This window comes from Alligator mississippiensis, chromosome 2 (genome assembly GCF_030867095.1).
Source record: "Alligator mississippiensis isolate rAllMis1 chromosome 2, rAllMis1, whole genome shotgun sequence".
Classification (NCBI taxonomy): Eukaryota; Metazoa; Chordata; order Crocodylia; family Alligatoridae; genus Alligator; species Alligator mississippiensis.
Window position 1 is genome coordinate 256,859,024 of NC_081825.1, and position 244,699 is coordinate 257,103,722.

At 42.6% G+C, this 244,699-nt stretch overlaps 2 protein-coding genes across 6 annotated transcripts; one reads left to right on the forward strand and one right to left on the reverse strand.

Moving 5' to 3' along the window:
- Positions 1-14,347: 14,347 nt before the first annotated feature.
- Positions 14,348-17,719, forward strand: INSM2 (INSM transcriptional repressor 2). The gene has a single exon (XM_059721349.1). The coding sequence runs from the start codon at positions 14,348-14,350 to the stop codon at positions 15,794-15,796; it is 1,449 nt and encodes a 482-aa protein (XP_059577332.1). The 3' UTR covers positions 15,797-17,719.
- Positions 16,892-240,505, reverse strand: RALGAPA1 (Ral GTPase activating protein catalytic subunit alpha 1). 5 transcript variants are annotated; one of them, XM_019488742.2, is made up of 42 exons: positions 240,205-240,505; positions 220,750-220,860; positions 219,203-219,252; positions 218,186-218,243; positions 217,639-217,682; positions 216,392-216,569; positions 214,010-214,125; positions 213,454-213,592; positions 206,803-207,011; positions 204,812-205,051; positions 203,538-203,729; positions 199,681-199,806; positions 184,770-184,918; positions 182,278-182,407; positions 177,863-178,100; positions 174,701-174,862; positions 166,969-167,109; positions 153,684-155,234; positions 151,613-151,737; positions 148,892-149,108; positions 145,676-145,852; positions 134,636-134,788; positions 133,310-133,503; positions 133,100-133,198; positions 129,911-130,066; positions 128,490-128,618; positions 121,715-121,840; positions 118,288-118,346; positions 113,543-113,651; positions 92,404-92,514; positions 92,088-92,156; positions 89,842-89,973; positions 88,869-89,052; positions 83,657-84,521; positions 81,003-81,074; positions 78,915-79,038; positions 69,285-69,440; positions 57,939-58,097; positions 54,113-54,240; positions 28,009-28,133; positions 27,297-27,327; positions 18,125-18,213 (listed from the first exon to the last, which is right to left on the reverse strand). In XM_019488742.2, exons 1-41 carry the CDS (start codon positions 240,308-240,310, stop codon positions 27,320-27,322), a joined length of 7,617 nt encoding a protein of 2,538 aa, XP_019344287.1. In that variant the 5' UTR covers positions 240,311-240,505; the 3' UTR covers positions 18,125-18,213; positions 27,297-27,319. The 5 variants fall into 5 exon arrangements, with proteins under 5 accessions (XP_019344285.1, XP_019344290.1, XP_019344286.1 ...); XM_019488740.2 differs by lacking the exon at positions 27,297-27,327 and having other exon boundaries at positions 16,892-18,213; positions 240,205-240,504; XM_019488745.2 differs by lacking the exon at positions 27,297-27,327 and having other exon boundaries at positions 16,892-18,213; positions 155,067-155,234; positions 240,205-240,501.
- Between the last annotated feature and the right edge of the window lie 4,194 nt (positions 240,506-244,699).

The window sequence follows — 244,699 nt, forward strand, 5'->3', positions numbered from 1 at the left end:
TAATCATACATGCAACATTCATTAGATGTGCCACAGCAAGTGTTTTGATTACTTTAATGAAAGATCAGGTAAAGTGCATCAACTGAACAGATTGAAGAGACAGCATGCTTACAAATGTTTGATTATGTTGACTATCAACAGAAACAGTGCCAGTAATTTATAGCAAAACATATTTGTAGGGGGAGGAGTATGAAGCTGGTGAACTTGGTAGAGATAAGTGAAATTTGGGCCTTGCCTTCAAACACTTCAATTAATAGACAGTATAGCAACACTTCAATCAAATGTCAAAAAAGAGGCAAAACAGATGTATTTGGAGATGTTTGCATAGTATTTGCCAGTGATCACTTATGTTTTCAGCTCTATTGATTTGACTTCTTTTTTAACCTCTGTGTTTTACTTTGAAATGACCATATCGTTCTAGACAGATGGCATTTTTCAGAAAGGTGAGACCAGTACTTCCTTATTCAGTTTGAGAGAGAATGATTTCTGGTTTGGGCTGACATTCCCTTTTTGTTCACCTTGGAAATTGTGTGCGCCGGGTCAGACCCCGGGTTGCTTTCGTCGCTCTGCATGCGGGCTGTGGCTGGCAGCCTGGGCAGGCCGGGTCAGAGAGGGCGGGCGCCGAGCTAGAATTAGGCACAGACATGTAACGGTTGATTTTAAGATTGTTTACTTACACCGAGATGGTCGCGGTGCAGGCTGAGAACTTGCTTGAATTGCGGTTACAACAGAAAACACGAACACATGTGGAGGTTGCAAGGCTCCACGCAGACAGAACACGAACAATCACGTGGAGCTTGCTAGGCTCCACGCAGACAAACTCCGGATGTCCAGGACAAGCGCGCGTAAAACTCGTCGATACGTCTTATAGCAGGCTCCGTTCGAAGACGGGAAGAGGTGGGCGGTGGATCAGGCCGCCAAACTCCTCTGAGCGACACACAGGGTTTCTATTACCCTGCCGTGCACACCCAGAGTCCCCACGAGATGGATGCGGAGTCGTCTTTGGCTTGGGCGGAAACTGCTCAAGCCTCTTACACGGCTAGCAGGCCAATCGCTAGCCGCCACGTGTGAATAATTTAGCACTAGCCAATTGCGGGGCACGAATTTGCATACGATGAGCAGGAAATCTTTGCACCGTGCATTTCTGTGCTGCAAAGGAAATGCACCCTGCAAAGATCGCTGCAAAGTGGCGGGAACACTTCCCTGCGCGCGGGTTCTCTGCGCAGCAGAACTCCTCCGTGCAACGAAGCGGTAAACCCACGGGGATAATTCGAGTGCCGAAGCGCACACAAAAAAAACTCAGACCTTTGGGTCATGACAGAAATGTCTTAGCTCCCAGGTAGCTGCCCTAAGGAACTGCTCCTCTGAAATGTTGCCCAATTCCTATTTTAGGATTAGGCCTGAGATGACATGGGGGTGGGGGTAGGGGTAAAGATTTAACTTTGGACCTTTCTCAAATACTGTAGCATTTTCTTTGTTCAATAAATTAAAGTTCTAACTCCCCAGCTGGAACATCATCTGAGCATCTCTCCATAACCCTGGCTGCAGAAGCCCAGTATTTCCCATGCCATATGCCAAAAACAAAACTAAAATCATCATCCAGTGATGCAGCAGAAGAAATATGCAACCTTACCTGTTAGGGGAAGATGGGAATTTCTCAAGACTCACTCTCACTGGACCTCCAAGTCTCAGATTTTGGGAGAGATCCTCAGCAAGGACAAGTGCAAAGTCCTGCACTTAGGATGGAACAGTCCCATGCACTGGTACAGGCTGGGGACTGACTGGCTGGGCAGCAGCTCTGCAGAAAAGGACCTGGGGGTTACAGTGGACAATAAGCTAAATATGAGCCAGCAGTGTGCCCTTGTTGCCAAGAAGGCTAATGGTATACTGGGCTGCATTGGTAGGTGTGTTGCCAGTAGGTCAAAGGAAGTGATTGTTCCCTTCTTTTTAGCACTGGAGAGGCCACATCTGGAGTACTGTATTAAATTTGCCTCCCCCCCCTCCCCCCCCCCGGGGGGGGGAAAGGATGTGGACAAATTGGAGAGAGTCCAGTGGAGGACAACAAAAATGGTGAGGAGGCTGGGGCACATGACTTATGAGGAAAGACTGAGGGGACTGGGTTTATTAAGTCTAGAGAAGAGACGACTGAAAGGGGATTTAGTAGCAGCCTTCAACTACCTGGACTGGGTTCAAAAGAGGAGCGAGCTAGACTGTTCTCAGTGGTGGCAAATGACAAAACAAGGAGCAATGGTCTCAAGTTGGAGTAAGGGAAGTTTAGGTTAGATATTAGGAAGAATGTTCTTGCTAGGAGGGTAGTAAAACACAGGAACAGGTTACCCAGACAGGTGGTGGAAGTTCAATCCCTGGAGGTTTTCAAAACCTGGCTAAACAAAGCCTTGGCTGGAATGATCTAGTTGGGGATAGTCCTGTTCTGAGCAAGGGGTTGGACTAGACTTCCTGAGGTTTCTTCCACCCCTAATTTTCTATGTTCTATGATCTTTCTAATTCACTCTAAGTTATCCCATCCCATGGTCCTTCTATAATGTGTTTTGCAGTGAAATAAGTTGAATTGTCATTTGCTTCCTGAATGTAGGTGTTTCACTTCTGTTATTCTTGCAATCATCTGATCTTCTTGGCATGCTTTGTTTTCTTTTAATTTAGTTCTAATTATTTTATATACGCATGCTAATCTATACCCTGTTCTACTTTTCTCTTCTCCTTATGATCCTCCCTTTCCTTTCCACTTCCCCCGCCACTTCCCCTCTCTTCTGTATTCAGGTTTGTGTGTTTCTTCTGGTTACAGGCTCAGTGTTTCTGTCTGTTCTGTGGCAGCAAGAGGCTTGCTTGTTTGTGGATTATTCTGCTACGTGGGTGGGAATTCCCCTCACTGGGAAAGACAAAGTGATGTTCCCCCAGCAGGAGTTATGTATAGCTCAAGCAGTAGAAAGATCCGTGAGACTGATGAAATCTAGATAAGATGGGGACATGATGGTCAAGGGCATGGCAGAAATCATGGGAACAGCTCCTTTGCTGTCTGCTTCTCATCTGAAGTGGAAGACTTTTGCAGAGAAAATCAGCTCTTCTAAAATCCTGAGAGTTTCCACATTAACTTGCCATCATAGGGCACAGGAGCACAGAAGAGGCAATGGAGCCAGCTGATGGAAGCACAGGGCAGAAACTCCTCCCCAAAGCTGGCACTGGGATTCTTGGAGTCATGTGGAGACAGTCAGGCTATACTGGTCATCCTTACACAAAGAGCAAAGATGGACTATTTATTTCAGTTAGGCCAAACAGCAAAGAAAGAATAAGTATAAAGTCTCAGTGTCAGGAAGAGAGAAAGACCAAGGGAGCAGTAACCTTCTGTATACATGGAAGATGGACAATTAAATGTTTGTGAGGATCTGGGTCTTAGAAATGAGTCTTATACTTCCAATCCAAAAGAGGACTTCTACATATAACAGGGGGCTTAGACAGGATTGTTCTCCTTTGCCACAGAGGGCAGGGCACACAGCAGTCGGTTTTAAACTATGGCAAAGTAGATTTCAGTCAGACCACAGGAAAATATTTCCCAGCTGTAAGACCAGTAGGGTAGTGGAACAAGCTGGCAAGGGAAGCTGTGGAATCCTCTTTGTTAGAGGTAAGGAGAGGCTGGATTGACATCTGTTGGGAAGAGTGTAGGGATAGCAGATACGTTATCTATTCAGGGAGTGGACCAGATGACCCTAGAGATACCTTCCAATCCTACGATTTTGTGACCTAGTTGTATGACACAGTTTCTGGATTTTGTGTGGTGGTCCATACACCTAGTCATTATCACATCTAACTTTCAAGCATTTTAATCTTGTTCTGATACATTCCTTTAAGCATTTGATTCCTGAATCTAGGTGGTTCACTTGTATTGTTCTTGATGTCTTCTGTGGTCCATATGCCTTGTTCATATGCCGGTAGGACTAAATTCTCTGCTAGCCAGTCCCTGCTGTTCTTACATAGAAATTCCTGCAATACTTAAAGGACATATGAAATAATTCATCCATTTGAGTAAATAAACTGTTGCTATTCCTAACTTGTAGACACTCTGCTACCTAGTAGAGTCCACAACCCTAGGTTAGACATCATCAGGCTTCCTACATACACATGGGGAAAGTTACCAGTATTTGCCTAGGAACTGAATCTACAAAAGCCAACAAGTAAAATAGGGAGCTATTTAAGCTAGCTAGTAGGAAGCACTGGGTGTCTCTACATATGAATTTAAGTGCACTTAAATTTAATGTGCATTAAACTAATGCACATTAAGTGTTTTTTGGCAGGTGTCTACACATGCTGAGATTTGGGACTAACTTTATTCTCAAGTCACTCCAGTCCTGCCATGTGTCCCTGTGCCCAGTGGGGGGAGATTCAGCCTCTGAACACATGGCTGCCAGCACTTGGCAGCCATGCTGAAGGCAGAGCCAGCTGCCAGCACTTGGCAGCCATCTTGAAAGCACTCCCTTGGCACAGTGATCTCTGGGCTGATGCTTCCTGTGTCAGAGCAGTAGCATGGCAAAGACACAGGTAGCATGTGCTTGCATGTGCCTACTCTGCTCCTTTTGCAGCTGTGCTTCCCAGCCCTGGCTGCCCTGGCTCCTGGCTCTGGCACCCAGAGACAAAGTGATGACCCTGATATGGCACTCCTGCAGGGCCCTGCAGCCTCTCCCCTGTATCCAGATGTTGGCCCTGCAGAGGCAAGAGCCAGAAGCTTTTTGTTTGAGTTTGCAACATTGCAGAGATAAAATGCTCTGCACCAGGGGCTTTGCACTGCCTGACCTCAGATTGGAGGTTGACTGTGTGTGGGTGCCCAGGGACCATGGTAAACTGTCCATGCAGGGCTGTGCCCAGGTGGTCACTGGCTCAGCCAGGGTGCTGCTGGCAACCCTCCAAGGCCAGCATTGTAGGGATAGCCACTCGGGGGCCCAGGGAGCACTGGGCACAGCTGGAGGCCCTGTAGCAGCACCATGTGGTGCTCCGGCCCATCGTCCCCATCAAGCCCCAGCTTTGCCTGTGTGCCTACACCCATCCTGAGTGCCTGGGCCCTCAGGTGGACCTAGGATGCTCTTAGGGAATTGGTGAGGTTTTATTCACCAAGGTGCCCCCGGGGGTTACAAGAAATAATGGCCACAAGCTAGCAGAGAGCAGATTTAGACTAGACATTAGGAAGAACTTCTTCACAGTTCGAGTGGCCAAGGTCTGGAACGGGCTCCCAAGGGAGGTGGTGCTCTTCCCTACCCTGGGGGTCTTCAGGAGGAGGTTAGATAGGCATCTAGCTGGGGTCATCTAAACCCAGCACTCTTTCCTGCCTATGCAGGGGGTCGGACTTGATGATCTATTGAGGTCCCTTCCGAACCTAACATCTATGAATCTATGGGGCCGATGTCCAGAGGCACTTCATGTGGGGTGGGCGCTTGAATGCCCACATTTATGAGGCCATATCAGGTGAGATGCATGCATGAGGCCACTCCTGGTTGGTGTGGTAGAACCTCATGAAGGTTAAGGTCTTGTGGGCACAGTGGGTGGCTGTGACCATGTTCAACCATTGGTCCAGTCGTGCCCAAAAGATCATGCCCTTCATGTGAGAGCTGACCCGCATTTTGGCACCCTGGGAGACAGGTCACGCCCCTGATAGTGCCACCAGCAGGGGCAGCAATACTCACCTGCGGCCAAGGAGCATCTCTGGCTAGGGGACAAGACAGGCAGAGGCTGCCTGAATCCTATCTAGGGGGGCACACAGGGCATGGTGGGCTCCTGCAGACATCACTGGCTCCTTTAGGCTCCCTGTGCTGTGTGCCCCAAGGCACAAAATGGCTGGAGGCTTTTATAGCCTGCAGCTAGGGGTGCCAGAGAGCAGCCCAGCCCTAGAGGAGGAGAGGTGGCCAGTCAGGAGCCCTGGAGCTGGGCTCTGGCCAGCCCCCTAGTGACTGGGCAGACACAGCACTAAAAAAGTATCTGCATTAATGCACATTAATGCATCTACATGTGCATTAATGCACCTTGACTAATCTTGCCTAAATTTGCTTTATGCAGGTATCAAATGTAGGTGGGATTAGCCTAAATTCACCATTCTTAAAGTGCATTAAGGGTGTGCATGTGTAGACATTGCCCTTAATGCACCTTAAATTGGGCTAATCTGCTTTAAATGTGCATGTACAGATACGCCTGTTGAGGAGAGAAGCATGGCTTAAGTCCTTCTCTCCTTATCTCCAGGATTTAGGCTAGAGAGGGTGCATCTTCATGAAATGTTTACTGTGGAGCTGTCTCATCAGCTCCTCAGTAAAATCTCTGCAAGTAAAATATCTGCGTCTACAAGTCTCTGTTTAAATATAAGTACTATCCTGCTGCAGAATTTTTTTGTGCACAGCAATGCATGTGTAGACACTGACCCGGCTGGCTGGGACATGAGTGTTCCTCAGTATGGGGCCTGCTTGCCAGCTAGCACTGCACTGGAGCACCCTTGTGCCTCAGCCTCCACAGCCTCCACAGCACACTGAGCTGGGTCAGAGCAGCCCGGGACTTGCAGTCTGACCCCCCAGACTCCCTGCTCTGACCTGGCTCAACATGCTGCAGTCCCAGGTGCATGTTCAAATGTGGTGCCTGGGAGCAATAAACTCCAGCATGATATGCACCAGAGTCTATTGCTGAATATTAATAGCATGTGTAGATGTGCCCAGAGTGTTCTAGAGTAAGGTTCTCTAAATTCCTCCAGTTGAAGTTGTTCTGCTTTACTTGGGGTAAGTAAATATTCAACGGGTCAGAGAGAGTGGTGAAATGAGGAAATGTGACTCTATAGGCTTTTGGCTAGGGTATTCAGTTAGAAGCTCTGAGACAGGGGTTCCAATCTGTTCTCCAATTATTTCTTAAAATATGAAACCAAATTAATCATTGGAGCAAGGACTGGAATCCATCTATCTCCCCTCCATTAAGCTATGGAGTCAAAATACTTTCAACAGGAGGAGCTGAGAAGGCCCTGCTCCAAAATACCTTGTCATAAGAAGCTTACACCATTCATCTGTGGTAGATGTGGAATCTTCTCTCACATTCTGAATCTGGTCTTCACTCTTACCATTGACATTCTGGATAAAAGGATGGTAGTGGCATCATCTCCACCAGCACTTTGTGCAAGACAGGGTGTGTTCTGCATCTGAACCCTGCAAACACGTGAAGGGATGTCTAGTTTGAGATTGCCCAGAATAAGACTAAGGCATAAACTAGGCAACTTCTCAGCACTGTCAGAATGTGTGTGTTATTTTAGGTACTCTCTCTTAGGCTCAATGAATCTTCAATTATTTTCTGCACAGTGGCTCAGGTTCATGAGATGTGGAGAGTGGCTGCACCCAGAACAGTATATAGGCTGATAGTTAGGGTTTTCTCAAGGGAGTTGGGATCTGTGGATTTGAGTTTCCTTAGGCTGAGAAGGGCCTGGTCTCCATTTTTTTTTTTGGAAAGAGTTTTAGTTGCTAAGATGTTACCTAAAAAAGGGATAGTGGCACCACCACCCATCTCTGCCAGTATTTTAAGAGAAAGTGGTGGCTGCAACTATATTGTGTGAGAAGCCCATTTCTATCAATGAGTGTTAGATGTACTGTGAGACTCCCTAATGAATCAAGTCCCTCAGGAGACTTATGCCCGGGTTCTGAATTATTTGGGGGCTTTGTCAGGAGCCAGGTACTAAGCTGTTTTTTACTTTGAAGACTGGATGGTCTTCCAGGCATGCAGAGAACTTTAAAGTAAAGGAATTTTGGCATCTATGGAGTTTAGATGTTTCCAGAGTCAGGTGGTAGCTGAGCAGAGGGTTTTCAGGATAGCAGTTTTGGATTTAGGCAGCTAAATTCTTCCTAGATTCCACTTTAGGCATGTAAGTCCTTTATTGGATATCTCTGTTTGATCTGTAAAATGGAAGTTCATTTTCTACCCCTAATGATTTATCTTAACAACTGTGTGCCTTGTCTGTTTTGTATTTGGACTATGTGCTCCTCAGGGCAGGAACTGCCTCTTACTCTGTGCATATGTCTGCACCAAGTACAGGAAACACTTGCTATTCACGGGTTTGGCATTCATGGTTTCAAATATTCGCAAATGCCAAACCCGCATCTTAATACACTTACAGGAGTTCCTCGGGAGCTCCGCACTTGCTGCTGCCGGACTCCCGCACTTGCCACAGTCATGCCCCATCCCCACCCCCCACAGCCGCTGGGGACACTGTGTTCACGAATGCAGATGGCATTCATGAGCACAGTGCCTTATTTGTGGATTTTGCCATTTGTGGGGATCTCGAGAATGCGAATGGCGAGGGTCTCCTGTACAACTAGGCCCTGGTGTCAATGATGGCTTCTATGTGCTATATAATAGACACAATAATGATAATCTTTCTGTGAAAGACATTTGCTTATTTGGTGTATTGTGACATACTATGGTGTCCACAGAAATAAGACAGCTGAATATCTTATGTCAAAAATACGCCAAAGCGCTCTCTCCATGATTTTCTGGAATCAATAAACAACTTCATTATAAGCAAAACTGTAATTACAAATGGCTTCAAATTCTGCATTACCTGTTGTGATCCAGCCCAGGTCAGAAATAATATAACAAATGTCATGACAATCTAGTTTGAGCTGTTTGATGACCCACATGACTGTAGGAATATTGGTTCCCTACCTGGAGATGGAAGCTTATACCATAGTAATCATTAGCACTTGCAGCACCCTTGTTACCAGTTTCAGTCAAGGTGCCAAAGAATCAGTGACCATACAGAGTAACAGAACCTTTCGCCCCATCAGTTGCTCCCAGATTTGAGCTAAGGTTTGTCAGTTAGATGATGAGAAAAGGGCTGCACTGTCATTGCTCTTGCTGAACCTTCTTGGTGCGAGGTATCAGGCACTATTAATAGACATTAACTCCACTTCAGACAAAAATTGGAAAAAATTTGCAATGTTTAAAAGAAAAAACCTTATGTTCTCTAGTCTGTGCACTTTGAAGAAAGGGTTTCATACCAATTATTATGCTAGCATTTTGTGATTTGTACTAGAATTTGAACAATAAGAAAAATAAAGCAGTTATTACAATTCTTCCCTGAGATGAGATTACATACCCACCACAGTGATGTGAGGTGGTATACAGAACCCATTCTGAATCAACAATACTACAGAATTTCAGAGGACAAAGTAAGAATAAGCTTTCTATTTGAAGCCACAGGGGGAATTTTCAAGATGAAGAACTTTTACCCAAGTTGGCAGAAAGTGAAAAAAAAATCTGTAAATGTTTGGACAGCCACAGGTTGATGGGCATTAACACTGTGATGGCTTTGTAAAACAAGATCATACCAGGCAAAGTTATTCTTTAAAAATAAATGATCTATAGAGATGGGAAGCACAGTGAATACACATATTATATTGTGGGATAAATCTTGAAGCCCTTACTCAAGCAAATTCCCTGTCTCCCGGTTTTTAAAATGCAGTCTTTAAAAGCTCTTGTATAAGTTGCTATTATCATTTATGTCTGATGACACCATGATGTGCTAAATGCTTTCCAGACATTCAAGAGAGGATAGTCCCTGACCTGTGGACCTCCATAGTCACTAATTGAAAACATGGAAAGTTGTAGGAGTAGCAGTATAAAAAGGAATAACAGATGGAAAATAGAAACTGTTCATGAATCTCACATCAAACTGGGATGAAGTTGTCCCAGCCTGGGACAGTTCTATCTATTGTGAATAGATCCAGGTGCTAGATGCCACATACTTCTAAGACTTCCCCTGGTCACTGTCCCTAGCTTAGTCTCTCTCAAGCATGCTCTCAGAATCAGATCCCATGTCTGAACCACTTCTTGGGCAGTAGGGTGCTTCAGTCTAGCTGCCTTGATCCTAGAAATAATGCCACAACCTTTTTGCAAGCCCCTAGTTGCTTAGTTCCATTGTACTACTGCTGTCAGTCCCATTGGGTTATGTAAGGAGAGGGAATCTCTCATACTTTCATAGGAGAACACTTGGAGCTGGGTGCTCATTCCTTGAGTCCACCTGTGCATGGAAGCTGCAGTTTTTCAGTTCCATGCTTGCAAGACCACATGGTAACAAAGCAATAAATTCTGGTCTGGCAAAGGAATTTTGTAGACATATATTTAGACATTGTGAAATCATGATGGAGTTATAAATCCATGGAAAAAAACAACTGAATGCAGACAAGCCTGGTCTGATGTTACCAGACCCTTGGGAGCAATGGGTATGTTCTGAACCCTTGGCAATCCTTCCTGCCTCCTCAGCCTCTTACTTATAGCATTGGTTATACCCTTTAGAAAATGATTGGGTGGAGACATTGAAGCCATGCCAGCTACCTGATTAGAGCAGCAACTTTGAACCAATTCTCCTGGGTTTCAATTAAATTTAAATTTGACTGGTTTCTCTGTAAAAAGTTCAAAGAGTTTTTGTTCAAAGACAATGTCCTCTACTGGCAATGGCCTCTACAGCAAACCCATTATTCTAAGAAAGTATCATTCAGAACTGACAGGTCTCTCACACCAAACTACATATAGTTTATCAAGCAGGGGTCAAGCCTCTGCTAGAAAATGGATACTCTAGTCCAAAATGAAAGGTACAATAACAAATAGGATCCAAAAATCAAAATGAAATTCAGTAGTTTGAAATTGGTACATCCCCAAACTGTTACAAAAGCATCAAGGAAAATCCCACAAGGTTCTTCATTGGAATCAGTACTATCAAATATCTTGGTTAACTGGCTGGTTGTATTTTGTTGGGGGTTCAGAGCTATTTTGCTGATGATACAAAATTAGGAAGGAGGAAAATTAGGATGGTACAAAATGAAAGACAATAATATCAAACTCTAGAACAATTCAGAGAGCCTGGAAATCCAGCAGACCCCAATTTAAAAAGAGTCAGTATGAATAAATCCCAAGCAATTCACTTGTGGTTAAGGAGCTGGAATCATACAAAACAAAAATATAAAATGGAGGCCAGCTGCTAGGAATGAGGAATGTAGGAAGGGCCAGGGTAGGGAATAGCAATACTTACTGAGGTAGGCATAAGCATGAGACATGAGGCAGGCATAACATCCCAGGGCCCAGACATGAATTTCACTAGTGTATTGGCAGAATTGTTCCTTATAAACCCACTGAAAATGACAGTTGTAATAGGGCAGTTAGAAAGATTGTGCTGTTCAATTTTGGATCCTATAACATGAGCCACTCAAACTGAAGAAAGCCCATAAGCTGAAGGAAGGATTGAAACAGTGATGTAGTGTAGAGGGTTCTCTGAAGCAGCTGGGAGACCCTTTTGGTCACTAAGTTACAGGAAAGTTTGAGATATATTCCCTGGCTCTAGGGGAGTCATTCATTCTCTAAGGAGTGAAAAAAGTCACTCCTGACCTAGAGGTAGGGCTCATTGTAAACATCTTTGAGGAGTAAGTTTTGCCCTTAGAATGGATCACATAGCACCAAAGTGCTAATAATCTAATTCTAATTCTAATAATTTCACATAGGAAGGTAACTGCAGACTCCTTTAAAATGTTTCAACTTATAATGAAATACATAAGCTGAAAGACCTACACATCAGTAGCCCCAAAAGAGTTAATGTAGGGTCTAAGTACCTCCTTCCAGCTGACCAAGCTGCCAGTGAGAAGCAGGTGATATAAAAGATAGTAGCCCAGAAAGAATAGGGGCAGTAGGTGGAGAAGATGGGAGCTGTTCAGCAGAGACTGTGGAAGGAGCAATGTATGGAGAAGGATTGTTAAACCAGGATAGTAAAAGTCAGTCTAGGGAAGTGGTGAGGTCTAGGAAGGACTTATTCTTGTTCTTGGTGGTGTCCTGGGTGAGGATGAGTTTGGGTTCATTTATCCATTTCTGCCAAAGGGAAAGGGGCAGTGATGACCTTAGAGGCAGAGTGACTGAGGATTGGTGAGTTCTAGGCTGAGGACAGGTCCAGGTTTTGAACTTTGTTGGCCTAAAAGTGATGACCCTGCAAAGCTCTCAAATCCAGGATGCCAGAGATGACAACAGAGCCCTTTGCGACATCCTCCAATTCAAATACCACATGAGCATCTGAGTCTCTCTATTGATAGAATCAGCCCAGATTACAAAAATAGATTAATACACCTGCATAGCAACTGGTGTTAACTCCGTCTGTGCTTATTTATGAGACAGCTTTGTTTGTATAAACAAGTGAACACATTAGACTTCCCAGCCTTAACCTCTGTCGGTAGGTTGCATCCCAAGGGTACAAATGCTATTTTATGCCTGCTTACTATTTTAAATACATTAAAGTGAATGAATGATTACAGAGGCTCTCTTTGTAAGTAGAAGCTGAAGCGCTTGTGCATGTGTGCATGTGTGAGAGTGCATGTGTGTGTGTGTACACACACACACACACACACACACAGTTTGGAAGAAAAATGTGAAACAGAGACACTATATCAGAGGTGTATTCCATTAGCACTCTTGTATTGCATTTATTATTTATCACTAGGGTAAAAGGAAGCAATCCCAGCTAAGAAAAGAAATCTGAAGTATGTCTGCATGGAAGTGATAATTCCTGTTGAGCAATCAACCTATTTGTATTCCCAGAGTGCCTTTGCTCCCAATTAAGAAACTGCTTGGTAGTTTTTCCTACAAACAATTTTGGAGACCTGACCACTACCCTCACAGAAATTGCAACTTAAAACAACACTGCAGCAGTAGGACTGATAAACATTGGAGTGTTAGGGAAGGGAGAACTAATTTAACAGTAACAAAAATATTCATGGTACTATACATCTTTAAATTTATTAAAGAGCAATTGAGTTTAATTACATGAATGGGTGCAAAAATCGTCTATGTTTACATGAGGACTCAGACTTGATTCCCTGTCTCGTTCAGACACTTTATTCAAGGTTATAAGTTATTAGTCTAAATGCACACTTTAGACTGAGCCACTTCTCATGCTAAACAACTCTGTCTGGGCTGGAGCACATTCAGCAGGCGATTGTTGTATTTTACTCTCTTGGTTAATGTATCACTTCATGTTTTATTTAGATACATGCCTGAGCCTTCATTTTTGTCATGCTTTTTGTCAGTTGTTATCACAGAGGGTCACTAGAAAGTTGTGGGGGGGGAGGGGGAGGGAACATGCCGAGAGCTGTGGGATCCTCCTGGTGAACGCTCTAAATCAGCCAGGGCCAGTGCCCACTCACCCTGTGCCAGGTAAGCTGTGTGTTAAATGCTGCACATCACTGCATGCAGAGCTAGTTCACTAGACACGCATCACTGTGGATGCCTGTCCCTCTCTCTCTCAAATGATTTTATATTTAAATGAGTGATCAAGAAAGTGGAGAATGGAGCATCAGCTGTGGGCTGGGAGAATTACAACAATTGCCCAGAATGCAGCTCAGCAACTACACTTTGTATCTTGTGCTCTATCCCAACAGCTTTCTGAGGGAGAAAAAGATCAGTGACTTCCTAGATGGCTGGATCTGCTGTGTGCACAAACTGCTCACTGTGCACCTGACAGCCCTAACAAGGCCATGAATAAAGCGGGTGGGTAAGCTGCATGAGAATCAGTCCCATGAGGGGAAATGGAGTAACTCAAGGGAGCAAAGTTGTTTTTGGTTTTTCTGCCCCAGACCAGGCTGTCCATCCATAAGGCTGGGGCAGGCCTCTGGGGAAAGTGTATGCGCAGCTGTGTGGTGGCCTTGCTCTGGCCGGAGATGACGTCTGGGGGAGGACAGCCTGGCCTCCATCCTGCCTCCATGGAGGCGCCCCTGCCTTGGCTCCCCGCAACACTTCTCAGCCGCCGACCCCTGCCCGCAGTCCGGGTGTGCGCAGCACAGCGCCGCGCAGCCGGTGGCCGGCAGGGTAGCAGATGATGATCCTTAAATCTATTGAAGAGAAACTGGGTTTGATTACATGACTGGGTGCAAACATCGTCTCTCTGCATGAGGGGGTGTGTTAGTCTGGCGCTGTCCCCACGCTCCCCGTTGAAGTCCTCCGAGGCTCCGCTGCCCGCAGCCGCACGAGATTCGCCCCAGCAGGCGGCTTGGGAGCCGCTCGGGGCGGGGGCGCTGGCCGGGAGAGCCCGGCCCGGCCCCGGATGCGGGGCAGGGCTCCGGCCGCCGCCCGCGTGACGGGCCCAGGGGCTCAGCGCGGGGCAGACCCGCTGGGTGCCCCCCCCGCCCCAGCACCGCCGGGGCGCCCCCCGCTCCCCCCGCGGCGGCTCCAACTCCTCATTGGCCGAGGGGCAGTGACGCGGCGGCCGGGCCGGCGCTCGGCTATAAAGGCGGCGCGGGCGCGGGAGCTGCGGTCCTTGGCGCTGTCGGGGCGCGGCCGCGCGGGCGGGAAGATGCCGCGGGGCTTCCTTGTGAAGCGGAGCAGGCGGCTGGGAGGCTCCTACCGCGGGCGCCCCCCGGCCCGCGCCTTGCCGCTGCCCGCCGCCCCGGAGCTCCCCCCGCCGGCGGCGCCCAGCCCGCCCCCGGTCCCGGCCTCGGCCCTACCCCTGGCCCTGGCCGCGCCCGCGTCCCTGTCCGCGCCGCCCGCCGCCGCCCGCAGGCCGCCGCAGCAGCAGGAGGCGGCGGGCGCGGGGCCGGGGCCGGTGCCGGGGCAGCAGGGCCTAGCCGGCAGCGCGCCCGCCCCGCCCGAGGGCCCGGCGGGCTGGGGGGCGGGTGGCGCGGGGCCGCCTAAGCGCCTCTTCTTCGAGCGCTGCCTCAGCTCGCCAGCCTCGGCCGAGTCCTTCCCCGCCGCCGCCGCCGCCTTCCCGCCCGCCGAGCCGCCACTGCCGCCGCCGCCCCGCACGCCCCTGCCCGCGCCCGCCCCCGCGCCGCCCGCCGCGCTCTGCCCCGCGCTGCAGCGGCCGCCCCGCGCCAAGGCGCCCGCCAAGAAGCCGAAGGCGGCGGCGCGGAGGCTCAGCTTCGCCGACGAGGTGACCACGTCGCCCGTGCTGGGGCTGCGCATCAAGGAGGAAGCGGCGGGGGGGGCGGCGGCGGCGGCGGCGGGCGGCCGGGCCGGGCGGACGCCGTTGGGCGAGTTCATCTGCCAGCTGTGCAAGGAGCACTACGCCGACCCGCTGGCGCTGGCGCAGCACCGCTGCTCGCGCATCGTGCGCGTCGAGTACCGCTGCCCCGAGTGCCACAAGATCTTCAGCTGCCCCGCCAACCTCGCCTCGCACCGCCGCTGGCACAAGCCGCGCCCCGGCCCCGACGCCCGCAAGCCGCCGCCGCCCCCGCCGCCGCCGCCGCCGCCGGGCTCCGAGGGCAAGGAGAACAGCGGCCTGGCGCGCCCCGACGGCCCCGCGGCCGCTCAGCACCTCGGCGCCGCGGACAGCGCCTGCCGCCGCGACCCGCCCCTGCAGCCGCCGCCGGCTCCGCCGCCCGGCCCGTCCGCCGCCGTGTTCGCCTGCCCCTGCTGCCACAAGCGGTTCCGGCGCCAGGCTTACCTGCGCAAGCACCTGGGCACCCACGAGGCGGCGCGGCCCGGCCCGGCCGGCTACGGCCCCGGCCCCGGCCCCGGCGGCTTCCCGTGCCCGCTGTGCGGGGCGCCCTTCCCGTCGGCCGAGCTGCGCGACAAGCACGGGCTGTGGCACGCGGTGCGCGACGAGCTGCTGCTGCCGCCGCGGGGCCCGGCCGAGGGCCGCGCGGCCGAGGCGGCGGAGCAGCGCGGCTTCCCCTGCAAGCACTGCCCCGCCGCCTTCTTCAGCGCGCCGGGGCTGGCCCGCCACGTCAGCAAGTGCCACCCGCCCGACGGCCGCGCCGGGCCCGTGCTGCTGCTCCACGTGCCGCTGCGCCCGGGCTGCTGATGGGCGCGGGCTGCAGGGAAGCGAGACCGCAGGAGCCGGCGGGCCCCGCTGCTGCGTCTCGGCATTGAACGTGCGCGTCCCGCGCCCCGCAGCAGGTGACAGCCCCCCCCCCCCCCACCTCAGAGCCGGCTGCAGCTTCCCCGCCCGCTGCGCTAGACACGGCTTCTCCTGCTCGCGGTACAAAGAGCTGCGGCTTGACAGAGCTTTAGGATGCTGGGCTTGCTCGTGTCTCACATGGCAATAGCTATAAGTGAGGAAACTAATGGCCAGGGCAGTGGCCGTCCCTTAGCACAAGTGTGTTGGGCAGCCCAGCACCTCGTTAAACCCTAGCAGAGCAAGGTGGAGGCATTGGGCAGCTAGTACAAAGATGAGGCAGGAGCTGCAGGTCTCTTTGCTTTAGCCCTAGGCCCAGGAGAAGCCTAGCTATAAAGCAGCTGGAAGCTGCAGCCGGAGGAGTCCCATCCTCAGGCAAAACCCAGGCCCAAGTGAAAGGGATGGCTCCCCAGTGCCTTACCATGGAGCACCTCTGACGCGTGCTGTTATTCCAGTGTGTGCACCTTCACAGCCAGCTGTGGAGAAGCCAAAAGGGCTCCTAATCCAGTGTCCAAGGAAGGTTTATTAAAAGCCCACACCTGATGTTTAAGGCAAAACTCAATTCTTGAAAATAAGTTCTCCCATGGAGAAGCAAGAGCGCATTGCGCCCTCTCCTTGTCTTAACTCCCTTCCTACAGTCAAACACAAGGAAGGCAAGACAGGCTAGAACCAAATAAACAACCACGGTGGCATCAGGGAACATCTGCCGGGCAGGATGTTCTAGGGCTCTGCATTATCCCAATGGCTCTAAAAGTATGATGAGCCTACACGTTTTCAGTAAGGCTTTTATTAGAAGCCCTCCAAGGCTTGGGGTGAGAAGTAGAAGTGGTCGAATAACATACATCAACGTTAACTAAAGAATGAGAACTAAATGGCACCATCTGATCCGGAAACCTCCCAACTCCTCCACATCTAATAAAGATTATGGACCAAACTATTCTTTTACTCAATGGAATAAGTCAGAGCTTAATCTCTGAGGTGCAATGAATAATATACAGAAGGTGGTAAGAATAATTTTATTGTATTATTAAATAGCATGTCTTCTCTTTAACCATTACAAATCTGTGGATACTACATGAATGACAATACATAATTTATATTTCTATTGTTGCCCGTATGATATATTTACACATGCAGTTAGTACAGATGCCATGCTATGTTTTGTCATAGCAGAATATGCTCGACTTAAAATGTGAGCATTTCATCTTCTATAGGAAAATACCTCTTGGTGGGTGGAATGTGTGCACTAACCTGCGCTCACAAAGTCAGGATCATCAGCATTTCAGGTCGGACTCCTAGAGCGTGTTCCCTTTTCTTCCATAGTACACAGCATTGGAGCAATGAATTTACATTGGAAAAGTGCTTCTTTATGTAAGAATAATATACATCTAGATCCAGCAGCCTGATGATAAAAGGCTACATACTCAGAGCAAAAGAGCATTTACTACTGATACCACATTAGAAAAATATTTGGAAGCCAAGCATAATCAGAATTTCAGCACAGTGATTTTTCTTATTTCCGGTATACTTTATGGCATCACCTGCACAGTTATGAAATAATATATTGCATTGTGAAGGAAGAGTTGGTGCTGATAGCAAGTTATGTTTTGTTTGGACTCTGAAATGCTAAAAGACCATTTACTTTAAGTATTTCATTCTTATAACATAAATAAATCTGTACACATCGTGTGCATTAACATATGACCTTTGACGAGGACTTTACAAATGCATCTTCAATTTAAAATTGTACATTCATTTTCAAATTGTACATATTTATTTCTTTGTTACAGAGAAAATTGCGATGGGACACAATAAATATAGTGTATAAGACTGCAGTCTCCAGTTCCGTGTATGGCTTGAGGTTAACCACAGCATTAAAAGTGGCTACTTTAGATATCTTTTCATCCTGGAAGGTAAAAGGTGCAGAAAAGAAACTGCACTCAAAAAAAAATATGGCAGCCTGGAATTTGATAAAAAAAATAACGAAAGCTAAAATATTAAGATACAAATAAAATTCCAGTGTCACTGTCTAAAATAAATGTACAGGAAAGGGCTATGCTGGGGACAGGACATGCACATCAGGGACATTTTTCTTTAACTGATAGTTGTGGGTCAGCCTATGAGGAGCTGCTGCTAATTGTTTATTAGAAAGTTGCAGGTTCTAAACACTTAGGACTTGTTGGCTGAGCCAGAGGAGCGGCGTAGTTTCATGGACATTCGGCTCTTGCTAGTCCGAGGAGACATTGGAGAGGCTAAGTCGGTCCCGTCCACCTGAGCCGTTGCTGCTGCTGGAGTTTCGCCCAGCTGGGTCTCTGGGCAAGAGCCTGAAGGGGACAGCAAGAATCAAGCTTGTTAGTACAGCTGCCTTGCTCATAGCAAGGGAATCTATACACAGGGGAACAGATGGGAACTTTTGTGTTGCTACCAACCCACAGCATATGCCAGCCCGTTATTGACTGTGGGAGACTTTGTTACACATGGAGGCAGCAACAGATACAAATGCACCTTTAGAGGTGAAAACTAAAAACTTTCTAAACTACAAGCTTGTATAATACTATTCTATTAGCCATGAGGATGAATATACCTGAAGTTTCTGAGTGGGGATGGAGAGAGTTATTCAAACTATGACTAGAGTTCAGTCTGTGGTAAGAACATGGAGGGTTAACAGCATGGTGAGCATGCAGGGGGGTGGGATCTAGACGTGTAACTGAAAAGGTGGAGTGGGAAAGGGCAATGGAGGGCCCCCAGGGATAGCATCTAATACTTAGTCAAAGCTCCAGAAGGCAAATGCTTACAGGGCCCACAAGGCAGAAGCTTGAACAGATTACATTAATTAGACAAACTAGGTGTTTCATTTTCTTTGTAAAAGGAACAAGATGAATTTGAGGTTACAACATGCGATCCATTACATGAGCGTTCAAAGCTGCTCTGCAGCGGGTCCTGAGTTTGTGTCTTGGAACTCATTAGGAAAAACATACCAAATCCTTTCCCATAAAAAGAAGCCAAAGGAAAAGGAGCAAGTATAAAATCAAAATTATGTTCTAATTCTCTCTGTGCCCATTACTCTCCTTTGCATATTTACAGCAGATACACACAACTAGTTTGCTGTCACCTATTTTAATTACAGAGTTTGGTATATTGACCTTTACGGATCACTCCGGCCTATACAAATTATGGATGAAATCATGGCCCTACTGAAGTCAAAGGTAGCCCTTTCAATGACTTCAGTAGGGGCAGAATGTCACACTGTATTTCTTCCATACCATGCTAGCATAGGGTCTTCCCTAAAATAACGATACATCAAAACTTAAGCTACCAATCTTCAGCACAAATTTCATTCATGAAATAATTTCATTACATATTTAAAAGTCTCTGAATACCATTTACTTTGAAGGATCCCCTAAAAGGGTTAGTGAATCATGGATCATCAGAAGTTTAGCAGTGCATCTCACACGTACTATTACAGACCAAATGATTTAATTACTTAGACATTCTACATCTGTGGGCCAGCATCTGCCTACTCCAAAGACTGTACAATTCTTTCCCTCTTGTTTGAACTGAAGCAACCCACCTAAATGATAGGGGAGGATAAATACACTGTTACATGTTCCCCAGCAGGTGACAGTAATTTAGTTCACAAACTAGGTACCACATTGCCAAACAATCTGGGAAAGCATGATAATGCCTGACTCTCTGAGCCTTCCAGAAAGGCAAGTGGGAAACCATGCACCTTCTTCCTTTTCTGAAATTGTATCTTGTTCTAATTTTACAAGGAATAAAAGCATTTCAAATGGTGGAGGTTAGAGAATAGAAAATAATCATTGTTCTTTTGCACAGCATACCATTCACAGCTAGCGTGAAAGACCTTCCGTTTCAAGCCTTTACCCTTTACCTTGATGTGGCCAATGCTTTCTAGTGGAGGTTTTGGAAGGAGAAGAAATATCACAGCATTTCTTTCTTTGTTGAGAATGAAGTGATGAGGAAGGAGAAGTGGACAGAAGTGAGGAAGGGGGAAGAAAGATAAAAGATAACAGGTGTCAGATATGAGACACGAACGGCAAAGACTGAAGGGCATTAACAGGTGAGGTAGACCAGACAGAATTTAGAATTTCAATATGCAACTGCTGTTCATGCTACAGGTTAAGAGAGTGATGGGTTAGTATGTGTATGAAGCAACAACTCTGAAGTTATACTTACCAACTAAATGTTACAAGGAGAAAGGAAGAAAGAGAGAAAGAAAAAAGTTCTATAAAATAATCTAGATCCAGCAACCTTATTTAAAACCAATGTGATGTATCTCAACTGTTCTGTCTAAAGAGCTTTCATAAATTCTGTGAAAATAGTTAAACACACACACAAACACAAATCTAGAAGGAAAAACAGATGGAAATTTGATACTTGGCTTCTGCTCACCAGTTTGGTTTCATATTTTTAAAACACTGGAATTATTCCCAGCCTAAAGAAGGAATCATTGAAGAGATGTCATGGAAAAATATCCCAGCATAACATCTGAGCAGTATAGTGTTAAGTCAATGAGTAAATCAGACCTTCAGGTTTCACCCAAAATGTCAGAAAGAATTTAAATTCATACTCTTTCAAACAAGCAGCAATCATACTGGATAAAAAAGTACTTGAAAAATAGCTTAGTTTTTTTAAATTAATGTATAGCTCTTGTACACACATTTTGTATAAAATTACTCAAGATAGCCATCAGAAAATGTAAAGCTATCTATTATCTAAACTCTTAAGCACATGTATCAGACTGGCTTACTGAAGAACAGAAGTCATGCAGCGTGTATTCCACATCTGAACAGTTCAGACAAGAAGAGTGAAGAATAAATGGCACTTAAAAATATTTTAATCTGACAACAAAAAATGCATTGATTAATATTCTAAATCTCCTGGCAATGTATTCCATGCACCTTGTATGTATCAATTTGCAATTTTAGTTTCTGTTTCAGATTTTGTAAGTTTTCAGTGCAAGCATTACATCTTTATATTTCTATGCAATGAATGATATATTTATGATTACTCAAAAGTAAAGTTAAGATAAAAAGACTTATGAGACAGATTAATTCAAGTTAGAAAACCTCACTCATTATTAGGACCTCCCATCACATGACAGTGTTTTAGTAGCTTAAGTTTTGACAAACTTTAATTGTTTGGCATCCCAGGTGCATGCTGCAGTCTGATTTCCTTAATGTTTCAGCCAAAATAGTTCAGTCCTTGCTGACAAAGAGGATAAGGGAAAATTTTTTGTTCACGTTAAAAAATGTTGGTGAGTTTCACAGAACCTCTAGCATTCCCACACTTTGAAGGAGAGATCTGAAATTTGGCAGGGCAGTTGCCTATGTCTCATCCCTGTAAAAATCTGCCCATGTTGTAACTATTTGAAAAACTACCTTTATTCGCATCTGCTCAACAGAGGATGACTAGCTAGGTCAGGGCTGTCCAACATGAGTGGCCTGTGCAGGCACTTGCTGCATAGCTCTTGGGCCGCACTGTGCACTGTACGGGTAATCCTCTGCCATACCATATGGTAGGCATCCCCGACTACACTGTGCCAGTGCCCCTGCTTCTTACACACTGTACCACATTTTCCTCTGTTGCTGCAGTGTGTTGGTGGTCCCACTTCATGTTAGTCCCTGGGTCCTCTGTATGTGGACTTCCTCAACTGTGTTGCCCCACCTCTGCAGGGCAGAGAAAGGGGGAGGGAGAAACAGGCAGGGGAAGCTGGAAGAGGGAGAGGGAGCTCTGAAGACTGGCTGGTGCCAACTGGAGTGGTAGGGGAAGCAGCACCTGGACTGGGAGCCCTGGGCTGCAGCTTAACCCTTTGGTGGCTGCATGCAACCCATGACCTGTGCCAGTTCATGTGACCCTGCATGCGACCCTGAGCTAGGGAATTTAAAATCCCCAACAATTCTAGCAATACAAGGCATGCTCCAAACCAGGAACTGACTGGGACCATCCCTACAATTTCTGCTCAGAGCTGCTGTAGCAGGAGAGGCTTGTCCAGGGTTTGACCCTGGAACTGGCAATAGGGAGCCTTTCTCGCCTTTGCTCTCTAGACCCATTCAATCAGGAGGAAGATGCTTGTTCTGAATGCACAGGAGTCAATTGCCATACTAGAGTGGAGGGGTAGACTGAAACAAAGCAAGGCAAGGGAGAGGCACCTCTGACTGGAGGCTAATAATGTGGGGAGAGGTTAAAGGAGGAAGGGAATATAGTAAGTCAGTTAAAAAAGGAGAGGGCTACAGGGAATGGAGTCATATCTAATGACAAATCAGGTACAATTAGTTGGACAGAAACTAGGACTGATACCTGCTGGAGGGAGGTGGGGGCACATTGGATTAAGAACCCAGAGGAGGATATTAGAAATCAGGAGAAGGTGAGGAGGGAAGAGAAAGGAAACTAGGGAAAGGTGACAGATCAGACAAGATGTTAGGGGCCCTGGATTGGGAACTGACTGGGCAAAGAATGGAATGGAAAGCCCGAAGGAAAGGAGATTGGAACTAGGTAGACAAGGACTAGAAAAGCAAGAAAGAAGAGGCAGGCATGAGGAAGGTCATAGAGGTCAAGGTACTCGCCCAAAGTTAAACAGCAAGCCAACTGCAGAACAGAGACTAATTTTTCAATCCTATAAATAAGCTGCTAAATCTCATAGCCTCTTGTGCAAGTCAAACAAATAACAACCTATATGATCTGCTGTTCCCCTACATGTTGTTTGGGATACATATTTATTTCACCAGGAGGAGCGGGGTTTGCAATATTTGCACAAACAATGTTTTGAAAATAGAAGTACAGGACCAAAATGTGTCCTGCTTTTTTCACAGATGAAGTAAGCAGTTGTGAGATCCCTAGACTATCCTCATGACATTATACTGTGCCCAAAAGCACTATTTTAGAGGGGACCTTTGTTTATAGGAATTACTTTAACAATACAGTGCATGTCCTGGCACGGAGGGGAAAAAAGATACTAACAAGTTCAGCCTCACAAGGTCAATAAGGCCTTCGACATTTTTACCACTGACAAGAAACCCAAGCAGCTCTGCAACATAAACATGTCTTAAACCATGAACTGGCATTACAACTGTAGTGCTAGATGCATCTTTGTAATGTTACAAGAAGCACGTGTACAGTTGTTCAAGCTATTGTGGCATTACAAAGATAGTGAAAGTGCTACGAAATGTCACCTCTTTCAAAGATGAACTTGGGCTATGCTTGGTAGCTCCCCTCCCTTTGCTCCCCGTACAGGGTTTGAGCTGTTACCTGGTTTCACCAATCAGTTGATCAATGGTGGGCAGCTGGGAGCTCTGCCAGCTGGTCACTGACAGTCTTCCCCTTTCTCAGAAGGAAAGAGAACAGGCTTTCAGTGATCAAGCTCCCATGTGGGTAGAGGTACCCCAAGAGCAGCCTCCTATTGACCCCTAGCTGGAGCTTGCCTTTTAGGAAACATTCTAACTCTGCATCTGGGGGACTCAAATGCCTATACACCCCCATAGTATTGCATTTCTGTAGAGCTACAAAGGTGTCAGTGTGCAACCCCTGGGCTCCCACCCAAGTCATTGTAATGATGGCAGCCGGGCTCCCTGACTTCCCATCCCCAGCAACTTTGGCTTCTGGCCCTGTCTTGGTCCTAGGGGCAGGGTAGGATGGCACAGTGGTAAGTGGCCAGGCTGCCTATACTGCATGTGCAGCAGGAGGGTGTAGGGCTGTGTGCCTTGACTGCTCAGCTGCAGTGGACTGCCCATGCAATGTGCAGTGGGGTGGGGGTGTGTGGGGGTTGTGCCCATGAGTTGGAGGGAAGGGGCGGGGGAGCTGGGCTGTGTGCATGGTTACTGAGATTATTCAATATGGAGGCAGGATGGCCATTCTATTCTGTTCTGGGATCAAATGCAAGGAACAGTGATGATAAAAAGTCATTTTCACTCATCCACTTAATCTGTAAATTTAGCTCCTACAGAGTGAGAAAAGTGGGAGAAGGTGAAGTAGGTTAGATGAGAGAGATTATTTCAATTTTTAAATACCTGGGAAGTACTCAGGTACCATGATGGCACAGAAAATGAAGTCTCTAGATAGAACAGCAGCATCAACCACAGCTACAATCTAATCCAGGGATGCTCATAGGTATCAGGATGCCACTTATGGGCCTGGAAATTTGGTGGTATGGCAAGAGGTGGCAGTGTTATTTGCTGCAGCTCTCAGAGCCCTGCTGACCAGATCTGGAGCATGAAGCTACACCATCTAAACCCAGGGGTGGCCAAACTGTGGTGTGCATGCCAGAAGTGGCATGGCTAACCTCTGTGCACCGCACATGGCAGATCATGGAGAAGGTGTGGAGCATGGTGGCACATAGGACAGGGAGGAGAAGACAAAGCAGCAAATCGGGCATGGGAAGGGGATCAGAATGGTACTAAGGCAGGGCCTAGGGCTTAATTTGTGGCATGCCTGACAAAAAGGCTGCCCCCTGTTAATCTATCCTGTGGGATCAGAAATTTGTTGGTAGGAATTATTATTATTGCTGCTGTTGTCGCAATTAGCTAACTTCATCCTCTGAAATCAGGGATGTACAACTAGCGGCCTGTAAGGTGTCAGTGTGCAACCCCTGGGGTCCCACCCAACCCATTGCTATGATGGCAGCATCAATTATTGCTGCTGTCACCAAATCTCAACCCCTGGGGCCAAGTGACATTGCTCCATGGTCCAGTCCCAGCCTGTGGGGCTGGAGAAGTTGGGCACCACTGATCTAATCAACAGTAGCAGTGATTCTAATGAAGGTTAACAGTTCCCTTTAAAATTTTAATCTTAACTGGTCAGTATGCTGAAGCAGTTTTACCATTAAATGGAGCAGTATTCAACTTGTCTTTGATCTACCTGATCAACAGCATGATGGGTGCAACATATTTACAATAGCTGGTGATATTCTGTCATGGTTTTGCAGCTTCCATAATATTAAATGTTCTCATCCTAAAATGGTAAAGTGCATGTATCATCCCCTTATAAAGTGTAAATAACATCAGCAATTGTAATAGAGCTACTCTTTTGGAGATCATGATCATATTTGAAAAGAAACTTACCATAAAGGTTAAAAAAAGGGTAGGGAGAAGGGGGAGGAATGCCTAATAATGTAAACCTAAAAATATCTTGTAAAGTTTTCCAACTCCTTCCCCCTCTGGCTCCAAAAGGATAAACCGTTGAACCAGCATTTAAAAAAACAAATACTTTAATAAGTTCTTCATTAGAGTTGGTCAGAAATGTTTAGATGACACTTCCACTGGAAAATGCCCATTAATTGAACCTAACATGTTACAGTTGTAACATCTTGAGTGTGATGAACTACTGCTGAATCTAAGCGTGGATCCAGCAAAACTTATTTAGATTCCTGATGGATTCTGGAAGCTTTGAAGTCCCTTGCTCTGAAGTAGTCCACGTAACAGGTCTGTGTGACAGCTAGGAACCCAGAACTTGCAGGTCCTCCAGTTCTAGGAGAATCTACCTGGCAGGAACACAGGGTTTACAGACTTGTCAGTGGGACTGCCCCACAGCTGGTGACCCTGGCATTTCTGTAAATTCCAGACTAATTAGGACTGCCACAGCATTTAGGTTCCCTACTGTGTAGCTTGGCTTCAGAGCCTGGCTAGGATCTGTGACTCCCCAGCAGCAGATGGGACAAGCTGAGAACCAAAGACCCCATGGAGGTTCTCTGCTGTTTGTTGAAACTGGCATTTTTGTCACTAAGATTATGTTAACAGAAATATAAGAACTGCCATTCCAAAACAGAACATTGGTTTGCCTAACCCAGGGATGTCAAAGATACAGCCCAAGGGGCCAGGAACATGGGGCGGGGCAAATGGAGGCAGGGCTTGCCTTGAATTCCTAGGCATGGAGTCCTGTAGGGGATGGGTGTTGGCAGTAGGGAAAGGTGAGTCAGGGGTCAAGTGATGGCTGTTAGTCCCTGCCTCACCAACACTTGTTCCACCTAACCCAATATCCCATAACTCAGGGGTGCCAAACTTGTTTGGCTCCATGATTGGACCAGACCATGGGCTTTCCTGTGGACCAAGCCACCTTTGAACAACGGCAGCACTATTAATCTCTCCAGTTGCTAGAGCTGCTGTTTCAGTGTGGCTCGAGTGCTAACAGTGCTGCTGTTCACCCCCCTTTTATCCCTGCTGCCAAGTTTAGTCATTAGGGGTAACTGAAACCACTGATTTCAGTGGCACTAAGGGGAGAGGCGAGGGCAACTGCATTAAATTCTTGGGTTCTTGAGTCACAATGAAACTGCATTTCTGGCAGCTATGGAGATTAACACCATCACCCCAGGGACTCCAGCAGCCACAGTATAAACCCCACAAGCCAGACGATCTGTTTTTGTGGGCCATATCCAGTCTGCATGTTTGACACCCCTGTCATAACTGATTCTGGGAAAAGTGGCCTTGCTCACTAAAAATAATGATGCAAATTGTTGAATTCTATACATGTTAGTGGATGGATATATTTGAAAGAGAAATGGTAAAATTATTACAAAATGTATGGGATTATGCTACCTATAACAGCAAAAAAAAAAAAAAAAGTGGGCAACCATAACCATGTAGACTATCCACTGGATATCACAAGGACTGGTCTCCCCTGTAATTTTTAATGCTTTGTGTATAAACGTATTATTGATTTATAACCTCATATAGCTCAATATACTCTGGGAATTAAGCCCATGGGATGATTAAAAGATGTGTGAAAACATGGCCCTAACATAAAAAAATTCAGTGCTTTTTATTTCTCCCAATGTTAATTCTTCCTGTGGCTCCGATTTGGATCTTTTTAGAATATGTTTTAGAACTTTTTCTGTACATATCAATTTATCCAATCTAATCTGATCTAATTTCCAGTAACTGTTTTCAGACTTTAACTGATGTTCCTCTACTCTATATCTATGAATTACAACTTTTCATTCACAGCATTTTTATTTAATTTTAATGCAACATAAATTAAGGTTTAGCAATAAAAATGTAGTTGTTATGCATTCTTATCCTTCTTTCCTATATCATCATTGCAGAAGATCTACCAACATCAATGCAAGACATTACAGGGTACAAAACACACCACTGCCATCCAGTACTAATTATTCATGCTGAGAAACAAAAGGTCAACATAATAAAGTGTTACTTGTTCAACAGTTGTCTCTAGCATTAGTTACCTTAATCCCAGAACCAGTGTTAGTGTTTCATGCAGACCTGGGGTTAGTAAAAGACGACTTGAAGAAAATGTAGTGGTAATTTCTCAATCAGTGTGAAATTCTTTTTAGTGTGAACAAAGGCAACAAGGAAAGTTCACATACGACTTGGTTACAAGCTTAGTGCTCTAGTAAAAGTAACAAGAACAGAGGGGTTTTTTGGACACTTTGTCTTACCTTCAGATAAACAGAACTGATATTTAATGATCTAAAAAGAGGGGAAATAAAATAAATGAAATAATCATAAGGAGTTCAAGAAATTATCAGAACAGGACGGCCTTGAGTTTCATTTTCTCACCGATTAATATTTTTTAGTAACTGAAAATGCAGTAGCCTCTTATAAAACAGGTTTTTAACAACAGTTTATTAGATAAATACAGCCCTGAGAAAATTTTTTGAATATGTTTTCAATATTTTGAAAATATAAAAATTGATTGCAAAACTTGCTTAGCTTCTCAATTTGACTCTTTACATTACAGATTAGCACCCTAAACACCCTTGCAGAGAAACAATACTTAATGATCTATCAGCCTGCACTAGCACAGATGAAATGTTGCATGAGCCTAGAGTTTTATAGAGATTTTAATATTGAGATTGTGTTAAAATTTATGATAAAAATATAGGAACAGGTTTCTATACTAAAATGCTTTCCCAGATCATCTTTCAAGACACTAAAAATTGTGCCAGGCAATCAAATAAGAACTTAAAATCAATTCCCCAAGAGTTAAGTATTACACAGTTTGCTAAATATGTACATCTAATTCAGGTTGTACATGTTCAGATTAATGAACACAATCATGCATAACATTTGGAAGTATAGTCTTTATAAGTAAGGATACTGCATTTTAAGTGTTGCTCCGGAAAGACAGTTTTTAATTTAATTTCTTACCTGTGTCAGAGGGCAAATGGTGGTAAGGCGCTGGACAGAAAACCTGGGCAGCAAAATCCTCAAAAGTTGTAGGTTCAAGATGGTGCTGAATAATTGTTTGCAGATAACGTGCTCTCTCCTCATAACTGATTTACCCAAGAATTAAGGATCAACTTAAAGTTGGATCATGCACTCCCTACTTATTAGGGCTGAGTAATTCAGCCATATTATTGCCTTATATGTATTCATAATTTATGGGCACTGAAAAATAGCATTAAATATGAATTAAGTTATCCTTAACACTTTATATAACATTTCACATTGCTTCTACAAAATGAATAAAATTATTTTTCATTACTTAGAATTTTCAAAATACGGGCCTTGCTATGAACTAATTAGAGATAAATCTGAACTGCTTTGGAACAGAATCTGAAGCAAATCTCATGGTTCTGCCTACTTGTAATGATAACAGTTCAACAACTGGATGCAGCTAAGGCAAAATCTCTTTGGAGAAAGCTACATGCTGCTTGAGGTCAATATTACCTTTTTTCACTTACACTCCCCAACATCTGTAATCTCCAACTGAAGACAAAAATATTTTCTAAAGTACCAAACTAGCTTGAGTATAACTCTGTTTAAAATTAGGTTTGAATACACTTTCTACATTTAGGGAGATAATGTCAAAAATATTGATCATTAACAGCAAATTAGATTCTGTACCTTTTCAATAAAAAACTACTTCCATAAACCCTAAACGAATTGATGCAGTTAAGATAAACAGCTAAATTTCTGCATCAGAAAAATTACCTAGTCAATTATGCCATTAAAACAGGCAGCATATTTACAAAGAGTCTCCAAGACCCTTAAATACTAGCTAACAGAGTGTCGGCAGGGCATTGAAAATAAAATACTGTACTTCTTCCTTTTCACCACATTCTCCCTCTCTGATATTATTGACAAGAGACCAGTATCTTGAAGTGTTGTTGCTTTTGAAGAACCCTCTCCAGGCTTCTTGTTCCAGCAGGCCTGATTGTGCTGTTAGCACGGAGAGAGCGAGAAAAAGAGAGAATATTTCTGCTGTTCGTGAAAGCAACTATGGAAATGGCTGTCAAAATGTAGAGCAGCAGGCAGCAACATACAATTATCAAGAAAGACTACCATGCTGACTTTGTGTCGTACAGTTCCTGAACTGAGAAATCAGTTAACCTTTTCTCTTACAACTTTTAAAGTTGTTCAGCTGGACTCAGTAAGGTTGATTTAGGCAGGCTGTATTAAAATATCTTTTATAATCTAATAATTATATAATTAATAATAAAATAAAAAGAAAATTCTACTAGAGTTTACTCCTTTGAGAATGATAACATTTTCTGGCAAAATATTTTTATTTGCCCATTTAAAATAAGAAGGTTTATGTTATATGCAGAGAGTTAGTACGAAGGAAGTCCTGGGTTTCCAAAAGTGAATTTGCCATGAGGCTTTCAGAAACTTATTTCACCTTTTTTCTGCCTGCTTTTCCATCAGTAGAATGGGGATAACTTTTATCTTTGCATGTCATGTGAGTAATTAAAAATGTAAAGAAAAAAGTGCTATATAAGGGCTGAACATTAATAAATAAATGACCTTGCCATTTTTACTAATCATTAAAAATCAGCCCTGAGTTAGGACTGAAGACAATACATTTTAAGTACTTTTTTGGCTTTCAAGACTATAATTCAGCCATTAAAAGGAATACCTAGGACAACCCATGCCTATATTTATCAAATATGAATCAATTATAACAGATTTGTAATATATATGATTAAACTCCTTTAAACAAAACAAAAAAAAGCCAAAAAACTAAAACCATAGTAGACCATGTAGTTAATCTAAAATAATCATCAGGGAAATAGGCTCCATAGCATTCTTTGATTAGGCTACAGCTTGAGTTTATATAAATATTGAAATAACATTGAAAAAAAAATTATTTGAAATTCCTTCTGAATATTAAGATGGTTGAACCTTAGAAGAATCCTATCCTGAAAACACTACAATAGAAACATTAGGATAAGAGAATAGATAAAAAAAAATGTTTCATTGTAAAGGTTCTTAGGTTGGGGGACATGCACAGTATTGAGCCTTAACACAGGAGAGTAATATAGCACAGGTTTTAAGAGGCTATATATAAGCAGTAGAGGATGAAACCGATGGCTGAAGTCTAAATAATACTACATATCTCACAACTTGTTGAAAAGCACTTTTTTCATTGGGGGAGATTCACAGCTGCTGAATTTTCTGCAGTTAATAGAGTCCTTTGATTCACAGCAGTGCCCCTTCCACAAAAAATACTGGCCTTTGTGTATTACCAGAAACTAATTTTCTATTTGGCTGAAAAGGGAAAAATGGGGTTATTGCTTCTCCCTCCTACAGAGCTTTTCATTATGCCTGATGCACTCAACTTCTAAGCTCTTCTGAGAAAAAAAAATAACTGAAGAGGCAAGAGGTAGAAAAATGAGCTTGTTAGCACATTAGAAGTGAAGTATCTTGGTGGGTCCTAGAAATTCCCAGTGGTGTGTTAACTTATCACTCTATGCATGCTGGCACTGATAGTCTTTCAATTGATCACTCTCTTTTCGCACCAAAGGTGCTGCCAGGAAGCAAAGGCTGAAGGCCCACAGGAGAACAGGCTGCTATCAAAACAAGCTGTTTTTAAAAGTCTGCTTGAATGGGTAAAATGTTTCATGAAAAAGTAGGGTGGAGACACCTAGCTGCTTTTAAAATGCTCTACTTTCAGAGGTCTCTAAATGAAACCTTTTAGTTTATCTTACTACATCTAAAGATTACACACAAATAAGGCAGAAATGTAGGAGTTACTACTCTGAATGTAACCAGGACACTCCCAATCCCAAATCTGAGCACATAACTCCCAATCAAAGAAAAATAAAAAAGTCCTGATATGGCTGCTGATTAAGGACAGTACTAGTTCCATTGCACGTAGGGAGAGGATGGACTCACTAGAGTATTTGTTTTTTTTAAAAATCGTGGTTCAACAGTTTATTCCTTTTGCAGTTGGAGGGGGAAGGAGTTGGAAAACTTTACAAGATATTTTAGGTTTACATTATTAGGTAGTCCTTCCCCTTCCCCCCACCTTTCTTTTTTTTAACCTTTATGGTAAGTTTATTTTCAAATATGATCATGATTTCCAAGACAGTAGCTCTATATTACAATTGCTGATGTTACTTAGACTTTATAAGGGGAATATAAGCATAAACATAGATTTGATATTGCCAGCATACTACACGGTATGATGATTGTTCAATTTGTCTTAAAAGAGTAGGTTTCATAATTAGGAACAAAGGAGCTCAGAGCATGAGTTTTATGCAGCCTAACAGAATAGGAAGCATTTTAATATTATTTACTAATTCATAGTTTGAGGGCATTTTTATATTTAAATCTCCAAACAAGTAGATTTTCATGACTGACAATCTAATTCTAAACTGGGTATGGATGTGAATATCTGCAACAGCAACTGTAATGCTTAATTTCTACATTTCTCTTAATAGTCTACATATTATTTCTTAAAAAGGCTGCTCTCTAGAGAAGAGTTATTAGCACCTATAAATTGAGTGGCACATATAAATTCAATGGCTAATAATAGGGCAACTCAAGCAGTACTTTCACTGTGAGTAGATGTTACCACTGGTGTGAACAATTAAGAATAGAAAGGACAAACCAATAAAAGAAGATTCTGGAAAAAAAAGTGGCTAAGTTTACAAGCTGACAAATTAACATCTGAAAGAATGGGTAGCTGTGTTATTACTACCACTACCACTACTACTGCTGCTATGAAGAACATGCTAAATACAATGATAGAAAATGGATGAGCTTTAAAATAACTATATTCATCAATCAGTCTCTCAAGTTTGTCACCTGAATGCACATAGGACCTACAATCCAACAGTTGCAATATAGATTTTGCAGCAACTATTAAATCATATTTATTTCAGGAGAAGGTCATAATCTTCAAAAATATTATTAATACAAGATGGAAAACACTAACGATACTTTTATATATTTTAAATGCCCCTTGGACTTTAGTCACTACAATTAACATTTATTTAATGAAATAATTTATTTTGCATCTGTATTCATTATCTCCACATTACATGTATTTTGTTAATATACGTATGCAATTTTAGGACTATTGATTTGCACAGGGGAACTACCACTGAAGTCCTGGTTGCCACATTACCTACTCATACTTAATCTGTTTGAAAAGTAACCTCTCATGTTTCCTCCTAATTGCCCTCCATTCTCTCCCTTCTATCACTGCTGACAAGTCTATTATCTTCATCTTTAACTCGGACCTCTCTTTAGGCTCCCACCTCCAGCTTATGTCTACATTTTGCAGATTCTTTCTGCATAACATCCCTTTCCAATACATTTTCAAAATCAAGTTGTCTGAGATCTTATCTTCCCCCATCTCAGTTACTGCAACAGCCTTTTCTTTAGGCTTGGCAAATGCAGTTTTCTTCTCAGTTGTCTGCTCAGAATATTGCTGCACAGGTTATTTTCCTAGTCTGTTGCTTTGACCACATGACCCTTCTCTTTGCATCCCCCTTGCCATTCTCTACTTGTCTTCACTTTCAAGCATTTTATGGTCAGTCCCTGCCCTACCTATCACCCATCTGGTTATGGACATATGAATGAACAATTTACTGTTTGGTAAAAAGCAGCAGGTTTTTATTACAGGTCAACTCCTTTGCTACCCATGTGCATGCTCTTATTCCAAAGTAAGTGGAAGGTAAACTGCAGTAGCTTAGTTTTCAGCAAAACAGGGCTAAAGTGCAACACAACTTCCAGTTATCATGAGGTAAAATGTACAAACTGGCAATTACTGTAAAAGCAGGTGATGTATGGTAAAATCCAGTACCGTAGCAACAAAGTTTGGCACTCAGGGCAAAGCCCGAAGTGGCAGCCTGCTCTCGCTCTGCACAGATCCAGGGGGCACATGGCCCCCCCCATGCTTGCCAGGGAGTGCACGCAACGGTGGGAGCTGCTCTTCCCTTGTTTACATGCCGCCCCTCCCCAAATATGCTGCTCATGGCTCTGTCCCACGCCTCACTTGGGCTGGGCAGTGCCTGTTGGTGCCCCTTCACTTCAGTGCCCAGGGTGGTTTCCCTGCTTGCCCCCCGCTTGCTACAGCACTGGTAAAATCCCATCTCCATATACCCCACAATAAACACGGCAAGCATTTGCTCATACCCTCATTCCTTCAAAATGTCACCAGATCATGCATGACATTGCATGTTCTCAGCACCTCTTACCGTTTTTCCTTCCCTGTGCCGTAGCCAGCAGCAGCAGCAGCAACTCCCCTCACCTCTCCTCCCTGACCTACCAGCCCTGCCTGGCCCCCCACCTCCCATTGTACTTTTAAGGCAATGAGCTCTGAGCTCCTGGTTTCTAGATGTGCCCATGTGGCCTGAGGTGACATGTGGGAACACAGCGTAGCACTGGCCTGGTTTGGCTGCATGCTGGGGACTCAAGGTGAGGGAGGGAGTGCAGGGAGAAGTGGTGAACACAGCATCACATTAGCCTGACCAGGCACAGATAACTTGGAGCTCCAGGCCCCCTTCTCCCTGCACACCCTTCCCCACCCTGAGTTCCTGGCATGCAACAGGGCTGGGCAGGTGCCATGCTGCATTCTTGTGCGCCACCTCAGGCCACGTGGGTGCAGCTGGCGTGGCTCCTGCCTGACCCAGCTGCGTGCCAGGGACTCAGGGCAGGGGAGGGGGCACAGGAAGAAGGCAGAAAGAGAGGTTAGGTTTCCCTAACCTGGGGGGGGGGGAGGGGGGGGCAATTATTTGGGCCAGAGAGCCACTTAGGGAGTTTTGGCGAGTTGTTGGGGTGGGGTGGAGGGCTGACCGGGCTCGTGAAGGGTCACCAAAACTCCGTAAAGTGGCCCTCTGGTCCAAATAATTGCCCACCCCTGCTCTAGAGAGCCAAAGCTGGAGTCTCATCATACTTTTTATGTTGGAATAACAAAAATTGCCTATAACAGGAAATGCAGACCACAGCAAGGTATCCCTAGGACACTGACAAGCTGACCAGATTTGAGAAACCAACAGTAGAACTTTTCACATATCTTTCATAGCAAGTTCAGCAATATGAAAAAGGAGGACTGCATTTTCTTAAGATGCATACATGGAGAAAGAGATAATGGGTTTTCCTTGCTATTTTTTTCTAGCACTGAAATCAACTTGAGTTTAAAAAAAAAAAAGGCATTTGCAATAAAAGACTGCTTCCTAAAGTTTATTAAGTTGATTCACTAATAATGTGTTACATGGATTGGGAGTGCTAGAGTCTGCTGATTTTACTGTGGTTATAATTTAACCGAAACACATGTGCCATGAACATTTGGAAGACAGAGAAGTTTTTGCTGAAATTTGAGCTACTGAATAGAAGTACTTCTGCTTATGTGTATATGTCCATGCACATGTGTGTTTATTCAGACTTGCACACTTATAACATACTATCACAATCCTATATTTGTATGATACCTGGTCCTCTTTGATCACACTGCCTTAGAGGAAAGGAGGTCTTTTGATGACAGCCCTAGAATTATCCCTCTGAACAAGGGGTCATATAGGTTAAGTGTAAAGTGAGAGACATAAGCAAAAATAGCCCAAACTATTCCTACACTATGATGGGCTCTACATTAACTGTTACTACACAGGAAAGATCTGGGAGTCATTCTGGACAGTCTGCTAAAACATCAACTTAGAGCTCAGCACCCATCAAAAAGGTAAACAAAAGGTTAGGAATTAAGGAGGGAATTGTTAAGAAAACAGAAAGTACCATTATGCCCCTTTATAAATCTATGACACATCCACACCTTGCGCACTGTGCCCAGTTTTAGTCCCCACACCTCAAAAAAAGAACTAGAAAAGGTACAGAGAAGGGCAACAAGGATGATAGTTAGTGACACAGAGGGGCTTCTATATAAGGAGAGACTAAAGAGGCCTATTCAGTTTAGAAAAGAGATGCAGGGGGTAGGGGAGAGATGCTTGGGAGGTAAGGGTTTACAAAAAACTCTAAATGGGGAAGAGAAAGTGAACAGTGATATATTATTTCACCGTTTCACAATACAAGAACTAGAGTCATAAAATGAAACTAGTAGGTAGTAAGTTTAAAATGAACAGTACGTGTCTACATGTGCCTCAACAGCACTTTCTGGAAGTACTAAATGACAGTGTACTAATAGCTTGTACTGCGCTGTGCCAGTGGCATATGGTTATTTTTAGCTGCTAGATCACCGTCGCAACATGTGATAGCAAGGAAGCGAGTTACTACAGCGACATAGCTGTGGTGTCATGGTTTGTGCCTGCCGATGCTGCGTCGCTGTAGCGCATTGCTATGGCAACGGAGCATCTCACGTATTTGTATCCACAAAAGAAAGTTCTCTCTCATACACTGTGCATTTTAGCGTAGAACTTGCTGCCACAAGATATTGTGGAAGCTGACAGTTTAACCAGTTTCAAAAAGGGACTGGACAAATTCTTGCAAGAAAGGTGCATCAGTAGCTACTGAATATGGGAGTTAGAGGTACAGCCTTTGAATCAGAATTTCCTGGATCTTAAATGTTGGAGGTTCCAAGTAGGAGACAAACAGGTGAAAATTCGTGTACATACCCTATTCACTTTCCCTTTCAGAATCCATTCTCTGCCACTGTGTGATGCCAGATGCCGAGCAAGATGGACCTATGGTCTGACCCAGTAAATGGCAGTTCTTATGTTCTTATGACACACAAAAGGGCATGTCTAAAAAGCAAGATAAACCAAAAACATAGGTTAGGAATGAGTGTCAAGGAGCACAGATACAGTCCCATCTCTGGATGATGTATTAGCAAGAATCCTCCAGTAAAAATAAATAAAGGATTTGTTTTTGGAGGGTATAGCTTTAAATATGGTGAATACTGGAAATACGTCAGGGGTAGAGGACAAAGTATTATTCCAATGCTAATAAGAAAAGTGAAATCTTCAATGTGAAAACACCTGCTAGGAGGATGAATACACATTTAGATGCACCTATGTATAGCCGATCTCCTTATAAAAAAGGATATAACACTCAGGAGAGTAGTCATGTAAAATGGTACCTTGTCAGACAGAATACTCGTGCCTTTGAAGTCTTGGAGTCATATTTCTTTACTCCTCGAAAAACATTTATAGTATTGTCAGTTTATATAAATGTCATTAAACTACCTTCCAAAACTACTATATGACATCAGAAGCCAAAATTACCATCATCATGGTTTTATGCAGGATACTTTGAGGACAACAGTTTGTACTACCTGGTTCCTGGTATGGAAGGGGCTGCAAGAACTGCAGAGATAGTTTGCATACAGATGGAACAGAATGATTGGGCCTTGGAAAAGGAAGAAGTTGTGCCAACTTCTTGGGTGTAATTTCTCTTCGTAAATTGTTTTTGAGGTCAAGGAGATAAAGGATTATTCCAACAGAAATAGGATGAGAAGCTTTTGCACAAGAGTGGAGATTAGGACCAAGATACCAAGGATGTTGATGGAAAAAACATTGGCATAATTAAATTCGGCTCCTGAAGAACAGTTTTTCTGGGAACTGGGAAACCTAAAAATGAAGACTGGCCAGTGATTGTCAAACCAGCTGAAATCATACTGAGTCACTGTAATTTGTACTCTTTGTTGGCTCTTGGAATCAAAGATGAAGGGGTGGGTAGTGATTGATCCAGTGTTGGAAGCCCTACAACTAAACAGTCCTTTGTGTGTAGATGGGTGATCGGTATCAACCTGCCATACTGAGAAGGGTAGTTGAAGTTCTGTTCTATTTTGAAAAATGACTCTGTAGAAGTGGCATCATGGTGTTCTCTATTTATTGTTTCTCAATGATTGCTAGATCTTGTTTGCACAGTTTACAAATAGAGAGGTGTTTTCTCCAACTGCCACTTCAGCCAACTCAAGTCAACCTGGAGTCTGAAAGTCAAGCTGGGTTCTTTTCTGCTTCCTCATCATTACCAGCAATGAAAATTGTGTACAACAAATTCTTCCCTGTGCATCTTTTTTTAGGGGGGCTGCACAGATGTACTGTACAATAAATGCAGAATCTGTATCTGCAACAGAAGCTTATTAGACAACTCTGATGATACAGACAACAGAATTCAGTTCATTCTCTGTCTGCAATACTAACACAAGTAGAAAAAAATAGTAAAGTTAATTTTGTGACTAAATCAAAAAGATACACGAGGATCAATCTGTGAAGTAAGAACATACGCTGTACTTTCAAAAAGATACATTTTCAGAATAGAGCTGTACTTTCAAACAAGAAGTCTTGTTTGGTTTAACAATGCTGGACAATGAAGATCCACAAATTAACAACATTATAACTTTCTAGGGCTTTGCTTCTTACATATAAATGAACTGCACTTGCTGTAAGATACAATGATTTCTTTCCTTAACTCATTAAAAAAATGATCACAAAACTTAGGAGAATCAATTCTGTCATTGATGGTTAGTCTCTCCTAGCGATATCTTTTAACGATTTTAAGGTATGATATAAGGCAGACATTCCCAAACTTTTCCTTTTTGTGAACCCCCTTCCACATTTACCAGCTGCCTGCATACTCCTACCAGCATACAGTTTATATTTTAATCCCTTAAATGCCAGTTATTATTATTATATAGACAATTAAATCTGCCATTATACAACTTCTCCCTCATACTCTCCAGAGATGTCTCGTGTACCCCAGGGTTATGCATACCAGTTTGGGAACCCTTGTTATAGGAAATCCCTGCCCAAGAACCATTTTTATTTTAAAGCAAATTAGCTTTAATGTTTGTATACATTATATAAGCACCTGTATTCATAAATCCAATAATCCTCTGCCCTATTAAAACTCAAAATTTGTAGGTAAAACAGTATACACATAGTGTATAAAGCAAACGGACATTCAAACAGAATGTCCCGATTCAAAGAGATTACACTTAATGTCTATCTTTTACTAATTAAGGGTCTGATTCAGAAGGAGCTCTCTGAGGCAAGCTCTGGAAACTTAAGTATGTCTCTCTGTGAGGATATTAGTAAGTGAATATATATCTGACAGTTTACACACAGGTGTTTAAATCTTAACTCCAATGTTTCTGGATTTTTTTATACTATTTACTTTTTTAATCATAAAAATAATGTTACAGCTAATTATCGTCTTTGCTCAATTCTTTTTTCAGTTTCTTTCAGTTAGTTAAACAACACTGAGATTTATAAAAAAAATGTGCTACTTGGGAGTCTACCTGTTGTCTTTTAGCTGTAGAAGGCCTTGAGATTCCTATTAGAAAATCAACCTCATGGTGCAAATGACTGAAAATACTGGGGAAAATAAAGCCCCACAGGAAAGAAAGTTATACCCCGAGCCTTCTCTAGCTCCTTGATATTACTCCTTATCTGATTTACTGGCAAAGGATATACTGAAAGATATTTTGTCCATATAGGCATTAATTTTACACAGATTTATATAAATGGTTAATGGGGGAGTTTTTAAAGTAAGTTTTTTTTCACAATAGCTTAATTCTTGTCAGAAATTATAAATGAATTTCTCTCTCTTATAGAGTTCAGTACTGTTAAAATACTGAAAAACAATCCTGCTAGAAATACCATGGATATTTTACAGGTTGAAGGTAGTGTTTATTTTTTATGTCATTTCATCAGATTTTATACCTAACTAAATCCGTTAGCGGTTTACAATGTCTTCCATGAAGGAAAGATTGTGATTTGTCAGATGAGAAAAGCTGGGCTTCAATCCATCCCTATAACCATATTGCCAAGTCTATATTGTTTACATTGCGTCTCAATTAAGAGACAGGCAGGACACCTGGTACTTCTTTAGCTAAGTCCCACGGGCTGCCAGATGACTTAAAATCCTTAACAGGTGCTAAGGCAGTGTGAGCATAGCACCATTAATACAAGATGGAGTTGGATAAAATTTGGAATATGCTTACCCACTAACAACACTCAATTACTAAATGAAAAATGTAAGCAGTGTGTAGCGAGCTCCAACTCCTCTGCTTTAAAATTCACATAGACATCTTTTAAAGATGCATAGAATTATAAATTTAAGTCCACAAACTTCATCCTAAATCCTCAGTTTATCATTATAAGTAATTAAACTTAAAATGACAGACAACATCACTTTTAGGACAGTTGTAGAAAACATTCAAATAAGAATGTTTAATACACTGAATGACAGAAATTTAAACATGTTTTTTTAATTTCAAAGTTAAAAGAATGATTACTGAATCAGCAACATTGAAGCAATGTTTCCATTCTTTAAAAATCTCCAGTAATTTACTTAAGTTCATAGGCAAATGGAAACATTTCTGCAAATTTAACAATTCAGGTGCCCAATTCAGTTTTAAGTACATTTTAAAACAAACCTAAGTGAAAAACTAAGAAGTAAGAAACATATTTCTGTCCTAAAGAAATACGTTATAGCTGACTTCTCAATACAGAGATATTTTAGATCAGCTAAAATAAGTAAAGCAAGCAAACAGTATCAGTATTAAAGTTCGATACTGATGGACAACTTTCTAAACAGAAAAAATGAATATCAGAAATGTTACAGTGGGCAATTACTTAAAAGCTATCTGTATCTAAATGTGCAGTAATCAAATTAAGTTTCTATTTAATATTGTAATTGTTGAGAACACAAAATAGTGATTTTATTACCAGAGTGAGCAGTAACAAAGTACAGTAAACTGTCATTGAAGACAGTGTCATAGTATCTATGATAAGTGGTGTATTGGTTTAAACTAATGCACTAAATGCCTCTAGGGAATGACAGGCTTAGAGACTGGTTTTTAACATCAAAATCTATCCATTAATCTTGACTTAAATATAATCTACTCTGCAGTAAGAGGAAGAATGGCCATTCAATGAATTCTCTCTTTGAAATATAGCTGGGGAATATTTATGCAAGCATTTAAATAGAAATTCTCAATTTTACTATGATTATACAGTGTATTTCTGATTCCATAAACCCTGAATAGTTGAGGAATCCCACTGTACCATTAAAATAAACAACCCACACTGGTATGCTAGTCACTGGATCTCTAAATCAGAGAAATCAATATCTGAAGTATATAATGGACTACCAATTAAATTCATCACAGGAGAGGTTTAAGACTAATGTTAGTGTTTACAAACACTTCACAAGCCCATGTTCTAGTAACAGACTATAATGGTGAAAACAAAACTGAGATAGAGTTAGACAAAAATAATAGGTCTGGGGTTGAAGTCCTTCCTTGGACAAAATTCCTATTTTGATTTCAGTGGAATGTAAGGACTTCAAGATGGGAATAAATGAGACTATAACATCTTGTGTGTTAATTTCTCTGAACATTATTAAAATCAGCACCACAGAAACTACTCTTTGGAGCTTACATTGATGAATGTACATAGGCTGCCTTTGTGCGCTGTAGCAGAGTGTTTATCAGCTAAAGACTGTTTCTGCTGAATCAAACTTACTGCATAAGTGAAAAGACCTGCACCCACTACCATCCCCCCATAAAACGGTGCAGATTCAAAGGCAGAGGTGTGCTGCAGTCCCACTTCATGATTCCAGATATGGGGTGAGAATTTAATTTTCTCCAGCACTGTGTACTTTACCTGCTTAAGGTTAAATATTCAAACTTTACATTCTTGAAAGGAGCTCATGAGTTTTCCCCTTCTAAATTAAGTCTGTAAAGACTTTTGCTTGATGACAGTAGGACTGGATCACGACTTATTTAAAACGCCATTCTCTTTTTCATGGGCTACTTGGAAGCAAAACTGGCTATCCCATGATACTAGCATGAACACAGAATTCAAATGATTCTACTCCATCAGAAGCATACATTTATCTTTTCCATGTACTTCTTGTGTACATAAAGATTTTGTTAGTATATATATTCACAAACAGGAGAAAAGATATCGGGGGAAAAAAATCTATGAAGACACTGCTAAAAACTGTAAGACTACATAAAAATAGCTACAACTGAAATGCTGAGTAGAAAAAATATCACATGCATGGTTTCTAATTTAATACTAAATGGAATAAGTAAACTACTTTAGAGAAAATAATTGTCACTAACTCCAAATTATATATTGACTGTATCTTCCAATATACTTTTAATTCTTCCAGAAGAAAGAAAAAATGTTTTTGAAGAAAGTACTTTTGCTTACATACGCTTTTAAACTGCCAAGCTCATGTAAGGCATGTACCATTGCACCATTTCTTTTTGAGTTTTATTACTAAGGAAGAGAGGTCTTTGTGTTAAATATAAGGAAACAAATATTAATTCTCAGCTATTTTCCCCCCTCATTACTTTGAAAAGCAATTAGTAAAGCCACCCTTCAACCCTCCTCCCCATTGCTGTCAAGCTGTTGAGAGCAGTTTGCAACATTACAATGGTACTATTGTGAACACTGTCTGGGCTTCCTTCCCACAGAGAGTTAAATGGGCAGTTCCTGCTGCCCATGATTGGTGTCCAGTAAAACAATACTTAAGAGCCAGGCTTTATCAGTTCCACGCCAAAGAAGTGAAGCCAGGGAACCCAAGCCTTCATATCATGCTGAACCATATGCCAACCCTGCTGGCCCCAAAGATTTATCACTAAGAATCAGGATCCATCATGTCCCCTGTGAAATTTCACTTCACATACCTTCTGTGAAATTCATGGCTTTGCTGAAAATTGAACCTTTTTCACAATTGGCAAGGACAGATGGATGGTAACTGTGGCTTGGCAAGCAGAAATTAAAAGATTTTTAATAACCTACATTCTTATATGTTTGAGAGGAGAAGCATGCAGAAGGAAATGGATATATCTGTGACCCACAGCTTTATTCAAATGCAATTAAACAGCAATTAAACTACTTTCTAAAGTCTCTAAAAAGTATATTGGCTAATTTATCAGCAGGGCCAAATTAGAATTTATTGTTTCTTAAGTACCTCAATTTCATCTAATAATGACTTTTAAATATTTGTTTTATGTTGGGCGATTTTAGTTCCTACAATTTCTCAGATTTCTTGGAATATACACGACTTTTAGTCTCTGTTGGTGCATGACAATGTGACTAACTCTTTTGATTATCATACGTGCAAAGATGCAGAAGATTTGTTAATATTTCATTCAACTCCTTTGAAACCATTATTTTTCCTCATGCAAAATTACAGTCTGTCAATTCTGATTGTAACAAATGAAAAATTAAACAACAGTAGCACACAAATTAGCATATGCACACCCTTTGTGTACCCATTTAGGGTTTTTCCAGTATACTTTTACTTCAATCATATGCAAAGCCTTTCCTCTCTTACTCTTGCCCAGTGTTTGTGACCTGCAGAGGTTTAAAGAATAAAACAAAACAACCCCCTTGGTTTAATACCCTCATTTGCTTTGTTATAATATACAAATAAACCTTGAATGATTTTTTAAAATTCTGTTTTTTTCCTACTCTGTTCTTGATATTCCTGTTATGTCCAATCTTCCCAAATTTTGTTCAGGGACTTCTGGGAATTCAAAACCTTAAAGGGGTAAAAACACTATCAAAAGGCTTGTTACCCAAAATGTTTAATTAATTAATGAGGTTAAGTAAGTATTAACAAAAACTGACATTTCCTATTAGTGATAATGAGACCATACTCCATAAAACTGAATTAATCAATTTCACTCTTTATGTTAAGAAGAAAAACCCGTATTTGTTCTTAGCTCTGCAAATACAATTAAAAATACCATTTCATAATTAAAGACTGATTACTACACTAAGTTTGAGAGTGCTATCTATAATTTCAGACTTCAAAAAAGTCTAACAGCAAGATTAACAGCTTGGTTACAAATGTGACCTCCCCTAAAATGAATTTTATGCCCTCACTACTATAATGACACCAGTAGTTGTGTGCAGGTCCTGGATAGCAACTGAATTTAGAAACTACCTCACTGCTTTTCAGGAAACTGCACAGACACTCTTAAAACAAAGTCAGAATTCTCCAGGCACAAAACAGTAAATAAATTGAAATATTTTGGGGCTGTGTAGTTGAACACAAATATGGAAAGACTATTATACACAAATATTCAAGGAACTATATTACGTCTGAAATGTTCATTTTTCTATCTCAATCCATAAAATATTTAGATATAAACAATTTACAGTAGGTTTCCAGCAACTACATGAAAACATGCAAGTTCTCCATATTTTTCCTAAAAACAGAAATAACCAGTAGTGTCAGTAGACCACCTTGAGTGAGTTTTATAATACAGTTTATAAGTAGCAAATTATGTTAACAGAGCCAATCACTTTTACCTCATTTATGTTTTTTGCTCTTTCATTTCTTTCCAAAATGTCTCCTGTATTTGGATAGGAGAGCAGTGCTGATAGGAAAGCTGTGTTACTAATTTGAAAACCATTATTGACAACCTGTGTATTTGATGCTAAAACAGTTATATTAAACCAATGGTGGTCAAACTAATAAAAAGAAAAAAAAAGGAACTTGTGAAAAACCTCATAATTGGGGATAATTTCAGCAATTTACTGTGAAATGCTTTTTCTGAAGTAAAAAAAGGTATGAAAAAAGAAAAAGTGAAATATTTATTGGTCTTTATTCAAAAATACAGTACATACACAGTAGCTAGATATTCACTTCTCCAACTACAGCTCTTGCAGTTATCTGAAGTGTCTACATGACAAACACCAAGACAAGAATTTAAAAACCAATCAGATGTTGGTTCAATTGGTGGTCTCTAGTGGCTAAAATCAAAGGCATTTAAAGTGATGCTTTGGAATTATTCTTTGCAAAACAATCTTATTCTTTCAACAGGTAACTAATAAATGATGGCTGAGAACAAGCTTGCACTACCCCTAAGGTCCAATTGTTACTCAGAACACTGTCTACTCTTGCTCCCTAGTATTGCATTTTACCTCTAATTGCATGATCAAGCCAATAAATTGGACTCAAGGGACAAAAAACATTAGAAAAGTACCTACCCTGACAAAACTGGAGGTTGCAAGAAAATGCACTTCAAATACAAGTGAGACAAGACAAGACAAGCGAAGGAGAGGTATCAAAGCCTGAAAGACAGTCATCAATACTGACAGATTACTGTAATTCTGGCTGTCAGGATGATCGATTTAAGCAGCATATGCCAATCAATACTCTCCTCATTTACTGAACAACATTAGATATGTAGTTAGATAAGATGTCCTCGAGATAAGACTCAAACTACGTTTAACAAACATGAATAGCACAATTTATGCTTTGGAATCTTCGAAGTTTGTTTTCATTATTATTGGAATAAACCAGCTGACACAGCAATGCAATTATCTATAAAACTATATCAATAAAATTCTGCATTTTTTTGCATTCTCAGTCCTTAAAGGATTACTTTAATACCCTTAAGATGCTTTTCAAATGATCGAAATATCATATATAACGTCCTAAAATAAATTCTGGAAAGTAAGCATACATGATTTCTTATTAACTGAGTGTTTCTTTTTTTCATTTGCAAGAAATCTACAGTTGAATATTTGAGCTATCTTTGGTTTACAGAAGCCAAATTTCCCCTCATTCTTTCAGTATTTTTACACAATTCCCTTGTATAAAACAGTTGTGAAAATCTATTAAAAGTATATTAAATTAAACTAGCCAACTCATACAAAGAGGATATGAAATTTTATAAAACAATTTTAAATATAATCTGATCTGTTCTAATATTTAAGTAACATAATAAAAAAAAGAAAAAAGATAATGCCTTGAAACTGGCATTAGAATAAGTCTTAGAAATCTTCATTTTTCAGGGTAGGTAGTTTTACTTGTGGAATATAAACATTCTACTTTGATTATTATTATTTACAGAAGATGAAGAGAGTTTTCAGTATAAATTTACTTCTGAACTAATTACGAAATCCTACCATGCCAATACGATTAAACAGAAAGTGCTTAACTTTTGTGATTCTTGCTTAGCCTCAGAAAGATATTTCTTCCATGGCACTATGAAAGGCATTTCCAACACATTCTACCTCCTTTCTGAGCACTCAGTTGGTAGGGCAACTGTTGGGATCACAATGGATAATTCTATATATGCCTAATTATCAAGGGGGAAAAATATTCCTCTAGCATACCAGCTTCTGAAATTTCCACTTTCTAGTATTGATACAAACAAAAATATTCATGCTGAATACTAAAATTACTTTTGTTATCTACTCCTATTCTTCTGCGGTGGAGGCAGAAACAGGGTCAGACCTTTCACCCCCAACCATTCATGCTCTAAACTAGAGCTGCAATTTGAAAACCAAGGCCAAATCTTGAAAGCTCTTCCAAAATAATGTGGGAATCCTAGAGGTATGCCAGTTTGAACAAACAGGAACAGTAAAAATTAAGGGCAATAATATGAGGATGCAAATATCCTTATCCCCTGTTGGGGCCAGAATGAAACTGGTAGCCGACAGACTCTTCTGTTGGTACCTACTTTTGGGGGGAGGGGAAGCAGAGCTTTGTGTTTGTTCCTTATGCCAGAAGGGAGCACAAAACCCTTGGTCACATTTTCTCCTTCCAGCCATTTTTCTAGATCTTACTGCTTTATGAAAATCTGTCATTTTTGTATTTTGTTCTCAAAATACACATTTTAGGAGTGACAAGATTAAAAAAAATAGGGTTATAGGAACCAGAAAAAGATAAAGATAAACATCTCTAATTCCTTTAATTTACTAATAAGGAACATTAATCAACAGCTAAATAAGTTTATTTAGTAAATAAACTTCAGTTCACTATTCAAGCAACAATCTTAGGGTTATTTGTCAAATCTTCTGAACATTCACAAATCGAGACTGAAAACATAAACAGATCAAAACAGAATTACCTTATCTGAATGAAAAATACCTGTTCCCCTGAACATTAATAGTCAGAACCTCCTCATCTCATGGTAACAATAATATTGTGTTAATAGTATATCAAGAAATTATATATGTAATATAAAAGTAACATGGAATTCTAGGCATGGAATGGCTCTTAAAGAGCTACTTTCTAGCAAAGTCCTCTCCTGAGCAGCTCAGCATAATATATCTGAAATAAATCAAACAATCTCCTTCTGCAATGTAAATTTAGAAATGTGTTCAGTCTTGAAGTGAAACCTCAAAATATTATTTCACAAAGTAAGTGAAAAGCAAAAGAAAAATGTCTTGATATAGGGTAGGACAGTTTTTCCACTCCATTCCTTCATGAAGTGTTATGCAGACTAAATGTTTAGATATGTTTAAACTATCAGTGCTTCAAAAATATGTAAAGGCAGAAAGAAGGCATTATAAATGGAAAAACAAACAAAGAAAAATTGTTTTCCTATTTAAACTACCCCAATTTTATACAGGCAGGAATGAATTATACCATCTCTTTTTCACTTTCTTTTTAATTTTATGCAGCATCCGGATAGACATTATCCCACACCATAGAACTTCCACATATTTTTATTGATAATCATTCTCTCCTTTCAAAGGACTGTGAGAGCAGGATTACTGTACTTCAACACCAATACTGAAGTACTACCCATGTTAAATTGTTTTTAATTGTATCCATGTTATATGATGAAAGGCATATTTGTTCTTCAAAAATTCATTTTAAGTACTGCCTACAACTTGGGAACACATTTTATATTAACAGTTTTTCAAAGAATGTATTTTTCTTGAATTTAGTTCTGACAAATGTGTTTAGTATTTACTGTCAGTGAGGGAAAAGCCTCTTTATTTTAAGAGGATATTTGAGATATCTATTGGATAAATTATGTTCTATTTTTGCAACATAATTCATTAGTACTGCACTGCATTTTTGGTGGATGAGATTTATTTTATTATATTTGATGCAACACATTGGTTTACAACACTTTTGGGTTTCTAGACAAATACTTTTTATATTATTATTTACTAGAAGATTAATTAAGAAGTAAAATTATGATAAAGAAAAATAGCAATTTATGTTCCAGACATGTTAAAAAACTTCAAATATTTCAGATTTTAAAATATGTTGCTGGGGATCAAAATCTCTCTCAATTTTTTGTTTGTAAGGGCTGTAAATTTTATTAGAAAGTTTGTTTTGGCAAATCATACATAAAACATAAAATGCATTTTTGACCTGCAAATAGCTGAGACTTCAAAAACTTTGTATTCTGAAATGTAATAGTCATTCAGGAACAACTGGAATTTCTTTACAGGTAACACTTCTGATAAAAATGTCTGCTACCCTTATTTTCCTTCCTTCTATCACCAACTTTTAAAAACAATTATATGTAGTTTGGTCAAGAGAGGAATTTACTCTTTTTGAGGGCAAACATTATTCTTACTATAAATACTGTCATTCAGTTTACTTCTACTCTTTTGCCTTTGGTTAGAAAGCTTAAATACAGAGCCTAAGTTAAAAAAAATGTATTTTTCTTTCTGACATTTTATTTTTATGTATAATGAACTAAAGAATGTTCCAACTTTCTCTCTCTCATTTCTGCAAAATTAGATGATCAGTTCACTAAACTATAAGCCCAAAGATTTTAGACTTCTTGTTCTAATTCATAGGAACCATAGTGCTAAATGATATGGTGATAACATCTTGATTCCAATCTCCACCATCACTGCTGGCACTGGATGAGCTACACTAAGGTTGAGTCTCACGGTGTGAAAGAACCCTGTGTATTTTCAAGACATCCCATCAAGAACACGTAAGAGGAATGGGCAGATATTCCAGACTGACAGAGGTGGAGTACTGAGGGGAATGTGAACAGATTAGCTATGAGGGAAGGAAAATAGTCCTGCTGCCTTTACAGAAAGGCAGTGTAAATAGTCCTATGTATTGTTTTCCATTGTGCATGTATGTGCCTGTTTCTGGGAACAGCTACTAGAGGAGCCTGTGAAACACTGTTAGAACTCTGAAGTGCAGCAGTGCTCAGCCTTTCGGCCCCACAGGCCAGATGAGCGGTGCAGGGTGTGTCCGTTGGCCAGACAGTCCATGCGCTGGATTGTGGGCATGGCTCCACACTGAATTGAGTCCACTGCTCCAGCCCCACATATGATCCTGTCACATTAAATGATCCCTTCCAGTCCTACTTTTGTACGACTTCTATGATTTTATTTCCTACCCCTCCATTACCCATTTCCTCTTAATAATGTCCCAAAGTAAGGTCAAACCTGGAAGGAGAGAGTTCACTTTCTAGAAGGGCTTCACTTTGCATATAACTACAATGCGGACAGCTGTAGGTTTAGGTATAGGTATCATATAAGAGTGGGAAGGGTAGCTCACGAAGTTCGGGATGGTTGAAGGTAACCCTCAAAGTTGACCCTAACTATCCATGTAAATATACCGCTCTGTTTCTCCATCTATAAAAAAGGGAATACAAAAGTCACCTACGGGCTTAAGTTCATCTGACATGGAGTTCACAGATCACTCAGTTATTCTGTCATGCCTTGCCTCCTCATGAGCAAAGCTAATCTAAATTTTTATTGTCCCACCAAAGTTCCCAGTAAATCACTGCTGCCCCAATTAAACCTGCCATTTCCAGATACATACACACAAATAATTTCAGCTCCTGTTACTTTTATGTAGGGCCCCTCTTCTGCCGCAGTTGCTCCCTTACCAGACATGTAGCAGGCCCTTGTCTTACTCTCTCCTTTACTCCACACCTAGGCACTCTGCTCCTTGTTGCTTTTAACCCTCTGGTAAGTAAAGAGTCCAACATGCCTATACACGTGCAGGGAGGCTGCTCTGATGCGCTGTAACAGGGGTGGGCAAAATACAGCCCATGGGCTGAATCCAGCCTGCCAGGACATTCCATCTGACCTGCGGGGTCCCTAAAAAATTTAGAAAATATTTATCTGCTCCTGGCTGCCTGTCAAAGATGACAGGAGCCAGGGGCAGTAGGACCCAGGGAAAGCCTCAGCAGGATGCAGAAGGCCAATCCCGCCCCACCAACCAGCTGCTTCCCTGCCTTCCTGCCTCCACACTGCTCCAGCATCACGTGGCTCCCAGCTGCATTGCTGGACCAGGGAGAATGGGGCCATGCTGGTACCCCAGGTGTGTGGATGTGTGTTCGTAGGGTGAGTTCCATATGCACACCCCACCATACACATGCAGCCAGACCCCGCTTTGCATGGCCATGCATGCAGACCCTTACACCCATTCACACACCTCAGCCACGCCCCCCCCACACAGTCCCCCACAAACTCCATACCCACCCACACCCCACATATCCACACATACACCCACATGCTCCCTCCCTGACACCCACACTCCCATACCTATCCCCCCCACAGACACACCCACACCCTCCCCCACAACTGTCCCTAGAGAGGTGCAGGGCTTGGGGCAAATCAGCCTGTGCAGGGCCCCCTTAACACCGTGCAGGGCCCATGGGATCCCGGCAAAGGCAGGGCATGGGTTGGGGCAGCATTTCCCAATCTTTCCTGTCCCACGGCACACTTACATAGGTAAATGAATATCATGGCACACCGGACATGGGGGGAGGGGTGGCGGCCAGAATTTTCAGCCCAAAAACACTTAAAGAAATTCTCACCACGTGGGTCAGGGGGGCCAGAAAACCCTCAAACGCCACAGCCACCACCAAATGCCCAAAATAATTGCCTGTCCCTGTGTTATAATTACACCTCATCAGAGCAGACTCAGTTAATCAAGTCTGCTGGAGCATGGTAATTACCGTGCTCCGGCAGACTCCAGTGTCACATGTATCAGCATCCCCACACTAAAAAATGGCAGTGGGGGTGCTTTAACTAAAGCTTGTTCGACAACCTTTAGATAAAGCACCCCTGCCTCTATTTTTCAGTGCAGGGATGCTGACATACATGCCACTCTGGATGCTTCAATGAGAGTGGCTCTTGGAGCTGCTCTAATTATAGTGTCCCCCACCAAGAGCACATGTATAAACACCCCAACTGTTTTGTTCCTTTAAAAATGTACTAGCAATTTTTGGGCCACTTTCCCTCCTTTTTCACTTTTTCTCCACTACAGAAGCAGCAACATCTGCAGGGCTCTGTTCCTCTCTCACTGGCTCCATAGCTCAATTCATCAGGGGAAACAAATTTTTACTTAACACAGGTGAATAAGTTTATAAAGAGAGCCAACACAGCTCTCTACATTTACAGGAGATACAACTTTTCATCTTTAAACAAACTACTGGGTGGCACAGAGGTGGAAAGGGATCTTGGAGTCCTAGTGGACTCCAAGATGAACATGAGCCGGCAGTGTGACGAAGCCATCAGAAAAGCCAATGGCACTTTATTGTGCATCAGCAGATGCATGACGAATAGGTCCAAGGACGTGATACTTCCCCTATATAGGGCGCTGGTCAGACCGCAGTTGGAGTATTGCGTGCAATTCTGGGTGCCACACTTCAAGAAGGATGCGGATAACCTGGAGAGGGTACAGAGAAGGGCAACTTGTATGGTCAAGGGCCTGCAGACCAAGCCCTACGAGGAGAGACTAGAGAAACTGGACCTTTTCAGCCTCCGCAAGAGAAGGTTGAGAGGCGACCTTGTGGCTGCCTATAAGTTCATCACGGGGGCACAGAAGGGAATTGGTGAGTATTTATTCACTAAGGCGCCCACGGGGGTTACAAGAAACAATGGCCACAAGCTAGCAGAGAGCAGATTTAGATTGGACATTAGGAAGAACTTCTTCACATTTCGAGTGGCCAAGGTCTGGAACGGGCTCCAAGGGAGGTGGTGCTCTCCCCTACCCTGGGGGTCTTCAAGAGGAGGTTAGATGAGTATCTAGCTGGGGTCATCTAGACCCAGCACTCTTTCCTGCTTATGCAGGGGGTCGGACTCGATGATCTATTGAGGTCCCTTCTGACCCTAACATCTATGAATCTATGAATCTGCTGTAAGCAGCACCAAACACAACACACAGTCTAAGTACAGGCTGATAAGAATTCAGTCAGTAGCCACAGACAGAAACACACATGTAAGTGCTCCAAATTCCTCTCCAATTTGGAGGGAGAATGGAGAGCTGTGAGATGCCAGAAGACTGAGCAACTCCCTGTTTACCGGGGGCGGGCAATTATTTTGGGCAGAGGGCCTGCTTACTGAGTTTTGGCAAGCCATCAAGGGCCGCATAACAGGCAGCCCAGGGCAGATAAATATTAATTTTCTAAATTTTTTTAGGGGCCCTGCAGGCCAGATAGAATGGCCTGGCGGGCCGCATCCAGCCCCTGGGCCGCATTTTGCCCACTCCTGCTGTTTACCCATGCTTGAGCATGCAGATATAACTGAATCTTCTCCATAATGAAGTGCTTTGAAGAAATTGCTGTTTCATGCAGGGTCATTTATTGAGCTTCTCTGCCATTTTAGAGCACTTTATGTGGTGCCTTCAAGGTGTCTTTTGGCTTCTGAAGCATTTCAAAGGTGTCTGAAGTTCTTCAAATGTTACATCTGTCCAGTGTCATCAACTAGAAATTTAATCATTTAAAAATGGTGCCAAGTAATCTGACACCCAATATGCCTCCTAGGTGATGGCATAGGTTCCTATAATCAACAGTATTGCTACATAATAATATTGTACTGTTCTAATTATAAATTAACCTTTTCATCCCCTATGAAGAACATTAAAAAGTGCACTCTTATACTTGCGTTTGACCTATAATGGGCCCCCAACAATCTTGACTTTTTTTTTACTAGAAGTAAAATATGGTAAATCTAAGTAATACTGTCATAATATGGCGATTCTAAGTATTTAAAATGATAAGCATCAACATTTTAGTGACAACCACTGTATATAATAAAGGACACAGGGTAATTTGATTTAGGCAGGAAGCTACAGTGAGAAGCACAGTCTGTGACCACAACATAAGTTCCTGCAGGGTACAACTTTTAGGACTTGAATAATTTCTAAGCATGGAACTTCCAAGCTGGCAGGCTAAGTCTGTGGGATGTGTTATATGTGGAGTACTATTCACAAAAGCTGTAATATACTGCTATAAATAAAAATATTGGTATAAATTTGTTAGTTCAAGGGTAATTATTTTTTTTCAGTGGTACCCTCAGGATGATTCAGTATACTGCTCCAGTACGAGCTCTTTTTTGAAACCTAATTACTGTGGCACATTTGGAATTCCTTAGTCAGCCATTTTGAATAGGAGGAAGAAAGGTTACTCCTTTCCAAAAGTTAAATAATGATGCATTTTACACAAAAAGATTGCAGAAAAGCCATAAAACATGATCAACCTGATGTACCACCATGCATCTATAAACACATTTATCTTATCAGATGTAAGAATAAAAGCAAAACTACTCAAGTACTAAAAAAACAATTTGTGAAAAGACACCTTATTGACAGACACAAGGTAATAAATCTACACGAGATACAAAATAACCTACAGATTTAAGAAGTTCTTAATTTAACCTCTTTTGTTTATTTAAACTAAATTAACAACATAAATTTACCAGTTCAAAAACAAAAAAAGTCTAAGTTAATCTTAGGAAGGGGAGAGATACAGAAGAAAAAAAATAATCAAATAATTTACTACTGTATTTACTTGAATGCAGGGGAGATCTTTTTTCCTCATTCAACATCTTGGAAAAATAAGCATTATCATGGCTTTGAGTACACATATCTCAGATCTGAGTACACATGACCTGGGGCAGTTGGCGACACTATTTAGTTACTGCGCTATACAATAATAGGATGAATTTCTAGTTATTGATTGCTTGAGCCATGACCCAGGCTTGGGGCTGGAGCTGCTGGCATCACTGTTGCCTGGCCACAAGTGATAGGGGTCCGCATGATCCGGGGACAGCAGGGCAGACCCTACAATGAGAGGCTACGGGACCTGAACCTGTTCGGCCTTCACAAGAGAAAGCTGAGGGGGGACCTTGTGACCGTCTATAAACTCACTAGGGGGGACCAGACGGGTTTGGGGGAGACCTTGTTTCCCCTAGCGCCCCCCGGGATAACAAGGAATAACGGCCACAAGTTGTTGGAGAGTAGGTTTAGATTAGACATCCGTAAGAACTACTTCACAGTTAGGGCGGCTAGGATCTGGAACCAGCTTCCAACGGAAGTGGTGCTGGCTCCTACTCTGGAGGTCTTTAAGAAGCGGCTCGATGCCTACCTGGCTGGGGTCACTTGAGCCCAGTTTCCCTCCTGCCCAGGCAGGGGGTCGGACTTGAAGATCTACAAGGTCCCTTCCGACCCTACTTCTATGATTCTATAATAGTGGAGTGGGAGACAGGCAAGTACCAGGGGAGGAGAAGACATGCAGCAGGAGAGGCAGGGGACAGGGTGCTGTGCTACCCACCTCTCCCCAGCTTGCCTCCCCCGCCACATGATCCTCTACCACTGTAGCAGTGGAAAGGACAAATACAAAATGACTCTCCAATCATTAGATTCTGTACACGGAAAATTACAACCCATTCTGGCCTTGGGTAAAAACACTATGTAAGGCTATAAATGGATTTCAGTATGTACCTACATTGCAATTTTGGTTTTTTTTAACAGACTAAAAGCCTCATGCTTTTATTTTCACTACTTATTGTTTTGTTATTCTGTTTTCCTGCTTGTTCAGAAGTTTAGAGCAATATTAACTAACTTCCAAAGGGATAAAGTGATAATCTCTTGTTAAGAGTTCTTTACAGAGACATCCCCAGGTTACTCGGATGATAGCCCTGAGTCATCTGAAGCATGCATCTAATTAGCATTAAGCCAAAAAAGTAATTTTCTTTTTTTTTTGGAAATAAAATCCCTTTGGAGCTAAAAACAAAAGTATGGCATATTAACAGTGGACAAATATTTATGTGCACGAAAGGAAAGAGCTGCTAATTAAATTGTGAAACTGCTATTTTGGAAACAAGCTGTATATATAATAGAAATTGAAAAAAATGTTTAATAATAAGAAAAGGGTTGTTTCTAGTATTTGATTAAATCTGGTCTCTACTTATTAGCAAAAGTGGTCTTCTGGGTAAATTCTAAAACAATAACATTTCTAAAAATATTTTAAAATATATTAAAAGCTAAAATGATAGAAAAAATACCATGCCAATAAAAACAAAAACAGAATACTTTCAGCACTGTAAAGTCAATCTACTGAAGGAACTACCAGTAAAAAGGATACAAGTTTTGATATAATGGGATCAGCGATTTCAGTGCTCGGCTTGCATTTATAGCTGTTGCACGAACCATAATAGGAAGAATTTTTCCGTTCACAATAGCACCATCGAAAAGTGGACCAAAGAAGGGAACCTGAATCAGAAATTAAGAAATTCAACCCTAAGTCAAACCTTTTTTTATAACAATTAGCAATCAGCATTAACAATAGAGTGCTCAAATAGTTCATTTTTCTCCTTATCTCCAGTTAATCAGAACAGTTATTCAAGTATATTCTACGATGGACCTTTTCTCTTATGGAAACATAACAGCATGATAATCTTGGTAACAGATAAAAATGAGTGTGCACAAAAATTAAATATCCATTTGAAGACTGCATCTCATCAAGGCTTATTTTCATCATTTTCTGTCAGAAACCTAACGGTAATCATATATGTGACATTTATGAAGTTCAAAGGCTAAATGAGAACACTGTAGGTAAGAATATACTACAGAAAAATGATTAATCAGCTTAAAAACTGTCACAACTTTAGGTGCAGCATGCATATATATTATATGGGACCATCTATGGTAAATAGATACAAACCAGTCATGTAATCCTTACTTTACCCACATCTGGTTGTTTTCCTTGTCACTTACATCATATCTACAACTAGACCGTAAGCAATTTGTGGCAGAAGTCATGGGGTGAAATCTTGGCCCAGCTAAAGTTACTAGGATCTCTGCTGCTGACTCAAGTATGTATGGTATGGATAAACATATACCTGCAGTGGCTTCAAAAGGGGAGGAAGAGTTGCTGTTCAGGAGCAGCAGTTTCAGCTTACACTTTGAAGCTACTACTGTGTAGTTTGTCCATTTGTATATGTTTGTCTATACCTACAGTGCACTTTGGGAATTGAGTCCACAAAATATAAAATCAGTTGGAACACATACTACTTACACTTTAAACCAGCCCAAAATAGTAATTACAGGCAGGTGAGCCAGACCCAGTTTTTTCATGTTTCCCTTCACTTCAATGATAGAATTTCATTCAAAACCCATGGATGCCAAATCTTGCATATGCTGCATTGACAATCAAGTACCAGATGTATCTGCAAAGTCTGGCTTTGTGTGCATAATCTTACAAACCCAGTTGTGAAGCAGGGTGAGACCAGCAGAAAAATGTGGCTACTAATATAGCAAGGTCGAACTATTGTTGTAGGCATGGTTGTCCAGGAAATATACAGGAGGCAAGGTCTTTTTGGGGATCACTTATTGGACTAACTGTATACTAGGGAGATGTTAGGATGTTGGACTAGTTTTTGGGCATAAGGTGCCCTTCTACTGATACACATATTTTCCCAAAAAGTTAAGTGTATCTGGTTCCAATACATGGATTTTACAATTTTCACTGACCAATCATCATCCTGGTTTCCTTCAACACTTTAGAACTGGTGTCTGTGGATCACTGGTCATCTGCAATATACCTCCTAACGTTCCACGGGGCTCTAGCTCCTTACAAGATTCCAGGTCTCTCTCTTGTTTCTAGCTGCCAAATTTTCATTTAAAAAAGTAAAATAGCATTTTCAGATGTTAGACAGGTACCAAATACCTTCTTTTCCCATGTATGTGCATATAAACAGTTGATATAGTTACTCCCACAAGGATTATATACTAGCAAAGGTGTTCCCTAAGATCGTGAATATTAGAAGAGGATCCCACCAGACAATTGCTCTGCTAAGATGTGATCCTTTCCATGAAAGGAAGGTTTAAGAACCCCTGTTCCAGAACATTATTTTTACTGTGAATCATTTAGGGTAGTCTTAAGAATTTTTAAATTATCTCATTTGATTAAAGGTCAACCAATACAGCTACAACCTATACCCCCAGCTTGACTGAAGAATGCAATAAATTGACTTCTCAAAATGTATTGTTTAATTAAAGCATTGATACTGGTGATACTGTACTATTTGTGGCATTAGTGTAAATTATGGCACTGTATAGGTGTCAGTGCCATACCATATAGACTGATTCTCATTTTGTTCAAATCTTAATCCTAAGATTTATTTATAGTCAACAAAATGCAGTATTATAAAATTTAAACATTAATCTTCGTGGTACTGACATCATACTATGAACTATGCAATCCAGCCATATGCTACTTCCCCCACCAACACAGCAGCTTGAGCCACATAATCATTGGCTAATGAGCAGGGACAGTAGAAATAGTCAGAGAACAGCACAAAATTTATATCGAAAAATATTTGTGCACACCCAGACATTTATTTCACCCCATGAAGTACAGTCAAAAAGCCCAAGGCTGAATTGATTCAGTCTTCTCAGGTTAGTTTAAACTGCGTAGATTGAACCAATAAGTAAGTGAACAGACATTCACTTTTGATTCCAGGAAGGCAGACACATTCCTGCAGTGGCCCAGGCCAGAAGCTCAGGGGTGCGAGAGCCCACTTCCTGGCTCTGCTGGAGCAGACAGCTTGAATCTGGAGGGGATCTGGGACAGAAGTTGAATACACTTGTTTAACCTAAATCAGTTAAGTCTGATACTACATCCATCCAGGTTTGTTCTAAACTGGTTTTCAGCCATTTTGCAAGTGGTTTATGTGTACTGAACTTCTAGGGAAAGAAGTTACACATAAACCGGTTTAAGTGATCAGAAACTGGTTTAAACCTGTAACAGAACAGAAACTCATTTCACATAAAACAGTTTCAAAATGACTGAAACTGGTTTAAGATAAAGCTGGCTGAATGTAGTATCAGACTTAACTGATTTGGGTCAAACTAGTTTATGAAACTTCTGCCCCAGACCCCTTCCTTGTTCAAGTTAAATCACAGTCTGCCAGCATCCCAGCATGCTTTGCAGCCCTGGCGTGGGCTGTGCTGTCTGCTTCAGAGAGCAGGGCTGGCCCTGCCCCTCTGCTCCCTAGTAGAAGCAGTGAGGGCTGTCTGACAAGGGGGTGGGGAGGGCTAGCCCGGATAAGGAAGAGACTGCCCCACCTCCTCCCCTTGGCAAACCCCGCCTAGGGTCTGGGGCTTAAACACCCCTTCCCCTGCTCAAATTTACTGCTAGCTGTGACTGTGGACTACAAATCCCAGAGGCACCTGGAAGCAGGAAGAGGAAGTGATGAGGAATCCTGCAGAGTCCTGCTCTTGTGATTCTGGACTGCAAATCCCAAAGACCTCAGGGGCAGCAGGAAGAGGAAGCGAACAGACAACCCATGTTGGCTATATGCCAGACTAGCTTCTGGCCTGAGCTACTGCAAGCACATGGCTGCATTTCCTGAATTAAAGGTAAATGTCTGTTCACTTCTGTTTCAATTTAATTTCTGCATCTTAGACTAACCTGCAAAGACTGAATCAATTCAGCACTGGGCATTTTGACTGCCTGTACTTAGCCATGTTGTGTTACAGATTTGAAACAGTTTCCAATGTGTAATTATACCTGTTTATGAGTAATATCTTTCCTTAGCCATGAGGTCAATGTGCTTGAAGTTCCTGATGAACCAGGACCTAAATTCCTATGTAAGAATTACAGAAGGCAACGAAATAGCAGAAAGAGGGAGGAAAGAGTGGAGTTTTTAGGTCACTACACAAGATCTTTTGGTTTTGTTTCTGCAGTTTATGATCATAGCAGAATATCCTATTAGGATTAGAACACCGCAATTCAGTTTCTTATTTATATCCATACACCGTAACATTAAACTTCTGAGTTCTGCTTTATAGCCATTATAGCCTTATAGACATTACTATTCAAGGAGGATTACTTTGCTGGACTAATATGTTGAACCAGAAACAAAAATAATGTAGTTAATACTTGAAAGCATACAATAAAGCCTTACCTCAGGTTTTTTCATAATCTGGATACTGAACATATGGTTTTTCATTGGATAGATAACAATGAGAACATCACCAAATTCTGTAGGAATTATTCCTCTCCTGTAGTCTCGAGTATGCTCTGACCAGACAATGTGCACTTCATCATTTCCTAAATGTCTTAGCTGAAAAAAGAAGGGATTCAAACTGTTAAAAGTTAAATTCTTATAAGTCTTTCATCCAGGGGCAGATCTACAATTTTATGAAGGGGTGTGCAGGGCTGCACACCTGCTCCCAGCTTCTCCTACACCCCCAAGCAGGCAGACCATGTTGTAGGATCAGCAGTCGGGGCTTTTTTTGAAGTACCCAAATAAGTTAAAAATCCCATCCCCTGTCCCATCATCCCCCATTCTTGGCACCCCCACCCTCCCCCTGTCCTTAGCAGCATGTCCCCTTCCCTCCCACTTATCCCCTCTGCCACCTGCCACTGTCTTGGGCTGATGAGTGTTTGGAAGGTGTTTTAGAGCTGATCCTGACCTCTTCCAGCCACACATCAGGGAACAGCAGATGCAGCTGGGTGGGATCCTCCTTTCTGCTCCATCCTTGGGTGTACCCTGCTGTGACTGGCTGCAGTGACTCTAGAGCGGGGGTGGGTAAAATGCAGTCCGCAGACTGTATCCAGTCTGCCAACTGGTTGGATCCAGCCTATGGGTGGGCACCCCACAAGTGAATACATCTGTCCAGTGGTGGGCGATGGCTCTGACAGCCGTGTAGTGCTGGGTCGCCGGGGCTGCTTCTCGCATGTTGGGTGCCCTCTCCCTGGGCTGAGGCTGCCACTAGCATGGAAGCAGAAGCATGAACCCACCCGCAGCTTTAGCCCCACTACCCCACAGCCAGAGTCCACCTGCCCACAGCTTTAGTGTGCCCCGCCCCAAGCCCAGACAACTTCTGGGAGCTTCTGGGTTGGGGGTGCAAGGCATGCTACAGCAGCTGCAAGAGGGTTCAGGCTGGTCACAGCCTGCAGCTGTAGCATGCCCTGCCTCCTGACCTGGAAGCTGTTGGCCATGTTTGGGTAGATGTGGATGCAGCCAACAGCTGCTGGGTCTGGGGAAGGGAGGGCACGCCAAAGCTGCGGGTGGGGTCAGGCTTCTGAGCTGGGGAGGAGAGAGCAAGAGAGAGCGAGTGAGCGCCCTTGACAGGTCACCAAAACTCATTAAGGATGCCAGACACTGCCAACCCCTGCTCTAGATTTATCCCCTGGCAACCTGCCCAACCCACAACTCTCCCAATTCATTTCACAGTAGGAAGAGGTCTGGACCCACTGAAGCTGGGCTCAGAAGATAGCAGCAGACAGGTTCCCAGCCCATGTTTGTTCCCAAGCAGGCAGATAATACCCCAGGGACTGGACAGAGAGGAGGAATGCACCCACTGCTGCTGCTGTTGCCGTTTTGCCAGCTGGAGCAGGCAGAATGGCTTTGGAGCCTCCCTGCCTCAACAGATGACAGCAGCAGGGGCAGTAGTGAGCACCCAAGCAGCTGAGATTGGAGCAGAAAGGAGGGGGTGCAGAGAACAGGAGGATGGGGACGGGATTTTCACCTGATCTGAGGACTTAAAAAACCCCATCCCTGCTGTTGCTCATGATAGGGTCTGAAATGGGGTTGTCTATACCACTGTACTCCACTTAGATCTGCCCTTGCCTTCAGCTACTCAGGACGTGAACAGAAGTAACTTTTGAAATGTTTCCAAGTATAAAGGGTTTCCCAAAATAAAGGCTGCATGGTGTCAGTGGGGATGACCCACTGCTGGGCTATCCAGCTCTCAAGCCCCAACCCTCTAAACCTCTTCTCACCCTCTCCAGAGCAGAGGTAGAGAAGACTAGGGGCTGGAGAGCCTGGTCCCAGTGATGGCATGGATGCTGGGGTCTGGCAGGAGGAGTGGGAACAGTGGCAAGTACAGGGAGTACGCTTCAGCGCTACTGTTAAAGGACAGTGTACCTAACAAGATTTGTATTTGAGGACTTTGTTTCTCTTGCAGATAGGCTGCTTTCAATTAAAAGTATATTAAAGAAGAAAATGATCTGATTTTGCTCCAAAACAATGAATAAATGCTTTTTTTTTTTTCCCTTGAAAACTGACTGACCTTGAACATTAAGTGCACCAGCCAAAACCCTTGTTCCCTGACACACACAAATCAAACTTTAGGGTCTAAACAGGTTGTTACTGTGAAAATCAATGACCATACTTCTAACTGAAAAGAGGGATGTTCTTGTGGCTAATGCTAGACTGGGACTCAGAATAGCCAGTTTTATTACCTGGCTCTGACGGGCTTCCTGATAGATTTTGAGTAAACAGGGGTTGACAACCTATGGCCTGTGGGCTGGATCTGGCTGGAAGAGCCATTTGATCCAATCTGCAGATGTAGGGTACTGTCAGCATCCAGCAGCAAGGCACTTTGGCAGCAGTCATTTTCCCCACTGAGGAGAGAAGTACCAGTTGTAGGTGCTCTCCCAGGGCTGCTGCAGGAAAAAGTGGTCCTAGTACCTACTTGCCCACCTGCCTCTGACCTGAACTGGGTCACTGGCCTGCAGCCCAAAAAGGTTGTTGATTACTGCGACAGAAGTTTTACCTACTCTTCAGTAACTGAGGCCCTTGGCAATGTTCTGGCTATGGATTCCATTCTTGTTCTGTACATATCCCATGTTCACATGATTGGGATTCTTTGAAAAGCAGCATCTATTGGGGATGGGCTTTCCCTCCACTACCCAGTGCTCTTATCCTCATATCTGAGGGTATGATGTTTGCTTCAACCACCTCACAATTTCTTCACCAGTGTCTTAAACAAATGGGATTCTGAATTAATGGGAAAAGAGGGCAAGTAATTGAGACACATTGTCCATGAGATTCCAAGAAACAGTTATTTATTTCTTTTAGAGAAGGAAGAGTCTATTTTTGATGGCAGCTGCCTATTTGCCATGAGTTAGATGAGATGAGTTTTATAAAAATAAATGTTTCAGGGCTACTGTAGAAAACTGGATGCTTGTCCCTTAAGAACAGCGAATGGTAAACATACCAAGCAAGCTCCACGTTGTTTCCTTTGGTATCTTTGGTAAAGGGGCATTATCCCAACTTGCCAGAGAAATCACCTGAACCCCCAGTGAGCAAGGACAAATATAATCAGAGGAGATTATTTGTTAGTCAAATCATAATCATCCCCAACACAGTCAGAGACCCAGTTAACAACTCCAAGATTATATGAAATACTCCTTAAGTCTTTCAGCTAATACCACAGAATCTAGGAATGTCGGTATGGTTCTGCCCAAAAACCCAAAATGGATTAGTTCTGTCCATAAAAAGGAAGAAGCCTATTATGACATCCAAAATGTAGAACTGTAAGGAGCTTGGGTAGAATGACATTTAAAAGAAAATCTGAAGGTAAATTAACTGACTGATGTGAATCCTAGAAACAAGCTTAGGCAAAAACTTTAAGTGAGGCCTGATAGTGACTTTGTACTTGTGAAAGACTGTATGGTGAATTTACAACGAGGGTCTCAATCTCTCCTACTCTCCTTGCTGATGTGATTTGGCCAACCTAAAGGCTGTATTTCTTGACACGTGCTACAGAGAGCTGGTAGGCACAGACTGAAAGGGGGAGATCCATCAATCCTGTTAATACCAAGTTAAGGTCCCAGAAAGAAAGGGACCACCTGACCAGTGGGAATATACAGATGTATTCCTGTAGAAATTTAATCATTATGGAATGTCAGAGGACTATAAGATCAGTAGGATGATTAGCAGTGACAGCTGCCAGGTGCACCCTTATTGAAACGAGGGACATTCTTGACTGTTTCAGTGAAAACAAATAGTTCAAATTAACCATAGGTAAATCATAAATCATAGAGAAGTAAGGCTGGAAGAGATCAAGAGATCATTTAGTCCAACCAAGTATCGAATCTGCAACCTTGATGTTATTAGCACCACACTCTTACCAACTGAGCTAAACAGCAATGAACCTGGAGTGATCAATGATGCAATGAAATGACTGATACAGCTATGCATAATCATAGAAAGCTATACATAATCATAGAAAATTAGGGTTGGAAGGGATCTCAGGAGGTCTTCTATTCCAGCCCGTTGCTTAAAGCAGGATCATCCCGAACTATATCATCCCAACCAAGGTTGTCTACCAGGGTCTTAAAAATCTCTAAGGACAGAGATTCCACAACCTCTCTGGGTAACTTGTTCTAGTGCTTTATTACCCTCCCAGTGAGGAATTTTTTTCCTAACATCTAAATGAAACTTCCCTTATTGTAACTTGACACCAGTGCTCCTTGTTTTATCTGCCACCTCTGAGAACAATCTAGCTCCATCCTCTTTAAAACCACCCTTAGCTTCCTGGCAGATTGAAGAAGATCCTTCACGCTTGCTGATGTATAGCATTGCTATGATGGTGTTTGTGGATATTTGAATTGTTAAGTCCTGAATAATGGGATAGGGGCATTCTGTATGCTAAATGAATGGCTCTATATTCCAATATGTTTTAGAGCATTGTGTCTTGAGGACATCATTTTGCTTGGTTCTATAAGTGTTTACACCATGAAGTAGGAAACTCCATCCCCTTTTAATTCACTCAGGCGTTCTATCATTGGTTTTGAAATACTGACCTGCATTTGTTTGGGTTTACTGAGTAGCTCCCTTTGGTGCATTCACAAAAATGTCATCTGTGCTGCAGATAAGTGAGGCTTATGAAAGGTCACCTGGAAGCCTGAGATAGCATATCTGCTCACTGAAGCACGTGATGTATGGAATGGGCCCAGTACCTAGAGCTTCCTGAAAAGCTTCTTTGGATCTGGATAAGGCTTGTATAGCCCTTTACAGAAGTGTTTCTATTTTGCCTCTTTGGATTTTAATTTTCTTGGAGAAGAACTTTCAAATCGGTTCAGAAATAAAACCTTCTCCCAGACTCAAGAGATATCAGGAGTAATAACTGTAACTTTAACCCTGAATGAAGCAGACTTAAAGTTACAATGTTTTTAGTCCACCAACATTGCTATAGGATCTTACAGACCTAACAGCAACATTGTAACAGCTTCTACATTCCATACTGATAACATTTTTACCTCTGTCTATACCTTTAATCATGGATCAAGACTCCTGCTGTTCTAAGTGCCATACAAACACAGAACAAAAGGACTGTTTCTACCCCAGATGGCTTATACATTGAGACAAGAAGGACAGGCAGATGGGAAGTAAAAGGAAACAATAAGAATGAAAGGCAGGGCCATCAGCAAGCTAAGCATTGTTTTTTGTAGACATCACAGCAAGAGAGAGTTTCAAGAAGAATTGCAATGTTTACAAGAAACTCCTTCCAAGTGAGGGGAGAGCCTGAAAGGTGTTTGGAAATTTAAGAAATGGGTGCTGGCATCAGGTCAATGTGTGGTGAGAGCTGGCCCCTGGACAGTGAGTGCAAAAAGACAGGGCCTTGAAGGTGAAGAGGAGGTTGTGTTTGATGCAGTGAAGGAGGACAGGCTAGTGGAGGGATAAAGAGAGAGGTTGACATGGTCAGAGGAAGAGCTAGGGTGGGGATGTTTAGCAGCAGCGTTCTGTTTGGATATGACTGGGGTAAGATTGCACTTGTCAAGGCTAGAGAAAAGGATATTGCAGTACTGTAACTGAGACATGAAATACTGAGAGAAATTTTGGCTGTGTAAACAGATAGGAAAAACTATCTTAGAGATGTTATAAAGAAAATCTGCTAGACTTAGACACAGACTGGCTATGGGGACAGAGAAAAATCTGAATCAAAGATAACACCAAGATTATGGGCCTGGGTGACAGGTACAATGGGGGCACTGTCCACAATGATTAAGAAAGGAAGAAATGAGGAGGTGATTCAAAGCTGCTTCAGCCCCACTGCACTTAAGCTGACAGCTAGAATCCATGGAATGGCAGAAAGAAACACGCCAAATTTGTAGTTTGCTCTAAACTTCTATTCTATTTTTTTGAATAAATAAATGAAGTCCCTCAACAATGCGAAAAAACCTATCTGAGATTTCAATTTTTACTCAAAATACTTTAAAATATTCTTACTATACAGCCATCACCATGTGTCAGCTTTCCTAATACATTTATGTTAACTGAATACAAAAGAAATGTGAAATAAATATAACCAGGAGGGATGATCAAATCTAATTTTGATACATTAGTGTCATATGCTGTACATGTTACAATACCAGCCAGACTTAATACTAAGCTTCAGGCTATACTGAGATTTCCAAATGGCAGACTGTTCCAAGTGATACCAAGTATAATTGAAGTAATAAACGATAGTAAAAGCAAAGCACACTGTCAGGAAGAATTTAAGTATTTACTTTTTAAAATTAAATGAGTTAGGTTTGGAAAGGCAGGACAAGTGAAATAATGCAGGGCTCAATTTACAGAAAATTCCTTTTATTTATCTGTTGCATTAACCCTTGAACTCCTGCCAAAATTATCTGTAATTTCTAGTACTCACTTAGTACTAAAGAAGGGAGAGAAAAAGGCAACTGTATTTCCTTTTAAAACAAAAGCTGGTCTTTAAATTTAGTTTCATTTACTTAAATGAGAGTTCATTAGAGAAGATACAGCAAGAATGGCAGAAATATTTTGGGAAGTAGCTGCTTCATAGTTACATGAAGAGAATACTGTTATCTAAAATGCATTTAAAACATTTGGACAAACTTCATAAAATCCCAGTCTAACACAGACAGGATTGTTTTTAAACTCCCATAAATAATGGATATAATTAATTGGAATTTTATTTAAAAATATTGTACTAATGAACACGTTTTCTGGACTAATCCCTTTACCTATCCAGTAGGTATTCATATCAGAACAAAACAAAAACAATTAGCTAGGAATTATGGGGCTAATTATTTTGTGTGGCTTTGACAATGTCAAATTAAGCTTGAGTCATTTATACAATCACCAAAAGCTCAAGAAGGATTAATAGCCTAATAATTAAAAAATGACCACCTTTTATTTAACACAATATGTGTAATATAGTCATCTTAATTAAGACACTTTCAGTCCTCCCTCACCTTTTCTCAGCACTAATGTACCCAAAGCTAGACAGGAGGTAAGCTATAGGAGCGATTTTGCAATATCGCTCCCACTGTGAATTGAGATTTCATGATTCTATCTTAATTTTGACACTTTCTTTGTAGACTTGTGTAGGTATATTTTAAATAACAATTTCCATTTTAAAATATGCTTTCATTTTGAAAATCAAAATGGAATGGAAGGAGAGAGGCTTTAAAGCCTTTATTTACAATTCATTATTTAAGTATTTTTCTACTTTTCCCTGTTCGGATCTCCTAAAGGCTCCCTTCTCTTCTTTCAGAATTCATTTTATTTTCCTGGTTTATAATTGCTTTATTGTCCAGTGTTTCAAAGGCACTAAAGATAAAGTTTTATATACTAGTCAAAAAGACTGATAGAAAATAAGTTTTAAGATGGCCTGGCATGCAAAACACCAGAATCTTGATGCTGCACTGCCTTAAATGGCAGGAAGAAGTTTTGTTTTAATTTAATTTTATTTCCATTGATAAGATGACTCTATTATTCACCTATGGGCACATTTATAACTTAAAATCCAGTAACAATTCAGCCAACCAATACAAGTTAACAACTCCTTTTAGTAACAAAATAAAACAAGCAAGCAAAAACCAACCCCCACTTCAAAAAACCCCAGATCCAAAAACAAGTCCACGTCATGCAATGCATCCTTCAGAAACCCTTTTTCTAGAATCCCTGATAGGGTAGACTTTAAGATCTTCCTAAAGCCAGTACAGGCTAATCATCTATATTATAAATCCCTAAGCTTGACCTGCAGCAGCAGTGAAGCACAACTCAAAAGCTTTACTAAACTTCAGTCTGAGGTCAAGCTTGCCTCCTAGTCCTTACCACCTTTGCTTGGAATTCACATGGGTGATGCAGACTGCAAATACAGGAAGTCTTTCTCTATTTTACCTTTACACTCCTGAGCCCCACTTCCTGTCTGTTTTCTGTCATTAAACCCAAATACAGAACAAGAAAGTGATTCTTGGAAGGGTTCCACTCATGAAAAGAAAGGAAACATAATATGTGCAACTTTAGTGTGGGTTTCTAGCTAAGTTGTAGATGGGAAAGGACAGCTTATTTGGCTCAAAGTAGTTTATTTGCCATCACACCCACATCTGCACCCCACACTGTGCTGTGCCCACCTCCAATGTCGCTGGCCTGTTCTCCCCAACCCACCACAGACCCCCAAAGGATTATTGTCTGCCTACCTGTGAAACAAACAGTGTTACAGGCAGCTGACAGGATGCAGCAGCAGCACATGGCTGGGGGAAGGGGGCTATGGGGCTCCCATGGGCTACAAAGCCCTGAGAGAATGCTCTCTGCAGGGTGTTGTGTTCCCGCTCAGACACCAGGTGGCACTGTTCTACTTTATTTGTCCATCAATGTTTCCTTCTAGTTTCTTTCCTACAGCTGAGTGTCACTCAAGGTCAGGTTGCTTAAGGGTTTTGTTGTTCTTTTTTTTGTTTTAATGGACTGTTCATACTTTAGGGAAAGTTGGCAACTTTGGGAGCAGGGTAGGGGCTGCCTGCTTCTAAATTGAATAGGTAGGCCACAACCTACACAGCACTCTTGGCTTCATGGAATATTTGACAATTTTTTTACTGTGATCAAATAACAGATGATTAACTAACCAGCCGACTAGCTAACCATTTTTACTCAACTATAGGACAACCCCACCAATAATTAGATTTTATATAGGGAAAATGTATAAACTTGTTATAATTTTCCAGATATAGAATCCAAGTACTGGAGGGTTGTCTTGAATCCTGCTCCCCTACTGCTACAGCAGGGAAAGCAGGAGCTGAGGGGGAGGGGTCAAGTGGCTCTCTTGCCCTCTGCCCTGCCCATTTCTTCTTCCTGCAGCCTTCCTGCCTCCCCACTCCTAGCTCCCCCCAGCCTCTGTCCTCTTCCCCAACAACTCCCCCCAGGCTCTGCCTCTTCCACCATGCTCCCCAGTCTCTGTCTCTTCCCCTGACCTCCCCAGTCTCTATCCCTTCCCCTTTGCTCCCCCCAAGTCTGCCCTTCTCTCCTACCTCCCCAGTTTCTGCCTCTTCCTCTCCTCCCTTATTGTAAGATGCTGCTCAGGCTGCTCTGTTCCAGAGCATAGTGCATGGAAGTTGGCACTACTAAATGGCCAAGAAGGGGAAAGAATTTCCATGTATTCTATAGGACAGATCCCAGCCTAAGTCAGAGCTGAGCTGCACCTGATAGAAAGGGGAAGGGAAAGGGGTGGGTGTGGGGCAGAAGCTGCAGAGGAGAAGGTAGGGCACTGCTGTGGGTCTCACTCTGGCCTTGACCTGGGCTCAGGACCAGTCAGAGCTGCAGAAGCCACCTGCTCCTCCTCTCCCCTCCCCACTTCATATGTTCATGTAAGAGTAGGGTCTTTTTTCCCTATTCTAATTGGAGGGGAAAACCTCATCTTATATTCAAGTAAATATGGTAATTTGACCAGTCAAATGATCGGCTTCCAAATCCTATTCCTGATGCTCAGTTCAGTGCTCTATCCACCAGACAGTACAGATTCCCAAAGTAATCTGAATTGTTGGAGAAAGAGATTGTGGATGAAAGTAGAAAAAGATGAGTTTCAGGTGAAATGGAATTGTGAAAATGGTGGCCAGTTTGGATTTTTAAACAAACTAAATCACAGAACTGATTCAGCTGGAAGTAGAGACTGTGTGAAGGGTCAAGATTTTTGTTTTAAATACATGTCAACTTCAGCATTCACTGTCTGTTAAAACCTGAAGCATTTTTAAAGATTATTTAAACAATGAAACCAATTTTCATTGTGTTTTCTGTCCTCCCAACTACTTTCTAATCATCCTAATTTGAGCAGGTTATAAACAAATATTACTGTATACAAACGAGATGGTCTAGTGACAGGAATCATGCTAAGTTTTATTAGGCCTATGAAACCTGATTTCTCTAATAAAAGCCCAGCTAACCATTTAGATTGTGAATGTAGTGCTACTCTGTTTAAAAAGCATATAAAGATATTTTTGCTACTAAGATACTTCTATAACGCATGCAGCAACCTGAAATAAAGTACAGCATGAACTATCTACCTTGAGCATGGAGGAACATGTTTTACTAATGTTATAAAATAATGGTAAAATGCTACTGAGAAAAGAACTAAAAGTCAGTTTATAATAATAACCATGATAAAAAGATAAATATTTTCTTCAAGCTGAAAACAAAGAACAAAACAAAGACATGAATAATTGAAATTTGCCAGAGGCATGGCTATTTCTCTCTATACTAACTGTCGACTATCTAATTTAATTACAAGTATTAAACTCCATGCTGAGGTCAACCAGCCTCACTTCCTCCAATATTACACTTCAACCAGTGCTCATTAATGTGTCTACTGAATGGATTAGTACATCTGAAGATGTATGTGCAGAGGACGGGGGGACAGTCTAATGATAGCCAATTGTTCATTCCTAATAGGACACATGTTCGAGGCCTCAACTTATTATCACTAATGTGGAATTTATTAAATTCTAAAGAAAAAATACCAATACAGAAAGCCATTTTTTCCTTAACATGGGTCTAAGAGAACAGACTACTTCTGAACATTTGTGCCAGTTCCAAAGAAGTATAACTAAAAGCACTAAAAAGTTACTAGGTTCTTAACATTTTAACTTTCTTTTAAAATAAAATGTTTTAGGAATATGCCTAACTAATATTTCTTAAATGACTAAAAATATTAAACTTTGAAAAGGTAATGTAAGAGTGATGTTGTAGCCATGATGATCCAGAAATTATGTGAGAGGTGAGGATTTCTTAGGATGGTATCTTTTTTTGGACCAACTATGTAGTTGGGATAAAGTTAGACAAGGTTTCAAATGTAAGACATTTTTCCTCAGGTCATTCACAAACTACTCTGAGAAGTTAATAGCTCATGTCTAGAAGTCTCAAAGTACCAGAACACATTACTCATTCTGTGTGGAAATAAAAGATATATATCTGTTCTTGCCTTTTATTTTAATTCTTTTGTATCACCATTCCTGGGACATGAGCAACAATTAAATATACAAATATGATGTATATTTTCTGTGATAAAATAACTGGTTGGTAAAAAATAATTTGTTAATAAGGCAATTTGCTCACACTAGTCATCTTCAACAAGATGTCATCTGTTGGGAAGAATGAGCATTTTATGCTTTACAAAAAGGTAACAGTTTTTGTTTGTTTGTTTGTTTGTTTAGGAATTTCTGAAATATTCTGAGTTTGTTTTTTTACCTAAATGAAAAGGAGCTACTCAAGAACACTTACCTTTTTAGTTAGAGAGTCATCGGAATCAGAAGGCATTCTTGTTGACACATGGAACATCACTTCCACTGTAGAGGTAGCAAAATATGGAGTGGTCAACCCAGTACTTTTGTTTTTTTGCAGTCCTCCCATAAAACCACAATGGTTTGTGAGATCTACCTAAAAGCAAAACCCACACAACATTAAATATTAGGTAATAAACATATACTTTAAGAAAGCCTTTTAAAGCATTTTCAAATTAAGATACCACCACCCTTAATGCTGGGTATATCCACTGGTACGATCATGTTTATCTGAAAGATCTGAGGCTCCCTAATTAGAAAAAAACTTATTATTAAATAAACTAGCTGCAAAGCAGGTACACTTTCTATATTCAATGGTACAATAGGTTGTATGATGAGTTCCAGGGATCCTGGTTTTCTGTTTAAAAATCAGAAATTCTCTGATAAAAAAACCCCCAAATTGCATTCTTCTGCAATTAAAATGAAATGCCACTATATATGTAGGTATCAGTTGAACACAATGTTTCATTGAAATATTTACAATTTTAAAGCAATTTGGAAGCCTACCAGTGCCTCAATCATTATAATAAAATAAATTCTAAATACCTATAAATTTTGGTGTTTGATTTTGGGTTTTTTTATCATGGAAAAATCAGAGCTTCCCTTGCTTCCCAGGATGCAGGTCCAGCTGCAATTGCCCATCCTGCTGCTTTGTGGTGCCAAGCAGCCCAGATATGCTAGTGCCCTGCCCCTGCCCATGCTATTCTCCCTCACTCCTGACACACAGCCTCACGACCCTGCTGGTGCCACTCACTCCCAACTCACAGTCCCTCCTCCCCAGTCCTTCAGTGTGTGAGGAAGGGAGTGGATATATGGGGAAGGTGGAGGAGGCACAGGTGATGCAGCAGTGGGGATACATGTCCCCCAAGATTTCTGCAATTACAGTGGGGCACGGGGCTGCAGGTAGGCTGGACCAGTTCCACAGGAGCTGCCTCTGTGCTCATAGTGGGTGGGAACCAGTGCTGGAGGGAATGCTGCACTGCCATGGCAAGGCGCAACAGCAGCAGCTACAATAGCAGCAGCAGGGAGTTGTGCCCCCTGCGGCTGCTGGGAGGGCAGGAGGTGCCTCAGCTTGGCGGCCATGGTAGCGTGGTACTCCCTCCTGCACTGGGTCCCACATGCTGGACCGTGGAGGCAGTTCTGTCAGAGCTGGTCCAGCCTGGTTGCAGCCCCATGCCCTGCTGTGGGTGCAGAAATCTAGGGAGGCACAGGACTCCCCCACCCCCAGTCCATGCCCCCCCCAGCACATGGTCTGTGCCCCTCCCCACTGCATGGCCTGTGCTCCTTCCCCCCTCACCAGACTTACCTTCAGAGAGCTGGGGGAGCTCTTCTCCACCACTGCCTGGCTGCCACGTGCATGTATGTATACACGTGTGTGTGGCACCCCCTGCCTGATTGCTCCCCGCAGTCCCAAACAGCCCCTTGCAGGCTGGAGCTCTGCCAGCCTGCAAGGGGAAACCTGTGATTTCCCACATTTTTCTTCTTTAAAGGGGAAAATCCATTATTTTCTCCTTGAAAAGAGAAAATCCATATTTTTCTCCGTCAAAGGAGAAAACCCGTGTTTTTCTGAAGTGAATGGAAAATCCGTATCTTTGATGATGACTATAATGAAGACTGGTAGAGAGAGCAAGGTCCAGTGGGGAGGGGGAGACCCCAAGAATGAAAGTGGTGGTTTGTAAAATGATAAGCTACCAAATAACTTGAGAATGCTTTTGAATTTTAATGAATTATTTCACAGTACATTGACTCATAAAAGGTGCTGTGAAAAACCTTTGCACCAAAGTGGGCATATATTGGCTTGCCTTATTCCCTTCTATATACACTTTAAATATAGGGAATTTTTTTGGCCATAAAATATTGTTTTTTCACTGCATGAAAATAGAAAATTGTGAAATTTTAAACTGTAACTGAAAACTGGCCAAAATGATGGTAAGTCTTAAATCTATCTGATTGAAGCAGAAACAATTTTACATCAAAAGAAGTTTAAAAACCATGAATAAGGATAGACAGGTGTTCATTAGTGCTACTATAAAGTGTCTTTGCACTTTGTAGCACTTCAAAAAGGTGGAGCTATGGGAGTGTACAAGTGTTCAAAATCCCTGGCTGGAGAGCTACAATGTCACCTCAAAGGTGAGCTCTTTAGCCAGGGGGATGATAAGGTGCTGCTCCTTGAGTGTCCCTGACTCCCAGTGGAACCTGATCACTGGCAGCATGCCCTCTCCTAAACTGGGCAAGCTCTCAGTGATCAGCTATACAGCCTACATGGCCCATACATCTGGAGTTCAGCTGGCCGGTGGAGCTTCGAAGGCTGGGGCTGCCTCTGGTTTCTGCCATTCATCCACACAAGCTGCCTGGGCTTTGTCACCCAGACAGTTGTGTAGCCTGTGTGGCCAAGAGCTGACGTTCTGATGGCTGTGACAGCAGCAGGCACTGACTTTTGAAGAAGTGGTGGTAGCAGGATCCCAAGTAGGGCTCCTTTACAAGCTTGCTGCTAGGCAGGCTACTAGGGAACCAGCCACACACATTTTTTCTACCCTGCTTTGAAGGGGGGAAAAGGCAAACAGAACTGTGGGATGCTGGGGGTCCTACAAACCCCTGTAAATGCTATGCGTAGTGCTACATATATAGTACTATAAAATGTGGACCTATCAAGAAGCTCCTTTTTGAAAGACGTAACATTTTGTAGTGCTTTTGCCATATTTGTAGTACTACAAATAGCTAAGTGGCTGTTTGCTTGCTTTTTGTAGTGCTACCAAGGCATATTTAGTGCTAGAAATGTAACACCTGTCCATAGCTTAAGTCTAACACCTTATTTCAGTTTTGCAGCAATATTTTTATAACATTAAATCAAAAAGACTTGAACATATTTAATCTCATCCTGGTCATTAGTGTAATTGGCATTATACCAACAATAAATTCAGTTGCATGCCAAAGAAATAAAATACCTGATACGCTGTCAAAGAAAATAAATCCAGATTCACAAAGCATTTAATTTAGTTTTTTAATACTAACAGAAATAGCATGTTACAAAAAAAAATATAGCTTAATTTCTGAATTTTGAAAGAGCAGGAATGAAAACAGAGGGAGAAGGGGTGGAGACGGGGGAAGATTGGGGTCAGAGAGAGAGAGAGAGAGAGAGAGAGAGAGAGAGAGAGAGAGAGCGCAATATCTGTGTTTGTGATGGGATCAGCAGCAGTTTCCTTTCCTCCCTCTAGGTAACTGAAGCAATCATCATCAATACTTCTATACAAGCTCCTCTGTTCTTCTCAGAGTGAAAAAGATAGTATAGGCTCTCAAGAGTGACAAGAAGAATAGTTTGTGTGGCAACCCTTCTGCCAAATGTAATAATAGTACTTCCCACATTTTTGTGGGACAGGTCTGCGACTGAAATTTCCTTCCATTTGTGACAGTGGAAGTCAATCCTGGACAGCCAGAGAAGGAATGTGTTTAATTCAACAAAAATGTTTTTGACTATGGGAGAGTTTGTATAACAAAATTGTGTTTAAACAGTGATCTAACAGCAATCACGGTAATCAGACGGTAACTATATCATACTATTCACTTCTGAAAGGTAGGCACATGGGGATGAGCAGGCATGCGTGTTATGTTGTTCGGCAGTCCCTCACAGTCAAGGATGACAGTCTTTCACGATTGTTTTTCTTGGGTCCGAAGCTGGCTGACAAAGCCCATCTGGGATCAATACACTTTGCTGCAACTTGAGCACGTGTTTCCGTGTGGTGTAGGTGGCTCCTAATTCTTGATTCGATCCATGACATGCTGTTTCTGCCACCCTTACTTTTCCATCTCCTGTTGTCATCATAAGGTTTCAAAGTACTGAGATCCTTGCAACAGACTCTTTCTCCATTTGGGGTAGTCCTGGGCTATATTCTCCTACAAGTTGATGCCAATGTTGCATTTTTTCAAGTTGGCCTTGAGGACATCCTTTGAAGAGCTTCCTCTACCCTCCTGTTGAGCATATGCCTTGACTGAGCTGGGAGAATAAAACTTGCTTTAGGAGTCTTAGAGTTGGACATCTGGATGATGTGGCTGGCCCAGCAAACTTGATGTTAAATGATCATAACCTCAATGCTTGTGGTGGTTGCTTGAGAGAGGACACTTATGTTGGTGTGTCTATCTTCCCACTGGATTTGAAGACTCTTCCATGGGCAGAATTGATGCTACTTCTCCAACTACTTGAGGCGTCTCCTGTATGTTGTCCACATCTCACCTCTGTACAGTAAGGTGGGGATTATAATGGGATGATAAACCATATGCTTGGTTTTGAATCTGATGTCACAATCTTTGAACACCCATTTCCTCAGACATCCATCAAAGGCTGCACTTGCACATTTAAGGCAATATTGGATTTCTTCGTCAGTGTCAGCCTTTTGCAAGAGATGGCTTCCAAAGTATGGGAAATACTTGGCGTTCTCCAGTCTCACCAGGAATCTGAATTACTGGTCCTGGGCACTGCTTATTAAGAGCCTGTTGATGGGATCTTAGTCTTCTGAATGTTAAGCATCACTCCCATTTTCTTGTATGCCTCATAGAATCATATAAAATTAGGGTTGGAAGGGACCTCAGGAGGTCATCTAGTTCAACCCCCTGCTCAAAGCAGGACCTTCCCCAACTAGGTCATCCCAGCCAAGGCTTTGTCTATCTTGGTCTTAAAAACCTTTAAGGATGGAGACTCTGGGTAACCTGTTCCAGTATTTTACTATCCTCCTAGTGACAAAGTTATTCCTAATATCTAACCTAAACTTCCCTTGCTGCAACTTGAGACCATTGCTTCTTTTTCTCTTATCTATCACCACTAAGAACAGTCTAGCTCCATCCTCTTTGGAACCAACCTTCAGGTAGTTGAAGGCTGCTATTAAATCCCACCTCAGACTTCTCTTCTGTAGACTAAATAAATCCAGTTCCCTCAGCCTCTCCTCAGAAGTCACGTGCCCCAGCTCCCTAACCATTTTGGCTGCCCTCTGCTGCACTCCCTCCAATTTGTACATATCCTTTCTCTAGTGAGGGTCCCAAAACTGGACACAGTATTCCAGATATCATTTCACCAGTGCCAAATAGAGGGGAAGAATCACTTCCCTCAATCTGCTGGCAATACTCCTCCTAATGTAGCCTACTATGCCATTCACCTTCTCAACAAGCACACTGTTGTTGGCTTATAGTCAGCTTACTGTCCACTGTAACCCCCAGGTACTTTTCTGCCGAATAAAAGTTCTGCCTTGGTAAACAAGGTTTCCTTGGGTGAATTTGATATCTTTTATTAGACCAACCCAAATAGTTGGAGAATATTTATTAAGCAAGCTTTTAGGTTCAAAAACCCTTCGTAGGCTAAGGAAGCTTCAGCAGTTGGTGTGTGCTCTTCCTGGATGGAATGAAAAGCAAAGAAGCCAGGGGCTGGGCTGGGGAGTCAGCTGTCAGGCAGATTATAATGTATCAAAAATCCAATGTCTATGTTTAGTCCATGATCTCTAGTATCCAGGAAGTTGATGAAATGGAGCTCATAGGCTCGTCTCTGGGAAGTGTTGTGTAAGTTTCCCTTGAGGATCAGGACTGAGAGATTGGAGAGAGAGTGGCCCTCCTGTGAGAAATGTGCCTCCACCTGTAATTGGGTATTTCTGTCTTTGATGGATTTCCGGTGTGTGTTCATTCTGGTGCGCAGTTGTTGTTTGGTCTCTCCTACATATCTTCCATCAGGGCATTTGGTGCATTGGATGAGATATATTACAGTTCTGGAGGTGCAGCTGTAAGATCCTGGGATGCTGATGGCTCTGTTGTGGGGTGTAGTAATTGTGGGGGTGGTGGAGATGTGTTGGCAGGTTTTGTATTTCTTGTCATGGCACGGTCTGGATCCTTTTGGTGTGTTCTGGGCTTGAGAAAGTTTGCTTCTGGTGATGAGGTTGGCGAGGTTCGGTGCTTGTTTGAAGGCTAGGATGGGTGGCTCTGGGAAGATCTTTTTAAGAATAGGGTCTCTGTCTAGTATGGGTTGCAATTTTTTGAGGATTTTCCATACAGGTTCAAGGGAGGGGTGATATGTCATAACCAGCGGTGTGCGATTTGTGGGTGTTTTTCTTCTGTATTGCAGCAGTTCTTCACGTTGTATCCAGGTGGCTCTTTCAAACGTGCGATTTACCTCTCTGGAGAAGTGTCCTTGCTGGGTGAAAGCCTTTTTAAGATTGGTGAGGTGGCAATCCCGGGTGTTCTCTTCAGTACAAATGCGGTGGTATCTGAGGGCTTGGCTGTATATCATAGCTTTTTTGGTGTGTTTAGGGTGATTGCTGGTTCTGTGCAGATATGTATGTTGGTCTGTGGGTTTCTTGTATACTGTGGTCTGCTTTTTACCCTTCTGGATACTGATCATTGTGTCTAAAAAGGAGATGTTGGTGCTGGAGTATTCTAAAGAAAGTCGGATGGAGGGATGGTGACTGTTGAATTTCTGATGGAACTCAATCAGAGATTGCAGGTTCTCAGTCCAAATGATGAAGATGTCATCGATGTATCTTAAGTATAGCAAGGGTTTGATGAGGTGGCTCATAAAAAGGTTGGCATACTGTAGGGCCATTTTAGTGCCCATAGCTGTTCCCATCATCTAGAGGAAGTGTTGATTATTAAAAGTGAAATTGTTGTGTGTGAGGATGAAGTGTACAAGGTCAGTAATATCTTTGGGTCTGTATTCTGAGTTGTAATCTTGTTCCTGTAGATATGTAAGGCAGGCTTGGATGCCATCCTGGTGTGGGATGTTGGTATATAGGCTGGTAACGTCCGTGGTGGCTAGGAGTGTGTTGCTGGGAAGGTGGTCTATGTTTTTAAGTTTCTGTAGAAAGTCTGTAGTGTCTTGTACAAAACTTGCTCTGTGGGTGACAAGCGGTTTTAGGATTGATTCAATGAAACCTGATATTTCCTCAGTTAGGGTCCCATGGTTGGATATAATAGGTCTGCCAGGGTTCCCTTGTTTGTGGATTTTAGGGAGCATGTAAAAAATCCCTGGGTTAGGTAGCGGGGAGGATCAAGGTCTGTAGTTTTTCTTGTAGTCTTGATGGAAATGATTTGATGGTATTGTTGAGTTTTTTGGTGAAAAGGGGAGTAGGATCTTCTTGTAGTTCTTTGTAGTAGGTGGTGTCAGACAGCTGTCTGTTGGCTTCTTTTATGTAATCCTCACGGTTTAGGATGACTATGGCTCCTCCTTTATCTGCTGGTTTTACTACTATTTGGTGGTTGGATCTTAGAGATTCTATGGCCTTTTTCTCTGGTAGAGAGAGGTTGTTGTGGTGGCGTGTGTTGCTGATTATTTCATTGTTCATTCTTTCCCTGAAGCAGTCAATGTAGTGGTCAAGGTTAGGGTTTCGTCCACTGTGAGGTGTCCAATTTGATGTTTTTTTGGGCTTTTTGGCATTGATCCTTTCCTGAATGTTGTCAGAGGATGAGTTGTTGTTGGGAGTGGGTTTAGTTTGGTCGTGGAAATATTCTTTGAGGCGCAGGCGTCGGAAGAATTCTTCTAGTTCTCCACATTGAAGTATTTTGTTAGGGTATTTTTCTGGACAGAAATTTAGGCCTTTAGAAAGGACAGATTTTTCAGTTTTGGTAAGCATGTGTGTGGAGAGATTGATAATATTTGTGGGTTGGTTGCTGCTTTCAGTTTCAGCGAGTCTGAGATTGGAATGTTGTAAGGTGTTGGTGTTGTTCCTCTGATGGTTGTTTTGTGGCTGGGGAGCTTGTTCTTGGAATAATTTGTTCCATTTCTTCTTTTTATGTAAGTTTTTCCAGAACTTCCGGTTTTGCTTTCTCCAGTCACTTGGACGCCAGTTAGTGGAGCTTTCCAGCTGATAAAAAGTGCTGGATAACACAGCTTTTGCTGTATTGTTCCTGGTATGTTTTCTGCAGCTAGCAAGCAACGAAGATCATGTGAGTTGTACCTCTTGAGGCCCTAAACCCATGCTTAGATTCTGGGAGGAGCTCTTCAACAAGTGGAAAGAGACAGTTCAGGAAGGTTCTTGCAGTGATCTTTCCTGTAGTGGACAGCAAAACAATCCTTCTCTAAGTTCCACAGTTGGACTTCCCTCCTTTCTTGAAGACTGTCAGAATCATGGCATCCCTGAGGTCATTTTTGACTTGCTCATCATTCTAAATCCTTAAGATGAGGGCATGGAGCTGTGCTGTGAGCTTCTCCCGACTCTACTTGAAGATTTTGATGGGGCTTCCATCAGCTCCAGATGCCTTGTTGTTCTTCATCTGTTTGGTGGCTTTCCTCACCTTGTCAAGTGTTGGAAGGATTCCAAGATTGTTGCTGATGAGTGTTCTCAACTTCAGCTTGCAACATCAGAGACAGTCTTGATCAAGAAGGTCTTCAAAATTCACCTTCCAATGGGCACTGATGGTTCTTATTTCCTTGATCAGGTCTCCTCCATCCTTAGATTTCAAGGGGGTTGGGTCCCCGAGTGCTTGGATCATAGATGGCTTTGGTGGCACTGAAATAGTCACGCATATTGTGGATGTCAGCAAGATGGTGAATCTCCTTTGCCTTGTCTTTCCACCATCTGTTCTTCATATCAGAGGTCTTCCTTTGGACCTCTGCCTTGGCTTGTTGGAGATTCAGATTCAATTTCTTTTGCTTGGAGTTGATGTCATTCTGCCATGCACTAAAGGCCTTGTGTTTGCGGTCTATCTACTCTTGGATCTCCCAGCTATTCTCATCAAACCAGTCTTGATGTTTTCTAGTAAAGAATTAAAGTGTCTCTTCACAGGTGCTGATGATGGTAGACTTGAAGGCACCCCAAATGCTGCTGACATTCTCCCTTTACTGTTGATCAGAATTTGTCAGTTTTTTGTTGAGGTGCTGGTGGAAGAGGTCTTGCTTGATTGGGTTTTTGAGTCCTCTGACACCTGAGCAGGCAGGTATGCATCGTAAGCAGGAATAAAAGGGAAGAAAACAGCAGCTTTCCAAAACTTTTGGCTCTGAAATTTCAGCAACATGCAGAACTGCAACTGGAGTTAACACAATACAAGCCTACAGAGCAATACAGATGCAGCCTGGTTAGTGTATGAAAAGCTGGAGAAAGATGACTTTATTTCAAAGTAAAGAACTGCCTCTGCTTATGTAGAAGTTTCCATATGTAACCTATGCAAAGCAAGAAATGTTTTGTTGCATTAACAGCTAATCTACATAGTATCACTGAGAATTAAAACCAGAATTTCTTTTTGTATCTTCAAGGGTAGGGGTTGACAGTGTTTTGCACTGGGGCACTGCTTTAACATAGATTAGATCCAAGCACAGACTGCTTCCAGCCTAGCATGTTACCCCCTGCTTTTCCCTGATGTCTGGGCAAAGCTCCCACTGCTGAAACACTACAGAAGCCCTCCCACTCTTTGAGATGGATTTGGCTTGTGGGCTGGGTAATAGGTTGCCAACCCCTGCTCTAGAGTGTTTCAGTAGTTGTCAACTGTAATCAATAAACGAGAAGAAAGAGAAAAATAAGAGTCATATTTTCAGAATGGATTTGCGTGCATCTCTTTCATTAAACACTAAACTCAGAAAACATAAAATAAGCTTTAAAATGGATACCTCCCAACCAAGGCCTGCTACAAAATCTTCATAGGCTTGGCTCCCTCCAGTATTTGTGAGGATGGAGTGTTTATCTTCTTGGCCCTCAGCAACATAAAATACTGCAATCTTGTGAGTCTCTCTGCTGTAAAATGCAGGAGCAGAATTACATAACTGTCCATTTCAGAGTTTTAATATGGAATTAGAATAGGGAAGCAATGCATACAAACAATGGCTGGCATTTAGAATTTTAAAAAGCTAGTGAAAATACAGTACAATAAAAAACTCTCTTTCTGTTTTTTATCTTTCATGTCTCCTTGCTCTCATCCTTTACATTATTTTGCTCGTACATTCTGTTTTGCCATTCACCAACAGCAATTGCCACTTGTGAGATTAGCAGCAACAGATGGTACAATAGAGTAATCAAAAAATTAATGAAGAGGTTTTTAGTTGGGGACCCAAAAAAAGTAAAACTTATGATATGGATATTATTTTCATTACAAAGAGGTGCTTTAATTATTCTTTAATAGTTGTATGTGTAATACCTTGCAAGTGATCTAATAAAAGTGTCTCAAAAAGATTAATTTAATAACCACAAGTGATATGAGGGTTTTTTTTGTGCGTCTCTAGTTTAAAAACAGCTGGATAAAGAGCTGCACAACTGAAAAATGTTTCTAACAGTTGTTTCACTAATTTTACAAGCATCTGAAGAGCTGTAGATTTTAAGGACAACAGCCAAATGGTAGACTAGCTAGCTAATTATAAATTTTCTGCTTCATTTTTAATGGAATTAATTTTGTATTTATAAAACAACCCACCCTTCCAACAGAGAGAGAGAGCGCACACTAAAGTCTTACAGAACCTCTAAAACTTTCACTTATCCATTTCTGATGCTAGTCTGCTGATGGGAGTCAACAGAAAGGCTTTACAAAAAATGCCACATGATAAAAGATGGTATTTCTCTATGATGCCCACCTCTGAAAATCTACATTCTTGTACTTAAAAGCCCCTAGAGATTATACTTTTGTGTCAATTTTTAAAGAATTTGATAAAACAGACAAACTACCACCACTTGGTTTGGAAAAGTGGCTTGTAGTGAACACAAAGTGAAGGTGAGGGGCAGTACTACAGCAAGGCGGTGGGGAGCAGGGTGACCACCCTGGGTGCTGAAACAAAGGGGCACCAACAGGTACTGCCCAGCTGGGGTGGGGCATGGGACGGAGCCGCAAACTGCTTGTTTCGGGGGGAGGGAGCATGGGGATGGGGGAAGGGTGCTCCCGCCACTGCGTGCGCTCCCAGGCAAGAATAGGGGGAGTGGGGGGGCAGGGCGAGGGCATGTGCCCCCCAGATCCCTGAGCAGGGTGAGGGTGGGCTGCTGCTGTGGCCTTTGCCCCAGGCACTCAACTTCATTGCTATGGCACTGGCTAGGGTAGTGTCCGTTTCAAGCTGTTGGGACATTATTTTAGCTTTTCTTATGAGCCACAATTCCAATCACTTCCATACTTTGTAAAATATTGATGGTAATTCGCAGATATTAATTCCAAGCTATTGTCATTGAATTTTGAAATTTCTCTCTCTCATTATACGAGAGAGAAGAATTCTTGTTGTGCCTTATAGGAAAGCTTTTGGGTGTATCGGTACCTTCTTCAGGCTTCACAGTGAGGCCCAAGGGAGGGTACTGTGACATTCAAAAGCTTACCTATGTCTATACCAGCCATGCTGTTGCTCCAATATAATACCCGCAAGAATTCTTGCCTTTCACATACTGGACAGTCACGGCAACAACATCATCTTAACATTACCATCTCTTTTATTAGATATCTATGTACAGTAGATGCTTGCACAACGATTTTCATGGAACATACTAAAATAATATTAACAGATAAATTACTTGTTTGAAGATTTTAATTTTATTTCATGGTACTCTATTCAAATTTTCATTTCACCCTATACTTTGCAGGTACTGTTTTAAAAAAGTAGCATATATGATTTATTTATTGGGACACAAATTTGTTAAGTCTTCTATATAAACTAAAGCTATTTAAATAAAAACTCACTTTGAAAAATAAAATGACTGATTCAAATAAATTAGCTCTTTTAATGATTTACCATTGTCGTGAGTCCAAATTTCTAAGTTCTCGAAGTAACTTCTCATTTTTCTTCAAGAGATGAAAGCTTCTTCTAAACAAAATAATTTTTAGCATTTTCAGTGCACATTCAATGATGGATATAGGAGAGTACAAGAACACATTTTCAGTTCTATTCATGAAATTGCCCAGAATTGTTCTTGTTCAAAATTCTAATGAAACTTTTCAAATAAGAAAGACAAACAATTTCTATTCTAGGAAGTTTTGTGCACTCTTCTTAAAGCTCTGAGTATAATCCCTACTTCCTTTCACTTTCCACTTCTGTGAATTTAGTGTCTCCAGCTAGTCAGTATCCCTGCCTATGGAAGAATGGTGCCTATATAATCTGCTCCTTGGCAGACCAGGGAATAACTGTTTAGTGATACTGAATACTATCATAATCAACCATCCTTGAGAATGAGAACCCTGAAAACTGAACTCTGATTTCCTGAATTGCAGAGCAAAGCTAAGCATAGCCAACTGGCTACCCAGTCAGCTGAAATGCTTAAAAACAAGTACCCCTACCCCAAACCACACAGTTACGTTATAGCAAAATAACTGCCTGTATTCTTAAAATTCTACTTAAAATACTGCTGATAACATATGCTGAAACGAGGCCAAGAACTGCACCACTGGAAAAAAAGGCAGCTTTGGCAAACTGAAAGCCTGCTTAAGAATAAAAGAATAATTTAAAAGTAGGGCTAGAATGGACCAACCTCCTGCTCACAAAAGGATACTCCTCAATTAAATCATCACAGTCAAAAGTGTATGCAAACTGCTCTTAAAAATGTTCAAGGATGGAGATTCTATAACCTCCCTGGGTAGTCCATGTTTAAGCATACTCATCTTGAAGAAAGTTCTTCCTAAATGTCCAGCTTAAATTTCCCCTGCAGCAATTTGAGACCATTGCTCCTAGACTTGTCTCTGGCAGCCGCAGAAAATAGTTTATCTGCATTCTCACTAAAAGCATCATTCAGGTATCTGAAGACTGTTATCAAACCCTCCCTCACCCTCCTTCATCTTGTCTTCTCCAGACTATAACCCTAATTCTTTCAGCCTTTCCTAATACGTCACATTTCCCAGGCTTCTAGTTATTTCTGTTGCTCTCTGATGGGCTCTTTCTAGTTTGAAGTGTGGGGCCAAGGACTGGACACAGTACTCCAGATGAGGCCTCACCGGTGCTGAACAGAGTGGAAGGGTCACTCCACTTAATTTGCAGTGACACTTCATTTAATACAACCTAATATACAATTATTTTTTTTGCAACAAGAGCCCAGTGTCAGTCATATTCAGCCCAGGTCCTTGACTGCAGTCTTCAGCTTAGTTGATCATTCCTCAGTTTGTCTTTGTGCAAGCAACAGTTCTGTCCTAAGTATAGAACTTGGTACTTATCTTTGTTGATTTTCTTCATTCTGGACCATGTCTCTAGTCTATCAAGTTCATTCTAAATCTAAGCCTACCCTCATGTATATGCAATTTCACCCGACTTGGTCTTGTTCGCAAATTTGCTGAGTGTACCATCGTCCAAATCAATAATTAAGATATTAAACAATAGCCTACCTAGAAGAGGCCATTGGAGAGTCCTGCTCCATAACTCACCCTAACTGGACATCTAGTCATCATGACTAGCCATTGAATCTGATGATCCAATGAGATGTGTATCCGTTTTACACTACTTTCATCTAGCCTGTAATTCTTTACCTTACATATGAGAATGTCATGATAGACAATGTCAAAGGTTTTGCTAGAATCAAGACATATCATCATGTCTGTTTCTCTCCCTAATTCCATGGAGCTGGTCATAGAAAGGTATCTGCTTAATTAGGCACAACTTGCTTTTGATGAATCCTGCTTGTTCACAAACAAGAACAGTTATCATGCATTTGCTGCCAAAATCCTTGATGACAAGAAGTTTCATTCATATGACTGCATGTTACTTTACTCATCCAGACCTATTTTATTTCTTTCACAGTATGGCAATATCTTGATGTCTAATCCTTCTGATCAATTCCACATTTCATTCAATGGAGAGTGAAGATTTCAGAAAGACTCTAAAATTCTGGGATATGCATCTTGTATGCTTTTTAAAAAAAATGACACCACGACTACATAAAGGGACATCTCTTGCTCAAAAATGTCTTAACTCCTGTCATCTTAAACACCAACTAAAATGATCAGGATTGAAATAACTGAGGGGAAAAATCTCAGCTGGCTTGTATCTGTGCACTTCTCTGGAGAAGTACACTTGTATGCTCTTCCCCAGGCAGATCATGTACCAGTGCAACAGTGAATCTGATGTTATCCCAGAACTTGGCTCTGTCAATGACATACTGCCTCATTTTCCTGAGCTCCTTGCAGGAACAAGGCAGGAAGCAGAAGCGGCCATTTACCCACTTAAGGTTCTTTAAATCAAGCTGGGTGAGGGGAGCACGGTAGACAGTAAGGATAGTCTCCTCCCAACAAGCTTCCTGCACCAATCTCAAAATCTGGCCAAAGGCATTCTTGGCCTAAGGAGCTCTATTCCCTATGAAGCGATGAATACAATGACAACAAAGGAAGAATCACATAAAAGAACACTGCTGAGTAACAGTTAACTAACTGTAATTTGTATTGAAGAGCATACCCATTTTTTCTTACCTTTTATCCCAAGAATTCATACCCAGTATGCTGAGAAGTAATCTGCAATAGTAAAATGCTGACTGGGGCTTCTGGGGGGTTGGTTCATTCTGTTCCACAGCTTTCATATTTAAGTCATTAAAGTGTTTTTCAACAAATTCTCTCTCTTCTGTGTCTTGCTTAAGAATTGCATTGATTACATCATTTTCCTGTTTTTCTGAGATACAGATTGGTTGAGGAGCTGGTGTATTGAGTGAGACTCCTGTTCTCTGTAAGCATTCAGGACTAGTGATACCTAAATACTGCAAGAGCTCATCAAGAGCATCTTCCTCATCCCTAATTGTATCCCATGTTGGCACAGTTTCTCTAAATGTTCTTTTTGCATGGAGTGAAATTCCATCCCTTATAGCTACATCCTCTACGAACTCACTGAAAGATGGGGCATCATCTGGTTTCTCTTGCTCATATAAAGAAAGCGCAAAAGCAGTTTGTTGTGATGATCCACATAAAGATGATGGCCCATACAAAATTGCAGAATCCCATGAATATTTACCAGACAGATCACGCACTATAATTCTGACATTTGGATTAGCAGATACGAGTCCAGCAGATAATCCTCCCCCAGGCATATTCTCTTCAGCTTGGATTTGTATACAAGAGACTAAGGAAGTATTGTTTAGCACAAAGAACTGAAGGTTTGGGCTCTCAAAAAGTTCAGGAGAAAGTTCAGGACTCTCACTGTAAGGGTTATCATTGTTTTCGCAAACTTGACTAGTTAACATGGCAGGGCCTCCACTCATTGGATAGTGGCCTAAGTGGTTCACTAAATGAGTTACTACAGTACGAGCTGCAACGGAGATCAATCCTTGTTGCATATGGGTTTTCACTGCAAGAGAAAAGATGCTGGTGTTATAATTAAAGTTTGTGGAAGCGACATCGAGAGACTTTAGGTTTTATTAGTTGATTTTTGAGAATAAGAACTGAAGTTAAGGTGCACACATACAAAATACAGATTTGAAAGAACAATGGTCTTAAGAACGTAGAACAAAGTAAACTCATATTAAACAATTTAAAAAAGAAAACTATTCTAATAGTTTTAAAACTTATTTTTACTGTCATTTTTAAGATGGTATTTCTTAATCTACTGAAAATAGATCTGATATTGTTGATAAAGTGAGAGCTACTTTATTATTAAAAGTCAAACCTTTAAAACTACAATAGATTTTTATATTTTGATACAGCAGTACTTTGAGGGAGATGCCCCTGATTTAGTCCAAGACTCAAAACAGGATCATCCCTAGCCTTAGGCAATCCAAGACAAATGTTTATCTAACCTGTTCTTAAAACACTTCCAATAATGGAGATTCTACTTCTCTATATAATCTAATTCCAGTGTTTAATAACCCTCATAGTTAAAAAGTTCTTCCTAATATCTAGCCTAAATCTCCATTGCTTTCTGTTGTATCCTCAATAGACATTGAGAACAATTGAATGCTACCCTCTTCAAAATAATCCTTTCTGTACCCTTCTCTTCTTTAGAATAAATACTACCAGTTTTTTCCATTTTCACTCATATATCATGTTTTACAGACCTCTTATCATGTATGTTGCTTGTCTCTGTACTCTCTCCAATTTGTCCACAACTTTTTTTTTTTTTTTTTTAAGAATATGGGGCCCAAAAATGAATGTAGTACTTTATTCCCATGGCAATTAGGGCAGAAGAATCACTTCTTGTGACTCACATATAGCACTTGCGTTAATACATCTTGGTAGGCTATTACCTTTTCTTGCAATAATATTATACGAACTGTAAGAAATAATCTTGCAGTGACCAGTGAAAGTCCTGTCAGTAGGATTTTTAAGTCCTTTTTCCATCTTTACAATCAAAGCTATATATAAATTTTCCATTTCCACTGGAAGGATTGCCACTCTCCTGGTAAAACCATGAAAGTACAGACATTCCAGCTTTGTTGTCCTGGAGTGAAAATGATGATTCCAGAAGAAAAATAACCTGACTCCAACCAAATAGAAGTCACTCCTTGGAGAATTTCTTCTGGGAGAATCAATGTTTGTATACTTTCCTTTGTTTTAACTCCTTCCAGGAACCAGGAGTGGAGCTGTGGGGAAGAGCCCCCATGCCTTCCAGAGACCAGAGTCATCCTTGTCTGGAGAAGGTACAGGGAGCAGCTGCTCCAACTATTCCCATAAACTGGGAGGGGAGGGAAAGAGCATGCACCAGTTGCTCCCTATTGGCTCTTCACATGCCAGAGTCCCTAGGGTGAGAAGGAGGCTTTGCCTCATGGCTGAGTCTGCTTGGCTTCTGGGCACCAGGAGACAAACAGAGGTTGCGGCACAGAAAGCCTCCTGTCTGTTTCTTATTCTGGAGTACTCAGAGTTAGAAGTGGGCAGGTAGGCTTGCCCTGTTGCTCCAGTTTCCCTAGGAACAGAAGGACTGAAGCAGCCAACACTTTCTCCAGATCAGGATCACCCTGGTCTCAGGAAGGTTCAAGGAGCAGAAGAGAGGGGGCAGTTGCAGGCTGAATGCCTATACTACTTCCTCTTCTGGAATAGTTTCTAGCAGTGGAAATTTTTCACCACTGGAAATGAATGCTTGTACGCAGCCTAAGACTTTCTAATTCACTGGCCCCTCAAAACTATTACAGAGTTCTTTTGCAAGCTTTGCTAACTGGGGAGAAGCATCCCTTTGATTTTTTTTTGTTTATTTGTAGCTTTTACTTTCAGTTGTGTTTAAACATAATTCTACAATACCAACTTTCATTTCATATTAAATGTTTTTATTGTGAAACCTAACAATCTGATATATCATTTTACTATGCATACATAGAACGGAAAACAAGGACATAGCCTTAAATAAAAAAATCTATATATATTATGTCCCTTGAAACATGCAATACTTGCAAAGTGACTAGAGCAGAAGTGTGAGCATAATTCTTCCTTATGCCTGCTTCCTATAGAATGGAACAAGTCTTTATCCAGTCTCCTACTGAGATGCAGGCAACTGCCTCTGGGAAGATCCATTAATATTGATATGTACTAAAATCATGTAATGTAGCTCATGTAATGTTATTTAACTGTAGGAAGAATCATATCCCAAGACTCCTGATCACATCTGTCAAGGAGCAATCTGCCTTTCAATGTTGTATGTGTAACAATTGTTTATCCAAAACATGAGACTCATGAATGAACTTGCATCCTATGAAAAAGTTTGGCAGACTTCATCTTTCTTACTGTACACATTCCTCACTAATACACATCTCATTTCTCTACATGTTCCTCAATAATATGCTCTACCATCTCTACCCATTTTGCCAATGAGATGACATGAAGGTACCTTTATTCTGATAAGCTTTTTTTTAAATAAGGAAGGAGTGGTATATTGTAGAGACAATATGGTGACCTGGGTCTGGTTTTCCAGTAGTTTGAATAGTGTGCAGTTGCTCCATATACAACCAATCAACATGCGTCTCTGCTGCTAGTCTGTGCTAATTGGCCCTCAACTTGATCTAGCTCCTCATGGCCTCTAATACACTAATTTTGCTCCTATCACACTTCTAGTAATGCCAATGAGAGCAGATGATGTGAGATGGGTAAGCAGTGCTGTTTTTGTTCTTGCCTAGCAGCACAAGCTACAATTGCCAAGGCAGCAGCACTAGGGTGGCATTATAATCTATGCTGTACTTTGCCAATTAAATTTTGTAAGATAACCTACTTAGAATTACAAAGCCTTGAGATTTTAAGGTAGCTTCATATTTTTTCCTTTAACTCACCTAAGGAGATATAAGGAGCATATGAAATTACTTTTATTTAGAAATTTAACGAGGAATTATACAGAACCAATCATGTGTGGAAATGCAAAATGAAGATATCAATGCTAAGGCTTTGTGCAACTGACATTCATTTGAAAAAAAAAAATCTATTCAAGGTTGTCTTTTCACGTTGTCAGATTAAAAAAGCCACACAGCATTTGCTGCAAACCCATAATTACAGATTATTATAGCATACAAAAGATGCAAGGCATAAAAAGCTGCTGCAATTCACTACACTGTAATAGAACATGCAGTGGAAGTTAATTTTGGCAAATGCTTTAAATATTAGCTTTACATAATATGTATAGGTGAAACTGTAATTAGGACAGAATGAATCCTTCGAAACCTCTTTCATTCTGACCCTGCAGATGATTACTTTTTGCTAATAAGACCACAGCCATTTGACAAAAAGCCAACTACAGTACCTTGCTTCATTCTTCAGTAAATTTAATAATTACAGCTCCTCCTGCCAATAGGTCTCAAATCAGACTTGTTCAATCCAATACTGAGCTTATTAGGGGACAGCTCTATGTTTAGAATTCTTTGGCCAAAAAAGTACTTGAGGATGATGAAGCATGCCTTAGACAAGGGCACAATGATTAGTCATTTTCTCCACATAAAAAACAGCACGTAGTCAGTACAGACCACAAAATCACCTGCTGTTAGCACACAGCTGCTACAAAGAGGTTCTGCATTTATCTGGTACCTAATACCTTTAAGGAAGCCTAAATGGAACAACTTAATATGGAGGGAGAATAGCACTACACAGAGTTTCTGGTATCAATATTAAGCTCATCTTTTTCAATTTTCTTTCCATTTAAGCCATCTGATATTTGTTAGATAAATTTGATAAGAAAGATGTCATTACTTTAAATCTCAGTTTCTTCTATTTACTGTCATTATTTCAGAAGAAAATGTTCTTAATTCCTGACTCTGTAAAGGTCTGAAGTAGACTATATAAAATTGTTTCTTTTATGATGCAACTTTGTTTTACATTTTAAAAACCTATAGACACAAAACAAATCATGATAAATTTCATTCAGTTTTAACTAGAGAAAGCTTTCTAAAAAAAAAATTCTTAAGAAAAGGAACGAAAGTGTGAGAGAAGTAACCTTATGTAGTTAAAAAGAAAAAAGAATTACTCATGTTTGCATGTTCTCTGCCACATGGAAAAAGGAGGATCCATATAAAACAGATTTGTATGTTGTTGAGTATCTACATATTTCAATTAAACAAGTTGCAATTCCTCAAAATTATGCTATTTTATTCTATACTGATGAATGCTACCTATTTTCTAGAATCATATTGAACATAATTGAAAGTTCATGCTTTAGACAACCACTTCAGTACTGGACATCAAGAGACATTCTCTTTTAAACAGAACCTATGAAGGCAACCTGACATACCTTCTGTGACTGGCTGAAGTTTAGAAGACCGTTCTGAGTCTGGAGAATGTAGTGGTTCTGGTTCTTTCAGACTTTCTAAAGGCATAAAAGGATCATAATCCATAGATGCCAAATCAGAAAAACTTAGAGGAAAATACTTTGGGGTGCCAAAACATTGAGCTCCATAGACACATCCATGCAGAACCTAAGACAAAAACATGAATTCAAGATGAAAATATATAAAACACCCTCCTACCTAATAAATAAGATAATTTAGCTTTATTTGCATGTTGATTAACTTGTTACAAATATAAAACCTACCAACAAGCCATGAAACTCATTAAACATGGTATAGTTTTAGAAAATGTATATTCATGAAACTGAATTCCTGTAGGAAGGGAAAGTTACTAAAAACAGGAGCCTATATAGCCTATATAAATGGGAATGTGGTAAAAAATTAATATAGTTAAAATGTGGTTAAAAATTGATATAGTGTCTGTATTTCAAGGTTAAGCTGCTTAGGGCAAAATAAATGTATGCACTTAAGAGCACTAGGCATAAGTCAGCATTAAGCAAATTAAGAAAGCAATGTTAAGTTAAAACACTTACTCTATAAAGCCTACTTCTAGCCTGCATACACTGTTTTATACTTTTGGTCTTTATCAGTACTTTGGTGAGAAACAGACAACACAATGTTTTATTATTTTCACTATCTCCCAATTTCATAGCATTGACTTTCTTGCACATATTAATATTTTTAAAATAATTTCTTTAGTTTTGCCTCCTATTTACAGAGTGAATTGTTTCAAATACATTCAAAACTAAATAGTTCTAAGTAAAATGTACAAGAACTAATGCAGAAGCAGTCCAAATGATTGCCACAGAATTAGAATCAGATCAAGAGAAGGGTTCTGCCTTCACGTCCCCTAATTATCATTTTCAAGTATAAAAGTTGCCATTGGAACAAAAATGAAAAATATTAAAGGATAAGTACCTTGAATATACAATGCAGAACAGATTTTTCAGTCTTATCATTTTCATCTGTAGTGTGAACAGGTTGCAGTAAGGTCTTTAAAGGCAAGGCCATTATCCAGTCCAACAAACAGAGTAGTAAAGATACTACCAGCTGTAACAAACACATTTTTAGTTACAAATTACTTAAAACAGCAGCCGGCTACTTTGCATTTACTACTGTAGTTTGTTTTTCTGCTTTATTCTTATTTACCAATTTAATCTCAGTGGTATTCATCATTACTCTGTAATATCTGGATGAGATGGTAGGTTTATATAGCACAATACAATGATACTAGCCTGGGTCCCAGAAGGAGTATACCCATATCAGCGTGGCACTTTACTCTTGCTAAACAGACGTTGTATATTGCTGAGCTGATTTGGCTATATTGCTTAGATCTATGGCTGCCTCAGGTAATTTTATATCTAACACTGTCCTATTCACACACACCTTACATGTCCAAACTCCATGTTGTCTCAGCTTTCAGTGCTAAGGCCTCTGCTGCTGCTCCTCCTCACCCCTCCAATGGAAGGTGGGCGAGTAGATCTTATGCTTAAATGGATATATTTATATGATCTTGTAAAGTTAATTTGAAACAAATTATAAAAAATTGCAGCCAACACTGTATAAACAAGGCTTAGGGTCAATATAAAGAAAACAAAGGCTCATGCAAAATTGAACTATCTGAATTTCCTTTGCTACTTTATAAATGATATAAATTGTTTTTAATGTGCTAATATCACTATACAGCTATTGAAAAGATATCCATTGAAGCGGTATCGAAATGCCATTCTATATTGCAAACTATTCAGTCTATGAAAGATTTAGCTCCCTCTAGTGGCCACTTTCACAAAGACCATAGTACAACACAGAAAGTTTCACAAACACTGATACTATTAATGGAATAAAAACACTGTAACCACTTTAAACACTGATTACAAAACCCAAACCCATATTAAACATATTTATAATTTACATAACTGCAAGAAGTGGGCAGTCAGAAATAAAGAGTTCAGATAACCAGAAACAAGATTCTTTAAATCAATTAAAAATGCATCAGTCTTTAGCACAAAATGACGAGCCCCCCTGACTAAGGAGCTCCTTAAGCTAATTTTTTAAACATCTTATTACCAAACATATAACTGTAATATGAATTTCATGCAATACATACTAACATTGCTCCACAAAAGTACCATGCAAAAAATAGATTTCATTTCAGTAGTTTTATTTTGTCATCATCATAATCTTTTATATCCATATTTAGAGGAAACTATTTTAAATACATATTAGAACAGTATTTCTGTATCTAGAAAAGCAACTTTGTGACATCTGAATCGCATAAAATGGCAACAAAATGACCTGCAATAAGTTATGGAGGAATCTTCCACATGAGAACTATCTGCAAGTGGCAAGCTGGTGGAGGTGGTGCTCTGTTGTCTTCTGTGGCAGCTACTGACCGATATCCAGCATAAAGGAGGGAGGTAATACCTCATAGTACAAACTGAGATGCAGTGGAACAGAGCTCCTCTATGCCTGATTGTCTTTTAGGGTGCCTGTAGACATGCAGAGAGGCTGCTCCAATGTGCTGCAGTTACAGTGCGTCAGAGCAGACTCAATCATTTGATGAGCTTTAGTTCAAGTGCCCCCACTGCCATTTTGAAACACAGGGACACTGATACACACGATACAGAGGCTGCTGGAGATGTGCTAATCAGCACAATCCAGCAGACTCGAGACTGCTCTGACACGCTGTAATTACACGTGCCCCTGGAGCACATGTAAAAATGACCTTAAAGTCAAGTCAGTTGGACCTTATGCCAATGGAAGAAGTTAAGAGCAGCTCCTTGCTGCTCCACCTTCAATCAGGGCCAAAAGGCCAAGGGTAAGCCACCTGCAACAGGCTACTGTGAGTGAAGATGCTAATTTCAAAATGGATGCTGCTTCCAGTTATCCCCAATACAAATGAAGCCAAATTGTCCTCAGGGAGAATGGTAACTGACTATGCTGTCAGGAGGCAGGAAGGAGCACCATGACTGAAAGACGGAATAGCTAAAGGAAGCCTACTGCTCCATTTCTATTGAAAAAATGGCAGTAACTTTGAAAGGAAGGCAGTTCTTCATGGAAATTCTCTGTTTTAGGCAATGCACTGCAGTCTTGATTATACAACTATGACTTGACATCTCCATAACTAGTAACTCTGGCATATTAAAAGCATAATAAATTATTACCCTCTTGTCCTGTTCATAAGAAGAAGCTTCTGTCCCAGGCAGAAGGTGAGTAATAGTTGCTACCAGAATCTGTGGACAATAAACAATGATTTCCTTTATAATTACTATTTTAAAGTTATTTTTTAAAACTTAAAATATTTGAGTCAACAGGTAAATGTAATGTCTGGCAAAAACCTAACACACTGAAAACTATAAAACAAAAGTTCTCATAGAAGTAACTAATTTGCTACTTCAGATTTCAAATGTATGATTTCCTAAAGTCATCATTAAAATGCCAGAAAAGCTCAAATAGTTTTATTTTTTTTTAATTACTTACTTGAATAATTTTCAAAGGTAAATCAGCTTGGTATGCTTGAAGCCTGTGTACATAATGAATCAGCATGCTGAGCATATTGCAGGCAACGTGCGCTACTGTTTTATTTGGAAACTATGTAAAAGAGAAAGGAAGAAGCAGTAATTAGTTTATGACTGGCTGGATTTCAAAGTATGATATACCATATGTTGGACAAAAATACTCATTATTAGTTTTGCAGATGCAGCTCCTTAAAGGACTGTTTAGGTAACCTATGGAATTAATCTATTACTTTATAACTTAGTGATCTTTAATTTACTATGAATTACTTTCTAGTTAAAAACAAAATCACTCAGCTTCCTTGGAAAGGAAAAAATGGTTTGATTTAGTACAGGGGTGTTGGGGAGGGGAAAATCCCTCAACTTTACGCACAAATTGTGTAGTACTTCTCACAAAACCACAAGAAAGAATTTACATCACTATTATCAAGATTAACAGCTAACACAAAAGGCTTAGATAACTTCAGAGTTCCTAGTCAACAACAGAAGCACATGGCATGCGACAGCCAGAACCAGAGGGATTAATAATCAATAATATGTGCTTCTTGGAGGCATTTGGTATTTTGCCTAAATAGGTAATATTAGTTAACATAAGCTTGTAAGTTTGTAAACTGCAAATACAACTTGTCTGTCATAAGTTTAACCAAAATGATAAATGAACCGTTCATGGAACTGACTGGGCCCCATAGGCAAAGCTGTAGCTGTGAGATTAGCTGGCTTAACGGTTTTTTGCTCAGGGTTCAGCCTTAGCGATAAAAACTGGATCTAACTGCTAGGCACACCCAAACACATTCCAGGAAAGCATATCCCAAGAAAGCATATTCAATTGAAGCCTAAAAGGGGTTGGGATTTAGGCGGAGCGATGTCAATTTCAAACCTAAAGGTGCTGCATCATAATTTGCTTATTGGATAAACCTGAGTCTGGGTAGTAACCTTTTATGATAATTTTAACACCTTTCAATCCCATAGGGTAACAGCTATAGGGCAATATTGCGAGTGGCCCTGAGGCCAACAGATTAACATAAGACTAGGTATAAAAACACATACATCAGGTAACCAGCAGGAAGGAGGGAACAGAATGGTCATTTCTGTCCCACGCCTGGACCCCTGACTCCCGGTGTGAGTGAGGATTGGATCCTGAGCAAGGGACCTTCCCCAGGAATCCCTCTGACAGTGTTGATCATCAGGGATGCCTGCCTTCGCTGGAATCACTAGGCACGCACCTGGCATTGAGGGACTATCGATAAGTTGCCAACTCATGTCTGTCTATTCGTTGTTTTGAATAGCCCTCGCAGTGCCCAGTTGGCCTGCGACAGATTGATCTATCTATCTGTTATTATTATCTGTTGTTATTATTTACTATTAGCTCTTTTATACTGCCGTATCTGTTTATCGCATTTATCTTTCCATTAACTGTTGCGTGTGTGTAACCTATACTAAATTTGCCTTTATTCCGCTCCCAGCTTTGCCTCCTCGATCTGAAACTGAATCAAACAGCCCAGTTGGCCTGTGATAAAACTGATACACTCACAGTGCCCAGCTGGCCTGTGACAATGGCAGTAGCTGTGACTTTTAAGACACTCGGCCAGTATTGAGGGGGAAATGATAAATAAGCCAAATAATTGCCCGCCCTGCATTAAACACAGCAAGGTTTAAAATGGAATGCTGGGATAGTATAAGGGATGAAAAGAGAAGGGGAGAGGAGGAGAGGCAATTACTTATCAGTAACTAGAGTTTTTCAAAAACTACTGTCAAAGTAAACATTCTTGACTAGTTAGTATGTCTAATGCCCTTGGCTTTTGCCTGGAAACACTTTTTCAAAGGCAGGACCTGTAGAGTACACTGCAACCCCACCTTTCCTTGTGGTCCCTGGCTGAGGGAATAAAGTGTGGTGGTGCACATTCTTCTCTTTAGCTTCCTCTCAGTTGTGCTCTTAACTGTATCCAACTCCAAGAAGAGGAGAACAGGGCAGGATTCAAATGTGCATGTGGAAATGAATCTTGAAATACTCTTGTTACTGGTAAGAAACTTCCTTTCTTAAAGTATTTATCTACACACACATTCCTGACAAGTGGACAACTCCGAAGCAGTGCCCACACATACATGACTGTTGATCTTGAAGTCCCTTGTGCAAACAGTGACTGGAGAACTACCTTGCTAAATGCTAAAGTTCAAGAGGCTTCCATTATTGCATAATATTTGGCAAACATATGGACAGAGACTAAAGTCACTGCCTTACAGATATAATCTAGGAGACATCATAAAAGGAGACAGGGCTGAATGAACCTAAGTGGTGTTCTTAAAGCAGGGGCAAGATGCAGCCCACCAGGCCATTCTATCCAGCCCACAGGGCCCCTAAGAAATTTAGAAAATTAATATTTATCTGCCCCTAGCTGCCTGTCATGCAGCCCTCAATGGCTTGCCAAAACTCAGTAAGCAGCCCTCCACCCAAAATTGCCTGTCCCTGCCTTAAAGTTACTTTGTCTGGATATAAAGTAGCATAAGGGGAATTTGTCACTGGGGCTTAGAGTTCACTCACTTGTCTACCAAAGAGTCACCAGGAAAGCTGCTTTCATGGGCAAATGGACTAAGTCACATGAAGCTATGGGCTCAAACAGCCAACAAAAATTGTTTATGGGGTAGGTAAGACTTCCCCACTGATGCATCTTATCGGGACACCTTTGAGGTAGACTCCCTTCATGAAAATTAAGGAGGATTTCTGCAGGATGACTAACATTCCTAGGGAGCCTAATCAACACTTGAAGACTATCAAAAACCTGAGCTGCTGAAGATTCTATACAGACGGGAGTAGACTGAGACTTAGCTGAGTAGCTTCCACTCAAAGACCTTTGGGGCTTTAACAAATGAAAGAAGGGGACTCTGATGGACCTTGGAGAGGTCCGTCTCCACAGTAAAACATGGATAACACCTGTGAGCAGGGATTACAGATACACAAGATACATAGATAAAAAAGTGTCCTGTAGGTTAAGAGGTGTGAGCTAGTCCTCCTGCCAGAGTGATGGTATACTTGCGAAGGGCGCTATCATAAACTTGAGCTCATAAATGCACAGGTTTTGCTTTCTGAGGTCTAGGAACATAACACCCCTCTGTCCTTTGGAACCAGAAAACAGCTGCTGTAGAACCCTTTAGAAATAAACTCCTTCCTTTTGCTCTGGAGGACTCTCTACCAGTGGAGTCCCCCAAGGCTCAGTGCTCGGGCTGGTACTTTTTAATATCTTCATTAATGACCTGGATTCGGGCATCAGATGCGGACTGGCAAAGTTCGTGGATGATACTAAACTATGGGAGAAGGTGGTCATATGCTGGAGGACAGGCTGGGGATACAGGCTGACCTGGACATGCTTGCAAAGCGGGCAGACTTAAACCTGATGGCATCCAACATAGAGAAATGCAGGGTACTCTACCTTGGGAGAAAAAAACAGCATCATACATAGAGGCTTGATGGTGCTATGCTCACTAGCACCACAACTGAAAGGGACTTGGGGGTCTTGAGAACATGAGCCCCCAATGTGATACTGTGGCCGGCAGAGCAAACCAAACTCTGGTATGCATCCACTGATGCATCTTGAGCAAAAACAGGGATGTCATCCTCCTGCTTTACTCAGCCTTAGTGATGCTGCAGCTGGAGTACTGTGCCCAGTGTTGGGCCCCCACTTCAGGAGGGATGTGAATAAGCTTGAGAGAGTCCAGAGGAGAGCCACCTGTATAATCAAAGGCCAAGAGAGCAAGCCTTACGAGGAGAGGCTGAGGGACATGGAACTTCAGCCTGGTGAAGAGAAGGCTCAGGGGAGACTTGGTGGCTGCCTATAAGTATATAAGGGGGGTGGTGCATCAGGATCTGGGAGAACAGTTGTTCACCAGGGCTCCCCAAGGGATAACTAGGTCTAATGGCCACAAACTTTTAAAAGGCCGATTCAGACTTAATATAAGGAAAAACTTCTTTACAGTCCGAGTGTGCAAGGTCTGGAACAGACTCCCCCAGAGGTGGTGCAAGCACCTACACTGGACTCATTTAAGAGGCATTTGGATGTTTATCTTCCTGGGATCATCTGATCCCTGCAGACTTCCTGCTTCTGGCAAGGGGGCTAGCCTCGATCTCATGAGGTCCCTACCAGCCTCTAATGTCTATGAAATCTATGAAGGCAAAGGGGTGAACTAGATGCAATAGCTGTCAAGCTGAATAGAAATATTTCTGAAAAGGGAGAGGAGGCAACCACTAATTACACCTTTGGATCACACCATCAAATGTCCTGCTGCATGGCTCAGATCTCGTGGACATTAAGTCAAGACCTAGAAGACAGTTTAAATTTGTAAAGCCTGTAATGCTCTTTTATGGGCTCTGAAGGGCAAAAGGTGTCCTGATAGTAAAGACTGGAGCACTCTGCTGTGGTTGATAATACCCCAGGAATGGAGGGAATCTCTCTGCTTATACTTGGAATTCCCACGGCCAGAGGGAATACTGGGGTGAACCAACAAAGGCCACTGACTAGGAGCAACTAGACTTTTTGTTTAAGAGCTTATCTGTAAGCAGAGAGTGATTAGAGCTCAAGTGGGTGCTGGAAAATGAGCTTACTGACAAGGCCATCAGTGCCAGAAAGCCTGTATCAAAAGAGCCCATGACAGAGGCAGGGACAATGAAAAGGGTACTAGCTGAGGGTGCTAGTTCAGCGCAAGGGTTCAAGGTACACCCAGAGGCCTTGGCTCCAGGGAAGTTACAATGCTGGGGAGACATGCCCTTGGGCACAGAGATGTTGATGATGGTAGAGTAAAGGGGAGTGAAGGGGACTGGTACCTGCGCAGTATGCTGGGTCCAATATTCAGTGTTTGGACCTAGATCAATCAATCCTCATTTGCGGACAACCAGGGACGAGTAGAACATGGTAAGCTTCAATGAGATCCCAAGTGGGCCATAATGTGTCTTGGCTCTTGTACCATGGAAGCTAGGACCTCCTAAAGCTTGACCACCTGGGTAGGCTGGCAAGCTTCAGGGGCAGGCTGAAGTTCAATGGAACCATGAGTTGGCTGTGAAATGTCACATCTTCACTGGGGAAGTGAAAGCTGGAGCTGCTTGCTGGAAATCTACGTAAGGAAAAGGTCTTGAGCTGAACCTCAACCAAGCCAGGGTCAAGGATGACACCTGACACTACAGCAAAGTGCTGTCAGTGGCATCTTGGTAACCAGGGAAACCAGAAGAACCAGTGTCTGACAAAATCATAGATTTCCTGAAAAGGAAAAGTTTTAGCTGGTGTAGCAGGGCACTAAGATGTGCCTGCTCCTTTAAGGCTGAAGTAGCCTGGCCAAGGAGCTTTGCAGGCTAAACAGAGCTGCACAGCTGCAGGTTGCCTGGGCAACAGCCTAATGGGGTAATTGGGCAGCACCTGCAGGCATCAGACAATTGGAAGGAAGCAGGGTTTCGGGGCATATGCCCAGGGCTGGAGCTAACAGAATCACTCTTCCTCTGGCAACTGCCAGGGGAAGGAGCTCCTGCATGAGGGACTTACCCAAGACCTGGTGCTGCCTGCTTTACTACCCAAGTGCAGCAAGACTCCAGGAGCCTCCCAGGTACCTTGGCTAGGTGGGCATGTTGTCCTAAGGGTGGAAATTTGCCCCCTTAAAGGGGCAGAGCGCTGTTATCATTGCTAGTGTTTAAGTTACAGCCTAGGGGCTTATGCTTATGTTACTGTTTGCACCAGTGGCTTGTGGCGGCTGAGACTATATGTGAGGTGGAGGCCTCATTAGTGCTGAGAGGGGGTACACAATAGAGCAGAGAACACAGTGCCAGAGGGGCACAGCTACAGGGGTGCAGCTACAGGGGCACAGCAAGCCTGGCGCCAGAGAGGCGCACAGAGGTGAGGCACAGAGAGACAGGCGCCAGAGAAAGAAATTGCAGAGACAGGCGTCAGACAGCCTAGGGCCAGAGGGGCATGGAGATACAGGGGCCAGAGGGCACAGTGCCTGCGGACCACACAGAGGTGATATGAGTAGTATAACACCTGCGAGGCATGGGACACAGAAAAGGGGAGGTTGGAGCCATGTAGTTATGCCCTGGGCATTAGGGCATTGAAAAGGCAGCCTCTCACCTAGATATAACTTTTTCATTACTTCAAAAGCGTGGCAGGTGAGTCAGGTGGGCAGACTATCCTAGACAGGTGGGTGGGCCGACATTGAGATCTGCCCCAGAGCAGGCCCCCTTGTCACAACTAGGTTTCACTTTCCTTTTAGGCCTAGGATTTGAAGGATCAGTGGAGTCCCGCAGGGTTTGGTCCTTGGACCCGTGTTATTTAATATCTTTGTCAGCGATTTGGATGAGGGTGTGGAGAGCATCCTCTCCAAGTTCACAGATGATACTAAGTTATGGGGCAAAGTTAACACCGGAGGGCAGGGAGCAGATACAGGTTGACCTGGACAGGTTGGATCAATGGGCGGAACAAAATAGGATGCAATTCAACAAAGATAAATGTAAGGTTCTCCACCTAGAAAGGAGGAATCCCCAGCACACCTATAGGTTGGGGGATGACCTCCTCAGTAGCTCAGCGGCTGAGAAGGATCTTGGAGTCATAGTTGACTTCAAGACGAACATGAGCCAGCAGTGTAATGAGGCCATCAACAAGGCCAATCGCACCTTGTCGTGTATTAGCAGGTATGTGACCAACAGATCAAGGGAGGTGATGCTCCTCCTCTATGAGGCATTGGTCAGGCCACAGTTGGAGTACTGTGTCCAGTTTTGGGTGCCGCACTTCAAGAGGGACATGGAGAATCTGGAGAGGGTTCAGAGGAGGGCCACTCACATGATTAGTGGCCTCCATGAAAGACCCTACAAGGGGAGGTTGAGCGATCTGGATCTCTTCAGCCTTCACAAGAGATGTCTAAGGGGAGACCCTGTAGCTGTCTATAAGTTTATCAAGAGAGGACAACAAGGAATTGGAGCTGCGCTATTTACCAGAGCACCCCTGGGAGTAACTAGGAATAATGGGTGCAAACTAGTGGAGAGTAAATTTAGGTTAGATATAAGGAAGACATTTTTTACAGTAAGGGCAGCCAGAATCTGGAATGGGCTTCCAAGAGAGGTAGTACTATCACCTAACCTGGAGGTCTTCAAGAGGAGGCTTGACAGTCACCTGGCTGGGGTCATCTGCCCTCGGTCCTCTTTCCTGCCAGGGGCAGGGGGTCGGACACGATGATCTTTTGTGGTCCCTTCCGACTCAACAATCTATGAATCTAGATGGTGCACTTATCAGGAATGGGATGCCTTGTCCAGGCAAAACAGGCACTGCAAATATCCACTTGAGGCTGGCATTGCTCCATCAGAAGAGGGTAACCCCCAAAGTTGAGAGGGGGACATGACAGATCTGCATATGGTCCCAAACAAGAAAGGAAGAGGAAAAGGCAACAATAAAAAAAAAAAGAAAAAAAGAAGAAGGGGTAGGACAGCAAGGCTTGGCTCAAAGTCTATGAATTATACATAGTCCCTACAACATGTAAGGGAAAAGATAACAAAAAAAAAGCAGGTGTAACGAAAAAAAAAGTAATAAATAACTAAAGCTAAGTTGTCAAAGGAAAACTGCTGCAGTTGTGGCCCAGCTCCAGTGTGAGACGCATGGGTGTAAGCCCATCATGCCCCGTGAGCTTTTACCTCCAGCCGACCTTCTGGCAGGCCCCTGACCTGACCCTTAGTGCGAGCTGGGAGGTAACTGGGCCCGCGGTAGGAGGGTAGTAGGCAGTGGGAGCAGCTGAGTGGAGTTGAAGAGGGTCACACCCCACCATGGCTCCTACTTAGGCCAGCCCCCTATGGAGCCTCACAAACAGGCATGCTCTGGGCCAGGCGCATGAGTTAGTGTACTGAGTTCATGCAGGAGGGGTTATCAGTAGGCACTTTTACTTTTACATGCCCCCTGGAGGTGTCACATGGCACACCCCGTGCCTGTGGTGCTCCCAAAAAGCTGAAGCCCCTCATGCCGAAGGATAGTCATAAGGCACCAGATCTAAGGTGAAGGGGATGAGGGACCAACCCTCCCCGCCTCCAGGTAAGACCCAAGGACTCTCCTGGCCAATCAGAAGCCCAGAAGGCCAGGAGATACCATTGTAGACAACTACAAAAGGAGTACTTCCAAGGGAAAGGGGAGGGACTTCCAGTGGCAAAGGTCAGGGGGCGGGACTACTGGTCCCAGGATGGTGACCAGGGGGTGGGACACCTGTCAAGGGGCAGGGCTACCCTTGCAGCCCTCGACAGCTCACCCAAACCCATTGTGGCCCTCTAGCCAAAATAATTGCCTGTCCCTGACCTAAACCCATACTGAGATTCCAGGAGGAGCTCTCCAGCAAATGGAAGGAGATGGTTCAGGAGGGTTCTCGCAATGATCTTTCTTGTGACAGACAGCAGGGTGATCCCTCTGTTGTTTCCACAGTTGGACTTGTCTCCTTGAAGATTCTGACAACCATGGCGTCCCTGAGGTTATCTGGGATTTCCTCATCGTTCCAGATCCTTAAGATGAGGGCATGAAGATGTGATGTGAGCACCTCTCCTCCCTGTTTTAAGATTTCAGTGGGATTTTAAGATTTCCATCCACTCCAGATGCCTTGTTCTTTATCTGCTTGATGGCTTTCTTCACCTTGTCAAGGGTTGGAGGGATTCCAAGATCATCTCTGACTGGGTGTTGTGGGATGGAGTTGAGAACACTCATCAACAGCAGTGTCTCAGCTGAGAAGGTCTTAAAAATGTTCCTTCCAACATGCACTGATGGCTTCCCTTTCCTTGATCAGGTCTCCTCCATCCTTAGGTCTCAAGGGGGTTGGCCCCTGAGTGCTCAAACCATAGATGGCTTTGGTGGCACTGAAAAAGCCATGCGTATCATGGATGTCAGCCAGGTGTTGAATTTCCTTAGCCTTGTCTTCCCACCATTTGTTGTTCATATTGCGCATCTGCCTCTGCTTTGGCTTGCTGGATATTCAATTTTTTTTTGCTTGGAGTTGGTGTAATTTTGCCAAGCACAAAAGGCCTTGTGATTGTGATTGATCAACTCTTACATCTCCCGGTCACTCATAAAACCACTCTTGATGTTTCCTGGTAGAGATTCCAAGCATCTCTTCACAGGTGCTGATGACAGTGGCCTTGAGGGCAGCCCACATGCTGCTGACATTTTCCCATTGTTGTTGATTAGAATTCACCAGTTTTTCATTGAGGCACTGGTGGAAGAGGTCTCGCTTGCTTGGCTCCTTGAGTCTTTTAACATTGGCCTTCCATCAGCATTGCTTCTGCTGCAGTTTGGGAGCCAGTTTGAATATATCACTAACTCATCTGCTTGGTTACCAGTCCAGCAATCATCAGCTCCTAGCATAGCTCAGGTGATGCGGACATATTTGCAGTCCTAGGCAAAGATGATGACATAGTCCATTAGGTGCTAAAACTTCAAGTGTGGGTGTTGCCATGATGTCTTGTGCCTGTTTTTCTGGCGGAACAGGGTGTTGATGATGGCGAGTCCATATTCTGTATATTTGGTCAAGAGGGGGATGCCAGTGGAGTTGACCTTTCCTATTCCTTCCTTGCCGATCGTTCCACTGCAGAGGTTAGAGTTCCTTCCAACTCTGGCATTGAAATTACCAAGAAGAATAAGTCTGCCTTCCTCTGGAACATCAGAAAGGACTTGATCAAGGTTGGCACAGAATTCCTCCTTGGTTTCATCAGTGGCATCAAGAGTCAGGGCATATGCATTGATGACAGTGGCAAATTGACTCCCCACCAGTTTAAGATGGAGAGTTAATGAGGTACTCATTAATTCTGATAGGGACCTCACTGAGTTGGTTTTGGAGTTCATTTTTAATAGCAAAGCCAACTCCATGTAGTTGGCATTCTCTTTCCCGCTTACCCTTGCAGAAGAAGGTATAGCTGCCTCCATGTTCTTTGAGCTGCCCATCTCCTGCTTACCAGGTCTCACTCAGTGTAGCTACATTGATGTTGTGTTGTCTGAGATCTTGGGCCACAATTGCAGTGTGGTGCTCTGGGTGTTTGTTATTAGGGTTGTCTATGAGGGTTCTGATGTTCCAGGTCCTGAAAACAACGGTGCGTCTTCATTGATATTTTCGAAACAGTAAAGGTGACCCTACTGGATACAGTTATTCAGTCACAAAGAAATACAGGATACTGTATTAGACAGGCTATGTTTAGGGCACCTTTTTTAGTGTCCTCCCCCTGTGGGGTGGGCAGAACACATCCTGAAGAGGGGCTGCTCAGTCAGAGTTACGGCTGCTGAATCACACTCCTGTCTCATCCAAATGCTAGATGACCTTCTTGTAACTGCTGCCTTCATGCCAGTTCATGACTAGGAGCTTCCAGATCTCACAATCCTGCTCCCGTTGCCATTAGTTGGTTTCCAAAGAGTTTGAGAAATGTGCTGGCATGCAAGACGCCTGTACATGACTTCTTTTATTGTGGAGAAGCTGCTGCACATCAGCTTCCACACGGCTCTTGACACAAAGGGATGTTGATACAAGTGGCAAGGAGCTAACCTTTCCTGAAGGTCGTTCTACTATCTGCCAACTGTGGAAGTGCTGGGTAGCAATACAGCTGTGCCCCACAGCAGGTCACTAATAAACGGAGGCCAGGACACTAATAAAAGACTTCCCAGACATCTTTACAGTTAAACCTAGGAGGATCCACTTAAATGCTCACCATATTCGGGGGCCCGCATCCGGGACATTGCGGAGAGGATCCCAAAGCTCCTCCAACCCACAGACCACTATCCCATGCTCCTTATTCATGTGGGCACCAATGATACGGCTCAGAGGGCTCCCAGCCGGGTCATGAGGCACTACAGGGATTTGGGAGCAGGGCTAAAGGGTCTGGGGGCACAGGTGGTGTTAACGTCGATCCTCCCAGTCTCAGGCTATGGGCTGAGGAGGGAGAGGAGGATCCACATGGTCAACCAAAGACTGCAGTGCTGGTGTCATCGGGAAGGCTTTGGCTTTCATGACCACAGCCCGCTCTTTGGCGAGAGAGGCAACGAGCTGCTGGGAAGAGATGGCCTCCACCTCTCTCCCCTAGGGAGGAGGCTCTTCTCAGCCAGACTGGCTGACCTACTCCACCAGGCTTTAAACTAAGCCTGCTGGGGGACGGGAGGACTACCGCCACTGCTGGCCTGCTGAGCAATCCTTGCAAAGCCAGCGGGTCAAGGCACTTAAGGGAGCCCACTCCTGCCCCAGCCCTGGTAAAATCTGTGGGCAAGGAAGGAGCCCCCCAGGGGACACTTGCCTGCCTATACACAAATGCCAGGAGCTTGGGGAATAAGCAGGAGGAGCTCATCCTCCTGCTCAATGCAAATAATTATGATGTCATAGGGATAACGGAGACCTGGTGGGACTCCACCCATGACTGGACCACGAGTATAGATGGCTATACCCTGTACAGGAGAGATCATGTAGATAAAAGGGGCGGGGGTGTAGCTCTCTATGTTAAGGAAAGCTACATGTCCCTGCAAGCCGATATTGGCGACCAGGGTGGATGACTGGAGACCCTCTGGGTTAAAATCCGTGGGGAACACGGCACAGGGGACACAATGGTGGGAGTCTACTACAGACCTCCCACCCAAAGTCCTGAGCTTGACCAGGAGTTTGCCCACGAACTGGCTGAAGCAGCATGCTCCAGGACCATGGTTGTCATGGGTGACTTCAATTACCTGGACATCTCGTGGGAGGATCACTCAGTAAAATCTGAGCGGTCGCAAAGCTTCCTCTCGTGCGTGGATGACCTCTACCTGACTCAAGAAGTCTATGGGCCAATGAGAGGCAAAGCACTGCTTGACCTGGTACTGGCTACTGGGGATGACCTAGTCGGGGACCTAGTGATCGATGGGAAGCTGGGTGACACCGACCACGAACTGATCACCTTCACCATCCGCCGAAAAGCTGGCAAGTCAGTCAGCAACATGGAAGTCCTTGGCTTCAGGAAAGCCGACTTTGACAAGCTCAGGAGGCTTGTCAGTGACGCCCTAAGGGACCATGACCACAGGGAGAGGGGAGTTCAAGAAGAGTGGTTGCTCCTCAAGGGAGCGATCCTCAATGCACAAACTAAGTCTATTCCATCTTGGAGGAAAGGCAGCGAGAGGGCACAGCAGCCCCCCTGGCTCTCCAGGGACCTAACAGACCTCCTGAGGCTAAAAAGAAAGGCCTACAAAGGATGGAGGATGGGAGTCACCTCCAAGGAGGATTATTCTGCACTGGTCCGCTCCTGTAGGGAGCATACCAGGAAAGCCAAGGCTGCAACTGAACTCCAACTAGCTTTGAGCATCAAGGACAATAAAAAGTCCTTTTTCAGACATGTGGGGAGCCGGAGGAAAAGCAGGGGCAATGTTGGACCCCTGCTGAACCAGATGGGGCAACTGACAACTGACGCCCAGGAAAAAGCCAACCTATTAAATAGGTACTTTGCGTCAGTCTTTCATCAGTCCCATGGGACGCCCATGCCCACTACGGGACAGGGAAGTCCGGGTGAGGGTGATCCCCTGCCCTCCATTAATGCTGACTTCGTGAAGGAACATCTTGAGAAGCTGGATACCTTCAAGTCTGCCGGCCCTGACAATCTTCACCCCAGGGTACTCAAGGAGCTGGCGAGCATCATGGCCCAGCCTCTAGCACGGATCTTTGAAAACTCTTGGCGCTCTGGTGTAGTGCCCGAAGACTGGAAGGCGGCCAACGTGGTGCCTATCTTCAAGAAAGGAAGGAAAGTGGATCCGGCTAACTATAGGCCCATCAGCCTGACTTCTATCCCGGGGAAGATCTTAGAAGAGTTTATTAAAGAGGCCATCCTTAATGGACTGGCCGACGCCAACATCTTAAGGGATAGCCAGCACGGGTTTGTTGCGGGTAGGTCTTGCTTGACCAATCTCATTTCCTTCTACGACCAGGTGACCTATCACCTGGACAAGGGAGAAGAGATTGATGTCATATATCTTGACTTCAAAAAAGCCTTCGATCTGGTTTCCCATGATCACCTCTTGGAGAAACTGGCCAATTGTCGCCTTGGGTCCTCCATGATCCACTGGCTGGAAAATTGGCTCCGGGGTCGGACCCAGAGGGTAGTAATTGATGGAAGTCACTCATCATGGTGTCCTGTGACCAGTGGGGTCCCCCAAGGCTCTGTCCTTGGACCCATACTGTTCAACATCTTCATTAATGATGTGGACACTGGAGTCAGAAGTGGACTGGCCAAGTTCGCCGATGACACCAAACTTTGGGGCAAAGCATCCACACCAGAAGACAGGCGGGTGATCCAGGCTGACCTGGACAGGCTCAGCAAGTGGGCAGACGAGAATCTGATGGTGTTCAATGCCGATAAATACAAGGTTCTCCACCTTGGGAAGAAAAACCCGCAGCATCCTTATAGGCTCGGCAGTGCTAGGTTGGCTAGCACTATGGAAGAAAGAGACTTGGGGGTCATCATTGACCACAAGATGAACATGAGCCTGCAGTGCGATGCTGCGGCTAGTAAAGCGACCAAAACGCTGGCTTGCATCCATAGATGCTTCTCAAGCAAATCCCGGGACATCATTCTCCCCTTGTACTCGGCCTTGGTGAGGCCGCAGCTGGAGTACTGCGTCCAGTTCTGGGCTCCACAATTCAAAAAGGATGTGCAGAAACTTGAGAGAGTCCAGAGAAGAGCCACGCGCGTGATCAGAGGTCAGGGAAGCAGACCCTATGATGACAGGTTGAGAGCCCTGGGACTCTTCAGCCTGGAAAAGTGCAGGCTCAGGGGTGATCTGATAGCCACCTATAAGTTTAGCAGGGGTGACCACCAGTATCTGGGGGAACGTTTGTTCACCAGAGCGCCCCAAGGGACGACGACTAGGTCGAATGGTCATAAACTACTACAAGACCGTTTCAGGCTGGACATAAGGAAGAATTTCTTTACTGTCCGAGCCCCCAAGGTCTGGAACAGCCTGCCACCGGAGGTGGTTCAAGCGCCTACATTGAACACCTTCAAGAGCAAACAGGATGCTTATCTTGCTGGGATCCTATGACCCCAGCTGACTTCCTGCCCTTTGGGCAGGGGGCTGGACTAGATGATCTTCCAAGGTCCCTTCCAGCCCTAATGTCTATGAAATCTATGAAATACTGTTGAAGACTGGATGCCCAATACAGAAGAGGCTCTCCAGGATTCCTGACTGGTTGTGGGAGACTCTGAGAAAGGAAATATAAAGCATGCTGGAGATGGTGGGTGATTGAAGAATCCACCAGCAAGTGGGCTAGCCCCACTGTTTTAGTGCCTGGACTGGACAGAGGTGCATGGGGAGCCCCTGTGGCTGGAAGATCATAGCAGCTGCAGTCTCCCAGGTTTAGGGGTGCACATGCCCCCCCCCCACAGGGAACTTTAATCATCTGATGGGTTCTCAGCCCCAGGGGCCCCTGGCCACACATTTAATTAATGGCATAATAGGAAGCAGCTACCAACTTATTGCACACGTTTGGTGGAATAACTTTGTAGCTTTTATCATGCCATTAATTGATTAAACATGTGCCTGGGTGACCACTTGAGGCATGATTAACTGGCTAATCATACCTTAAGTTTAACGTGTAGATGGGGCCAGCTGTAACTATCAATTTAATCTTATTTCTTCATGTCCTAGGGAAGCGGGGACACCGGGAGACCCCCGTGGCGGCAAAGGGTCCCACTTACCTCCTGCAGGGCCGGAGGAGCCAAAAGGAGTCCACGCGCTGGCGCGGGCCATCAGCCAAGCATTTATCCGGCTGCGGCTGAGCGGCGGGGGCGGGGCACCCCGGCTGGGAGAGACAAAAGGCGGTCCCGCCAAGACAACTGGGCAGCTGAGAGGAGAAAGCTGGAGCGTGGAGCCCCAGCAGGTGGGGAAGCAGCCGCCACCCGCCGAGGGTGGGACGGAGGAGGAAACTGACAAGGACGGCTGCGAGCGGTGCAGCGGCGCAGCCGGGAGCAGCACGTGGAGGGGAAGAACCAGCTCCGTGAGGTGGGGCACAGCTGGTGGGGAAGCCGGCAGCGGAGCCGGTGGCAGGGCCGGCAGCAGTACCCAGGAAGGGGCTGGCTGGGCCCCGTACTGCGGAGCCGACGGTGAGGGTAACTGCGACGTCACCAGTAGGGGCAGTGAAGAGGCCAGCGGCACCCCGGAGAGGGAGGGGCCAAGTCGGCGGCTCTGCTGGAGGTACGCCCGGCCCGAGGACTGCTGTTGACGGCCAGACGTTTGAGGCAAGAGGGAGGCAAGGTGAGGACGGAGTAGAGGCCAGAATAGGAAGACCCTAAGGTGGCGAATGGCCAGGGTGTAGGGGAGGACAGAGCCCCGAGATTGCCCGCGGAGGAACACGTCAGCATCGAGAGATGCCCCAAGCGAAGACCCCCCACTGAAGATGTCATCAAAGTTGTGGCAGGCGAGTTTTGGGGTCCCCCTTGATACCAATCGGGGTAAACTTCGGGGCGCATCAGCAAAGCCCGGGTGGGCGAGATCTGGGGCCCAGGCGAAAGCGGTGCGTGATCTCCTGGTCGAGCGGCGGCGGGTACACTCCAATTTATCAAAATTGTGGAATAATTTAATCTTATTCATAGTAACATTTACTGTTTGTTTGCACATTTTAATACAGGAATTTATAACACCTGCATAGTAAGTAGAAATAAAGGAGGCCATAGGCGGTTACACTATATTTCTATTTATGTCAGTTTCACATTAGCAAATTTTGTGGATGCTCTTTTCTCTCCCATCTTGAGGACTGGTATAAAGTATCTATAAAAGTGTCATAATATGAAAGATTCATAAATGCATAGTTCTGTGTCATGGTCAAACCAATCACCTCTAGCTTGGTAAGTAACCAATACCTTAGCCCAGAATGGGTTATTTTTGTTATAAAAATTATAAATGGATACTAATTAATTCCTAGTCTAAGTTAACATTACCACTGCTGTGTATACACTATTGAACAGAAAGGGTAGATGCCAAAATGCACGATTGTAACTCAAGTATACTAGCATTTTTACAAATCCAGTCAGGTATCTCTGCCTAAATACATCCAGTAGGTTAGGTTCCCTCCACCCCAAAAAAAATAAATTGTGAAGATACTGCAGTCTGTCTTTATCTACATTTAAGTCAAGTTACATTGGAGTTATAGCCACAATGGTCCAATTAATATGCAAGCAGCAAGGTTTTTTGGTAATACAGGTCAGTCGCAACATACGCACATTTAACTTGTGTGAATTCAACTATACGCGGGGTGGGGGAGGGACTTGAGCTTGCACGCAGCACTGCCGCTTACCTGCAGGCCCGTTATGGTAATGACGGCCACTGCCTCCAAAACCTCCTGCTGTTGCCATGGAGCCATGCCCGGAGCTGTGTGGCTGGCCACCGGGCGGCAGCAGCAGTGTGGTGGGGGCCGGGTGGCACGCAGCCAACCCCACCAGCACCCCGTGCTGTGCCGCTGGCCGCACAGCTCTAAGCACGGCGCCGTGTGCAAACTCGAGCCCTGTCCCCCCTTCCACCCCGCGTATAGTCAACGATTTTTGCATTACGTGATTTTTGCTTTATGCGCTGACTTCAGCACCTAACCCCTGCATAAGATGCGACTGACCTGTATCTTTTATTGAACTAACTGTATACTTGGGAGAGGTTTTTTTTTTGCAGTTGCCCTTTACTTGATTTGAAGCTACTTCTAACAACTTCGTTGTTTCACAGGTTTATTGCCTTCTTCCCCTTCTCTGAATGATTGTTTAATTTACATACTGGAGTTAAAAAAAAAAAAGAAAGATATTGTTCTACTTGGCATTCAGCTAAGGCTGTATCTATTTTCCCAAACTTTTGCTGGGACATTTTGTGCCCCCAAATTTGTCTAACATCTCTCCTAGCTATACAGCTGGTCCAATAAGATATGAAACAAAACTTGTTTCTCTCATTTACCCATGTTAATAATCTCCGCATAAAGGATTCTTATCAGTCATCCTAACTCCACAATAACATCTTTTAATTTTACTTAAAAAAATATTTTTGTCTTGATTTGTGTGCATTTACGTTGTGTATATATAGAGGTGATTGCATAATAGCTCAAAATGAAGTCTTACTCTTTTATATTGCAAGGGAGTGTGGAGAGGTGGGGGGGATATGGGTAGGTATGGGGTTTGTGGGGGGCTGTAGATGTGTGTGGATATGTATATAGGGTTTGGGGGAGGGTATGGGGTACGTGTGAATGTGGGTGGGATTGAGAGATTTGTCAGGGGATGTGTTTGGGTGGGTATGGAGTTTGTGGAGGGCTGTGGGGTGTGTGGAGGGGAAGGCTGGCTAGGGGTGTATGTGGAGTGTGCGTTGGGGGGTATGAGTGTATGTGGGATGGGATGTGTGCATGTAGTAGTGAGCGGGGCTCCCCTCGGAGGCACGTGAGTGTGTGTGTGTGTGTGTGTGTGTGTGTGTGTGTGTGTGTGCGCGCGCGCACATGCATGTGGGGAGGGGTGGGGGGTTTGTGGCAGAATGTAGGGGAGGGTGTGGGTAGTGCAGTGTTTGTGGGCTGTATGGTTGTGTGTGGGGGTGTGGTTGTGGGGTTTGCAGGGGAGAGTTTGTGGGTATGGTGAAGTGTGCATGCGCCCCTTGAGGGAGACAAGCACCGGCAACAGCCAGGAGATGGAGCGCCTTGGGGTGCCTCCCTGTCATTTGCAGCCTGCCCCATGCCTGCTGCAGACTCATCCTAGCAAAAGCCAACTAGCTAGAACCCATGTGTACAGCCCCAACCCCAACCCACTCTGTGCCTGCTTTGCACTGCCCACCAGGGGTGTGTCCTGCTGCCCCCTGGGAATATAGTGGGGCTGGGTGGTTCCACAGCTGGGCTGCCTTCCTAGGCAGCCCAGGCAATGGCTCCTTCTGGCTGCTGCTGGCAGTGGCCCCAGCCCCGTGGTACTGGCAGGGACCCATGCGCACAACTGTAACCCAGCCTGCCCCGCCTCTGCTCCAGATTCACCTGGCTCAGGCTGAGCAGTAGCAGCAGTGGCAGCTGCCAGGCACAAACTCTTCCTTAGCATGGGGGAAAAGCAGACCTTCCCACTCGCCACTGCCAGGCCCTTCTTGCTGCAGCTTCCCAGAGCCCATACAAGGCTGCCCTGCATCTACTCTACACTGCCACTGCTGTCTGGCTGGGCAGACTGGAGGCAGCAGTGATGGTGGTGGAGATGCAGGGCAGCCTGGTGCGGGCTCCCAGTAGCTGCAGCAGGAAGGACCCGGAAACGTCAAGGGGGAAGGGCTGCTTTTCCCCTATGCTGAGGAACAGTTTCTGCCCAGCAGTCGCTTCTGTTGGGTGGGTGAGTCTGGAGCAGGTGCAAGGTGGACCGGGCCAGGCTGAGCACACGGGTCCCTGCTGGTATCATGGGGCTGGAGCTAGTGGTGGTGGCAGCCAGGAGCCACCGCCACTTGGGCTGCCTAGAAAGGGAATCCAGCCACAGAGCTACCCCAGGCCTGCTGTGTGTCCAGGGGGTGGTAGAACGCGCCATAGGTGGGCAGTGCCTGGGCCAGGTGGGACTGAGGGACCTGCCATGGGCCAGACAAAGCCCCTCCATGGGCTAGATCCCTAAAATTTAGGGCATCAAAAGGCACAATTGACATGACCTTCACAGCTCATTGGCTACAGGAAAAATGTCAGGAAAAACATAAGCCTCTCTACATTCCCATTCACTCTGACCAGCTGCCTGTAGATATGAGCAAATACTAAGTCTTGTCTCTGGTTCCGAAAAATGTCAGTTCGCTCATCTGATGAGCACTCCCTTCTAATCAGGGGGGTTCTTTCCAGAGGAGCCTGCATCCTCAACATTTTCCTCAGGTCCACTGAGCTTACGCTGGATCCCGACTCCCTTTCTGGGCCTCCTACCCGGCCCCTTTTCTGCTGCAAAGCCTTCCCTCTGTATCCTCCAACATTCTTGGTATGGGAGGGGTCAGGGCCCCAAGATTCCGGGATCAAAGGGGAATATGTCCCTGAGTTTGTCCAGGAGAGGAGCTTGTGGTTCCTGATCCAATCTACTCTTTGCCATTACACACAGCAGCCTGGTAGGTCCCAGTCCTGACATACTACCACTGGGTGGGAAAGATGGTGGGCCATGCTGCTGTCAACTTAGCTTTCTGAGCCTCCATCATAAACTGCACCTGGGTGATAGGATAAGGCCAGATATCCCCATGTATACAGGTCACATAGATGCATTCAGGAACTCAACATTGAGCAGAATCCACCAACTGTTTTAGCACAAAGGTTTGGGCTGAGCCTGACTCCATGAGACCCAAAACTTGGACATCTTCTATTTGTATGTTCTCCTGGGACTTCAGAGAACACAGAATGAACATAACTATAATCCACGAGAAGGCAATCTCTGCACCACTGCCCAGGCTCTCCACATGAAAAACAGACAGAGGGCTCCCCTGGCCTCTGATCTATTACTGCCTCCTGGTGGTGAACCTCTCCTACCTCTAGTTCCATGGCCCAAGCTTGCTGAGTTCACCCCTGCCATCTTGTGGAGCAAGGCTATGCTACAGGGCCAGGTGTCTGGTCTCCCTTCCAGGGCTAATGTACAATTCCTGCCTTTCCTCATTTGAGGCTTATAGTCTGGTGGGACTGCTCCTTTTGCCCAGCTACAGTATTCCACATTCCAGTTCAGCCTCTAAAAAATCCTTATCAAGGCATATTGCCTCTTTTAGGTCCATAATACAGTGTCTATAGACCTGTTCCTAGACCCCCACCAACAGGATTTGCCAAAATTGTTCTGATGTCACCAGTTCCACCATTATCTAAGCTGAGTTAGTCTCTGGTTTCAACCACTGGTTGTAAAAATCCACTGCCCACGGCGGAGAGTTGACATCAAATGGTTCTGCTTGGAATTGCTGCCTGTATGCCTCTGCTATGAGCTCCACCCAGTCCAAAATGGGCAACTTCAGGGTGTCATAGGTGTATGTGGCGTTGGCTCCCAGGCCCAGATAAGCAGCCTGAGCCTCCCTAGTTAGGTAGGGATCTAACTTAACAGCCCAGAGATCATGAGGCTAGTGATATGCCTTAGCCACCTGTTGAAATGTCTCTAGAAAAGCTTCAGGCTCAACATCTGGCCCCGTTTTTCTAAGCCTCCTCTCTGCAGCCGCTGGGGTCTGGGATACCTCAACCCACTTCAGGCTGGGTTTCACCTGCTCCAGCAGGAGCTGCATGAAGCGCTTCTGTTCACTTTGCATCCTTTGCTGGAACTGCTGTTATTGTTGTAAAGCCTGTTGCTGCATCTCCTCCATTTCAATACTGCCTTAGGGTTCACGCTGCTGGCTGAAAGCAACAGTGTCCACAGCCTCCCCCACATGTAGCAGGTTGCCGCCACAAGGTCCTTCAACCAAGCTTTGTCCCTCCTAGTATCTCCCAGCAAGCCTTAGTACTACAGTCTTTCACTTTTCTGGCCACTATTGCCTGGAGTGCCTCTCAGCCTGCCCCAGTTATATACCAGCAAACAAAGGAACCTTGTCATCTTGGCCCTTGAGATGGGTCTACTATGGCTTAACGCTTCCTTTCCTAGGGTTGTTGTATTTCTTCTAGCAGATATTCTCTGCCTCTGGTGCTTCTCCTTCACTCCCCTGCTAATTCTGCCTACTGGGACTTTTGTTTCCCAGTGAGCCACACCCTTCTTAACCTTCTACAGATGCAACCCTTTAGTTTCACTAGCTGCTTTCCCATAAGGGGACATACTACCCTGTTGCACAAATTCTCATTTACACTTGCCAAATTCAGATTTAAGGTGATTAACTAATTCAAGGGTGGCCAACCCATGGCACATGAGCCACAACTGGCATAGGCAGCCTATGTGTGTGACATGCAGCAGATTGGGGGCAGCACAACTGCAGTTAGGGCAGGAAGCAGACCAGCAGATCAGGCAGGGAGCAAAAAGCAGAAAAAACAGATAAGACAGGGAGCACAGAGCAGACCAGCAGATCGGGCAGGGGAAGGAGATTAGATTGGCATTTGGGGAGAGGGCAAGTCTATTTTGTGGCACACCTGCTAAAAAGACTGGCCCCCACTGAACTGGTTTATTTTTATATTAAACTGTAAAGGCTGTAGCATACTGAAACATATAATTTGTTTCGTACCTTTAAAGACGCACAAATCACATTCAGTGCTTCCTTGATCTGAGGATGATGCGATTCATGAACTAGCTCCTCACAGATCCAAATGCCAAGGCTGCAAAGAGCAACACATCTGCAAAACAAGGTCACAGAACAAGAAATTGAGATACGCCTCCATTTTCATCTGAGTTCAGAAATCCATAGCAAGGATCTACACGTTACTATACATGATTTGTAATTTCCGAACTGCTTTCTCAGATTGTTTGTAGCTTGTCTAGGACAAATTAAACAAAAACCTTATTTTATTGTGCTACATAATGATTAAAAAATTTACAAAGCTTAAAATGTATGTTACTACTACTTTAAGTGCTTGTCTGTATATATCTGCTGGTGGTGATGCTTAAGCAGTGACCTAAATTTATGGAAAGGAATGCTAGGAGTCAAACTAATTAATAACAAAAAAAATCCTACTGAAATAAATATCCAGACCTTGTACTTTTTCAGTGGAGTAATGCCATGCATATCTATAAATTGATCTCCAAATATGTCCTTTACATACTTCTACTATGGGTACACTTCTCAAAGTCAAAGACTGCCTGGTCACTGATGAGCTGGGACTCTCTCTCTACATTAACTAGTTAATAGTAAAGTCTAATAATCTAATAATGAAACAATTTTTCAGAGCTGAGAAGGGCTGATCTCTCATCCTTTTTGTGTTAAGTACAAATTAATTTTAGGAAGTACCCTAAGGATACAAGCAGTCCTAATATGTATATCAATATCAAAGGAGGTAACCATTATATCTGCATGATTCTATAGTGATAAAGTATCACAAAACAGGGCAGCTTTAACTCGGTTTCATTTATTCAAGTTACAGTGATTTAGCTAAGTTGTATTGCTACGGATCATGCCAATGTAAGCTGATGGGCACTTGTGAATGGCAGCTTGCTCTCTCCTTTTAAAGCCTTAAAAGGTACACTTATCCAGAGAAGCAGCACTCCAATCATACCCATGTATTAGGGCTGTGCAAGCTTTGGTAGCCAATTCAATTTAGAGGAGATTTGGCCTCATTTGGGGACTGAATTGCTGACTCTGAATCAAATTGGGAGACTAATTAAAAGCTCTGAATCGATTTGAAGCATCTGAATTGATTTTGGAAAGCTTTGGAAAACATTCAGCCGCTTTGGAGACTTGGCTATAGACTAAATAGGTAGCTAATACAGCTGCCTCCAGCTAGTAAGTCTGTTGGGGTTGGGGGAGGAGGGAGGGAAGGGGGCAAAATCAACTGCCCTGAGCTACAAATGCCGCCTCTCCCTACCTATATTACCTTGCTGCTCTGCACACATGAAACAAAAGAGGAGGCAAGTACTGTGGAATGGTGCCCCTGAAGGAACAGAAAGCTCAAAAGCCCTTCTAGGAATCATACACACTATCTGTCTCTCCTTCTGTGCTTTGCTCTCCTTATGGCCAGTGGGGACAGGGTGTGGTATTTAACCGGGAAATTTTTCTGTGTTTCTATCTTTCTTAGCTCAATTGAATACTGAGTGCACAACAGTGAGGTACAGAATAGGGGAAATTTTGACCTTGAGATCTGATTGCTCAGGTGACCTCATAGGGGCAGACTTGAGCATTGTGGTATGGTCAAGCAAGTGGATTTTGAATGTGGATATTTGGAAGGTTAGGGATAAAGAGCAGACATAATCAGTGCAGAAATACTCTTAAAAAAATGTATGGCCAGTCTTGAATTTTTTAATGACTAGTCTGTGGAAACAAGTTGAGGTTCTGAAGGTGGAAGGTAACTTGGAGGAAAGTGATCATAAAAATGTTAAACTTCATGATTCTAAAGAAAGGGATGAGTAAGGGGACAAAATAAGGATAATGGACTTTTTTTTTTTTAAGGACAAAAAAAAAGAAAAACAACTTAGACTTTAACAAACTTAGGAAATTGGTATGTAGGCTATCTTGGAAAGATACTTAAAAGAAAAAGATATTGAAAGGCACAATGGCAAGCTATTCTGGTAAGGAAAACAGTAAAAGATCAAAAAGGCTCCATCAAGAACTCTTGAATTACCTGAAAATGAAAAAGAAGAGTGGAAATGAGGGTTGAGCATAAAGGAACAGCACAAGCAGATAGAGATAACATCAGAAAAGCTAAGATGTAAAATGAGTAGAAAATGACCTGGGGCAAAAAGCAAGATGAAGAAGTTCTACAGTCTACATTAGAAGAGCAAAACAAGGAAACCAAGTACCTGGTTATACAGAGAAGACTGAAGCATTCAATGATGCTTTTGTTGCTTCTGTCTTCCAAAAGTGGTTTTGATCAATACTTACACAATCAATTCCAAAGAGATAAGGTCACAGTCCAGAATCAGTATAAAATATTTAGAAAGTTCAGCAGGGCCTGAAGGAAGTCACCCTATAGTACTAAAGGAACTACCTGAAGCAGTATCAAGAACACAAAAAGGACAAGAGGGGTCTTAGAAGACTAGAGAATGACAAATGCAGGAGCTATACTTAAAAAGCGGGGAAATGAGGATCTAGAAAATTATACACAAGTCAGCATAAGTTTGGTATTAAAAAGACTGAACAAGCAATTTATAAGAACCAAGCAGATAAAATGATACAAAGGAGGCAACATGGTAGTGGGTTTTTTTTGACAAGGTAATTGGCTTACTGGTTATGGGGAAAGCAGTAGATGTAATATGCCTTAACCTTTTTCTAGTGCATAGAAAGTTGTTAAAAAAAAGAAGCCAGTGATCAATAGTTTCCATGTCCATGAGGGTAGACAAGAATGTATCATCTTAATCTGTGGCAAAAAAATGTAGTTTAGACATTAGAAAAACCTTTCTAATCACTACTGTGATGAGCTACCTCAAGAGGATGTGGTATCTCCTGCATTAGAGGTTTAAGAGCAGGTTAGACAGATATCAGTCAGGGATAGTATAGGTATGCTTGGTTTTGCTTCAAGACCTTGGATTAGAGGAACTCTCAAGGTCTCTCTCTCAGCCCTATATTTACATGATTTTAATGGCAAAAGGGTTTTCAAATAGGTCTGTTTTTCATTGTCTAATGGATGCCCAGACAGCTAACCTTTTCTATCTGGCAGAGGAGGGGATTTTACTGGTTTCCTTGCTGGTAGTAAGAGCATCTTCCATTTGATGGCAACGATGATAAGACATCCATGCTGTCTGCTCTGGGTCCAGAGTATGGATTCCCTCTTTGAGCTATCAGTGCCTCACTGAGGAGACTACTTGGTTGGAGCACAAATTGAGAGATCATTGGTTTAAGAACCAAAACTTGCTTCATATAGGCTGGTGCCAACATGATCACCTTGGCCAAGTCCTGTCTGAATTTTTTTTTTATTGCTCCTGTGATTAGAGGGAAAACATGCATCAAACCCAGGGACCAGGGCCAGGAATACATCTGGGAGTTGTTGGCCTTGAGCTCCACTCTGGAGCCAAATTTACTATATTTTCTGTTGTTTGCTGCAAACAGGTATGTAGAGTAGTAATCCTAATTGGCCAGCTGAATCCTTTAATGACCATTTATGGCCACTCACAAGCTGTTTGATGAGGCAATCAACTAGAGAATCATATAGGCCTGGAACAGAGAACCACAAATTTTATCTCGTGATAGATATATATGCTCTATAAACAAAGCTTCTTGGCAGAAAACAGTGGTTCTCAGGGATCTCAAAATGATTATGTACAACAGGGATGTGAAACTCACCTGGAGTCCTGGGCCAGATCTGGAACATAGGGTTGCAGCCCAGGGCTGCGGCAATGGCCACTGAGGGCCAGGCTCAGTGAGGCCAAAGTGCACCAGATTCTGCCTGAGGCCATGCCCCACCCAACTTCTGGTGTCTGCCTAAAGAGATTATGGAATCTCCACTGGAGGTTTAAGAGCAGGTTAGACAAATATCCATCAGGGATATCCTGAAGAGAGGTACATACTATAGGTTTACCCTCTGAGACACAGCTGGCACTAGAAGGGATAATGACTACTAATAAGTTTGAACCTGGCACTTACCTAGAAACACAGAGGTCTCTAGATACCATACAAGTCCTTAATATTGATAGTGAGAACTTAATTACCTAAAGAAAATTTATCAACTAATTATCACTGAAGACACTGGTACCCTGAGTTTCAGTGCTGCCTGACCAATACTGTCAACAATGTGCTCTTCTCCCAAACAAAATAAGCATGTGCTATGCTCTGCCTTGAGAAACTTAATTAACACAAGGCAATTCTTAACCTCAAAAATTCTGTTCTGTTTAAACCGGCAGGAATTAACTAGGGAAAAACAGATTCCTAAACTAAAGGAATGAATAAAAAAGGGATATACTACATTAAATCTTATTACTTATCAGTAATATATTGACCTCTATCTGAAGCTATTTATAAACTGTTAAAAGTCCATGTAGAGAGCAAGTGCTCAGACAAAGGCAGAGTTTTGACTTGGAGCCATGGGAAGTAAGACTGAATTGAAAATGTTTGGGAGTTACACTGCCTCTTGTGACTTTAGCCAGAGGCATGAGGACATTAAGGTTGCAGGCATAATCCCCAAAGGATATTACAAAGCCAAAAAAATCCAAACAAAAGTAGCTTAATAGCCCATCTAGTGGTGGTGTGCATACACCCTAATCAACACACTGACATTCTCTTTGTATTACACATTATATTTCATCTATCTAAACATGTGGTAAGGTAAGAAACCATCTAGTAACATAAAACGTTTTCCTGGTTAAGGCTATTAAAGTATGACCTACCGTGCAGGACCAGATGGCTCTTCCCTGGCAGAACTTAATACAGTTTTGACTATGAGTTCCTAAAACAAAGATGAAAATGTTCAGTCAATTGCTAAAAACTCATTCACATGAAGCACTGGGAGACCAAGGCTTTTGTTGTATCGTACAATGACACATTCCCGTGTTGGGTCTCAAACCAATGACTCTAAGAATGTGTCTAACACAAAATTAAAAGAAGTCTTAAATTTTACATTATTTGCTCCCAGTACCATCTCTAATGTACTTGTTTTTCAAAATAAGGTGTGATCCTTAAGGAAAAAAGCCTATATCACAAAAACTTGAACAGAAACAGAACATAGGAGAAAACAACAAAGTAATAAGGAGCCAAGTAGTATTTAAATACAACACAAACTCCCTAAACCAGTGGTTCTCAACCTTTGGTACTTTATGTACCAGCTGCCAACTGATGCGGCAAAAGCGAAACCAGAAGTCCCACCATGGCACTTCTGGTTTTGCTGCCACGAGCCAAGTCCCACTTTTTCCTTGTGGACCACGGCCCGGGGCAAAGCAGCTTGCGCAGGGCCCCCTCCCTGTCCCCCCGCACAGTGATGCTGGGGAGTGAAAGCCCTGGCACACCCAACATGGTGGGAAGGGCGGTGGTTGGAACTTGTGGCCCGAACAGACAAAGATGCCTGCAACCCGCTGGGCTGGGCTGGGGCCGGGTCGGGCTGGGGGGGAAGGGGGGGCCAGCAGGCCAAACTCAAAACGCAGCACCCGCGTACCCCCTACCCATGTTTTGTGTACCCCCCAGAGGTATTCATACCTTGGGTTGAGAAACACTTCCCTAAACTTTCCCCCCACCAAAAAAAAAAAGTTACCTGTTGGAAACTGGGATATGTTTTAAATAATCAAGTGTGGGGAGAAGAGGGCCTGATCCTGTAGGAGCCAAGCTGCCTGGCCTGCTGGTTGACCGCATGGCCCCAAAGAGGGGCCAGGCAGTTTGACTCTAGCAGAATCAGGTCCTCAGTTGATGCAGCAGTTATCAATGGCTAAGCCGAATTGCTTCTTGAGCTGAGCTGGGGGGAAGGGGAGGAGAGGGGGAGTAGCTAGCAGCCAGTAGTACCTGATAAATCAGCTGACAGCCTGATCCTGAGGAAGCTGAACTGCCTGTCACTTCTAGTCTAGCCAGAGGGGCCCTCAGCTGATTTCATAGGTGCTGCTGCCTAGGATCACGCCCTTAGTTGGCAGGTGTTGGTAGCCACCCACTCAGCTCAGTTTCAATAGAGAAAAGAAGCCAGGTTGTTCAGCTCAGCCAAAAATGCCCACAGTGTTCTATAGCTAGGGGACTAACAGGGCAGACACAAGTTTCTTGGTCTAGTCCCCCACGTTGCAGCTGCCTGTGTTTTCCCTGAGAAAACGCTGTACTTACTGGTATTTTTAAGGAAAGATCTCTTTCTTCATTCCACCTTTCAAAAACAAGGAGTGTGTTTTATTTGGGGGCATGTGGTACTCAAAAAAAATAAAGTACATTTGTATGTAATATGTTATTCAGTAAAAGATGTTTCATGTTTTAGTAGCCTGTATAGAAAAAAAGTTATCAGACTGTTTATCAATAGCCTAACCTGTTTGACTAGCTATCAGCCAATTCCTGTGTTAAGAAGCTTTCTGCCCAGACAATAGCCAAATGCATTTCAAAAGGAAAATGCACAAAATGAATATTAGAGAGGACACCTAACTTTGTCAGACAAATGTCTATCTGGGGGATGAAATCATATGCAAGGACATGAATATTTCTATCTGCTCTGAACAGAATAGAGAGTGAAGATGAGGGAGATATGATAAGCAAAAGGTGTCCTTGGGGAAAGAAAAGATACTCAAGTCTAAAGGGAGGGAAGGACCCCATTCAAGGAAGCTGGTGAAACATTTGGAAACTACAATAGGAGTACTAGCTGCTGGAGCAGAGAGAATACCAAGACAACTGCTTCAGGTTAAAAGTAGCAGTGAAATATTCTGTTAAGAAGATAATAAGTGCTATAAAAAGGGTCAGACCAATGGTCCATCTAGGCCAGTAACCAGTCTTCAACAGTGGCAAAAGCAGATGCTAAAGGGAAAGCACTGAAACAGATAATCTAGAGTGATCTATCCCCTATTCATTACCCTCCCTGGAAGCTACTATTTTGGTTTAGAGATGCCAGAGGAAATGACTCCAGACATTTTGTTTTGGCTCTAAACCTAACCACTCTTTAGCTTATGTTTTTCTGTTTTATGTAATAAATCTGTTTTTCTCTTTGCAGTTTGTCTGCTGATGAGAGTGACTTTAGGATGGCTGGCAGCAACAGACATTCTGTTTTCATGGATACAGACATTTTATTTTGAAATCCCCAGGTATGCCAAAGAGTTCAAGGGGGCATCTGTCACTAAGTTATAAAGATCAGGGTGCTGGTCAGACAGATTTGCTAGGGGTGAGGAGTCCTCCCAGAAGCAAGATCTGGTCAAAACCCTGAGGCTATGCAGCAGGACAGTGGACAGAAGATCCAGGACTCTGGAGTCACCTCATGGTGAGACCTAATGATTGTTGCATGTACTCAGCATTTTTAGATCATCATACGTAGAGTACAATGCTATGTCCAATGAATACTTTGAACAAGGCTTTAAACCATCATGCTGTTCCTTCAAATTTACAATAGTCCACAAAAATCTTCAGAAGTGGCTTCACAGAAATTCTGTCTGTTGTGAGGGTGAAGTCCGCACCAATTTTATCTAAATCAAGTGCTAAAGTGTCCTTGGAGAGGAAATTCTTCATAAAGCTCATGTAAAAAGTCTTTGCACAATGAAGAACATGGAGGCTGGAGACAAAATTACCACTAGGAAGTGTGCAGTGTGGGATCCTACACTTGTAAGCATAGTAGCCAGGCTCCCAGCTTGAGCATGCTAAGCTTGCAGAGTGTCCAGCTTTGTTGCATGTTAGGGTCTCCCTGAATCTGTATTTTATGGCAATGAGATCACATATGGGTTTTCTGCAGTCGCTAAACACATGGGTGAATTTCATACCAAGTGAACTGCAAAAATAATAAGCAGTGCACCTAGAAGCTTTACTCCTAGTGCTTCTCTTTCATAACCGTTTAAACTTGTAGAGATTTTTCAAGTGATCGTGGTAACAATTTATATAAAATTGTGAAAATAATGCAGTTTTATTTATTTATTTTTTTAGAATATATGTAGTTATTTTGACGATTTTTTATTGATAAGCAGTAATTTCAAAGTAACTATCCTTCAGCTGTTCTAAGATTGACATATTTTATGAACTTTTAGGTCTTGTACTCTAGTAAGAAAAAAACTTAAAAAGAATTTTGGAATCTCTAAATACAAGTAAAAATTGTTGAAACACTGATACTAAAACAAGCAATTCATAGCTTCAACGTCACCTAAATAGTCTTAATATTCCCACCTTGACATCAGTGAATTGAGATACAGCAATATCAGGTGAGTTTGGATGTAGAGCTGGTAGTTCACGATATAAATTGGGAAAGCACACCAGAGATCCCAAAAGAACTTGTGCTTCCACTCTTGGTGCCTGAAGAAGGGGAAACAAAAATATCATCTTACTGCAATAACAAGGCTATCAATAATATAAATACATGAAATACTCAGCTATTTTGTATGCTGAACTTTTATTGAGTATATAGACAAAGGGATGTTCAAGCAGCTTGCACATCTCAGAAAAACACAGCAACTTAATTTATTTTATGAATGCTTAAATTAGTTGCTATACTGAAACAGATGACTGATAGCTCTATAGTATGTATTTGATCATCTTCCTGTAATATACCACAGAAATAAAAATATATAGTTTATGATATACAACACTTATACCTATTTTTCTCACACAAAGTATACATATTTTAAATTATAATAAGCATTTATTGTCAGATTTCCAGATGGAAATAGCACCTCTTGCATTCTAGCTAGTCAGAAATCAGTGAAAGATAAACACATTTCACTATCCAAATATAAATGGTAACAAAATGCTGAGCCCCCAGCCCCATTCTGGAACACATTGTATGACAGAGGCATGAAGGAACTAAATGTTTAACAAATTTTGAAAATGGAAGTGCTGTAAATATGAAAATTTAAACTGTGTAATTGAAATAAATTCAGTTTTAAAAACAGAATTATTAAACAATTTCTAGTAAAAGTAGTAATATTTCTACAAAAAGGTAACTGAACATGTTTTAGGTTACAGTCAAAGCTATAAGCAAGAGATTTCACTACTTTCAGTAATTGGTAGGGGTGCACTGATAAAGATTTTCTTGGCCAATACAGATGGCTGATTATTAACCAGCCATATCAGCTAACACAGATTCAATAACCAATATTTAGTAATAATGCAAGGCATTTTAAACTACTGACATAAATACATCTTTTTTTTTGTTTATTTTTCATTTATAGCACACATGCATGCGTGCACACACAGATGGATAGATTTTTTGCATTCTACAAACATTTTGTAGCAAAATAAAAACACATATTAACTTCAAAACTTTTACTTTTAAAGTAGTTTGCAGTATGAACTTTTGTGATGAAAAAGGGAAGCTCTCCCTTGTTAGCCCAGGAAGGGCAAGAGACCAACACCACTTAACTCCAGGTGCGGAATGGATGATGATGGAGAGGTGACTGGAGCCCCCGCTGAAATTTATATCTACCCCCATGATCTGGCATGAGCAGAAAAAAGGGAGAGCGGAGCTCCTGGGAGGCAAGAAGTAGAGCCCTGATAAGGAAAAACCCTGGGAGGCTCCAAATCTGGGGGAGAACACGGCTGTCTTCAAAACCTGGAGACCCAGAGGGGTCCCTAGTTAGCTGCTAACCTCAGTTGTGTATCGAAAGCTGCTGCAAGGTCGGGAGCACCAAAATGCCAAGAACACTGCGAGTGAGTCAGGCAGCCACAGGAGGCCGGGGACCCAGGCGTGGTAAAGCCCTAACTTTTTTTTTAAAGGGTTAATTGCTGTGTTACTTAGGAGTTTGTAATCTATAATGGGACATGGACTTAAAGATCCCAGCTCAGAAGGACTGCTTGAGAACTGATCGAGCTAGGAAAATGATGGGTATTTGCTTTCTTTTCATTGCTATCAATTGACTGTGGAGGGAGAGGTCTAACCCCCTATGCCTGAGTCATGGCCGGACTGACTCTAGAGGCCAGAATTAATTAATCAGTGTAAACCTAGAGTGGGGTAAGGACTTTATTGACTTTAGATAACACACAAGAGTTGATTCATTCCTCCCGAGAGGCAGGCCTGGGCACCGCAGAGTGTGCAAGTCTGGCCCCCGGTACTTATTAATGACCTGGCCTTAAGGGCCTTAAGGCCAATGTAAGACTAAGAGCAGCACAAGTGAGCCGGCTGGCTTCAGGGTCCATCTACACTAGTGATCCATCTATTCCCAACTGACTGATGTACGGACAGGGTAAAGGGGAGGTAGGAGCCCCAAGAAGAAAACCAACTGGAGGAATCCTAGAACAAATGCTCAGTGAACAGACCACTGCCCAACTGTAAGAATATTCAACATCAAGTCATGGCAGGCGAGAATCGGGAAACATTAGTTGAGTTCTTAGATCTGGGAAGCTCTGACCTTCCTGGCACAATCCTGCCAAACCTTGAGTTACTGAGGGCCTCGACCCTACCTAGCACTGCAATGCCAACTTTATACAGTTACATAATGATTAATTTGATAGCAAAGTCATTATAAAACTCAATATTCAATTTGTTTTACAAAAATCACCACAAAGTCAGAAAAAATGGCATAAGCAACTTTGGCTTCAAAATAAAACCATGAAAAATGCAGGTTAAGACGTAAAAATTAAAAACGAAAAATGTTGAGGTACAGTTTGTAGTAGTAGAAGGCATTGTAAAAATAATAACAACTTACTTACTTAAACTTTAGCATAGCAAGTGGGTGAGTGGAAGGTTTTTCTTGACAAAAAGCAACATTCTGCTTTTTTGCACATCAGTCTGCTCCTCTTCTCATCCACAACATGTGAAGTTGCACTGAACAGCTGTTCTCTCTCAACACTGCTACACGGTACAGAGAAACTTCTGTGCAGCTTCAGCAAAATGGGGTGGGGGGGGAGAACCTGCCTTTGTTGCTCTCCCAGTATTTCAGTTTTTCAGCACTTCTTGAAAACGTGCTCACTCAGATAGCTTTGTTTCTGAAGTGTTACACTGCTGTTTACCCCATTAGTTTCTACACCAGAGGTACTTTCCTCCAATTATGTCATCATACATTGAACACAAGGAGCTCAGTTTTGTAGTGTTGTCATCTGCTTCATTTGATTTCTTTGTGGTGAGTTCTGTCTGTTCTGTGTCATTCCTGCTGGCTTGCATTTTTTCCAGGTGTCACCAACATTTGTGTAGCTAGTAGCTTTTTCCTATTATCAGTAAAATACCTGTCCTTGCATCTTGGATCCAGAAGCACTGCAATGCTGTAGAGAGGTTCTGATTCAATTTCAGCAAAGGGCGCTTCTATGGCTTGTAGCAAAGTAACTTTCATAGTTTTAATTTCATGGTCTGAATCTGTAACTGCTCAAAAACCTTTGTAAAGCCACAATGGAAGGGATGACATGAGAAGCAGAGGCTGAGGATGAATTCAACTTATGTGTTAGTTCTTCAAATGGTGCTAGAACTATCACTACTTTTTCCATTAGCCCCCACTGATGTACAGCGAGAGTTGGAGGGATTTCGGAGTCAGCTGCATACGCTCCAAGTGCATGTTTCTGCTCCAAAAGGCTTTGCAGCACATAGTAAAAATGCTGTTCCACCTTGTCTGTATGTCCTGCTGTAACCTCCTGGAAGGCATTCCAAGCTCTGTCTGCACCCCTTGAAAACGAGAATAGGCCAACGGAGAATGTTTGAAGTACCCAACAATTTTTCATCTGATAGCCAGTATATGTCAGACACTGTGCTGTGAAAACCACTCCTTCATTCACAATGAGCTGGAGTGCATGTACTACACAAGGTAAACTTGGTAAACTGGAGTCTTGCATCACCTTTGCTATGTTTCTTGCATTATCCCTAATAATGACATGAACTTTTGTCTTCAGGATTTTCCACGCTGCCAACATCTTGTCAAATGCCACTGAAATAGTCTCAGCCGTATGGGAACTGCTGAACTCCTGGGCCTGCAGTACTTCCCTCTGTAAATTATAGTTCACGTCTATCCACTGTACAGTTAAACTCAGCATTAACATGGGTGATATATCAGAGCTCCAAATATCAGTTGTAACGCTAAATGCTGATATCTGAGTATCTTCAACCAACATCTACATGCATCTTAAAACAACATTGTACAGCTCTGGCAGCGCAATGCCAGCTATAAACCTTCTGCTGGGCAGTGCATAACGAGGCTCCAGGCATTCAATGGGGCAGCAGAATCTGGTATCTTCTACAATGGAAAAGGGCTGATCATCTAGTTATAAATTCCACTAAACAATTAATAATTTCTTTAGCCCTGGCATCTCTACTTCCAAATTTCTGTGAGTGTTTTAGAGCTTTATGTAATGATAGTTGGCTTAGCACACCTTTTTTCTGCCCTGCTTCTTTCTTCTCTGTAGTCATCTTTAGGAAATCATTGTATTCAGTAGCATGGTGCATCTTGAAGTGCTGTATTAAGTTTAATCGAGTCTGCTGGAGTGCGAATTGCCATGCTCCAGCAGACTCCAGTGCCTTTTCCAGTCCACTCCAGTGCCTCGTCCAGTCCAGTCCAGCAGACTCCAGTGCCTTGTCACATGCGTCAGCATCCCCGTGCTTAAAAATGGTGGTGGGGGGCGCTTGAACTAAAGCGCATCGAATGAACTTTAGTTCAAGCACCCACACCATAATTTCTAAGCATTAGGGTGCTGATACAGGAAACACAACGGCACTTTAATTAGAGCAGCTCCTGGAGCTGCTCTAATTAAAGCGTTGTTCCCCCCCTCTCCCCCACTCCCAGCTGGAGCACATGAAAGAGTGCCCTGTGCCATTTGCAGCCCCTGCCCTTCAGGCTCAGGCAGGGGTGGTGCTGGGGGAAAGGCCTATAGCCATCCCAAAATTCGCCTTAGCCCCCCTGAAACTGCCCCTCCCAGCACTGCTGCTATTCACCTGCCCCACCCCATGCAGGTGAGCCAGCAAATGCGTGGTGCTCCTGGCAGGGGCAGTGACAGTATCTTTCTGGTTGGGGGGGCTGGGCCAGGGCTGGGCTCGGAGCGGACGGGAGTAGGCTGGGCTAAGCTGCGCAGGGCAGGAGGGCAGACAGTGGTGGTGCTGGTGCTGGGAGAGTCCAGGGGAGAGGGCTAAGGCAACTTTTGGGGTGGCTATAGCCCCCCCCCCCCAGTTTGGCTGAGCCCAACACTGGCCCAGCTCCCCCACTTGGAAGTCTGGCACTGCCCCTGGGCTCAGGGCAGCTGCCCAAGCCTTAGGCTGCCCAGGGCTGGGTGGTCTTCGGGCACTTTAATTAGAGAGGCTCTCGGAGCTGCTCTATTTAAAGCACTGCCTCCCCCACTTCCAGAGAGTCCCTGCAAGAGGAAGGACCCTGCTGCACACGGTGTGGGGGAGCAGCTGTCCTGGCCCCTGGGATGCAGATCTCCAGGCACTGTGGGTTGAGTCATGCTGGGTCAGGCCAGGCAGCTCTGCCTTCCCATCCTCACCCCAGTCATGTTTGCTACATTTGGCACCTTTTACAGGGTGGGGTGGGGATGGGCAGGCAGAGCTGCCTGGCCTGACCCAGCATGACTCAACCCACTGTGCCTGGAGGTCTGCATCCCAGGGGCCAGGACAGCTGCTCCCCCACACCGTGTGCAGCAGGGTCCTTCCTCTGGCAGGGACTCTCTGGAAGTGGGGGAGGCAGTGCTTTAATTAAAGCAGCTCCGAGAGCCTCTCTAATTAAAGTGCCCGAAGACCACCCAGCCCTGGGCAGCCTTAGGCTCAGGCAGCTGTCCTGAGCCCAGGGGCAGTGCCAGACTTCCAAGTGGGGGAGCTGGGCCACTGTTGGGCTCAGCCAGGCTGGGGAGGTTGGGGGGGGGGGGGGGGGCTATAGCCACACCAAAATTTGCCTTAGCCCTCTCCCTTGGACCCTCCCAGTACCAGCACCACCTCTCTTTACAGTACCCGACCCAGCCTGCAGTCTGTGCTGCGCTGTGCCACCGTAGCAGCTGCTCTACTCCAGCTCAGCCTTCCCACTGATGAGGGGATGGGGATGGGAAAGAACCCAGGCATCCGGAAAACCCAGTCTTGTGGGTAAGAGGCAACCCAGATGGTTATACTTGATGGTCCAAGAGTCAGCATGAAGATGAAAACATCAGCTATCTTATAATATCTTCCATTTTTCACCCCATAATGGTTATTTCCTGAGACAATGTTTTTGTTAAGAACAGAAGTCTTAGGACCTGTAGTCTCCAACACACACCACTGATAGAGTTCTCTAAACTTTAACATTTTTCAAGAGAAAACAAACCTTGTTGGAGTTAAAATTAAATATTCTAAGGAGCAGAATACTTGACATAAGCTGCTGATTAGCACTGCTATATGAACAGATGTTCTGCTCAAAAGACTATTTAATTACCTTTAAAGAGCATTCTGTATAGTCACACTGTTATAATATTCAAAATATACTTCCTAAAATGGAGCATAATCACTAAATACGGAATGGCCGAAGTTTGACTTCCTAACAGTCCCAAAGCACACATTACAAAAAGTTAAACTGGCAGACAGAGAACAAGTAGAGGGGGGCTGGACCCAATGATCTTGTAAGGTCCCTTCCAGCCCCTAACAGCTATGAATCTATGAAAAACAGCCATACGAGTAACATACCAATAAAAAGGAATCCCTTTTTTCAAAAATATAGATTAGCTTTATAAAACTAAAAGCTTTGCTTACAGCTTTGAATATGAATGTAGTAAAGAATGACAAATTCCTTTATGTTTAGTGCCTCCCATTAAACCACTTTCATCATCGTTCCTGATATTTAGCATGCAAATATGGACACCACACACAAAAACAAATGTTTACATTCTTCCTATCGTGTTCTGTAGAGGATCTGTGTATCATTTTATCAAGCTGCTTTGCAATTTCAAAAATTACTAAGCACTACAGATAAAAATAATCCAACTGAAGAAAAATATTGTACAACACTGTTTCTATTAAAATTTCTCATAGTTCCATGCCATCAGAAATGACAGTGAACCGATGAACACTTACATTGAGAAGAGAAGAAGCTGCCACTCTACCAGCTGCTACAATGAAATCCATAATAAGCATGGTAGCACCAGGCAAACCAAGGGAAAAAAACTGAGGAGAACAGTGCTTGATGATTGTATTGACAATATCCTTGCAGGAAGAAAGGAGAAAAAACAGTCATCTATTAGGAGTTAAAAGTTTGATACAAAACTTCAATTTCTTTACAGGAGTTAAAAAAAAACAAAGTAACGGGACAAAACCCACCCCCTACATCTCCAAAGTTAATGATGTTGTTTTAAATTGCTCGCCCTTGGCAAACTCTAGCAAAACAAAAAGGCTAACTTTTAACATCCTGTTCCAAATGTTTCCATATCAATACTCTATATAAACTGTAAACTGAGGGAGCTTTACAGAACAACTCACCTTTGAATACATATCTTCCTACATCATACTGATCATACTGTATCTTAATACTCTATTAATACATAGCTTATGAAGGGTTAACTAATGATTTCAGAGTACAACAGATTGCTTTGTAACCATCTACTCAGCCAGTGGGTACCAACCTTTTTGGCAGGCATGACACAAATTAAGTTCTGTGTCCGCCCCAAGTGGCAGTCTGATTCTGATCTGCTGCTCTTCCTTCTGCGCCCTGCTATGATATTTCATCTTTGTCCTATTTGAGGCTATACTCATTGCTTCCTCCTCAATCCAGCAGGTGCCACACACAGAGGCTGCCAATGGCACCGGCTGGCCACCCTTGTACTACACTTTCTACCAATGTGTGAAATCCATCTGTAACAAGTACTATTGCCTATATTTTTACAGAAGAACAGCATCTTGGACAAACTTAATGTGCTGGGACCATCTACAGAATACAGTTGTAGAGGTGAATAATTAAATTCCCTGAGAAATCTGACAAATTCAAAAAATTAAATGAGCAATTATGACTAAACATATTTGTTATTTGTTTGCATCAAATAGAACACAAGAAGAAACATCTTTGCTTAAGACAATGTGAGGGACAATAATTTTATGGAAATTTATATATGAAGAATTATTTATTAATGCTTTCTTTTCACAGGATATCTTTTTCATCTTTCCTATCAATAAATCTTTTTATTGGACTGAAATTGTGTGTTATGAGATAGAGTTGTGGTCTACAAATTGGATGTGGAATTAAGAGCTGGGCAGGCCTAATCCCAACTCTGACAGAGGACTCCTACTACATCCCCAAGGTAAGTCACTATATCTTTCCATAAGGTTCTCAGTGTCTAAATTAGCAAAGTGAAACAGGACTAAAAGCTTGCTTCTTCCTTCTGTGCTTCACTTCAGTCTGCAAATGGATAATCTGTACAGATGAAAAAGAGGGCACATTTTCTGATCATTTCAGTTAAACTTCTTATTTATTGGAATTTCAGAAAAAAAATACCTAAAATTACCTGATCAACATGAAGAAGTCCACAATGCATTATATTGTAGAAATGAGTTAAAAAGTCCCGATTTGGAGAAACATCTTGTCTTCGCTTCATTGTCTTACAAATAAGTTTATAAGCATGTAGCTTGCCTTGTTTGTATTTATCAGTCAACATGGTTGCCTACAGTTTTAGAAAAATAATTATTAAACAAGAATTAGGGGTGCACTGACAAAGATTTTCTTGGCCGATACCGATGGCAGATTATTAACCAGCCATATAGGCAGATACCGATCTGATAGCTGATTTACAGGAATGCAGCTGGGCAGCTTGAAGAGCAGTGGCCAGCTGGTAAATCTGTGGGGGAGAAGGGGAGTGAGAAGGGAAGGGGCATGGTGGGGCAGTTCAAGGCCCCCCCCACAGTGAGAGAGGGAGTGGGGCAGGGGCTGGAACAGGACCAGATTTTGCCGTCAGGGCTGTGAATGCAATCCTGGGGCTGGGAGCAGGATGGAGCCACGGGTGATTCATCCAAGAGGCGTGAAGGAGTGGGGAGGGGGTGGTTCCCCGACACTATGCGCAACCCTGGAAGAGGTCTGGGGGCATGTGCCCACCCAGATTTGAGTGTTGGGCAGAGGCAAGCTGCCCACTGTGGGCTCAGGGCCAGGGTCTACACCAGCCTATTCCTGGCAGGGGGGCTGGACTCAGCTGTGCAAGGTGGGTGGCTATGGGGGCCTATGGGGAATTTTGGGGTGGCCATAGCCCCCCAAGCCCTCCCTAAACTCTCCCTTTGCTGCCTTTCCCTTGGGAGCCCTGCGCTAGCCACGCGTCTCCTGCCCCTCTCCTGAGGGAAAGGAAGAGCCGAGTGTCCTGAGCAGGGGCAGCACTAGGGGAGCTTGGGGGGCTATGGCCACCCAAAAATTCACCCATAGCGTCCCCTCTCAGCACTGTCACCCACTTCGCACAACTGAGCCCAGCCCCAGCCCAGCCTCCCAACCAGGAACAGTCTGGTGCAGCCCCTGGCCCCAAGCCCGCAGTAAGCAGCCCCACCTCCAGCCAGTGCACAAATCCAGGGAGACACACACCCCATGTGGATGCGTGCAGTGGCAGGGAGCTGCCCCACCTTCCCACACACCTGTGGCTCCATTCCACTCCTAGCCCTACGGTTGCATTCACTGACCTGGCTGAGCAGCACCTGCCCCAGCCACTGGCTGACTCCCGCCCTCACGGTAGGGACCTTGATTAACACCCCCCCTTTCCCTCTTCTATACCCCCTCCCATTCACAAGCTGGACGCTGCTCTCCATGCTGCCCAGCTGCATTCCTAGCTGTGTGCTTGCTGTGGCTGCGCACATGCACGTGGCATTTATCGGTGACATTTTTGGCTACACTGGCCAAAAAAAGCTAATGGTCAATAACATTAATTTTCTTTTTACTTCGTGCCAATATGGCACTGATACATCGGTGCACCTCTAACAAAAGGACACGCTAGGAAATCTGGCCATTGCACCAGATGACAAAGCCAACCTATTTAACAATTAGGCCCCAGGGGAGGCGCACCCAGGCCTAGGGTCAGTAAGGACCTAGTCAGGGAATTTTTGGAGGGACTGGACGCATTTAAATCAGCTAGTGCTGATGATCTCCATCCCAGAGTGCTGAGGAAATTAGCAGAGGTTATTGAGGGACCCCTGGCCTGGCTTTATGAGCACTCATGGTGCTCTGGCGTGGTGCCAGAGGACTGGAAAAGGGCCAATGTGGTTCCCATTTTCAAAAAAGGGAGGAAGGAGGACCAAGGAAACTATAGGCCAGTTAGTCTTACCTCGATCCTGGGTAAGCTTTTTGAGAGAATTATCCTGGCGCGTGTCCGCGAGGGGCCAGCAGGGAAGATTATGCTTAGGGGCAACCAACAAGGGTTCATTAGAGGCAGGTCCTGTCAGACCAACCTGGTGGCCTTCTATGACCAGGTCACAAAATCCTTAGATGCAGAGATAGCAGCAGACATAGTCTTTCTGGACTTTAGGAAGGCCTTCGACACTGTCTCTCACCCCATTCTCATTAAAAAACTAGGGGACTGTGGCGTTGACACCTACACAGTCAAATGGGTCACTAACTAGCTGGAGGGCCACACCCAGAGAGTGGTGGTGGACGGGTCATTTTCGACCTAGAGGGACGTGGGCAGTGGGGTTCCCCAGGGCTCGGTCCTTGGGCCTGCACTGTTCAACATCTTCATCAGCAACTTGGATTGGGGGTAAAAAGCACCCTGTTCAAATTCGCAGATGACACTAAGATGTGGGGGGAAGTGGGCACGCTAGAAGGGAGAAATTGGCTGTAATCGGACCTAGACAGGCTACAGGAGTGGGCGGATGAGAACAGGATGGGTTTCAACACTGACAAGTGCAGGGTACTGCAACTGGGGGGGAAGAACCAGCAGCATACCTACAGGCTGGGGAACTCCCTTCTCATCAGTGCAGAGGCAGAAAAGGATCTTGGAATCATTATTGATGCCAAAATGAACATGGGCCGACAGTGTGAGGACGCAGTCAGGAAGGCCAACCATACCTGGTCATGCATCCACAGATGCATCTCAAGCAGGTCCAAGGAGATGATCCTCCCCCTGACACTGGTCAGGCCGCAGTTGGAGTACTGCGTCCAGTCCTGGGCGCTGCACTTCAGGAGGGATGTGGACAACATGGAGAGGGTCCAGAGGAGGCTCACCTGCATGATCAGGGGGTAGCAGGCCAGGCCCTACATGGAGAGGCTAAGGGACCTGAACCTGCTCACCTTCTACAAGAAAAGGCTGAGGAGGGATCTAGTGGCTGTTTACAAACTAGTCAGGGCAACCAGCAGGCATTGGGAGAGTCCCTGTTCCCCCGAGCACTACCAGGAGTGACGAGAAATAATGGTCACAAGCTGGCAGAGGGTAGATTCAGGCTAGATATCAGGAGGCGCTACTTCACTGTCAGGGTGGCTAGGATCTGGAACCAACTTCCAAGTGAAGTGGTGCTGGCTCCTACCCTGGGGGTCTTTAAGAGGAGGCTAGATGAACACCTTGGCGGGGTCGTTTGACCCCAGTACTCTTTCCTGCCAAGGCAGGGGGTCGGACTTGATGATCTGCTCAGGTCCCTTCCAACCCTACCAACTATGAAACTGTGAAAAATGTATTAAGAACATTTACATTTGGTAACCACATGAACTTCTCCTTTACTGTTTTTGGATTTACCTTGAAAAGCCATGGAGTTAGAATTCTCAATGGTGGGATTAAAATTGGTGGAGATGGTGAAGTCAGATTATCGGTTGAAATACCAAGATTATCTCTTATCTGAAATTATTTAAAACAGAAATAAAGTGTGTAAGTGAAATTTACAAAAGATTTTGTTTTCATTCTGAACACACGCTCTGTCAAGCTGGATGGGAGGGAAGATTTTTATACCTTAGCCAGGTTCTGCCAGAGTTCACAGAGATAATCAAAAACTTGGGCATGAATCTCTGGGTCTGTAATGCTGTTGACATCTCCCAAAATTCCAAGCATTCGTCTCCACATTACAGTAGCAACATCTGCATGCCATCCTGTAAGCGTTCCGCCCGCCATCACACTGCAACATTCTGAAGGGAATTCACTAGTTTCTGTAATGGCAGAAAAACAAAGTAAGAACTACCTTCTATGATGAAAGAAGAGCTCTAATAGAATTTGCACATGTATACGTTTTCTTAAAACAAGCAAAAGTGAATAAGGCATTTAAACTAAGATATATTAATTTTGTTTACAAAGGTAGCTAATTTTATGGCATATTATATAAAAATCTTATCTGGTCATTACAAGCATTGGGTGTATTTACTTGGTAGATAGACTGGAGTGAAAGAAGCAAGTTGACTTAGATTTCCAAGTGTTCACCTCCCAAAATTGAGGCCAGATTTAAAAAAAAAAAAAAAAAAAAAAAAAAAAAAAAAAAAAAAAAGGAAAAAAGTCTCCATTCTAGAGCTTAATGATAACTCGGTCAGATGCTCTGTTCTTTTGAATATCTGCCTATATCTGGCATTAAACTGCTTGTATTTAGATTACATATTGAGAAACACAAGTCAAAATGTTCATATTTGTCTGGTTGTAGAAATAGAAAACGTCAGTAATTTACGTCTAAGGCCCATGAGATGGAATGTGGAAGAAGTAGGCAGCACTGTGCGTACAGATGATAGGATACTTTCTCTGTCTTCTGTATTTACAGCATGGTAGCAGAGGATATGCAATCAAAGCGGAAAGATGCATGGTATGTGGTATTTTATGTACAGCATCTTTATATTGCAAAGACAATGTTTATGAAAATGTAACTATGAATTTCTTCACTTTTAAATGTTTTATTAAAACAAATCACCCTCAGAATTAAATGTGTAACTAGCTAAATTGAGACTGTATAAAAAGGAGACAAATATTACAAAATGACAATATTGAAAAATGATGCTGCATTACTTATGTTTTAGTGATACTGCAGTTCTGAATTAGATTGCAATTGTGATTTTTAACATTAAAAGAACAATTAAAGGGATCCTTGATTGCTAATCCACTAAATCACTTGCAGTGGTATGCCAAAAACAGCATACCCTTCTAGATGGTACATTTGCAAAAGCAAATTGTTATGATTCCGCAAAGTTTTAAAATTTGTAGGTTATTGTAACAGCCTTAGACAAGACATTGAAAGGATATTATTATATTGCACTGGAAGGAAAGAAAGAACATTTTTAAATTTTCGGTTTCAGATACTGCCTAGGTCATCCGGCGTCTGTAAAACAGAGTGGTGGAGCTTTTCATCCAGCTGCAGATCCTTCTGTTCTATATGATCTGCATTCAGAGTGGCAGGAGAGGGTGTCTGTGATCGGGATCCAAGAGCAGACTGGATTGGAGAAGCGCTTTCAGAGCCTGTCAATGAAAATTTTAAAAGTTACAGTAAAAAGCCTTTTTTATTTTCCTGAAGTTTTGAAAAAATTTCTTAACACAAGATTAAAAGAAAACTGAGTTAATTTCATATAATATCTGGCCAAGAAAAAAGTGCAAGTAGATCTCCTTACCAACAGAGTTGTGGAAAAACATAACATCCTGTATAAAGACAGCCAAGGGATGAACAATTGCAACAGAATTACTTGGTCTCCACTACTTACAGGCCTAGGAATAGGAAGCAGATACCTATGAGGTATTATTATCATTCAACGTTGCCTCACAGGGGTCTGGCTGGAGATTAGGCCTGTGCCAAGTGGCAAGTATTCACTTAGAATTTGGAATCGGCCGATTCGGAGGACAGTGATTCGAATCGGAGATTTGAATCACTGTTCTGATTTGATTTGGCTGAATCAGATCCAAAAGATTTAGCTCTGCTTCAGAGATTCGGTCATAGACTAAACAGGCAGCTGACAGCTGCCTCCAGCTGGTAAGTCTTTTGGGGATGGGAGAGGGGGGAAGGAAGGTACGTGGAGAAGGGAGGGATTGAGGCTGGGGCTGAGACAAGCTGCCCAGTCAGGGCGGGGGGCATGTTATTTGTGGGGGAGGGGGGAGTGCAGGATGTGGGCACGGCAGCAAATCGGAGTGGGGGCTCTGCTCTGCTGCTGCTTGCCTCCTTCTGCCTGGAGCAAGCCCTGTTCTCAGTGCTGCCGCGTGCCCACATCCTGCACCCCTTCCCGCGCCGGCTGGCAAGTGGCAGCAGGGCAGAGTCTCCACTCCCAGCACTGACGTGGGCGCAGCAGTGCTGGGAGTGGGGGCTATACCCTGCTGCTGCTTGCCCCCTTCCTCCTGAAGCAAGCCATGCCTGCATCGCGCCCCTCTCCTGCCCCGACTGGGCCAGCAGCAGCAGGGCAGAGTCCCTGCTGCTGTGTCTGCATCAGCACTGGGAGCAGGGACTACGTGCTGCCGCCGCTTGCCAGCTGGCCCGGGGAGATGTGGAATGCAGGCACGGCAGAGCTGGGAGTGGGGGTTATGCCCTGCTGCTACTTACCCTCTTCTGCCTGGAGCGAGCTACACCTGCAACTCATCCCCCCACTCCACTGCATGGGCTGGGCAAGCAGCAGCAGGGCAGAGTCCCCGCTTCTGCTGTGCCCACATCAGCACTGGGAGCGGGGACTCTGTGCTGCCGCTACTTGCCAGCCAGCACAGAAGAGCACAGGGGGACAGGAGCAGCAGTGCTGGGAGTGGGAGCTATGCCCTGCTGTCACTTGCCCTCTTCTGCTTGAAGCAAGCTGTGCTCCCAGTCCACCACCCCTGCCATGGCTGGGCAAGCAGCAGCAGGACATAGCCCCTACTCCCAGTGCTGCTGTGCCCGCATTCCCTGCCTTCCTCCCCAAGTCCCGTGCATCCCACCCTGGCTGGCCAGCTTGTCCGAGCCCCAGCCCCAATCCCTCCCCACTCCCCCAACCCGAACCCCAACAGACTTACCAGCTGGAGGTAGCTGTGTCAGCTGCCTATTTAGTCTACGGCCGAATTTCAGAATTTTTTCCGAACCTATTTGGATGCTTCAAACAGATTCAGAGCTTTTAACTGGTCTCCCAATTCAATCTGGATTCAGATTTGGTCCCCAAATTGAGATGAATCTCCTCTGAATAGAATCAGCTACTGAAGCTTCACACAGCCCTACTGGAGACTCCAATAAGCGGCAGAGCTCAGGCAGGAAGGTTAAGGCAGCAGAGAACACAATCATTATCTGAACAGTAAGTGTGGTTAATAAGGAAGCTAGATTAAATTGCAAAGCTATAAAAACACAATCCCTTCTATCCTGTTTTAAGTGAAAAGCTTAACAGTCTTAAGTCTAGAGGTGCAAGCAATGTCTCTATGAAAGAGAGAAAGCAGCTGTATACAAAAGTGGACACCGAACAACAACCTGCATAGGAGCAGATAAATCATAAAGAAGTGACTTTTCTCTTTGCTGTACTGCCCTACAACACAAAACACTCTGGTTGGTAAAGGTAAAGAAATCATTGTTAGTGAGTGGATATTTTATTGCACCTCTTCTCAGACCTTCCAAAAACACCTGAGAAGCTGATAAGCTTCCATTCAAACTTAGGAAGCTAGTAAGTAAACTCTAGGACTTCTCCAAGGAACATCCACTCTTTCTATGTAAAGAAGTAGAAATGATTCATCTCTGGGAGAAGAGACAAAAGACATTACTGTAAATTTTAAGTACCATATTTAAAACATCTTTTTTAAAAAGAACCTGTTAATTTCTACCTTTTTCTTGTTCTTCAGCAGATAAAAATGGCTACTTAGAAGGGATGGAAAAGAAGGGTAGAATAATTGTGTAGAATTTAGTAAGCCATCAGCTTCTTTAGAGAAGAACTGAAAGAAACTCTATCATAGTTACTTCCATACCTTAAAGTACTACATATTTACTCTGTTCCAACATTAACACATTAGAGGCAGGTCCTGTCAGACCAACCTGGTGGCCTTCTATGACCAGGTGACAAAATCCCTGGATGCAGGTGTCGCGGTGGATATGGTCTTTCTGGACTTTAGGAAGGCCTTTGACATGGTCTCTCACCCCATTCTCATTAAAAAAACTAGGAGACTGTGGTGTTGATGCCTACAGAGTCAAATGGGTCACTAAGTGGCTGGAGGGTCGCACCCAGAGAGTGGTGGTGGACAGGTCTTATTCGACCTGGAGGGATGTAGGCAGTGATGTTCCCCAGGGCTCGGTCCTCGGGATTGCACTGTTCAACATCTTCATCAGTGACTTGGACAAAGGGGTAAAATGCAACATGTTCAAATTTGCAGATGACACTAAGATGTGGGAAGAAGGCACGCTAGAAGGAAGGAATAGATTGCAATCGGATCTGGACAGGCTACAGGTGTGGGCGGAAGAGAACAGGATGGGTTTCAACACTGACAAGTGCAGGGTACTGCACCCAGGGAGGAAGAACCAGCAGCAGACCAACATGCTGGGGAACTCCCTTATCGTCAGTGCAGAGGTAAAGAAGAATCTTGGAGTTATTATTGAGGCCAATATGAACATGGGCTGACAATGTGGGGATGTGGTCAAGAAGGCCAACCATACCTTGTCACGCATCCACAGATGCATCTCAAGCAGGTCCAAGGAGGTGATCCTCCCCCTCTATGCGACACTGGTCAGGCCGCAGCTGGAGTACTGAGTCCAGTTCTGAGCGCTGCACTTCAGGAGGGATGTGGACAGCATGGAGATGGTCCATAGGAAGGTCACCTGCATGATCAAGGGGCAGCAGGCCAGGCCCTACGAGGAGAGGCTAAGGGACCTGAACCTGTTCAGCCTCCACAAGAGAAGGCTGGGGGGGGAGGGGGGGGGAGGATCTACTGGCCATTTACAAACTAGTCAGGGGGGACCAGCAGGCATTGGGAGAGTCCCTGTTCCCCCAAGCACTACCAGGAGTGACTAGAAATAATGGTCACAAGCTGGCAGAGGATAGATTCAGGCTAGATATCAGGAGGCGCTACTTCACTGTCAGGGCAGCTAGGATCTGGAACCAACTTCCAAGCGAAGTGGTGCTGGCTCCTACCCTGGGGGTCTTTAAGAGGAGGCTGAATGAACACCTGGCCGGGGTCATTTGACCTCAGTACTCTTTCCTACCATGGCAGGGGGTCGGACTTGATAATCTGCTCAGGTCCCTGCCAACTATAAAACTATAAATAAAAACAAAAACAGGGGCTAATGACATTCCATTCATCCCCTGAAAAAAACCTAGTCATGCCAATATTCTGGTTTGAGCAACTAGACAGCAAAGACAAGAAAATAATGAAAATCACCCATCCTTGAAAAGTGGTACAACAAACAATCCAAGGAATGTGCTGCTGTAAATTTCTTAATGGGCAGCTCAGTTATCAGTTACAAGACTTACCAATAAGGGAACAACCAGAAGGAATAATCCAAAAGAATAATGGAAATGTCAACAGGTATTAAAAAAAAACAAGAGTAATTCAATTAAACCGTTTAAATTTACACACCGAAGAATGAAACAAAAGGTTTGTAAGCATGGAGGGATACTAAGTACAACCAGTCCTCAACTTACAATGTTTCAAGTTACAATGTTTCACACTTACAACATTTATAAATTGATGCCCTGTTTCAACTTGTTGACATCAGTTTCGACTTTACAACGCTTAATCCGATGTGATACCACGCCACCGAACAAGAGATTGACATATATCTTGATTTAAAAAAAACAAACCCTTCAGTTTGGTACCCCATGATCATGTCATAGAAAAACTGGCCAACTGCAGCCTCGGCTACATCACAGTCCACTGGCTGGGGAACTGGCTTTGAGGTCGGACCCAGAGAGTAGTAGTTGACGGAAGTCAATCATTGTGGTGCACCGTGACCAGTGGGGTCCCCCAAGGCTCCGTCCTTGGGCCTATACTCTTTAACATCTTCATTAAATGCGGACATTGGTATCAGAAGTGGACTGGCCAAGTTCACCGATGACACCAAACTTTGGGGTAAAGCATCCATACCTGAGGACAGGGTGGTGATCCAGGCCGACCTTGACAGGCTCAGAAAATGGGCGGACGATAACCTGATGGTGTTCAACACTGAAAAATGCAAGGTACTCCACCTTGGGAAGAAAAATCCGCAGCACGCTTAAAGGCTCGGCAGTGCTACGCTTGATAGCATCATGGCCAAAAGGGATTTGGGGGTAACAGATTCATAGATGTTAGGGTCGGAAGGGACCTCAATAGAACATCGAGTCCGACCCCCTGCATAGGCAGGAAAGAGTGCTGGGTCTAGATGACCCCAGCTAGATGGTTATCTAACCTCCTCTTGAAGACCCCCAGGGTAGGGGACAGCACCACCTCCCTTGGGAGCCCGTTCCAGACCTTGGCCACTCGAACTGTGAAGAAGTTCTTCCTAATGTCCAATCTAAATCTGCTCTCTGCTAGCTTGTGGCCATTATTTCTTGTAAGCCCCGGGGGCGCCTTGGTGAATAAATACTCACCAATTCCCTTCTGTGCCCCCATGATGAACTTATAGGCAGCCACAAGGTTGCCTCTCAACCTTCTCTTGCGGAGGCTGAAAAGGTCCAGTTTCTCTAGTCTCTCCTTGTAGGGCTTGGTCTGAAGGCCCTTAACCATATGAGTGGCCCTTCTCTGGACCCTTTCCAGGTTATCCACATCTCTCTTGAATTGCGGTGCCCAGAATTGCACGCAGTACTCCAACTGCGGTCTGACCAGCGACCGATAGAGGGGAAGTATCACCTCCTTGGACCTATTCGTCATGCATCTGCTGATGCACGATAAAGTGCCATTGGCTTTTCTGATGGCTTCGTCACACTGCCGACTCATGTTCATCTCAGAGTTCACTAGGACTCCAAGATCCCTTTCCACTTCCGTGCCACCCAGCAGGTCATTTCCTAGGCTGTAGGTGTGCTGGACATTTTTTCCTCCCTAGGTGCAGCACTTTGCATTTCTCCTTGTTGAACTGCATTCTGTTGTTTTCTGCCCACTTGTCCAACCTGTCCAGGTCTGCTTGCAGCTGTTCCCTGCCCTCTGGCATATCCACTTCTCCCCATAGCTTTGTGTCATCTGCAAACTTGGACAGAGTACACTTCACTCCCTCGTCCAAGTTGCTGATGAAGACACTAAAGAGTATCGGTCCAAGGACCGAGCCCTGCGGGACCCCACTGCCCACACCCTTCCAGGTCGAAGCCGACCCATCCACCACGACTCTCTGGGTGCGACCCTCCAGCCAATTCGCCACCCACCGGACTGTGCAGTCATCCACATCACAGCCTCTTAACTTGTTCACCAGTATGGGGGGGGATACCGTATCGAAGGCCTTCCTGAAGTTTAAGTATACGACATCCACCCCTCCTTCTGTGTCCAGGCATTTTGTAACCTGGTCATAAAAGAAGACTAGATTGGTCAGGCACGATCTGCCTGCCACGAACCCGTGCTGGTTTCCCCTCAGCATAATTTGTCCTGCTGGGCTCTTGCATACGTGAGCCTTGATAATTTTTTCAAAGACTTTGCCAAGGATGGAGGTGAGACTGACTGGCCTATAGTTGCCCAGGTCCTCCTTCCTCCCCTTCTTGAAAATGGGGACCACATTGGCCCTTTTCCAGTCCTCCGGGACTTGGCCTGCGCGCCACGAGCATTCAAATATTCCCGCCAGTGGCTCGCAATGATGTCGGCCAGTGCCTTCAGCACCCTCGGATGGAGCTCATCCGGGCCTGCCGACTTAAAGGCATCCAGTTCTTCCAAGTGATTCTGCACCATCTCAGGGTCTACGCATGGAAGTCTGGCGCCTTGCTGCTGCCTCTCTACAACCCCAGTGAGAGACTTGTCGCGCCCCTCGCTTAGGAACACTGAGGCAAAGAACTCATTGAGGAGTTCAGCCTTGTCCCCCCTGTCTGTCACCAATTGTTTCTGCCCATTTAGCAGGGGTCCTATTCCTCCCTGGGCCTTCCTTTTACTCCCTATATATCTAAAAAATAATTTCTTGTTGTCCTTTACTTGGGATGCCATCCTCAGCTCCATGGTAGCTTTGGCCCGTCTAACTGCCTCCCTACAAGCACAAGCAGAGGAGGTATATTCGTCTTTGGTGATCTCTCCCTGTTTCCACTTTTTATGTGCTCCCCTTTTGGCCCTTAGGCTGCCCTGGATTTCTGCGGTCAGCCAGGGAAGCCTCCTGGCCCATTTCCCTCTTTTACCCTGCATGGGGATCATCTCCCTTTGTGCCCGAAGGATCGTTTCCTTAAGGCACAGCCACCCTTCTTGGGCTCCCATCATTTCAAAACTCCTACTCTGCAGTGCGTCCTTGACTAATTGCGTGAGTTCACTTAAATCAGCTTTCCTAAAGTCTAGTACTTTCACCCTACTAGTTACCTTACCCACTCGACGTCTTATGGTGAATTCTATTATTAGGTGATCACTGTCCCCCAGATGGCTACCGATCTGTAGGTCCCCTACCATGTCATACCCCGTTGCCAATACCAGATCCAGTATGGCATTCCCCCTAGTGGGACCATGTACCTCCTGTGTCAGGTGGAGGTCTTGTACACAGGTTAGAAACCTGCGTGAGCGGTGGGACCTTGCCGTCTGTGTCTCCCAGCAGATGTCTGGGTAGTTTAGGTCCCCCATGACTACCGCCTCTTTAGCTTTTATGGTCTCTGTGAGCTGCCTCAGGAGCCCCCCATCTATTTCTTCCCCTTGATGTGGGGGTCTGTAGCAGACCCCTACCACCAAATCCCTTTCTCCTTGCCCCCATGTAGCCTAATCCACAATCCTTCTACTTCCTCATCCTTGGATTCCGTTTTGATGAGGGTTGACGTATATTGCTCATTGACATAGAGCGCAACCCTTCCCCCTTTTTTCCCCACCCTGTCCTTTCTGTACAATCTATAACCCTCAATATGTACCACCCAGTCATGATTGACCACAAGATGAATATGAGCCACCAAAGCAATGTTGTAGCTGGTAAAGTGAGCAAAACTCTGGCTTGCATCCATAGATGCTTCTCAAGCAAATCCCATGATGTCATCCTCCTGCTGTACTCGGCCTTGGTGAGGCTGTAGCTGGAGCACTGCATCCATTTCTGGGCTCCACAATTTAAAAAGGATGTGGAGAAGCTTGAGAGTCCAGAGGAGAGCCACGTGCATGATCAGAGGGCAGGAGAACAGGCCTTATGATGAGAGGCTGAGAGCTATGGGACTCTTCAGACTGGAAAAGCACAGGCTCAAGGGAGACCTGTTGGCTGCCTATAAGTATATAAGGGGTGTACATCAGGATCTCGGGGAAAGCCTGTTCACTAGAGCACCCCAAGGGATGACAAGGTCAAATGTTCACAAACTCCTCCAAGACTGTTTCAGGCTGGACATAAGAACTTCTTTACTGTCTGAGCCCCCAAGGCCTGGAACAGACTGCCACCAGAGGTGATGCAAGCACCTACTCAGGACTCCTTTAAGAGACATTTGGATGTTTATCTTGCTGGGATCTTTTGACCCTAGCTGATTTCCTGCCCCTGGGGCAGGGGGCTAGACTCAATGATCTTCTGAGATCCCTTCCAGCTCTAATGTCTATGAAATCTATGAAGTTTGCTGTGTCACCAACTCCCTGGAGAACATCTGTCCAAACTTCCTTGGACACTTTCTTTAAGAAAGTAGACAAAACTCAAGAAAAACCTGCAGCCAAGACTCCTGAGAAGACTCCAGTCAAGAACACTTCAAAAAGTCCAACCAAGAGCCCTTTAAAAAGTCCAGCAAAGTCACCTCAAAGAAGTCCTTCCAAATCATTATGATTGCTATTCACAATATAAATACATTAATGTAGCTATATTATTCATTTATAATTGATCAAGTACAAAATTCTGGGGTATTTTTGGTGAAAATAAGGTATCAGGCCTTGGGTTAGGAACCAGTCCCCATTTATAACATTGTTTCTCATGAGAAAATTGATTCCGAGTTGCAATGTTTTGACTGAAGACGTGGTTTTCAGGAACCAATTGTGTTGCAAGTCCGAGGACTGCCTGCACAAAGATGGCCTGGAAGGTAGCACCAAGCTTGTCTGAATGGAAAGGCACCTTCAGAAGGGGAGACAGACAGTTAGGGTATGTCACTTAATTTGCCAGAAGTAGAGATGCCTTCAACGTGTTAAAAAATGTAGAAGAGTTTTATTTATTATGGGGATTCTGCAGTATAGGATACAGATGTGCGCTCTCTCAGATGAAGTTAGCATGTGATTGATCTCAGAGTCAAGAAAGGCACAACAACACATAGGAAACAAGGAATACAGAACTGGCTGTGGAAGCCACAGATTCTGTCCCAATAAATCTGACAGATGCTCTCTCAAGAAGCTTCTTGGTGATGATTTTCTCTTATAAAAGGGAACCAACACACTTTTGATTAATGGCTTAGTTCAGGGGTTTCCAACTTCAATTGGTTCATAAACCACTTTCTTAAAAAATTGTTATGAAGTAGTGAAGTTATGAAGTAAATATAAAGCTCATGTACCACTAGTGGGGACCTCCTGGTCTAGTTTTCCAGAGCTTGATGTTTGCCATATGTCACAGCGGGGTCCTATAGGAGGGCCGTGATCTCCTTAAGGCCCCCTTTCTCCGTGCCAAGTCGGCCCAAGGGCACCCTCTAATTCTCGCCCGCCACATCTTTGATGTTCCAAAGTATGTTAGGGAGGCTGCCTTACGTCTCCTTGGACACGGTTACTTCTGGCTCCATGAACTCCCGGACTCTTCGTGGGTCCCGCTCTACAATGGGTGCTTCAAGGGCACCCTTATGGGCTATGCGTGGCTCCAACCACCCCTTATACCACGCCCCAAGCCTCGCAGTTGGAATGGACGTTGGTCTGTCAAATACACTCGCCCTCTCTGTACTGTTGCCCTCTCTCTAGGGCTTTCTCAGCACTGCTGCCCTCTCTTTGGGCCTTCTCTGTACTGCTGCCCTCTTCTCTAGGGCCTTCTCTATACTGCTGCCCCCTCCTGGGGCTCTCCGTGGCCACGCTGGGCCTTCTCAGTAATACCGCCCCTTCTCTGGGGCTCTCTGTGGCCCCACTGGGCCTTCTCAGGAATGCCGCCCGTCTCTCAGGCCTTCTTGGTAAAGCTGCCCTGCCTCTCGGGCCTACCGCACTGCTGCCCCCTTTCTCCGGGGCTCACTGCACTGCTGTCCCCTTCTCTGGGGTTCACCACAGTGCTACGGCCTTCCTCGCAGGGACCTTCCGCAGTGCTATGCCCTTCCTCAGGTGCTCGCCACACCCACACTGGGGCTTCTCAACCGCCCCTCTCTGGGGCTGGGGTCTATGCACCCTGTATGCCGCGCCCTTACTGGCGCTGGGGCCCCCATGCTGCTGTGGGTCCCCTATGAGGCCTCCTCCAACCCCTAATAGCCTCACCCAAACCACCGGTGTAATAAATAACAACAAAGCAAAACACAAGCCTCTTGGCTACAACTTAAACATAAGCTACCTGGCTATAACAACATTGCTCCCACGTCCCAGAGCTGCCATCCTTTACTTGGCTTGAGAAGTACCTGTGGTTCTTGCATCTTAGCTCCAGGAGCTCCTCTCTATCTGGCTGCTGGCAGGTAACTTCTCTGGCCTCAGCTCCTGGGCTTTATAAGAGCCAGGCTCTGCCTCCTCCAGTCAGCTGACCTCCTGGTTGCCCTGGGAACCCACAATTGGGCTCCTTATTCCCTGCTAGGGCTCTTTCCCTGGCAGTTTCCCCTCTCTAGGAGCAGGGCACCTCACTGCTCTGCGACACCATACAAAAAGAGAAGGGGGAAAAAAGAAATGCAACACCAAGACATGCAAGTGAAAACTCCATGTATGTAGCACAAAATTTAACATCTTGCATATCAAAAGCTTCCAGCTCCACCAGATACCACAGGGACAGAACTTAAGAGGTCTTAAAAGTACCCCAAGAAGTCTCTGTACACTCATTTTAAAGAGTACTGTGCATTACAGAACTTTAAGGAGATTCTTATGCTAAAAGAATAAATTATTTCTTACAAAGCTACATATCAGCAAGATCTAGCATATTACGTGGTCTCAGATTTCCACATTATTCTGCAAGTTTCCTCCCAAAGAAGACTGAAAATACACAAAGTTCTATGTTAGTATTTGATGGTTATGGTATGGAAGAGTAAATCAACAGAAAGTTTTCTATTTGAGTTATTTCACTCATTGGTTTTCTTAAATACTGGGCTTAGCAGGATACCTGAGATCTAAACATCACCCTATACAAATACAAATATATATATATATTAATTGTAAAAGTTGCAACCTATATTTTTCAGCCTGGGTAGGACAAGGTACAAAATTAAAAAAACAAATTCATTTTTACAACTACTTTACCAGTGATAGTTGCAGCTTCAGCAGACAATGGTTGCTGGTTAAGACTACTTGTTTCAGAATCTATGTGGAGTGTAGTTAAACTAGCCACTTCTTGTTCCTCAGCACTTTGCTGGTGTCCTGAAATTGCATCAATCTCAGTGGAAGCTGGTGTCCCAGCATCAGTACCAAAGCTGAAATCTACAGTGAGGAAAAAGCTATGTTAATTGACCCATTGTTGATAAAATACAATCTTAAAAAATATTCCTAATCAAGCATAAAAACTAAAGACATTTCCAAAAATTTCATATAAAGAAGCTCCATATGGACATCCCTTATGTTAACAATACACAGCTCCAGAAAATTATTCCAAAATATTAAAGTAGAAAACTATTTCCTATTCCAAATACTTCTCTATTTTCAGCCAAAAACTGAGTTATGTGAAACACTGCTACTGCTCAGTTGGCAAGGTTATAATTACATAAGAATGAAATAAAATTCATATAGATTCTTCCAAACAATGAAATGCCTAGAAGACAAATCTCTAAGTTATTCATTTAAAACGTTAATAGTAATTGAGAATATGACAGCAGGTTACAGTTTCCTGCAAACAGAAACGAAGCACTATTTTGTTTACTTGGTTTTAGATTTAGCATTTTTGACATCATGGCTGCTTACAGATATGGAAACCCCGCCTCAGTGCTTTAAGCTTGATGAGTCCTTGTGCCAAGCGCAGCACACACCCAGAAGAGACGTTGCGTTAGTTTGACCTGGCTCTCTCAACATCTGTACAGACTGTTTGCTTCAGCGGGGATTTTTGGTGCTTTTATCTAATAGGTGATTGAAACAGCTTTAAATAAAAGTGTCAAAAAGCCCCAGTGAAGCATGAAATCTATACAGATGCTGGGGAGTCAGGCTGAAATAATGGAATGTGTTTTCCAGGAAAGTGCAGGGGTTTGTTTTATTTTTTCCCCCCCACTTCCTCCAGCAGCCCATAATGCTAAAGATAAAATGCACGATCTAACAAGTTTAGATAACATAACTTTTAACTAACTTGTAAAAAGTGACTAATTTTTTTTTCCCATAGAGAAGCAAGAGTTTTTACTTCTCCTTTTGCAATTCTTCAGCCCCAGGCAGATGTTAATTTATACATACAACTGGAATCTAACACATTTTATCCAGTTCCCAAAAACTGTGTGCTTGGGAAGATGTACGTGGTGCAATGTTTGGTGTTTGGGATAAAAATCTTGTCAGACCCCAACCATGACTGCCTGTAATGGAGGGCTATACCACATAATTTTCCACTTGCTGGTGCACAAGGAGCTGATCAGCTCCATACATATTTAAAGAAATGCTCTGAAACATTAAATGTGGTTGAGTTACCATCTTATCATGCCATAAATTGGCCTAAGTTGTGACATGTTACAACCTAGTGTGGAATTACCATATTTACTTGAATATAAGATGACTCTGAATATAAGACAATGCCCCATAATTAGATTCCATATATGGAAAATGTATGAATTTGTTAATTTTTCAGGTATAGAATCTAATTACTGGAGGTTTGCCAAAAGGCTCATGATTTACCATATAGTTCTTTGGACCGGGCCCCATAAGAGTCAACAGCATTTCAAGTCATGGTGACCCCACGGCTCAGACTTGCTCAGTATTATGTGTATTCCGGATACCCCCTACAAAGGATCCATGTGCTAATTTGCCCCTCACTCACGACTGGGACTGGGAGTTCTTGCTGCAAGTCCTGGGATCCTCCAAAAATTATATGCAGATGAGGCACAGGGAAACTTGGTCTGGTTCCATCTCATGTAGGGTAGAGCCATACTAACATATTCAACAGGCTGAGAGAGGGGGTGACAGACAGATTCTGGGTAAACAGTTTGGGGCCCTGTTTTATGATGTTTACCAGACATTTAAGGCTGATGAAGGAACAAGGATCAATGGAAATGGGGAAGACAGGCATAACTTAGCTGTGGGAGCAAAGAGGAACTAAAAATGTATTCAGTGCAGTGGCTCACCATGACTTGGAAAAGAGTTGGTGCTGAGGGGAAATACCATGACTACTATGGTGGTTTTTCTACTGGCAGGGGAAAACCATTTTCTTGGCAGGGGGTAGTACCTTGACTGAGGTACGGCATAGTTAGTCTCCCACTTTCACTTCCAGTGGGAAGATCTTGGCTATACACTAACTTTATGGAAATAGGAGATTCCTCCCTAGCTTGCTCCTATGGCTATATGGCCTCTGGGCTTGGGCCTGAACATAAGATGCCTGCCAAAGTATTTGGAAGCATCTGAAGCCCCAGGCTGGGGTGGAGGATGCTTGCCAGTAGTACGGCTACATATGGCTCTTGAATGACTCATGGATTTGGAATTGGTTTGGCTGATTTGACTTGGCACACAAAATCTTTTTTTTTTTTTTTTAAAGGAAAAAAAAGTAGATTCCCATCAGTATATTTGCCCAATATGGGCCATGTGTTTTATAGTCATGCTCAGTGTTGGCTGCATTTAATCAACTTCATAGTTGGTTACCATTACTGAGCACATGCTGCTTTTAGCAGCAGTTTAGTGATACATCATGTATTTAAGGAGGTTTCCTTGAACGCGAATGAATGCAGGATGAGGAGCTTTTTTCCCCAGTGCTGTTAGAGTCTCGAAAATCATAATTTTTCACTGACAGCACAGCCTCTTTAGATCAGAAAGAATGGGAATAAACATGAATTAAAAGTATTCATTTTACACACGTGTGCGTGCGGTAATAAAATAGTTATGATGAAGCAGACTATTTTACCTTATCTGTATCGACAAAGCCAAAGACTATTATACATAAAAGATTTCACTCGCTCATTTTTAAAATGTTTCAAGCAACTTTAAAGAATTTGAAAGTAAATGCATGAATCTTTCAGTTAACATTTTGAGACTTAACAGGAAAGACATTCCTCAGGGCAAGGGCTGCATCTTTCTAAGTGTTTTTCCATTAAATACACTGCTCACTGGGGCCCCAAATCCTGCTTTGTGCTCCACTGAATTAAAAAGTCAGAAGACTACTGATAATTAGATTACATTTCTCAAGAACTATATAACTTCACTGATTAACTTATCAATGACATTAGCTGGATATTTATATAAAATCCTCTTCAGAAGCTTCTGAATATAACCTATTTTTCAAAAAGTAAAGTTAAAAAAAAAAATCTAAAAACATAGTTACTTTTGGAAAAATATACTTACTTTCAAATTTGCGGCCATCGTACTGGAAAGCGCTGAATGAGTCAGAATGGCTATCTGAACTGATAAGATCACTGCTTCCTGCACTAGCAGGAGATGTCCATTCAGAAGGAACACCTGGATCATCTATAGGACGCATTTGGTTTTGCTTGTTCAATATGTCAGGAAGATCTTTTGGAACTTCTAGGCTGCCAGGACTGCTACCTCTTCTTGTCACATTCTAGAAACCAGATTATTTTACATTCTGACAAGGTTTCATAACAGTTATTGCATATTTATAAATGCCAATATACAGGAAACAGATCACAAAGAACCAAATTTATAATGTTAGCAGATTAGGATCCATTTAAATTGTAAAGTTTTTGTTGTTTATAAAAAGCTATTTTTTTTTAATATTCAAATTACAATGTTTTGGCTAAGTTTCATCTCCTTATTTGAGCATATAATATGTTTTGAAAGACTGGGCCTGAAATATACAGACTGAAACATGCATTTCCTAAAATGAAAGACAGAAGGTTCAATTTCAAGATTTTCAGGTTCCCTCCAAAACATTAAACAAAATGACCTCAACTTCCAGCAGATATTGGTGGGAAAGGAAAATAAGTTTAAGAATAAGTCTAACAATTTTTAACCTGTAACTTTCAAACCTAAAAGAAACATCTCAGAATGGACTACCACAAGGTGTAATGAAACCTACAATCTTGCTTTCCTAACAAAAAAAATTAATAAAGTGGGTTTTTTTGCTGGTCTCTCTCAATTACTCTATTTACGCGTTACATTTATATCACAATTAATATGTTAATAATGGCATAATTAGGAAGGGTGCTTCATGTGCTCCTGATTTAAGGTGTCATAAAATGTGGAATGAGCCATAAAAATGTTCCACATATAATGTAGAATATTTTTATGGCTTGTCTGTATAGTGCCTTAAATTTAACGTATGGCTGGTGGCGGACAATCAGTTGATTGTTGGCCGGGCTGGAGGATAGATTGGGGGGGGGGGGGGAGGTGCAAGGAGCCGAATGGGGGCACTTTAAACCCTGTGCTGGGTAACAGAGGCTCTCAAGCTAGGGTGGGAGGGCAGGGAAGAGGCAGGCTTGCCCAGTGCAGGGAAGCAGATGTTCCCAGTGGAAGGGAACCTTTGGCTTCCCCTGCCATGGACTTTAAACTCCAAAATCGAGCAGCTCTGGCCAGCTGGGTCTAGGATTGCACCTGGGTCTGGAACCAGCCCCAGTGTGGGCACCTGATCCAATTGACAAACAGCTGATTGTGAGCCATCAGAAACTGTACCAGGATGGTTCCAGACCCTAGTGTGGTTCCCCCAGCTAAGCTGACAATGAACTGATTGTCAGGAACCCAGCTTTCAACTTGAGGGAGCAGCAGGAACCCAGGATTCCCCCTGCATTGGCAAGTGTGGCATGACTGGGATCTGATACCCGATTCCAAAACTGTATGTCCTGCCATGAACGTGCAACATGGCAGGAAACGCGACTATTGGGATTGCAGATCAGATCCCATTGTGTCTTTACACAAACATCTGTGAGCATCCGATATTGCTATTTACAAGCCAAGATTGTTTGGTTGAAGTTGCTGAACAGCTATATCTGACAAAGCTGTTTTCTGCAACAGCTTGCATTTTCTAGAAATTAATGCTAAGTGACTAACGACGATGGTAAAAGGATTTCTTTGTTTGTTTACATTGGATCCAATCTCATCTTTGTCCTTTTACTACTACTATTAGCTCTTAATTAGAGCTTTAAACTGGATCAGTTTCATGGGTAATTTGCACATATTGCTGGGCCAGCTGCGTTTGCAAAGTATATAATGTATCAATAATTAAATGGGAAAGACATGGGATGCGTTCAGAAAAGAGAAAAAGAACAAGCACTTCAGACACTTAATGCACATCTCTAGCCACCAATCATTAATCAAATTCAGCTGATAATGGGAAAGGGACCTCCTCTTCTACCTCTTATTGGCAAGAACTAAATTATTCTTTCCAAACTTTGCATGTGAACATTTTTTAAAATGACATTTGATGTGTCCAGCATTTTGGAAAATAATTTATTAACAGACAAAAAGTGAAAAACTTTGAAATAATAACTATAATCTGTTTTCTACCATTTCTTTGTTCAAAACAAAGGAATGTAATAAAACAGTAACTTTTCCTATCCCTATCACTGCCAGTTAACATGCATCTTTTCTGATCACCTGCCTGTTCTCATATGCTTCTACTGATAACCCAATTCAATTTTCTTTACTCAAGGCTGCTTTCATGGTTATGAATGAAATTGTTTCAAATAACATGACATTATTGAACAAATGTTACAAGAGAGATTGAAAAGGGCTGGGTCCACATGAGAAAGCTATTCAATAAAAATATCTTGACATACAGAAGAAGAGAAATGGAGGCCAAGTGCATGACAGTTTGAAGAGCAATATACAATACCATATTGTGCAGTAAATATACATACAAAGCTCTGATCCTACAAACAGTTACATACAGAAATTAATCCAAGTGAACATATTAAGACTTCATTTGCCAAAGTTACTGTTTGCAGTATCAGGGTCTTAATTAAAATGAAATATTTTAGCATATAAATCTACAGATTTATGATTTAATATGTGCTTGCCCATGATTCTTAATATCTAGAATAAAGTGTCTTCATACGCTGAAAAATAGTTTTACTTCTAAATTTGTGAAAGAAAGTTGCAAAATCTTACCAATGCACTACCACTGCGGAGTCTCTCAGCTATAAATTCATCCATAAGGTCAGGAACATTTGTATTGCTACTGCCAATATCGCTACCAACAGGGTGTGGCTTTTGACTCAAGTCGTCTCTATTAACTAAAAGCAAATGAATAACTATATATAGTAAAGGATACCCAACACCACATTAAAAACACACAACAACAAAATCAACTTAACGAGCTTCATTTAAAAAAAAAAAAATACTTGCAATACATGCATTTCCCACCTCTTAAATAGATTAATTTTAAGAATTAGTAAATCCTCCTTTTTACCTACTAAGCAGGTGTTAGTTAATTTCCAGAATAACCTTTAAATAGCAAGAAAGCTTACAGATGAGCATTACTTAAAGTTGTTAATGCTTGCTTTAAGGATATAGCATACATCCTTCTTCCACATTACAAAAAGAAAAAGCAAAATCCTAAGAATGTTTCTGTAGTTCCTACAGAAACACCTTTGCCACTGTATTCTTAATGAGGAACAAGATAGCTGAAAAAGGAACTAAAATACTGGATTCTAAAGTTGAAGTTAAAGATATAGTTCAATGTGGCCCTGTATAGTCAGTACACTCACAAATAAAATCTTGTGCAATAAAAAAATAGATGGTACAATATGGAATCAAAACTCAAAAAACTCTTTATATGGCCAGTGATTAATGAAATGCTCTTGTTTGTTTGTTTTCTGCAGTCTGTATGATCACATTATTTTTAATTATATTATCAATAACTGTAGGATTTTAGCCTGCAAGTTGCAAATTGTTCCAGCTCATACACTTCATAAGAATTATCCTTCAATATTATCTCTCAGTAGCTTAATATGTAACTAATTATACTAATAATATTTTATTAAATATAAACTTATTTTAAATAATAGTGATGTTTTGAAATAATTCCCATCTAAGAACTGCTAGAAAACCTATCTGAGTTTTATTTTAAAAAAATGGACAAATTTGTTAAAATGAACTCATAAGAAAATGTTCTCTTTTCTTTTTTGGGGGGATATATTATGGTACCATTGAATTACTGCTCAGAATGTTGGTGTGCTGTGTTTACAAAGACTGCCCTCAGGTGGCATTAACATCTCAATGCAGGATGCATTTTAGAACATTCTGTTAAACATGCTCGCATAACAAATGCAAGAAAGGCAAACCTACCTTACTGCTGAAAGTTAATGTATTGTTCATTTAGGGTTATTTAAGATGTGAATGAAAATGATGGATATTAGAGCAACAGCCTTTTTCTTTTTGATCAGTCCACAGAGATCCCATAATTAGCACAAGGAAAGCTATCATAGGATCTTTATGCACATTTAAGTTCCCAGGAAGAAAGAAAGCAATGAAAAATGTTGCCAAGAAGTAACTGTATCCACTTCAACAAATGCACATAGAAAGGCTCAAAGCACATTTTGAAAATGGTTCAAAGAAACAAAAAAAGACTAAATCCACTTTGGATTGTCACAATGAAACGTAATATGGACTTTCTGTTCCAATTTTTTTCTTCTTTTTACTTAGCATTAGTTATAAAATAACTGCTTAAAAGCCAAATAAAAAATTCCAACTCCCATTTGGAGTCTTTTTTGAGGAGGAGGAGGAAGAACACATACTAAATGAACCAACAATTAAATTAATTCAACCTAACTGGTTGATAGTCAAACTTTTGCCAAACTAAGTACTAGGACTTTCTATTCTACTGTAAAATATATATGCCAACCATTCAACAGGCTGAATTTCAAGACCCTTTAGGATGTTAAAATATGATCCCTTGGTAGGTCATTTGTTGTCTCTTCCTCTCCCCTGACTTGTTCTTCAGCAGCAAAGAGGTTCAACTCAATATCTTTAAAAGGAAAATTAGTAATTTAAAATGTATAAAAATAACTTATGCTGGGGGGGAAGATTCAGCTGGCTAAAGGCGCATGCACAACCAAACAGGGAAAGCAGTGATCATCCCAAAAGCCTTTTGATTGCTTATCAGAGCTTGCTTCAGTTGCATTAAGCCAAACTGGTGCTGCCTTTCTCCTTTTATGCTCTGCACACTGTTAGTGCTCACCTGCAGCTTTCCTTCCAAAATAGCCCATTACATGACTGTACAGATCCCTCAGTGGAGCCTCTGCTGGCATTCTGTTCTGCCTCTGTGGGGAAACATTTGCCTTCGGCTTCGAAAGAGCATGTACAACAGTTTTATAAACACCACCCAGGGATCCCTGCTGTTGTCCTGATTCCTGACCTGATGATCTAAGTGTACTACGGTTATGCATCTGATTAACTGAAATACCTTCTTTCTGCAATGTGGCTGTTTCAGCTTCTGTAGATTCCTTAATCTGTTTATTACTAACTGAAGCTGGATTGACTGCATCTAGAGGCCTGTATACTCCTGGTCTGACCAGCTCAGGGACTGCAGATGAGCTGCTGCTTGCACTTATACTGCTGTTGGCACTACTACTACTACTACTGAAGCCACTGAGTTTACGAAGTCTTGCCTTCCAGGGAGCCTCTTTGTTTTCCAGAGGATTATAAAACTGCACTGACTCAGTAGATGGTCTAAAAGTAACATGAACACTATTTCTTTTCTTAGTAGTTATTTTCATGATTTTGGCCCTGTGTGTTACTGTTTCCGATATACTCCTTTTAGTTGGTGAAAGTTTGCTCATGCCTGTAATGTGAGGGATTTCAGGGTTAACTGGTGCTTTCGGAAGAACTTTCTTTGCATGCATAACATGTGTGATGGCTATGTTTTCGTTAAACTGGGCACTTTTATCCTTTTCAGCTAATGCTATTTCCAAAGCTACATCAGGTTCAGTGGCTCTTTGCCTTTGTAGGTATCTCTTGCCGTCTTTGCTACTAGGACTACTTGTCCCATGCTCAAATAACATCTCATTTTGTTTATCAGCATTAAACTGTCTAGCTTTATTGATCACTTGACTTGTAAAACTGTCTACTTGAGTAGGTGCAATATTACTTATAAAGCCACTTTGGTTTTGTTCTAAGCTTAGCACCACATTATCAGCTCTTTCGGCAACATTGGAGCTAGTTGCAGATTTAACAGTCTGATCTCTATTTTCTAATCCATCCAGTGGTAATCTATCATTCCTATTTACAGTTGTATCGACTTCACGAGGAGAAGCCTCATATTTATCTATCTCAAGGTTATTGAAAAGTTCTTCTTTTTCCTTAAGATATTCTCTCAGAGAGGAAAGAAGATCATCTTCACCTTCAAGGTCAACACACTCGCTTTGTTCAAAAGCTGTACTTGCAAGATCTATTGGCCCTATTAAGTGACAGAGATGGTCATAAATACTATCCCCAACTTCCAGAGAAGACACTCTGCTATTTGTAACATGACTTTCAGTGGATCTATGTATTGAAGAGGTCTCAGTGGAACTCTGTAAGCTTGGAGCATGATGAGATGAACTGTCAATGACAGGAACTGCACCTTTGGCTCGTTCAACTGCAAATGGTTCCAGGATGTCAGACGTACTGCTACTTCGCGGCAATGGCTGTTCTTCATTCAATGTGCCAAAAACTTCACTTGGTGTGTCCTCACTCTGTGAAAAATGCCTGACTCGAGATGGACGCGGAAGAATTTGAGCATCATCAATGTCTGTAAGAAAAAAGTTATATATAACATCTTCCAAATTAAATATAGTTATATTTATTCATACCTAAATCCTAATTATATGCTTTAAAAATACAGAAAAATGCAGTGCGTTTTTTAAGTACAGCAAAAGATATTTTATCCAATGCTAAAATGTTAAACACACAATATCTAGTACAGAATGCGATATGAGTTAGACTATCAGAACACAGTTTTAAATGTTAACATGCATGGAAACAGACAGTGAGATCATGGAACATTTGGAAGTACAGTTAAAGCTAGGGCTGTGCCAATAAGTCAAACAATTTGACCAAAATTGTTTTAAAGACCATGTTTAAAAAAAGGAAAACAGTTGCTTATAGTACAAATTATCTGATCAGCACTCAGCAGTAGCCTCCATAGATTTTAAACTCTTGAGAAATATATAAAAAACAATAAGATAATTTAGCAGTTTTCTGGAAAACTACAATTGTGTATTTTTGTGTTTAACAGCTAATATGATTATCCATTAATTTATATACTTATATAAATAATAGCAATTCTATCAGATAATTTTGTGCATTATATACATAATGTATATTGGAAGAGTTAAATCATTAAAAAGATGACTGGGAGAAGTTTTGGTTTTTGGAAAATACATCAATAAGAATAAATTACCATTCTCTTTTTGCTAAAAAGGCTATTTGGTAGTATCAAAAATGTTAAGCTAACTTTAAAAGTTAACTTTGGGCAAGCTCAACAAATCTCAAGTTTTACCCAAGTAAAGTTACTAAGAGTTATGGAAGCAATGATCTTGAAATTAAAATTTTAATCCACAGAACTGCCAGTGTAAAACCAATTAAGTCAGAGAAACCATTTTGATAGGGGAAGAAGACGGAGCATTTTTCCTGCCTATTCAATTATTGGTTCTTAGCCCCTTTTCTGAGACTGCTAATATGAGTGTAAATTATTAACTGTAGCGAAGGCTGCTGCATTCACAATATGTATCACCTAGGAAAAGGTCAAAGATGCCATCACCTAATTTACCTAGTCTGGGTGTGACAAACTTATAGCCTGTTGGTTAGATATAACCAGCAGAACAGTTCCATCTGGCCCACTTGTAGTCTGGTGGGCTATTGGAATGTGGGGGGGGAGGGGGGGGCATAGCCTGCCACAGAATATGGGGTCCCTGTACCCCCATGGATATGACCATAGGTGATCCAGAATTTTAAACAGGGGAATGCAGAAGCAGTGCTTGGTGCTGTAGAGATGGCTGCTCTCTCCTGCTCCCAACCACTTTTCCCCTCCCACCACCAGGGTAGGCAGACCATGCAGCTGGGGACTTTTTTTTTTTTTTAAGTCCCCAGATCGGGTAAGAATTTTCTCCTTCCCCAATTCCAGCATCACTCCTTTCCTGTCCAGGCTCAGCAGCACCTCTTCCTCTCCCTGCCCTCTTCCCTCACCTTACCCTTTCTACTTACGGGCACCTACCCTGGAGATCTTCAAATGGAGACTGGACGCACACCTTGCTGAGGTTATTTGACCCCAGCAGTCTTTCCTGCCCAGAGCAGGCAGGCTGAACCCGATGATCTCGTGAGGTCCCTTCCAGCCCTAAATTTCTGTGAATCTTATCTGTGAAGCAGAGACCAGCCTGGTGCCACCACTGTCTCAGTTGCTCCTGCCCTGCTCTAGCAGGGGCTGAGAGGAGCAGCTGTACAAAAAGTTAGGCTTGGTTGGGGACAGTGACAGTGGTTGGTGAGTTCTCTGCCTCTGCCTGCTCCCCAGGCTAGTTGAGAAACACTCAAGGGGATCACGCAGAGAGGGGGAAATTTGTCTGTTGTTGCTGCTGTCCCTGCCTAAGCCCAGCTTCTCAGGCAGCCCAGCTTTAGTGGGGCAGGAGCAACTCGAACCCGCCCACCTCAGTGAGGAAGTGTGGTACACGGGGGGAAGGAGGAGGTGCTTCTCAGCATGGACAGGAAAGGAGGGGGTGCTGAGAAGGGGGAAATTCATACTTCCTTTAGAGACTTTAAAAAGTCCTCAGTTGGTGCTCCCATGGGATGGTCTGAAATGGAGATGCAACAGCACCACTTCACCCCCTCTGGATCCATCCTTGGCCACGGCCAGTGGCAGGCCCCTAGACCCATACCTCCTGTCTGAACTTGGACCCATGCCACCACCTGCCGGTAGACCCACACTGCTGCCCACCCCCAGACCTATGCCATGGCTCAGTCCCAGAGCCACCACGACTGCTGCTGGCCACACAGATCAGGCCTGGAAGTATCTCCCATGATCTAGATTCAACCTGGGGCCTAAAATGAGTTTAAAATGCCTTAGTCCAAAAAATTGAGAAATTAGAACTTCTTCCTTCAGAATCCCTAAAATGCTACAAAAAGCAATGTGTAACAATCAATTAAACAGTACCAAATTGGCAATATGGGATATAAAAATTGAAGTTATCAGTCAAGATTAGATGTTTGCTATAGACAGTCAAGCAGTTGTAGATATCAGAGAGATTCTCGGTAGCATTTTATGGGACTTGAATTTTTTTTTTTTTTTTTTTACAATAAAACTATCTGCCTCATTTTTAGTACCATCACATGCTTGGTAGGGATTGCTTTTTATTTCCCGATTTTTTAGAGTCAGAAACACTGTTAGAGAGATGAAAGGAATGCCATCAAGTTTAGCAGACCATAAAAACAAACCAACTGACTTACCTTAATTGATATTCCATCTAAAAACTCATACTCAGGACTGCAATGGTGATTTTATTTGCAACCAACTTATACTCCATACCAAAATGTAACAATAAAAGATATCTGATGTGTTAGATGATCTATTCAATGTTAAATGGAGGAAATATTAACATCTTAAAATGATTTTAAAATAATTTTAAAATGATGCGACTGAATAGTTATTACTGCCACAGTTATATTCCAGTATGATTTAGTTGCAACTGACCAGAAGGTACTTAACTGACCTCTGGTTTTAAACTGCTTACACTCTTCTGGGAAAAATGAGTCTTTTAGCTGAAATTTCTAAAGTTTTTTGGATGCAAGTGTTTTGGAAATACAATGTATTTCCACTTATCTATTTGCAGAAAATATTGTGGAGAAGAAGTGAAAAGAGTACAGAGTTACTTTCATACTTAATTTTTGTGTTTTTTGTGATAAAAATGTAAATGATCTTTTTTAACAACAAGTTTGCCCTGGTTTTAAATCTTGGGGCCTGATCAAGAAGTTATGGACAATAATCAATGGACATCTTTAAATATGATAGCAGACTCTGCATGGGTTTTTAATGATGGCATACAGAAGTCTATTTGCAAAGGGAGAATACTGGATTCTCCGTCTACCTCTGCCTACAAAATAAGCATGAGGTGCCAAAATGCGATGTCAAAATCCAGCAATTCTTCATAATCTGATCACCCATTAACTTTTTTTTGTAACCTAATTAGCAGCGCATTAGATAAAGAGATTGAAAATTAAATTATCGCTAAATATTTGAGTTAACAACTCAAGGAGATAAATGGAGAGCTTCTCAGTATTTTGAGTCATTATTTCAGATGTCAGGGGATCAGTTATGCTCTGTTCATCTTTTGAAAGTTTTTTTTGCAGACCTAAGAGTTTGAGACTCACAAATGAAAACAGATTCTGGGACACAAGATGTGTACTGGAAAAAAAATGTTAATTCACTGATCTGCAAATCCCAAATATATAAACCCTGGCAATGAGAGCCTTTGATGTATTACATGAACTTCAACTTATAAATAAAATATAAGTGGTGTGGATTTTTAGTACATGTTAAAATTAATTTACTGGATGGAGAATTCTAAATATATGTAAGCCTAAGGAGCTTAGCACATTGGAATAAACACAGCTGCATTTTCGTCTCTATCTGTTAAATGCTGATGATGTGCTAATCATATACATATATACACACACACTTTATATATATATATATATATATATATATATATATATATATATATATATATATATATATATATATACACACACACACACACACACACACACACACACACACACGTGAGAATGCAGACAGTAGCAAACAAATGTGTTCTGCCTGTGCCATCAATATTTTCCCCTTTTTTGGAAGAGAAAAAAATTAAGGAACTCAAAAATGGAAATGCATTAAGATGTCTTGTGTTACAGTTAAGAAATGTATTAATTTGTTCATAAGTGTAAAAGTTATATGTTCCTCAGCAACTGCAATTCATACATGCTGTACACTTGTGTTAATTCAGCCTGGCACACTATCTGTGAGTGTTTCTCATTATTAACTGTATTGCAGTAGTACCCTGAGGAGCTTGAATCAGATCTTTCTTTCACATATATGAAAACATGTCCTTAATCCTTAAGGACAGACAGGTTCCTAAGATTTTGGAAATACCAGTGTTGCAGGAGCATAAATATAATTAGGGAAGGGATGTGAAAAAGCTGAAATTGGCAGCCATTCCCCCTGCCTCCCCCATTCCCCTGCCATGACGTGTGCTCTCTCACACGACCTCCCCATCTTTATCTACTAGGAGACGGGAGAAATAGGCAACTTTTTAGCAGCTAGCGGCAGGCACGATGAACTGGCAGATAGCCAAGATTTGGATTCAAATTCAGAGATCAGCTCACAAGAGTAGGTGGGCAAGTAGAATACTGTCCATATAAATTCAAGGGAAAATTACAGAAGTCAACTAAGGTGGGTTTAGAAAATGGAAACTAGCAGATTTTTTTGGCTTTGAACCCTCAGTGCTCTTTTAAAAACAAATTACATTACTAATTATTCTGTAAGTTTCTACAGTTAAGGGCGTAAAGTATGTAAGAAACATCAGCAGAAGCAGGGCTGGCCACTGTGACATTATTAACTCTGATCTGACTGTTTTACTTCTCAGTCATAATATCGCTTCACCAGCATTTTAACTGGATTTGAAGAAAAATATGTAAATATACAATAGTAAACAGTCTAATATTGCTTTCTTCTTGTTTTTTTGCTTCCTTTGCCTTTTTCACTGTCAATGCTTTGAAGTTTCCCCACCCTTCCCTATTCACTAAACCAACTTTGTTCTACCTACAAACGCTTCCAAGCTGTTTTTCCCCTGTGCCTTACCATTTATATTTCCTTGTTCACCATTTTTTCCAAAGGTTCCTGAACCAGTTCTTTTAGTCTTCCTAACCTCTGACTGTTTAACAGGAATGAGTTTTGAAAGAAGACTACAGATATGATACCCAACAAAGTAAGCTGTACTTAATCATATTTCTAATGCAAGTCTCAGTTTGCAAATTCTCATATTTATGTTGCAAATCAAATTTGGACACCTTGTTGCTTTTCTGTTCATGGAAATAGAGCATAACATTGAAGATCCTAAAAATATGTAAAAATGACAGACTCATGCACAACAATTACAACCCTGGTAAAAATGCCCTGTATGTAGAACACATATAATAAGTCTAGATATATCTGTTTAGCTTCTTCCACAATTTTGTCAGCTGATTGACCTTCAGGCAGAAACATCATGCCTGCATCAAGAACGCATTTTTTCCCTTAACATACTGCACACTTTTCTCCTGAAAACTAGGATTTCTAGGCAAGAGCATAAAAACAAACCAGGGAAACTACTCTGCAGTTTATGTCCATATATGTTCTTATCCTATGATATGTGAAAGTTAACTTACAGCAGCTTACTCCTGAATGTTAACTTTATGTACTGTAAGGTCACACTTCCACATTTTAAGCATCATAATCTATTTCAAGATAATTATGGATGGATATATTATGTTACTTTTATATCAGTGGAAAGATCTCTTTAAAGCAGGGATGGGCAATTATTTGGACCAGAGTGCCACTTAGGTAGGGAGTTTTGATGAGATGATTCAGGCTGGGTCAGCACCCACCCCCTCCCCACATCCACCACACTGGGCCAACACCTTCCCTGCCCCTAACAGCTCACCAAAACTTCCAAAGTGGCTCTGCTGTGCGCTGGTCCAGGTGGCTGGGATGGAGCTGTGTACAGGTGGGGATCAGCATCCAGAAGTGGGACAGGTAGGCAGGGCAGAGGCTGAGATCACAGGGCAGTGACAGCACAGGACTAGGTTCTGGGGCATCACCACAATCTGCTCCCCATGTGCCACTGCAATGAGAGCAGTTCTGCTAGCAGGGGTGTGTGGAGAGCAGATCATGGAGCTGCCTGGGGTCCCAGCCCTGTGCTGCCACTGCCCAGCAATCCCAGGGTCTCCATGGAGACTGGCTAAGACACACACAGGCAGGACGCATGGCAATATGGACAGGGTGAGGCTGCAGACAGGCAGGCAGGTGGGGGTAAGCAGTGCCTGGAAGCAGGACAGGCGGGTGGGGCCAGGATCTTGGGGTGGTGACAGCATGGGGTCAGGGGTCTGGGACAGAGCTGCAATCTGCTCCCAAACACCCCTGCCTGTGGAACCAGCACACATCACAGGGATATGCAGGGAATGGATTGCAGCTCTTCCACAGGTCCTGGCCCCGTGTTGTCACTGCCCCAAGATCGCAGCCCCAGCCTTGGCTGTGCCCACCCGTCCGACTCCTGGATGTTTCTCCCCACCTGCAGGCTTGCCCATCCACCTGGCCTCATGCCCTGCCTGCATGGATCCCACAACCAGTGGTGGGTGTGGGGCAGATGGGCTGGGGTGCCCAGGCAGCAAGTGGCAGCCAGGAGTCTCTAGGGCTGCCACAAAATAGGAATGTAAATAATGTTTAAAAAAATATACCTTTAACCTCATTTAATTATACTGGTTAATGATTAACTGATAACACAGCAGCTCAGGCAGCTGCTGCTGGGGGCTGCTCTGGGCTCCCCGGGGCCCTTTGACTGCAGGGAGAGGGGGAGGAGGCAAGCCCAGCCAAATAACACAACCCATGTCCTGCCCTGGGAGGAAGGGAACACCTGTCAATGAGCAGCCAATTGCTTAATTGATGAGTCAATTTTCTCTTAGGCTATGGATACTAATCCCCCCTTCCCCCTCATTCCTCCCTCCCTCCCTGCTTTTTGATTCCTGATGAGGCACTGCACAGCTTCCCTTCCCCAGCTTCCCTGCCAGATTTCACCCTGTGCCATGTAAAGGATAACCAGTTATAATACTTATCAGCATAAGTATTATGCACTTATTAGTTAAATGTTTAATCGTTAATCACATCCTTACTGTGATGTGAAAGGTTAAAACCCGGGAAGCGAGTCTGGATGCCAGGCTGCCCCAGTTGTGCTATGCATCTGGGGGTGGTGGGACTGACTGCAAGTGCCATAGGCCAGGCTGCCCTGTGCACCTGGGCTGGGCAGGCCAAGGGACCTGCTGTAGACCAGACAAAATCCCTTGGCAGGATGGATTCAGCCTGTGGGGTATTTTGCCCATCCTTGCTGTAAATCAAGAGGCCCAATGCAGAAAAAAATATTTCAAAGTAATATTTCTAGGAAATCCAGTCTGTAATCCTAAGCACTAAAGGAATTCACTAGCTAATCAGCTTTGAAATTCATAACTCCTAAGACTATGTAGATACTAATCAACAGCCTTCACTCTCTGAAAGCAGCTAATAACTCCAGTTGGTAGTTTCACTGTGGGGAGTAGGACTCTGGGCTTTTTCTTTTTAAAATGCCTTCTCAAAAGCTGTGTATTCTGAACATGAAAACTGTTTTTGAAAAGCTGTAATTATTTGCTACAAGAAAGAACAAAGAAAAAGCCTTGCCCTCACCTTTAGTACTAAAGCATTAAACTACTGCAGTGTTCCTATTTAATTAAAAACAGGACCATTTGGGTTAATTCAGGACCATAATTATTTTTGTGGGGGAGAAGGATGCTTTAGAAAAACCACACCATCAGCTGCTTCAAGACAGAAAAGTGTTTTTGTTCCTCTGATTTTTAAGATGTCTAGATACTTTTAAGGTCCCATATATGGATGTCCTCTTGGAAAGTTCCTTGTAGCTTATTTGGCACTTCTGACAGTAAACTGATGTGGTCCCAAATGCATTTCCTTATGTAGTTGAATATTCAATCAAGGTTTCTACATTAAAAGATCAAGATGCATTATCAGTATAGGGCTACAAGGCCACTTAACAGATCACAGCTAAGGTGCTAATTCAACTTGACAACTCTATTTTACCCAAAGGTGTATTAAGAAACTATTTTTGGTTAAGCTAATTTTTTATTAAACAAATTTAGGAATAGACTGACGTTAGTAAATAACATTTAATCTGTTAAAAATAATAAATTCTGCACAAAAAACTGAATTCAATAATGTAAGTAAAAATGCATAAATACCAATGATAAAGCCACAGCTGAATTAAGAGGAACTCCAAGTCAGTCAGATGGGCACGCACATCTACTATCTTCATCCTACTGTTGCACCTTGAAAACCTCTATCCCCCACACCTGATCTATCTACCTTTTGTTCATTTTCACTACAGATCTCAAAACACTTACCAACTGAGGTAAATATTGCTAGCTTCTTTTTATGGATGGAGAGCTGAAGCACCAAGAATATACATAATTTGCCAGAGGTCATCCAGCAAACCAGTGGCAGAAATGGAACATAACTCTAGTCTTGTGGGATCCAGCAGAGTGTTTTATTAACAAGTTTATACCATCTCCCTAAAACATGGACAAGAGATCTACATCCCAACATTCTTTACCAATAGGTGGGTTTAAGTGGGTCATGCATCAAAAAAGGCGAAAACTAGTATTCAGTCCAACCTGTTTCTTATACTACTGTACCTGGAATGCTGACTAAACTAATTAGAAATACTAAAGAAAAAAAGGAGGCAAGCTGTTCAAAAAGGCTCATAAGAGCTTGTTAGGTAAGAGATAATAAAGATTCTGTTCTGCTAACAATGCAACAGACAAAGAAAAATACTTGTACAAATTAGCTTAAAAACATCCTAGAACTGGCTCTGGTCTATTTCAGAAGATAAAATAGGATTTTAGAAAAGGAATTTTACAAGCAAACTAAGATTTTTTCTCTCTCTTTTTTATGATTTAACTGAACTACGCATCTTAACTACCCATCCTACCAATCATCATCATGGACTCATTTGATTTTTACATTTTAGAGGGGAAAAAAAAAGGCTTCAGAAAGTACTCCTAATTCATATAGTTACTAGGATGGAACTGAATAAGACCATAAGCACACGAAAGGGATTAAAACTGGAATAAAAGGAATTGTTTTAGCATAATAAATTTAAGCATAATAAAGGAAAGAAAAAAGAGAATGGGATGAAATTAAGAATAGAGAAATTGTGGATTAGTGAGATATACTAGTCTGTGAAAGCCCCATTACCTAGCACCAGCTTAGACAAAATACTAAAATGCACAGGTAGAATCTCAGAGGTTTTCCTTTATGGCCTTTTTCTTCTCCACACTGCCATGGTTTTAACCTTGAGCTACTGAGCTGCAATTTGAGAATGCAGGTAATGCTTTGTTTTGGGTTTTTTCCTTCTTAAACTTTAATTCATTGTTCTGTAATTAGAAGTAAGGAGGAGAATGGCTGGTAAAACAGCTACTAATACACTCATCAATAACTCCAACAATAGTTTCATACACCTTTCATTATCACCAGCAGGTGATAAAAGATCAAAGATAAAGAATGAGGGAAAGTAGATTAGTTACAATTCTAATGAGAAACAGGTAGGGAGAGAGAATCAAATTATAACCTTTAGAGAAATTAACATGAGCCATGGCCCCATCTCTGGATAAATTGAACATCCAATCATGGTTCTTTTTTTCCAAAAACGTCGTAGTACCTTACTAAGTGATGTTTACACTGTAATCAGGAGAGGTAACAGTAAGCTCCCCTGCCCTAACTCATGGTGCTTCACCTAAAGTGCAATGAGTTAGGAACAGGGGCAGGCAATTATTTGTGGGCCACATAGGCAGTTCTAGGGAACTGTAGCAATCCACCCATTCCCCACTCCAGCTCAGACTGGGTAAACCCCAGCCTGCAGCATGCTCTCCCTCCCTCAAACCCCTCTTCCCTCCCTGCAGACAGCACCAGGGGCAAAGCTGGGCTGTATCAGCTCAGCCCTGATTGTGTGCAGGGACTGACAGAAGTTTGCTAAGATACTCCACTTTGGAGCACCTTCATCTGATCCCTCATTACATAAGGGTTAATTTGTCGCACAATTGGCCACTTTTAAAGCTCTCTGCAGCTGTGCACCTTTTGTCACGGGACAGCTGGAGAGCACTGTCAGAGGGATGATCTAATGACAAATGTCACTTCTGTCAGCGTTCCTTATCTGAGATAATTTAGGTACCCACAACAATGAAGCCTCAGCAGCATGGTTTCCAGCACAGCTGATATAAGGACATGGAGGATCTTAAATATGTACCTGGGTGGCTAACCCACTCTGATGCTTATGTTATTGCAGCTGCATTGCTATTAGCACCTGAGCTAGCTGTATTAATTCTCATACCTCAAGACTGTAGGGTAAACATATTCTGAATGATATATGATGCCAAACTGAGATGGATTAAGCATGGCAAAAGGTAATGATTCTGAATCAGGTCAGGCTTACTAGGAAGATATCCCAAGGTTCTCTTATCGAACAAGCTCAAAATCATAGTCTCAACATAATGATAACAATACTTTCATCACTGCTGACCGAAGGTGAAAACTTAGTAAGAATAAGAGATTGTGCTATAGATACTTTTAGAATAAGCCTTCAATTACATAATGAAGAAAGAGAGAGAACAGACACAGTATCATAAACTATAGTAAATGTGTGTTTTTGAGATGTCTTATCTCTTAAAAATGGACTCCGGGGCAGGACTCAGCTCCCAAACCACTTCCAGACTCAAGATGCCATAAGGGATGTTTAATAGTCAAAAGAGTGAGATGGATGGGGGGTAAGATTTGGCTAATATCTTCCATAAAAACAAACTGTCTACTGCCATCATTGTGATGATGTTATATCTCTACCCTATCCTGAAACCTTCAATAAGTATTCAGTTAGATAAGAAAGGGCTGCCTCCACATAACACCACTGGCATCTTCTCTATCCACAGAGGCAGTACAGATGATATGATCATGAACCTAAGCCATGTTGACTTAGATCAAAGTACAGTCTGGAATATGAGCAATACAATAAGCACCCCTTGGCATTTTCAAGTTTGGAAACTTTAACGAAGTCTAACTTCTAGTCATGCACTGGACCCAAATGTCATCCTCATTTTTAAATGCTACTGCAAGGGCTTAACTTTTTTTACTTTTTCATTCTTTAAAACATACTATAGAATATACTTCACCATACTTCATTTTTAAAAGGATATCTAATCACAAATTATTCCTCTATACAGTTGCCACAAGAATGCCCATACAAGGTCTGTGGACAATAAGTTAAAACACTGCTATACTGAAACATTCACTATGGCAAGTCAAACAGACCTTTTTCCCCATCCATATCAAATACAAATTTAGATTATTTTTATTTCCTGGCATTTGAATTTTATATTACAGCTACTTAATAAACTGAAAAAAATAAGCGTTCTGTCATTTACACACTGACAATAATTCAGATTGGCACAGCACTAACTTCTAACAGTTCCAGGATGGATTGCAAGTATAGCATGATATTTCATGCAACTCAAAATGCTCATTCTTTAATCTCTTCCCTTCTCCTCCCCCTCCCCCTGAATATTTTACTTTGAAGAATTTATTGATTTAGCAGAATTTGAAAGCAGAAGAATTAAAAAAGTGATAAAGGGGGTGCAGAAATTAGCAGAGGTGGCACTACCTGAAAGCTCATCAGAAAGGGGAGTGAGAACAATATCAGGCAAGAAGGGTTTGGAAGTATGGATCAGAACAGGAGCACTTTTAGCACTGCGTATATAGGCCGATGGCAGAGCACATTCACCAATGGATCGGCTTCTCATGGCTTTAAAAAAGGAAAAGAAAGAAGTGGGGAAGGAAAAAAGAAGAGTGACTATAATGAAAGGCTTGTGTCACAGAAAAAGCAGCAACAGAGAAAACAAAGATAAAAAGGAAGAAAATTTTAAAATTAAAACATTTCAGCACGGCAGATATTGGCAGAGCTGTAAGAAAGAAAAAAAATCAGTGGACACATAAAACATTTTGAGTTTTTAACTGTTTATGTAAAGCAGCAATATTATGACTGTTACAATGATTTTCCATCCAAAACTGAGAACTGAATTAAATAGCACTTTTTTCCGCTGCATCAGGGGTTGGAAAAAAAAATATCAACAGATTCAAACCTATCCCGAAAGCACTCAGAATTTGTGCAATTATAATCCAGAAAGCAATTTACACTTTATTTGCCCTTTCTAGAGTTGCCTGTCTTGTTAAACATGAGTCTCATGATTTTTATATAACCCAATAATCTTAAATTCAATTCAGGAATTTCCAAAACAAAACATTCTGAAAGACAACTGAATTTTTTGTCTACAGTAATTCATAGTACAAGGAATAGTTCCAAATAAAATTGAAGTTTGAGAAGCATTAAATTAACAACTGATTATTTGCAAAGAGAATTTGAATATAGTTCCTGAATATAGTTCCAGATTTTAATGAACAATTTCTTATCCTGATCTAGCATCCCAAAACTCACGTGAGCAGTCCCACTGATTTTATGCAAAAGCATATGGTTGTGGAACCAGGGTAGTATTTCCCATTTTTTCCTAGTAGTCTTAACTGACTCCTGGTATATAGCATGTTTATGCTCATTTTCTATGATATCAGCAAGAACAGATATTGCAACTCAATTCTGAGTATGATTAAAGCTCTTAAAAGATACAATTCACAGTTTTCAACTAGTTTCCTCTTTACATTTTAAATAGCAAGAAACTTAAGCAAATGACATAAAAACATTCACTGACATTTTCTTTTATGTGAATTTTGGTGCTTTAAAAAAAATAAAGATTATAGATATACTTAAAACCAGACTTTGTCTGATGTACACAATGTTTTGGAATATTATACTTAATAAAACTGAGTGCTCCTGATCTGCAAGGGAATCAGAAGTATGTGGACATGGTACAAGTGAAATTTGAGCACATCACACTTATAAACCCAAGTAAAAGGATGTTTCTAACACAGCAACATGCAGAAAAAATTGGTGATTTAATGTATGCAAACTAGAAAATACAGATGACAAGTATAGTGGCAGTCCTAAAACCACCTAGGAACTCTGAACTGAAACAGTTTTCTATTAAAAATTGGTTTCTCCCTCATAAACTAACTAGAAGTTGCTTTACTCTGAAGTTTACATGTAACTTCACATGCAAGACTCCAACTGCCTCTTATTTTTAAGATCTATAAGTCATAGTCTATTATTTAAGTATATGGCATGATTTTCACGCATCTTAAATCAAAGGAACTAGAGTATTAGATGTTTTTTCAAGCTAAAGAGAACATATCAAACTTCTTATATTAAACACCAGACCACATAAATTTTAAATGGTAATTTTATCCAAGAGATCTAACCCTCTTTGATCTGAAATAGCAACTCAGACCGTTGACTAATCTAGCCCATTTGCAATGAAGAGAATGGAAATTTAAAAGTAAATTTTCTAAGATAAAAATGCAAACCATTAGCATATGAGGAGCTGTGAACTGCATTAACTAGTGCAGCTTAACTTTTAATTTAAATAAGATGTGCTATATTCCCAACAGTAGTCAAGTAGAGGAGAGCCAGGATTTGAAGTCTGTAAATGAACAAACGTTGGGTGACAGGACTTTTAAAATAAATAGCACCAGACTATTATAACAGGTTACAAGTGGGCAGAGCCATGCTTAATATTTTTGAATATAGTAGGCAATTAAAAAAAAAGTCTAAATTTAGTCTCCTTCCATATATTTTTTTTAGAAGAGGGAGAGACAAAAAAGAGGATATGCAATGCTTTGTGTTTTTATTGTATGCTGACTTGCTAACTACCATAATTACTCACATCCCATACACACTTTTCACCCCCCAAAATTAGGCATCCAAAACTGGGTAGCATGAGCATTTATACCCATGCTCTAGGAGTGGGGTGTGTGGGGTGGGGCACAGGAGCACTTGAATTAGAGTGGCTCTGATGGGGGTGAGGTTGCTTTAACTAAAGCTCATCAAACAAACTTTATTTAAAGCGCCCCTGCTGCCACTTTTCAGCATGGGGATGCTGATACATGTGATGCTCGAGTCTGCTGGAGCGTGGTAATTACTGTAGCTCCAGCAGACTCAGTTAATCCAGTCTGCTCTGACACGCTGCAATTATAGTGCATCAGAGCAGCCTTGTTGCTTGTGTAAGCATGTCATGTTTTAAATGAGGAAGCTGATTTCTATATCAGGATGGAGGCATGAGGATGACTGAATGGCTGCCAGAGGCTGTGCTAGATTCCATGCTTCATAAAGGAAAGGTAGAGTCCACTCATCAGCCTCTCTTGCCCTCTGGCTGAAGCACCACAACTTCAAGTTTAACCCTGTCACAATCACTGCCCAATTAGATGATCAACCAAAAGCTGCTGTGATGATGCTGCAGCCAGAGGGTGTGAGGCTGATAAGTGGCCTCTGCCTTCCTACAGCATATAGTTGGGAATGTTTAGCAAAGGTGAGCCCAATATTCAGTCTGGGGAAGCCTGTACTGCAGTGGTTAGAATTCTGGGGGGGGAGGGGGGGGGGAAGAATCATTCTACTTTCCCAAAATAAAGTAATACCTTATTTGGGAGAGCGTGATATGCAAGTAAATGTGTTATTTGGAGCCAGATTCTTGTACAAGATTTTATTACTGAGTTGTCACAGTAGAGATGCAAACTCTAGAACTCTTGGTTCAGTACCAATAATACCTTTTATTAGACCAACTAGAAATCACACAACTATTATATCTTTTTAAAAGATTTTTTTGTGATTTCTTAGTTGGTCTAATAAAAAGTATTATCTCTGAACCAAGAGTTTTAGAGTTTTGCATTTCTTTTTGTCTCAGACCAACATGGCTACCAAATACATCCCTGATATCTCACATTATTCACTTTTGCTCCTCACTGATAACCAGATTACAGGATGGTAAATATCACATGTTATGATACTTCTCTAGTACCAAAATCTGCAGTTTAGGCTAGGAGTAGTCTTGTATCTGAATTCAGTATAGAAGATTTTTCAACCCACATGCATACAAAGTTTAGAGGCCCTTTTCCAAAAATACTTTACATAAGATCAGGCTTTAAAAATGTATATACTGCATATCAAAACCTGTTCTTGAGTCACATAAATATATACAAACTTGATGCACAACTAATGTGTGCTGGAATGAGGATGACACAAAAAACCCCAACCTGCTCAAATGTACACAGAACATATAGATAGAAAGGGAACCCCAGCTTTTTCTTACCATAATATAGTCGACATGCACTTCCCTCCTACTCAAACATAAGGAGTAAATTCCTCACAGTCAAAGGAAATGAACTGCATATTAAAAAGCATGCAACATCTAAGGACTGACTAAATTCCAGACTTAAATTCAGGCCTACTTACAGAAAAAAAAACCATTGAATTTAAGGGGAAGATCTGGCAACCAAATACTATGTAGGACAGATTTATTCTACACCTGGGTGCCAAATACTACCATTATCACAGTGTGTTATGTACATGTATTTAAAATAAATCAAACAAATACCTCTCTCAGTGCTTTGAGGTATTAACACACAGTCTTTTCATGATGATTACAGGGTTTAAAATAATGAGGCACGGGATTAAATATGGCAATAATCAGTGCCTGTCTTGGTTCTTTAGAAGAAAGGGAAAGGAAACCATGTTTTCTAATTAAATTAGCTGCTAAACCAAGGCATCACCAGCAAGAGGCTCTAAATTTAGCTTTGTATACTATGAATCAGTAACTTTCTGTATGCAAAACTGGATTAAGAAAGTTCAGTATCCTTCTCAATTTACTGCAGGTTAAGCAGTACAGTGTCAGACCAATAAATATTTAGATAGTTTGCTTGAAATATAGTTAATATAAGAACTAAAATTAAAAACTTATCTGATTATGCATTCAAGTAAATTTTAAGTATACATGATAACACTTGTAGTTAGAAGGATACTACTTTTTTGATACTATACTTCACAAGAAATACAGTACTCATTCATCACTTAAAATGTCTGCAACCAATATGCAGACAAGGTTCTTTGGGTGAATCTGATAGCTTTTATTAGACCAACTTAAATAAATGGAAAAAAAATTCTTAGCAAGCTTTCGGGTTTAAAAACCCTTTGGCAGGCTGAGGAAGCATCTGCAGTTGGTGTGTGCTCTTCCTGTACAGAATGAATAATATAGAAGCCAGGGGCTGGTATGCATGCAAGAAAGACAGTCAGTGAAGATGTAAATTGAGGAGTCAGTGGGTGAAAGACAGCATTAGGGGGAGAAGAGGGATGAATGTAGCAGGTAAATAGTGGAGAGGTACCTGTAGAGTCAGATGTTAGGCAGGATATAATGTGTTATAAATCCAATGTCTATATTTAGTCCATGATTTGTTGTATCCAGGAGGTTGATGAATTGAAGTTCACAGGCTCATTTGTGAAAAGTGTTTTGTAAATTCCCTTTGAGTATTAGAACAGAGAGATTGGAGAGAGAGTGGTTTTCTTGTGAGAAATGTCCCTCCACAGGTAACTGGGTATTCTTGTCTTTAATATATTTCCGGTGTGTGTTCATACTGGTGCACAGTTGTTGTTTGGTCTCTCTTACGTATTTTCCATCAGGGCATTTGGTGCGTTGGATGAGATATATTATATTTCTGGAGGTGCAGCTAACATCCAGGAACGCTGATGGTTCTGTTGTGGGGTGTAGTAATTGTGCAGGTGGTGGAGATGTGTTAGCAGGTTTTGCATTTCTTGTCCTGGCATGGTTTGGATCCATTCAGTGTGTTCTGGGCCGTAGGAAGCTTACTTCTGGTGATGAGGTTAGCGAGGTTCTTGTTTGAAGGCTAGGGTGGGTGGTTCTGGGAAGATCTCTTTAAGAACTGGGTCTGCTTCTAGTATGGATTGTAATTGTTTGAGGATTTTCTGTATGGGTTTGAGGGAGGGGTGATATGTCCTAACCAGCAGTGAGAGATTCATGGGGGGTTTTCTTTTGTACTGCAGCAATTCTTCACATGGTATCTCCAGGTGGCTCTTTCAAACATCTTCACTGACTGTCTTTCTTGCAGGCACACCAGCCTCTGGCTTCTTTACTATTCATTCCATCCGGGAAGAGTGCACGTAAACTGCAGATGCTTCCTCAGCCTGATGAAGGGTTTTTAAACCCAAAAGCTTGCTAAGAAAATTTTTTCCAACTATTTAAGTTGGTCTAATAAAAGATATCAGATTCACCCAAAGAACCTTGTCTGCCTATATCCTTAGGCCAACACAGGTACAACCTACACTCCCGCAACCAATATGGACAGTTATTTGTACTGGGCAAAAAGTGTTAGCCATTTGCAGCACACCTAGATCTCAAAAGATAAAGGCATCGCTTATGCCCTGCTAAGAATGCTGGCTTTTTTAGGCAGACTTGGATGATTTTCAGTTTTACTACTAATCCCATCTGTAAAAACTGACACCTAGCAGTTTCTCTGATAAGATCAGTTACTCAGTTTCATTTTGCAAACCACCTTGTACAGTAGGCATGTAGCCCTTAACCCCATAAGCCTCATGTGTGTGGAGATTTACTGAGAAAAACTTTCTTTAAAAAAATAAATAAATAAAAGGATATGGGAGACAGTTTTTGGTAACTAATTCATGCCTTTCTACCTTACTGTAATATTAGTGTTGGTATGATTGTGTACAGAAAATATATTTCCATGCAAGTATGAAAGGGGTCTTAGATATTAACTGCTTATGTTAATGCAGAAATAGATTATAAAGATATGATTGCTTTGAGGACAAAAGCAAAAGCAATATAAACTATAGTATGAGAAGCTTAAAGTTAGATTAATTTGATGCTGACTATGTAAAATGGATTGCTTGATCAGGATAAATGTCAGTGATTTAGGATCCAAACCATGCAAATATCTAACTTTTAAAAGGAAACTAACATACTAACATGAATCCATTAAAAACTTAGCCAAACTGCAGTAGCATCTGACAAAATATCTGAAATGCATACACTTTCAAGAAACCAAAACAGAAACTTTAATCTGGCATTGTGTTCTGAAAGTGCTGAAGATTTAACAGAAAACTGTTTTAAGAGCCATCATCAGCTAAATACAGATAAATTAATGTATAATTGAACCATGAAGACTACTTAATCAAATTAGAAGATGTCAGAGCTTGCTCTGCATAAACCACTGGAAGTGCAATTTTGTGTCTGAACACATGAGAAAGCCAGACATTTAAAGTTGTTCCTTTTAAATTCTGTGGGGCCCATGATTGTTGTCCTATATGCCTGAACTGCCCTGGTACAATGTGTCCCCAGTCCTGGTGGACGTCTACAGTTTTCTAGTAATATTGCAAAGTATTTTGAAGAGAAAAGAAAATCTTAAATAATTAAACCCTGTGACTTAAAAATATAAATTGGATCTAAAATTTTGGGGAAAGGGAAGAACAATTATAGACTCAGTTGCTGACCTGTATTCCCTGTATCATAAACTGTATCAGAATGTACCTGCTCTTAGGAAGCATTAGTAAAAAGACAGCACTTGCTGAATGAGATCACCTACCATTATGAAGATGTTGAAACAGCAATATAATTTTTTTTTAAAGATTTTATTTTTTTTAAATAAGAAATTTAAATCAATGTAATTTTCCTTCATGCAGTAGACAGCACAGATCATCTTTGGAGATGGCTTGGTATATAAGCATTTCATCCCCTTCACATTAGAGTTTCCTAAGCAGGTCATACAAATGCATATGAGTCTGAGTAATCCACCAGAAACACGGACCATCACTACTCATTTTTAAACAGGAAAAAATATCTGCAAGTAGTGAAGACAAGAAATTGATCTGTATAAATTTAGATCTGTACACATGTGTACATATCCATGGATCCTGGAGGTTTTAAGATATATCAAAGACAAAACATTTTCATAACTAGCTGATTCACATACTTTACACACTTTTCATTACAGTACAGTAGTTTGGAAATCCCTTGCATAATTAAAAAAAAAAAAAAAAAGGATGAAGACACCTTTGTTAGAGGGCTTTATATTAACTAACTACGCATAATGTTATTTAGCTAGAAAGCAAGAAAGGACTAAAACAATGTATGTTTAGATCTTTCTATAAATAAGGGTAATTTGTACCTAAACAATGGGACTTATTGCAAAGAAGCATCAACACACTGCTTAAAATTATCTGCACTTGCCAAAAATCTAAATTTAGAAACCAAATGCTTTTCACTTGCCCACAAAACGCTATAAAAGACAGTACAACATATTCAAATACACTACAAATGAATGCACATAGAAAGAAAAGCTCTCCAAGTAGATGCAAAAAAATGTTCAGTTATGAATATGTTTCCTCTCCCCTCTCAACACACCCCTCAGTTTTTACAGATACATACCAACTGTTTTTTGCCGTACTATGCTTCTTGCCTTTTCTGTTCCTGGAGATCCAGTAGTTGTAGCACTGCGCTGTCTCATTGGAGCCTGTCCAGGCTGATCACGGCTCCAGCCTCTAGAAAATGACTTATCAACAGATGATTTTTGGAACTCATGCCCAACTCCTGTAAAAATATAATTGTGAATTTATTCATTTAATCCTATGAGATGCTCATGTACTAGATATTTGAAGTGGTCACCTTTTCAAATATTTTCCACTCCATTGTCAATGTATCAGCCTTGCAATGTTAAGCATGTGACTATAGAAGTTGTATAGTATACTAGCATTTAAAAAACCCCATCAACATTGAACTCTTATCAACCAACATCAATTGAGGGACATCCATTTTGGTTCAAAGCCTCTAGTACTATTACTGTTGTAGTTCCTTTCTGACTTCTTCAGTTCATAGATTCAAGAGAAATAAGATTAGAGAGGATATATATAGATAAAATAGATACTGTAGATATCTATCCTTTTTTCCAAGAACATTTCCATTATTTTGCCACTAGACAAGACATATACAGCCAATTTATGAACCATGTGTTTTAATTAATTAGATGCTATGAAGATTTAGGAATCATAAGTGATAAAAATATCAAAACATTTTAACATAAGAAAAAAATAAAATGGCTTAATGGAAAATGCATTTGTAAGATCCATATGAAACTGATCACAATATGAAATATTATTTCAATGATCTTAAAGAGAGAGAGAAATTCTGAATGGAAGTTTTGCAAATGCTCCCCAAAAGTAATACTTATAGGATGCTGACTAAAGCAGGTGCTGGAACTATTTGAATAAACAACATGTACTTTAAGAAACAAGTAAGGAACACCAATAAAATATGTTTTAACAGAACACTGATCCACAGTGTAAGCAATATGTGCCTAATATGCCATCACTTGAATGCATTTTCTTGGTCTGAATTTTGTGTTTTGGTCTTCCATACATAAGGATGTTTGGGGTTGGGTTTTTTTAAATAAAATGTTCTCTTTTTCATGCTTCAGAATATGTGCTTAAGCAAGTATTATGTTAACTATACCCATTTTTATCTAAGCACAGACTTTCATTCACTGTTGACATGCAGGAATACATTTAAGACTGTTTTTCACTCTCTGATTAACAGGGACCTGGTTTCCATTTCCCTTTCCCATGGAAAAAACATGGCAAAAGGTAGATTTTCTTCTTTAAAGGAAAAAAAATGTGGGAAACTGTGGGTTTCCCTTTGCAGGCTGGCAGAGTTCCAGGCTGCAATGGGTTGCTTGGGGCTGGGGGAGTGGGATGCAGGGGGTAGGGGGCGCCACATGCACATGGCAGCCAGGCAGTGTAATGGAGAGCAGCTCCCTCCTGGTAAATCTATGGGGTGAGAAGGGGCATAGATAATGGCAAGGGTTCGGGGGCATAGGCAATGCATCAGGAGGGTGGGGCACTGGGCTGTACCCTGGCCAGACCATGCCCCCTGCCCACTCAGTTGCAGTGAGGGACACAACTCCCTGTCACTGCTGCACCTCACCTTGGTGGCCATGGCGGCATGGTACTCCTTCCCCCACTGGGTCCTGCCCACTGGGACACAGAGGCGGCACCAGCCCAAAGCTCAGAAATCTCAGGGGGTAGGTGCCTCCCCTTCATTGCCTGATGTGCCGCCTATGCCCACCCCCCTTCCCCCTCCGAGTGGGCACTGGGAGACAGAATCCTAGGAGCCTGTTGGCAGACGCTGGACACTTTCAGTTGAGTGTTTAGTTACAATTAGCCCCAAGCTGGGGCAGGTTTAGTTGCCTGAGCTGGCCTGAAGTTGAGGGACCGACCATGGGGAAGATTTTACTGGCTGTGAAAACTGGACCCATCTCGAGGCGGGCGGCGTGGATGAGGCAAGATCATCCAGGGGAAGACCTGCGGGGTACAGCATTTGCCCAGGCCATGGATGTGGTAAGGGTGGGGTAAAGGGGAGGTTGGAGCCCCATGAAGAAAGACCAGGGTCGAGACCCCTTCGGCTTAGGGCCACCTGCAGGGAACTGCCTCCCCAATAATGAACAAAGACGTGGTGGGAGAGTAGGAGCAGCACCCGAACCATCTAGGTGGCACCAGAGCCCAATCTCACCCTGACATCACTTGGGGGCAAGGCGCCTATCAAGAAGGGGCTGAAGCCCTACAACACCTACCAGTGACAGATTGGTATTGGCCGATATGCCTCCTTAAACATCAGCTATCGGTATCAGTCCTCAAAATCGGTATCAGTGAACCCCTACTATTCGATCAATCAATCAATTGATCTCTCTACAGTGGTGTTTCATTTTAATCATTGGAAAATGCATATGGGGGGGGGGAGTAGTCAGAGGATTTCGGAGAGTAGGATTTGTGTTTTTTAAACATCAGAGAATTTTGGGAGGTTTTTAAACAGAAGAAACCAGGATCCCTGCTGATTAATGGGGCCTGAGAAGACTGTAAAAGACAGACAAGGTAAGCTCTGGAGTAATTTTAATGGACAAGTTTAAGAAGATATGTTGCATTTCTCCCATCTACATGATATAGAACACCAATGAAAACAACATATTCCTTGCACCTCTGAAGGAGTCTAATTCTCAGAAGCAGAATTTGGAGGTGGAAAAAATGTGTTTAATACTAAAGGGAAACAGGAACATGCATCTCTACCCTCCCAAAGGGAAGCAAATATCAGAATACATAATTTCTCATTAATATCCAGAGTTTTTATAAACAAGCATCTTCCTCTTTCTTTTGAACAATCATATCAATCAGAATTGTAAGATAGCAAGCAGAGTAGGAAAAAAACATGATTTTTGAATGCTCATTACAGATTTCTATCTATAGTACCAACCTGTAATAAAGCTGTTCATCATCAGATCTCAAACCATTTTGCAAAAGTGATCAATATCATTATCCCAGTCTTAAGGATATGGAAATTGACACACAGAAGTGACTGGACAGAATCCACACTCATTAGGTCAATTGCTGCGCTAGGAAGGGAACACAGACTTCCCCAGTTTCAGTCCAGTGTTCCATCCGTAAGGCCATGTTGCCTCCTCAAATGTATACAGGACTGTGTGCTCATAATGTCCCACCTTCCCAGCTTGAATTAAAATCAGTCAAACAATAAGTTTTTTCTTACCTTTGCCTTTGTGCTTTTTCTGTTTCTGTTCACTTAATTTATCCAATGGTAAGTCACTGAGGTCCAGGCTATACAAGTTTCTAGCTAATACTTTAGTTAGTGTCTCCATAGTCAGTGACCACTCAGTGGCAAGCTCTTCCCAGTATGTCAGAGATGACATTACTGACAACAAGTCATCCCAAAGTTCTCGGGAGATGTACACATTTAGATTTGCTTTGATCCAGGCTACTATAAGCGTCTAAAAGAATAAATAATTAAAGTGATAATAGTTGGCTTCCCAACATAAGGCAAAAGAAAAGCATTCAAACATTATAGTTTTAAAGCAGAAATAACCTCTCTATTATCAGTCACAGGTATTTCTATGCAGTGCTAATAATGCCCCTCCTTGCAACAGTCATGCACAAATCTTACGTGGATTCTCATGTGATTAAGCATTTGTTTACAATGTTTTTATTCCCATTCATAGCTGTGCAGTATGTTAAATTATTTAGCTGTAGAAACAGACTGGTATGATTAATAAAAGGCAGGATATATTTGTACCTTACAGACTAACTGAAGTAGAGCTCTCGCTCTCTCTCCAGCTTTCATGGGTCAGAGCTCAATTCATCAGACAGCATCTGATGAAATAAGCTCTAGCCCAAAAAAGCTTGTGTTACATATCTACTTTAGTCAGTCTGCAATGTGCATACCTACCCTGCCTTCTACTTGATTTCAAACTAACATGGTTAACTACATCTATGATTCATAACAGACATTCATAACTTACATGTAATATTAAACAGGTTTATATGACCATTTTTAGTGTAGTTTGGACTTCCTTCATAGTTTATTTCTTCTCTTTTTAAAAGTAGTGAGATATTCCCCAAACTGCATGCACAGAGAAGACTTTGTAACAGCAATATGTGACACCAACTTTGAATGACTCTACTACTGGCTCTACTCCTTAGAACAGGGTTTGGGCAATGTTTTGCTGTCATGGGTCTTTGCTTCCAACTCAGCCCTTTGCTGTAGGCCTCAAATCTCCACTCCCCAAGAGCACCCAAGTTGTCTGCACTTATACTTGTTGCTGATCCCCAACCCCATGGGCAATGGAGAGGCACAAGTTCTGCAGCAAGGGTAGACACAGACATAACACAACAGCAGGGAGGGCTGCAGAGAAGGTTGCTGCAGAGCAGATGGGCAGCACAGTGCAGCTGTGTGCATCTGACCTCTGTGCTGTCCCATGCAGGACTGGACTCTTGTGGGCCATTTCTCGTCCATAAGCCATAGGGTGCTGACACCCGATTTAGAACCGTGAATTTTCTGCCCAGGTAGAAGCCTAATTTAGGAAGGATTAGCTTTTTCAAGCTGGAAACAGAGAGAACACTAAGGAAAAAGTTAGCTGCTCTGAAGCTCTGTGAGATGATCATGACCACAGGGAATGGAGAGGGCAAAAGAGAAAGTGGCAGAAGGAATTCTGTCTACCTGGAAATCCTAACAAAGCATTGCAGATGGATTGAGAGCTGACTAGTACAGGGTGAATTTTAGGACCTTTGCTTCCCCTCCCCCATAATCTGTCACTTGAATTTTTTAAAATAGCAATATCACTGTGGGTAAGAAATGTCTTTGCTAAGGCTTATTCTTTGCTTTCCTACCATGCTGTGCCCAAAGGAATTAAAACTGCAAGCAAAGAGTGCCTATAGCAATAAAACTCCAGAAAAGCATTCATATGCCATCTGGAGATAACAGGTGCCTGGAGGTCTGTGATGAGGCCTGAGATGGCTGGGCTGCAGAGTCAAACAACATGTGTCATACAAGGATACTAAGACAGAAGTGTGCCTTGAAGATCCAAAGCTAGACACACAGTACAAAGCTGCTTAGAAGCATTCAGGGTCCAACAACTGAGTCACTTGCAACAAAATGGTGATTGTACAAGGGAAGACTTGACCAGACCATACCAACTCTTTATTGAATTGTAACTCTGAGCTCCTAAATAATTTTAGCCTGTTGTCATACGCGAGTCTAGTCCATAAAACATACTTAAAATTAATCTGATATTGGCCTGATTTAAAGAACAGTATTAATACTCTGCTTTCCCACAAAAAAAAAAAAAAAAAAAAAAAAGACTAGTTTTCTCACAAGGAAAAGATATAAGCATCTAGCAACAGACATCTCTAACGGGTCAGCAAACTGACTTTCCTTGTAAAGAAAAATGATTGATCTCTCCTTTACTGTTTATAACCCACCATTTTCCAGAGTAAAATTAATAGTCTTCATTTGGAATCTTGGTACAATCTAGGCCATGTATGGCAGATTTAGTTGATAAATAATTCGCCAAAATGCCCACTGGTTGGCTAATCCTGCAAGATGGCAGCAGAAACCTTGCTCTGCTACAAGGGAAGGGTTCTATCACCACAGGGGAGCTTTAAGCATGGAGTTAAAACTCTGTAGTGTGCAAAAGTATGCTTAATTTACAGCAGGACTGGGTAGAGAGTACTTAAGTAATTTAAGAAGCTGCCAGACCAAATGCAGAGAGGTACTTGATTAACTGCTTGTGGCAGGACACTGAATTACAATTTAACTAGCCTTAATTAGATACTAACAGTGTCACACACTGAGGCTCAGTGTTCCAAGAGGAAGTAGCAGGAGTGCTTAATTAATTTTCATAAGAACGTATAGGGTTTGCCAATAATATTACACAATTTAAATTGCTGCCTGGGTTACCCACTGGTGTCTTGAAGCAGCCTGCATTGTACTCCATGTTCTAAACCAGAGGTTCCCAACCACTGGGAAGGGTTGGTTGCCAGGTTGTGATACGAGCCCCAAGCTCGGACCCCGTCTGTCCGCCTGGACGAGTGGCTTCCGCTGCCAGAAGTCGCATGTGGGGTTAAAGCAGGGAGATGGGGCAGCTCTGGGAGGGAGGCAGCTGGCTCTAAGCCCCGTCCTGCTCCCGTGCTGGTCCACAGTATAAAAAGGGTTGGGAACCTTTGCCTCCATCTTTTTGAGCAGGGACCAGGGCATCCCCCCACTGGGATCCCCAACAGACCCAGGGGAGGTGCTGCCAGGACCAGGGTCAGTGAGGACCTAGTTAGGGAACTTCTGGTGGGTCTAGATGTGTTCAAATCAGCAGGTTCTGATGATCTCCACCCCAGAGTGCCAAGGGAATTAGCAGAGGTCATTGCGGGATCCCTGACATGGCTTTACGAGCACTTGTGGTGCTCTGGCGAGGTGCCAGAGGACTGGAAAAGGGCCAATGCGGTTCCCATTTTCAAGAAAGGGAGGAAGGCGGACCCAGGAAACTACAGGCCCGTTAATCTTACCTTGGTTCTGGGGAAGCTCTTTAAAAAAATTATCCAGGAGCGCATCTGCAAGGGGCCAGCAGGGGAGATCATGCTTAGGGGCAACCAACATGGGTTAATTTGAGGCAGGTCCTGTCAGACCAATGGGGTGGCCTTCTGTGACTGGGTCACAAAATCCTTGGATGCAGGTGTCGCAGTGGATGTAGTCTTTCTAGACTTTAGGAAGGCCTTTGACACCGTCTCTCACCCCATTCTCATTAAGAAATTAGGCGACTGTGGCGTCGATGCTCACACGGTCAGATGGGTCGCAAATTGGCTGGAGGGCTGCACCCAGAGAGTGGTGGTGGACAGGTCTTTTTTGACCTGGAGGGATGTGGGCAGTGGGGTCCCCCAGGGCTTGGTCCTCGGGCCTGCACTGTTCAATATCTTCATCAGCGACTTGGACAAGGGGGTGAAAAGCACCTTGTTCAAATTCCTGGGTGACACTAAGATGTGGGGAAAAGTGGGCACGCTGGAGGAGAGGGACAGGCTGCAACTAGATCTAGACAGGTTACAGGGTTGTTTGACCCCAGCATTTTTTCCTGCCCAGGGCAGGGGGTCGGACTTGATGATCTGCTCAGGTCCCTTCCGACCCTACCTACTATGAAACCACTGTTCTGAACAATACAGAAAAGCTGCAGTGATATCTATTGCATGGAGTGAAGATGTAGGAGCAAATACAGAGTAAGCACAACTTCAGTGTCTAAAACGATCTCATCAGTGAAGTTATAAAAGGGCTAGAGAACAGGTATGTTTTAGCTAAATGAGAAGAGTAATTTAGCAAGCTAACTTATTCTTCAGGGCATAGCTACCAACAGTGTTAGCTAAGATCTCTTTCTGTTATACATATTTAACTCAAGTCTAAATGCAATAATAGCATATCCGAGTGACTGACAAAAATAGTTGTCAGCCTGCTACTACATAGAAATAGTCATATTAGATATTACATGTCCCTTAATCTGCAACATTCTCAATACTGTAATTTAGGTAATCAATTACTTCTCAAATCTGGTCTTGGATGGCAAATGGGTCAACTAGTTCTGTTATATCTAGTTTTTTTGATCTAGTTAAGTTCATATCAAATTTGTATTTAATTGCCTGGAAAAGAGGTCCTGCAAGTCTTCCTGCTAAAGTAGAATTCTTTCTTCCATAGTATTGCAGGAAAGTTGGGGGTGGTATTTTCAGCACAGATTCTGTGACCCGGAGCAGCACAAGCAGCATCTGTTCCCTGTAAAAAATATCAGAGTTATTTTTTGGTAAATATTTAAACTAGGTTCCTTATTATAGAAGACAGTTCACATTGTTTCTTTCTGGCAATACTTCTTTTTTTTTTTTTTTTTTTTTTTAACATCGAGGATAAGAGTCCAAAAAAGCTTTACATGTTGTATTTTAAGAAGTCTACTATTCTTGTCTCTCATTTTCTGAAGTCTGTTTCCTCTAGTTCCCTTTCAAGTGTGCTAAGCCTTATCACCTGCTCCTGAAGGCCTTTAATGTCAAAGTTTTACCATATTTACTCAAATCCAAAATGAGGTTATTCCCCCCCCCCCCCAATCACTGTGAGGAAAAAAAAATCATCTTAAGAGTGCCAGCCTGGAGCTGTGCTGCTGCTTGTCCCGGGCTAAGGTAGCTCATGAAGCATGAGATGATGGGGTGCATAGTGGGGGAACTGCAGAGAAGACTCACAGTACATAGCTGGGAGGAGCATTAGGGAGACAAAGGGAAGGGGAGGCAGGCAACAAGGGAGTAGGCACAGACATGGGGGGGGGGAAGGGGGATGAGGGGACAGGAGACAAATGACAGGCCATAACAGGATAGGCTGGGGGAGGGAGGAACGACACGACACAGTTAGAGGAGGTCAGCAGCAGGAATCTGGCGTCTAGCTCAGGGGTGGGCAAAATGCAGCCCAGGGGCCAGATGCCAGGCCATTCTATCTGGCCCATGGGGCCCCTAAAAATTTTACAAAATTAATATTTATCTGCCTCTAGCTGCCTATCATGTGGCCCTCGATGACTTGCCAAAACTCAGTAAGCGGTCCTCCACCCAAAATAATTGCCCGCCCCTGCTCTAGCTCCTGCTTTGGGGGATGAATTTAAGACAGCCACCCAATACGTAGATGCAATACATGGAAAAATCAGAACATATTTATAATTTTCCAAGCACAGAATCTAATTACTTGGTGGGGGGGGCTCTCTCTAATTCAGGTGGTCTTAGATTAAAGTAAATATGGTAATTAGATGAATATTTCTAACCTTTGCATGGACTACATTTTTGCACCAAAACAGTGTTTGGCATCATGATAATGAATAAATATGTTCTATCACCTTTAAAGAGTGGCTTATCTGTAGTCAGAGTTCAGTAGCACTAGCTGAGAATTTGTTTTAAAATGTTACACAGTGATGAAAACTTACAATTCATTATCAATAAATAATTGATTATCTATTGATAACTAACTGTATTGATAGATCTCTAATTTTACTCCCACATTTGCACTAGGAAGCTAAGACAACCACAGATTTCACTTGTGAAGTACTATTATTAGCTTTACTTACCAAGAACTCTGGAAACATTGGCAAGCAACCAAACACAACTCAAACAATTAAAGGAATTAGACATGTGAACATAGTTGCATATTCTGATTAATATCACTCCAGTCCCACCCAAATGGGGATACCAGAAAAGGATCTGTGCATTGTTCTCTCATCATAGCTGCTGCAGGCAAACAGTCTGGATGGCAGACACTTTTGGAAATTCCATTTATCAAATGCTAGAACAATTGGACAAGACCTGTTGGGGCACCAACAATGGAGCAGAAGAGAACTGAAAAAGTTCAAGCACCTCCTCCCCAAAAATAAGCTGCAGTGGGTCATAGGTAACAGCAAACCCCAAACACTCCTGGTGGAGGGGGAGGAGGGGGGAGAAATCATCATCATAAAACAGCAAGATTAGTAGTAGACTATGTATCCAAACCCAACTGTAACTCCTCCACAAGTGGTGAAGCTGGCTTCCCCAGCTATTGCAACTCAGCTCTTGTCCTCTGCCAGGAAGTACCAAGTCTAGCTGCTAGCAGATTTGAGGCCAGAGAATGGGATGTCAAAACATATGGTCTCTATCTTACCAAATGCAGATCAGATCAGAGAATGTCATGGTCTTCATAGAGAATCCATTTGGAGCCTCAAAGGCAACACACTGATAACATTTTTTATATCCCTACAGGTCTTGAGTGAGCAATCAGAGCAGGTGTCTGCCTTCAGTCATTTCAGTACCTCTGGAGGAAGATCCTAGCAGCTGCTTGTTTCTGCTTCTCAAATCTAACCAATACCTCTCCCAATAAATTTTCATACAGAGGGCTTCCCTGTTCCTTCCACTAGCGACTCATCTTCCAGCTAGGCTGCTAATGTCCATGGTCACTTGTCATAATAATTAGGCTTATCTGAATGGTCTTTCAGGGGGACTCCAAGAGCTCGTCACCTCCAACAATCACTCATAACGCTGACATGTTTGGAGAATTCCCACTAAAACTATTTTATTTTTAATAAGTCCATTTTTGGTTTGCTTATTAAATTTTTAAGATTAAAATATGAGGTTTTTACCAAGTTTTCTTGTCCATTGTTACTTGCACCACCATGTGACGGTAGATATTAAGAATGCGTTTACACATATCAGTGTGCTCATCCAGAAGATTTTTCATTTCATTTGCAGGTTCAAGAAAGAATATATTTGAAGAGTTGATTATAAAAACCTAAAAAAAGAAGAGAGAAATTAATTAGTTTAAAGCTAGCTAATGTTTTCAGCAATCTGGTCAGGAATTCTGAAAGAAAACAAGAAATTTAAATCTGCATAGAAACATTAACTTATCACACAGCCTTCTTTAAAGACGCATATGTACTAGTTTCTTCTCTCATATATTTCATAGACATTAGGGCTGGAAGGGACCTCGGAAGATCATCGAGTCCAGCCCCCTGCCCAAAGGACAGGAAGTCAGCTGGGGTCATAGGATCCCAGCAAGATAAGCATCCAGTTTGCTCTTGAAGGTGTTCAATGTAGGTGCTTGAACCACCTCCGGTGGCAGGCTGTTCCAGACCTTGGGGGCTCAGACAGTAAAGAAATTCTTCCTTATGTCCAGCCTGAAACAGTCTTGTAGTAGTTTATGACCATTCGACCTAGTCGTCATCCCTTGGGGCACTCTGGTGAACAAATGTTCCCCCAGATACTGGTGGTCACCCCTGATAAACTAATAGGTGGCCATCAGATCACCCCTGAGCCTGTGCTTTTCCAGGCTAAAGAGCCCCAGGGCTCTCAGCCTGTCGTTGTAGGGTCTGCTTCCCTGACCTCTGATCATGCGCGTGGCTCTTCTCTGGACTCTCTCATGCTTCTCCACATCCTTTTTGAACTGTGGAGCCCAAAACCGGACGCAGTACTCCAGCTGCGGCCTCACCAAGGCCGAGTACAAAGGGAGAATGACGTCCCGGGATTTGCTTGAGAAGCATCTATGGATGCAAGCCAGCGTTTTGGTCGCTTTACTAGCAGCAGCATCGCGCTGCAGGCTCACGTTCATCTTGTGGTCAATGATGACCCCCAAGTCTCTTTCTTGCATAGTGCTAGCCAACATAGCACTGCCGAGCCTATAAGGATGCTGCGGGTTTTTCTTCCCAAGGTGGAGAACCTTGCATTTATCGGCGTTGAACACCATCAGATTCTCGTCCGCCCACTTGCTGAGCCTGTCCAGGTCAGCCTGGATCACCCGCCTGTCTTCTGGTGTGGATGCTTTGCCCCAAAGTTTGGTGTCATTGGCGAACTTGGCCAGTCCGCTTCTGACTCCAGTGTCCACATCATTAATGAAGATGTTGAACAGTATGGGTCCAAGGACAGAGCCTTGGGGGACCCCACTGGTCACAGGACACCACGATGAGTGACTTCCATCAATTACTACCCTCTGGGTCCGACCCTGGAGCCAATTTTCCAGCCAGTGGATCGTGGAGGACCCAAGGCGACAATTGGCCAGTTTCTCCAAGAGGTGATCATGGGAAACCAGATCGAAGGCTTTTTTGAAGTCAAGATATATGACATCAATCTCTTCTCCCTTGTCCAGGTGATAGGTCACCTGGTCGTAGAAGGAAATGAGATTGGTCAAGCAAGACCTACCCGCAACAAACCCGTGCTGGCTATCCCTTAAGATGTTGGTGTCGGCCAGTCTATTAAGGATGGCCTCTTTAATAAACTTTTCTAAGATCTTCCCCGGGATAGAAGTCAGGCTAATGGGCCTATAGTTAGCCGGATCCACTTTCCTCCCTTTCTTGAAGATAGGCACCACACTGGCCTTCTTCCAGTCTTCGGGCGCTACACCAGAGTGCCAAGAGTTTTCAAAGATCCGTGCTAGAGGCTGGGCTATGATGCTCGCTAGCTCCTTGAGTACCCTGGGGTGAAGATTGTCAGGGCCGGCTGACTTGAAGGTATCCAGCTTCTCAAGATGTTCCTTCACGAAGTCAGCATCAATGGAGGGCAGGGGATCACCCTCACCCGGACTTCCCTGTCCCATAGCAGGCATGGGCATCCCATGGGACTGATGAAAGACCGACGCAAAGTACCTATTTAATAGGTTGGCTTTTTCCTGGGCGTCAGTTGTCAGTTGCCCCATCTGGTTCAGCAGGGGTCCAACGTTGCCCCTGCTTTTCCTCCGGCTCCCCACATGTCTGAAAAAGGACTTTTTATTGTCCTTGATGCTCAAAGCTAGTTGGAGTTCAGTTGCAGCCTTGGCTTTCCTGGTATGCTCCCTACAGGAGCGGACCAGTGCAGAATAATCCTCCTTGGAGGTGACTCCCATCCTCCATCCTTTGTACGCCTTTCTTTTTAGCCTCAGGAGGTCTGCTAGGTCCCTGGAGAGCCAGGGGGGCTGCTGTGCCCTCTTGCTGCCTTTCCTCCGAGATGGAATAGACTTAGTTTGTGCATTGAGGATCGCTCCCTTGAGGAGCAACCACTTTTCTTGAACTCCCCTCGCCCCGTGGTCATGGTCCCTTAGGGCGTCACTGACAAGCCTCCTAAGCTTGTCAAAGTCGGCTTTCCTGAAGTCAAGGACTTCCGTGTTGCTGACTGACTTGCCAGCTTTTCGGCGGATGGTGAAGGTGATCAGTTCGTGGTCGCTGTCACCCAGCTTCTCATCAATCACTAGGTCCCCGACTAGGTCATCCCCAGTAGCCAGTACCAGGTCGAGCAGTGCTTTGCCTCTCGTTGGCCCATAGACTTCTTGAGTCAGGTAGAGGTCATCCACACACGACAGGAAGCTTTGCGATCGCTCAGATTTTGCTGGGCGATCCTCCCACGAGATGTCCGGATAATTGAAGTCACCCATGACAACCATGGTCCTGGAGCATGCGGCCTCAGCCAGTTCGTGGGCAAACTCCTGGTCAAGCTCAGGACTTTGGGTGGGAGGTCTGTAGTAGACTCCCACCATTGTGTCCCCTGTGCTGTGTTCTCCACGGATTTTAACCCAGAGGGTCTCCAGCCGTCCACCCTGGTCGCCAATATCAGCTTGCAGGGACGTGTAGCTTTCCTTAACATAGAGAGCTACACCCCCACCCCTTTTCTCTACACGATCCCTCCTGTACTGTGTATAGCCATCTATACTCGTGGTACAGTCATGGGTGGAGTCCCACCAGGTCTCTGTTATCCCTATGACATCATAATTATTTGCATTGAGCAGGAGGATGAGTTCCTCCTGCTTATTCCCCAAGCTCCTGGCATTTGTGTACAGGCAAGCAAGTGCCCCCTGGGGGGCTCCTTTCTTGCCCACAGATTTTACCAGGGCTGGGGCAGGGGTGGGCTCCCTTAAGTGCCTTGACCTGCTGGCTTTGCAAGGATTGCTCAGCGGGCCAGCAGTGGCATTAGTCCCCCCGTCCCCCAGCAGGCATATTGATGGTGAATCGTCTCTCTTCAAACTGGAGGATGGGAGCACATCCATTGCACAAAACCACTCCTGTCTATTGTAAGGCTCCAACAGTTCAAGGGAGCCACACAGAACTGCTGTATTGTAACCACACAGTGTGCCTGAAAGTGATGGTAGCATTACTGTATTTTGGAGATAGGGGACATTTCCACAACTGGATGCCCTCACCACTTAGCATGGGACCTTGTGTTACTATCTCTATATTCCCATGGCTCTGTCCACACTGCCAGAACCATAATAAATATCAGTGAGCTACACATTTACTTTTAATTCTAAAGAAAATGGAAAATAAGTCTTGATTGGCCATTAAAAAAGGAATAAAACCCAAACAAAAAAACACACCAAGCTAAATACAAATTCCACAAATGAATAGCAATAGTGAAAATTTAGAAAGCAGAAGATAAGGAGATTGTAATCTTTAAGCACCGGATATACAACAATGCTCCACAATGAGCATTTCAATATCAATATTAACTTTGTTTGGTTCCAGGAGAGCCATGCTCCAGCTCAGTGCCAATTCTGATATATGATCCAATCTCTTGAGTAGTGACATGACTATGCTGTGAATTTGAACTGAATGACTGATAAAGTTCCAAATAGAAGACAGATATCAGGTTTATTTTTCTGTACAACATGAAAGAATATATACCTGGCCAACACAGCAAGTAGAATTTCTCAGTGCAGTTGGGAATATTTCTTTGATTTGTTGTGATTCACAATAAATAAATAAAAACAACAATCCACTAGCACATTTTGTGTATACACAGATGTCTGAGATTTTACTGTGCTGGAGGTATATTATATTTATATATTATTATAGAGAAGTTTCTTATTTGTACTAAAAGTTTCTCTAAGCTAAGTGTGTGTAAATAAGAACTTCAGCTGCTGCAGACCTGTTGGTGAAATTTGTTTATTCTCTACCTACCAAAGAATCAAGCACATCAACCAAACAGGCTACAAGAGAATCTCTCTTGGGAGACGGAACTTCCCTACAAGCAGCCAGTGTGCTTTGCTGCTTGCTTCTCTTTCTCACTCCCTCAAGGGGAGATGTAATGCGTCAGTCCCAGTCAAGCAGGAAACAGAACATGCCACCCTGAGTGCTTCAAGCTGGAAAAGCTCAGTGCTGAAGCAGTTAGGAGGCATGCTCTACTCCTGGTTTGTTTCCTGCCTGAATCACGCTGCAGCACTTGGGTGCTGGGAAGCATACAGGCATATTCCCTGCCCAGCCACATCTGGGCTGAAACACAGCACAGGGGAGAGGAAGGCTAGAGGACACTGTGCACAGCATAGACCCTGCCTCCACCTTCTCCAAACCTAAAGATTCCTGCCTACACTGACTTCTGGGCTGTATGCTCTAGGGACTCCTGGCAACCCAGCATCCTCACTGAAGGCACTTTGCTTGAACTTCTGTACAGGTCAGTTTTTCTCTTAGGAAAACAAACCTGGGAGAGTTGTCCTGGATAATGTGAATGTGTGTACACAGCCTTTGATTTGATTACAAATGTCACTTTCTTGATGTTTGTACTGGCTGTCCTGCCAAGATGTACAATGTCCAGAACTCATACCAAAAATGAAACTATTCCTATGCCACTCAGAGAAATTATTGGTGTACACCATCACATCAATTCTTAGTGATCCTGGTTGTTGGACTTTGCGGTTTAGGTATGAAATTATACCAGGATGATTCCAAGACTTGATTTTAAATTACTGCCTTCAAAAGAGATGAAAAAGGTTTGAATATACCTTCTTTATCCTGACAGAGAAATGAGATGCCTTTCCAATGCTGGGATGCATATAATGTTTGAAAGAATGGGGAGGTTTTTCTAAGACAAGAGAATGATCTAGCAACAAAATTTAATGCATTTCAGCAGCTTGAAATTCCTGAAACATACAGGACACAGCACTGATAACATCCACTTTTAGTGCCTTCAGAAGAAGACAGACAGCTGCTGCTGCTGCTCAGAAGCTGTAACTATTATGTCTGCCCAAGCTTGTAGCAATACAAGTGCAGCAAAATAGCTTTAACTTTGGATTAATCAGAGTTAAAGCTGGGATGATTTAGCTCACTTGTATCACTACTTGTACCTCATACCCATGTAGCAGTTCCAGGTAACACCTACTGTGCATAGGCAAGCAGCAGCTTCCCCCTCCACACTTTTGAAGCCATTTCAATGTACATTTGTCTAGGTCTGCATTTAGGCTAAAGTCAGAAGGCTACCACTGCAGCAGCACATGGAGAAAAAGAAAAGGAAATAGTGACTTTAGCAAGTCTCAAACAACAGGCTGTGCTACAAACTAGGGGTGTGCGAAGTGGGCTGTATTTGATTAGGATTCAGCTAGATTCAGGGGACAGTGATTTGATTCGCTGATTCGGATCACTGTCCCGATTTGATTTGGCCAAATCTGAATCTGAAGATTTGATTCTGATTCAGAGAATCAGTGATTCAGCCATAGACAGCTTTATATGTTTTTTTCTACATACCTCAAGGTACCAGGCGCAGCTTGTGAACGTTGAGATGGTGGGGCAGATGGAGTGTCCCACAGGAGTGCGGGGGATCCCACTGCGCGCTTGGTGGCAAACCTGGAAGTGAACTAAAAGTACTTCTGGTCCACTTCTGGGTCCACGTCAAGCACGCAGGGGACTCCCCCCCCCTCCCCCCCCCCCCGACCTCAGCTATCGGCCATGGGGGGGATCCTGGGTGCTCCTCCAGACCCACAAGGCACCAGTCGCCTAGCCGGGGGGGCAGGTCCCCTGTGCACTCTATTGCCGGGTCCACTGAGGATTGGAAATACTTCTGGTCCACTTCCAGGTTCACCACTGAGCGTGCAGGGGACTTCCCTGCGCTCCTGTGGGATGCTCCATCTGCCCCACCATCTCAGCATTCACGAGCTGCACCTAGTACCTTGAGGTACGTAGAAAAAACATATAAAGCTGTGTCTATGGCCGAATTGTCGAATCTCTCCAAATTGATTCAGAGGCTTCTGATTTAATTTGGAGAGATTAAAGGGTCTCCTGATTCGATTTGGAGATTCAGGTGCTGAATAGGGTCAAATCTCCTCCAAATCGAATCAGCAACTGAAGCTTCGCACAGCCCTACTACAAACTTATCTGTGTTAGTTTAAAATACCTGTCTCTGGATATGAGCAGTTTTTCTGTTTTTTTTTTCCAGTGCCTAAAATCATCAGCTAATTCAAAACATTTCAGGTGTCAATTTTAATATTTACAGTCCTTAGAAAAAAAAGGCAAAATGTAATATATTTTAAAATGAAACTTTTCATGAACTACCATAGTCCAAGACTTGGAATCAGAAAATACAGTTTGTAGGACTGATCCTTCTTGGCATGAGGATGGTATCTCAGCTCTGTCTCAGAAAAAATATAGGTGAAAGTCCTGACTCACATTGTTCATTTACCTCAATGGGAGTTCTCTTGTTGACTTCAATATACATTGAAGAAAGCTCTTTGGACAGGGATAAGAAGAAGAGTGTGGGCTCACAATACCATATTTACTCGAATGTAAGACAACCATGAATACAAGACTTCCCCCAGTAATTAGATTCTATGCATGGAAAATGTATAAATGTTGTAATTTGCCAGGTACTGAATCTCATTATTGGATGTTTGCCTTGAATTTGTCCCCCTCCCACTGCTACAACGGAAAATAAATCAGGGGTGTGTGTGTAGAGGGGACATGATCAGGTAACCTCCTTGCCTTCTGCTGCCCCTAACATCTTCTCCCTGCAGCCCCTTCCCTCCTCCTAAACATGTCTATAGAAATTTGCATATAGACAAATTATTATGGATACCCAATGACTTAGTTCACTCAAGGTTGACGCAATTTACCTTTTTTTTTAAGTTTTAGCATAGGTACTTCCATACATTAACAGCACTTTTGTATATACCTACATATAGTACACACTATCTTTTTTTTATTTTTTTAATTCGTATCCGAGGCCAATTTAGCAAAACTAATTCCAAATCCAAGAGTCCAGAACCATAAGTGGCCCTACTACTGCCAAACATCCTCCACCCACACGTGGGTCTTCAGATGTTTCCAAATCCTTTGGCAGGCATCCTACTTGCAGGCCCAAGCCCCGAGGCTTGGGGTTCAGATGCCATAAAGCCTTAGCCATAAAGCCCTCAAAGCAAGCGAGGAGACTCCTATTTCCATAAAGTGGGCTTAAAGCAGCTATACCTCAGTGGGTATTGAACCACGCCAAAAGAGCAGCTCTCCCGGGATGTGGTTCAGGAAAACTGCCTTCATGGACACAGATGCATGGTATTTTCCCTGCCAGGTTAAGAAGCCACAACGCTTGTCCTGAGCCTTCAAGAGGCTGTGCACAGTATTAGCCCAAAGCAAAAAGGCTCTTGATTTACCATATAGTTCACTGGACCAGGCGCCACCAGAGTCAACAGCATTTAAAGTAATGGTGACCCCACAGCTCAGTGCTGCTGCTCATTATGTATGTACACTCCAGACACCCCCCGCAAAGGATCCACATGCTAATTATTCCACCAGTCATGACTGGACCTGGGTTTTCTTGTCACAAGTCCTGGGATCCTCCAAAAATGTATACGCAGATGAGATGCAGGGCAACCTCATGGAAGATGGGTCACATTAATCATATGCAACAGGCAGAGACAGGGGGGTGAACAGGTTTAAGGCCCCATTAGGTGATGTTTGCCAGACATTTAAGGCTGGTGAACAGAAATCATTGGAAATGGGAAAGAAAGGTACAACTCAGCTCTGGGAGTAAAAACTAAGTGAAAATGCATTCACTATACTGGCTCATGATGACTTGAAAAAGAGTCAGCACTGAGGGGGACTAAGCACAATCGGCACTGCCATATACCTTATTCAGGTGGGCAGCGCAAGGCTATTCTTGTGGTAGGTTCCCCAAATTTGCCCAGTATATGCTATGTGTTTTACAGTCATGCTCAGTGTTGGCTGCATTTAAAATCAACTTCATAAGTGGTTGGTTACTGAGCACAGGCTGCTTTTGACAGCAGTTTAACAATAGATGACGTATTTAATGAGGTTTCTTTGTATTCGAATGCAAGACAATGAGCTATACCATATACAATATACAGTATATACAATATACTATACACCCAATACTATATTTGAGTAAGTATGGTAGGTAGACATGGAAGACTTCTTTTATTGTGGAGAGGCTGTTGCACACAGCTTCCACACAGCTCTTGACACAACGGAACCTTAATCCACTGGCAAGGAGACCAAATGGGGATCTCTTTCTGGCCTTCATCCACCTTCTCAGCCATTGAGATACTAACATTTTCTTTTGCCTACTCTGCTGTTGAGGACTTGTAGACCCACAGCTGTGGGCTAGGTTTATTATAGTGGCGACTTGTACTCACCATGTCACAGCACCCTCAAAGGATATATGTGGCTTTTCAAGAGGGAAACCACGGCTATCTGCTGTCCCCACCACATCCTGGTGGTGCTGCCACTGCTTGGTCTGTGACTTATCCATCACTCACCTCTGCTTATTTTGCATCTAACCCTCCCTGAAGGTCAATCCACTACCTACCACTTGTGGATGTGTTTGGTAACAGTACAACTCTTCCTCCCACGGTAGGTAGGAAAAGAATAGTGTAGAGGTTAAAGAAGCTGCTATTAGAATAAGAAGGTCTAGACTAAAGCTGTAAGACGAAGCTACGTTAATATGCTCAGCTAAGAGGAAGCTTAAAATGTTTTGCCTCTGGCAAGTTATAGCAAAACAGAAATTTGACTGCAGAGGGAACAGGACTGGGAGTCTGATTAGTGATTATATTATATATATATATATTTTTTTTTTTTTTGCCAAGGGAAAAAAATATTCCAGACAACAATGGCAGCCTTACCCACCTCTGGGAATTTGGACCCATGCGGTTTTATGAGTAGCCACAGTTCTCGGGATATAATAATGCTAACTCCCAGTAATCCTCTTTTTATTTCCAAATACACACTGAAAATAAGAGTCAATAAATTTAAAGACCGTACATTACCTTCATTGGTCAGGTGCCACTCTTGATTGATCCAGTTTGTCCTCTCACCCAGATCACTCCCATAAGCAGCACATATACTTTTGGATCTTAAAGCATGTCTAATCTTATCCATTTCTCCAGATAGTTTTTCAAAATTGTGGATGCTTGACCAATGTCTTGGATTAACCCAAGAGTAATGCCCATTATATCAAAGAAAGAACACATTTTTCACATTGAAACAATGGTACTTATTCTCTCAGGACTTATTCTACCAGATCCTTTAATGTCCTCCTAATAATGTTTTCATCCAATATACAATTTGTCTACCCAGTACATTTGTAAAACATAGTGGATGCTATGAAAGAGAACTCAATAGAGACATCACTTCAGACCCTGATAAAGGCCTCAACACTGGACCTCAGACCAGATGAAGGTTAGTTTAGATCAGGAGTGTCAAACTCACCTTGTGCCCCAGGCAGATCTGAACCACAGGGCTCACTGTGGGCTAGATCTAGCCTGGAGCACAAAAAAGTGGTGGCACTGGCAGCTCTGGTGTCAATCCAGAGCACATGGTAGCTGCAGAAGCAGCTCTGGCTCTGACTTGGGGCATATGGTGGGGGCTGAAGCCTTAAGATTGCAGCCAGAACTGCCACCACCATGTACCCCAGGTTGGAACCAGAGCTTCTACCACTACTGTCGCCACAGCAGCTCCAGCTCTGGCTCCTGCAGAGGCTGACAGCAAGGGAGATAAGGCTATAACACTGGAGACAGGAAGAGCAATCAGGGCTGGAGAGCAATCTGGGCTGTCAGTCCTTGCTTGCCCTCCTGCCACCGATCACCATGTCCACTGTTTGGTTGTACTCTATTTTTTTCCCAGAGAACAGGTATCCCTACTGAGCCTGTAGGCTTTAAAAAGGATCACAAGTCACCCTAGGATGAGTGCTTATAGCAGATGCTGCTGAAGGGCAATGCTCAAGGGTGCCCTTTCCCATTGTCTTTCCCCATGGTCAGAGATGCGGGAAAAGGGTGATTCAATCTAATGTTACCTTGTAAATAAGAGGATAATGAGTGGGCTTGGGGCAGTCACAGCCACCTTTTGAGAAGGTTGTACAGCTTTGGAGATAGTAAGAGGCTTTTTCTTTGCTAGTAACTGAAGCAGGCCAAGTAAGCATTGTCAGTGGATATTTAAGTCAGAGTCAAAGAAAATTATGGTTTGAAGGGACCTCAGGAGGTCATGTAGTCCAGCTCCCTGAAAGCAGAACTATCCCAACTATATTATCCAGTGCGTGGTGACCAGTGGGGTCCCTCAAGGCTGTCCTAGCGCCTATACTCTTTAACATCTTCATCAGTGATGTAGACATTGGTGTCAGGAGTGGGCTAGTCAAGTTCGGTAATGACACCAAACTCTGGGGTAAAGCATCCACACCTGAGGACAGGAGGGTGATCCAGGCAGATCTTGACAGGCTCATGAAATGGGCAGATGAGTACCTGATGGTGTTTAATACTGAAAAATGCAAGATTCTCCACCTTGGGAGGAAAAACCTGCAGCATGCTTATGGGCTCGGCAGTGCTACGCTGGTTAGCACTATAGATGAAAGGGACTTGGGGGTCATGATTGACCGCAAGATGAACATGAGCCTTCAATGTGATGCTGCTGCTAGTAAATCTTAGCTCTATCCTCCAGCCTATCTACTACTCCCTCCAGCTTGGTGTCATCCACAAACTTGCTGAGGGTGCCCCCATCCCATCTTCTAGACTGTTGATGAAGATATTGAACCAGATATTGTGCCCAATATTGAAGAGATTTACGCTTATGAGTTACGATCATGAAATCATGTATATAGTAGAGCTGCAAGGGACCTCAGGAGATTATCTAGTACAACTCCCTGCTCATGGTAGGATTATCTATGTACATGATCAATTGTGTAACTAAGAGTTCAATGGTGGGACTTCACCATACATTAAGCATACCTACAAGAATTTTTAGTTACTGGCAAGAAGAAAAAAAAATAAATTATTTTATTTTTTTTTTAATATAAAAATGAAAAAAAAATCCCCTACAATTAATCCTCGGAACTGTCCAAAATAATCAGCCTCTGTGCCAGCATCAGCAATAGAAAATATCAACTGCAGGAACAAGACTGTTAACTCTAGTTAACCTTTACTAGAACAAATTGACTTTTATTAGAAGATGTTTAGGATTGTAAATCCAAGAAAAAAGATGACAAAGCCGATAGGGAAATACAGAGCGCCCGGGCGAGGGACTAACAATAGAAGGATGGGGTTTTCTACTGCAAACCATAAAACAGATTCATAGATGTTAGGTTGGAAGGGACCTCAACAGATCATCAAGTCCGACCCCCTGCATAGGCAGGAAAGAGTGCTGGGTCTAGATGACCCCAGCTAGATGCTTATCTAACCTCCTCTTGAAGACCCCCAGGGTAGGGGAGAGCACCACCTCCTTTGGGAGCCCGTTCCAAACCTTGGCCACTCGAACTGTGAAGAAGTTCTTCCTAATGTCCAGTCTAAATCTGCTCTCTGCTAGCTTGTGGCCATTATTTCTTGTAACCCCTGGGGGCGCCTTGGTGAATAAAACCTCACCAATTCCCTTCTGTGCCCCTGTGATGAACTTATAGGCAGCCACAAGGTCGCCTCTCAACCTTCTCTTGCGGAGGCTGAAGAGGTCCAGGTGCCCCAGTCTCTCCCCATAGGGCTTGGCCTGCAAGCCCTTAACCATACGAGTGGCCCTTCTCCGGACCCTCTCCAGGTTATCTTCATCCCTCTTGAATTGCGGCGCCCAGAATTGCACACAGTACTCCAACTGCGGTCTGACCAGCGCCCAATAGAAGGGAAGTATCACCTCTTTGGATCTATTTGTCATGCATCTGCTGATGCATGATAAAGTGCCATTAGCTTTTCTGATGGCTTCGTCACACTGCCGACTCATGTTCATCTTGGAATCCACTAGGACTCCAAGATCCCTTTCCACTTCCGTGCCACCCAGCAGGTCATTCCCTAGGCTGTAGGTGTGCTGGACATTTTTCCTCCCTAGGTGCAGCACTTTGCATTTCTCCTTGTTGAACTGCATTCTGTTGTTTTCTGCCCACTTGTCCAACCTGTCCAGATCTGCTTGCAGCTGTTCCCTGCCCTCCGGCGTGTCCACTTCTCCCCACAGCTTTGTGTCATCTGCAAACTTGGACAGAGTACACTTTACTCCCTTGTCCAAGTCGCTGATGAAGACATTAAAGGGTATTGGTCCAAGGACCGAGCCCTGTGGGACCCCACTGCCCACACCCTTCCAGGTCAAGACCGACCCATCCACGACGACTCTCTGGGTGCGACCCTCTAGCCAATTCGCCACCCACCGGACTGTGTAGTCATCCAAGTCACAGCCTCTTAACTTGTTCACCAGTATGGGGGGGGATACCGTATCGAAGGCCTTCCTTAAGTCTACGTATACGACATCCACCCCTACTCCTGTGTCCAGGCGTTTCGTAACCTGGTCATAAAAAGAGACTAGATTAGTCAGGCATGATCTGCCTGCTATGAACCCATGCTGGTTTCCCCTCAGCATAATTTGTCCTACTGGGCTCTCGCAAATGTGAGCCTTGGTAATTTTTTCAAAGACTTTGCCAAGGATGGAGGTGAGACTGACTGGCCTATAGTTGCCCGGCTCCTCCTTCCTCCCCTTCTTGAAAATGGGGACCACATTGGCCCTTTTCCAGTCCTCCGGGACTTGACCCGTGCGCCACGAGCGTTCAAATACTCCTGCCAGTGGCTGTGCAATGATGTCGGCCACTGCCTTCAGTACCCTCGGATGGAGCTCATCCGGGCCTGCTGACTTAAAGGCATCCAGTTCTTCCAAGTGATTCTGCACCATCTCAGGGTCCACGCACGGTAGTCTGGCATCCTGCTGCTGCCTCTCTACAATCCCAGTGAGAGACTTGTCTTGCCCCTCTCTTAGGAACACTGAGCCAAAGAACTCGTTGAGGAGTTCAGCCTTGTCCCCCCTGTCCATCACCAATTGCTTCTGCCCATTTAGTAGGGGTCCTATTCCTCCCTGGGCCTTCCTTTTACTCCCTATATATCTAAAAAACAATTTCTTGTTATCCTTTACTTGGGATGCCATCCTCAGCTCCATGGTGGCTTTGGCCCATCTAACTGCCTCCCTACAAGCGCGAGCAGAGGAGGTATACTCCTCTCTGGTGATCTCTCCCTGTTTCCACTTTTTATGTACTCCCCTTTTGGCCCGTAGGCTGCCCTGGATTTCTCTGGTCAGCCAAGGAAGCCTCCTGGCCCCTCTCCCTCTTTTTCCTCGCATCGGGATCGTCTCGCTTTGTGCCCGAAGGATCATTTCCTTAAGGCACAGCCACCCTTCCTGGGCTCCCATCACTTCAAAACTCCTACTCTGCAGTGCGTCCTTGACTAATCCCCTGAGTTCATTGAAATCAGCTTTCCTGAAGTCTAGCACTTTCACCCTACTAGTTACCTTACCCACTCGACGTCTTATGAAGAATTCTATTATTAGGTGATCACTGTCTCCCAGATGGCCACCGATCTGTAGGTCCCCTACCATGTCATCCCCCATTGCCTATACCAGATCCAGTAAGGCATTCCCCCTAGTGGGACCGTGTACCTCCTGTGTCAGGTGGAGGTTCTGTACACAGGTTAGAAACCTGCGTGAACGGTGGGACTTCGCTGTCTGCGTCTCCCAGCAGATGTCTGGGTAGTTTAGGTCCCCCCATGACTACCGCCTCCTTAGCTTTTATGGTCTCCGAGAGCTGCCTCAGGAGCCCCGAATCTAGTTCTTCCCCTTGGTGTGGGGGTCTGTAGCAGACCCCTACCACCAAATCCCTTTCTCCTTGCCCCCCATGTAACCTAACCCACAATCATTCTACTTCCTCATCCTTCGATTCCGTCGAAGGAATAGTGTTATACAAGCTATTTCTTATTAAAAGTAGCCATCCAAAATCCTACAGTCCTTGTATTTCATAAAACACTGAAATTAAAATGTAAATAAAGTGTTAATAGCTATGATTAAAAATAAGGAAATATGCTCCTAAGTGTTTCTCTCTGACTCGGTATTATGCTACTGCATGTGCTTGGTCTAGAGCAGTGGTCACCAACCAGTCTATCTCGACTGACTGGTCCATTGTGGAATCTCTGACAGCCAATCTCAGTCCGTCAGAGGCTCCGTGGCAGGACGCACGCAGCTAGGCTGAGCCATGCCCCCTGCCGCCCGGGCCAGGCTGGGCGAGTGGGATCACAGCCTGGGCGGCTTGTCCGGGAGGCAGGGGGAAGGCGTGGTAGATTCTGGGGTGCCCTTTACTTATAAAAAGTGATCTTCACCATAAAAAGGTTGGAGACCACTGGTCTAGATATAAAGTTACTCTCCACATGTTACTAATCAAGTCTACAACCAATCTAGCATATCTACAATGTTATGGAAAATCTGGTGACTCATTCTGTAACATAATTCTGTTGCATTCCTTTAATACTTTTTTTTAAGCAATGTTAAAGAAAAAATGCTTTAAAATAAGAATATAAAATTATGAAATAAGTGCATTCCATACCTGCAATACTGACTGCATTCCCGCTCGTACACTTTGCTCTTCAATATCTACTTCGGATATATTTTGATAGCAGCCATTTCTTGTCCAACTTGAATTCTGGATGTGACTAGAATTTGTCGTTTTTTCCTGAAGCATAAAAAGTGTTTCTTAAACTCCCATAGAGAAACAAGTGCAAATAAAAATTACACAAGCTTTGTTTTTGGTAGGCTTTTTGTTTATTTTATTTTTTAAAGAAAGAACTGAAAATGACTACTGAAAGTGCAGGCTGGCTCAAATGTAAATATTTAAAGTATTTGGAGAAAAACTTTCCCTCAGTTTTTGTTCACTACTTTTCCTCATCTTCTTTTGGAACTGTTTTTCATATGGAGAATTTATAAATTCAGCAAGTCACCCCTTAAATTAATTTTTGAAAATATATATTTAAAATTTGTGAGAAACAAGAATTTTTGTGGGTAGTATCCTATATTGGACCAGCTGCATAGCTGGGATAGGCTTAGAGAGTTTTTGTAGGCAGTGCATTTTTCTTCAGGTCTGTAGAAAAAGCAGGCACTTCTAGGCCTAAAAAACAGTCTGCAGGGCTGTGAAATTAGAGAATACAATACTCCCAGGAATAGCTAACAGAGAAAAAAAAACTGAAGAAGACAAGATAGCTTGAACAGTAGAATGATCAATATGATTTGAAAGGAAAGAAGACTGTTAACGTCTGTACAGCAAACACTAAAGTTTAAAATTAACTTACATTGAAGACCATATGCTAAAAGCCACACCAGGTACCATATTAATATGCAACTAGTGCATATTTTAATCATTAAGGACCTACCTGATCCTGTTCTGACTAAAGTAAATAGGAGTTTTTGCCATTGGCTTAAGTGGTACAGGACTTGGCTTTGGAGCATCTACCCTTCAGCCTGTGTGCCTCACAATGCCTCCAAGATATGCAACAATATTTTTCCAATATAAATGCTACTATGCTTACATTTACACTGAATGGAATTAAAATAGAACAGATCAACTTCAACCATCTTTCAACAGTGTGGCTAGTTACTGGAAAAAACTTGTAATTTCTTCAAGTATTGCCCACAGGCACATTCCACTGTTAATGCATATATATCTCAGGCACTTATAACTCAGAATGTTCTAACCTTAGCACATGAACAGATCCAGGATTTTGGAAAGGGGAGGTGACTTGCACTGCAGGGGTGGTTGCACCCTGGGCTCCCCACCTCTCCCCATCACACCAGGCAGACTGCACCACTGGAGCAGCATTGAGGAACTTTAATTTTTAAAGTCCCTCAAACAGGTAAGAATCTTCCCTCCCTCCCTTGCTTAGTGGTACATTCTCTCCCTTCCTCCTTTGCCAACACTGCCAGCAGCAAGGTGGGATAGTGGAGCTCCAAAGCCATTCCTCCCTGCTCCAGCCAGACTGCATATGGAGCCAGGCTCACCTTCCCCTGCACCTGCTCTCTGGCTGTCAGGGAACACTCAGAGAACTGAGAAGGGAGAAGGGACATGCCTGATGTTACTGCTCTTACTGGCTAATCCCAGCTTTGCGTAGAGCCCAGCTGGAGTAGGCAGAAGTGCATCTGGAGGTTCTTGGCCTTTATCCTGTCTGTAACCCCAGAACAGTCGGAGACAATGGCAGTGATGGATGGGAAGTGCCACCTGGCAGGGAGGGTAAGAGGGCAGAGGGTGGAATTCTTACTTGCCTCTGGCACCTATAGGCATGGTTGCTCCAATGTGCTGTAATTACAGTGCATCAGAGCAGACTCAATTAATCAAATCTGCTGGAACATGGTAATTACTGTGCTCCAGCAGACTCCAGAATCACATGTATCAGTGTACTCACACTGAAAAATGGCAGCAGGGGCACTTTAACTAAAGTTCATTGAACAAGCTTTAGTTGAAGTGCCCCCACCACCATTTTTCAGCATGGGGATGCTGATACACGACGCTCCAGGTGCTTTTAATTAGAGTGGCACTGAGAGCCACTCTAATTAAAGCACCCCCCCTTCCCCCCGCCCCACTCCTGGAGCATGTGTATAAATGCCCAAAATGTTCCTGGCTGCTGCCCCTTCAGTGATGTTGCCTGAGAAGGGTGGGGATTGCATCCATGCCAGGCCACCTAATGCAGGACAGGAACTCACTGACTAAGACATCCCAGCCAAATATTTATCTAACCTGCTCTTGAAAATTTCCAGGTATGGAGATTCCACAGCTTGTCTTGGCAGTCTATTCCAATGCTTGACCAACCTCATAATGAGAAAGTTCCTCCTAATCTCTAAACTAAATTTCCTCTGCTGCAACTTGAGGTCATTGATTTTAGTCTAGTCTCCTGTGACCATAGAGAATAGTCTATTTCCATCCCCTCTATATCAATCTTCAAATACCTGAAGGGCAATAATTAAATCCCCACTCAGTCTGCTCTTCTCTAGATTAAATAACCCTAGTTCTTTCAGCCTTCCATTATAAGTCAGGCTTCCCAGGCATCTAATAAATTGTGTCACTCTCTGCTGGCCTCTTTCCAGTGTATCTACATCTTTCTTGAACCCTGGGGCCCAAAACTGGATACAGTACTCCAAGTGAGGCCTCACAAGTGCCAAACAGACTAAAAGAATCATTTCCCTTGATTCACAAGTGACACTCATGTTAAGACAACCCACTATACTGTTGGCTTTTTATGAAACAAGAGTACACTGTTGGCTCATACTTGGCTTGTCCTCATTGGCTGATAAGTTCTTGTCCTTGCTTGTGCTTTGCACAAAGGATATAAAAGTAGCATGCACTTCTACTTAATTCCTCTCAACTGCCTTTGACTTGAGACAGACTTCTGCTGTTTGCACTAGAATACAGCTCTGGCACTAAATGTATTGTTTTCTGTAAACTATTCTTTCTTGATTTTAGTTATTGTTTTGATCCAGTTTTTATAGTTCTCCCCATTCTGTTTTTCTTTATTCTTTTGGGAAAACAGTTTACATTTGGGTCTGTACCATCTGACTTAATACACGTTGAATGAGGCATCCTCATTCTGCCTCTCATATGACTAGGCAATGTACACTGTAGATGGCCACACCAACTGTCTTAAATGCCTGCTATGCCAATAGGCTCAGTCTCAGAACCTGGAGCATGACAAACAATGAGGGGTTTCATAAAGGTTGTGCAGGTACTGCTCACTATAAAGTCTACAAAGCATAAGTGACTGAGGTTCTGAACACCTTCAGTTAAAAAATGCATATAAACTCCCAGACTAGGGAATTTTCTTTTAGGAAGCTTGTTATGGGTGGATGAGTACAGTGTCAAATTCTGTCAGAATATATATGCACTGTCAAAACAAGTTCCACCATTCTAACCAGAGAGCTAGGGTTAGATTTTCAAAAGGTACAGGAGAAATTAAATGCCCAACTTCTGCTTGGGAGGGGGTGGAGAAATGCATGGAATCTGGGGGCTTAACCTGCATTTCTACTTGTGAAAACTCTCACACAAAGTTAAATATGAAATAAGAAAACTACAGAACAGCCCTGTTTTAAATTAGTTTTTGCCCCTAAAAATCAGTTATAAAACTAGCCCTTTTTGCCTACAATAATGCACAACCAACCTAAATGGGACAAAAATGTGAGGTGATGGCACGGACTGAAAGAAATAGCACCACAGCCACTATGATATTCTGTGGCTCTATTTAGTCACACTTGAGGATAAAAATTATAAAAAGGCATAAAAGTGTATCTCAATGATTCCTTTCATTGATTGTCCTTAATCTCTAGACAACCAGACTGCTAAATGAAGTGCCTGTTTTAAAAGGGGTTGGGAACTTTAAAAAAAAGTCTTTTAAACTTCAAAGTGTTTTTGGTTTTTTTTTTTACCTCCTCTCTCTCTCTTGCCGTCTCTACTGAATTATGCTCTGCAACATTTTCATCACAATCTATATTTGTAGACTGCATTATTTCTTCAGGTTCTTTCATAAATAAAGGTTTATCTTCCTGTTGTATCCACTCCTGGTATACTTTCACCACTTTCCTCATGGCAGCTGCTTCACAAATTGGCAACAAAAATGCCTAGTAGGAAAAAACCCAAACAAAAGCAAAAAAAAAATCACACAATTTTATTATTGGGAGACAAGTTAGAACCAAACTGCTCAATCCTCACTCTAATGCTAGTAGCAAACAATTACAGATCTATCTATTGCCATATTATATCAATATGCTACAAAAGACACATTTGAAGCATCTCAGAAAAGGCTAGCAGGGTGAGGATCTATAAAAAAAAAGCCTTATCACAAACCCTCATCAGAAGAAAGAAAAAGCTGAACAGGAGATTCTGCTGCATCCCATTCTCTGTGTGGAAATTGTAAGAGTAGTGGGTAATAGGGTTCTTAATCATCAGTTCAAATAATATAACAAATAACCATCTGTTCTACTGTCATTAAAATGAAATTCTAAGAGTTGCAGAACTGAAAGTAAAACCTTTTCTTCAGAATTACAGCCTTGAAAAAAAAAGTACATTCGGAAGTCAGCTTGCTGAAAGATACCATCCACTTCAGGAAGTAACACTACGTCACCACTGTGTTAATAAAGAACATGGACAAATGATCACTTGGAGTGGTTTCAAATTGCTGGGGGGAAGCTGTTGCCCGCTGCTACAGACCATGCAGCAACTATTACACTGTAACAATTCAGTATAGCACCAACCTGTAGCGATACAAATGTAGCAAAACCCCTGCAAAAATCACTCCAACTTTTAACCCTGATCATCCACAGTTAAAGGTTAACTTCACACATGCATATTGCTACAACAGACCAACGTATTCCGTCAAAATTACACTTAAAGTTAAATGTTCCTGGAATTATAACAAATCCAGGAAGCAGAAACAAAGATTTTTATATTCATTATTATAAAGTATTTTTTCCTTTTGAATTCATGAAGGCATGAAAGAGGTAAAAAGAGAGATGTCAAACTTTACTAATCTAAAGCAACAATTTTTCCACATTCCTAAATATAAATGCAATATAAATAGTGAAAAGGACAATAAAATATTTTGTTGCATTGAAAAGTGTGCTGCTCAGCACAGAATGAACTTAAAGCTGTAATGGGATTAGAGTTATACTTAAACAAAAACATGCACTGATGGGTTATTTACCTGTCGAAATATCTCAGTAAGAAAGTTAACATTATTTCTTTTAGAAGAAAAGACTTTACGGACTATTTCAATATCAGTTAGGTGTTCTTCATCCATACTGCAGAGGCTAGAGGAACTTGGCTCTCTTTCTGTCAGGGTGCTAGTATTAGAATGAGATTGTTCTGGTTCTGCATTTCTATCTTGTCTATCACTATTGTCATTTTTGCTGTCTTCCCTTGAAGCCATGCTAGCAGCTGCTCTCTGAAAGCAAAATGTAAAACAAAAAGTAAAATTAATTCCACCAATATAATAAGACAATTGTTAAAACACAGAATAAATTCCACAGACAACCTAAGAAATACAGCATGGCTACAACTGCAAGCTTACCATGCCATACTGCTCTTTGAACCACCATCCCAAACAGTGAAGCCTATCTGTACTACCTTATGAAGAAGGCTAAGTATCATACTAATTAGGAGTACTAATTAGTCTGCTGGTAGCACGTTGCCAACACAGCTACACGGCTTCTGCTTGAAAAGGTACGTATCCAAAGCTCTGTAGTGTATTTGAAGGTGCCTGTCATAATACATTTGTCATGTCATTATACCCATACTAGACATCAAAACTTCCCTTATCTAGTAATTCAAAGATCTGGCCTGTGGAACCCTATTATCCAGCTGTGGGTCTTGATATGAACCCTAGCACATGGCTCATTCCATGAGCTGCATCTGATGTGCAGGGCTAGTGCATGGGCCTGATTTGGCCTAAAGGACCAGCCCCATGCCATAAATTCAGCCCACAGGGCCTGATGAGTGTGACAACCTTGCAGTAACAAATACAGGAAAACTGTAACCATGAAACCCATTAAGGACTAGATTTCAGATTGAAAGGAAGTCAGGTTATTATCTAGTTAGAACAGACTTCTATTCAAATCTGTGGGTCCTTCAATTTGCTAATTTTTAATGCGACAGTTATTTATTGGAGTTTTCCGAGATATCACAAAAGACCTGATCTTGCACACTTTTGTGCACAGTCCCACTAAAATCAAATGGAAACTGAATTCCTGGACTGGGTACTAAATTAAATTAAGAGCATTACACTACACAAGTGAAACTTGTTACTGTAAGGCAGTGATTTCAGTATAACCAGATCCTTTGAAGGGTGATGTGAGGTTATGAGGACATAAGCAAAGTGTGAGGAGATAAGCAGGTAAGTACAGGCTCAGACTTGTCCCTGCCTTGCTGATCCCCCCCACCCCCACTTGGGTGCTTACACTATAATATGTAATTTTTTTTTGGCATTGGGTGCTGCTCAGTTCACAGCAGATATGGATAGGTGCCGAGTCCAAAAAGGCTGTGAACCACTACCGTAGGGTTATGAACAGGTGTTGTATCTATTCCAGAAGAAACAATTTTCTCCCAGGATAAAGTACGATTGGTTCAAATGTTCATGTCTGTTGTCCTGGGACAAACCCTAAAAAAGTTCATGGGATAAAGAGTGCTAAAACATTTTGTCCTGCAAAGTACATCTGAATAGTTGTCCTGGGACTAAATCATTGAATCAGTGGCAGAAAAGTGGCAGTGCATTCAGCCACTCATTAAACCCTGGCTGAAAAAGTGAAGTGTGCACATGCCAAATTTCAGGACGTTTTTCTTTCGGGACAAACACAGGTACAACTGGTCCTGGGAAAAATGTAATGTCAGCTCCTGGCCTAAACATTTTCTAGCAATTCACCAAAAATGTACTGTTCTAAGCAGTTTTTTTATTAATATAAATGGAAGTAACATTTTATGTTTTCACTCTGGTACAAAAACAAAACAATATTTAAATATTAAGCACACCCTTCGAAATTGGATTCAGGTCTGGAGACTCTCCTAAATCTCTCATCTTTTGTTAGTTAAAGTTATAAAAGGACCTTATGTTGGTTAAATATCTCAGCACTGAGATTTCAATAAATCAATCAGCCAACTTCAAAATGTATAAAAACACTTGAAATGTATGTTTAGTGATACCTGAATATTCTTTGGCACATTTTCACCTTCCACTCCAGGAATATGAGGTCCAGCATGAGGTTTTGGCTCAAGCCAGAAAGATACCAACCATCGAATGACAATAACACGAGCCTTAAGGAAAGGTTCTTTTGTGCAACATATTGCTTCATTGGTTTCAGCATCTTTCTTTATCATTATGTAGTGGGGCTTTGGTCTCATCTGTGGTATTTCTGTAAAGAAAATAAAGCATTAAAAATGAATCTAGGGAAGCCCTCTCCAATACCAGTTCACTTATACAGGTTTTAAGTTCTTGAAACTCCTATGAGTGCATAAATCAATTCTAAAATCTGCTGAGATGGACAGTGTCGATAACTGAGATAAGTCAGAACACATCTGAAAAAGCCTGCACCTTTCACAAGGTTAGACAGTGCATTAATAGTTCAGAAGGATGTAAACATTTTCTATGCGAGAAAGAAGCGACACATGCAACTTTATGCTCTAGGCTGCAGAGTAATAATTAACGAAGAAAGCTTAATTTATGAACTACATTTTTATTCAGATGAATCCCTAAGCTATTTTAAAAGTAAGGTACTATATATTTAGAAACTACATGGTCCATTATTGAAACATACCCACATGTGGAAAGAAATTTAGGAACTGTTTCCACAGCTACCAGCAAAACAACTGCACCATTCTACTTGTCACAATAAGGGGAATTTTAAATAGGCAGACTATAATTACCCAATTTGGAATCTGGCCCAAGTAATCAAGTCATCTTCATTAAATGGTGAGAAGAAATGGTCAATCTTCCATTTAAAAATGAAAAGTGTTTGTAATTACTCAAGTGGTCTGCTGAAGCAAACTTCATAAAATGAAGAAAGATCCCTATTTTGTAGTCACTGTCTTTACCAGAAGGTTGGAAGACCATACAGCAGCCCTGGTTGGCGGTAGCATTCAGAGATATGGGCAAGCAGGGCATGAACTTCAGGTGTCAATTTGGAGGGGGCGCAAGAAGGGAGGCTGCTACTACCGCCACCACCCAGGGCGCAAAGTTCCTTGTTACTCAATGTGTGTACAGATGGAACGTGTGAGCAGCTTGCATTTCATCTCCCCAACCACTTTACACCCTTAGAGGCTTTGTCCTAAGGCCATGTAGACCCTAGAAAGTTTTGTTGGGGACAGCAGCTGACTACTGCACTGCAGGGAGTGTGAACAGCCCTTGGCAGCTACACAATCCATAAGTGAAATATATTATGCAGTGGCACCCAGCACCACTTTCTGATGCAATGCATTATCAGATGTTGATGTTATAACAAAGGAATTCTGGCATCCAGTGCCAACGTTTTACAAGTCCATTTTGTCTACGTGATACATTTAGTTTGCACAGCTTAAAGTTTCATAATTCTTCATGCTTCTAGCCCCACCATCAATCTGGAACTAAAGAGGCTACGGGACTGCCTGAAAGACCCATGAACAGGTTGTACGTTTCTTCTATACTGCTGTAATTTAAATAGCAGGTTTTTGTGCAATGAAGATGCTTCAGAAATATCTGAGGGCAAACAATCAATGTTAGCAGAGTACACAGAAAGTCACAGGTGACTTCACAGCTGTTCACGGACCTGAACAGTCATTTCTGGGCTTCAGAAACTAGTTCTGAATCAGGATTGCACTGTGCTGAAGATCTGACGATCTGCACTGGCTACAAAACTTCTGAACATGGAAGGCCATGTTTCTGAAGTTGCATTCCAAACTTGCACTACTTCTTCAGTGCACAGGTACAAGAATAAAACCTATTCTCACTGCGAGAAAGCAGGTGGAGATCAGCATGGAAGGTTGTAATACCAGACACATTAATCGGTGGAAAGTCAGCCTGGGTCATTAATGTGTACAGAACCATTAACTACATTCTCCTACAGAGGGGTCATGACTTTAGATAAGTTGCAGGAAACAACAGAAAGCAATGGGCTTCCCAAACCAGGAGAAGAAAATAGAAAGAATGTATATTCCAAATTGTGCATTACGGAGAAGGGATACTTTTTCTCTAGTTATGCAGACGCTGAGATCACAGAGTAGCCAAGACATTAATGCTGGCTGATGAGGGAAAGTACATAACCTTTGTATATTCAGGAACACAAGCCTGTCCCAGAAGCTTCAAGAAGGGACAATCTACCCCATATATCACATTCCTATTGCCACAGTTGAAATGTCAATAACTTCTTTTGGGGACATAGGCATATACAGGCAATCTGGAAGAGCTGATGCTACACAGGTGTACAATGACTGTCAAATGTGCTTTTGGACATTAGAAAAGCTGCCAGGAATACCAAGCCAAACTTCCCCATTATTGTTGCTGACTGCTGTAAGCTGCCTACTATTCGCTAAGCAAAAGGGGCAGCCTTGTCTACAGGATGGTAGGTAGAGGTGGATAGATTGCTGAATTCAAACAGCTAGATAGATACAAGGGAATTATCTATAGCCCACTGTTCAGCTGAGTAAAGGCTTAAGAAAATATTGCAGTGATGTGTCCAGAAGTATGACCACACTTTTTTTTTTTAAAGGCAGTTTTGCCTTTTTAAAAGGCTGAGTGGGGTGGTCATTTAGTGCCTCCATTTTATTGGCTATGAGTTTTGAGCAGAGAAAGAAATTTAACAATTAAATAAAGATTTTATTTGTGTAATGAGCAAGATTCGTTCAGTGTTTTCATTCAGTGCAAACAAATCAAACATCATGCAAAAACATTTCAGCAGACCATATATGATAGTAAAACCCATTTAAGTGGCATTTAAATACTGAGAACAGTAAAACTTAGTAGTGCATGGCTTAAAGACTACTGTAGTAAACATGCAGTTCTCAGGGAGAGGACTCCAAGTTTGCCTACAGTTCTTGCAGTTCTATCTTGGAAGTATGGTTGAGAATGGTGGTACTGCCCTCCCTGGGTTGGACAGGGTGTTCAGTTCCTTGCAAATGGTATTTCCATAGGACGAAGTAGATGGGCCACGGGGCATGAGGTTCCACAACTTTTTGGAGGATGTCTGCTGCTTGAGGAGCTTCGTTATATTCTCATGCCTCTTCTTAAACACGCTCTCTTTTCAACACCCTGTCCTAAAGCACCTTTCTCTCTCTCCATCCTTTCAGCTGCATCAGTGTACCATAGCAGCTATATAAGAATCTCGTATGTTTGCTGATTTATGTCAGTCTTGATAAAGATGTCAATACCTCTCAAAGATGATCCAGCTGAGGACACTGATTTAAAGAGACAGAGAGGTTAGTAGATTTACAGTGCTACCACAAAGAAACAAAAGATGACCAAAAACTCTATGCAATTCTTCCTATAAAAGTTCTAAATGAGCAGATTAGAAAAAGTCACACTACTTTCTAGGTGCTGGAACTTAGTTGCAAAATATCATAAAACCAATTGGCACTTATACATGAGTTGATGCACTGTAATTACAGAACGTTGAAGCAGGCTTGATTAATTGAGTCTGCTGGAGCATGGTAATTATTGCACTCCAGACTCCAGTGTGTCATGTACCAGTGTCCCCATCCTTAAAAATGGCAGTAGGGGCATTTTAACTAAAGCTCCTCCCCCTCCCCCTAGACCACATGTATAAATGCCCAATGAGATGGGAAAGGAGTGGGAGTTGAGCGGCTGTTTCTGAGGGAGTGTGTTGGAACTGATCAACAGGCCCGAAAACAAATAAAACACATAAAGAACCATTTTGACAGTTGCTGTTTCAGCAGAGGGTTAGTGATGACGAGGATGGTACTGCAATGGAAACTGTTAAAAAGGTGTACAAATGTATCCTGCTGAAGGAAAGAAAGTAGCTTTACCTAGTATTCTCAAGGAATAAGATTAGATTTCCTGCTACAACAATTTCCAGACTGCCCCACAGGCATACAGAAAAGGACCTTTGTTGACCTGCACACAGATGGGCTTCACAAGGATTTACAAGCAAGCCATACGACCTAGCTGCTCCTGCCAGAAGCAATGTTGGACTCTGAAGCTCAGGATACCCCATCCCTATGTCCCTCACCTAACTCAGTGTGGGATGAGTCAATTATTATTTGTGACTCAGGTACTCATCGCTTTGTATTTTGTTTGCAAACCTACCTTTTCAGAAAAGGCTCAGTCTAATGCGCTATCTGCAGCTGAACCTTCCCAGGGAAACTTTTTTGCTACAATACTGCTGGACTTAGGTGTCTAGTTTTTGTTTCGGGGGGTTTTTTGGGGTTTTTTTTTTTTTTTTGTTTTGTTTTTTTTTACAATGAGCACTAGTTTTTTTCTAAATTAAATTTTAAATCTCTGATTTGGTAACTGTACTCTCTAGCAATGGGTTCTGATATCTAAATTTGACTGATGGAAACAATTATGCAAGTCTACCAAATAAAATGGCTTTGCAATAATGTATTACTTTGTCCTCGTTCATGAGAAAAGGCACTACTTCCAAACAGAGGGAGAAGGGATGTGCATATTCAGACAGGAAAAGCAAGCATTTGGGGAAAGCAGGGGTGGGGCTTACTGAACTTACCAAGGCTCCTGGCCCTTTCCTCCCTGCTTTCTTCTGAGTCATTTAGGATTAGCGCTGGCCCTGATGAGTTTGAAACAGCAGCTGATTGTTTAAAATAGGGCAGGCATCTGTCTCAGCATTTCTCTCCTCAATGTCTTTGTCATCTTCTTTGTGCACCTCAATTTCCTTGTTCAGGCTCTTGCAGGGAATCCCTAAAATGGTGTGAAGCTTCTGACACAAGGGACAACTCGCTGGAGAGTGCCTCCTGACTTTTTGCTCTGTGACATTGCCCTGTAGGAGGCCTGCAAGAGATCTTCTGCTTGGTGCTACTTCCAACCCCCCTTCACCCCAAAACACACACTCAGATGCTTTGAATAGCATCCGCTCTTCAATCTCTTTGTACACATTTCCATTTCTAAAATTTCCCTATGGCCGTGCTTACACCATCCCTTTGCTCCACAGTCTGAAGGAGCAAGTAGCTTGCTCCTGCTCCAAAAAGAAGCATGCAATTCTGGTCCATCTTTCTCTGTAGAAAGCTATGTCTGTCCATTAGCAAATTGGGATGAGCAGAAAAAGATTTCCCAAACAAAGTGAGACTTTTACAGGAAAAAGGTTAGGCTTCAGGATCAGCTTGACTTAAGAGCTCAAACAAAAGTGATACAGTATCCACACTGACATTATGCCAGTTGTCATGTAACAAGTGAGGGCTTGTGTCACTTGTGATTATGTAGTTATTCTGCTGACACAAACCTTGAATTATCATTTTATAGCAAATGATGCAGATGAATGCAAACCCACACCGACAAAAGCTGAAACAGTACAGACCTAAAGTTTTCAAAGGTGAGTTAAGTCATGGTAACTATCCCAATCCGATATTATAACACCTGTTAAAACTCTAGCAAAGATGAGGCATGGCAAGCTTAGCCTATGTTAAAGCTTTGTTTCAGGGATGCACAGGTTTTTAATACAATCGCTTTATCTTAACTGGTCTTGGTTTGAAGTTTTACAAAATATTGTGGAATACAATACTGAAAAGATCTACACAAGTACATGGGAATCCCTAAAATGGGTGGCACGGAAGTGGAAAGGGATCTTGAAGTCCTAGTGGACTCCAAGATGAACATGAGTCGGCAGTGTGACGAAGCCATCAGAAAAGCCAATGGCACTTTATCATGCATCAGCAGATGCATGACGAATAGATCCAAAGAGGTGATACTTCCCCTCTATTGGGCGCTGGTCAGACCACAGTTGGAGTACTGCGTGCAATTCTGGGCACCGCACTTCAAGAGGGATGAGGATAACCTGGAGAGGGTCCAGAGAAGGGCCACTCGTATGGTTAAGGGCTTGCAGACCAAGCCCTATGAGGAGAGACTGGGGCACCTGGACCTCTTCAGCCTCCGCAAGGCAAGGTTGAGAGGCGACCTTGTGGCTGCCTATAAGTTCATCACGGGGGCACAGAAGGGAATTGGTGAGGTTTTATTCACCAAGGCACCCCGGGGGGTTACAAGAAATAATGGCCACAAGCTAGCAGAGAGCAGATTTAGACTAGACATTAGGAAGAACTTCTTCACAGTTAGAGTAGCCAGGGTCTGGAACAGGCTCCCAAGGGAGGTGGTGCTCTCCCCTACCCTGGGGGTCTTCAAGAGGAGGTTGGATATGCATCTAGCTGGGGTCATCTAGACTCAGCACTCTTTCCTGCCTATGCAGGGGGTCAGACTTGATGATTTATGGAGGTCCCTTCCAACCCTAACATCTATGAATCTATGAATCTATGGCTGTCACCCAAAGAGCAACACAGCTCAGTTCTTTTGGCCACACAGAACTCTTTTTTTCCCTTAATGTAAATTAAAAATTAATAATGCATGCTGCATTAAAAGCTTAAAATGAAAAAAATAACAATTAAGTGTTAGTTTAAATAAAAAACAAATTACTATAAACATCTAAACTTGAATTAAAAGGACAGATTGTGTTTCATGAATAGAAGTTAACTGAATAAAACTTAAATCTACTATAGAGAAGTACCACAGTTCTGAAAAGTAAGAAAAAATTCGTTTTTGAACACAGTTCTCTTGGGCAGCATTACGTGAAAGAAAAGTTAAATGATTATACTGATGCATTACTACAGAGTATGTAATGGTTTTAATAATGCTGAAATACCACCTACCAAGTACAGGGTTATACAAGCTGGTCTCCTTACAGATGTTTGGGAAAATATAAGGCAAATAGTATTTCTTAAAATTTGAAAACAAAAATGAAAATCCCTTTTCTTGGTTTTCCTTGTTCTTCCATTCCAAACTTTTAACCTTTTAAAGAAGAAAAAAAAGTATGTTAAGACTGATTTGGAGATTAACACGTTATATATATTTCAGTAATAATTTCCAAGTGTATTAAACTTCAGAATTTCTCTGTTCCTTATACTAGAAGAATTTACTATAAAAACTAAAAAAAAATTTAGTTTTAATAGATTAATTTTTTTAATGTATTTGCCAGTTATTCTTAAGTGGAGAACAAAATTAAGTTTTATTATTTATTTCATGAAATGGATATTATTCAAATTAGACTATGCATCACGTTAATTCTGGAAATGTCTCAACCAGCCAATTCTATGGGCTATTAAGAATGACCTACAGAGAGAAAAAACTTTAAGGCTTTGCTTCAGCAAGATACTTATTTAGATACTAAAAAAGGTCACATTTCTTTTATCTGCCAACAGAACATACCTGGATTACCATGTATTTCAAAAGTGCTTCTAGAAAGTAGCTTGTAAGATCTTCTTGTCCTTTGTCTCCAGATTGTGGAGGGACAAGTGGAGTAATTTCTTCTATAGTAACTTGAGCTATTCAAAAGTAAAAAAGACATTACATTTCATCAATAAATATGATGCTTCCTAAAGCAAGTTTTGTTTGTAATGCTTATTAAAATTATCTTAAAAAGAGGGGGTGGGATGGACGATAATGAAAAACACCTCCTACAGGACAATTTAAAAGGAAATACGTTTGGTCCATAAACCTCCTCAAAACTATATATTCTCTTTCATACTTTTTACATTTTCATGTAAAGTACGTGCAAAACTATAACCACAGCTAACTGTGCCCAGCCCCTGTTAAGAAGAGCCCCATGCAGTGCCGGCTCCGGCTCCACCCCGCAACTGCAGCCCGCCCCGCACCACGCAGATCCAGGGGCATACCCCCCCCCCCCAGGTGCAAGTAGTGATGGGAACCCCCACACCCCACAAGCCGTGCCTCCGCGCCCCCCCGGGGCAGTGCCTGCCCCTGTCCCCTCCCTCACCACGGGGAGTTAATCTGCCCCCCCTGCCCCGCCACTTTCACCCTAAGGGATTTACCAGATGATGGCAGCTGTATTGGACATTGGATCGGCATTGACCAATATACCTCCTTAAATATTGGCCCCAAAAATCCCTATTGGTGCACCCCTACCTACAGCAGAGCCTCAAACCCTTCCATTCTAATTCCAAGGAACAGAGAAGTAGAAGCAAAGAACAGTATGTCTCCCCTTCCCTCACTCCGAATGGCAGGAGGGTTTATAAAGCCCTCTCTTTGAGGCAGGTGCTAGAGCCATGTAGTAAAGCCTTGAACTGAGTCAGTCTGGCTTCTCATAGGGTAAGGATTCTCAACCAAGATGCAGCAACACTGTGGAGTGCCCCAAGAACCTTTCAAGGGTGTTGCAGGATGCCACACAATGCCAGCACTGTTAGGTGTGCAAACATAATTCACAAGAGAAACCCAGACATTTCAAAAACAGAAAGACCATAACAGGTCAGAATGTTTTAAACACTATTGATTCCTGAATTCTTTGCAACAAAAAAAAATTGCTCTTTTTTTTAAATGCAGAAAAATAATGAGGGAAAACTAAGAGTTAGTATAATTTGAGGGGTACCTTGAGCCTAAAAGGGTTGCAACTAGTCAGAAGGTGTGATGAGAGATTGGCTGAATCCAAGTGTAACAAAGGCCTGTCCCAGAGATGGCTATGACACCCCCTGGTGGCTACTCAGCCTTTGCTTTACCTTGATCCTCCACTTGTTTTCCTACCACACCTTGATGTGCTTATACCTTTAAGAAAAGGGAGGCTGCCCAAGGGATTCCCAAGCAAGCTCTCATCCACTCCTGTCCTACTTCCAAGCCTGAATCTTGTTCTGATCCTGTCCTTCAGCCCACACTGGCTCCCATCTCTGCACTATTTCTAGGTACCTAGTCCCTGCTAAGCAACAGAACCTCCAGGTCCCCACCCTGGCACTGGACCTGCTTTGGTCCCATCTCCACTCTACTTCAGAGTACCTAGATCCATCATGGTCCTTTCTCCCTACCTTCACCCAGGCTCTAGCCCTGCTCCCAGGACTGTTGGGATATCCTCCACCCCTTAGTCCCTCCCAAATCTCCAGATGTTACTGCTGACTGTGGGCAGTCGAGCAGGTGGAAGGCAGCTGGGAACTGGACCCAGAGCTGTGTGCACTGGGGCAAGAAGCACCTGGCTGAAGCCTCCTGCTGACCCAGAATGGTGCAGCAGGGGCAGGACCAAAAGGAAAGGGGAGCTGAGCAGCTCCACTGGATGCTGGCCTGCATGCTGGCCAGGGCGGGGCCAGGAGGCACGGGTAGGAGTGCAGCACTGGCTGCCCTGTGTACGGCTCATCCCCATGTGAAGCTCCGTGGACTGCACCACCTGGGAGAGCTCTGCTGCATGTGCCCCCTCCTCTCTCTGCAACCCTGGCCAGCTCCTGGGACCGAGTGCCCAGGCAGCACCCTTCCCGACCCCCAATCCCCACAGGGCAGGGGCGGGCAAGCAGAAGATTGCAGCTCTGCCCCGGGCCCTGGGCTTGTGCAGTCACCGCCCCTTGACCCTGCCCCACGATTCCAGCCTCACCTGCCCATCCTGCTCCCAAACACCTCTTCCTGCCCACGCACAGCCCCATCCCACAGAGAATTTTGGTGATGTACTGTGGTGGAGAGGAAGAGAGGGGAGTGCTGATGTAGCCTGTGACAACTTGCCAGAACTCCATGTGGTTCCTGGGCCCAAATTATTGCCCACCATTGACCCAGGGGAATAGGAATATATAAAAAACTGAGTAATATTACTAAATTACTTACTTTCTTGAACATTAAGTGGAGGGTTAATGAGATTATCTAGTGTTCGAGGCCCATATTCAGATTGTGGTGATGAAAACCCAGGAATTAAGCATGAAAACATCCACAACTGTTCTTTACTACAGTTATTCTGAAGTGCTTGCAACCACAAAAGGAAAAGACGCACACCTTCTCGACGTATCTTAAAGGGAGAAAAACTTTTTTTTAACTAGGTAAAGTTTTCATACAGAGCATATGCAGTAATAAATGAGCCAGCTGGCATATGTTCTGACAGCCTCCTGGCTTTTATAACTGTATTATGTATCAATAGACTATTGGATGAAAATTATAACTTTTACATGTACCAGATACCTTAAAAAGTACATATGAGAAGCCTCTCCTTTGTCAAATAAACCCTTGTTTGGATGGTTAAATAGCATCTATATTCTCCTCTACACAAATCACCTGGAAAACGTACTGAGAATGACTTATCCAATAATTCCCCTATATTTAAAACAAGGCATGAATTTAAGAACTAAGATACCAGCATACAGATAGAGACACAGGCAGTGAGACTTTCTTGAACTTCCCCATTTCTGAGATTAATAAACTCTTTTGGCCTAGAAACCTCCACTGAATCTACAAAAAACTCAAAAAAGGCCATTGCTAGACTGCAATTTCTTCTTATAAGATTTGCAGTTGTCATGGGGAGGAGGTGTCAGACCCTACATTTGGGCAGAATATGTGTTTTGTGGGAAGAATGAAACAGATTAATTACTATTTGTTGTCTTGTTTGTTTGTTGTTTTATGTTTAAAGAAATAAGAGCAAAAAAGATCTTTCCAGTAACAGAACAATTTAAATACTGGACTACAAATAAGTTAAAGTCTGTCCCTAAGTGTATTTGCAGTACTTGCACAAAGAATAAAGGAAAAAAATCAAACAGAATTCCCGTTTTACTGTCCATTGCATCTTTTTTAAACTACGTTCTGTTTTACTTTTATATAAATTGGTGGAATGGATAATCTTATTGCATGCATTAATAAAAATATAAAGTATATAAATGTTATCTTAAATATAACACCGATTTTTCCTCAAATGGTTGCACTGCTGGTACACATTTTATACAAGCAACCAGAAGATAAACAAAAACAACTTAGTCTCATCGTTTTTGTTTCAATACATATTCCAAGAACCCTTACACACATACCTTCCCCCACCACAGCAATCCCCCCTTTAAAATGCAAAGTCCAAAATATGTATTTTTGTATACCTTTAAGGAGTTCCCAGTATGAAGGAGCTTCTTTAAAATCAAACCTGAAAAGAAAATACATGTAACTGTTTTTTGATCTGTATTTAACTTAACATGTCAGAGTTCTCGGTCAGACTTGCTACCACCTTTTGAACAAGTCCTTGGCAACCTCTAATTTACTCTTGGTGACCTTGCAATCCCCTGGCAATCAACTCAATGCCAGAAGAAAAAGAAAAATCACCTTCTATACCTTCCTCATAAATCAAGTGAAAATGGCAATGCTTCTTAAGTCATCAATTCTTTTGCTAATAAAGCACCTAGTTTGTACAGTACTGTTTATGATCCAATATTTTTAGATAATTTAAAAAATATTAGTGCTCAGGGAAAGGGCTTCTTTAGTTTAGCCCATGTAAATGATTAATAATTTATTATTATCCACTGTAAGTAGTACCAATCAAATAAAGCTGTCAAATTAAAATTAAGTCAATCAGTGATACTTTTACATATAAAATAGTTTTATAAACTAAGATTTCCATAAATATGTTTTCCTTTCTAGATAAAATCTTACCAATACTATGAAACTGCCACCTCTGATGAATCCTTTCTGGAAGAAGTTGTAAAATTTTCTACAGAAACAAAATGCAACAAACTAGGTTACACAGATATTACATAAATGTACACATAACAGAAGCATCAAACATTAAGACAAACTAACTTGCATGCAATCTTCTTTGATAATACAACTGCTGAACAGCATTTAAAAGTGATGTGCAAGAGGGGGGCTGACTTCTTTTCTTTTTGTTTATTCACAATTTCAGAAGGCAGCATGGTGTTATGCTTTCATCCTCCACTCTTCCTTGTTTTCTTTATTAGGAATTTCTGCTTCTGCTGACAGACTATACAGAATTATCTGCAAACCATCAGTCAGTGACATCTCTGATACAAAGTTAATGAACCTGACAGGAAAGGCCAAGTAATTTTATGAATTACTTAACTTCAGTGCAACATTGTAAAAATAGCTTGTACTTTAACTGAGATTTAGAAATCTATTTTTCGATTAAGGACTGAGAGAACTCGCAAAATTCACTTCTGGTCTGACAAAAGAGAGTCTTCATGAACCGGGAAGAAAAAAAATGCTATCTTTTTAGGGACTGACCTACACACAGAAAAATCAGAAATTGAATTAATTTCTGAATCAGTGCAAGCTTCTTGAATGCAAGCTTTCTTGAAGGGATACATGCAGTTACTGAATGGTAACTGCAAACTTCACTGCTGTAGGAGTTTTGGCCAGCAATTAAAAAAATTCTTTGACTCGTCAGCAGGTAAAGAAGGTTCATGCCATAAGACATGCTACTTCATTGTAAAAAGTGCAAGATTAACTCATCTTGCATATTCTGGAATTTTACTCTACATTCTGTTTTCATACAGATGCGCATTAAGTGAATTAGATTCAGACAGAAGAAATGAATAAGATTTAAATTTGAAATATTTTAGGTGCTAATGAAAGTCATTCTTACGATGGTTATATCACTATTGTTTACATAAGCGTGAGTAAAAATATATAAAAAGATTCAAATCATCTTACCTCAAAAATAAAAAGAATACCATCTAGTTCTTCCCTCTGGGATTTGTGACCTAAACGAATTAAAAAGAATCCACAAACAATAATTTAAGGACAAATTCTAAAGACATAAAATGTCCACACTTACAGCCACTGGAAATAGATCTCTCATTCTTACCATTGCAAAAAGTTAGATGTAAAAAAAAAAAAAAATCATAAATATTATTTCAGAAGAATTAGATTATGATATAGAGAAGTGGTGTTCAAAATCCCACCCCCCTCCACTGCGAGGCAGATGGAGAATGCCCGATTTGTCCGCAGGCCAGATCTGACTGGTGGTCCCGATCCAGTGCTTAGGGAGGGTGCAGTGGGCACCATCTGGCCACGTGGAGGGGGAAAGGGGTGCAGCCCAGCCCCAACCCAGCTCACAGGGGCAAGGGGATATAGCCTGGTGCCAACCCAGTGCAGGGAGCGGGGGGGGTGTAGCCTGGTCCCAACTTGTCCCTGCAGGGGGGGAAGGTGGCATGGCCCAGCCCCATGGGGGTAAGGGGTGTAGCCCAGCCTCAACCCAACACTGCTCCAGGTACAGAGGAAGTGGGCATGGCTTGGCCCTGCCAGCAGAATGGGGCACAGCCCAGATCCAACCAGCCATGTGGGACTTGGGGTTTGGGACTTTGGTAGGGTGTATTAATGGTCACTGCTCCCCTGCCACCAAATTTTCTGACTCAGGGGAGTGCCGTGGGTTGGATTCCAAGGCTCCATGGGCCACATTTGGCCTGTGGGCCAGATGGTGAGCACTCCTGATCTAGAGAGCTACCCATCATACAACTAAGTTAAATTATGGAGTCAATTACCAATATATATCCACTGAAGGACAACTATTTTCTAGACATTAAACCCCCCCTGCCCCCCCCAAACAAAATACTTACTTAAGTTCATTTTTTCATTTCAAAGTAATTCACAAAAGGTTTCACTTTTTATAATTGTATAAAATATAAAAAAGCACTAGCAGGGCTAGTTTCTTTGTGTCAGAAACTAACATAAAAACATTTGCAGTTTTAATTCATAAATTTCCCTCTTGCATATTATTATAGCAATCTCTAAAATGGAGGTATTATAAAAGAAAAATTGAGAATTTGATAGAATATGTAAAGGCAATACATTTTTTAGACCCATTCCACTCTTCATCTTAAATTATAGCACATTTGCAAAATGTATGTCAGGAATTCTTGAATTTAAAAAAAAACCAAAAACCAACCAAAGAACAGCCAGCTTTACAATCTGCAGATCTTCACCTTGTAAAATAGCTATTACAAACCAGAAATCAGCAAGGCCATACAATACATGGACTTTGTCCTCCCACCTCTCTGAATAGCAGTCACTTTCCTCTTCCTGGATCAAGAAGGATGCAACTGCTATTTATGTGCTGAATTGCTCCACCCTTATGAAGGATCCCAAACAACTAACTGCAGCATTTATGTTCAAGGGCCTGTCTGCTTGAAAGTGTTAACAAGCACAATTGCCAAAAATCTGTTTTTACAGATTTTAAATATCAAATTTGAAATTATTACCTTTTTGTCTGAGACCTACTTCAATAGTCACGAAATTTTCAAAGAACACGTAGTATATATGTGAAAAATGGAGATCAAAAAACTGTTTGAGGTCAATCGATTCTGCATTCTCTGCAAAATAAACAGAAGATTATTTTAATTTCTTAGAATTATTTAGTCTTATCATTAGAATGATTATTTTAATATAGAAATTGAAGATTTTGTATCATTCCCATGAACAAAGCTGAGTATAGTTCAAATACTCAGCAAAATTTTTGGTCGGGGCAAAAAAACTGACAAAAATTTCCTGTTCTTCCCTCTAACCCCCCTCAATATGTTTATTAAAAATTGCCCATTCTAATCCCCCCTCCCGCATTACTTATATTACTGTAGTGCCCTGATCCCCAGTGATCATTGGCGATGTGTAGGGGGTGCACGCAGGTGCATGTGCACCCCCTGAGCATAGCGGTACACCCCCTGTGAAAAGGTGCCACTGGCCTGTGGGCAGTCGCCACTCGCCAACCCCCACTGGCAGTGTCTGCAGGTGGTCCATGATTGCCGCTGGCCGCTGCTGCTGGCAGCGTCTGCAGGCAATTGCTAACTGCCAGTCAGTGCTCGCCACCCCGCCTCCCACTGCTGCCAACAGCACCACAGCTGCCTGCAGAAGCTCTCCACTTGCCTCCACCACGCTCCCACTGCCAACAGCAGCCCCACTGCCTGTGGGAGCTCGCTGTGCCCCTCCAGCCTCTGGGGGCATGTGGTATTCATGCCAGTTGTGTGTTGTTATCAATTCCATCTCAAGTATTCATATGGTATGAATGTCCCTTGCTAGTCACTCATCAAGTCTTTTCTCTTTTTAAAAGACAGTGAAAGGGAAAGATAGCGAGGCTGTTTATACAGGTTGTATGTGTAAATGAACAATCTTTCACTATGTTTAACACCTGTCCCTCCTTGACTAAGTGTTGTTTTAATTACCTCTGACCATAATTTCCTAATTAAGAGCCGTTCTTCTCAACCTCACACATTATGTTCTATTACTTTTGTTTAAAGAAGTTACAACATAAATCTTTACTTGTGTCCATAAACTACGCAAGTCCTGATAAACTGGTAAATAATAACCGTTGCTATTTGTCCAACAGGATGGTGCAAAGCATGGCCAATGTTTAATAGTATTTCTATCCAGACAGGATCTGTGTAGGCAGCCATTGATTCTCTGGATCGTGGTGTACATATAAGAGGCCTGATGAATCCATTTCTAGCTAACAAGCCCAAATCAAGAGCAACACAGCTAGTTACAAATGTTACAGATCCATGCATTGTCTGAGTTGGAGTCCGAGTTTACAGCATGCTGCTTTCTTCTTTCTTGCTTTGCTTCCATGCTCTGGATCTAAGCCTCTTCATGTTCATCTGCATCTGGTTCCAGATGTTCCCTTCAGACTGGATAGGATTTTGTGCACCCCTCCCAACTTTCTACACTGATATTGAATGCCTTCAAGTCATATTTGCACGCATCATGGTACTGCCATAGAGGGTGACCATGCTTTCTAGAGAGGTCTCAAATTTTACTATACAAAATATTCTTGGGGATACAGTCTCCGCCTCCCCCCCCGAAATATGGCTGATCCATCACAACCACCTTTTCTAGATACTGGTTTCTAAGTGTGTCAGTCCTGAGCACTCCCGTACCACAGTAGTTTGGTATTCTGTCTTCCCACTTTTATTTTCAGGATCTTATGCAGGCATCTCATGTGGAAGCTGTTCAGCCTCTTGATGTGCCTAGCATATGTAGTCCATGTTTCTAAACCATAAAGCAAGGAAGATAGCACACAAGTCTCATAGATTTGCATCTTCACTTTAGCTGATAGTTTGCTGTTATTCCATGCACGTTTCTGGAATAGCCCAAAATTCTTAGCTGCTTTTTTAATTCTGTTAGTCAGTTCAGTCTGAAGATTAAGACTCCACAGTACTAAATAACCAGAACTGTCAATGACACCAAGAGTTTTATCCTCAGAGTGATGTCTGGGTATTGGCTCTCCCAGCATGACTCAAAAAATCTGACAAAGAGATTTTGAAGAAAAGATTCACTGTGGGCAACCAAGGCTGTATCATCCACAAACAGGAAGTATTTCAATATCAGTTCTTTCACCTCGGTTTTTTATCTAAACCCTGCGATGCTGAACAGGCCTCCATCTAGTCCAGTTTGAAGAGAAATGCCATTATTGATGTCTTTGAATGCACGAAGAAACAGGAATGAAAAGCAGACGTTAAAAAGCATAGGGGCTAAGACACACCCTGTTTCACCCCACTGTTGATGTCAAAGGCATTTGATTCTTTGTTTTTATCAAGGTATGGAGGCAACTGTAGTGTATGTAATGAGCAAATGATGTTCAACAGTTTGTGGGGGATAACCCAGTTCCTTTAGAACAGTAAAAAGGGTCAGTCTGTTGACTGTACCAAAAACATTCATCATGTCATCATGTACAGTGACATTCACCTCCCTTTACACTTCTCTTGCAGTTGCTTGACCAGAAATATCATACTAATGGTGAAGCGAGCCAAGCGAAAACTGCATCTACTTTCAGGATGTCAGGGCCGAGGGTGGTCTAAGGCTATGGCCAGTAGCCCGGACCGTCAGGTGGGTTTTTTTCCACGATGGAATAGAGTTAGGCATGGAAGCGTATTGGTTGTATAAAGAAAGCTTTACTTACACTGCTGACGGTCGCAGTGCAGGAAGAAGACTTGCTTGAATTACAGTTGCACACAAACACACAAGGGTGAGATCTCTCTTCGAACTGAACCGAGATGAGTCGTCGGTGTACGACTCCACGAGTGCTTCACACGGGGGTACGTCAATATTTTCACGATGACAGGGAGTGGTTAGAGTCTGATCAGGTCCCTAAGTTCTCCTCCAAGACACACGCGGAGTTTGCTAGGCTCCACAGCGTGCTTAGAGTTCCCCACGAGATGGTTGAGGGGTCCTCCAACTTGGGCGGAAACTGCTCTAACCTTTTATACGGCTAGCAAACCAATCGCTAGCCGCCAGGTGGGAATAATTTAGAATTGACCAATAGTGGGACACAAATTTGCATACGTGTGGCGGGAAGTCTTTTGCACCGGGGTTTTCTCTCTGCAGCTGAGAAATCCACCGTGCAAAGAAAGCTCCGTGTGGCGGGAAAATTCCAATGTGCCGAGGCACTAAAAATCATTGGGTTATGACACAGGATAAGTTCTTTTACCTAAAGACTGAAACCTAAGAAGCATGATGCAAGTGCCAGTTTTCCTGACAATGTTCAATAGGGTTCAAATTTCCTGACAGTGTTCACAACCTCTATAGTTGTCACAGTCACTAATCTCCTTTGTTTTTGTATGGTTGTACAAACCAAGCATCTCTAAAATCTTGCAGGATCACTTCCTCTTTTCAATGAAGCAGTGCCTATGTCATCGTTAAACCGCAACTTTACTATGAACCTTATAAGTGGTTTTACAAAACTGTCAGCAATTTTATCTAGAATAACCCAAAGAGGGTGGCCCCTCAGTCACCAAGCGAGTGAAGTCAAAGAGAAAAAGGAGGAGGCAGGAATGAAACCAGAGGGATAGTCTGAGGGGAAATGCACTAGGAAACTGGACAGGAAGCCATGAGGAGTCAGAAGAGACAAGAAGGAGACAGAAGGAAGAGATACAGGGCAATATAAAGGAGGAGACAGAAAAGATGTAATTAGTAGGAGTCACAAGGTAAAGGCAGGAAAATATAGGTCTAAGGCAAGTGACAATAGGGGAAAAGACTGTGGGAAGTACATAAGAGGAATGGAACAACTGCCCATTCTGTTGAGCAAGAGAAAGAAACACAGTGGCAGCTCTCTACACATCAAGGAACAGGGAAAGGATAAATGAGGTTCCTGCTTACCAACTTGTGTGTATGAGTGAAGGATTACATTTTCACCTCAGAATGATCATGCACAACTTCTGCATTCATGGTTGTTCCCAGGGATGGGGAAAATATCAGGAAGCAAGCAAAACAAAACAAAAAGAGGATTGATTCCCACTCCCCCTACCTTTTTGAACATTACTCATGATTTACGGTTGTTTGGAGATGTAAACATTGTTCATCTTGTGTTCTTAAGAGGCAAATTATAGGCTTGTCCAGATGAGGAAATGTGCGGTACAAAATGAAACCTGCACTTAATCCTAGGGTAAGTAACCCAAGTCACATCACTACATGCTGTACTTTGCACTAGTCCAGTATGTCTACAACTTCTCTCCTTTTGCTTCAGGCTTCTCTTAAAAAAAGATCTAGGAATCAATTTCTAAGATCTTCCAAATAACAAGTGCCTTAGTCAGAACCATATGGCTACCATAAACCTAGGCGGCTCAGACTATATCCCATCACAACACCATTACAATTCAATTGTGCCTTAATGTTATTAAACCGCTAAATACAAATGAACAGTTCTGAATTTCATAAAACATTTTTGGACACGGTGCATATAATGGAAAAAGAAGAATGATGCGAAGTTTAAACAAAGAGAGCTCTTTAACTTTGTTCATAAAAAAACATCTTCTTTTGGAGAAGTTATTGAAGACACTTCCATCTGGCTTTGATCCTACAATTTTGCGGCACACAAGCAGGCCCTTAGTCCCATGAACAGTCACTGTGCAGTCAATTGAACATGCTCTCAAATGCAACAAAATGAACGGTTGCAACCACAGATAAGTATATAGAAATTGGATACAGGATGGGAAGGTGTACTGATAAAGAAAGTTGGAAATTCATTTTGTGTCTCAGACCAATATTCCTGGAGAAAGTAACTTGCTGTTTTTAGAGTAGGTTAAGAATAGGGAATGGCAGTTTTAGTACTCATAGGCCTAATTATCATGTAGCCTTACCTCCAGTATAAGACAGACCTGAATATTTTATGTCTACACCTGTATTGAGCTCAATAACAACTTTTGTTTGCCTAACGCATCTCTTTCAGAAGGACATCCAGGCTCATTTTAAAGATATGACAGGACAACAATTCATCTTTCTAGGCATAATTTCCCTAAATGTTAAAGATTTATGTTTTATTTACAATTTGAACTTAGCGGTTTTCCAGTCACCAGTGACTCTTGTTCCTCAAACAGCTAAATGAACCCTTTAGGCAATCTTTTATTTTGTGTACAAGTGACCTTGAGGTGAAAATAATAATCACCCCTTGACCTTCTTGATAAAATTAAGCAGACTGAACTAACTCTCTCACTAGATATTCTCCAGCCCCCACTGCAATGGCTCTTCTCTGCATTCTCTTCTATTATTTAAAATCCTTTTTAAAATAGGGACATCAGAACTGGATACAGTATTCCAGTATCACTGTCACCAATGCTGTATTTATAAGTAAAATTTACCCCTTTACCCTCTGCTTATACTTCCAAGAAAAATATCAATATATAGAATATAACATTGGAGCTCAGGTTGTCCACCAGGACTCTCTGAAAAGGATAGGATTCTAATATTTTGTTTTTAAAGAAAGAAAATAGTCTTGGTTTGGATGTTATAGAAATTACAATGACATATTAACATAAGAATTAAGGTTTAGGTTAAAAGCCTGTTTTCAAAAAAGATATTTGCACCCTTTTTCTGAAGCTACATATTTCTAACAAACCAATTTACTTCTTGTTTTCTTGGAAACGTATGCTCTAATGGAAAGGAAGTCTCAGAAACAGACCTGGCACAATTTACTGTAATTAGAAAGGTCTGCCAGGAGAGGGGTGGGGAGAAATGTATTTGTATATTCAGAGAATGGAAGGTTTGCACTATAGAAAAATAGATCCATTGTGGTAAAATCTAGTTTCCACAACATCTTTATAAAAATCTGGTTATGCTAGGAAAAAACAGTGTAATATGTTTAGCTATATAGCATAAACATAGCAGAGCACTTTAGCAGAAAGTAAACCCCACAAATTTCTTTTTTAAAATTAAGTTACTCAATCTTATGCTCTATTTTAAATTAATACATTGTAACTGAAAAATTGGTATAAACTTGCTAATATCTAGTCACTAGTAAGCACTGTGTGGGGTGCAAGCAACTTCTCCTTAAAAAGAAGACACTTATTGGCTTTATTCCTCCAATCTAGTCTTAAGTTTTTCTTAATTTGTAAGGTTTTTCTTTTAAATTAAAGAAATCAAGTTGATTTAAATGAAAAAATGAGTGTGGCCAGCAAAGGGTGCACATGACAGTCCTTCTGGACTGACCCTATGCACTGGCTCTGGGACTGGCCTGGATCTGGTCATGTTGGAGCCAGCACACTCCCTCCATTGTCCTGTGTGCAGTCTGTGTGGCCAGTCCACCCTATGCACCATGTGCAGCATGCACCATGGTTTGCTGTACATGCAGCACATTATGGGGTCTGCACTGCTCACAGGCTGGATCCAGCACCGAACATGGCATTGGGGAATGGGGGTGGGGAAAGAGGTGTCCAGGGCACAGGTCACATGCAGCATGCTGGACCAGGCTTCTGTGATGCCCGCAGTACTGTGTCCAGTGCACGTGCCACAGGCAGCGCACACCGCAGTCTGGCCCAATGTACAGTTATACTTGATCCCTGGGGCCAGTGCATGGTAGTATGCAGGCAGGCTGTGGAGTAGGGGGTCTATCCTGGTCCAGCCCACAGACCAGCACAGAGATACTCATCCAGTCCCTGAGGCTAGATAAATTTGACATGCCTGCCATAAATAGTATAGCTCCTCACAAACTTAAAAGCCTTTTCCTTTAACACCAACATATGGAAGAGCTGTCCTATTACCCCCATTTTACAGCTCAGAAACTGTAGTCCAAAGTCTAGATTTTCAAGTGGCTAATGATTGTGTGCGCCTTCATTTCTGCACACCCAATTTTAAAAAGTTTAAAGCCTAAAGCTTGATTTTTGGAGGCTAGATTTCAATATGTTCCAAAATAATTTGGCACCCAAAAGCTGAGGTGCACACATCCTCTAGCAAATAAAGAATGAACTTTAGAAAATGAATACAATACACGATTAGATGTTGTTTAGCATAATCTAATCTACATGATGTAAATCGAGTATCTCACAGACTCAGTTACACATAATTGATTTGGGGAAGTATCACCAGGAGGCATTAAAGGAAAATATATTATTTACAATTAATCACTCCCTCTTTCGTTACAAGCACTTATCCAGTGCAGGCCTGAACAGTTGCCTCCACGTTCGCTTGACTTGATGCCACTGCCCTTCAACTCTGAGGGATTCATGACAATTCCCTATCTTCCACTTTTCTTGAATAGATTTTAAAATTGATTAAAATTACTACTACCCAGTAGATAAACTAAAATTGTCTGCATGGTAGAGCAGCTCTTTAATACTGACTATACTATTTTATCTACCCAAACTTAAAGCATTCCCTAGACTGGTCTCACCTCAGTCTCAGGAAGGCACCGAGTGCTGGAGAGGAGGCAGATGAAGACTGAACATCTATACTGCTCCTTCTCCCAGGAGGATTTCTTCTGGTCGATATTTCTTAGAAATTTTTACCAGTATAAATGAACATCCCAGTTTTCAGCAGCATCATTGCAAAACTATTAAAATCAGCTCAACAGAAATAGGTAGTAATATCACAGTGTATCAAAATCTTACATTCTCTAACCTATGCTCAATCCACACCCAAGTAGATATTTCTACTTAATTAGCAATGAACTGGAAGAGGGCTAGATTTACATTAAGACTTAGACTGTACAGTAACTGGAGTTTACAGTTTAAGTGTCTTTCAAGGAAATTTTTTAAGTAAACCCTTCAATCAATAGGATAACATTGTGAAGTCTCAAATGTCTGTATATATCTAAGCAAGACAAACAGTGCAAACAAAAGATTATTTTTAACATAGTACAGCTGGTAATATGTTGATTAGCACCCTCTTTAAACAACTGTTCTTGGTCAGAGTATAAGAGTAAGAACAAGTAGAAAATGTGCATAAATTAGAATAAAGGAGATTTAGATTAGATACTGATAATAATTTTCTAACTAGGAAGGTGATTAAATATTAGAACAAATTACCTAGTCAGAATGTGGAATCTCTGTCCTCGGAAGCTTCTACGTGCCAGCTAGACCAGGGGTGTCAAACTTGTTTGGCGTTACAGGCTGAATCCAGACTATGGGGCTTCCCATGGTCCAGACAACCAACAAATGGTGTCAGTGGCATTAGTCCCTGCAGGTATAAGCACTGCTGTTTCAGCTCTGGAACCCACAAAGTTACTACTGCTGCTGTTCACCTGCCCTTTTCCCCAGTCACCAATCCTAGTCACCAGGGGCAAATACTGACCTTAATTTCAGTGGCAGAAGGGCAAATGGGAGGGGGAGCTGGGCAAGAAGTGGGGTGGGTAAGGCAAGCTGAATTATTTTTGTGGGTGCCCAAACTGCTCTGAAACAGAGGGTCTGGCAGCTGCAGGATTTAACACCACCACTATAGCCTCTGATCCAATCTGTGGAGGTGGGGGATCCAGCCCGTGAGAAGTCCTGTGCACCAGATAACCCAAATTGTGGGCAGGATCCAGCCCACAGAACATGTTTGACACTCCTGAGTTAGGCAAACATTAGTCTGTGACAGTAAGAAAAAGGACAATCTGCACTGAGCAGGGCATTAAGACAAGAAGACCTCCTGAATTCCCTCACTGCCCCTTCTTTTGGAAGTGCTGTCTTTTAGCAATACCCAACAAATCATAACAAGTACCACAATTCATAATGGCCATTCTCTCTAAATGAGCTCCAGGAACTAATTTCTTAGAGAAGTTGGTTCATAACTTTGTGGTGCTGACAAGGTTAACAGAGATTCTTCAGACAGATAAGTTTTTTTTATAAGAAGTCATGTTACTTAAAATAGTGCACTGCAAATTTAAGAGGGGAGACAAAGTAATGTTATTTAGAAGGGAGTTTTCCATCTCGCTTACTGTTTGAGGTGTTTAAAATATAAAACCAAACCATTTTAACAATTTATTGAACTCCTGTGTCGAATTGTTCCTGTACTGGAAATGCATTACTGCTTTATAAACACTACCAAGAGAAAATGTGATGTTTTCATACTCAGGAAGTTTGATGGGAAGTTACAGGATAGCTGCATTTTGTTTTGATCGCTATAGACAGCAACTTAGTGTTCTGAACCCACTTAAGGAAAAAGTGAAAGGGGTGTAAATTTGACATTTTTATTCCTCACCAGAATTTTAAATAAAGGTAAAATGCCCTACTGAGATACCCTAACCCTACCAAAACATCCAAAAAATTGATGAATAAGCACATTCAATGGGTACTCTTGCTATGGTCAACAGAAGTAAACAATGAAGACTGATATAAACATTGTTATCCCGTTTAAACATCAATGTTCTATAGAGATGAATGGGAGTTGCTCTCAGGGCTAATTGTCTCAGGTAGCCAGCAGACAGAGCAAATCACAATGCTGGTTTACATTTTTTTAAATGCCATCTCAGTCGCACAAGTTGGAGTCTTAACACATATTCAACTGAAAGCTGAGTTTCTGGATCACAGAACACTTTCAACTTTCTAAAGATTCCATAATAATGTAGTAATTTTTATTCTTAGCTGCAACAAATTTGATCTACACAAATCCTTGTCTGCCACAAAAGCCAGAGACCCTCTCTCTAGCCTAGGACTCTTATCTGATCCCAAACCCTATCCTTGCACAAATTCACAAGCCAGTAACAGCTGTTGCTGGTGTTTTTATGTCAAAACTAATATTAGCCAAAGCCTCCCCAAATAAGCAGGAACCCTAATCCGATCTCACAAGTGAAGACCAACACTAGACCCCAGCTAAATTCCTGAACTGATGCCCAACCCTAGCCCTGCAACACATGTAATTAACATTACTACAAAAAATGTCAAATATGATACAGATATACAAATCCACTAAACATTTCTGGTGCTATTATCTCTACAGAAAACTCCAGAAGGCTTACCTTTGAAACTGATTTCCCTCTCTCACCTTCAATCCAAGAAAAATCATTAATTTAATTGCTATAGTTTGAAAAAAAATGTGAGTGTAAAACAAACAATTTTAAAGGGTATAAACAGTGAATATATATCTCTTTAAACATTCCAAAATACCACTGTTTAAATAGGTTCCTTTAAGTGTTACACCTCCTTTGATTTGACCTATATAATACAATCCACACCTATAAGCCTCTGAAACATTAAACCAGAGACCAGTCAAACTGGATGTTCTACAGAGAATGTTTCATCTGTAAAGTACAGATCGACTATCCCCATCTAAAGATGGTCTTGTTTGTTGTTTCTAGTTCTATCAAGCACCACTGTGGATAACAACTCTAAAATATAAAAGCATCTGAAAGTTCAAAACAGTAAATTACAACAATTGAGACTGCCTGTAAAAACAAAATTAGCAATAATTTGATTTACACCAACTGTTCATAAATTGGTTCTTGGTTTTTAAATACCAGATGCAAAATATTCAACAAAATACAAAACTATGCTATCAACATTGCATTTTTACTCTGGAATAACTATCCACACAAGAACATATAAAAACAATTCTATTTAAACTAATATTTCAGTCTTAACACTGAAGGTAAATAAAACAGATTCATTTGCCTTTACTTCCACACAGTAATGTACAGAAATTCTTGAGGGAGTTTTTTTCTGGTGTTTTCACAGTTTGATTGCAAAACAAGATTTTAGGAACTAGGTCTGCAAACTAAGACGTTTTGGAATTGGAAACAACATATCTGATATCAATGACATGGCAGCAGAGCACATCTGCATTATCAATGTATATCTTTGTGAAAGAGTCAATGAGTTACCTTATTAGATTAGTTTAATTATTCTAAAAATTTCCCCAAAACATTTGTTCTTTAAAAACAAGGATAAACACAAAAAACCCCCAAAGATGACAACTGAAAACCTCCAAGTAGTACAGAACAACTGGATTTCTAAAGAAAAAAAAAATAAAACCCACCTCATTAGGGTACTGTGCAAATTTTCAATGCAACTGTTGCTTACACACACACACATACATACACCTGTGCCAGTGAAAGTAGGTCCTTCCAGTCATGAAAACTGATAAGTCATGATGTTGGCTACAAATGTCCAACTCGGGATCCTTAAAATTCTAGTTTATTAGGCGGATTGAAACACTGTAATCATAAACCTTGGGGCTGGTCCACACACACACACACATGCACACACATACACACACACACACACAGTAGCAGGCTACAGAGTCAGGTATACCTATCCTACAAGCGCTGGAGTCTGTCGTTGAGGCTTCTTTCAGCGTGGTGTTATCTTCCAGAAGGGGGTCGCCGGCTGGTCCTTCTGGCTGGACAGGTCTGGTCGAGTTGGAGATCAAGAGGGCGCAACTGAGGGTCACTTTTCACTGCCTTTTATCTGTCCCTGGCAGACTTTGGTGACTCCCCAGTTTTCTGGTTTGCCCAATCCAGGGGTCATTGACCCTCGTGGGACTTCCCCCCCCTCGGTGGCTACTGGACAGCATCTGTCAGCCCCAGGGGTCGTCTGCATGTACGTGCAGGTTTGGGAGTCCGTTGATGAATTTAGAATAGGGCTCTGGGAGTGGTCGATCTGGAGATATTCAGCCCAAAAGTTGGTCTCTGGTGTTAAGTCAGGCCAGGGCTTCTAGCCCTTGATCAGTGAGGTTTAGAGATTTCCTGGTTGTTACATTGTCTTCTATTGAGTTCAGCTTCCAGGTGATAATTGCTGCCTGCTTCCATGTTACACATTCAATCACTGATTCACTCACTCTTTCAGAGGCCAGCCTGATACAGGGAAGGGCAGTTGGATTCCTGCCCTTGTTAACAATGTTACAATGTATAACTTACTAAAACACATTTAGTTGCAAGTTGAAAGGTGAGGAGTATAAAATATAAGCTACAAATGCCATGGCACACAAATAGATAAAAATACCAAACTACAAGGGGAGATACAAAATGCACACATACAAATTTTAAAATACAATTCCTTATCTTAAAGTGAAAGAGAGAGGAAGGAAGGAAGAAAAGGTAGAAAAAGAGAAACATATCCAAAGAGGGGAGAGGAAATGCAGGCAAGAGGAAAAGGGGGCTTTCTGCTACATTAGAGGAACAGGGGGCTTTCTGCTACAATGACAATTGTTAGGGAGAGTTATAACAGTCATGGGGAAAGTTATAAACATATTAGGGGCTGCAGTAGCATTTCTACAGCCAATGCTGTAACCAACTACCATTATAAACAAAGTTATAAGTATGCCAGAATAATTTTTTAGGAAAATGTATTCAACTGGAAAATTGCCAAACTTATTCTGAAAGCAAGATTTATTTCAGTAAGTGCACCAAGTACTTTGATTGTGTCCAGTAAGAAAGGCCTAAATGGTTGCCCTGAATAAAATGCAAGTGGTAGACTTCCTCAACAGCTGGAGACTCATCTCCAAGGCTCCAGCCACTAATCATGGGGGCATTTCACACAGGCTGCAAGAAAAGACTTAAAAGCATCCACATACAGATAGCTTTCTTTCTCCTGCACAAAGAGGAAAGTTATGTCCCCAATTCAGGTTTCTGGAATCAAGATGTCTTTTAAAAACTCAACCTGGCTTCCACTGCAGAAAAATAAGTCTCTGCTTTTACAACATATATTGCATAACAAAGGACTCTAGTCTGATAAAAACCTTAATAAGATAAGGACACCATTTGAAAAAGGATACAACTAATACAGAAATGCCACTGATGAAACTTTTCTACCTCATTCTAATTTTTAAAAAATGTTTACTGTTCTAATTCTTGATATTCTTGCTATCAGTGTGTTCTCTTTTAACCTGTGTTCTTGTATTATAAGAAAAAAGAGAACTAGATATTCCTGATCAACCTTATTATATAACTAAAATGTAAAATAAGGTAGATTATGACTGTTGACCTTAGAGAAGCCATATGATAAAAGTATACACTTTATACATACACACTTATAAAATACAAAATAATAGAGAGTCTCATCATTTTGTATATTTTTATAATGTAAAGGTAAATAGTCCCAATCCTTTCAATATGATCTCTTAGGAAAAAGTTTTTCCCAATCCCTAATCATTTTCATCTAATCTTTGACAACATTCTAGTTTTGTTATAGCCTTTTTGTGATAAAATTATCAAAACTAAAAAAAAAAAACATTCCAGGTGACGGCACACACAAGCATCATGTTTGCCTTTAGACTATGGATAGGTCAATGAAGTCTTCTTGTTAACAATGTCAAGATACTTTTCTTGAGATGGTACTGTTATTTTTATACCTTACTAGGTTCTAAATTAATTCAAATTATTCTATCCAATATGTATTATTTCTCACCAGCTGATTGTTCAGTTAGGTTCCCTGATGTTACACAGTCTCTTCTGGTCTTGATTAAACACATATATTGTCGTGTCATTTACAAATCTTCCCACCTGGCTGCTCACTGCCTGTAATGTACTTAACACGACACTGGCCCTAATGCAGAGTCTTGTGACACACAAATGTCAGCCTTTGGTCATCATTAATTAGATCATTTCTACTTTTTGTTCGCCATCTTTTACCCAGCTTATAACTCAAAACAGTATTTTTTTCCCATTATAACTACCTCATTACTTTAATTGCTTCTTACACAGGGCTAAGTCAAAGTCTTTCTGGAAAAAAAAGTAAAAAGAAAAAAAAGGAAGAAAAAAATAGTACAGGTTTCCCTCACTTTGTGTTATACATGCTATCCTGGAAAATGGCACATAACTCGAATTCACATAAAGGGAACCCGCTCTACAATGTAACAAATAGGGCTACATTCCAACACCTTGACTATACTGATCGCCAGACCCACCCATTTCTACCACTTTTACAAGACAATTTTGGTACTCACCAACAGCAGGTAGTGCACAAAAGCACAGGGTGGTGATGAATGTTTAGTTGGTGTGAAGAGAGGGTGGTGAAGGGTCTTGAGTGTCAGGCTCAATATCACTGGTAGACTACGGACAGGCGTAGGAGATAAACTAGCAGAACACTTAGAAGCCATAATGGGGATGGCAACTACAGAAACATGTCACAGACAATAAGCGAGGACAACAGATCCATACAGGAGACTATATTTTGGTGCATGTCATTCCCACGATGCACCACACAAAGCAGCTGACTGTGGGCTTCCACCACACCGATCATGCAAGAGTGAATTTACTTCAAATATAATGATTTTTTGGCATAAAAAGGGTCATCGTAGAAGAGAGAATTCACACATACAGAACCCTCATAAAGCAAGGGAAAGCTGTATTAGACAATTCCCCCTATTTTAATCAGGAAGAACCAATAAAGAACCAAATAAAATAAAGGATGTCAATGGCTTAGATCTGTGGCTACACTGTCACATAGAATGGGTGAACTATTTACTCAACATACTTGTATGACAAATTACACTGATTTGATAAAACCTTGATAAGCTATATGGACACTGCTTGGAAAATCTGTAACAGATACAGGACTGCCTGATAACTACAGAAGTTCTATAGACTATCTGCAGCTCCACTGAAGGGGTCTTAAGTCTACAAACACCTACATTTTCTGCTGGATATGAAACAGATGGTGATTCTTCTTTTGCTACAACTGCTGATATACAGGATCGGGGAAAGAAGCAATCTGACCACCACAAAAGTTGGTCTTCACAGACATGAAGCAAAACAGAGTACAGTAAGCTATACTGTTGGTGGGATTGGCTTGGCCTCCCTCTAACACACAAAGGAGCAAAAGAAAATAAACAGGAAGACACAGCAATTGTTGTTCAGGCTGAGGCACAGCCTCCTGATGCCTAAAGTCAGTTCATATGGCAATCTATCCAGATTAGTACCAATATTTTTAAATTTGGAACTATAAAGCAGTCATGAAGGAACAGATGGAAAAGAAAAAGAGCAGAGAGAGAGTATCTTGTAATCCTGCAGAGAATTGCTTGCATAGCATGTTTCAGAGGTGGAAAAGAGAGGTAAACTTTGCAAAATGAAAGGTTTCAGACAATCAACAGTCCACTTTATCTTCCTTTCTAGTGTGTGTAGGAGCAGCTAACAGGAGTATCCAGAATAAGCCCTGTCATTTTTTCCAGCTCATGATTATGTAGAACGTATCTGCATGATGGCACAATTTTGCAGAGATCACAGCAAAAATAAGAGAGGGATGCAGCAGATTCACAATCCAGCATAATGAGTTTTGAGTCTTTAAAAAATTCCCAACAAAACAACTCTTACTCACGCACTGAACTGTATTCTAAGGAAGGTCTGAAAGGACATGTCAGAGCCCTGCCTCTGGCTGGGGTGGGGAAAGAATCAAGGAAAAACATGCCCCAGCAGATTTAACCTGCCTCACAATCAGCAAGCAAAAACCTTAGATAAGAATCATTTACTAGACATAATGAGATGTCCCAATAAAGTTGCAACAAGTTTCTTACCAAACACATTTTACTTTCAGCAGAGCTGAAGTAAGTCCTATAAATTACAAAAAAGATGGCCAAAGCAAAACCAGGAGTGCTGTCTAGCCAAATAACCTAAAATCAGAATTATGTTTGCTTTTTTCTGTCATGAGGTTTCTTGTACTAGGCTTCTTTAGTTACCAAGGAAAGTAGTAACTAAAAGTAATAGATTCATAAGTAATGCAAAACACAAGCCACAACTGGTCTGGCCATAAGCAAGTAAAAACAGTTTCATGGGTGAGGATATAAATTTCTCTTATGTGGTTGGTATGATTGGAACAACTATTCAAAAGAGCATCATAGGAAATTAGGGTTGGAAGGGACCTCGGGAAGTCATTTATTCCAACTTCCTGCTCAAAGCAGGACCATCCCCAACTAGATTATTCCAGCCAAGCCTTTGTCTACCCAGGTCTTAAAAACCTCTAAAGATGGAGACTGCACATCTCTGGGTAGCCTGCTCCAATGATTTACTACCCTCCTAAAGAGAAAGTCTCTTAATATCCAACCTAAATTGCCCTTGCTGCCACTTGTGACCATTGCTCCTTGTTATCTGCCAACACTGAGAACAGTTTAGCTCAGGGAATGGCAATTATTTGGGCTGGAGAGCCACTTAATGAGTTTTGGTGAGCTGTTGGGGGCCAGAGGGGGCAGGGAGATGCTAACTGATCCTATCTGGCCTGCTGGCCAGCACCAGGAGAATGAGGAGTGAGAGCTGTGCCCCGTGCCACTCTGCTCTGCCACAGCCAGAGCTAGGCAGCACATAGACTCCTCTGCCCCCCGCCCCTCCCTCCATCTGCCCTCCACTCTGCCCGGCTTCCTGTTGGTGCTGCACAGTCCTGTCGCTGTGGCTGCCAGCAGGCAGGCCCACCATCTGCCAGGCCTGCCATCCTACCCATCCTCTGTGATAAGTCACTGCACCACCGCACCACACTGGGAAAGTCATGGGTGGCTGCCCCATGCCAAGCCCCGTTGTGGCTACCATGGACTTCCCTCCTAGCAGTGCCATGGTGGCAGTGGCTCATCATGGCAAGTGGGAGGGATAGCTACTTGGCATGCTGCATCACACACCCATCCCATGTCGGCCTGGATGCTGGCAGCTGCGGTGCCAGGACCACGCAGCCGCAGTGCCACCAGGAAGCTGAGCGAGGGGGAGGGGGAGGAGAAATGGATGTGGGGGGTACAGAGGAGTCTGTGCACTGTGCAGCCCAGCCCCAGCCACAACAGAGCAGAGCAGCGAGGGGCTCAGCCCTCCTTCCTCAGGCCCTCAGAAGCAGCAGCCTGTTGCTGAGGACCAGAAATGGCCCATGGGCTATATTTTGCCCACCCCTGGTCTTGCTCCATCCTCTTTGTAACCACCTCTCAAGTACTTGAAGGCTGTTATTAAATCCCCTCTCAGCCTTATGGTTTCATAGTAGCTAGGGTCAGGAGGGACCTGAACAGATCATCTAGCCTGACCCCCCACCACAGGCAGGAATGAATGGTGGATTCATAAGACCCCAGACAGGTGATCATCCAACCTCCTCTTGAATTTGCCCAAGGTAGGGGTGAGGACCACTTCCTTAGGAAGTTGGTTCCAGATTTTGGCCACCCCTTCTGATCTCCAACCTAAACCTATTCTCCATCAGCTTATTTCCATTGTTCCTTGTCATCCCAGGTGGTGCTGGGGAAAAAAGAGCTCTGCCTATTTGCTGTTGATCTCCCCTGATGAGTTTGTAGGCAGCCACCAGGTCCCCCCTCAGCCTTCTCTTGCTGAGGTTGACCAGGTTCAGGTCCCTCAGTCTCTCCTCGTAGGGCCTGTCCTGCTGCCCTCTCACCAAGCGGGCGGCCCTCCTCTGAACCCTCTCCAGGCTGGCCACATCCTTTTTGAAGTGCGGCGCCCAGTACTGGACACAGTACTCCAACTGCGGCCTGACCAAAGTCGCGAAGAGGGGGAGAATCATTTCTCTAAACGGGCTTGAGATGCACCTTTGAATGCATGACAAGGTATGGCTGGCCTTGCTGGCTGCGGTCTGGCATTGGCGGCTCACGTTCATCTTGGAGTCAATAACGATTCCAAGATCCCTTTCCGCCTCTGTGCTTTCAAGAAGGGAACTCCCCAGCCTGTATGTATGCTGTGGATTCCTTCTCCCAAGGTGCAGCACCCTGCATTTGTCTACATTGAACCCCAAGCTATTCTCATCTGCCCACTTTTGTAGTCTGTCTAAATCTAGTTGCAGCTTCTCTCTCCCTTCCAGTGTGTCCACCTTGCCCCACATCTTAGTGTCATCAGCAAATTTGGACAGTGTGTTTTCCACCCCCTCATCCAAGTCGCTGATGAAGATGTTAAACAGTGTGGGCCCGAAGGACCGAGCCCTGGGGTACCCCACTGCTCACATCTCGCCAGGTTGAGTACAACCCGTCCACCACTACTCTCTGGGTGTGCCCCATCAGCCAATTTTTTACCCATCCAACTGTGCAGGCATCAATGTCGCAGTTGCTTAATTTATTGATGGGGATGGGGTGAGAAACAGTGTCAAAGGCCTTCTTAAAGTCTAGAAAGACTATGTCCACAGCGACACCATCATCCAAGGATTTAGTTACTTGGTCACAAAAGGCAATCAGGTTGGTCAGACAGGACCTGCCTTTGATGAACCCATGCCGATTGCCCCTGAGCATGATCTCCCCTGCAGGCCCCCCACAGATGTGCTCCTTGATGATTCTTTCCAAGATCTTCCTGAGCACCGAGGTGAGGCTTACAGGCCTATAGTTACTTGGGTCCTCCTTCCTCCCCTTCCTGAAAATTGGGTTTCCAATCCCCTGGTACCTGGTCAGATGACCATGAATGCTCATACAGCCAGGCCAAGGGCTCTGCGATGACCCCTGCCAGATACCTCAACACCCTTGAGTGGAAGGCATTTGGACCTGCAGATTTAAAAATGCTTAGCCCTTCCAGAAGATCCCTAACTACATCTGCACTGACTGAAGGCTTGATAGAGCTATCCCCAAGATTGTCCCTACCTCTGGTAGGTGGGATATCCTGGTCCCTGTTCAGGAAAACGGAGGCAAAGAAACTGTTAAAAATATCAGCTTTCTTGTCTGGCGTGGCCACAAGATTACTGTTTGTGTCTTGCACTGGCCCTTGTCTTCTCCCGACTAACTGAGCCCATTTCCCTCAGCCTCTCCTCACAAGTTTGTGGTCCCCCACCCCCCTCTCCACTTTGTGTGCATCCTTTCCGTAGTGTGGGGCCCAAAACTGGACACAGTACTCCAGATGTGGCTTCACCAGTATCCTTTTGACATAATCCAGTTACTACTGCTGCTGACAAGCCCACTGCCAATAGACATTACCACACATGTTCTCCAAATATAAATGGAAGGAAAGAAGTGACCAGTAACAATAACCTTTGACCTTGGTGTTGATGGGCTTGAAGGACAAGCACCCAAAGTAGTACAGGTCAAGGCACGGACTCCTAGCCAGAGGCAGCAGCCTTAAAACTGCTCACTACCCGGCCCCAGGAACAGGCCCAGAAAGTGATGAGAGCCGTGGATGGCGCCTTTCAACCAAGAACCAAGGTAAACAAACCTCTTTTATGCCCCACCCCAGCGATGCAATGCTGAAGCAGGGCACTGGGGTGGTGCTTTCGGGGGGTAAAGCCTGAGATTTCACCTGCGACCCACAGTGTGGAAAGGCCCTCTGCAGCCCCGGGCCTGTCTGCTCATTTTCTGCCAGCAAAAAAAGAGCAACCGGGGGAATTGCATATCCCGGGGGTGCCTTGAGGCTATGAACCACCGTGCTGGGCAAAATCACCCTGGGAAACGCTCCCCAGGCCTGCGAGCAACTGCCCACCTCACCTCAGCCGCCGGCCCCGCCGCCTCTGCCCCAGGCTGGGCCGGCCTCCCCCGCCCGGCCCTGCGGGTTGCCATGCCAACGCCGAGCTTGTGCCGGCCCCGGCCCCCGCGGGCAGCAGCGGTACGAGGAGCCCCCGGCCCGGCCCGGCCCCCTGCCCGGGGCCCGCTGCCGCCCCCGGCCTCACCGATGAGGACGCGCAGGTGCTTGAGGCGGGTGAGCGGGTCCTTGCGGGTGTCCAGCACCTTCTGCGTGGATTTGCGCACGTCTCCGTGCGGCTTCTTGGAGAACATCCCGCCAGAGCCCCGGCCCCCTGCGCTGCAAGGCCTCCGGATCCGCCGGCCGCAGGAGCTCCTACATCGCCAGCGGCGTCTCCGGCTCGGCGCGGGGGGGCAGGGGCAGCGGCGCGGGCGCAGTCAGTTCCGGGGGGGAGGGGGGCGGGCCCGGGACTCCCCCCCCGGCCTCTCACAGCTCTAGTCCCGCTGCTTCACGACAGCCGTCAGGTGCGACCCTGGGCGTCCCCATGGCAACTGCCGTGTGACATCATAGCTGGGCTGAGGCGCGAGCGTACGTCATAGGCGGAGGGTTCGGTTCTGCCTCCAAGAGGCAGCGCCCAGGGCGGAGAGGGGATGGGGTGCAATAGCGCTCCCCCCAGCCCGTCGAGACTGACCCGCCCGCACGCAGCGAGGGGCTTTTGAACCTTGACCAAGGGGGGCAGGAAAGAAACAGACCGGTGCGTCACATCTTAGGAGAGGCCCCGAGGGCGCTGCGGGGCGTCAGGCCAGGAGGGGAAGGCGCTTAATATCAGGACCCGGATGGGGTTGCAGCGGCCGGGCAGGGAAATGAGATTTCAAATGGCAAAAAGCTTAATAAAGCCAGGGCGGTCGTGATAATGTGACGTATTAATGTTGCTAATAGTTACTAATGACTATCATTTCTCTTACACAGGCGGGGGGAGGGGGACGACTGAGGCCTGGTAAAGTAGAGGCACTCATTTTTGTCACTTTCTCATCAGCAGAGCCAGCAGGGAGTTCAGGTCTTGTAAGGTCAAGCCAAGTGCTCTGGTCACCAAGCCATGTTTCCTCCAGTTTAATGCTCAGCTTTCAGATAAGTCAGCCCCAAGGCATACAAGCGGGATAAAAATAACAAGATTTGTAAAGTAGCACTATTTTTGCTTTTTTCTGTTGACTTGTGATGTTGGAGCACTTTGAATTCTGATTTTTGATCTTTTGTGCAACCTGGAGTGCTAGCAAACTTGTTGTTTTATAAAGAAAATGTTTTTTGGGGTAATTGGATTTAATGGGCTGGTTCTAAGAAAATACCTACATTTTGTGAGATCATGGACTAAACATAGACAATGGATTTTTGACACATTATAATCTGCCTGGCAACTGACTCCCCAGCCCAGCCCCTGGCTTCTTTACTTTTCATTCCATGCAGAAAGAGCACACACCAACTGCTGAAACTTCCTTAGCCTGACGAAGGGTTTTTGAACCCGAAAGCTTGCTTAATAACTATTCTCCAACTATTTGGGTTGGTCTAATAATAGATATCAAATTCACCCAAGGAACCTTGTCTGCCTATGTTTTGTGAGCCTTTTGATTAAATTGCAAGACTTGACAACACTGTTGGTGAGTCACCCAGCTCAACTGCAAAATATAAGTATGTAAAAGTATCAAAAAGTAAGGCTGTTAACCCTATAAATCTTAGCATAGTCACATATTAGGACAGTGGAGTCTAGCAAGTATGGTATGAAGTGGTGAGTCTTATTTCAGTCCTTGTCACTGGCCTGCCCGTGTGACCTCAGGCAAGTCACCTCACTGTTCTGTTGCAGTTTCTCCGTAAAAGAGAGATAACGCTGTTTATCTTTCTTTGTAAAGTGAGATCTAAAGATAGAAAATATTATGTAACAGTAGAATTGTTATAATAAAAGAAAACACATTTTATCACCACATAACTTTTAACTCTGAAGGTTGTTACTTTAAAATCAAATATGCATTGCTTTATCTTTTTAAGATTAATTTCTTTAATTTACTTGTGTAAGATATATGAAGCTGTTAACTATGTATTTTCTTATGTTTAGGTGCTTGGCTTTCTGGATTATATGATGAGTGGGTGTATTTTTATAACTGAACAACTTTTTAACAATAGGGGTTTGTTGAAAATTTGATCAATTTTTAAAAAATCTTCATTTATAGATATGTAACTGAGGACAGTTTAAACAGGTGGAACAGGAGATGTCAACAAATTATTAAATGAAAGGAAAATGATGTTGGCCGACCAAATAATGGTTTCCAGGAGGCACTGCTTCACTCCCAGCACATTTGGCAAGATAAGCACAGTTCCATATGCAAAAAAGGTCATGATCTTGCAAAAGTTTATGTATGTACTTAACTTTAAGTGTACAAGTAGTTTCCATGCTTTCGGTGGCTCTGATTCTGCACTGAAAACTATGATAGAAAATGCCAGGTTTGGCAAGGGAATGGTTAGGTTCTGCTGCATTCTAGTTGCTTATTACCACCTCCGCATGAGCAGTCAAGGTTGTGTAGGATGGGAAAGTGTAGGGAGTTACTTTACTTGTATATTTCCATTCTGTAAAACCTGAATAAAACTCCAACAACCTTTAAAATATTAGGTGTCTAGACTGATTTTTGGTATAGTATACTGATGGGGTCAGCTTCTGATCAGTGAAATAGGTTTTATGTCAGAGGTACAATTTTTATCTAACTCTATGCAAAAAAACCCCTAATGAAACACAAAAAGCCCAATAACTTAGAAATATTAAAGTCAGGAGATTCTTGAAGAATTGTATTTTGACCCAAGGACCCTACATTTGCACCAGTAACCTTTACCTTCTTCCCTCTCTGCCTTCTGTGACAAGGGAAAACTGCAGAGGAGTGAGCTAGGGATGGCGGCTGGGAAGAGAAGCAGCCAAAGCAGATACTGCCCTGTTCAGGGAAAGGGACAAAATAGGGACCTGCCAGAGCCAGCCCTATTCCCAGTCTCCCTTGCTGGATTGAGAACCATGCAGGGAGATACTATGTTGTGGAGGGATTAGGATCCTGTGGTGCCTTTTCCCTCTCAGTGCCCCCCTCCCCCTCAGCCATGTAATTTAGAAGAGAACTGTAGAGAGAAGCCAGTTAGAGATTCCAGTGGGAACTGGCACAAACAGCCAAAGCTGACAGTTACAGGCATTTCAGAGTACTTCAGAGCAGTGTAGAACATCCTTTCTGGCAAGCATGCCACAAATTAGCCCTGCACCCTCCCCAAGTGCCACTCTGATCCCTTTCCCCTGTCCAATTCGCTGCTCTGTTTTCTGCTCCCAGCCCTTTGTTCCCTGTCTGATCTGCTGCTCTGATTTCTGTTTCCCTCCTGCTCCCTGCCGTATCTGTTGCTGTGCTGCCTGTCCCTTCCTTGATTTGCCTCCTGCCACACACAGAGGCTGCCTGTACTACTTGTGGCACTCATGCTGCAGGTTGGCCACCCTTGACTGAGTGCTGGACTTTTTCTCCAATCCTCCCTTGCCTCTTTACATGCCTTCACTGTTTCTTTATTTCAGCTTCATTTCCACACATTCCTCTCACCTTCTTTTCTCTTTGCTTAGGTGCCTCCTAAGCAAACTCACCAATAAAAAATATGTTATAAAACTAACATGGTATTTGATGCCATCACATTATTCACTCTACTTGTATGCTCCTCAGTCATATATCTGTCTTGTTTATTGAGATGGTAAGCTCTTCAGGGCAGGGACCATTTGCTACTCTCAGTTTTCCACAGTGCCTAGAACACTGGGGGCCTATTAGGCACTAATAATAAACATGATGAATAATGAAGGAAACTCATATAGCAATTTTTAAGCCAGTCTGACTATACATGTGGATTCTTCAATATTTTAGTTCTTCTCAGTCTTAATCACATCGTAGTTAAATTCACCCCATAAAATAATCTGATACTGCCCATACTGACATCACATAGAAAAAAATTAACTTCGTCCAGTCCTGGCACTAGGCCTGGACTCCAACATAATGTTATTTTAATACAGAATGGCTATTGCCCCTGCATAATTGTAGTGCTTGACTACAAAACCACAAAATATATAAACTCATTTTTGTCATTATCATCTATAACCATGGAAAGACCAAATAACAGCTCAGATTTTAGGCATGGCATCACATTCTCATGATAACTGCAGTGTAGCAGTTGATACATGGGGTATGTCAACACAGCACAATGCAGTACTTGGAATGCTTGGATACTGGAAGCAGTATAGTGCTTAGTGCAGTGCCCCACGTAGGGTGAGAAAGGTAAATTATCATAGGCAGAGCACTGTGCTACCTGCTTCTAATACTTAAGCTAGCTTGGATGTCTCATTGGGTATATTGTATGCCATGCAGATATCCTCACCATCTACTTCCCTTGTGTTGTTTGAGTATCTTGGATCTAGCTGACTGAGACTAGAAACATTTTCTTTTCTAATTACATGAACTTTACTACTGAGACACTCATAGGACACTAAACAGTAGTAATAGTCCCTTTGTAAATTATGGGAGTCATCAATGAACACATATTTTCCAGTTATAAAGTGATAACTATCATCATTACAAATACAGCCTTATGATGGTGTACTGATAGCTCCAAATTAATATTGCTATTGTAAAGTGTACTTTATTTTTTTTTTTACA

Coding starts and splice junctions, on each gene's coding strand:
- INSM2 (XM_059721349.1), top strand. CDS start 14,348: ATGCCGCGGGGCTTCCTTGTGAAGCGGAGCAGGCGGCTGGGAGGCTCC.
- RALGAPA1 (XM_019488740.2), bottom strand. CDS start 240,310: ATGTTCTCCAAGAAGCCGCACGGAGACGTGCGCAAATCCACGCAGAAG. Junction 121,841..128,489: donor CAGCTTCTTCTCTTCTCAAT/GTAAGTGTTCAT, acceptor CCCCTTCTTCAG/GCACCAAGAGTGGAAGCACA. Junction 92,157..92,403: donor TACCTTTGAAAATTATTCAA/GTAAGTAATTAA, acceptor TATTGTCCACAG/ATTCTGGTAGCAACTATTAC.